This window comes from Artemia franciscana, chromosome 7, assembly GCF_032884065.1.
Source record: "Artemia franciscana chromosome 7, ASM3288406v1, whole genome shotgun sequence".
In the NCBI taxonomy this organism is placed as follows: Eukaryota; Metazoa; Arthropoda; class Branchiopoda; order Anostraca; family Artemiidae; genus Artemia; species Artemia franciscana.
The window spans coordinates 53,923,012-54,211,369 of record NC_088869.1 but is presented as its reverse complement, the minus strand read 5'-3'; the positions used below and the strand labels follow the sequence as shown (position 1 = coordinate 54,211,369).

The window sequence follows — 288,358 nt, the reverse complement described above, 5'->3', positions numbered from 1 at the left end:
GTTTTTAGTTTTTTTTTACCTTTTTTTAGTTTTTTTAGTTTTTTTAGTTTTTTAGCTTTTTTAGTTTTTTTATTAGTTTTTAGTTTTTTTTTAGTTTTTGCCTTTTTTTAGTTTTTTCAGTTTTTTTTAGTTTTTAGTTTTTTACCTTTTTTTAGTTTTTTTTAGCTTTTTAGCTTTTTTAGTTTTTTTTCTTTTTAGTTTTTTTTGTAGTTTTTACCTTTTTTAGTTTTTTTTCTTCTTTTGCATTAGTGTGAAATAATTCAGACGTCATATGCGGACAAACACGACGTCACTCGACAGACAGACAGACAGACATAACCCACAAACAACTTATTTTTATATACATTTATTCATATTTTTTTAGTTTTCTTTTTCTCTTTTATTTTTCAGTTTTTTCCTTTTTTTTAGTTTTTTTCTTTTTTAGTTTTTTTTAGTTTTTTACCTTTTTTTAGTTTTTTTTTTTAGTTTTTTTTAGTTTTTTAGCTTTTTTAGTTTTTTTATTAGTTTTTATTTTTTTTGTAGTTTTTGCCTTTTTTTATTTTTTTTCAGTTTTTTTTAGTTATTAGATTTTTACCTTTTTTTAGTTTTTTTGTAGTTTTTTAGCTTTTTTAGTTTTTTTCTTCTTTTGTATTAGTGTGAAATAATTCAGACGTCATATGCGAACAAACATGACGTCACCTGATCCACAGATCCACACACAGACAACTTATTTTTATATATATAGATTTTACGATTTTATTGAATAGGCATCCTGTGTTTCTGTTGTTTGAAGAAAACAGTTTCTTTTGCATTCTGATATTATTAATACGCATCGAAAATCTGAAAAAAAGAAAATATGTTGAACTTGGAACCAGATTAAAAACAATGTTCAAATCAAAATGTGCTATCCTTTCGAGAAATGGACTTTTTTTTAATAAATAGAGCACTACTTACTTTAAAATCTACTGTTAATGAACTTTTTTGGAAAAAAGTGCTAAAAATGGCGGAAATAAGTGCTAACAAATAGTGGAAAATAGTTTATCGGTGGCAAACCAGATAATTTCCAAGAAGTGCAAGAAGAAGGAATGTTGGGGTAATCCAACAAGCAACAAAATTTGTTGCTTATATTCTATAAATAGATATATATAAATATTCTATAAAGAGAATATTTAATATTCTATTACAAGAACAAAGTGGTGCTGTGAGAATAAAGAGTGTATTTTTTAAAGCAGCAGGGGCATCACCAGTCAAAGCATATTCACTGCTTTAAAGTCTGGTAAACTCAATATGTTTACAAACCAGAAGTAATTTCTTTTTTATAATGATTTAATTTTGTATGCTAGTAGAGCAACTTATCAGTTACTTTATTTCAAAAGCTATAAGATGACTTGCTACAATTCCTATACTCAATTCTTTGTTATTCTAATCAGTTGAATAACAAGCTACTTTTCTTAATACAATACAAAAAGTGTTAGCTGTCATTTCTCACTAATCGGACTTTCTTTTGATTTTTTTTTTTTAAACTAATAATAGAAAGACCTGTTATTTGAATAATATCTTAATACTGGCCATTGGAAAGGATAGGCTGTTATCCTATATATATATATATATATATATATATATATATATATATATATATATATATATATATATATATATATATTCTCTTGATAAACGAGAAATAACTGTATATATATATTTATGTATTTACTTAAGTTTTTTTCTCAAAAACGGCTTCATATTTCTTAGGAAAAATTGAAATCTTAGGATATTCTCGCATAACGAAAAAACGATCTAGATAGGTCAGAAGTCTAAGAAAATTCTTTAAGAGGCATAATTTTAGTTTTTGCAAATGATTTCGTGCACAATGTTAGTACATCATCTAAGCATTTCTAATAACATCATATAAGCATTTTTTGTATGATGTCACGCATAGCATAAATTAGATTGTTGAGTTTCCGACGCGTCAGTTGTTTATCTATCTATCTTCTATCTATATATATAAAAATAAGTTGTCTGTCTGTGTGTCTGTCTGTGGATCAGGTGACGTCATGTTTCTGTGTTGACTGACGTCATGAAATTAGTTGTCGTCATTTTTGCTTTGACGGTGACGTCATTCAAGATATTTAAGACATATGTTCACGTAGAAATCTATTAATGTTTAAGTTTACAATGACTGATGAACTTACCATGGCAAAAGCCGATGAAGATGCTCAAAGAGTCTATGCCAAAAAACTTGCTGCTGATAGAGAAAGTCAGAAAAGAAAGCGTGCCGAGGAATCAAAAGAACAGCAAGGAAACAGGCTTGTGGCTGATAGAGAAAGAAAGAACAGAAAGCGTGCCGAGGAATCAAAAGAACAGCAAGGAAACAGGCTTGAGGCTGATAGAGAAAGAAAGAACAGAAAGCGTGCCGAGGAATCAAAAGAACAGCAAGGAAACAGGCTTGAGGCTGATAGAGAAAAAAAGAACAGAAAGCGTGCCGAGGAACTACCAGAGCAACGCGGAAGCAGACTTGCTGCTAAAAGAGAAAGTGAAAAAAGAAGGCGTGCCGAGGAATTACAAGAACAGCAAGAAATCAGGCTTGCTGCTGATAGAGAAAGTAAGAAAAGAAAGCGTGCCGAGGAATCACAAGAACAGCAAGAAATCAGGCTTGCTGCTGATAGAGAAAGTAAGAAAAGAAAGCGTGCCGAGGAATCAGAGCAACCTGAAAGTTATCGCCTGGCATTCAGGTACAACCCAGTCGATGATTATAGCTTGAGTAGATGTGTTCAAATCGGGACAATGTCTAAAATTTGTCCCTATTGCAAGGCCTTGAAATTCAATGGTGAAACAATGGGAATGTGTTGCGCCTCAGGAAAAGTTAAACTTCCTCTATTGGCTGCACCACCAGAGCCATTGAAGACGAATGAATGTTTGCCTGAAAAATTCTAATTTATGGGCACACGTAAAAATATTAAAATTAACTACAAATATGCGTGTCCGATTGCAAAACGATGACTCTGGTCAAACATTTTCAGATCAATTGCTGACAATTGGAAACGGAAAGCCCCCAGTAGACTCAATTTCAGGACGTATACAACTACCTGCTGATTTCTGTAATTTAGTGACGTCCAAAAATGAATTGATTGAAAAAGTATTTCCGAATATTCTAAAAAATTATAAAAATAATAAATGGCTAAGTGAAAGAGCGATTCTCGCACCCAAAAATATAGACGTCCACGAAATCAACAATATTGTTTTGACCAAGATTCGAGACCAGGCAGTCCTTTACAAGTCAGTCAACACAGTTTTGGAACCAAATGAAGCGGTTAATTATCCATCTGAATTTTTAAATTCCATAGATCTTTCAGGGTTTCCACCACACGTGCTACAACTAAAAATAGGCGTACCAATAATACTTTTAAGAAATATAAACCCACCAAAGCTTTGCAATGGCACTCGACTTGGCGTAAAAAAAAAAAATGGAAAACCTAATAGAGGCCACAATCTTGACAGGGCCTTTTGAGGGTGAGGCTGTTTTTATTCCTCGCATTCCCATGATTCCAACGGATCTGCCTTTTCAATTTAAAAGATTGCAATTCCCAATTCGATTAGCATTTGCAATCACCATTAACAAAGCTCAAGGTCAATCATTAGAAAAATGTGGTATAGATCTTAATACTGATTGTTTTTCCCATGGACAATCGTACGTTGCATGTTCGAGGGTCGGTAAACCTGACAATCTATTTATATGCAGCGACAATTGGACAGCGAAGAATGTTGTATATTCGCAAGTTTTACGCAGTTAATTTGTATTGTATCTATCTATCTATCTATCTATATAAAAACGAGTTGTGTGTATGCATGTTTGTTTGTTTGTAAAAAGAGCGTTTGCATATGATGTCATTATTAGTACATACGGCTTTGTATATGCAGAGACAATGGGAAAGCCAAGAATGTTGTATATTCGCGATTTTTACGTAGTTTAACTCCTGCAGACGAAATGAATGCTTGCCTAAAAAATTCTAATTTATGGGCACACGTAAAAATATTAAAATTAACTACAAATATGCGTGTCCGATTGCAAAACGATGACTCTGTTCAAACAGTAGACTCAATTTCAGGACGTATACAACTACCTGCTGATTTCTGTAAATTAGTGACATCCAAAAATGAATTGATTGAAAAAGTATTTCCGAATATTCTAAAAAATTATAAAAATAATAAATGGCTAAGTGAAAGAGCGATTCTCGCACCCAAAAATATAGACGTCCACGAAATCAACAATATTGTTTTGACCAAGATTCGAGACCAGGCAGTCCTTTACAAGTCAGTCGACACAGTTTTGGAACCAAATGAAGCGGTTAATTATCCATCTGAATTTTTAAATTCCATAGATCCTTCAGGGTTTCCACCACACGTGCTACAACTAAAAATAGGCGTACCAATAATACTTTTAAGAAATATCAACCCACCAAAGCTTTGCAATGGCACGCGACTTGCCGTAAAAAAAACAATGGAAAACCTAATAGAGGCCACAATCTTGACAGGGCCTTATGAGGGTGAGGCTGTTCTTATTCCTCGCATCCCCATGATTCCAACGGATCTGCTTTTTCAATTTAAAAGATTGCAATTCCCAATTCGATTAGTATTTGCAATCACCATTAACAAAGCTCAAGGTCAATCATTAGAAAAATGTGGTATAGATCTTAATACTGATTGTTTTTCCCATGGACAATTGTACGTTGCATGTTCGAATATACACAGCGAAGAATGTTGTATATTCGCAAGTTTTACGCAGTTAATTTGTATTGTATCTATCTATCTATCTATCTATATAAAAACGAGTTGTGTGGATGCATGTTTGTTTGTTTGTAAAAAGAGCGTTTGCATATGACGTCATTATTAGTACATACGGCTTTGTATATGCACAGACAATGGGAAAGCCAAGAATGTTGTTTATTCGCAATTTTTACGTAGTTTGAAACACATATATAAATCTATCTATATTCACAGGTGGGACACAGGGACACAACTACAATGGCGCATAACTAATATGGCACGTAACGACTTACGCGCGCGGGGGGGCTTGGGGGGGCGCGAAGCGCCCACCAACTAGGTGTTGGGGTGGCGCGAAGCGCCACCCCAATAGCTAGTATAATATAATGTCTGTTGGAAACCCCAAAAACAAAAATTTGCATTTGCACTTTCTATAAATGTAGATTCCTTGGAACCAACATCTGAACTATCAAACGTGATAAGATATGAAAATTGACAACCTGGACCGTAAATTGCGATAACACCAATACGGCAGCTAAAGCATAGGCCAGCCATTGCTAAATTGTCTGAAGATATCAAAATCCAAAAACATATTAAAAACGCAAATGAAGAGCAAAGACACTGGCGGTTATCTATATATATATAAAAATAAGTTGTTTGTGTGTTATGTCTGTTACACTATGTCTGTTACGCCAGACATATGACGCCTGAAAAATAAAGAAGAAAAAGAAAACAAATTAAAAGGTAAAAACTAGGCAATTTTAGGCTTAAAAACTAGGCTTATCACGCTTGGTATTATATACATAGCTATGTACCGTTTGTAATGTTGCATGCGTCATAGATATAAAAACGATACGATCACTCCTGGGAGGAAAAAAGTATAATTTATTCTCTTGAAATATGCTGATAAATATGACGACACTCATATTAGCTTTCTTCCAAAATTAACGCTCTATACGAACTACCCCAAACTGGGGATCAATGCAGATCGTTTTTGCAGGTCAAAAATCCTAACCTACCAATTTTTTAAAATATATTTGACGCGTTTTGATTCTCGTTGTCAGTTGTAATTCTCGCAGTCGGTTCTTTTAACAGTACATTTGTTGTTTCTTCAGTTTCATTTTTAATTTCTACTGTTCCTCTTTGTTGTATGTCTTCTAACTGCACAATTCTTGGTTCTTCACTTTTGCTTTTGATTTGTTTTAATGCTAGCTGTCGCTCATGTTCTAACTGGATATTTCTTCAGTCGTTACATCTAATTTTGACTCGTTGTAATTGTTGTTGTCACAAGTGTTCTAACCGTATATTTCTTTATACTTCATTTTCGTTTATCACTTACTTTATTCATTTTTTTCAAGTAATTTAAAAAATAAACTTTCTAAAAAAGAATTTTTTTCAAACAAAAGTGTAAACGATACTAAACTTAAGATCTACAGATGCAAATAACTGTCATGATTCATCTAAAAACGACAAAAAAAGTACTTTCAAAGAATAAAAGAAACCAAAAACGAAGAGAAATTAAATCAACAATCGTAGTAAAAAAAAACATACAACAAGTAGGCTACTACTATAAATAAAAAAATTTAAAAATAATATTAAAGAATAAATGAAACCGAAAACGAACAGAAGTTAAACAACCAATCATACCATACAAACAAACAAAAGGTATTAATATAAATGAATAAATAAATCTTAAAACGAGTGAATCTTAAATTGAACATGTAAGTCAAGCTTGAAACAAACAATAAATCACTACAAACAAGAGTTCAGGTTTTGCCTTCTTCTCTCACTCTAAAAGTCTAAAGCCTACTGCGTCATTGGCGCTTTACTGAAAACGAATTATATTACAAATATTTTCTTTTGTACTTATTACAACATTGAAAATAAACATAAAAATTAGAGTAGAATTAAATTTTGAAGTGATGAGCTTTATGTAATGAATATAATCATATATCAATATTCAGTTCAATTTTATTAGTTTTTTCCAAGACTGTTCAAGACAAATATAGTTTCACTACAAACAACAGTTTCGATACTGCCTCCTTCCTTAGCTGTAAAAGTCTAAGGCCTACTTCGTCATTGGCGCTTCCCTGAAAACGAATTATAATACAAATATTTTCTCTTCCAGTTATTACAGTATCGAAAATGAAAATAAAAATTACAGCAAAATAGAATCTTTAACTAATTATCTTTCAACAATTGATATCATTATAATATCGAATATTCAGTTTGACTTTATTTGTAATTTCCAAGACTGTTTAAGACACATATAGTTTTGAGTAAAGTAACAATGACGCAGTAGGTTTTACACTTTTGCAGTGAACGAAGGAGGCAAAACCGAAACTCTTGTTTGTAGTGATTTATTGTTCGTTTCACGTTTGGTTTCAATATTCAATTTAAATTTCACTCGTTTTAAAATTTATTAATTCGTTTATTTTAGTGCCTATAGTATTTTTGTTTGCTATGATTGTTTATTTAATTTCTTTTCGTTTTGGGTTTCATTTATTCTTTAATAGTAATTTCTTGTAATTTATTTTTTTATAATAGTAATTGTTGTATGTTTTTTTGCTATGAATGTTTATTTAATTTATGTTCGTTTTGGGTTTTATTTAATCTGTAATAGTAATTTCTTGTCGTTTCTAGTTTGAATTTTAACAGGCATTTGTATACCTTTACTCTTCTTTGAAAAACTTTTTTTCCGAGAGTTGTTTTTTAAATTTATTTTTGTTCGTTTTTTAGTGGAAAAAGTTTCAGGTTTTTAGAAAATGCCTTATTTAAGAATCATTTTTTTTCAACATCAAACTTTCATCAAAGTATCGATACTAGTATCAAAGTGTCAATTATTTATGAAGTGAACCCCCCACGATTGAGTCTTATATTACTAGGGTAACGGAACAAGTTCCCGAATACACGAGTAGCTTACTTGCTTCCGGTTGTATGCCCAAATTAAAAGGTGACAGTTGCATTGTTATCTCAAGGACTAATAAAGTTAATACTAATAAAGCAAGGATAAGCAGGAAAATATGATATGTAACCATTTTAATCATTGTTTCTGTAAGTTTCGTAAGCAGTGCAAGATTTGACACATTTGTCGTAATTCTATTTTAGGTATTAGTATGTCCGATAAGTGCAGTTTGATCATGTTGACCTCTATCCCGTTTTAGCATGTCTTGACAAATCGTTTTTGTTTAGCTCAGGTACCAACAGTGGCAGAGGGTAGTATTAAATCCAACCTTTTTAAGGGCAACACCGAGAGCAATCGCGACCCCCTCCTCCCTTGTATCGTGTTCCAGTGGACTCCCAGTCTTATCCCCCTGCATACCTGATGCAGAGCAGCATATCCCAGGAATACGTCCCTCGAGAGTCTCCTCCGTCCCAGGTACTTACGCATGCCCGGTCAACCCCACCCCTCAGATCAAGTTACCCAATTCGGACTATCCCTAAACCTCCCCTAACTCATATCCAAACGAAAATTCCGCATCCTATAGACATAAATCCTCTCCGTGCGTTCAAGAATTTAAAAACTGGTTCTGGCCGCCATCCGTCATTTACCAAATAAACCTGGTCCCTCCCCTCTCAGACACCCTTCACCCTACTCCCCTTTCCCAAAATCATTTCTCCTTACCATCCCCACTGCCAATGAACACTCCCAATGTGCCTTCTCCTCTTATCACCAGAAATCCTTTCCTCCATCCCTTGCACTTTATTCCCCGTGGGTGTACTACCAATGTGTCTCTGGTTGAGAGTTCCTACATGCAAAAATTATCCTGTAATAAATAGACCGCCCCAAAAATTATCCACATCATCCCACAGCCCAAAATTAAAAACCCAACCCCAAGAATTTTGAAACTCAGCGACAATCACGTTTCCCCAGTCGCTTTGAATTTCCAAAATTTTTAATCACTAAAGCCAAAAGCCTTTATATTGCCAAACCTACTGAACTCAAAGTGCTATCAGAATTATAACAAATTGCCGCTATAGGTGTTATAGAAGTACAATATCATGACAAAAGGCCTTTTTGTTTGTCAAATTAATCAGAATTTATAAAGCTCCATCCTTTGTATCGCCCACTTAGAAAAAATTAGGTGGTGTCATATTTTTTACTAAATGCAACCCTTTCCCTGAGATTATTCCTGTTTCTAATTTATCTAAGTATGATAAAATACTTTGGCTAAGTCTTAGACCTAAAGTACTTTCCGGTCCCTATAATATCATTGCAATAGCTGTTTTCTATTACTCGCCAAACCAAAACACTTATGCAAACTGTAAATTTCTCCAGCAGTTGCAGACTAGCGGTGATTTTGTTATCTCTAAGTACCCAAATGCCTGACTTTTTCTGGTTGGTGACGCAAATGAAACTTAAGATGAATTAAATTTGCTCCTCTCTAAAAGAATTAAATAAAAAAACACAATTTTTTTTTAACTGAAAGTAAGGAGCGACATTAAAACTAACAGAAATTACCCTGTATATGAAAGGGGCTGTACCCTCTTCAACGCCCTCGCTCTTTGCACTAAAGTTAGACCCTTTCTCTCAACTCTACTTTTTAAAACAGTAAAAACATTAGCGTAAAGAGCAGGGCGTTGAAGAGGGTACAGCCCCTTTCATATACGGGGTAATTTCTGTTCGTTTTAGGTTTTAATGTCGCTCCTTACTTTCAGTTAAAAAAAACTTGTGTTTTTTTTTATTTAATTTCTGAATGTTTTTCAGTTAATCCATGTTTTGATTTCGGCTCTCCGCAGATGAATAATTAAAGCGAAATTTCCATATTGATTTATTTGGCTAAATGGCTTTCCCATAGTTTAGACCGAATTATTTTAAGAAAAAAGAAGGGGGAGGAGGCCTAATTACCCTCCAGTTTTTTGGGTACTTAAAAAGGCAACAAGAACTTTTAGTTCTTACGAACGTTTTCATTAGTAAAAGATATAAGTAACTTACGAATTAGCTTACGTAACAAAATTCTATATTCGTATATTTTTATTATGTACTAGCTGTTGGGGTGGCGCTTCGCGCCACCCCAACACCTAGTTGGTGGGGGCGCTTCGCGCCCCCCCCCCAAGCCCCCCCACGCGCGTAAGTCGTTACGCGCCATATTAGTTACGCGCCATTTTAGTTGTGTCCCTATGACCCACCTGTGAATATATATATATATATATATATATATATATATATATATATATATATATATATATATATATATATGTTTTTAACTACGTAAAACTTGCTAATATACATCATTCTTTGCTGTCCCATTGTCTGTGCATATAAATAGATCGTCAGGTTTACCGACTCTTGAACATGCAACATATAATGGTCCATGGGAAAACAATCCGTATTCATATCTATACCTCATGATTCTGATGATTGCCCTTGAGCTTTGTTGATGGTGATTGCTAATCGACCATTCCCTGTGTCGCCGTCGTCATTTATATATCCCCCTGTGCCCCCCAGCGTCCCCTTTGTAGTTGTGTTCCTGTGTCCCGGTCGTCATTTATATTCCCTGTGTCCCGGTCGTCATTTGTCTCCCGGTGTCCCAGTCTGTGATTTCTCTTTGAGTGTCCCGGGCGTCATTTATATTCCTTGTGTCCCGGTCGTCATTTATATCCCCCTGTGCCCCCCGGCGTCCCCGTTGTAGTTGTGTCCCGGTCGTCATTTATATTTCCTGTGTCCCGGTCGTCATTTGTATCCCGGTGTCCCAGTCTGTATATACATTCGTTTTTTTAGTTTTGTTTTTCTCCTTTATTTTTCATTTTTCCTTTTTTTCTTTTTTAGTTTTTTTTTAGTTTTTTAGCTTTTTAATTTTTTTATTAGTTTTTAGTTTTCTTTTTCTTTTTAGTTTTTTTGTAGTTTTTACCTTTTTTTAGTTTTTTTGGTTTTTTTTTACTTATGTCCTGGTCGTCATTTATACTCCCTGTGTCCCGGTCGTCATTTGTGTCCCGGTGCTTTGTTGATGGTGATTGCTAATCGAACATTCCTTTTGTCCCGGTCGCTTTCTCTTTGAGTGTCGTCATTTATATTCCCTATGTGCCGGTGTCCCGGTCGTCATTTGTGTCCCGATGTCCCGGTCTGTAATTTCGTCAGTTGAAAACATGACGTCAGTCGACACAAAAACATGACGTCACCCGACAGACAGACCCACACACACACAGACAACTTATTTTTATATATATAGATAGAAGATGTGCCGGTGTCACGGTCATCATTTGTGTCCCGATGTCCCGGTCTGTAATTTCGTCAGTTGAAAACATGACGTCAGTCGACACACAAACATGACGTCACCCGAAAGACAGACCCACACACACACAAACAACTTATTTTTATATATATATAGATAGATATGAGAGGGCTCGCCCACTTGTCAATACCTCGCTCTTTGCACTAAAGCTTAAATTTTGTCTCCTGAATCACAAAGGCCGTAGAATAAATAGTTGAAATTACTAAAAATACATTTGCGAAAAGAGTGAGGTATTAGGAGGAGGTGAACCCCTAATATGCGCAATATTTTCTGTTCGTTTCAAGTTTTAATGCTACTCCTTACTTTCAGTTGAAAAAACTTTTTATATTTATTTTTTCATTGTTTCTTTAAATTTTGCTAGAAAATGCTGCGCCCCCTTTATGGAAATCTTCTTTCCCCATGACAAATTCCTCAATGGAAGCTTTCCCCCACATAACCCCTCTTCTCAACCCCTCCTCCCAACCAAAAAATCCCCCTGAAAACGTCTGTAAAGTTCCCAATAACCATTACTATATGCAAACACCAGTAAAATTTTGTAACTTGCAGCCTCTCCCACGGGGACTGAGGGGGTGTAAGTCATCTCTAAAGACATAGTTATTAGGTTTTTCGACTATGTTGAATGAAATGGCTATCTCAGAATTTTAACCCGACGACTTTGAGAAAATATGAGCGTGGGAGGGGTCTAGGTGCCCTCCAATTTTTTGGTCACTTAAAAAGGGCACTATAACTTTTCATTTCCGTTCGAATGAGCACTCTAGCGAAATTCTAGGGCCACTGGGTCGATACGATCACCCCTGGGAAAAAGAAAAAAAAGCAAATAAACACGCATCCGTGATTTGCCTTCTGGCTTAAAAATACAAAAGGATCTTGGAACTTGTACAGTAGTGTTCTTTGATACGCTGAATCTGATGGTGTGATTTTCGTTAAGATTCTATGTTTTTTATGGGTTGTTTCCCCCTATTTCCTAAAATGGGGCAAATTTTTTCAGGCTGATAACTTTTGATGGGTAAGACTAAACTTGATGAAACTTATATATTTAAAATCAGCCTTAAAATGCGATTCTTTTGATGTAACTACTGGTATCAAAATTCCGTTTTTTAGAGTTTCAGTTACTATTGAGCCGGGTCGCTCCTTACTACAGTTCGTTACCACGAACTGTTTGAAAGCAAATAGTTAAAACTCCAATAACAAGGAGAAATGCCTCTATAAATTTCATTCTAACTAATCTGAACAATTTTTAAAAGTCCCCCAAGTTTTGCATCCATTGGGTTGGAGTTATAATTTCCCCTTCCTCCTAATCCCTCTTTTAATTTTAAGCTTTCATTCTCATTAACTTAAGACTCCTACTGCCCTCTTCAACATGCTGGTCTTCTTTCTTTTTAAACGTGGCTGAGTACAGAGAACTGGCCTGATATTTATAATTCGTATAATATTGGTGTAAAAATCACCACCTTTCACAAAAAGCTAAGTGATAAATATCCAATTTTTCCTCAGAGAAAAGATTTTAAAAAGTACTCCAGTGACGACCATTCATTATTCAACCCATAAAAGCGCTAATTAGAAAAAACAAGAGCTAAGAGCTCATATGGCACTTGTGACGAGGTGAGAAGAGCTAAGAACCAAGAGATCATATGGTATGAGCTCTAACAAAATTCTATGAATCAATAGATTGATTTAAAAAGAAAAATAAGAGGCTTAATGCCGGTCAGGATTTAAAATAAGAGCTCTGAGTCACGATGTCCTTCTAAATATCAAAATTCATCAAGATTCGATCACCCACTCGTAAGTTATAAAAACATAATTTTTTCTAATTTTTCCTCTCCCTTTAGCCCCCTAGATGGTCGAATCTGGGAAAACGACCTTATAAAGTCAAATTATGCAGCTCCCTGACACGCCTACCAATTTTCATCGTCCTAGCATGTCCAGAAGCACCAAACTCACCAAATCAATGAACCCCTCCCCCCAACTCCTCCAAAGAGAGCGAATCCAGTACGATTCTGTCAATAACGTATCAAGGACATTTGTTTATTCTTCATCCGATTCCTCCACTCCAAGTGTTTTTCCAAGTTTCCCCCCTCCAACTCCCCCAATGTCAAAATATCTGGTCGGGAAGAGCTCTGAGACATGAATTCCTTCTAAAAATCAAATTTAATTAAGATCCGATCATCTATTTGTAAGATAAAATACCCAAATTTTCACGTTTTCCAAGAATTCCGGTTTCCCCTCCAACTCCCCCCAACGTCACAGGATCTGGTCGGAATTTAAAATTAGAACTTTAAAGCACAAGATCCTTCTAAATATCAAATTTCATTAAGATCTGGTCAACCTTTCGTAAGTTACAAATACCTCAATTTTCAAAATTACCCCCCTCCCAATTCTACCAAAGAGGGCAGATCCGGTCCGGTTATATCAGTCACGTATCTTACACAGGTTTCTATTGTTACCATCCAGTTTCATCCTGATCTCACCGCTTTAAGTATTTTCTAAGATTTCCGGTCCGCCCAACTGCCCCCCCCCAATTACGCTTGAGATTTAATCCGGTTGAGATTTAAAATAAGAGATCTGAGTTATGAGGTCCATCTAAATATGAAGTTTCATGAAGATCCGATCACTCCTTCGTAAGTTAAAAATACGTAATTTTTTCTTATTTTTCAGAATTGACCCCCCCCCCCCAATAGAGCGGATCCGTTCCAATTATGTAAATCACGTATGTAAGACTTCTGCTTATTTTTCCCACCAAATTTCATCCCGATCCCTCCAATCAAAGCGTTTTCCAGGATTTTAGGTTCCCCCATCCCAAACTCCCCCCAATGTCACCAGATCTGGTCAGGATTTAAAATAAGAGCTCTAAGACACGATATCCTTCTAAACATCAAATTTAATTGAGATCCGATCACCCATTCGTAAGTTAAAAATACCTCATTTTTTCTAATTTTTCAGAATTACCCCCCCCCCCCAAATACCCTAAAGAGAGAGGATCTTTTCCGATTATGTCAATCATGTATCTGGGACTTGTGCTTATTTTTCCCATAAAGTTTCATCCCGATCCCTCCACTCTAAGTTTTTTCCAAGATTTTAGGTTTTCCCCATCCAACTCCCCCCAATGTCATCATATCCGGTCTGGATTTAAAATAAAAGCTCTGAGACACAATATCATTCCAAACATCAAGTTTCATTAAGATCCCATCACCCGCTCATAATTTAAAAATACTTCATTTTTTCTATTTTTTCTGAATTAACCGGCCCCCCACTCCCCCCCACCCATATGGTAAAATCGGGAAAACGACTATTTCTAATTTAATCTGGTCCGGTCCCTGATACGCTTGCCAAATTTCATCGTCCTAGCTTACCTGGAAGTGCCTAAAGTAGCAAAACCGGGACGGACAAACAGACGGACAGACCGACAGACCGACAAAATTTGCGATTGCTATATGTCACTTGGTTAATACCAAGTGCCATAGAAACATCCACTTGAAAGATATCCCACTCTAAATTAGAAGATATTGTAACCCCAACTAATTTAAAGGAAAGCACACAAATATCTGGGGGGATAAGGTTGAGGAACAAGGTTGAGGTTTCAAGGAAACATATTGACATTATGATACATTTTCAGAAATTTGCTCTCATGTCTAAGCCCACAGCGTCATCTGCAATATCATTGAGGATATTCATAGGGTTAGCTACTAAGCTTCTGTAGCAGGTTTTAATAACCCCTAGGTCATCCACAAATTTCCATCTGTCAGGAAATTCTTTAGCGAGGCTATGTATCATAATAGAAAAAAGGATGTGACCTAGGAGAGTACCTTGGGCTACTCCATCGTGGACAGGGATGGGAATGGAATAATTATTCTGATATTTGACTACCATTGATCGATTTGATAAAAAAGGGGCAACCAATTTAACCAAGAAAGAATCAATATCAAAATCAGTTACAAGTTTCCCAACTAAAATATTGTGATTAACATTGTCAAAGGCTTTTTGAAGTTCAATGGAAATTAAAGTTGGCCAGCAATTAGGTTTTTCGAGAATTTTCCCAATTGAGTCAATAAGAAAAACAAGGTAATGAGAAGTAGAAGTGAAATTGGTGTTCCGATTTATCTCAGGTCAGTAAGAGGTAGGATTTTTGTTCATTTAGCCAATCTGCAAGAAATACTTCGTTAAGCAGCCTTGACATTGACCTATTGACTGTTTTAATAAGTGGAACCATGGCCGCGCCTGCACAATCTACCCTGCCCAAGATCTCAAATACCTCTGCCAATTACGTGGAATTACTTGAGTCTCTTTGCGCATGGGCATAAGAGACTATAATGGCTTCATGTTCCTTAACACGATCCGAATTCGATATATCCCACAGATCCATAAGTTTTGCTTCGATGTCTAAAACCACCTTGTCAGTCTACAGGAGCGAATTCTGAAAATTCTCGAAGCACAAAGTGGTCTGGTATCAATGACCATCGTAGCATCGCAGACTGGTATCCATGGCGTTTACAGTGCCTCAATTGGTGTTTTAATTTTAACTCGGTAAGGAATCTAGACAGATATATTGCACCATAGTAGCAACAACCCCATTTGTTCCCTTTACACTCCCTTTACACTTATGAAGGGGAATCGGAAAGAGATATCCAATGGCACCAGGTTCACTGGTAGGCTCGTAAAGAAGCCATGCCAAGTGTTTCATCGATTCAATGGATGGAGCCCTTAATGAAAATAGATTTCCCTTTTTATCTTTAAGTTCCCCCTATTCATACTCTGTATCGTACTGTAAAACTAAATCTCCAATCTTTAAATGTTCATTTCCCCTCCCAGAAATATCTATCCCCTTAAATGTTACAGGATAAACGGTTAAAATCTACTTTAGGAAACTCTGCCCCCTATCCATCCCCATTAAATGCCAAATTGACCAAATGCGTCTTAGTCGTATCCATTGCATTGGGCTTGTATCCTGCGACGAGGACCACGCACTTGAAGCATTATATGCCCGTATCGAAACAGAAACATAAATTTGCATAAAAGAAACTATTTATTTTATTTTTTGGTATTTATTCAAGAGATTTAGGTTATGTTAGTTTATTTGGACAGCGAAAAGAGTAGTGTGTATCAAATTAGAAATCCTTCCAGATCATTTCTTTGTGGACCATCAATGTCAGGCAAAACAACACTTTTAATGAAAACATTTGTTATTACTAATGTGCGTGGCAAGAGTCATATGATATAATAAAGAATAGTGTGCCACACCTAAAATTTGTAAGGGGACCTGTCCTGTTTAATATTATTGAACCAAACCCATGGTTGATTATTGATGATTTAGTAGAATCCACTGAAGAATGGTCTCAGGAAATGTAACAGTTATTCAAGGTTCAGTGTCATCATGAAAAATATTTTCATAACCGTTATTTTCCACAATCTCTTTCATCAGAACAAATGTATGAGCATGCCCGCTTTGAATTGTACTTACTATATCATCTATAGGGCTGTTAGTGATTCAAGTTCTCTTATAACTTTAAACCGACAGATATATTCAGGTGGAATCTAAATTTCTACTCTTGGCATACAATCAAGCTACTAATAAGCCCTATGGTTACATTCTATTCGATCTCAGTCAAAACCGAAGAGTTACGCGTTGTCATGGATATTTTTGGCAATGGAATTACCGTATATCTACCAGTGAATAGTAGAAAAGATCATTAGTTGTCATCATGACACTGATGAAAACAGATATTTATTTTCCTTCCTAGGTAATTCATAACGGCGGCTTAGGAAGGCTATACTCAGACAAGGCTTTGACAATGAACTCACTAATCTCCTACCTCAGCCTTATTTAAATTTTACTTAAGCCAATATTCAACTTCCAGAAGTAGCTAAGCAACGGAAAAAAGCAACATCGGTCACTTTTACGTGCCCTAGCTTGCAAAAAGGAAGGAAAATATTAAAAAAACTGCTTGTTCAAGCGGGTGGTAGTTTCTTTTTGTTTTTACCACCAATAATCACGGGACTTTTCTCTTATGTAAACACTATCTTATGTATTCTCTTATTTCTTACATTTATTCTCTGGATGGCTAAGCTTTACAAATTGACGCCAATAGAACTCGCTCTTTCAGCAAAAGAACACTTTGAAGATAATCTTGATTAATTTATTAACAATGAGACAATTGCCGACGATGAAAAAATTAATTTTGTTTCAAAATGTCCTTTGACTTGTCGATAGGCATAAACTCTACCGTGAAAGACCACTCAAAGTAAATCCCATTGATAAGCCTCAACCTCCAAGTTCTGAAACTTTAAAACCGCTTAAGCAGGAAAAAGAAGATTTGTCTAAAGTTTCATCAAATGTTATAGACCTAATGCCTCCATTGTTTCGTGAGCAAAGTAAAAGATTGTTAAAATATCTCGCTAAGGATAAGCATAAAAAATTGATGACGAAAATAATAAAGTTCTAATCCATGCCAAGAGTTGAAATTTAATTAATTGGGTATCAGATTTAATTGTAAATCGTAAAAGACTTGAATCATTTCATAGTCATTTGTATATATTTTTAAAGTCATCATATTTTCCAAGTCTTACTGGGAATAAATACGTTTTAGTACGATTAAGGGAATATGGTCAAATATCAACAGACGTTTTTAAACGGTTTTCGGAAAATACTAACACACCAAGCGAGGGAGATGATTTAAAAAGCATCAAAAGAACGCGTCTTAATATCAGTGAATCATTTATTAGTATGCAAAACGGTAGCAGAAACCACGTTAAATTTCGAAATGGCTCAAATTTTGAAACATTTTTATTAAAATATTGGTGAAGTGGGAACGTTTTTCCCCCACCACATTTTTCCGAGGCTTTGGGGTTGAAAAGATGTTTGTGACAGATTATTTATAGAAAGAACCCAGCTACACTCTTCACAAAAGTTTGCCGTAGTCATTATCGGAAAACTAAAGCCTTTTCCCATTGCATATATTACAAGCAGATCTTTTGACTCTAGATAAGATTCAGTGACGTCACAATAACCCATAAGATTATATTTTATTTGCAATCAGTGTTTTTAGTCGCTACGCATATGCCATTCCATTGCATTCAAGGAGATGCGATAAAGTTGATAGAGCCCTTGAATCTATCTTTGAACATAATTCTTAGAGAAAAATCCAAATGGACCGTGGAAATGAATTTGTTAATCTACATGTAAAAACGGTTTTAATGAAATATAATACTATACTCGACAATGGTCATAGTCCGATTGACTCTTGATAAGAACAATTCGACTTTGAGTCTCAAGATATTGTACATTAAAAAATACTGTCGCTTTCGATTGCTGTCAAATCATAGTTTTTTTGAAATTCATCACAGTAACGATACACTTGAAATTATTCTTAAACAATATTCCAATAATGGGGGAAAAGGAAAATAGAAGAAATTTAAAGTTGGTGATACAGTTTGAATCAATCGAATAATTAATGTATTTGAAACGAGAAATTACTTTTGATCCACTGAACTTTCTGAATATTCAAATGTCTTAGACATTAAAACTGTGACGCATTGAAGAGATTCAAGTGACGAAGTGATTTACGCAGTTTTTACGAGTATGAATTATAAAAAGTTAAAAACAATGGAATGTACCAGATTGAAATGCAATTAAGACTCAAACTCGCACGGGTAAGAGACAATTGCTTCTTTCCTGGCTATGATACAACTCTGATTTTGATTTTTGGATTTCCACTGAAGACTTTCACAATGCCTAATAATTCTTATGTTGCATCCATGCCCAATGTTTCAAACCCAATCTATGATGATTTGAAAATAACAAGTAACTATCGGACAAAACTCTCCCCACCATCGAATTCAAGGGTGGAAGAGAAGCTCTTGTTGATAGAATTTCTAAAAATACATTTGAATTCCAAAGAAGGGATCGTACTTATGATATAAAAGTTAGACCCTTTGACTTCTCCAACGTGGGTTTGGTAGCAAATTTTGACTCTGATGATTACACTTATACCACCATACCCTACTAGGAATACAACAATATGAATGAGCTGTGTCCAGTTATCAATAGAACCATCCCTGCTAGAAAAAGGGTGGCTTCACATTAAACTCTTCAACAGAACAGAGCAGAATTTACATTACCAATCTATTTGAGAATTAAAAAAATTCTGAATAAGGATTTAAGTAAGGTTTTCGGTTTTAAACATTATTTTATTAGAGGAAAAAATTTCAGTGGCAAGGTTCATGTTGTCTATGCAGACTATGTACCCCGTTTCTCATCTCATAATTGTATGTTTCTTTGTGATTTCTTTGTCGAGACATCAAGAGTCAGTAACAACAATGTCCCCTTATACTATTCTTGAATGAAAAATCCCTCAGAAACACACTCACCATAATAAACATCTTCAATATATTCCAGTAAACACTATGTAATTGGAACTCTATCAATTAACATTAACAATTGAATTGGGCTATCCTCTAGAAATAACAAAAGCTGTGGCTGTGATAACATGTAATATTCGACACATTCAGTAAGAGAGCTAATAGAAAAATGTTTTTGTTTGTCCTGATATAGATTACTATGTTTCTACTCTTAAACCAAGACAATTGAGTCACAGAATTGACTATTACAGGTTTCGTTCATCAATGTCTGGTTACAGTCTCAGCAATTGTTTACTAAGTTGTTTCGCTCTGTACTACCCCTTATTAAGAAATATATTGCACCTGTTACCGCGGATTTTGCATCCTCTAAAGTAAAAGATTGGGGCTCTGTCAAGGATTTTAAAGGAAGCGTCTCACAAAATCTCCGGTCCAGTGTACGATCTCTCAGTGAGTGATTGAAATCTCAATAAATTGGAGAAGTTTGAAAAGGGCTAGAAAAACTTTATCACTTATCAGTCTCAACTCAGCTTGGAAGCGTAAAACATCGCTTTTGTCAAAAAGAAAAAGAAACCAAAAGCAAAAATTATTAGATCGAAAAAGAATTTCTTTTCCTAGAAATGGTATATTTACCAGATAAAGAATCTCATCTTTCAGTCACCTCATCTTTAAGTCTTTTGAAAGCGAAAAATGTTCATGTGAGTTTAAAATATGGTTACAATGAGCAGTTTTATGCGCAACAACCGGTCTCTGAAAACTTACATTTTCAAACTTATTCCAGTGAAGACTATTTCATAAATTTGGCTTCCACGGTTAAAGATTGCCTGTGATTGTCGAAAAATCTAACAATGAAATACTAAGTGCAGTCGAGGGGTTATCCTACGAATATTGTGTACTACAAAATTTGTTTAAGCAAATCAGTGTCTATACAAATGGAACATTAGTGAGCACGAGCAAGAATCTTTCCAACTATGCAAGTTATATACAATTTATGTTTATGACTCCAATGTCCTATAAGCTATTGAAAGGTTTGGTTATTGAATATCAATATAAAACGGACACTGACACTAGTAATATGCTTAGAGACGCGGCAACTAAAGATCTACACTTGGTTGGGAAAGTGAGTCACGAGATATTTAATATACCTCAAGGGCTCCCCCCTAATGTTAAAATTAATTTAAAGCTACGATTTCCTCCGTCCAATTTTATTTTATGAAAAGTACTCGGCATTGCACCTGATACAATAGTCTCTTTCACCTCGGCAAAACATGTACAAAACAACAAGTTATGCGTTCTGTTGCTTTGGCAATTGAGAAATTAAGAGCTAGTGGAAATTATATTAAACTGTTTATTCCTCATACAATTACGAATCAACGACACATTGCTCATTGCTACGGGTACACGTACCTACACTGATTTGTCATTTTCAATGGCGAAATCCCTTCATAACTTGCTTTGGCTTTTTTAAAAAGTGCTAGTGCCATGATATCATGGAAAAATTCACCTTATAAGTTTGAAATGTTTTGATAAATCCTACAGGGCCCTATATGAATTAATAATGCAATCTATAGATCGAGATTCAAAGCCATTTGAAAATGATATAATCGAAGAAATGTTTGCAAAAACTCATGTATTCATTGTATTAGATTGTCTGGTACTCAAGATATGATTATTGTCCGAACCGCCACAGAACGTTTAGATTGTACCTTTACCGAACCATTGGAGGAGAGTATAGCATTAATCTTGCTAAACGCATCTGAAACCTATTGAGGAATACCTCTGATGGCAGTGTTCTATTAAGCTCGGCACCATGAACACAAATCAAATAAATAGTGTAATCAATTTGGATCCTTATATGTCGAAATACAAATTCCCTCGTACAAATTTGAAGCGTTAAAAATACCCTTATAACTGCAAATAGTAGCCCATCAAGTGTAAAGACAGGGCATTGGCTATGCATCTTTCAAACAGCAAAAAAAATGAATTTTTCGATCCTATTGGGCTACCGTATGCATTCCACAATTCTCAAATTAAAAACTTTCTTGAGCAAAGTGTAAAATCTATTATTAAAATTGGATGCGAGTACCAGATTTATCTGCCAAAAGCTGCGATTTTCACCCACCATTATATTTTTTTTCGTTGACGCGAATATATATACAGTGAAATTTTCAAATTTTTTTAGCATTTATGGTGACAATCCTCGATTGAACAACTTTCTAGTTGAAAATACTCTTTCCTACCTGTATAATATAAATTTCAATATTTTAAGAGTAAAATGTTTTTGATTTTGTTTATTAATAAGACTTATATAGACAAAACTCTGTATTCTTTAGATTTCATCTTCCACGTATATGTAATCATCGGAAACGATAAGTGGCAGCAGTTCACCAGCATTCAATTTGTATTCATCTTGGCATGCAAAGTCAGGGTCACATTTTCTACAATATAATGTAACTTCATTTTTATTATATCTCTTCGTAAAGTATATAATACTATTTTGATTCATATTTTAAAATTCAACCGTTTCAATTCTCTTTTTTGAAGCAATGTCACACAAGATATTCTCATACGAAGAATCACTTTCTTTAAAAGACAAATAAAGTCAGTAGGGTTATAATCTTAGTAGCCGGTATCTACAAAGCAATCTCGTAAGAACTTGACTCCCTTATTATTCCAGCAATAAAAACGTAGACCAGGTTCTTTCTCCTAAAACATTTAAAAATCATGACGATACCAGTCTCTTAAAAATAAACTGAAATCACGTTTATAGTTTTTTACAATTATACTAGGGTAAGTGTTTTCTAACTGATCAAATTTATCATATTGACAATCAGAGCATAAGAAGCCTCTAGTGTGAGAGTCACAAACACCTTTAAGAAAGAAATGACAGCCTTTAATTTGCACTGCGTAACCTCCCTGCAATTTCCACGGTTCACATAATCTATCCTTTTCTTTATAGTCATTAATAATAGTACAATTCTTGCAGGATGACCAGCTGCTCATTGCATATAAACATAATGGACATGTGTAAAACATTTTTTCAATGTTGACTGTCTTAATGCTCAAAAGGAATTAGTCGCGATCAATAAAATGAATGATCTTTGCTACCACTAGTCGTTTATGCGGATCGCTTATTTGATCACTAGAGAAATGGAAGGAGTAACTACAAAATCCGGGTGATCTTCAAACGGATGATTTTGATTTTGAAGTGATTAGTTTCCCATTCCCTGAAAGTAATATACACTCAAATATCACATATTCAGCGTTTTTCTCACAGTTACTTCGTTATGCAAGGATTTGTAGTAATTATATTGATTTTAAAAATAGATGTAAAATCTTAAGCTAAAAATTTTTATCAAGAGGTTTTTCTACAAATAAATTAACTTGGCAATTTAAAAAATTTAGTTTTCATTATAACGAACTTTATAAATATCAAAAGAATTATCTAGAAATACTTAAAGAAATTTTCAACTAATTTCGGAGGATCGAGAATTGTTGTTGCAGCGCCATTTATCTTGAATTGTGTTTCTAATTGAGCAGATTTTTTTAAAAAATTAGCCACATGGTAAAGATGAATTCTATAATTGTTTAGTTCATTCAGGTTTTTTGCAATGTGTTAATATTTGTGATTTGGTAAAATTTATTATATTTAGTTTACCTATTGTTGCAAAAAAGAGGGATATATTAACAGGATAAGCTTGTTTTGGTGTTACTTGGTTGTTTTACATTTGCTTTTTTTTCTTTCATAGGCATGTATTTTGGGGGTGATACCTGACACGGGGATGCCATGGATATTCTGTGGTAGCCACAACACTTGGCGGGGTAGAGAATTTAAAGTGGCGAAACCCCATATAGGCCAGTGTATTCTCATGATGAGCCCTTGTGTTGGGTTGTTGCCTCTGAATTATTTGTTTCTATTATTTTTTCTATTGTTTGGTAAATGACGACTTATACTTATTGACGACATGACTGCCTGTCCATGGATTATTCTTTATGGTTGATTGTGTATGGCTATGCTGTTTGACCTATGTGATTGGATGGATGAGTAGGGTTAAGGCCTCATTCAAGTGCTGGTCTATATTAATCACTAATTTAGGAAAACAGTCTTCCTTTTCTCCTTTTGTCTCTCTCTTTTTTTCTTTTTTTTTGTGTTTGTGCTGTTGCATTGGTGATTTCTCTTTTCATGATATTATTCCAGGTTGGATCCAGTGCTGGTGGAGAAAATTTTTTTTTTTAGTTTTCTCCCCTACAGACCTTTACCCTGGTCCAGGTTTTTAACCTGATATTGTTAATTATTGGTGAGATGGCACTTATGCAAATTTCATGTTCTTTCATGTTTTTTTATGTATTTATTGACCTATTGACCTTGGCATGTTTTTTCAGACTTTGATTGTTGGATTTTGATTTGGATGTTGGTTTGTTTTGGATTTATTTTCAATAAATTTTTATGCAACAAAACATAAATATTAGCCTCGGAACTCGGAACGATTTTTTGAAAGTTAGTAAGTGTAAGAGTCGTTGTTTTCTTTGCCAAGATCATTTTGTCCCACGGACTTCTGTTAAGAGTACATTGTATAATAAAAATTTTGCATGCAAGTTACGTGGTAATGTTAATTGTAGAACAACCAATGTAATTTACTACTACTACTACTAATAACTCACTGCAGCACCAAGCCGCCTGAGGCCAACAGAGCTACGCACGCTCCTCCTCCAACCTAATCTATTTAAAGCCTCCCTCTTTACACCCTCCCAGGAAGTTCCCATTTCCTTTAAATCCTTATTTATGACATCCTCCCAACCCAGACAAGGACGACCTGCTTTCCGTGTAGCCCCAGACGGTTGGCCAAAAAGGACAATCTTCGGTAATCTGTCATCCTTCATCCGTAGAACGTGGCCTAGCCATCTCAACCTTTCTTTCATTATAGCCCCAGAAAGCGGGACTGAACCACACTTTTCGTACAACCTACTGTTTGAAATACGGTCAGTCAGCCGGGTACCCAGAACAATCCGTAGGCAATTTCTCTGGAAAACATCTAGTAAATTTTCATCTGCTTTTCGGAGTGTCCATGCTTCAGAGCCATATTTGACCACTGTCATCACTGTAGCTTCCAATATTCTAATCTTGGTTTGTAGGCTTATCTTTCTATTCTTCCAAACTTTTTTTAACTGTGAAAAAACACCCTGAGCTTTAGCTATTCTACTTTTAACATCTTCACTGCTCCCACCATCTTTACTAATAATACTACCAAGGTAACTGAAGCTCCCAACCTGATCAATCTTTTCGTTACCTAAGGTCACCTGTTCATCTTCACTTATTCCTAACCTTAGTGACTTAGTCTTCTTAACATTAATTTTCAAGCCTATTTTAGCACCCTGAACTCGTAAAACCTCTAAAAATCCATTCATTTTGCTCACACTTTCATCTAATATGCTTAAATCATCAGCATAATCTAAGTCCAGGAGCGTTCTTCCTCCCCATTTGATTCCATGGTCTCCAATTGCCTTTCCTGTGCTCCTTAAGACGAAGTCCATCAAAATGATCCATATAAAGGGGGATAGAACACAACCCTGCTTAACTCCTGATTTAATACAAAACCAGTTGCTAACCTCATTTCCTACCTTAACCGCAGCAGTATTATTCTCGTACATAGCGCAAATCACTTTAATGTATTTTTCTGGTATACCATATAACGATAAGACCTTTGTTACCGCTGTTCTATCAACAGAATCGAAAGCTTGCTCATAATCGATAAAACTAAGGACCAAAGGTGTTTGACAACGAAGGGACTTCTAAATTATTAACCTAAGAGTGAAAACATGGTCGACACATCCTCTACCTTTTCTAAAACCGCATTGTTCTTCCCTTAAAACTTTGTCTACAGCATGTCTCAGTCTAAAAAGTATCATATTACTCAGTAATTTGCCACCTACAGAGACCAGACTAATGCCTCGATAATTCCGACATTCACTCTTGTCACCTTTCTTATACAGTGGTTTAATTAAGGTTTTCCTAAAATCATTGGGTACTTCCCCTTTTTCAAAAATCATGTTCATAATCTTCAGTAGCTTATTCCTAACCTCAGAGCCACCATATTTAAGGAACTCATTAATCATACTATTAGCACCTGGGGCCTTATTATTTTTTAATCCTTCTAGTACTGTCGCTAATTCTTCCTCACTAAACAAATCTTCCTTCACATCCAAGGTATCACAAACTTTTTCATTTTCATCTATATCTTCTCCTGCAACTGTATCTCGGTTTAGCACATTCTCAAAATGTTCCACCCATCTTTCTTTAACTTTTTCCTTATCACTAATTGTGGCCCCATTTCTATCTTTAACTGGGACTAGTCCGGATCGGCTACTCCCTTTCAATTTATTAACATGCCAGTATAATATTTTACTATTATGCCGTCTAGCCGCATCTTCCAGATCCTCAGCAATTTTATCCATCGCCTCCATTTCACATCTCCTTAGTTCATATTTTAATGCTTTCTCCACTTTCTTTACATTCCTTTTGTTTTCATACGACCTATCGCTCAGATAATTCTTATACAAACCCCTTCTACTCTCTATTAAACCTAAAGCTTTTTCACTAATATTCCTAGTTGCTGTCTTAGCACTCTTCCCTAGGACACCATCAGCAACTTCACAAATTGTTTTTCTGAAATTATTCCATCCATCTTCCACATTGTCAAATTTTAAACCCTCAAGTTTAGTACTCAACTGTTCCTGGAATTTTTTTCTCAAATTTTCATCCTGAAGTCTACCAACATCATAACTTTCCGGGAGGGAGTTACTCTTCCGAAATTTCAGCTTTAAATTAACCTTAGACACTACTAGATGGTGATCTTTACTTTTAACATCAATAACGGCACTCCTATACACCCTAGTATCTTGTATTGATCCTGCTAGTCTTCTGTTTACAATAACATAATCAATAAGGTTTGCTGTCTTACCATCACGTGAATACCATGTCAACTTATGGGCCATTTTGTGACCAAACACCGTATTGGTTATAACTAGGTTGTTATACCTACAAAATTGCAAAAGCCTATAGCCATTACTGTTTTCTTTTCCTACACCAAAATTACCTAGGCTAGGATACCATCTATCCCTATTTCTACCAACCTGGGCATTAAAATCTCCTAGCAAAAACACCATATTTCTACCTGGTACCCTGTCTATTTGCTCCTGTAACTGTAAGTAAAATTCATCTGAGTCACTAGTATCTCCATCAGTTGGTTCAATGGGGGCATATACTACTATAACTGGTACTCTAAACTTTTTAGTCATAAAATGAGCAATTAGTATTCTATTATTAATACCTTCCCAGCCTAAACAAGACTTAGCAGCTTCCTTATTCATCATGAGCCCTACTCCCTGTCTATGTACCCCATCCTTCCTTCCTGAGTAAACAAATTCTATGTCACCTAATTTCATGCTTCCTACCCCTGGGATATGAGTTTCTGAAACTCCTAATAAATCCAGTTCAAACCGTCTGAATTCGTCAGTCAAAACGTCGATGCGATAGTCATTTTTTAACGTCGTAACATTCCAAGTTCCAATTTTCATGTTCTTTAAATCTTTGAAATTATTTTGGCCTCAAGAAAAGCAGTGATCCCGGATACCAGTGCAGGATGGGGACCAACATATCTTCTCAAGTCTACACCGAAGCGCTTAAGCTGGCTTAGAACCGGACAGCAAGAAGTCCCTGGGACCTCCAGTAAGTTGGAGGCTTTGTGCAATCCTGGGCCCATCTTGGTCACAACATGGTTTTCAGCACTTGGCGATGCTCTTCTATCAACTAGAGTGGAAATCCTGCACAGACAGTCCCAAGCCTATTACTACTACTACTACTACTACTAATAACTCACTGCAGCACCAAGCCACCTGAGGCCAACACAGCTACGCACGCTCCTCCTCCAACCTAATCTATTTAAAGCCTCCCTCTTTACACCCTCCCAGGAAGTTCCCATTTCCTTTAAATCCTTATTTATGACATCCTCCCAACCCAGACAAGGACGACCTGCTTTCCGTGTAGCCCCAGACGGTTGGCCAAAAAGGACAATCTTCGGTAATCTGTCATCCTTCATCCGTAGAACGTGGCCTAGCCATCTCAACCTTTCTTTCATTATAGCCCCAGAAAGCGGGATTGAACCACACTTTTCGTACAACCTACTGTTTGAAATACGGTCAGTCAGCCGGGTACCCAGAACAATCCGTAGGCAATTTCTCTGGAAAACATCTAGTAAATTTTCATCTGCTTTTCGGAGTGTCCATGCTTCAGAGCCATATTTGACCACTGTCATCACTGTAGCTTCCAATATTCTAATCTTGGTTTGTAGGCTTATCTTTCTATTCTTCCAAACTTTTTTTAACTGTGAAAAAACACCCTGAGCTTTAGCTATTCTACTTTTAACATCTTCACTGCTCCCACCATCTTTACTAATAATACTACCAAGGTAACTGAAGCTCCCAACCTGATCAATCTTTTCGTTACCTAAGGTCACCTGTTCATCTTCACTTATTCCTAACCTTAGTGACTTAGTCTTCTTAACATTAATTTTCAAGCCTATTTTAGCACCCTGAACTCGTAAAACCTCTAAAAATTCATTCATTTTGCTCACACTTTCATCTAATATGCTTAAATCATCAGCATAATCTAAGTCCAGGAGCGTTCTTCCTCCCCATTTGATTCCATGGTCTCCAATTGCCTTTCCTGTGCTCCTTAAGACGAAGTCCATCAAAATGATCCATATAAAGGGGGATAGAACACAACCCTGCTTAACTCCTGATTTAATACAAAACCAGTTGCTAACCTCATTTCCTACCTTAACCGCAGCAGTATTATTCTCGTACATAGCGCAAATCACTTTAATGTATTTTTCTGGTATACCATATAACGATAAGACCTTTGTTAACGCTGTTCTATCAACAGAATCGAAAGCTTGCTCATAATCGATAAAACTAAGGACCAAAGGTGTTTGACAACGAAGGGACTTCTCAATTATTAACCTAAGAGTGAAAACATGGTCGACACATCCTCTACCTTTTCTAAAACCGCATTGTTCTTCCCTTAAAACTTTGTCTACCGCATGTCTCAGTCTAAAAAGTATCATATTACTCAGTAATTTGCTACCTACAGAGACCAGACTAATGCCTCGATAATTCCGACATTCACTCTTGTCACCTTTCTTATACAGTGGTTTAATTAAGGTTTTCCTAAAATCATTGGGTACTTCCCCTTTTTCAAAAATCATGTTCATAATCTTCAGTAGCTTATTCCTAACCTCAGAGCCACCATATTTAAGGAACTCATTAATCATACTATCAGCACCTGGGGCCTTATTATTTTTTAATCCTTCTAGTACTGTCGCTAATTCTTCCTCACTAAACAAATCTTCCTTCACATCCAAGGTATCATTAAAACCTCCTGTTCAAGCCATTGCGCTAGAGATTAATTCTGTTCTTGCATTACCACGGCAACAAATCCTAATAGTCAGATTAAGCCAGTATGCGCCATCTAGCATCAATTAATTCGCGAAACCAACGTCAGGTTTACGGGGATTTACATTGTTGGCTTTTTGGTCAATTCTTGTTGTCAAGCCAAGCGGGCAAGATAAGACACCCCTTTTCAGTTCATTAATTTGTCAGTCACTCTTGTCTGAGCAAAGCGATTGCATACAGTGGAATAAAATAGAGAAAAATGCCTGGAAGAAGCTTTTTATTGCCCCCTGAACGGTAAACACATAATTTTATAAGATTGCGAAACATTCTAACCCTTAACGGAAAACCAGTTCAAAGGATTAGGCAATCGTGAAAATTTATGAACAAAGCTAAGAAACGAGAACAATTTTGAACTAGGCTAAATAAAAAAAAGTCGAAATTTTTTTTCAACTGAAAGTAAGGAGCCACACCAAAACCCGAAACGAGCAGAAATTAGTCCGCACATGAAGGAAGCTGCCCTTCCACAATTCTTAAAGAATTATGACAAAAAGTAAAGCTTTAACGTAAAGAAAAAGGGATAAGGAAGGGACACCCACCCTATTACGTACCATAATTTCTGATAGTTTAAGTTTTAATATTGCTTCCCACCTTCAGTTGAAAAAAGTCTTTTTGAATTTAATTTCTGACCATTTTTCAAATCATGCAAGGAAATCCCCTTCCCTCCATTCCCTGTAAAATATCCCAGGAAACTTTCCTCCCCATTGGAAAATCCCTGCATTTGCCCCCCCCCCCCAAAGAAAATTCCGCCCCAAAAATGTTTGTATTTCCCAATAACAAATACTATATGCGAACAATGGACAAATTAGGTTGCCTGAGGAAAAAACGAAAGAAAAAAAAACTAAATAAACACGCATAGGGTAAGACGACTGGTACTGGGACACTTAGATCACTCTGCCTATTCTGGGACAGAAGCTTTGATTGGATTGCAACCGAACGCGTTTGTGCTTCTGAGAAAAAATATAGGTTATATTCAAAAATCTACCTTTTTTGTAGATAGGAGCCCGAAACCGCCACAGTAGGATTCTCTTATATGCCGAACCAGATGGTGTGATTTTCGTTAAGATCGCGTGACTTTTTGAGGTGTTTTCCGCTTTCCCCCCTTTTTTGAAATTCAGCTTTTGACGGGTAACATTAAACTCAATATATTTTATGTGTGTTGAAATCAAACAGTTCGTGGCAACGAAATGTAGGTATGGAGCGACGCGGCACAATAGTAACCAACAATCCAAAAAACAGAATTGTAACATCAAAAGAATTGGCTTCTTCTGCTGATTCCAAATATACAAGATTCATTAAGTTTAATGTTACCCATCTAATGCTAAAAGCATTGGATGGGTACCATAAAATTCTGAGAAAAATTTGCCTGATTTTCTAAAAAGCCTGATTTTCTAAGATTTACCTATTAGAATGTAATAAATGCTGCCTACAATATGTGGGGAAACAACTAATAATATATATAAAAGATTTTCTGGACATAAGACAACAGTTAATAATGAAAAAACTAATAACTATCTAGTTCAACATTGTAATAATGGTAAATGTTCCATATCAGATATAACTGTCACAATTTTAGAAAATTTAGAATTAGAAAATTTAAATAAAGAAGAGAAGAATAATAGACTACGTAAACAGGAGGATTTCTGGATCCATACTCTTGGTACAGCTTATCCTTTTGGGCTAAATGATCGTGTAGCAAAATATGGTGACATGTCTCATGTTGTTGTTAAATGTATTGATGGTTTTATGGACCATCCTTCTTTTACTTGTCCTACTAAACGTAAAAAACGATCGAGAGGACATAGGAAAAATAATAGAAAAAATGAATTAGATGTACATATGCTTTCTATAGATCTATTCCAGCTACTTGAATCTAGGGGTATGATTTCTGTAATAAAATGTCTAAATAATTTATCCAAGAGTAATTTAATCAAACTTTTCTGGATTGTTAAGAATAATACACCTCTTGATTATAATTTTAAAGTAATATGTGATACAATTTGCATTCTAACTAAAACGAAATTTATTTCAAAAAAGAAAAAGTTCGATAAGATTAGTAATAAGGATAACAGATTATATTTACCTATTAATTTTACTTGTAAGCAGATTGAAGATATTAATTTACCAGAAATTTTAAATCAGCGGCATGTGAAACAGGCCCTTCCTAGTAATTTGAATTATAATGATAGTCCAGTTTTAACTTATAAATTTTCAAAAACTATTGGGCAAATTATTTTTAATTATAATTTAATACTAAAAAGATTAGATAGTGATATAAATTGGAAACCGGTTTGTAATTGTAAGCAACTTGGCCCATTTGTAAATCCTACTTACAAACATGTTATAACAGGGGACTTGTCAATAATAAAGCAAGATGATCTTCAAATTATAATTAATAAAGGGGCTAATTTCCGTCTTTCTCATCATCTGAAACCATCGAGTGTTCTTGATGGCTTGGAAAATGATTTTGATTTATTTATTGATAAGTGGTGTAATAAAGAGAATAAAAATAAAGAGAGTTTTCAAAGTTGGAAGAATTTAATTATTAGTAGAATAAGAAATAAAATATATTCTAACTTAAAAAATAGTAGCACTAAATCATTATTTTATAATGCGAAGATTAAACAAGCAATTGCTAATCTAAAGAATGAATTTGTAATTGTGCCAGTGGATAAAGCTAATAATAATTTTGCCATAATTTGTCAGAAGCTGTATTGTGATATCTTAAAAAGGGAGTTATGCACAACTAATGTTTACGAAAAGGTAAATATAGAGGATGAGAATTTAATTGAAAAGACTGAAGAAATACTTTTTAAAAATTTTAATATTAAAATAAATGACAATGATAAAAAGTTCCCTTTCCTATATTGGACTGTAAAATTTCATAAAAATCCCCCTAAACCACGGTTTATTGCTGGCACAGCTAAATGTCCAACCCGCATTGCTGCTACTGACCTCTCTTTAATTTTAAAGGAAATTGTAAATAAACTTAAAACCTATTGTTCTGGTATTAAAAAATTTTCGAATTTTAATCGATATTGGAGTGTTAATAATTCACTGCAGGTGATAGATTCTTTAACAATGGTTTCAGCTAAAAGAATTGAGTCTTTCGATTTTGCGACAATGTATACTAATTTATCACTTAATGTAGTGTTTGATAATTTAAAAACTGTTATCAAGAAATCTTTCCTCTTATCTAGTAAAAGGTTCTTAAAAATAGACACTTATAATAAAAAAGCTAATGGACAAATTGCTTTAATACTACAGTTAACTTGAGATGTTACAGGTTGGATATGATTTTGAGTTATTAGAATTTGTTTTATACAATACTTATATAAGATTTGGTAGTGATTTGTACAAGCAAATTGTGGAAATTCCCATGGGGGGGGGGAATGCCAGCCCATTTATAGCTGACTTGTTTTTTAAGTCAACTAGAAAATAAATATATGATGGATAAGAATAATCCAATTAATTCAAAACATGTTTTGTCAAATAATAACAGATATTTAGATGATATTTTGGTCTTAAATTGTAAGGATTTCATTGATATTTCTAAAAATATATATCCATCAGAGCTTATTCTTGAACCTAGTCATGGCGCTGGTAATGAATATCATTTCTTAGATTTAAATATTAATATTTGTGATAATAATAAATTCAGTTTTAAAATGTATAATAAAACGGATGATTTTGATTTTGAAGTGATTAGTTTCCCATTCCCTGAAAGTAATATACACTCAAATATCACATATTCAGCGTCATTTATATATCCCGCCTGTGCCCCCGGCGTCCCCGTTGTAGTTGTGTCCCTGTGTCCCGGTCGTCATTTATATTCCCTGCGTCCCGGTCGTGATTTGTGTCCGGGTGTCCCAGTCTGAAATTTCCCTTTGAGGTTCCCGGTCGTCATTTATATTCACTGTGTCCCAGTCGTCATTTGTGTCCCGGTGTCCCGGTATGTAATTTCATCAGTTGAAAAACATGACGTCAGTCGACAAACAACTTCATGACGCATACAGCTCAATCCTTAAAATGACGTCAGTCGACAAACATGACGTCACTCGAGACACACACACACAGACAACTTATTTTTATATATATATACTAGCTGTTGGGGTGGCGCTTCGCGCCACCCCAACACCTAGTTGGTGGGGCGCTTCGAGCCCCCCCCAAGCCCCCCAAGCCCCCCTGCGCGCGTAAGTCGTTACGCGCCATATTAGTTATGCGCCATTGTAGTTGTGTCCCTGTGTCCCACCTGTGAATATAGATAGATTTATATATGTGTTTCAAACTACGCAAAAATTGCGAATAAACAGCATTCTTGGCTTTCCCATTGTCTGTGCATATGCAAAGCCGTATGTACTAATAATGACGTCATATACAAACGCTCTTTTTACAAACAAACAAACATGCATCCACATAACTCGTTTTTATATAGATAGATAGATAGATAGATACAATACAAATTAACTGCGTAAAACTTGCGAATAAACAACATTCTTCGCTGTCCAATTGTCGCTGTATATAAATACATTGTCAGGTTTACCGACCCTCGAACATGCAACGTACAATTGTCCATGGGAAAAACAATCAGGATTAAGATCTATACCACATTTTTCTAATGATTGACCTTGAGCTTTGTTAATGGTGATTGCAAATACTAATCGAATTGGGAATTGCAATCTTTTAAATTGAAAAAGCAGATCCGTTGGAATCACGGGAATGCGAGGAATAAGAACAGCCTCACCCTCATAAGGCCCTGTCAAGATTGTGGCCTCTATTAGGTTTTCCATTGTTTTTTTACGGCAAGTCGCGTGCCATTGCAAAGCTTTGGTGGGTTGATATTTCTTAAAAGTATTATTGGTACGCCTATTTTTAGTTGTAGCACGTGTGGTGGAAACCCTGAAGGATCTATGGAATTTAAAAATTCAGATGGATAATTAACCGCTTCATTTGGTTCCAAAACTGTGTCGACTGACTTGTAAAGGACTGCCTGGTCTCGAATCTTGTTCAAAACAATATTGTTGATTTCGTGGACGTCTATATTTTTGGGTGCGAGAATCGCTCTTTCACTTAGCCATTTATTATTTTTATAATTTTTTAGAATATTCGGAAATACTTTTTCAATCAATTCATTTTTGGACGTCACTAAATTACAGAAATCAGCAGGTAGTTGTATACGTCCTGAAATTGAGTCTACTGTTTGACCAGAGTCATCATTTTGCAATCGGACACGCATATTTGTAGTTAATTTTAATATTTTTACGTGTGCCTATAAATTAGAATTTTTTAGGCAAGCATTCATTTTGTCTGCAGGAGTTAAACTACGTAAAAATTGCGAATATACAACATTCTTGGCTTTCCCGTTGTCTCTGCATATACAAAGCCGTATGTACTAATAATGACATCATATGCAAACGCTCTTTTTACAAACAAACAAACATGCATACATACAACTCGTTTTTATATAGATAGATAGATAGATAGATAGATAAAATACAAATTAACTGCGTAAAACTTGCGAATATACAACATTCTTCGCTGTCCAATTGTCGCTGCATATAAATAGATTGTCAGGTTTACCGACCCTCGAACATGCAACGTACAATTGTCAATGGGAAAAACAATCAGTATTAAGATCTATACCACATTTTTCTAATGATTGACCTTGAGCTTTGTTAATGGTGATTGCAAATGCTAATCGAATTGGGAATTGCAATCTTTTAAATTGAAAAGGCAGATCCGTTGGAATCTTGGGAATGCGAGGAATAAGAACAGCCTCACCCTCAAAAGGCCCTGTCAAGATTGTGGCCTCTATTAGGTTTTCCATTGTTTTTTTTACGGCAAGTCGAGTGCCATAGCAAAGCTTTGGTGGGTTTATATTTCTTAAAAGTATTATTGGTAGGCCTATTTTTAGTTGTAGCACGTGTGGTGGAAACCCTGAGAATAATATCTCGAGGTAAAAACTGATCACCGACCATAACGATGGCCACTTCGTCGATAGTTGGAGCATTGTATCTACGCACATGTTGGCCAGGAGGCGTTTTGTCAGCGGAAATAACAATTTTATGCGTATAAGTAGGCATCAAATCGATGGCTGTTTTGAACAGACGCACTAAATTATTATTTTCGTGGAAAAGATGTTGTAATTGGGAAACGATTGTCCTTTCAATGTTGGGAGAAATTTCGCAACGTGCATTCAATTCAGAATTTCTATCACTGATGAAGTACAATTGTAAAAATTTATGATTCTCGCCTGAGAATGGTAGAAGAGACCCTGCTCTATGATAAATTTGCCCTTTTACTTTGAAAGTAGACATAAATTGATCTGGATTTTCAATTTGGGCTCCAAACGACGTCATTTGGAAACATGAGTTGTATTTTCTGATTCATTTATATTCCTTATGTCCCGGTGTCCCGGTCGTCATTTATGTCCCCCTGTTTTATATCCCGCTTATTTTTCAGTTTTTACCTTTTTTAGTTTTTTTTAGTTTTTTAGATGAAATTTTTTTTTTAGTTTTTTAGTTTTTAGTTTTTTAAGTTTTTTCCTTTTTTTAAGTTTCTTTAGTTTTTTTAGTTTTTCGGCTTTTTTATTTTTTTATTAGTTTTTAGTTTTTTTGTAGTTTTTTGCCTTTTTTTAGTTTTTTCAGTTTTTTTTTTTAGTTTTTAGTTTTTTACCTTTTGTAGCCTAACCAGGATTTGAACCTGGGACCTTCATTCTCCGTTCTGACACCCTCTCTCACGAGTGACTACTCCAGCATGTTCATTTTGGTGTTTTAAATGGTATATTATTAACCAAATTAATGTGTTTTACAATATACTAAGCATCGTCATAACAAAAATGACGGCAACTAATTTCATGACGTCAGCCGAAACATGACGTCACCTGATCCACAGATCCACAGACCCACAGACAGACAGACAACTTATTTTTATATATATAGACTAGCTGTTGGAGTGGCGCTTCGCGCCACCCCAACACCTAGTTGGTGGGGCACTTCGCGCCATTAGTTACGCGCCATTGTAGTTGTGTCCCTGTGTCCCACCTGTGAATATAGATAGATTTATATATGTGTTTCAAACTACGTAAAAATTGCGAATAAAAATCATTCTTGGCTTTCCCATTGTCTGTGCATATACAAAGCCGTGTGTACTAATAATGACGTCATATGCAAACGCTTTTTTTTAGAAACAAACAAACATGCATACACACAACTCGTTTTTATATAGATAGATAGATAGATAGATACAATACAAATTAACTGCGTAAAACTTGCGAATATACAACATTCTTCGCTGTCCAATTGTCACTGCGTATAAATAGATTGTCAGGTTTACCGACCCTCGAACATGCAACGTACAATTGTCCATGGGAAAAACAATCAATATTAAGATCTATACCACATTTTTCTAATGATTGACCTTGAGCTTTGTTAAGGGTGATTGCAAATGCTAATCGAATTGGGAATTGCAATCTTTTAAATTGAAAAGGCAGATCCGTTGGTATCATGGGAATGCGAGGAATAAGAACAGCCTCGCCCTCAAAAGGCCCTGTCAAGATTGTGGCCTCTATTAGGTTTTCCGTTGTTTTTTTTTTACGGCAAGTCGCGTGCCATTGCAAGCTTTGGTGGGTTGATATTTCTTAAAAGTATTATTGGTACGCCTATTTTTAGTTGTAGCACGTGTGGTGGAAACCCTGAAAGATCCACGGAATTTAAAAATTCAGATGGATAATTAACCGCTTCATTTGGTTCCAAAACTGTGTCGACTGACTTGTAAAGGACTGCCTGGTCTCGAATCTTGGTCAAAACAATATTGTTGATTTCGTGGACGTCTATATTTTTGGGTGCGAGAATCGCTCTTTCACTTAGCCATTTATTATTTTTATAATTTTTTAGAATATTCGGAAATACTTTTTCAATCAATTCATTTTTGGACGTCACTAAATTACAGAAATCAGCAGGTAGTCGTATACGTCCTGCAATTGAGTCTACTGGGAGCTTTCCGTTTCTAATTGCCAGCAATTGATCTGAAAATGTTTGACCAGAGTCATCGTTTTGCAATCGGACACGCATATTTGTAGTTAATTTTAATGTTTTAATGTGTGCCCATAAATTAGAATTTTTCAGGCAAGCATTCATTTCGTCTGCAGGAGTTGATCTAGGTATTATAGGTAATGTTTGCCTGAAATCTCCCGCAAGCAATATTAATGTGCTGCCAAAGGGTTTCGACTTCCCTCGGAAATCTTTCAAGCATTGATCCAGAGCCTCGAGCGATTTGTTGTGTGCCATTGTGCACTCATCCCAAATAATAAGTTTGCATTGCTGCAATACTTTACCCATCCCAGATGATTTGGAAATATTGCACGTGGGAGTTTCTGTAGAATGCAAATTCAGAGGCAATTTCAAAGAGGAATGAGCAGTTCTTCCACCAGGCAGCAATGTCGCGGCTATTCCGGACGACGCAATTGCCAACGCTATATCATTTTTTGATCGAATTGATGCCAGGATCAGTTTTATCACAAACGTTTTACCAGTACCTCCTGGCGCATCCAAAAAGAAAATATCTCCAACGTTGTTATCGACACAAGGCATTATCGTATCATAAATGTCTTTTTGTTCCGACGTTAACTTGGAAATGTTATTTTGTACATACGACAATAGATCACTCGTACTGTACCTTTGTTCACGATCCAATTCTACACATGTCGAAACAGCAGCAATACGGTTAGGTGAAGGCATTCCCAAATCCTGAAGAGGTTTGTTTGCCATACGTACGCACAAATCTTCTATAATAACTAAAGTGTAGTTATAAATTTCTTTTTCGTTATCTCAGTGTTGGTCATTCTCCAATGAATTCAGAGCTTGGCATGCACTACGGTAAGTGTCATGTATAGTACCGTTTACAGTTCTCAAATACTCAAAGGATGTCGGACCGGGTACATTCACCAAAAGCAGGCGTAGAAAGAAGCATTCATGTTGATTGGGGTGAACGATGTAGAGTCTTCCTATCGTGGTATCTTTGAAGATGGTAGGTTGGCCGTCGACTGACTTACCCTGTTTTCGACGTTCAAATACTTTATTTTTAGTATTCCACGTGTAATACGAAGGCACTTCAGTATACAGCAGTTTTTTTTTGCAAAAGAATCATTTTTGCAAAGCGAACAGAAAGCGGTTAATTTTGCATCCGGTGGATTCAGGGCTCTTTGTTGCACGCTGGTTTCCAAGAAATAAACACGTTGACCATTCTGTAAATATACCGCTAAGTGAACAACAGCTGGACTACGTTCATGTATCGGAAATGAAAGAATTCGCCAAACAGCTTCATTACTGCTTATGTATCTTCCAGCCTGAAATTGTACGATTTCGTCGATATCTTTGATTTCGGGCTGCAAGCCAAAAACTGCCATGTCACTGCCTTTGTTGACGTAGTTACATATGTATTTGATTGCCTTTACGGAGTTACAGTATTCAACGTTTATGTGTGCATTAAATGTTTTGATAATAATGGGGAATATGGAACAATCCACTGGTTATCTACTTCGATGGTGGTACCGTTACGCTTCTTTATTATTGCTGTTTTACCGCCATCTTCAGTAGATCTTCTTCTATATTGTGGGTAACCATCATTGCCAGTAATTGTGTTGGATACTAAAAGTCGAGAATACTGCTTTGTGCACCTTCCTTTGGTCATGCATGGTGAATTTTCGTTCAGTGCACCGCAAGGTCCATGTATCATATTTTTTACAATAATATCATGTAACCCCTTATCGACATTTTCATCAGGTATTTCAGCGGAAATCACATCATCAATTTCGTTCGAAGTAATTTTTTTATGTAGCCAGATTAGTATATGTGCGTGTGGCAAACCTCGTTTTTGCCATTCCACTGAGTACATCCAGCATCGCAATGACCCAAACACTGCAAGTTTTACTATGTAGTTTATCAGTGATTTCAACTTTTGCCGGAAGACACGGGCCGTAATGTCATGTCTATGAACCGCCGATTGTCCTTGAAGTAAAAACTGCAGTATCTCGTCCCAAGATTGATTACATGTAAATGTAATAAATGAATCTGGACGACCATAGAGACGAACATACGCAATAGCATCATGAGCATATTCATGCATATGACGGGGACTGCCAGCATATGACGAAGGTAAAATTGTTAATCTTCCAACGTTTGTGGTATTACCGTCATTTATAACTGCATCATAGTTGGAGCATTGTATCTACACACATGTTGGCCAGGAGGCGTTTTGTCAGCGGAAATAACAATTTTATGCGTATCAGTAGGCATCAAATCGATGGCTGTTTTGAACAGACGCACTAAATTATTATTTTCGTGGAAAAGATGTTGCAATTGGGAAACGATTGTCCTTTCAACGTTGGGAGAAATTTCGCAACGTGCATTCAATTCAGAATTTCTATCACTGATGAAGTACAATTGTAAAAATTTATGATTCTCGCCTGAGAATGGTAGAAGGGACCCTGCTCTATGATAAATTTGCCCTTTTACTTTGAAAGTAGACATAAATTGATCTGGATTTTCGATTTGGGCTCCAAACGACGTCATTTGGAAGTATGAGTTATATTTTCTGATTTGTGACAAAAAACCCTTAGATTCTGACGTAGTTCCAGTAAGGAAAGTCTTCAATGGCTCTGGTGGTGCAGCCAATAGAGGAAGTTTAACTTTTCCTGATGCGCAACACATTCCCATTGTTTCACCATTGAATTTCAAGGCCTTGCAATAGGGACAAATTTTAGACATAGTCCCGATTTGAACAAATCTACTCAAGCTATAATCATCGACTGGGCTGTACCTGAATGCCAGGCGATAACTTTCAGGTTGCTCTGATTCCTCGGCACGCTTTCTTTTCTTACTTTCTCTATCAGCAGCAAGCCTGATTTCTTGCTGTTCTTGTGATTCCTTCTACATGAACGCATGTCTTAAATATCTTTAATGACGTCACCGTCATAACAAAAATGACGACAACTAACTTCATGACCTCAGTCAACACACAAACATGACGTCACCTGACAAACACATCAACAGACAACTTATTTTTATATATATAGATAGACATAGACTTAAGTCTGATTTCAATTGCTTCTCGAACTGCATGCTTTATGCCTAGGTCATTGCTGATAATGACGGATTCTTCAAAAAGTATTTTGTGGCTAAAATTTTCAAATACATGGCTCCCTACAGAAGAATCAGAAGAAATAGCAATATTAGAATTTAAAGGTTCGGTGATATCATCTTTATGCTGTTGTAGGCGTTTCTCTAAATTTTGGTGAGTTCTACCCACATAGTATTTACCACATTGGCATAGTATTTGATAGACCCCTCTTTGGTGAGTAACAAGGGTTTTATCTCTACCAAAATTTATGAAATTTATGGTTTTGAAAGTATTGGTAAATACAGCATACAGATTATTTTGTGTGCAGACTTTTTAAGATTCGTAGTAGTTTTCGGCATATATGGGAGGTAATTTATTTTAAGGGTCGTAAAACTTGCGAATATACAACATTCTTTGCTGTCCCATTGTCTTTGCATATAAATAGATTGTCAGGTTTACCGACTCTTGAACATGCAACATATAATGGTCCATGGGAAAACAATCCGTATTCAGATCTATACCTCATGATTCTAATGATTGCCCTTGAGCTTTGTTGATGGTGATTGCTAATCGACCATTCCCTGAGTCGCCATCGTCATTTATATATCCCCCTGTGCACCCCGGCGTCCCCTTTGTAGTTATGTCCCTGTGTCCCGGTCGTCATTTATATTCCCTGTGTCCCGGTCGTCATTTGTGTCCCGGTGTTCCAGTCTGTGATTTCTCTTTGAGTGTCCCGGGCGTCATTTATATTCCTTGTGTCCCGGTGTCCCGGTCGTCATTTATATCCCCCTGTGCCCCCCGGCGTCCCCATTGTAGTTGTGTCCCTGTGTCCCGGTCGTCATTTATATTCCCTGTGTCCCGGTCGTCATTTGTATCCCGGTGTCCTGGTCTGTATATACATTCGTTTTTTAGTTTTTTTTTTCTCCTTTATTTTTTTCCTTTTTTCTTTTTTTCTTTTTTAGTTTATTTAGATTTTTAGATTTTTTAGTTTTTTTATTAGTTTTTAGTTTTTTTGTAGTTTTTACCATTTTTTAGTTTTTTTAGTTTTTTTTTTTTACTTATGTCCTGGTCGTCATTTATACTCCCTGTGTCCCGGTCGTCATTTGTGTCTCGGTGCTTTGTTGATTGCTAATTTATATTATATTTATATTTATATTTTTTATATTTATTAATGTTTTTTTAGTTTTCTTTTTCTCTTATTTTTCAGTTTTTTCCTTTTTTTTAGTTTTTTCTTTTTTAGTTTTTAGTTTTTTTTTGTTTTTTACCTTTTTTTAGTTTTTTTTAGTTTTTTTAGTTTTTTACCTTTTTTAGTTTTTTTATTAGTTTTTAGTTTTTTTTTAGTTTTTGCCTTTTTTTAGTTTTTTCAGTTTTTTTAGTTTTTAGTTTTTTACCTTTTTTTAGTTTTTTTTAGTTTTTTAGCTTTTTTAGTTTTTTTTCTTTTTAGTTTTTTTTGTAGTTTTTACCTTTTTTAGTTTTTTTTTCTTCTTTTGTATTAGTGTGAAATAATTCAGACGTCATATGCGGACAAACACGACGTCACTCGACAGACAGACAGACAGACATAACCCACAAACAACTTATTTTTATATATATTTATTCATATTTTTTTAGTTTTCTTTTTCTCTTTTATTTTTCAGTTTTTTCCTTTTTTTTAGTTTTTTTCTTTTTTAGTTTTTAGTTTTTTTTAGTTTTTTACCTTTTTTTAGTTTTTTTAGTTTTTTAGTTTTTTAGCTTTTTTAGTTTTTTTATTAGTTTTTATTTTTTTTGTAGTTTTTGCCTTTTTTTATTTTTTTCAGTTTTTTTTTAGTTATTAGATTTTTACCTTTTTTTAGTTTTTTTAGTTTTTTGGCTTTTTTAGTTTTTTTTCTTTTTAGTTTTTTTTTGTAGTTTTTACCTTTTTTAGTTTTTTCTTCTTTTGTATTAGTGTGAAATAATTCAGACGTCATATGCGAACAAACATGACGTCACCTGATCCACAGATCCACACACAGACAACTTATTTTTATATATATAGATATATAGATATATATATATATATATATATATATATATATATATATATATATATATATATATATATATATATATATATATATATATATATATATATATATATATATGTCTGTGTGTGTTTAACTACGTAAAACTTGCGAATATACAATATTTTTCGTTGTCCCATTGTCTGTGCATATAAATAGATTGTCAGGTTTACCGACTCATGAACATGCAACATATAATTGTCCATGGGAAAAACAACCCGTATTCAGATCTATTCCTCATTATTCTAATGATTGCCCTTGAGCTTTGTTGATGGTGATTGCTAATCGAACATTCCCTGTGTCCCCGTCGTCATTTATATATCTCCCATGTGCCCCCAAAGTCCCCTTTGTAGTTGTGTCCCTGTGTCCCGGTCGCCATTTACATTCCCTGTGTCCTGGTCGTCATTTGTGTCCCGCTGTTCCAGTCTGTAATTTCTCTTTGAGTGTCCCGGTCGTCATTTATATTCCCTGTGTCCCGGTCGTCATTTGTATCCTGGTGTTCCGGTCTGTAATTTCTCTTTGAGTGTCCCGGTCGTCATTTATATTCCCTGTGTCCCGGTCGTCATTTGTGTCCCGGTTGTCCATGGGAAAAACAATCCGTATTCAGATCTATACCTCATTATTCTAATGATTGCCCTTGAGCTTTGTTGATGGTGATTGCTAATCGAACATTCCCTGTGTCCTGGTCATCATTTATATATCCCCCCGTGCCCCTCGGCGTCCCCCTTGTAGTTGTTTCCCTGTGTCCCGGTCGTCATTTATATTCTCTGTGTCCCGGTGTCCCATTCTGTAATTTCTCTTTGAGTGTCCCGGTCGTCATTTATATTCCCTGTGTCCCGGTCGTCATTTGTGTCCCGGTCTGTAATTTCGTCAGTCGACAAACATGACGTGAGTCGACTTATATTCCCTGTGTCCCGGTGTCCCGGTCTGTAATTGCGTCAGCCGACAAACATGACGTGAGTCAACAAACAACTTCATGACGGCATAATGCTCAAACATTATAATGACGTCAGTCAACACACAACACACAAACAACTTATTTTTATGTATATAGATTTCAAGTTCTAAGGTAAAATATTAATCTCAATCATATGTGTTAAGGTGATCTAAAAAACTCCCAAGTTCTTGTTTTTGATATACGTTAAGGAAAGACAGTGTGGTCTTTGTCGCTATTTATAGTCCGGGTACCTGATCAAGCTGGTCACTATTGGCACCATAGAGACAGGAGCGGTAACTAAATATAACAACTAACGAGAAAATATTTTTCGAAGTATTTTTTCTTACATACTTTTTCATGGCTCAATGAGTGTATCCGTTGGTAAACAATTATTTGCGCAAGTAACGTTTGCATGGAGTTTGTTTTTAATCAATTTATTTTTAATTTCCTTGTTGATAACTCCGCTAGTGCCCTTTTTATTTTATAAGCGATTTCTCTGTCTATTACCACATAGTTTCTACATAGGTAGCAGTTTCGGCACCTAGAAAAGATATGTTGCATGACATTGTGGGGGTATACCTGTCTCCTTTTTACCTTTAGTTGAATGGTAATAGTAGGAGGATGGTGATAAGATCTATCAACGTTAACATGTTACCGGCAGCAAGAAATTGGCCTTCGTCTTCAACTAAAAGTAATATGTTTGCATTCTCTTTCAATACTAACTTCTTTGATGATGTTACTCTCGCATATCCACCTCTACAACACTTTAATTTTCTCTGTGCTCCAAAGAAATTCAATTCCTTACTGTCATGACAATGCACACATACATATCAAGCACTGTTATCATTAGCACTTGTTTCATAATTCAAATATTTCTCTGTTCCAGCATTCAATGCTACTATAATACTACCATGTACACAGACCTTCTTGGAATATTTCATCTTCACTTTTTTTGAAAATCAGATGTAGATGTTTATCCTTCCGATGCGGGAGTAATTCTGAAAAAAATCGTATGATCCAGCAAGTCACTCAAGATTACGTCACCCTCAACGCCAATTACGTAACAAGCACCTTCTTAAAAAATATTCCCTATTACACAATCAACACATGCATCCTGAAGTGAACATTCCCTATTACGTAACATATACCAACGTCTCCCTGTGAGGTGGATAGCTGTCAAACTTCTTCGTCATCTTAAATCATTAAGATTAGTAATAATACTAATCATTAAGATTAGTAGCAACTACGGACATTCTCGGAATAACTGGGGCCCCACTACTAGTTGCATATTTTGTCAGTTAAACACAAACCCTCTCTTTTACCAATATATCACTATTACCCTCCAGAATCACCATCAATTACTCTCCAGTGTTGACTGTGCTATACCTTGAAATACAGTAAAAAAAGGATTTAGGACGCAATTAAGAAGAGGGCCAGAGAGGTCATGTCGCCCCCTTTGTTCAAAAATATTCAAAGAGCTCAGAAAAGGTTCAAATATCCCTTTAGTTCTTTCGGTATTACTTGAATGAGCTAAACTAGAAGTCGCTTTGTTTTGACTCAATTGATCTAAAACTGAAAAGAAAGAAAATTGAATTTTAACTTGAGTAATAATAATTTGAGATTATTTATTGAAACTTTTTTGTCGTTTTGGGTTCATTTGTTCATTTATAAAAAATTCAGTTCGTTTAAATTATCATTGGACTTTGCTGCTGCTTCTTCTAAGTTCCTGAAGCTAATTTACAAAACGAAATATGACATATTTCGCTTGTTTTCTACTTATTAGTTTGTGTGATCATTTAATTAGTCATTCCTAAAAACAGGGCTATCGTTTTCAATCGTCAAATCACCTAAGAAGGCTACTTGAGCCACTCAGAAACCTAATTGACTTTCAAATTTTCAACTATTAATCTTATATTTTAGCATAAGAAGGTCTGAATTATTTCATTCTTTGTACCTTTGTGTTTCTTCCCTCCAAGCAGTTAAAATAGCCATTCCGCGCTGGATATCTCATTTTAGAGGTAAATTTGGCTATATTTGAGCACTTTTTTAATATTTAAGCACTAACAATCACTAAAATGTATTTTGCATTTTCATATTAAACGTGTTGAAAAAAATAAGCAATGCGGTGACTATGTAATTATCTCTATTATTTGCTCCCCTAGTTAATGGACTTACAAGTCGAACCAATCAAATCAAAAAAACATTCTGAATCTACTATAAAATATGGTAATATGACAGTTTAACTCCAAGTCTGCGAGTTGACTAGTGCCTGACCGATATTATCAGGTGGGAATGGGGGTTAGTGTCATTATCAGATATTGGAAAAAGAAACATTGGATATCGGTCAATTTTTTTTTTTGCGTAATATATCTAGAAGATGGCGCCCGATTTCCACAGGTAGTTTTTGCTTGTCTAGTCCTTCGGGTCGGAGCCACCAGTTAAAACTGACCATGGTGGAGAGAGCAGCAGAGGCGAGTCAAACAGACTCGAAGTACATTTACGTCAATACACACCTAGTGCAGCAATGTTTGAAATGTATGGTGACTTCAAGAACGTTCCACTTCTACCAAAGCAACTAAAAAGAATACAATAAACCATATTTTTTTGTTTAATGAATGTTCACTTTCGTGGGTGAAAGGTCCAAGATTTAATCCATTAAAACCATGATATCCAGTCAGGGCACACTTAAAAGAGGGGGTCGTAAGGTGGAGGGGGAGGCAAGTTCTTGGGTGTCGGCGCCACTAGCCGACACCTTGGAAAATATACCATTGATATTTTGCTTATGTATCCGTTTTGGTCGGCACATTGAGGATTTTGTCAATACAAATACCCGCTATTGGAATTTAGGCTTCAAATAATCAATTTCAACAAGTACTTTACATTTCTTTCTTTTCCACGTATTTGTATTTATGTAACTAAACCAGTGAAATAATATTATTGTCCAGAGTAGAACTTTATTTGGTTTAATTATTTTTTCTAAATATTTTTTAAAGAAATTTTTTTCGCATGATTTCGAATGCAAAGTATATTATTGAGGCTGTCCTTTGGTATATAATAGACTAGAAAGATATATATGAGCAGGAATATTGGAAGAGAATGCACGGTTTAAGATTTTTTTTTTCCGGAGGGGATTTGCATCGGTACCGTATCGGTATACTATATCGGTATCGGTATCAGAACCCACAAATCCACATCGAATTGTGACATTCCCTTTTCTCTCTTAGATGTTCGAATTGTGACATTGACTTTTCTCTGTTAGATGTTCGAATAGATATGTCTATTGTCTGATCAAATAGCTATTAAAATAGGCACATTTGGCTTTAAAATTATATGTATTTAGTTGCTGGATAGTTGAAGAAGATGTAGTATCAGATGAAGATGTATCTAAAATAAACAGTTGTTTACTTTATTAAATCAAGTAAACGAACAGCAAAGAAAAGTCACTGTCATTATAGATTACAAAATTGTCATTATGTAAAATTATAACTTAAACAATAAAGCAGTTAAAGTACCTGAAAGAATCAAGGCACATAATTGAAGTACTGAAAGTAATTGAAGTATTGTCATTATGGAAAAAAAACAGTAGTTAGACTGGAACTAGTCTTGATGTTTTTATTTACAGTGTTTTAATTGGCTTATACGTTGAGTTGGCCAAATTGATCCTTTGCTAAATTAAATATTACTTTTCCTTAAAATTAAGGTACAGAATACAGAAAATTATGCAGAAAATTTGCTTGTCAGATTAGAGCAATTCTAATAGGGCAGGTTTTTCTGGTTTTTTTTTTTTTTTATTATTTGAGTGTTTAAGCTTCAAAATCAATTATCTTGACGAAATTATTTTTAAAAAGATCTTCACTTTAGGTCTATATGGTTACAACTTGTTCTGAAACTGGGTCGTTACCTGTGAATATACATATGCTCTACAAACTACATCAACCGAAGTTTTTTCAGCTCTTTTATATGGACATATTCAACTTTGGAATGAGCCGTGATGTATTACAAGCTACCCAGGAAAGATGTAGATCAGTTGCTGTTTTCATGGCATTTTGTATTAACCAAGTGACAAATAGCGATAGCAAATTCTGTCGGTCTGTCTGCCTGTCTGTCTCTCTGTCGGTCTGTCTGTCTGTGTGTCGATTTGCCCGTATGATTTCCTCAAAGAAATTTAGGTATTGTCTTAAAATTAGTTGTGGCAGTTTCAGCCACTGTAGAAAATTTCTTATACCCCTAAAACTGGCTTTATTCACCTAGTGGTTATTAGCATAACGGCAATTGAAAAATGAGGAAGTGATTTACAAAATAAAAAAAATCCATAAGGAAATAAGTTGCAAAGATTATGGATATATTCAGCTTTTGAATGAGCCGTGGTGCATTACAAGCTACCCAGGAAAGATGTAGATCAGTTGTTTGTTTTATTGCACTTGATATTAACCAAGTGACATATAGCGATCGCAAATTCTGTCGGTCTGTCTGTCTGCCTGTCTGTCTGTCGATATTAACCGATTTCTGTTCAAATAGATGGGTCAAGTCGGTTGCAGATTGGTCATGGAATTTGGTAGAGGGGAATCCACTCCAAGAATCATTTCAAGTTTGTTCAGCTTTTTTATCTAGAAATATTCAGCTTTTGAATGAGCCGTGGTGCATTACAAGCTACCCACTAAAGATGTAGATCAGTTGCTGTTTTTATGGCACTTGATATTAACCAAGTGACATATAGCGATCGCAAATTCTGTCGGTCTTCTGTCTGTCTGTCTGTCCCGATTTTGCTACTTCAGGCACTTCCAGGTAAGTTAAGACGATGAAACTTGGCAGGCGTATCGGGAACCGAACCACATCAAATTAGAAAAAGCCGTTTTCCCAATTTGAACATCTAGGGGGGGAGTGGGGGACCGGTTAATTTGGAAAAATAGAAAAAATGAGGTATTTTTAACTTACGAAGGAGTGATCGGAGGAGAGTCCTAGATACGTGACTGACATAACCGAGACGGATCTGCTCTCTTTGGAGGAGTCGGGGGGGGGGGGTTAATTCTGAAAAAATTAGAAAAGTGAGGTATTTTTAACTTAGGAAGCAGTGATCGTATCTTAATGAAATTTGGAAGGATATCGTGTCTCAGAGCTCTTATTTTAAATTCCAACTGGATCCGGTGAAATTGGGAGGAATTGAGGGGGGAACCTAAAATCTTGGAAAACGCTTAGAGTGGAGGGATCGGGATGAAACTCGGTGGGAAAAATAAGCAAAAGTCCTAGATACGTGATTGACATAACCGGGACGGATCCGCTTTCATTGAGGGAGTGGGGGGGGGGGGGTTAGGGTTAATTCTGAAAAATTAGAAAAATGAGGTATTTTTAACTTACGAAGGAGCGATCGGATCTTAATGAAATTTGATGTTTGGAAGGATATCATTTCTCAAAGCTCTTATATTAAATTTCAACCTTATCTGGTGAAGGGGATGTTGCCTAGAGTGGATGGATCGGGATGAAACTTGGTGGGAAAAATAAGCCAAAGTCCTAGATACGGCATTGACATAACCGGAACGGATCTGCTCTCTTTAGGGGAGTAGGGGGGGGGGGTGTGGTTAATTCTAAAAATTAAAAAACAGAGGTATTTTTAACTTGCGAAAGTGATCATATTTTAAAGAAATTTCACATTTAGAAGGACCTCAAAACTTAGATCTCTTATTTTTTATCCGGGTCCAGTGTCATTAGGGGGGGGGGACCGAAAATCTTGGAAAACGCTTAAAGCGGAGAGATCAGGATGAAACTTGGTGGAAAGACTAAGCACAAGTCCAAGATATGTGACTGACATAACTGTAGCGGATCCGCTCTCTTGGTGGAGTTGGGGGGGGGAGTAATTTGGAAAAATTAGAAAAAATGAGGTATTTGTAACTTACAAACGGGTGTTCAAATCTTAATGAAATTTGATATCTAGAAGGATCTTGTGCTTTAAAACCCTCATTTTAAATCCCGACCAGATCCGGTGTAATTGAAAGGAGCTGGAGGGGGAAGCCAGAATTCTTTGAAAACGTGAAATCGAGGTATCTTACGAATGGGTGATCGTATCTTAATAAAACTTGTTATACAGAAGAATCTTATATCTCAGATCCTCAATTTTCGATTCGAAGCGGATACGGGGACATAGAGGGATGGAGGGGGGAAACAGAAATATTGGAAACCGGAAATCTTGGAAAACACTTAGAGTGGGGATATCTTGATGAAACTTGATGGGAAGAATAAGCACAAGTTATAGATACGAGATTAACATAATTGGTACGGATCCGTTCTCTGTGGGGGAGCTGGCGGTTGTTAATTTTGAAAAGCTAGAGAAATTAGGATATTTTTAACTTAAGAACAGGTGACCGGATTTTAATGAAATTTGATATTTAGAAGGAACTCATGTCTCAGAGCTCTTATTTCAAGTCCCGACCAGATCTGTAGACCTTGGGGGGAGCTGGAGGGGGAAACCAGAAACCTCGGAAAATGCTTATAAATGTCATATATACGTGACTGACGTAACCGGACTGGATCCGCTCTCTTGGGGGAGTTAGATGGTGGTGTTCAGTCCTTTGGCGAGTTTGGTGCTTCTGGACGTGCTAGGACGATGAAAATTGGTAAGCGTGTCAAGGAGCTGTACAAATTTACTTGATAAAGTGGTTTTCCACGATTCGAACATCTGGGGGCTGAAGGGAGGTATTTATAACTTGCGAGTGGGTGATCGGATCTTAATGAATTTTGATATTTAGAAGAACCTCATGACTCAGAGCTCTTACTTTAAATCCCGACCGGCATTAAGCCTCTGATTTTCCTTTTAAAGCAATCTATTCATTCTTAGAATTTTGCTAGAGCTCTTAGCTATTGTTTTTTTTTCGATAGGTTTTGTCAAGTTATTTTGTCACCGGTCATTTTGAAACAATACGGTAGCCTACTATTATAAACGTCTTCAGCAAATGTTTGATGGCTAATAGAAATGGGACATTTTTTTTTTGTTTTCTTTTTTGAAGATTTAGAAGACTCCTCTTTCCTGTTTTAGAAGATTTTTTCCTTTTATCGGCCTACTAAAATAAGGTATCTTTTTTACAAATTGCCGGCAAACTTCTGGTGGTGAAATTTTTATGGCACTTGGTATTAACCAAGTGCCATGTCCAAGTGGACGGTTAAATTAGAAAAATTAGAAAAAATGAGCTATTTTTAACTTACGAACAGGTGATCGGATGTTAATGAAATTTGATGCTTGGGAAGATATCGTGTCTCAGAGCTCTTATTTTAAATCCCGACTGGATCCGGTGACATTGCGGGGATTTTGGGGGGGCGTAAAATCTTGGAAAACGCTTAGAGTGGAGGGATCGGGATGAAACTAGGTGTGAAAAATCATCACAAGTCCTGCATATATGATTGACATAACCGGAACGGATCCGCTTTCTTTGGGTGAGTTAGGGGGGGGGGAGAGTTAATTCTGAAAGATTAGAAAAAATGAAGTATTTTTAACTTACGAAGGAGTGATTGGATCTTAATGAAATTTGATGTGTGGAAGGATATTGTGTCTCAGAGCTCTTATTTTAAATGCCAACCGGATCTGGTGATATTGGGGGGAGTTGGTGGGGAGCCTAAAATCTTGGAAAACGCTTAGAGTGGAGGGATCGGGATGAAACTTGGTGGGAAAAATAAGCACAAGTCCTAGATACGTGATTGACATACCCTGAACGGATCCGCTCTCTTTGGGGAAATTAGGGAGGGGGAAAGGATAATTCTAAAAAATTAGAAAACGATGAGCCATTTTTAACTTACGAAGGAGTAATCAGATCTTAGTGAAATCTCATATTTAGAAGGACCTCGTAACTCAGATCTATTATTTTAAATCCCGACCGGATCCAGTGTCATTGGGGGGGGGGCGGAAATACTGGAAAACGCTTAAAGCGGAGAGATCAGGATGAAACTTAGTGGGAAGAATAAGCAAAAGTCCAAGATTTGTGACGGAAATAACCGGACCGGATCTGCACTCTTTGGTGGATTTGAGGGGGGAGTAATTAGGAAAAATTAGAAAAGATGAGATACTTTAACTTACGAACGGGTGGTCAGATCTTAATGAAATTTGATCTTTCGAAGGATCTTGTGCTTTAGAACTCTCATTTTAAATCCCGACCAGATCTGGTGACATTGGGGGGAGCTGGAGAGGGAAACCTTGATGGGAAGAATAAGCAAAAGTTATAGATATGTGATTGACATAATTTGAACGGATCTGTTCTTTTTAGGGGAGCTTGGGGTTGTTAATTTGGAAAAAACAGAAAAAATGAGTTATTTTAACTTAAGAACGGGTGACTGGATCTTAATAAAATTTGATATTCAGAAGGAACTCATGTGTCAGAGCTCTTATTTCAAATCCCGAACAAATCTGTTGACATTGGAGGGAGTTGGAGGGGGAAACCGAAAATCTTAGAAAACGCTCATAAATGTCGTAGGCACGTGATTGACGTAACCCGACTGGATCCGCTCTCTTTGGGGGAGTTAAGGGGTGTGGTTCAGTGCTTTGGCAAGTTTGGTGCTTCTGGACGTGCTAGGACGATGAAAATTGGTAGGCGTGTCAGGGAGCTGCACAAATCGACTTGATAAAGTTGTTTTCTCCCATTCGACCATCTGGGGGGGGGGGGCTGAAGGGAGAGGAAAAATCAGAAAAATTGAGGTATTTTTAACTTGCGAGTGGGTGATCGGATCTTAATAAATTTGGATATTTAGAAGGACCTCGTGACTCAAAGTTCTTGTTTTAAATCCCGACCAGCATTAAACTTCTGATCTTACTTTTAAAGCAATCTATTGATTCTTAGAATTTTGCCCGAGCTCATACCATATGAGCTCTTGGCTCTTCCGACCTCGTCACAAGTGCCATATGGGCTCTTAGCTCTTGTTTATTATACTTTTTATAGCCATCAAGTAGAAATATTTGGCTATTAAGTCTTATTGTTTTCTTTGCAAACTATTTATGAAAAATATAAATCTGTTTTTTTTTTTTTTGCCCTTGAAGATCTTTTTTGTATGCATTTGGTCGCTGGTTACGCAGATACTTTGGGATAGGCTACTAATATTAGCTTCTTCTCCCAGCTTCACTTCGTCAAGTTTATTTTGGTATCAATTAGCTTTTTTAGGCATATATTATTATAGACGTTTTATAGACATATTTAGAAATATATTTTATTAATTGTTAGGTTATGTTTTCTTGGATATTGCTGGTTAAATTGTAAAGCGTTGAATAGGCTTAAAAATGGATAAAAGTCTTGATGTTATTTTCTGTAAAAGAAAAACATTGTATAATAAAAGTTTATAATAAATATTTTTAATCACATAAAATCTGTAAGACAAATATTTTCTTATGAACGGATATTCAAATTTCAAAAGAAAAATACCCTTTGTCATAAGTTATGCTGATTAAAAACTACCGGACAGTCATTTGAGACTATGTGTAATTGAATAGAACGTTCAACAATAAAATTTTTATTTTATTACTTTTTTTGTAATTAACTTTTGCTCAGGAGTATAGTTTGGCGAATAAAGTAAATAATCTGAGTTTATGACAATTACGTTGAGAGCATATTTTTCAAAATTCTCAGACAATTTGTCACGCAATAGGTTACAAAAAAGGAGGTTTGGGGTAGCATTGGTTTTATTGTAAATGTACAAAAACACTTTACTTTACTCTAAAAAATCAATTTTTTATATGAAATGAATAATATCATAAATAAAATATGGTATATTCCGTTTTTAGTTTTTGCCAAATTTTTGCTCCTTGTTCGTTGATGGTTTACGGGAAAGTTGCAAGCTGATATAGTAACATGATAATATTATTACAGCATAAACTATCTCGATTAAGTCTTAGCAACAAGGTATTGGCAAAAATTCTATTGAACAGTAAAATTAGTATTTTTGTTTTACTTTAACGTAATTAACATTTTCTCAAGAAACATGATTTGGCAAATATAGTAAATACTCTGAGCTTATAGTAATTACTTCGAGAATCTATTTTTATGGATTTTTGCAACTATTTATTATGCAACACCGTTAAGAAAACTTAGGTTTGAAGAGAGCATCAATATCAATTCAGGGATTGTAAGGACAAGGTGATTTTAGAATTTATTCATTCATTTATAATAGTAATTGCTGTTTGCTTATTTGATATGATTGTTTATTTAATTTCTGTTCGTTCTTGGTTTAATTTATTCTTTAATAGTACCTGCTGATCTTCGGCTTAATATGGCCTTTTTCTTTGAAAACCTTCTTTTTTGGAAAGTTTTTTTTTATTATTAAATTCTGGTCGTTTTTGATTGCCAAATTTTTAAGTTTTTTTCAACACTTCAAAATCATCTTTTTTTCAGTATCATAGTTTCATTGAAGTATCAAAACTGCTATCAAAGTAACAATATCAAAGTAACAAACTATCAAAGTAAGAAAAGTATCAAAGTAACAGAGTAAACAAAGTATGAAAGTAATCAAAGTAACAATGAGTAACTTGCATAACTTACATCCTTTGTCGTACGGGGGAGGGCGATTTATTCCCGGAAGTATAGTTATTGGGCCTTGGACAAAATTGCCACCTTAAAATTTGGACCACATGGATTTGGGGAGAAGAGGGGTGAAGATGGGGGCTAGTTACCCATTGATGACTTTTAGTTCTTAAACAGGGAGATAGAACTTTCAATTCTCAATCGAATGAGACCTCTCCAAAGTAAATAAAAAATAAAAGAATATGATTTATTGGCTAAAATAGCACACAAGCTAGCATAAGCACGTCAAAACAGTTACAATGATAAAACAGATTTTAGGGGATAAACATAAAAGAAAAAGATAAATCAGTTATTAAAATATGAAACAAAATAGGGAACAAAAGATTTTCTGTACCTCATGGTCAACATTTCACGTCTACCATAGTCAGAAATAAGGCACTTGTAACCAAAGTTCATGGTAAGGATGAGACGTCGTGATCCCAAAGTAGTAAGTTCAAGTCTAGCCAAATCTTCATCGTATGTAGCATAGGAAGTATAATTTTTATTGCTCTTTTTTGAATGCTTTAAATTTTGGAAAATTGGTCTTTGGTCAACCCAGGGTGCCAGACAGGACAAGCATATTCAAGACAGGGTCTTGTATAAGAACAATAAATTATTTTAAGGTTCTTGATTGATTTGGAGAACCGTTTGAGAAGGGAGGAAGATAGATTTAAGGAGAAAGATACCAGATTTAAATAAAAAGAGAAGTGTCGGACTTCCATTTAAGGTCATTGTCCAACTGCACACCAAGCAGTTTAACAGTATTCAAATTTGGCATGCAAAGGTAATTTTTGATAGGGGGTATATTTTTTTTAAAAGAAGAATAGCATTGAACTTTTGGGTATGCTTAGGTTTAGTTTAACATTGTCAAGATTATTCTTTAAGTTGTTAATAAGTCAGTCAAGTTTTAACGTCCAAAGTATTAGAGGTTTGACAAAGGTAAAGTAATGTCAAATCATCTGCAAAATTTAAAAACGTTGTCAAAACTTGGTAAAACATTATTAAAAACAGTTAAAAATACTTAAGGACCAATATTGGTCCCATGAGGTTCTTCACAGTAAATCAAGGTAGAACCAGATGAATCTCCGTTAGGGAGGACTACAAATTGCTCACGACCAGACGAAAACTAGCTACCATACGTAAATCAAAATCTCTGGCACCTAAAGATCAATAATTATCAATAATTGACTGATGATCCAAGTTGTCAAAGGCTTTGCTAATATCAGCAAAAACTGCTTCAACGTAGGAACTATTTAACTCAAGATGAATTCGAACATTCCTTCCAGAAAAACCTTATATGTTAACACTGGACAACTTGGATAAGTTATAGCCCATTCCCGGGGGGCTGTGGAAGGAATTACCTAAGTGATCAAGGTTGCAAACTACAATATCTCCACTACCATCAACAAATTCTTCCTTACACACCCAACACATACCTTTATTTTTAATCGCAAACTCATCCTCTGGTGATACAGTCATTGGATAATTTGAATTGCGCAGCCGTGAAATTGACCTATTAGCTGTTTTAATAAGTGCAACCATAGCAGCGCCTAAACAATTTTCCCCAACCAGTGTCTCAAGTACCTCTACCGATTGCATGGTATTACTCGAGTCTTTTTGCCTTTGGGCATAAGAGACTGCATTTGGCTGCAAGTTCTTTAACACGATTCGAGTTTGATGAATTGTACACGTCCATGAGTTTTTCTTTTAGGTCTCATAAAGAAAGAAAACGATCAAAAATGGGATTTTTAAAGGCAAAATGAAATTACAGAAGAAAATACAGAAACGTATATTTCGACAGAACAACCTCCTCGCTTCTTCAGGGCGAACAAAATAATATGATCAAGGAAAAACCAAAACCAAAAAAAAAATTATATACAATAAAGTGAGTTATTCGCCAATATCCGACATTTGCGCCAAATCCAAACAAATTTGAACTGCCAACGTCGTAAACTAACGAACAACTGAGAAATAAAAACAACTTTAATATTTGTTAGAAATCTGATTTTAATTCCTTAATTTTTGCTCTTTAATTAATTTTATTAAATTTTTAGCGGTTATGGTAGGTAAAGTTATGGCAGGCCAATGAAGTTTAAGAAATTATCTTTGATGTCTTATGTCACCATATCGCTCTGCATGAGTGAATTCCAAAAATTCTTAACCAACAAGATGGTATTGTCGACCAAAACCGTCTCCAGGGACTGGTATCCGTGACGCTTGCAGTGCATAAAGTGATGTTTTAATTTTAATTCTTTTAGGAAAGCTGATAGACCCACTGGACACTAATGACGTGAACTTTTCTTCTTCCTTTGACTTAAAACCCGACTAATGTGTGAAATTGGAAAAATGTGTCCAATTGAATAGAGTTTCCTCGCAGGCTCGTAAAGAAATCATACCCAGTGTTTTACCTATTCAATGGATTGGAGCCCTTACTGAATATAGAACCCCTTTTCATCTTTAAGTTAACCCTCTTCATATTCTGTATCATACCGTAAAATTGAAACTCTAATCTTTAAATGCTCACTGTCCCTCTCAAGAATAGCTATCCCATTGAATGTTACAGGATATTGTCCCTTTAAAAATTGAAATTGACTTTAGGAAACTCTAACCTTACTCCACCACCATTAACTCCCAAGTAGTCCAAAAGTGTCATAGTGGCATCCATTGCCGTGGGTTTATGGGCTACAATAAGGACCGCGTACTTGAAGCACTCTAAGCCCGTATCGAAAGAGAAACGTTGTACACCTTTACAACCCTTTAAATATGCGTTATATGTTACACCTCCCCCACCGCCTCTTAAAACAAATTCCTTTTCAAATTTTGTTGCATTAACATCTGAATTTTCTATAAATCCCATTTTCATTGCAATTTTCCACCCTATTAAAAATACTACCCAACCAGTACAAAAAAACAGCCTCAAAATTATATAGGTCTGAATGAAGCGTCCGTATCTCTGTATGTAGGTAATGCGTGTACAGATTACCTAACTTTTCATTTAAAAACAGTTTTTGAGTGATGGATGCTTTAATGCTGTCCCTACCCCCTCCCGAAAGTGTCGTTCAAGAAGTGCCCGAATCTTGCTGAAATAGGAGTGTGCTATATCTGCTGGATTTGTAGGGATACTACCACTTGTAAGAGTATTAAATGGGTCTGCAAACTCAGCTCCAAATACATAAATATTGCACAAAGCAGAGTTTGCTAAATACAATTCAGGTAAAATAGGAGGTGAGCCACAACCACTTTCTTCAGGTTCCACATATCACTGCTAAGGGGTCGGCACTTGTTCACCTAGCATCCTCTCGACCTCGTCAGGTGGCACTTAGTTTAAGACATTGTCTAAAAAATCTGCATACAGGCATTAACCCTTCACAAAAGTATACATCAGAATTAGGGGAAAGTATACTAATAGGGCTCACCCCCAAACTTAAAACCCCCTGACGTTCAATATTCTCTGGTGGCGATGTACATAAATTGAGAAGAAATTCCCCCGGTAATGCTTGTATGTTAACCTAGAAAATAATGAGAGCTTAATAGCTACCTGAAACACTTTTGATTTCATCCTGTGAAAGAATTTATATTAGGCTGAAAAAAGAATACATTATACTCAAGAGTTTCCCTTCGGATGCATTGAGACCACGCTACTACTTATAGGTCTTACGATCAAAAATTCCATAATTTAACCATTCGCACCTATAGCTCTCACACTACCAATTACATATTTAATATCGGAAATAACCGCATAAATATGGGTAGAGTGCGCCCTCTTTACGTTTCAAGTATTATAATTTTTAAAACATCTTAAAAAATACAGAGGGGGAGTTTTTGTCAATTGTCGAGGTTTGCTCTACTCTGCTCCCCAGGAGTTCCGCAAACCAGTCCTCACTTAAGGGGTAAAAGTCATCATTGGTGGCCTGGAAAAAGAATAAGAATTTTTATCACCATGAAGCAATTATGATTTTAAGCTGTGAAAAGAGTATTAATCAAAGGACCAGCAACATCGGCCGGGGGCCCATTATTAGCCTGAAAAGAATGTGTTATATTACTTATTTTTTAGGACTGCCGAGAGCCTATATATATTTTCCCTTTATTAATCTAAAGTGAATTGTGTATTGTCATGGTTATGACAAAACTATTGAGTAATGCCCTCAAATCCTCCTTCCTTTCAACAGTGTAAGTTTTCAACATTAGAATACACTATTTCTAGAAGCAGGATAACCCTAATTTTCCCCTCTTTTATTAACCCAAAAGCAATGGCTCATTTTTAGCTGTTTCCCTGGGGTCTTCCCTAAGACTATTAGACTTGGGGTTCACTTTATTAGCCCAAAAGGAATGTGTTACTTTTTAAAGATGTGTAACATCATAAATATTCTAATAGATCCCAGAAAAAATTACTATTTAGCGTTAAAAAGCCCTTCAAAACCTTTATTAGGCTGAAACGAAACCAAATTCTTAGGATGGGCAATACCAGTAAACCCCCTCTCAGAGCCAGCGAACATTGGCTCTCTCGATTTTCTACTATTTTAGAACTCCACCATGCGTAAAAGTTTCTTTTTATATGTTTTGAAAAACATGTCAAATACAAAACATCAAACTAAATTCACCCTAGTAAGCAGGATTGGTAAAAAAAATATCACTAGGTAAATTTTAAAATATCTTATTTTAATCTATTTGAAAGGGTATAGTTAATCTCTAGAAGAATACATTATTTTTCAGAAACAACAAGATCCTAGCTAACCCATCTTTTATTAAGGCGAAAAAAGTGTTACTTTGAGCTGTTTCTTTTAAGACCGAGGGGCTCCTCAAAAGCCTCTCAAAACTATCAAGAGGGTCCTGATATTTCCCCATTATTAAGCTGGAAAGAAATCTAGGTTTTTAGGATGGGCGATACCATCAAACCTCCCACCAGAGGTGGCGAATAAAATTACTAACATCCTAGCTATTTTCCCCATGCGAAAAATACATTAGATTTTTAACGCTAACAAATTAGCTTTACAGTAAATATCAAAGAATTTACACTTACATTACAATTTACAGCTCCATCTTGTATGGTGACCACGTTCTCCCCATGGTGGGCATGGGGGACAGAAGGAGGCGCATTCTTTTCTTGTATGGGGATCAGAAGTCTTGAAGGCCTAGCAACTGTACTTCCATGGGGCTGGGGGATGGTGGAAGGCCTCGAATCTTCATATTGCTTGGGAGGTGAAGGGCCCGTCCCCAGACTTTACAGAGCTGTGGTTGTAGCAACTTTTGCCCTTGCCCTTTTTGGAAGAGGGGACATTGGTCCAAATTTCCCTAAAAAAAAATTAAATTTTACTTTTCTATTAACTGAAAATATAAATTTAATTTTCAATATGTAGCCAGTTGTGTTTAGCTCATTGCACCCCTACCCATCTTGACTGCGGGGGGTCCTCCGAAAAACGATGTAATGATAATGGACTATAGAAGGCAAATAATGTGTAAACCCTTTTTTCTAGGTGGAATTTAAACTTTCTTAGCCTTAGTAATGGGGTATTTAACCGAAAAATTTGATCTGTAAACATATTTTTTTATTGTTGCTATAGTATAGAAAAGGAAATCTGTTTTTCAAACGTATTTCGCACTTGAGCTTCCAGTAGCTTACCTATGGCTACCCATATCCCAAAGCATATCATTAAAATTCTTGCAATAAAAACAAAATTTTTAATTTTCCAAATACCCTGAGCCTTAAAATTCTAATTCCTTTACATTTGCAAATTTCCTATTTATTGCTTTCTCAAAGTCACTTCAGGTCTAACTGCTCCCATTCCTTCATTACACCAGGGTAAGGAAGCGATGTCAGCTTGCAAAAATAAAGAGGAACGAAATCTAATTTTTAACTTCTAGGGGGAAGAGATTTGCCGTTTCACTGCATTCTCAATGAAAATATAAAAAGACTTTCCTCCGTAAATTACTCTCCAAAAACCCTGATTTGCTTTGAATATTCGATGTGAACAACTTCATTGACGTATAGATAAATATCATACTATACCGACATTTTCCGTGCGAAAAGAATATACTTTTCCCTTTAAATATTCGCTCCATTTTCACGACTAACTAACGAATAATAACTTGTTTGTCCTCCTTAGTGAATAGATATTGACCGCTTAAAATGAAACTAGTCAGAATTTGAATATGGAAAAAGGCCACCCGCTTAAAAATCAAAGATTTAGTGTAAATATAGCATTATTTTTTAACATCATTTTACGTTACTATTGAACTAAAGGCATCTGATTTTCCAGATGAATTTAGATGTTAAAAGCTAGCCTTTTCGTGCAATTGTTTAACCATATACAAGATGATACCAGCCGGCGGTAAATAAGGTCTAAGCTAAAATAAATCCCATGCACGAGGGGTAATAATTAACTTAGCTTAAACACATCTGTCAGCTTATACAATTTTAGACCGCTGATGGAGCATGCTTCGAATAGCGGAGAAGTTCTTCGAAAGAGCAGAAGGGGTAAAAGCATATATATCACAATAGAAATAAAATTAATTTGACACCAAGAGAACTGTGCAATAGTGGGACGGAAGGGGTTTTTAATTATTTATCTAACATTAAGAATTACGGTAGGTTAAATTTCTGTATGCAAACCTAATTTGTGGGGGGAAAGGGTATATAGAAAGAGGCTTACCTGTTGATATTTTTCAGGCATATCCGTTTTTATAAAATCTTGTTGTGTTACGTTCAAAATCTAATAGAATATTGATGGGGAGGATTTTTTCAATACCCATTTTTATACCCCAGGAGACAATAAGAAATTATTCAGTTCTCGTTAGAACAAAAGCGGATGACGCTTCTGTTTTCCTGAAAATTGGGGGATACCAACAAGCAATAGTTCATAGGAACATCAATAGTCTCTCTAGCAGTTCTAGCAATAGAAAATAGCGTCGAAAATATCTTGCTTGCTAACACGAAATGGTCGTAAAGCATAAAATTATCGGGATGATGTAACGACCGTGCCCATACTTGAGGGAGGACCCTGAAGGTATTTTAGAGGAAATCCTTATTTGCCAGGCCCCCTGAAGGCTTTTTAAATACTCCCTATTATGTAACAAGCTTATCTTATTATTTTACAGCCAAGGAAATTCTGATTTGGCAGGCTTTGAGAGTTTTTCCCTACACCTTTTGGTTTTCTAAGAAATAGACGCCTCAATCTCGAAAAAAAAATTTCCCTATGATATAGAAGACACTTGAAAACATTTCCTATTACGTAGGTGTACTATACACGTGTGCTTTAGCATCGTATCTGACCCAAGTGTGCGTAATAATATCTTGATGGATTAGTAGCTGTAATAAAAATAAAAATAAGAGATATAGATTGGAGTGATCTATTAAATATTACAGACCGGAATCAGTTAATTGTTTTGTTTTATAGTAAGTTTGACCAAATATTTGACCAACTATATCCTTTGATATTAAGAAAATGTCAGGATTTACCTCGTAAGACACGGGTTACTGAAAGCTTGTTATATAGTATAAAGGAAAAAAATAGATTATATAAGGTGAAGATGGCGTATCTGAATGAAAGTAACATTGAAAACTTTAAAAAATATAAAAATCGGCTAACGTTTTCTCTCAGAGAGGCAGAAGCAAAATATTATCAAAGGAAATTTCGCGAATGCAATTCACCGTGGAAACCATGGAAAATAATATATGAAAGAATAAATAATGTCAAAACAAGAAACATTCAATCCCACATTACAACTAATGAAGGAGTTAAAATAACGGATGAGAGAGTAATGGTAGAAGCATTTGCTAACCATTTTAGGAAAATTGGACGTGATCTGGTGGATCAAATTTCTGCTGGAACACATAATCATAGAAAATATATTCCATATAGAGTAGATAAGACTATATTTATGTACCCTATCCAGTTCTTGGAATTTCAAAGAGCTGTTACTAGTTTGAAAAACGAATTTTCGATAGGATGTGATGGTATGTCGTCTTCTCTGTTTAAAGAATTAGCTGAAGTACTTTGTCAGCCACTTTTATTTATTTTTAATTCTTGCATGAAAAATGTTTTTTTTTCAGTTTGTCTTAAAGTAGCTAAGGTTTTACCTTTGTTTAAAAAATGCGATAAAGATAATCCAAATAATTATAGGCCTATTACTATTTTATCACCTGTTTCTAAAATTTTGGAAAAAATAACAAAGAGTAGATTTACTTAATTTCTGGTAAAGGACCTGTTTTTCTCCCAATCACTTTGCTTTCTTGCATGGTAGGTCAACATAGCAAGCAGTAGCTGCTTTACATAATTTCTTATCAGATGCTATGGATGATAGTTATTTTGCGGCAACTATATTTTTTGACATTAAAAAAGCTTTTGATACAATAGAACAATTCTTTTTGATAAGTTGGAAAATATAGGAATTCGTTGAATAGCTCTTGAGTTAGCGAGATCTTATTTATTAGAAAGAAGTTTTACAGTCCAAGTTGGTGAGGAATCATCTCATATTTTCCCTTTAGAAAATATAGGGGTTCCACAAGGGTCTGTATTGGGGCCGTTACTTTTTTATCTACGCAAATGACCTTCCAAAATGCATGCCTTCGGACGATGAATTACCAATATTGTTTGCAGCAATTAGTTTGAAGGCTGGCAACGAGGAGGACCTAATAGTGGTCCTCGAAACTGTTGCTTTAAATGTAAATTCTTGGTTTCATGCTAATCGACTAATACCTAATCTAGAGAAGTCGGAATTTGTGGTGTTTAGGAGAAGTTTGAGAGCAGTAAAGCGTGTGTCTTTTAAAACTATTAGCATTGGAACTTCTTCCATAAAAAAATGGATGTATTTAGATATTTAGGTATCTACATTGACTCTCCTCTGTCTTTTGAGGCACGTATTAATAAACTCGAGGCAACAGTGTCCAGGAATCTCGGTTGTTTGCATAGAGTAAAGTTCCTGTTTCCTCACCAAATAATGAGAAAATTATATCTTTCATTAGTTGAATGCTATTTTCAATATTGCTCGACCGTTTGGATGTTAAAATTCCATTTACATTTACGAAGACTCCAAATTGTCCAAAACCAGTCAATAAGAATCCTGGATCTTTTTTTTAACACACCCTAGGAAGACAAAAGAATTATCTGAAACCAAAACATCTTTTTTATTTCTTAATATTCTTCATTTAGAACAAATTTTTCACCTTAATATAGGCATATGGCTTTTAGAAATCCAGCGTTGGGATAATTTTTTCAATAGCATGAAACTCATGGTTGAAAATAAACAAAGCCATTTATCAAGAGCAAAGAATAAGTTTCTTTTCCTTTTATTAAACATGAAAGATCAAAACTAAGTTTAAGATACCAACTTCCTAAAATTGCCAATAAATATAAACTAATTGATTTAATAAGTGAGTCACCATCACTCTATACATATAAAAAGAAATTGAAAAAACAGTTCTTTCTGCCTATAGTATCGGGGACTGAATGTAAAGTGATTTATTTAGAAATTAGTTTATAAGTTCCATCCGTGTCACCATGAGTCGATTTTTTCGCTTCTCTCTCTCTCTTTCTATCTCTCTCTTTCTCTATGAACTCCGTTTAAGTTATTGAGGGGTAATTCCTTCTTTTTTTCTCTTTCTATTGTTAAAGGAGACAAAGCGAGTTGCCTCCCTGTCTCTCTTGTATAAGATTTTTGTATATCGTTTCTTGTATTATAAAGTCTAAGTCTAATAGTTTAACCCCTATCTGGCTTCCAGAATCCCAGTCGACCTCACTACTGTTATCAAATTGGAAAGTTCATACTTTAGAGGCTCTAGAGGTAGTAAAATCATCCAGGTAAATTTATTTCATTTAGATTACTTACTTTCTAAAAACCAAAGATAATTTAAGATCTGTAACGGTCAAATTTTTTTGGTCACCTAGGCAATGGCTTATCTACGTGGGTACAGAGTTCTATGCATGCTATGCAGGGCTAACAATGAAAAAAAAAACAAAGGAGAAGAGAAGCGATAAACAGGTTATAATTTAGTGGCCACATCAGAGGATCTAAACTGAGATCAACTCAGATTTTAGCGTATAATTCCAACTTAATCGGGATGTTTAAACATAGATTGATTCCTAAACAACAAGGAGATCAATAGGGAAATTTATAAGACAGTGGAATGCAGCATTGAATGAATATTTCGACCCAATATCCAAGGGCCATCCTCAGCCAAAAAAAAGTTTACAAGTTCCATCCGTGTCTCCATGAGTTGATTTTTTTTTGCTTTTTAGCTCTCTCTCTCTCTCTCTCTCTCTCTCTCTCTCTCTCTCTCTGTCTCTCTCTCTCTCTCTCTCTCTCTCTCTTTCTCTATGTACTCCGTGTGAATTATTGAGGTGTAATTCCTTCTTTTTTTCTCTTTCTATTGTTAAAGGAGACAAAACGAGCTGCCTCACTGTCTCCTTTGTATAAGATTTATGTATATCGTTTCTTGTATTATAAAGTCTAAATCTAATAGTTTACCCCCTATCTGGCTTCCAGAATCCCAATAGACCTCACTACTGCTATTGAATTGGAAAGTTTATACCTCAGGGGCTCTAGAAGTAGTAAAATTATCCAGGTGAATTTATTTGATTTAAATTACTTAGTTTCTAAAAACCAAAGATAATTTAAGATCTGTAACGGTCAAATTTTTTTTGGTCACCTAGGCAATGGCTTATCTACGTTGGTACAGAGTTCTATGCGGGCTACGCAGTGCTAAAAATGAAAAAAAAAAAACAAAGAAGAAGAGAAGCGATAAACAGCTTATAATTTAGTGGCCACATCAGAGGATCTAAATTGAGATCAACTAAAATTTTAGCGTATAATCCCAACTTTATCGGGATTTTTAAACACAGCTTGATTCCTAAACAACAAGGAGATCAATAGGGAAATTTATAAGAGAGTGGAATGCAGCATTGAATGAATATTTCGACCCTATATCCAAGGGTCATCCTCAGCAAAAAAAAGAAAAAAAAACATAAAAGAACTCACATTAAAATATAATCTTTAAAACTAAAATATTTTCAAAACAGTTGTAGCATCATTACTAGACGGAAATTCAACCAAGACTGGTATGTCAAATTATTTTATTTGCACACAAAATAATTTGAATGTAGTATTTACTAATAATTTTAAAATCGTGAACTTCTTAAACTCTGGTAATGATATAACCCCAGTTACTCGCCAAAGAAAATTTTATCAAAGATCATGTGACTGTGGCAAGTACTTTGCTTGTAGAAGCCATCAAAATTTAGAAAAACGCTTGCAACAGCACAGAGATGACATAACTAAAGTTTTAAATCCTAATACTACAAATATTTCTTTTGATTTTGTTTTAAGCAGTCATATTTTTGATACTCCTACCTATAAAATAACTTTCGAAGAAACTTTTCCTATGAGCAATGATTTAGGCATAAAACATGCTGTTCGAAAGGTAATTGAAGTTAGAATCAAAATGCACAGTAATATTTCTTTAACTAGTGATTTGGGGGAATATTCACTTAATGCCTTATACACATATTTAATTAAAAATGAGTTAACAAATTATGTTAAAAAACCAGTAAAGAATTCCGCTCAACCTGTTACACATAGACCTTCTAGGCTGGCTGTCAAAAAGGCAGGATTAGGTTTAAGAGCTTGTTTGTAAATGTTCTTATTCCACTTGAATGAATTGTCTTTTGTCACTCCGCTTGATGTACCAGTCCTGGCTGAACTTCCTTCAAGTAATGATGCTTAGGCTATTTTGAAAATATTTTATTTTTAAAGATTACATTCTTTTAAATTATTTTAAAAGAATTATTTCTAATTATTTTAGAGTTCTTTTATATCTATTTTTTTCGCTTGTTTTGCTGAGGACGGACCTTTGATATAGGGTCATCCTCTGTCTTATAAATTTCTCTATTGATCTACTTGTTGTTTATAATGGAAAAGCAGTGTGGTCTTCGTCGCTATTTACAGCTTGATATATAAAAATAGAAAGTGACAAATCACGGTAATTCAGGTTATTCACGGTAATTCACGGTAATTCAGGTAATTCACGGTAATTCAACCTAAAGAGACCTCTCCCTGCATACAATTTTAGAGACAGGGGTGTAATTTGCTACGGGACAGGGGGAGGGGGAAACTACCTCTCTCAGACATCGTTTTGCCCCTCCTCTAACTTAAATTTAGTTTATTCAAAAATCTTTTCAAAACGAAGATAAGCCTGCATAACTCAAGCATCCACAGAAACGGGTCAGTTTCTTTCGTACTTCTTTACCTTTATGGTACTATATTGCTCATTTTTCAGGTTTCGCTCTCATTTTCGCTTGATTCGGGAAAATTGGCTCAAACTTTGCCCCCCCCAAAGGGTTTTAAAAGAAATTACACCACTTGTCAAACAGTTCGTGGTATCAAACAGTTCGTGGTAACGAACTGTAGTAAGGAGCGACCCGGCTCAATAGTATCCAAAACTCTAAAAAATTGAATTTTGGTACCAATAGCTACATCAAAAGAATTGCATTTTAATGCTGATTTTAAATATATAAGTTTAATCAAGTTTAGTCTTACCAATCAAAAGTTACGAGCCTGAGAAAATTTGCGTTATTTTAGATAATAGGGGGAAACACCCCCTAAAAGTCATAGAATCTTAACGAAAATTACACCATCGGATTCAGCATATCAGAAAACCATACTGTACAAGTTTCAAGCTCCTATCTACAAAAATGTTGAATTTTGTATTTTTTGCCAGAAGGCAGATCACGGATGCGTGTTTATTTGTTTGTTTTTTGTTTTTTTCCCCCCAGGGGTGATCGTATCGACCCAGTTGTCCTAGAATGTTGCGAGAGGGCTCATTCTAACGGAAATGAAAAGTTCTAGTGCCCTTTTTAAGTGACCAAAAAATTGGAGGGCACCTAGGCCCCCTCCCACCCTAATTATTTTCCCAAAGTCAACGGATCAAAGGAGTCAACGGAAATTCTGAGATGGCCATTTTATTCAGCGTAGTTGGAAAACCTTATAACTACGTCTCTGGGGACGACTTACTCCCCCACAGTCCCCGTAGGAGGGGCTACAAGTTACAAACTTTGAACAGTGCTTACATATAGTAATGGTTATTGGGAAGTGTACAGGCGTTTTCAGGAGGATTTTTTGGTTGTGGGAGGGGTTGAGAAGAGGAGGATATGCTGGGGGAACTTTCCATCGAGGAATTTGTCATGGGGGAAGAAAATTTCCATGAGGGGAGCGCAGGATTTACTAGCATTATTAAAAAAAAAGGAAAAAATAAATATGAAAATTTTATTTTCAGCTGGAAGTAAGGAGCAGCATTAAAACTTAAAACGAACAGAAATTATTACCCATACGAGGGGCCCACCTCCTCCTAATACCTCGCTCTTTACGCTAAAGTACTTTTAGTCATGTCAACTATTTATTCTACGGCTTTTGTGATTCAGGGGTCATTCATAATGAATTGGGACAAAATTTAAGATTTAGTGAAGAGAGAGGTACTGATGAGGGGGCGAACCCTCTCATATATGTAATAAAAACATGAGAATAAAAAGTTCTTTACATAAGCTAATTTATAAGTTATGTATATCTTTTACGAATAAACAGATTCGTAAAAAATTAAAAGTTCTAGTTGCCTTTCTAATTAACTAAAAAGGTGGAGGGCAACTCGGCTTCCTCCCCCGCTCTTTTTTTCTCAAAATCATTCGATCAAATTTATGAGAAAGCCATTTAGCCAAAAAAAAAATGCAAATATTGTTTTAATTATTCCTCTGCGGAGAGCCAAAATCAAAACATGCATTGATTCAAAAACGTTCAGAAATTAAATTAAAAAAAAACAAGTTTTTTCAACTGAAAGTAAGGAGCGACATTAAAACTTAAAACGAACACTGCTTGATGAGGAAGCAGCCCCTTTCATATACGAAGCAATTTCTGTTCGTTTTAAGTTTTAATGTCGCTCCTTACTTTCAGTTGAAATAAACTTATTTTTTTTATTTAATTAGAGACAAAAGAAGGAAGATAACTGTAATATTCTGGAATGGCAATAGAAGTAACACAAAAACCCTTTCTCCTCTGCCCTAGGTCTTAACCTTATCCACCCCAATTCGTCCTAATTGGGGCTTCAGACGTATTTTAGGAGACCTTAGCACTTCCTTTGTACATGTAAGATTGGGACTTCTTGTCCTGTAAAACTATGCAAAAGCAATTCATCATTTTAAATATAAGAGTCACCGAAATATATCACATTAAAGAAACATTACCAGCCTTCCTTTTTTTTTAACAGGCTTCCTACATTGAATAATTACATTGCTTAGAGCCAGAAGTCGAATAAACAAAAATAATTTTAAAAGAAAAAAATATGCAGTCGTAGCTAGATTAGCACTAAAACATTTATTAATTGTAAGGAGCAATTCTTTTTACTTTCCACATGTTCTGAGAATATTACATGACAATAGAAAAAAAAGGAGTTGTGAAAATTCCCATTATCAAAGATGAGAAAAAGTTCAAATTAGAAATCACAACAATAAAGTAAAAAAAAAAAGATACAAAAAACAGCCTTATAAAGGGTGGAGTTGCACGGCAATTGGGATTGCGTATAAAATGAAATGTCAGGAATACATTTGTCGGCAAAGAGAATAACTCCCCCTTTTCTATGTATAAGACGGACAAAACGAACCAAACTACAGACTAAACTGAATAATTAATATTTGAATAATCGTAAACTTACCGACAAAGCGTTAGTTTTCTAGGAAATTAGACTTCAAATGTCTTTAAATCATTAACAAAAACATGCAATTTCAACTGCCAAAGGTGATTATTCAGCAGGCTAGAACTAACAGAACAAGTGTAATAAGAAAATGTTTTACTTTTTATTGCGGTCAAGTGACTTTAATCCACAGTAAATGATATATATTATTGTAATAGTTGCTTTTGTTATTGGCCAGTGTTGCAACTTCATTCAATAATTATTATATCAAATGATAATTTACCTCATTTTATGATCTATTATTTGGCCGTGTATGATGATTTTGCTGGGATAATTTGTTTGGAACATTCATGCTGAAAAATATTATGTGGTTGGGTTATTATTTGAGACCATAAAAATAGCACCACTCAGCAAAGACCTTTAACCAAGGGGGCATCCGCTTTTAAAATTTATATGCACCACTTCGCGATTGCCCCACGTGGTGGAATTTTTGCATACGCTGGGCATCATTTGCCCTAAGTAGGATAAAGTTGCACGACGTGCTAGAATCGTGCAACGCAGAGAAGAACCAACACACTCTGACATATACACCAGGTATCGGAAAGTGGGCTATATCTCGCTTTTAACTTTACAATCTAGCGCCGTCTCTTTGAACTTGAACAGTTTTTGCGTTATCAAAAACTTTGTGATGACAAACTGTAAGTCAGGAGCAACTCGTGATGATAGTAACTGTTATTCTAAAAAGGGTGTTCAGATAAAAGTACAAAAGAAATAAAATTTAGAAAGAATTGGCTTTTCGTGGTGATTCTGCATACGAAAAATTCATGAAAACCAACTAACCGTCAAAAGTAATTACCCTGGAAACTTTGCTTTTTTACGAAAAGGAAAGAAGCATCCAAAAAAGTGAAATGGATTGAATGAACATTACACCATCAAATTAAGCATATCAAAAGCCCTGTGGCATGTGATTTGAGCCCATGAGTTCGATTTTTTTTGTCAAAAAAAATAATTGATCCCTTTTATAGTTTTGGGTTGCCCTGGCTATCCTATTATCATTAGAGAATATTCGTTTTTATGATTATGATTTTATGAAGCAATCATTTTATGATTGCTTCGGATAAAAAGAAGAACAGGAGAAGATGGGTCACTGGCAGAATAGATATGTAAATTTTCTGAATATGAGCCGATACTAATTAAGTTAGCATCCGTTTATCTATTACTACAGCTACTACTACTACAAAAACTCACTGCAGCACCATGCCACCTGAAGCCAACACAGCTACACACGGCCCTCCTCCATGCCAATATACTCAAAGCCTCCCTCAATACACCCTCCCATGAAGTTCCCATTTCCTTTATTTTTTCTTTATGACATCATCTCACCAAAGACGAGGACGACCTGCTTCCCGTTCAGCCCTAGACAGTTGGCCAAAAAGGACAACCTTCGGCAATCTGTCATCCTTCATCCACCGAACGTGTCCTCAACATTTTTTTCATTATAGCCCAAGAAAGCGGGATACATCCACATTTTTCATAAAGCCAACTGTTAAAAATACAGTCAGTCAGCCGGGTACAAAGAACAATCCGTAAGCAATTTCTTTGGAAAATATATATCAAATCTTCATCCTTCTTTCGGAGCGCCCATGCTCCAGAGCCATATTTGACCGCTGTCACTACTGTAGCTTCCAATATTCTAATCTTGGTTTTCAAACTTATCTTCCTGTTCTTTCAAACTTTTTTTTACCTGTGAAAAAAACACCCTCAGCCTTTACTATTCAACGTTTAACAACTTCACTGGTCCCACCGTCTTTACTAATAATACCACCAAAGTAAGTGAAGAAGCCCACCTGATCAATCTTTTCGTTACCCCACGTCACCTTTTCATATTCACTTATTTGTAGCCTTAAAGACTTAGTCTTCTTAACATTAATTTTCGAACCTATTCTAGCACACCGAACTCGCAAGACCTCTGAAAGCTCATTCATTTTGCTCACACTTTCATCTAGCATGCTTAAATCATCAGCATAATCTCCAATATATTATCCAAATGATCTCCAATAAGTCCGGGAGAGTTTTTCCTCCCCATTTGGTTCCCATTGCCTTTCGATAAACATTCTTTTATCGTTGTAGGATTTATTAATGTGAAGAATTAAGAATGTTCTTTCAACTTATGCTTCGGTTGTAAGACACTTTACGCATGTTTTCTAACCGGTTATTAAATAATAAAAAAACCAAGTTTTTATAATTGAAAGTAAGGAGCGACATTAAAACTTAAAACGAACAGAAATTACTCCGTATATGAAAGGGGCTGTTCCCTCCTCAACGCCCCGCTCTTTGCGTTAAAGTTTGACTCTTTCGTTCAAATCTACTTTTTAAAATGAGTTCAAAACTTTAGCGTAAAGAGCGGGGCGTTGAGGAAGGAACAACCCCTTTCATATACGGAGTAATTTCTGTTCGTTTTAAGTCTTAATGTCGCTCCATACTTTCAGTGATAGCGACTTGTTTTTATGGCACTTGGTATTAACCAATTGACATATAGCGATCGCAAATTCTGTCGGTCTGTCTATCTGTCCCGGTTTTGCTACTTCAGGCACTTCCAGGCAAGCTAAGACGATGAAACTTGGCAGGCGTATCAGGGACCGAACCAGATTAAATTAGAAATAGTCGTTTTCCCGATTTGACCATCTGGGGGGAGTGGGATCGGTTAATTCGAAAAAATAGAAAAAATGAGGTATTTTTAACTTACGAAGGAGTGATCGGATCTTAATGAAACTTGAAGTATGGAAGGATCTCGTGTCTCAGAGCTCTTATTTTAAATCCCGACTGGATCCGGTGACATTGAGGGGAATCGAGGGGATGGTGGCCTAAATTAATTGGGGGGGGGGGTAATTCTGAACAAATTAGAAAAATGAGGCATTTTTAACTTATGAAGGAATGATCGGATCTTAATGAAATTTGAATTTTGGAAGAATATCGTGTCTCAGAGCTCTTATTTTAAATTCCAACTGGATCCGGTGACATTGGGGGAAATTGAGGGGGACCTAAAATCTTGGAAAACGCTTAGAGTGGGGGGATCGGGATGAAACTTGGGTGGGGATCGAGGATCGGGTGGGGAAAATAAGCACAAGTCCTAGATACGTGATTGACATAACCGGGACGCATCCGCTATCTTTGGGAAGGGGGGAGGGGAGAGTTAATTCTGAAAAATTAGAAAAATGAAATATATTTAACTTACGAAGGGGTGATCGGATCTTAATAAAATTTGATGTTCGGAAGGATATCATGTCTCAGTGCTCTTAGATTAAATTTCAACCTTATCCGGTAAAGGGGATGTTGAGGGGAACCTAAACTCTTGGAAAATGCTTAGAGCGGAGGGATCGGGATGAAACTTGGTGGGAAAAATAAGCACAAGTCCTGGATACGAGATTGACATAACCGGAACGGATCTACTCTCTTAGGGGGAGTTAGGAGGAGGTTAATTCTAAAAAATGAGAAAAACTGAGGTATTTTTAACTTGCGAAAGTTGGCGGGTTGGGGGGGGGGAGGTTAATTCTAAAAAATTAGAAAAAATGAGGTATTTTTAACTTGCGAAAGAGTGATGGTATCTTAATGAAATTTCATATTTAGAAGGACCTCGAAATTTAGATCTCTTATTTTTTATCCCGACCAAGTCCAATGTCATTAGGGAGGGGGGGATCTTGGATAAAGCTTAAAGCGGAGAGATCAAGATGAAAATTGGTGGAAAAAATAAGCACAAGTCCAAGATAAGTGACTGACATAACAGGACACGATCCGCTCTCTTTGGTGGAGTTGGGGGGGGGGGGGTAATTCCGAAAAATTACAAAAAATGATGTATTTGTAACTAACGAACAGTTGGTCAGATCATAATGAAATTTGATATCTAGAAGGATCTTGTGCTTTAAAACTCTCATTTTAAATCCCAACCAGATCCGGTAACATTGAAGGGAGTTGGAAGGGGAAGCCGGAATTCATGGAAAACGTGAAATCGAGGTATTTTACGAAGGGGTGATCGGATCTCAATGAAACTTGATATATAGAAGAATCTTATGTCTCAGATGCTCCATTTTCAATTCAAATCGGATCCGGGGAAATAGAGGGCTGGAGGGGGGAAACAGTAATCTTGAAAACGGAAAAACTTGGAAAATGCTAAGAGTAGAGATATCGGGGTGAAACTTAATGGGGGAAATAAGCACAAGTTATAGATACGAGATTGGCATAATTGGTACGGATCCGTTCTCTTTGGGGGAGCTGGGGGTTGTTAATTTGGAAAAGTTAGAAAAATTTATTAGGTATTTTTAACTTAAGAAAGGGTGACCAGATCTTAATGAAATTTGATATTAAGAAGGAATCTATGTCTCTTAGCTCTTATTTCAAATCCTGACCAGATCCGTTGACATTGGGGGGAGCTGGAGGGGGAAACCAGAAATCTTGGGAAATACTTATAAATGTCGTAAATACGTGACTGACGTAACTGGACTGGATCCGCTCTCTTTGGCGGAGTTAGATGATGGGGTTCAGTGCTTTGGTGAGTTTGGTGCTTCTGGACGTGCTAGGACGATGAAAATTGGTAGGCGTGTCAGAGAGCTGTACAAATTGACTTGATAAAGTCGTTTTCCCCAATTCGAACATCTGGGGGGGGGGCTGAAGGGAGAGAAAAAATTAGAAAAGTTGAGGTATTTTTAACTTGCGAGTGGGTGATCGGATCTTAATGAATGTTGATATTTAGAAGGACCTCGTGACTCAGAGATCTTATTTTAAATCCCGACCGGCATTAAGCCTATGATTTTCCTTTTAAAGCAATCTATTGATACTTAGAATTTTGCTAGAGCTCATACCATATGATCTCTTGGCTCTTCCGACCTCGTCACAAGTGCCATATGAGCTCTTAGCTGTTGTTTTTTTATCTAATTTCTGAACGTTTTTGAATTAATGCATGTTTTGAATTTGGCTCTCTGCACATGAATACTTAGAACGAAATTTGCATTTTTTTTTTTGCTAAATGGCTTTTTCTTAGTTTTGGTCGGACGATTTTGAGAAAAAAGGAGTGGGGGAGGAGGCTTAGTTGCCCTTCAATCTTTTGGTTACTTAAAAAGGCAACTAGAACTTTTAATTTTTTACGAATCTTTTTATTAATAAAAAATATACGTAACTTCCGAATTAACTTTCGTAACGAATTTCTATATATATTTTTATTACGTATATGAGAGGGTTTGCCCCCTCTTTAATACCTTGCTCTTTACACTAAAGCTTAAATTTCTCCCAATTCTTTAAGAATGACCCCTGAATTACAAAGGCCGTTGAAGAAATAGTTGAAATTACTAAAAGTACTTTAGTGTAAAGAGCAGGTGTGTAGGAGGAGATGAGCTCCTCATATGTGTAATAATTTCCGTTCATTTTGTTTTAATGCTGCTATTTACTTTCAGTTGAAAAAACATTTTACATATTTATATTTTCATTGTTTTTTTTTTGTTTTAAATAATATTAGAAAATCCTGTGCCCCCTTCATGGAGATTTTCTCATCCCATGACAAATTCCTCCATGGAAAGATCCTCCCATGTAACCCCCTCCCTATCCAAGAAAAAATTCCCCTGAAAACATCTGTACACTTTCCAATAACCATTACTATATGTAGACACTGGTCAAACTTTGTAACTTGTAGCCCCTCCCCCGGGGACTGTGAGGAAGTAAGCCGTCGCCAAAGACATAGTTATTACGTTTTTTGACTATGCTGAACAAAATGGCTATCTCAAGATCTTAACCCATTGACTTTGGGAAAAAAATGAGCATGAGAGGAGGTTTAGGTGCCCTCCAATTTTTTGGTCACTTAAAAAGGGCACTAGAACTTTTAGTTTCCATTAGAATGAGCCCTCTCTCAACACTCTAGGACCCCTGGGTCGATACAATCACCCCCGGGGAAAAGAAAAACACAAATAAACACGAACCCTCATCATCCTTCCTCCAATTTTGGGGAAATTTGGGGTGACAGGTCTTCTGGCAAAAATTCCACATTTTTGTAGATAGGAGCTTGAAAATTCTACATTAAGGTTCTCTGATACGCTGAATGCGATGATGTAATTTTCGTAAACATTCTATGACTTTTAGGGGGTGTTTCTCCCTATTTTCCAAAATAAGGCAAATTTTATCTGGCTCGTAACTTTTGATAAGTAAGACTAAATTTGATGAAACTTATATATTTAAAATCAGCATAAATATCCAATTCTTTTGATGTAACTATTAGTATCAAAATCCAATTTTTAAAAGTTTCGTTTACTATTGAGCCGGATCGCTCCTTACTACAGTTCGTTACCACGAACTGTTTGATAGAGAAGGGCTAATTTTGGATTTGGTCAATGAGTAGAGTCTAATACTAATTGCTTGATATCTTGCAAATGAAACGAATTTTTTCCACATGAGTAATCAAACAGTTCGTGGTAACGAACTGTAGTAAGGAGCGACCCGGCTCAATAGTAACCAAAACTCTAAAAAATGGAATTTTGATACCAATACCTACATCAAAAGAATCGCATTTTAATGCTGATTTTAAATATATAAGTTTCATCAAGTTTAGTTTTACCCATCAAAAGTTACGAGCCTGAGAAAATTTGCGTTATTTTAGAAAATAGGGGGAAACGCCCCCTAAAAGTCATAGAATCTTAACGAAAATCACACCATCAGATTCAGGGTATCAGAGAACCCTACTGTAGAAGTTTCAAGCTCCTATCTACAAAAATGTGGAATTTTGTATTTTTTGCCAGAAGGCAGATCACGGATGCGTGTTTATTTGTTTTTTTGTTTTTTTGTTTTTTTTTTCTTTTCCCCAGGGGTGATCGTATCGACCCAGTTGTCCTAGAATGTTGCAAGAGGGCTCATTCTAACGGAAATGAAAAGTTCTAGTGCCCTTTTTAAGTGACCAAAAAAATTGGAGGGCACCTAGGCCCCCTCCCACGCTAATTATTTTACCAAAGTCAACGGATCAAAATTCTGAGATCGCCATTTTATTCAGCGTAGTCGAAAAACCTTATAACTATGTCTTTAGGGACGACTTACTCCCCCACAGTCCCCATGGGAGGGGCAACAAGTTACAAACTTTGACCAATGCTTACATATAGTAATGGTTATTGGGAAGTGTACAGGCGTTTTCAGGAGGATTTTTTTGGTTGGGGGAGGGGTTGAGAAGAGGGGGATATGCTGGGGGAACTTTCCATCGATAATTTGTCATGGGGGATGAAAACCTCCATGAAGGGAGCGCAGGATTTACTAGCATTATTTAAAAACACAATGAAAAAATAAATATGAAAAAGTACTTTCAGCTGGAAGTAAGGAACAGCATTAAAACTTAAAACAAACAGAAATTATTACCCATTTGAGGGGCTCACCTCCTCCTAATACCTCGCTCTTTACGTTAAAGTATTTTTAGTAATTTCAACTATTTATTCTACGGCTTTTGTGATTCTGGGGTCATTCTTAATGAATTGGGACAAAATTTAAGCTTTAGTGTAAAGAGCGAGGATCTGACAAGGGGGCGAACCCCCTCATATATGTAATAAAAATATGAGAATACAAAAGTTCTTTACGTAAGCTAATTTATAAGTTACGTAAATCTCTTACTAATAAAAATATTCGTAAAAAATTAAAAGTTCTAGTTGCCTTTTTAATTAACCAAAAAATCGGAGGGCAACTAGGCTTCCTCCCTCGCTCTTTTTTTCTCAAAATCATTCGATCAAAATTATGAGAAAGCCATTTAACCAAAAAAAAAAAAAAATGCAAATTTCGTTTTAATTATTCCTCTGCGGAGAGCCAAAATCAAAACATGCATTGATTCAAAAACGTTCAGAAATTAAATAAAAAAAAAACAAGTTTTTTTAACTGAAAGTAAGGAGCGACATTAAAACTTAAAACGAACAGAAATTACTTCGTATATGAAAGAGGCTGCTTCCTCATCAACGCCCCACTCTTTACGCTAAAGTTTTTTACTGTTTTAAAAAGAAGAATTGATAGACAGAGTCAAACTTTAGCGTAAAGAGCGGGGCGTTGATGAGGAAGCAGCCTCTTTCATATACGAAGTAATTTCTGCTCGTTTTAAGTTTTAATGTCGCTCCTTACTTTCAGTTAAAAAAACTAGTTTTTTTTTTATTTAATATATAGAAGGAACGGAGATGCAGCCAATTGTTGGGAGAGGTTACTGGTTTGAAGTTTATGTAGATGAAATAAACAACTAAAAAATTCCTAGGAAACCGAAGACCTAGGAACACGTCTTTAAAATACCAAGGACAATTTTGACCAGTAATAAAAAAGCACTAATGATAGCGTAATAATGGAAAAGAAATGGAAGGCTACCCGTCTTAAAACGTCTTTAGAGTAGTTATTGTTGGAGGTATGTAAGCTACCATGATAGGTATATTCCTCGACACTCCTATTTTATCTCCTCCAAACTGGAAGCTAGGATACACCTTTATCGATGGCTTAAGTAGCTGCGCAAGGCTATCACTTTTGAGACCTTGATGGTCATCCCAAAGAGGTTGATGGTAGAATGGATATTGTCGGTTAGAAATTGAAAATCTCAAAATGACGAAGCATCGTGATCTATGTCATTGGTATATGCTTGGGTGTCTATGATTACTTCCCATGAGAGCACCAGATGGATTCAAAATAAGTAAAAGACTACAAATGGGAATAGATTAAACAGCTCCCACAATAACAGGCTGTTTTGCTAAAGACTGGTAATTGCAAATCGTTTATTTATCGATTACGTTTTAAGAACATTTGAACTGAAATTTTGATTGTTTTAAACAAATGCGCTTCCATTTTTGAAGCATTGTGAAAAATACTTTTTATCCATTCCAGTTGTCCTAGTGTTCGAACATTTGATCCTGAAGCATTGGAAAATTCAAACTTTCGGGTATTGACTAGGGAGAGGGCTGATAACGGGGCCTTGGTTTCTGTTGGTTTTGATTTTTATCAAATATTTTTTATTTAATTTCTGCTTGTTTTAATTTCATTTCTAGGGTTACAGTAAATAGAGGAGAATTACTGCCACACATTTCGCTATTATCTTGCTAAGTTTTGGAGCGGATAGACGGGGCATATGCAGGGGGACAGGATATAACGCCCACCCTCTGAATTTTGAAATTTTATTAGGTATCTAGGCACTTTTTATTCGAATTATGAAATAAATTACTTTTTTTTAGTGGTGCCTCCTCCTCCCGATGTTAGTTTTATTATTGGCTCTGTCCTTTGAAAAAAATTGCGGTTAACGTGGCTGGGTCACGGGTTAAATCTCCAATCATGTGAATATTCATTTAAAATGCGGGCTATCTATAGTTCTTTTTTTAATTCACTTAGCAATATCTGTTAAGATGGAACTGAAAAACTTTTTTGAGGTCTTTTTTACTCCCTCGTATAAAAGACTCTGTTTCCTAAAACCCTGGTAGATGGCGGGCAACTATGTGGTGCTCTATGACCATTAGTTTTATTGGAGCAGCGGTTCATCTTTTATGGGCTATATTTATAGCGATAAATGTTATCCCGCACGCCATAACCGCCTTTCAGACTGGTAGGCTGTATAAATATCCTCCTAAAAATTCTTAGAATCTGCGGTCCATAAAATTTTGGCTTTTTTTGTGCCATTTTTTTCAGAGAGGAATGTGCCAACCCGTGATATTATGACCTTTGCGGCTGGGAAGATCAACATACAGTTCTCTGATAATTTTAAATTAAAAGGATATCTTAAAAGTGTAACCCGATATAATTTCAGCCGCTTTTAAATTTTAGCGATCACATAAATTTAAATACCTTTCATAGACACTAGTGGTAGATACAGTTAGGTAAATATAAGGGTGGAGTTAGCTCCTGCATATCCGCATCCCGCAGTCTCCTCGGTCTTTTCACAAATCACTCTGGAAAGGAGAGAGATTAGTGTAAAAACAAAAAACCGAGTACATGAATCCTTTTTATTTTTGCTCCGTCCTCCTATACGAAAGTGAAATTTGGGCAATAAAATTTTGCGGAGCTCAGGCATTGAACTTGTTCAACAACAAGTGCATGTTGGTACGCACTCGGACTAAACCTGCACAAACGAGTCCTGGATGAATTAAAAAGACAACGTATCGGGCAGAAAATTGACCTGGCAACCACTACTCACCACTTCCCTCTCTCCTGGTTCGGCAATGCCGGTCACAGACACGACAGCTCTTTTTTTCAAGTGCATTCCTTTACAAATCACTCTCCAGCCTAGAAAAAAAAGCGTGGAGGGCAGTCAAAGTCCTGGGTGAACTACATCAAATCTGGCCTTATTGGTAGGTTGAGATAGCAGGGTCACTGATGAGACCCGTCCAGACCTGAAAAAGCTGCCTTTTTGACGCTTTGGTCGCACCTAATGGAATGCAACTGTCTGCCAATTACTGACTCTAGACAGAGCTGCGAAGCTTACGTCCTAATTCATATAAGCCCTCCTGTGGTCGAAATTATAGTTTTGCGCTACATACAAATAGTAAACATCATTACTCTGTGACGCAATCTCTTTTTCTACTTAAAAAGGGCACTAGAACTTTCTATTCTCTTTTGGGCGAACTCTATTCCAGTATTCCAATCCCTGTGACGGGATAGACTCCATGGTTTCTATCAAATTATCTTTCTCCTTTTGCCCAAGTCATACTCAGAGGTCCAACTGGCCCCTAACACTGCTTTCAAATTTCACTCGAATCCCCAATCTGATTGTGAGATAGCATAGATACCCTACCTTAAGTACCTTATTATACATTGTTTCATTCGCTCTACATTACTACTTCAGCAGGAAGAGACTATTCAAACAGGGGCCTTGACCCTGTTTCCTTCCTTAAAAGCAAAATTAGAGATTTATATCGCTGTTTTACTTTGTTATTTGTATTATGAAAAGACCAAATAGTCTTCGTGGTCATACACTGTTCTGATCCCCAAGTAAAACATAGTGTCTTTCGACTTACATTACTGCTGATACACGAGAGATTATGGGTCCAATAGGGGCTGATTGTGCCAAAACTTTTAGGTGTATTGACAAAAACCCTTTTAACCATCTCCCGATGGATTCTCCTTCTCCAAAAGCCAAGCCCCTTCCTCCAGGCTTCAATTTGATGCTGCAAACCATTCCTGAGTTATCAAGCTATCTGAGAATCTTAACTTGACTAACAATCCAACTGTGAGCACCCATTTCACGGGAGAGAGCCAGCAGGTTCCCATCAGGGTACGGGACTTTTTAGCCAAAGATTAACTTTCTTTGAACTGCATGATTTTTTTTACTGATGTGTAAATTTGGTAACTAAATATCTACGCGTTCTATAAGTAAGTAATAATGTTTTTTTGATCTGTATGTTTTTTGATCTACATTACTCTTTACAGCTGAGGTTTTTATCTCAGCCGTAAAGGCTAAAACAAAGCTTTGTTTAAGCCATTATTTAAAATAAGAAAACCTCAGAGCAAGAAAAAAAGAAGCTGAAAATATGTCTAAGTAGTCTTACTGGACTCCCACAGATTTTTTGTGTTTCTGGCTGAAAATCCTGTGTTTTGTTTCATTTCTTGGAATATTAGTAAGTATTTTCAGTAAGTTCGGAAAAAGCAAGCACATGCAGACGTTAAAATGACACCTAATAAACCGTAAAACCAGAAATAGTTTTATCGAAACGACAGGTTAGCAATAAATATGCAAATAAATGTGGAAAATATTCAAGAAATTTTGTCACACAAAAAGTAGAAAATGCAAAAAAAAAGAGAAGAAAATTTGCAAATAACCAATTAGCCTTAAGGAATACCCAGCTACATTTTTTATATGCAATTTTACATGAATTGATTTGGCAGAAGTTCATTCATAGAGGATTTTAACGGACACAATTCAGCAACTAAAAAAAAAAAAAAAAAAAAAAAAAAAAACACTATTAGAAAAATCTATGCTTTTCATTTGACTTCAACTGCAGCAGACTCTGACAACGCATTCTAGCGTAATTTTTATTAATACTTCTTGTGCGGTATTCCATCAACTTTTCACGCTAAATTAAAGAAAGATCTATTTCGAAATATAGGAGGCTGGTTAAATCCGTTAAACGGAGACAGGACTGTCATATTGCTTGATTCCTTCTTTTCATCAAGAATACTCAATATAACTTTGACTACAAATCTTCCTGAGCAACCCGCGAAAAAAAAGAAACCATGGCCTCTAACCCATTTTGAGCTTGAGATTCCTTTAATTCCAAACTTGCACTCAGTCTGATACATTTTCGGCTCCTATAATCCCCCTTATTTCCTTCGCTCGTACCTGGGTCAATGGTTCAATAAAGATTGTGCTTTAAAAATTGTGAAATTTAGTATAGGGACCATAGTAAAAGCCGAAAGCCAGAAATCCTAAACTAGCCAATTAATCCTATAATTTATTAATATAAAAAGTAAAATTTTTCCAATGAAAGTAAAAAGCAAAGTTGAAACTTAACACGAACAAAAATTATACCTTTGCATTTTATTCAGCATATATACGAAAAACGTTTCTAAAAAACGGACTCACTGTATTTCACCTATAATTGTAGAATTAGAAAAAACTCAATTTACTAAAAATTTGGCTTGCATTATTTTTTTTTACAGAAACAAATTTGTATGGTAGAATTTGTTGATTTCATGGCCGGTGAAAAACTATAGAGCCTTGTAAACTTGTCTTTTATTTTCTGTAGGCTACTAACGGACTTTTCTGCTCCTAATCCTGTTCTGTAAGTCGGTTTCGTTTTTCATTAAAGCGCTAGTTTTTCTGGTGTCAACAAACACGGGGAAACATTTCGAGTCAGTTTATTTTTAACTATTATTCAGGTATATAATACATCACCAGCAATTTTTTTTAAACATGTTGCATAAACTGCGAAGCAATAAATTGGTTAGTATTAAGTTTCAATAAGAAAAACTTCCACCATAAAAACTTACACCTTAAAAACATTTCTTTAAAATTAACTTTTGCTCGTTTTTTAGGTTTTACCAAAAAAAAAAAAAAACATTTTGTTTCTTTAAAATTAACTTTTGCTCGTTTTTTTACCGGAAAAGTATTTCCGGTGGACTGGACTTGAGCCATCTAAAGACACAACTTCTGGTAGACGCACTGATGACAGGAATTTAACCACCTCTTCCCCCACCTTCCCTCAACAGAGGTTCGAATGAACCCTATATCATGACACTAGCTCTTACTCACTTATGAGTTTGGTGAAGATCTAACGACTCTTTCAGAAAGATTTTATAAAAAATTAGAGCAGTTGATTTAGTGCAGTAATTTTACTGCAAAATTGAGCAGTAAAAGATTAGTGTCATTCTACCTCCCTTCTAACAAAGGTGAAATTGGCCACTGACTTCAAAAAGGTAGAATTATGCTCGTCAAAATTTAGCGTTAACTTAGTTTGAAGTATCCCACACACCTTTCTGGTTAGCCTGCTCTTCCAATTAAGGGCACTTAAAGGCACAGTTTTTCCTCCCCAGCAGAGTTCAACATAGGTTTCATAAAATTTTAGTGCTGACTTAGTTCATAATATCCTACTAACACTTCTCATTACTCTTCTAATACAGTCCAATTAGGGACCCCAGGTTTCCCTCCCCACCAGAGCTTGATCGGGTCTTCATTACAAAAAAAGCATAATTATTCCACCAGCTCTAATATCCCATCGAAAGGGAGAACAGTTGTCCCCTCCCCTCTGGTTTCGAAAAATAATTTTTGTTTTAGATTTTTATTAAAAAAAACAATACAAATCCATGCTTCCTCCCCCCACACACATTTTCGTAAAAGCGTTTTTCCAAAACACTGCAAAAATTTCAGTTATGGTTCGGAATTAGGAATTAACAGATGGAAAGTGGTTTCTATTTTCTAGTTACAAACGTTCTTCAACGTCCAATTAATAGCTATTATGCAGGTATCCGTTTCCAAACTACTTAAAGTCCAGAAATTACATTTCAGTTTAGTGTATAAAAAAATTCAAAACTTATAAATCCAGTGATATTAGTATTTAGTCCTCTCGCTTTAAGCTAGATCTATAGGCTTGCAGGCGAAACTGCATATTTAACCGGCATTATAAACCTTAAATAAGAATTAAAAACGTCGAATAAGTAAAAGTGACCAATTTAGGGGGGGGGGGGGCTCCGCAATTGAAAATATGATTTCCTTCGGGATATAAAATGACAAAATGAACAAGCCCTATATTTTGAGAAATATATTTTTGTTTTTTTCTTCATTTTTGTTTTAATCCTCGGCCCCCCATACCTTTTTGGGAATTGATGCTCCTGAAACAGTAGCAATGCAACAGTTCTTAAAAACATATAAAAAGGGCATTTGTTTATATGACACATAAAACTCTTTTAACTGTACATACGACGTTCAGAGCAAATTTTTTAATGGAGTCCCGCATCACGATTAATGTAAATAAATTTGACTACTTGTTCAGTAAATACTTCCAGATCTTGCTGATGTTTACACTTCACAAAAAATCATACTGCTTGTCTTAAGTAATCACTATGTTCTTAGAAAAAACTACTCTTTTTATGAATAGTTGCTTACTTGGCGCAAATAGTACTTATTTTGGCAACTATCTCTTGATTCAAAGAGCCAAAACGAAACACCTTAGCAATTTTCTTTTATTATTTTTATTATAACAAGAAACTAGAAAAAACCATCAGTCACCAAAAAATAACGAGCTTTTAAAGTCAAATTCCAGTTCTATCAAGTGACACTAAATTTGAGCAAAAAACTCACAAATAATTACCAAAAATAGTTTTGATTCAGGCTTTGATATCAGAGGGACAATCAGGCTGGTTAGACGGGTGTGAGGCAATAAACGCTTGGTGGTCTTTTAATGTCGCATCAATTCTCTCGATTGTTGGAAATCGGTCTAAAGTGACACCAAACCTAAAAAATAAACATTTCAATCTGACGTTGTGAATCTAGTTTTGGCGCCGCTCCTTCAAAGTTAACTTGTGCTCTGTCAAGTTAAGGTTATCATTCAGACATGATAACCAATAGAGAATTTTGACAGTTGTCAAAAAATATAGAACATGTTTTTGACGTTTGCTGTGCATATTCAAGATTAAATAGGATTAACTGATTGGAATAAAAGAAAATGACTTAAGACTGGTATTTTATTGATAGGCCAAGACCATAAAAGAAAGCCATTATGAGAGAAAAGGTGTGAGAGAGAGAGAGAGAGAGAGAGAGAGAGAGAGAGAGAGAGAGAGAGAGAGAGAGAGAGAGAGAGAGAGAGAGGGAGAGAGAGAGAGCAGTGGCATCAATTCACAAGAAGGTTGGGGAATGTATTGTTCAAAAGCTAGGGGGGGTGGGTTTAATAGTTTATTTGAATAAAAATGCCGAATAAGGATATTTGTCAATGAAAAATACTGAGAGAGAGAGAGAGAGAGAGAGAGAGAGAGAGAGAGAGAGAGAGAGAGAGAGAGAGAGAAGAGAGAGAGATTTCAATGAAAATGGCAAAAAAAAATATTTGTCAATGAAAAATACAAAAAAAAAGGTATTATTCTAAGGGAAAAGCGAAATCATGCGGGAGCGTTTGCTCCCTTGCCTCCAATTGGTGCCACTGAGAATGAGAGACAGAAAAATTGAAAGATAGAGAAAGAAAGAGGGAGACAGAGATGTACAGAGCTCGGCGGCTTCCCCACCGGATCCCGGTACTGTACTCATCACGCAGCAGGCTTCTATAGATGGATTCTCACTGTCACTTGTCTTCTAAACGCATTCGTTTTATCTCGGCTCTTTCGTCATTATGAAATACATATCAACTAACTTTTTTTTACCAAAGGTATGGCAGGCATTGCTGACCTTATCCATGTTAAATCTCAAACTTAATCATCGTCGCTATCATTTTCAATTTGACACGTTTTTATTCTCGCTGTCCAGGTTAATTTTCATTGACTTGCTCACATGCTCCGTGTCGCATGTCTTCTAACCGCGTGTATCAGCTCTTCATTTTCATTTTTGACACGCCGCAGCTGTTCTTTGAACCGCGTTTGTATTTGCTCTTCATTTTCATTTTTGACTCGGTCACATGCTCGGTGTCACATGTCTTATAACCGTGTGTGTCTTCGCTCTTCATCATAGTTTTAGACACGCCGCCACCTTTCTTCTAACCGTGTGCGTCTTTGCACTTAATTTTCATTTTTGACTAGCTCACTTGTTCGGTGTCGAATGCCTTCTAACCGCGTGTTTCATTGTTCTTCATTTCATTTTTGATACGCTCTGTATGTCGTTTTCCCATATCTTCTAACCGCCCATATCTTTGCTCTTTATTTTCATTAAAAGCTTTTAATTGTTTTAAAAAGCAGAATTGTGGCAAAGAGTCAAACATTAGCGTAAAAAGCGAGGGATTGCGGAGGGGACAACCCATTTCATATACGGAGTTATTTCTGTTCGTTTTAAGTTTTAATGTCGCTCCTTACTTTCAGTTAAAAAAACTAGTTTTTTTATGAAATTTCTGAACGTTTTTGAATTAATGCATGTTTGATTTTGGCTCTCCACACATAAATTATTAAACTAAAATTTGCATATTAATTCCTTTTTTGGCTAAATGGCTTTCTCTTAGTTTTGACCAAACAATTTTGAGAAATAAGGGATGGGGAAGGAGGCCTAGTTGCCAAGCAATTTTTCGGTTAGGTAAAAAGGCAACTTTAAATTTTAATTTTTAACGAATTTTATTATTTGTAAAAAATATACGTAACTTAAGAATTAACTTACGTAAAAAACTTTTATATTCTTTAATTTTTATTATGTATATGAAGGGGTTTGTACCCTCGTTAATACCTCGTTCTTTACACTAAATCGTAAGTTTTGTCCCAATTCTTTAAGAATGACCCCTGAATTAGAAAGGCCGTAGATTAAATAATCGAAATTACAAAAAATACTATAGCATAAAGAGCGAGGTATTTATCTCCTCCTAAATACCTCGCTCTTTATGCTAAAGTGTTTTTAGAACCCCTCATATGCGTAATAATCTCTGTTCGTTTTAAGTTTCAATGCTACTCTTTACTTTCAATTGAAAAAAAATTTTCCATTTTTATTTTTTCATTGTTTTTTTTAGTAATTTTAGAAAATCCTGCGCCCTTTTCATTGAATTTCTGTTCCCCCATGACATATTTATCCAAGGAAAGATCCTCCCAAATAGCCCCCTCCCCTCAACCCTACCCCCAAAACCAAAAAAATTCCCTGATAACCACTGCACATTTCCCAATAACCATTATTATATGTAAACACTGGTCGAAGTTCGTAACTTGCAGCCCCTCCCCCAGTGACTGTAGGGGAGTAATTCATTCCCAAAGACATAGTTATTATGGTTTTGACTATGCGGAACAAAATGGCTATCTCAAAATTTTGATCTGTTGACTTTGGAGAAAAAATGAGCGTGCAAGGGGGCCTAGGTTCCCTCCAATTTTTGGTCACTTAAAAAGGGCACTAGAACTTTTCATTTCCGTTAGAATGAGCCCTCTTGCGACATTCTAGGACCACTTGGTCGACGATGACCCCTGGGGAAAAGAAAAACAAACAAACAAATAAACACGCACCCGTGATTTGTCTTCTGGCAATAAATACGAAATTCCACATTTTTGTAGATAGGAGCTTGAAAATTTTGCTATAGGGTTCTCTGATACGCCGAATGCGATGGTGTGATTTTCGTTAAGATTCTGTGATCCTTAGGGAGTGTTTTCCCCTATTTTCTAAAATAAGGCAAATTTTTTCAGGCTCGTAACTTTTGATGACAAAGACTAAATTTGATGAAACTTATATATTTAAAATCAGCATGAAAATCTGATTCTTTTGATATATATTTTAGCATCAAAATTCCTTTTTTAAGAGTTTCGTTTACTATTGAGCCGGGTCACTCCTTACTACAGTTCGTTACCACGAACTGTTTGAAAAAGAGTAAAAAATTTTCCTATTAAAAAGAAAATCGTCATTGTGCATAGAAGATATTATGAGAAAACAGGTAACAAAAAGTAATATTAAGAATTTCAACAAAATATAATAATAAAAAAACTGGCAGACAAAAAGAAAAAGAGGAAAAACGTGTCTCCGTCCCCATTAGAAAGAAAATCGTTATTTTAATAGAAGATTTTACCGAAAAACTAAGATGTCAGAAAATACCAAAAATGTCAGAGCAAACATGAAAATAAATTCAAAAGTCTTTAAAAATGCTATATAAGAAGAAAAAGAAGTGACGGTTCTATAAAGAAAATCATTATTGTATATAGATAGTTTTATGTAAAAACAGGCAACAAAAATAACATCATTAATTGAGTAAACAGCATTTGCCTGATAAGACAAATATGTCCGTGTTAGAAAGAAAATTGTTATCGCATATTGAGGATATGATGAAAAAATGGGTGAAAAAAAGTTGAGCTATGAAGGTCAATAGAATCTAATAAGCAAATGCCGTTGAGATGAAAACATAAATTACACTTTTTAGTTGTTTATGCAGCAACTTTCAGCACAACATTTCACCAAGTTAGCAAATCTCATTTGAGTGTCAGTTCAAATATGTTTTTCATCATTTCAGCAAAGAATTGCTCGACGAACCAAAACAGACTTTTTCTCCCTTGTCGACAATTCGTATGAAAAGGGTTTACACCCCGCTAAATCCATGTTGCAAATTTTCTGAATAGATAAGACAGCAGATATATAGGCTATTTTGAGTTAAGCTCAGAATGATGTTCTGACCCAAGTCGTTTTTGTGCATGAATCTACAAACTACGATAAGATCTTTCGCGTAATCTCGTGTATTTTAACCAGAATCCAAAATTTATGCTCCGACATCAAATGGGGTACTATACCTTACTGATACGAAAGTAACGACTGAGACCACACTGTCTGTCCATCCTACTAACACAAGCAGTTATGCGGAATGAAGATTTTTTGCGAAGGGAATGCTTAGAATAAAATCCAAACAAATATACAAGGCTAATACACGTTTTCACCGAAATAGAACATAAATTAAAGACGAAGCAGAAGAATCAATCCAACGAGCAATTATTCCTCAAAAAAGTAAAAGCCTAGATTAAAAATGCATAATAAAATGTTCAACTTTTTTAAAATTTACCAGGATCAATAAATAAAATACAAAATCCTATAAACCAATAAAGAAATACTTCAAGATCAGATTCCTAAGAAAAACCTAAAAAACCAAACAAAAAACACATTTTAAGATTTTCAACCTCTTTAAAAATTATTTTCAATTCTACCAAGACCTGTTTCACGGGTGTTGTTGAGGTTTAAATAATTATCCTAAATTTTCCAGTTTTACATTGTTTAATTTTTACTAACCGAAACTAATCAAAAAATTTCCACAAAAAGTTAAAGATCCTTCTTGGCACTTTACTATCTTCGAGCAAGAATATTCGACTACGTATACTGATACGTGGCCGATGAAATATTTCAAGGACATTTTTGGGATATTTTGGAAGATGAGGATAATAAATTAATCAAGACAAAGGAGATAATAATGCAGAAATGGCAGGTAATTACATGCAGTCCACCTCAGCCTAATAAAAAAGAAGAAAAAAAGGTTTTTATTTTTCTAACCAAATAATTACCTTTAACACATTATAAATAGAATAAGTTCAAACTTTTTGTGTTTCATCTTTAGCCAATATTCATATTGTAAGCAAACTTGACCACTCTCCTCGTAACTAGTTAAATCCACAACTTAAAAATCTTGAATTCAGTTTTAACTTTCAGGAAACCTGCTTTTCGTGGACTTAGTTATCCTGTATAATTAGAAAACAAATATTTTGAATTTATTAATTAAATTTTCTAATTTACAATATCGGACAAGACAAGAATACAATAGACAATAGAGACACGACAGAATTACAATCAAACAGCTCGTGGTAACGAACTGTAGTAAGGAGCGACCCGGCTCAATAGACACCAAAACTGTAAAAAATGGAATTTTGATACGCATCAGAAGTTACGAGCCTGATAAAATTTGCGTTATTTTAGCAAATAGGGGGAAACACCCCCTAAAAGTCATAGACTCCTAACGAAAATTACACCATCAGATTCAGCGTATCAGAGAACCCTACTGTAGAAGTTTCAAGCCACTATCTACAAAAATGTGGAATTTTGTATTTTTTGCCAGAAGGCAGATTAAAAGTGACCAAAAAAATTGGAGGACACCTAGGCCCCCTCCCACGCTAATTATTTTACCAAAGTCAACGGATCAAAATTCTGAGATAGCCATTTTATTCAGCGTAGTCGAAAAACCTTATAACTATGTCTTCGGAGACGACTTACTCCTCCACAGTCCCCGTGGGAGGGGCTACAAGTTACAAACTTTGACCAGTGATTACATATAGTAATGGTTATTGGGAAGTGTACAGGCGTTTTCAGGAGGATTTTTCGGTTGGGGGAGGGGTTGAGAAGAGGGAAATATACTGGGGGAACTCTCCATCGAGGATTTTGTCATGGGGGAAGAAAATTTTCATTAAGGGAGCGCAGGATTTACTAGCATTATTTAAAAAAAAAAACAATGAAAAAATAAATATGAAAATGTTTTTTTCAGCTGGAAATAAGGAGCAGCATTAAAACTTAAAACGAACAGAAATTATTACCCATATGAGGGGCTCACCTCCTCCTAATGCCTCGCTCTTGACGCTAAAGTATTTTTAGTAATGCCAACTATTTATTCTACGGCTTTTGTGATTCAGGGGTCATTCTTAATGAATTGGGACACAATTTAAGATTTAGTGTAAAGAGAGAGGTACTGACGAGGGGGCGAACCCTCTCATTTGTGTAATAAAAACATGAGAATAAAAAATTCTTTACGTAAGCTAATTTATAAGTTACGTATATCTTTTACTAATAAAAAGATTCGTAACAAATTAAAAGTTCTAGTTGCCTTTTTAATTAACCAAAAAATTGGAGGGCAACTAGGCTTCCTCTCCCGCTCTTTTTTCTCAAAATCATTCGATCAAAATTATGAGAAAGCCATTTAGCCAAAAAAAATAAATAAATATGCAAATTTCGTTATAATTATTCCTCTGTGGAGAGCCAAAATCAAAACATGCATTGATTCAAAAACGTTCAGAAATTAAATTAAAAAAAAACAAGTTTTTTCAACTGAAAGTAAGGAGCGACATTAAAACTTAAAACGAACAGAAATTACTTCGTATATGAAAGGGGCTGCTTCCTCATTAACGCCCCGCTCTTTACGCTAAGGTTTTTTACTGTTTTAAAAAGAAGAGTTGAGAGAAAGAGTCAAACTTTAGCGTAAAGAGCAGGGCGTTAATGAGGAAGCAGCCCCTTTCATATACGAAGTAATTTCTGTTCGTTTTAAGTTTTAATGTCGCTCCTTACTTTCAGTTGAAAAAACTTGTTTTTTTATTTAATATCGGACAAGACAGAATAATAATACAGAAATGACACGCGTTTACAAAGGTACTTTAACATAAAAACCGGAAGTAGATCAAACAGTTCGTGGTAACGAACTGTAGTAAGGAGCGACCCGGCTCAATAGTAAATGAAACTCTAAAAAACGGAATTTTGATGCTAAAAGATACATCAGAAGAATCGGATTTTCATGCTGATTTTAAATATATAAGTTTCATCAAATTTAGTCTTTTTCATCAAAAATTACGAGCCTGAGAAAATTTGCCTTATTTTGGAAAATAGGGAGTAACACTTCCTAAAAGTCAAAGAATCGTAACGAAAATCACACCATCGCATTCAGCGTATGAGAGAACCCTAAGCAAAAATTTCAAGCTCCTATCTACAAAAATGTGGAATTTCGTATTTTTTGCCAGAAGACAGATCATGGGTACGTGTTTATTTGCTTTTTTCATTTTTTTTCCCAGGGGTCATCGTATCGACCAAGTGGTCCTAGAATGTCGCAAGAGGGCTCATTCTAACGGAAGTGAAAAGTTCTAGCGCCCTTTTTAAGTGACCAAAAAAATTGAAGGGCACCTAGGCCCTCTCCCACGCTCATATGCTCCCCAAAGTCAACGGATCAAACTTTTGAAATAGCCATTTTGTTCCGCATAGTCGAAAACCATAACAACTATGTCTTTGGGGATGACTTACTCCCCCACAGTCCCTGGGGGAGGGGCTGCAAGTTACAAACTTTGACCAGTGTTTACATACAGTAATGGTTATTGGGAAGTGTACAGAAGTTTTCAGGGTGATTTTTTTTTTGGTTTGGGGGTGGGGTTGAGGGAAGGGGGGCTATGTGGGACGATCTTTCCTTGGAGGAATATGTCATGGGGGAAGAGAAATTCAATGGAAAGGGTGCATTATTTTCTAGCATTACTTAAGAAAAACAATAAAATATAAATATGAAAAAGTTTTTTTTTCAGCTGAAAGTAAGCAGCAGCATTAAAACTTAAAACGAACAGAAATTATTACCCATATGAGGGGCTCACCTCCTCCTAATACCTCTCTCTTTACTCTAAAGTATTTTTAGTAATTTCGACTATTTATTCTGCGGCTTTTGTGATTCAGGGGTCATTCTTAATGAATTGGGACAAAATGTAAGCTTTAGTGTAAAGAGCGAGGTACTGACGAGGGGGCGAACCCTCTCATATATGTAATAAAAACATGAGAATACAAAAGTTCTTTACGTAAGCTAATTTATAAGTTACGTATATCTTTTACTTATAAAAAGATTCGTAAAAAATTAAAAGTTCTAGTTGCCTTTTTAATTAACCGAAAATCGGAGGGCAACTAGGCTTCCTCCCCCGCTCTTTTTTTCTCAAAATCATTCGATCAAAATTATGAGAAAGCCATTTAGCCAAAAAAATAAATATACAAATTTCGTTTTAATTATTCCTCTGCGGAGAGCCAAAATCAAAACATGCATTGATTCAAAAACATTCAGAAATTAAATAAAAAAAAACAAGTTTTTTAAATGAAAGTAAGGAGCAACATTAAAACTTAAAACGAACAGAAATTACTCCGTATATGAAAGGGGCTATTCCTTCTCAACACCCCGCTCTTTACGCTAAAGTTTTTTACTGTTTTAAAATGTAGAGTTCAGAGAAAGAGTCAAACTTTAGCGTAAAAAGCGGGGCGTTGAGAAGGAATAGTCCCTTTCATATACGGAGTAATTTCTGTTCGTTTTAAGTTTTAATGTCGCTCCTTACTTTCATTTAAAAAACTTTGCTTTTTTTTATTTAATTTACTATAAAAGCAGCATAAGACGAAAGACACGTGTATTTTCTCCGCATATCAAGCTAACTCCAATCATAATCAAACCGAATTTCTTTCATATTTTTAACAACATTTGAAAAATCTTGGGTGGTGTCTTCAATTGAATTTTTTTTTTTTTTTTGTTGCTGTTTGAAAATTGAAAATTGTTTATTGTTGTTGTTTTTAAGAACACAAAAACAGTAGAGAACCTTGAAGACGTATTGAGCTAACTGTAATCACAGTAAAAATCAAACCAAAATAAAAGAATAAAAAAAAACTAATTTATTTCTTTTTTTAAAATCAGCGCGCATAGTGGGAAATAAAACTCAGCTGTCAAATCTTTGATGGCGTTTTCAAACGAACGCTTCTTAGTTTTAATTCTTGATTTTATTTATTTATTATTATTATTATTATTATTATTATTATTATTATTATTATTATTATTATTATTATTATTATTATTATTATTATTATTATTATTATTACTGTTTTTAGTTATTGTTATTTTAAAAACAAGACGAAAACAGCATAAGACGAAAGGAGAATCAAATTTTCCTTTTAATTAAGCAAATTATAATCACAATCAGAACTAGTTACAGTTCCTCATTTTTTGTCTTTACAAATATATCCGCAATTAACATGAAAACCATAATTTCTAATTAAGATGGTATATTTCAATGAATTAGTCACGTACAACTTGCAGTGGAAAAAACGGTTGAAAAATCTTGGGTGGCGACTTTAAATGAATATTTTTTTTGTTACCATAAAGTAAATAGTCACCGTAGTTAATTTGTTCATTAACATGCAAATATACACACAAAAAAGAAAAAAACTGTCATAAAGACACAAAAGATAATTACATTAAAAAATTTTACGGGATTCCACCTAAATTTTCAAGCACCGTACATTGAACCAGAGTTGCCACCGAGAATTCAGCAATATCCAACCATTTGTGAAAAATTCCAAGAAACTACATAATAAAAGCACACAAAATTTAGTTAATGTTTTAGCGCAATGTTTTACATGCATAATTTTCCCAGGATTCTAATCTCAGGACCGACTCTTCAAGGTCTATAAAAATTTTCAAGGCAGCGACCCTACAATATAGAATAATAGCAACTATTTTTCTTTAATGACTAGTTTCTTTTTGCAAAAAAAATTACTGATGTTTTTCTTTTTCCAGCAGCCCCCTCCCCCTCCCCATGTTGACACTCCTAAATGTAATCTGACAATAATGTTAAAGATACTATTGGCCGTTGATCCGAACATTTTTATTATTTTTGGTCTTACAATGTACTAATGAGGTGTTATTTATAACGCCAAAATATGCCATTGAGGAATTGTTTGAAGGTCAGAATGTTCCCCAATTTAGCATGCTCCTTTTGAAAGCCAAAATATGTGTCTTTGCCTTCGAAACATGGAAAATAATATTACTATATTTTATTATTATTATATATTACTATATTATATATTACTGTTGCATCAAACAGATATCTCCAGCACCAAGCCGGTCTGAGGCAAACACAACTGCAATGCATGCTCCTTTTCTATTCTTTTCTTTTCTTCTCCTTTACCGTTCCATGCTTAATTTTTTATCCCCTTCCATTAAATTTCAATATTCTTTAATTCCTTTCTTATGATCCCTTCCAACTCCAATCGGGGACGACCTACTTCTCGTTTGGCGTTAGATAAATAATTAAAAAGCACTATTTGCCAATCGGACATCCTTCACCCTTAAAAAAGGATTTTTTTTTCTTTTTCAGCTTTCTTTTTTTTTGACGTAAAAATTTAGATCAAGTAATTTTTCATGTGCAGCTTATTTTTTTACATACGGTCAGTCAAACGAGAATCCTCAACAAAATATTAAACAAATCTACCTCAGTCTTTCAGAGCGTCAACATTTCTAAGCTTTATTTTACCATGATCTTTACCGTAGCTTTCAATATTATGATTTTAGTACGCAGAGTTGTTTTCCTATCCTTCCAAACTTTTTTGAATTAAAAAAAAATATCTTCCGCTTTGGCTATGCTTTTGACATTTTCACTACATCCACCATCTTTAATTACAAAACTAAAAAAAAAGAACTTCCACAAAATAAATTCTCACAGAAAAGTAAACTGCTCCATTAAACCTAAAAAAGAGCAGAAATGAAATCAAATAATCTTCCAACCGTAAACCTACCACACATCCTAATCCATAAAAGAATGAAATCCAAAACAACCAGAAATTAATACAAATAATCGAGTCAAATTCAAAACGAGCAGAAATTAACACGAGTAGGGCTGACACCTTCATGCCTCCCTCAGAACGAAATTTGCACATTATTGAAAACAAAATATATTTTAAAGGTTTTTCGCTTTTTTAACTTTCATAAATCAAAAACTATTTGCCTTAAGGAATTAATGTCAGAAGACCTATATGTATAATCGTCAATCCAAATTCTTTTTTTTTTTTCAGTAAAGCCATGGGGGATGTTAAAGGTAAAAAAAAGGTAAAGGATACGGCATTAGACTTTACAGTAAGTACCGGCGGTGCTGATCTCCGTTTCCCGGCCCTTCAGTCAGGAAGTGCAATGGGTGCAGGATGGTTGGGGGCCAGCCATCCTGTGCTTTCGCACACCCTTCCTGTTTACCTTCCCCAGATTTCTCCAGGTACCCATTTAGAGCTGGGTCGACTCTGGCTAAGCTTACAGAGTCACGCCACTGACCCTTGTCCCAAACTGAAGAATTGGGTACACTGAGATTCGAACCCGCGTCCTCTCAGACAAGGGATCCCGAATCCAGCGCACCAACCCACACGGCCGGGACGGCTATTGCTAACATCCATGGGGGATGTTAGCCCTACTCATGTTAAATTCTGCTAGTTTTGGGTTTAGCGCGGTTATTTATTGTGAATTTTTTGATTTTTTTGATCATTGTTATATGATCTTTGAACTGTTTTGAACAAAGGAGCTTCCTCTAAATTTCGATAGAATTCGTTTGTAGAAAAGAAGGCATGAAAGAGGGGTTCCTTGCCCTCCAGTGACTTTTGACTCTTAAAAAGGGAATTAAAACTTTCAATTCCCGAAAGAACTAGTTTCCTCAGAAGTATATACGACCGCTATTTCCATAAAAACCTTACATGTCCGTGGGGTATAACAACTCTGGGGGGGGGGGGGTACTGTCAACCTAAAGGCATTGTTTATGTGATCTTTGGACTATTTGAACACAATGAATTTCTTTAAATTTTGATCGGAGGCATTTGTGGACAAGAGAACGTGTGGGATGGGGGGGATCTAGTTGTCCTCCGATTATTTTGACTCTTCAAAAGGGAATTAGAACTCCCCCAAAGAGAGCGGATCCAGCACGGTTACGTCAATCACGTATCTACGACATTTGCTTATTCTACCCACCAAGTTTCATCCCGATTTCTCCACTCTAAGCGTTTAACAAGATTTCCAGTTTCCCCCTCCAACCCCCCCCCCCCCGATGTCAAGAGATATGGTCAGGATTTGAAATAAGAGCTCTGAGACATGAGTTCCTTCTAAATATCAAATTTCATTAAGATCCGGTCACCCGTTATCAAGTTAAAAATGCCTCGATTTTTTTAATTTTTCCGAATCAACACCCCCAAGCTCCTTCAAAGAGAACAGATCCGTTCCAATTATGTCAATCATGTATAACTAACATAATAAAATACATATAACATAACATATAATAAATAATATATAACATAACTGGTGCTTATTCTTCCCATTAAGTTTCATCCTAATCTCTCAACTCTAAGCGTTTTCCAAGATTTCTGTTTCCCCCCTCCAACCCCCATGTCCCCAGATCCGATTCGAATTAAAAAGGGAGCATCTGAGACATAAGATCCTTCTATATATCAAGTTTTATTGAGATCCGATCATCCATTCGTAAGATTAAGACTTCAATTTTCACGTTTTCCGAGAATTCCGGTTTTCCCCTCCAACTCCCCCCAATGTCCCCGGATCAGGTCGGGATTGTAATTAAGAGCTCTAAAGCAGAAGATCCTTCTAAATATCAAATTTCATTAAGATCTGATCACCCATTCCTAAGTTACAAAAACCTCATTTTTTCTAATATTTCCGAATTACTCCCCCCCTCCAACTCCACCAAAGAGAGCGGATCCGGTCTGGTTCTGTCAGTCACGTATGTTAGACATGTTTTTAGTCTTCCCACCAAGTTTCATCCTAATCTTTCTGCTTTAAAAGTTTTCCAAGATTTCCGGTCCCCACCCCCAATGACGCTCGATCCGGTCGGAATTTAAAATAAGAGATCTGAGTTACAAGGTCCTTCTAAATATGAAATTTCATCAAGATCCAATCACTTCTTCGTAAGTTAAAAATACCTCATTTTTTCCAATTTTTCAAAATTACCCCTCCCCCCAATAGAGTGGATCCGTTCCAGTTATGTCAACCACGTATCTTGGACTTGTTTTTATTCTTCTCACCAAGTTTCATCCTGATCTCTCCGCTTTGAGTGTTTTCCAAGAAGTCCGATTCCCCCCTCCCCCAATGACACTGGATCCGGTTGGAATTTAAAATAAGAGATTTGAGTTACGAGGTCCTTCTAAATATGAAATTTCACTAAGATACGACCACTCCTTCATAAGTTAAAAATACCTATTTTTTCTAATTTTTCAGAATTAAAAACTCCCCCAAATAGAGCGGATTTCTTCCGGTTATGTCAATCACGTATTTAGAACTTCTGCTTATTTTTCCACCAGGTTTCATCCCTATCCCTCCACTCTAAGCGTTTCCCAAAATTTTAGGTCCCCCCAACTCCTCCAAATGTCACCAGATCCGGTCAGGATTGAAAATAAGAGCTCTGAGACACTATATCCTTTTAAACATCAAATTTCATTAAGATCCGATCACCCGTTCATAAGTTAAAAATGCCATTTTTATCGATTTTTCGATTTTTCATTTTTCTATTTTTTTCGATTTAACAGTCCCCCACTGCCCCCCAGATTGTCAAATCGGGGAACCAACATTTTCTAATTTAATCTGGTCTGGTTCCTGATACGCCTGTCAATTTTCATCGTCCTAGCTTACCTGGAAGTGCCTAAAGTAGCAAAACCGGAACAGACCGACAGACCGACAGAATTTGCGATCGCTACATGCCACTTGGTAGATACCAAGTGCCATAAAAACCTTAAATGTCCCAAGGGAATAACTTACAATCCTTTCCCCAGGCTCTAAAGGGTTATGTCAACCTTGGAGGCATTTTTATATGATTTTTGGGCTATTTTGAACTAAATCACTTTTTAAAATTTCAAAAAGAAGGCGTAGAGGGGGGGCTAGTCTCCCTCCGGTGACTATTGACTCTTAAAAGGTAATTAATTTTTTTAATTCCAATCAAATGAGCCTCCTCAAAGCTTATACGATCACCCTTACCATTAAAACCTTGTATGCCCCAGGGGCATAATTAAAACCCAAGCCCCAGGTACTGAGGGGTTGTGTCAGTTCCAGAGGCATCATCATATGATCTTTGGACTATTTTGAACAAAATATTTATCTCAAAATTTTGATCAGATGCATTTGGGGAAAAGAAGGCATGGGGGATAGCTGCCCTTCGATCACTTTTGACTCCTAAAAAGGGCACTAGAACTTCTGATTTCCAATAAAATGAGCCCCTCCGAAGTTTATACGACCACACCTTCCACAAAACCCTTATATGTTAACATTGGGCAACTAGCATAACTTATAGAGCTTACCCAAAGGGCCATGGGGAGGAGGGAGGTTAAAATCCTCAAAAATATAATTACTGGAACTTTCAACTATGCCGAAGAAAATGACTACCTAAAAATTTTGATTGCATGTGTTTGGATAAATGATGGGCGTGGGAGGGGGATGGTAGCCCTACAATCACTGTTGACACTTAAAAAGGAAAGTAGAATTTGTAATTTTGTATTGAATGAGCTCGATTCAAATCTGCTACGACTACTCCTTCAAGACGAAGTGCCTTGGTCAGAAAAAAAATATGATATATAATGCATTGTACCCACTTTGCCCTTTACATAGGCAGCACTAATGCCTTGCCTATGATACAGGTCAGGTAGGTGAATCTGTTTAATTGAGCGATTTTATTGTTGCCTAACATGACATTATTAATACGACTCGATACCTTCAAGGATCGCCCACTCTCGCCCATTATAAACAATTTTAGTTGGTGGGGCCAAACTATTTAAAATTGAGTCGACGGTGTTGCCATAAGCTGTATAGCTTAGATAAATTATCCGGAGAAACGACAAAAAACTAAAAGCTGACACCTACTTTCCTGGAAATCTTAGAAAAACCATTAAACTTCTCTCGTTCTGTGCTATTCAGATGTAACGAAATCTCCACCATTAGAAAGCATGAATTTTATTTTTGGGTTGAACGGAGCATAGTTTTTTTTATAGTCCAGGAAAGGACAGTCCCTGAGAATAATCTATAATAACTGCTTGGCAAACATTGAAAATGAGGTCAAAAGTAGGTATCATTGATTAATTTGTCAACTTTGGGAGTTCCCTGTCGTACTAACCGCCTTGATTGAGATCTTTGCCGACATAGGATGCACATTATTTATGCTGCATGTACATTGAATAGACAGCGTTTTGCAAAACAATTACTAAGAGACCACACATTGCTTTAAACTGGCTTCTCGTTCGCTTTTCGCGGTTGACACATGAAGATATCCAATAAAATTTTATTACAGCTGATTTGGAAGCTCCCTGTGGTACTGAGAAAATCGGTAATGGGTCCTTTTTCGTTGAGACTGTCAGCCGACACAAAGACTTTCAACGTGACGTTAAAGGTATCACATCCCCTTAACCCTGAACAACGAAATTCACGAGATATCTGGATATAAGGCCACTGTATCCTTACCCAAGGAGAAACTCGCTGATTGACATGGAATGACGGCTGAAGGGGCTTATTGAGTGACTTCATGCTTTCACATAGTATTTTGCTGAGGCTGCTTAGGAGCCCTGACATTGATTAATGATCGCATCCTGTCCGCGTTGAAAGAGAAGCATCAATTTTCATTTATTTCAAGTGAAAAATGAATTGTAAAAGAAAAAAACACTAAATATACTCAGCAAAACTAAAGTTGCTTTCAGGTGAAGCACCAACCATTCAATGACACGAATTAATAACATGGTAATTGATGTAATTTCAAACAGCTTGACTACATGTGTCCGGTTACTCTGTTTACTAATATTAACCTTCATCAAACTTCTGAGCACTTAGTGCTCAAACCGAGGTATCTAGGAATCAAACCAACTGATGCTATAAAGGGCAGGAGTTAGAAAAAGATGTGTTAAGCAACAGACTCAATTCGCGCGATGAAAACATTATATTTAAAACATGTAACAAAGAATAACTTAAAGAGTTATCTCAACGATGAAGATTACAAATAGGACTACGGCTAGTAAAAAGAAAAGACAAAAACTAAAACGACGTGAATATTTCACTTGTATGAAAACAAGGCGTCTTCGACGCTGATAAAACAAATATAAAAACTAATGGACCTCAAAAGCAAATAAAATCCAAAACCAAGAAATAAAAACATCCAATTTCTACAATTGTCGCAACTGATCTTATAGATCACAGGAGCTATTAGAGTTGCTTCTCTTTGTTGTCATGGCTGGTCAATTTGGCTTAAGATCTTTCATTCGTTAAAGCAAGTATTATCCGATCATTGATTATGGTAAAGTCATAACAAAATATTTAAAGGAAGAAGAAATTTTGTTGAAGGTAAAAAACAAAGCTCTTGACAAAATGGGATGAGGGAGGAAAGTGAGTAGCTCTGCTGACCTTAATTGATTTTACGTTCCAACGAAATTGTCAACAAAATAGTGGCAGTACACGAATCTTTGTTTCCCTGAACTGGAGAAATGCAACATGTGAGGCCAAAGTCGCTCAACTAATTGTTGACAAGGTTTTTCTGCAAAAGGTAAATTCCACAAAAAAGAAACCAGAGGATCTCAGGTAATTTTTAATTCCTGAAAGCTTGGCTTGGAATTGCATAGAAGGTTTACAAGCCTAAGATACTTAAGTTGCTTGGTCTTAAGTCACAGATAGGATTTGCAAGTGTATGGGGCACCATTTAGCAACGTCTCCCTGAGCGTTTGTTTAATCTCTTCAAACCCAAATCATCAAATCAAATACTGAAATCGTGGTAGTTTCCCGAAGGTCACTTATTTCCACTCATTATTAGTTACTGAATGGTTAAAAGTGACGTAGAGACCGTTATCTGATAAAACATCATCGCGATAAAGGCAGTTTATGGTAACAAACTCTAAGTAAAGAGCGACTCGGGTCAATAGGAACCGAATTCTAAAAAAATAATGCTGATAATAATTAATATGTGAAAAGAATTGGTTTTTGCATAAGGATTCTAAACATATTTCATTAAGTTTAATGTTACCCATCGAATGTAATAGGCCTGATGAAATTTGACCAATTTTCGAAAAAAAGGGAGAGCAGTGATCTGAACGGAAATCCAACCATTCGATTCAGCATGTCAGAGAATCGTACTAAAAAGATTTCAAGCTGCTATCTACGAAATTGTGGAATTTTATTCCTTTTTTTTTATGCAGTGGCTAGTGGCAAATGATTCGAAGGACATTGGCTTCATTACGGAAAGTGATTGCGGTGAGGCAAAACAAATCAAATACGTTAAAAGAATAATATTTGTAATAAATACTGCGGGTTAAAACTATTTTATTTGAATATAAAAACAATCCTATTTTGTTTTCACCCATGACGTGCTTACCCCCTATCCCAGAAGTCATGACGAAAAAGAAATAATTGAGACGAGACACACTCATCATTCTTGCTTTTTTTTTTCCACGAGACAACACTGCCTTCACTTTTTTTCAAATCAAAACAAATTACGGTTGCATAAACAGTCTTTATCAGTTACATGATGATTTCAGGGGAATCTATGAGTTCTAGATTAAAGTTAATTTGTTATTTGGGTAATCCAAAACTTAGAAGAGGAAGGATTATCTGTTTTAACCATATTATGCAGCTCATGTATTATTATAGGAAAAAAGGGAGTTTTCAGGAGAAAGCAACGCCATCTACGTCGCACGACAGCAACACTACATCTTATCTCACTCTATTCAGAGTTCAAATCTTTACCCTATTCCGCCATTCCCATGACATTTCCTCTTTCAGATATAAATCCTACAGCAGAAAGTCCCACCTGGATGGCACTTTTAGGTGATTTAATTATTCTAGGCGATTATAAGGCGAAAAGTGATAAAGTATGTATAAAGCTAGTGTGCTGTTTCACAAACTGATAGGTTTCATTTACATTCATACGTTCAAAGGCGTCAACATATGAAAAAACAATCAAGCAATTGGCCAAACAGCAAGGCAACTTTTCGGTTCCGAAAACAAAAAAGTATCCATGTGATCTCTTATTCAATGGTCAAAATTTTCTCTGAACTAGAAATTGTAATATTTTTTAAATGGTTGTAATAATGAAGTGTAGGGAACCGATTTCTCCGAAGCAAAATTCATCCACATACTAGAGAGGCCTTAAGTCCCACTAAAGTATGAATTAGCCTTTATTTCAAAAACAAAGATATCCAAAAAAGTATAAGTTTTTTACTTGGATCGTTCAATACGTCTTGTTTTAAATTCAGCAATTAGATTAGAACACAAACTTTTATGTTTCAACTAAGTGTTTTAGAAGGGATTTGAGAGGATAATAGCTCCATTCTAAGTCAAAATTCCATAATACCTTTAATTTAAAGTCATTCTTTACTTTCAAAAAAAAAAATTATTCCAATATTCCAGAAACACGTTTTTCAATTTAATTTTTCTGCTTCTTTGTCTGGATGCAAAAATCCCGCATTTAAATATTAAACACAGGATTAAGATAACCAGACCTTGCTGAGGAAAACTCACACTTTGGCCAAACCAAAACGCTGAAAATCACCTTCAAACACGCAGTTCACGAGCTTTGCAATTTCTTGAACAATCAAACTGGAAAAACGAATTTTTCCAAACGGTCAAGTACATGCAAGCCCTAGGAATGTCCTTCCGGTGCCAAAGCTATGACTGCTGTATCAAAAGTTGCACAACGATGCCAGATTTGCTACATGTTCTGGACCTCTACCCTTAACAAAGACTCGTCGTATAAAGCGTACCCAAAAAGAGTTTCTTGCAAAGAACCTCAGGTTTACTTCAGTCTAAAATTCCCGAAGCTGAGAGATTTTGACAAATAAGAATAACTCATGAAGCATATCTCAGATCGCTTTAAGCCAGAATATGAATGGGTGTCGGAAAAAACGCTCATATTCAAGAACATATGCCCTCCGGATTGAATAAAACTTCCTGAATAGATCCATACAGCCTGTAAGATCAACGGCAGGACATCCGTAAGGTGGTCAGGCCATTTACGCAATGAAAGAACTATCGGCTAAGCCTTCAATTAAAAGCCATTGAATTCCGTTAGTTTTAGCGGAAGGAACGGTGTTAATAAATAAATAATATATATATATATATATATATATATATATATATATCCAAAATTATATATATATATATATTATATATATATATATCTATAGTTATATAGTATATATATATATATATATATATATATATATATATATATATATATATATATATATATATATATATATATATATATATATATATATATATATATATATATATATATATATATATATATATATATATATATATATATATATGCCTACTAGCTAAAACAACGTTATCTCTCTGACAAAGTTTTAGAAAGCAGTTGATACGCTTAGGCGATATCTGGAGTTCCTTAAGCGTGGTGAGGGTAAATGGCTAATTGCTACTTGTTTGAACAGTGACCTAACGAAGACCAAGTTCGATCCGAAGTTTTTCAGAATTACTTCTCTACTTAAAATAAGATTTGGCCGAAGTTCCTGGAATTTGGATATGCCCATACTAGTGGACATGCGTCCAATATTAACCACGTCCTTTCATGACCATTCATTACCTGTGTTCCCACCACAACATGCACAGGTGATCCGATTAGTAACCTTCTTGGATTATCTTTTCATATAAAGCTATTACAGAACACAAATATCAAAAGTTCTATTACGTGGACCTAGAAGCGAACTTCGAACAAATGCAACGCTGATTTGTCTGTGTTACAACGGTCCATATTTGCATCAAAGTTCTGGTTTACTTGCCATTATCCGACCCTCTCACCTTATCTTCCTCTATTGATCTCAGCGTTACTACGATGAGATCTTTCATACCACGAGGGTCATCAAATCGACAATATTTCCATCTAAGCGTGTCAAACTTGGGACAGAAAAACTGAAGTGGTCTGAGTCAGTTATGATTCAGATATCAGCAGCACGTAAAATGAGACTGAACCTTTAGATTGTGTCTGGAAAACCTTACAAGGGACTGTATTTGAATTAGAACGGAGCACAAAACGTGAACACAAAGCAAAAAGTGTCCTAAAAGTAGGTATAACATCTACTGCAAAGAAAAGAAAAAAACACTAATGATTGTAAATCTCGCAGGCCTATTTGTGTATCTTGCATCCTTAGCAATTTTAGATACACTATTTCTTACATAGCTAGATACTGGACATCGATGAAATGATCAGCATAGATTCCAAAAAGGCGCTAATGTCCAGAGGCTCATAGGCTTCTGAGAAATATGGTTATAGAATCAGAGAAAGACAAGTCACCTTTTAAAGCACTTCGGAAGCAATTCATAACGTCATTGACATAAAAGCTACGAACTCTCAAGTGCACAGGGACGTAAGTGCGAGTATAGTAAGAACTATCAAATTTTGTTACCAAAATTCAACAGTGTATAGCAGATAGAGAAGTGCCTTTCCAGAAGTAATCAAAATCATAAGAAACGTACGGTAAGACAGTGCTCTTCTATCTACCTATCTATCTATCTATCTCATTTTTAAACAAGCAATCTCTAAGATTCTGAACCGCGCCTTCTACTTCCCCGTGCCGACTTGTCTTAAATATCCTAGTCTTAAATTGATGATGTTATTCTTCTCAGCAGATCAAAAGCAGACTTAAAAGAAAATTCAAACCAACTACAAAGTGATTTTCAACTTACAAGACTTTCCATCAATATTGATAAGTGGGAGTTTCAAACATTCAACGCGAAGAAGTGACAACATTACCCATGGAAACCGTACACTTTCTGTTGTGTCAGACTGGAAATATTTTGATATAATGATTGCAGAAACAGATAGGCAAAGTTTTTGGAAGTACGAGCTGCATTAAACAGTGGTGGAGCATCGGTGAAAAATCAGTCGTAAAAGCGACACTAGACAAAAGACATTTTTCGCTAATGATAACTTAATTTTCCTTTCTTTTTCTTAGTGTGATTGTTTTTTTGTTTTTTTCGCTCCACTACAGTCTTTTATAGACAGTGGGTTATTAATTCATTATTTATTATTATTATGATTTAGTTTAATTATATTTACATATTCTAAGCAAAGTAAAGGAACGAAAGGGGAGGGTGTCTCTAAGTCTAGTTACAAAAAATATTAATATTTCAAAACATTTCTCATAAATAGCTACATTTTGTAAACCATCCTCCGTCCCAAAACACTCTTAGAGGCCTCTTAAAATTTAGTTCATACTTGCCTACAGTAAGCTTATAATTTTGACACCCACCTCTAATTGTTTGTCATTTATTAAGTGGTACAACGGACTGCATATTAGTCTGACCTTTTTTGGAAGGGATATTAAAAGAGATTTCCAAACGGTGGTGGTTACTAAGCTTGATTTGCATATTCAGTTTATACTTTACTCGTTTTAAGATTTATTTATTCATTTATATTAGTACCTATTGCAAGTTGTTTTTTTTTTTTTCTCTATGATTGTTTCGTTAATTTTTGTTCGTTTTGGGTTTCAGTTATTACGGTATTATTTTCTTGTCGTTTTTAGTTTGAATTATAGTAGGTTTTTATTTCTTCTAATCTTATATTAATATGACTTTTACTTTTCTTTAAAAAATTCTTTTTGTGAAAGTTTTTTTTTAATTAATTGAACGAAATGTTCATGTCGAAATTCCGACGGAATGTCATGCGAGAGTACGCGAGGCCGGTTACAAATAAGAGGAAACTAGAGATTTCAATTTCAAATTTGATTAGCCCCCTCCAAAGAGCATCCAAAGAATTCATAACTATACACATCCCAACTCTGAAGTTAAGAGTGACTTCCTAAGGAAAAGAGGTAGGCCTACTGGATGTACTTAAGGAATTTTAAAATGGTGAAAACTTTAGGAGAAACTCTCAATTCAGATCAACTTGCGATATTTCATCTTAATGGTTTTGTATAAGCTGTGGAGTTTCAAACTCTGAGAATCTTACTTTATTTCAGCATCGTGTTAGGTTTCTTAGTAATAGCCTTCCACCAAAAATAACATCTAACCTAACCTTTTGGCGTTGTAAATTTGGGGCACCAGGAAGCAGTCAGCGAACGTAATACTATCACCAAAGCAGTACTTTCCACTGCAACTCACAAGCAGCTTTTCAAGGGCTGAAATATATACACAGATAAATAGTAAAATATTCGCTCTAGGTATATACTAGCAATGCCATTTTTAAAAAGTTTATGAGCAATTGAAGACAATAGAGCAGTCTTTGTGCTTATGTTAGAGATTTTCTAAAAGACCATATCCAAAAACTGCTTTCGGTATAAAAATTGGAGCGGCTGCATACAAAGAAGAAACGAATAAAAAATTTGGTTCGATCCATGTTAGGTCTATAATGAATTATCGTTATAAAGTCTATTAAAGAATAATAATGGTCTGTAATATCTGAAAATTTGGTCTATAATGAAAGATACATTAAGATATTTAGGTCAAGATTTACCGATACCCCCCCCCCCAATATTTTGATCCAAAAAATTCCACCGTAACAATTAAAATTGTAACTGGAATGCGGTTTCGTGTTTTGATCTCTCTCCCTTTTTTTAGATAAAAAAACCCTCTGATTGGTAATTGTGTTGCGAGAGGAACAGTTTGGTTTTGTCGCGTTTTTTTTTTTTTTTTTTTTTTAGCACCTCGATTTTAGCTTATTCCTAGAAAGTGGTAAGGGTCTAACCTCTGCGGTTTTACGGAAAGTGTGGACCTTTGTCTGGATCGATGGATATGAGTTTCCATTTTGGAAAGCTTCATAGAGCTCTTGCCTGGGGCCAAAAAGGACGGTTTTTGCTTGTCCTTGAGCCAGAGCCTATAATGTGTGAAGTGACTTGGAGTTTCATAGCCTATGTGAGAGAGAACTATCTGAAGTTATGCAGTCAAGCTTCCGTTTCATCAAACCATGTTTCTGCTTTCGAGTGGAAAGATCCATTCTAGCAGGCAGACACCAGTTTCAAATTGAAGATGGGTAAAATCTATAAGTGTTAAATATATCCAGCAGTTATCCGACCGCACAGCCAATATATCTTCTTTGAGTGATAAATAGAAAAAAATACAGAAATAAAAAGTGGGGACCAAAAGTTCTGCCATCTATTGTTTCTACCCATTTCTGTTCGTGATTTCAGCTGAGTTTATCATTCGGTTTTTGGCACTTGGGATTGCGGTAGAGAAATGGTATCAGATGTACCTCTTAACCTTTAAGAGTTCTCTCATTGCTAAAGAAATTTGACTTTATCCTTTGCTCCTTTATAAGTGATAACGTTAGAAAGAGATAACGTTTTGCCTACGGCAAAAAAGTCAACTTTTGAACTAAGACAGAAAGATATTTTTTTCGATGGCAGTCAATAGCTTTTGATGAGGGGATCAAAGTATATGTCATCCTTTTTTCGATAGAAAAATTCCTTCAGGAGATACACCAGTTTGAAAATTTAAAGGGGTTGACAACGTCAATAGTAAGGTACACACTGAAACCAAAAATATGCCGATACAGAAATGTTATCAAATACGTCTCTTAAACTTAGAAGTTCTCCCATTGCTAAAGAATTAGAGTTTATCCTTTGCTCCTTTCTAAGTGATGACGTTAGAAACTTGACCTACGGCAAAACTTTTGAACTAAGACAGATAGATTTTTTTTTCGACGGCAGTCGATCTTGATTAGCTGTTCAAAGTATATCGCATCCATTTTTTGGTAGAAAAATTCCTTCATGAGATATACCAATTTAAAAGTTTAAAAGGTTGATAAATTCAGTAGTAAGGCACACACTGAAACCAAAAATAGGCCGATACCAATTGTGAGACATATAGGGGAGTTTTAAGGTACAGTCGGCTGTTAGTCATAATCATCTTCCACAAGGAGGGGTTCGCAACTTTTGCTACTTGCAATGAGGGGTTTGTAACTTTTGCGAGTTGGTGCACCTAGTATTTATTTTAAGATCCTTACTGATTAACAACTTCAGCGTTAGTCGAAGCGAGGAAACAAAACCAAAGTGCTGCTCTCGCAACACTTTACTCGGCGAAGAAGAACAAAGGTTGACGCAACACCTCAGGTTGCCCATGCCATGTAGATCTAGTACTTGTTTTGATTGATGCAAGTAGCCGTGACAGCGCAAAACTCTAGGCTCTTATGGTGTTTAATTCCCTCTGAGCCACAGACATTCTGAATTTGTTACTCTTTTCACGTTTCTTCCACTGTCTCAAGTATCTACCAACCAAAGTATCCAAAAAACTTTTTTTTACATAGGCACCACTTTCCAATGATCTTTTAGGATATTCTCCCTACAGATAAACCAGAGTGAAGTACGGTATTTAAAACAATAACTTCTTTTAAAAGTGATTATTTCTAAACATTTTAATGTGGAATGTTAATATAAGATCTAGACACTAAGTAGCTTCTAAACAGTTTTTAAGATTAATCCCTTAGGATAAAATTTTAATTGAAAAAAAAACAGGATTTTTCAGCTGAAAGTAAGGAACAACATAAACACTTAAAAACGGACAAAAATTAGTCCGTATATAAGGGGACTTGCCTTGTCCTCAATGCCTCGCTCTTCAAGCTAAAGTTTATCAGTATTTTAAAGAAGCCTTTTTATTATATCCGAACGGCCATTGTGTTCCAGGAGTCGTTCTTAAAGAATTGTGACAAAAAGCTAAGCCTTAGCGTTAAGAGCGAGGTATTGAGGAGGGAGTAGTCCTTTATTGTCCATTCGAATGAGCCTTTTCTCAATCTTCTTTTGCCATTGGTTCAATACCACCACCCGTGGAAAAAAACGACAAACAAGCATGGATCCGTGATCTTTCTTCTGTCAAAAAAAAAAAAAACAAAATTCCACATTCTTGCAAATGGGAGCATGAAACTCCCATGCTCCCATGAAACTCTTCAGTAGGATCCTCAGATATACTGAATTTGATGGTATACATTCAATAAGATTCCTTGACTTTTTGGGGATATTTCCCTTCTTTTCCAAAAATCAAGCAAGTTTTCTCAGGCTTTTGTTAGGTAATATTAAACTTAAGGAATTTTACGTTTTAGCGATCAAAATAAAAAGCCAATTTTTTATACACCTCTTGTTAACTTTTTTTTTAGAGTTTCGGTTATTATTAGGCCGAGTAACTCATTACATAACTCTACAGTTCGTTACGATGAACTGTTTGCAAACATTACATTAATTTTAAAGGTGGGCAATTGTGAAAACACTCAAACATGGTTATGAAGTGTCAAATTGTGAAGTAAGTGAAAACAGTAGTAAGGAATCTACAGGAATCTCTGCTAAGGAATCAACAGTTAGGAGGGGGCACTGTTGAGGTTCCTTTTGTCCTTCCTTATAAGGATAAATAACAAAAAAAAATGGTATGTAGCCTACCTAAAAAAAACTTGCTACACCGCATAAAAGAGAAAAAAAAAATTAAGTCAGATGGAATCAGCGTAAAAAAACCGAGTTGTAATATTAAAAAGACCCAACGAAAGTTTTCACTATTCTTCAGGGAATAAATCATATAAAAGCCTTTACCGTCATAAGTGACAAAAATAACTGTTTTCGTACTGGGAATCAGCACGCAAAATATAGCTACGAACCAACCACGTTTTTCTTTTAAATACAAAATACAATTTCACAAAAATATAAAAATAAATTTATCTGAACCTATAGGTTCAATAAGAAAAAAGAGGGGGATTCATAGTGGTTTATTCTTGGAAAAAGTCACCGTCCTTTATTCCCACAATTTGATTTTTGGGTCTTCATTCTAACGCTTAAGGAGAATTCCTTGGGCAAATGCATTTTTTTCTTTTTTGTCTAGGGATTATCTTCTTTGCACTCATTTATTCAGATCCGAATTCAAAGAAAGTACGACTACATAATAAAATCTTACTCATCCATTGCTGGTCAACAGTAATGGCTATAGTAAAGAGGCATTATAGCATACGCAATATACAGTGCAGAGGCACTGTAGTGTTATTGTGGCACTCATTTAAAAATGCACATCATTCCTCCCTTTAGGTCCAAGTCCCACAACAATGAAATCAGGCAAAGCGGTCTAATACACGTCCTTCGTGCAAGCTCGTACACATAAAAGCGATTATGTTTCTGGCAATACTACAAGACAAAACTATACTGGTGGTGGTGGGGGGGGCTAGGGAGGGACTTGGCCAATCCTGTTTATTGTGAAGTTTATTATCCGGGTTCAATATTTGATCAAAGGACATGAAAATGCAGATATTTAAGGCATTGTAAACAAACATCTGCAACCAATCTTGTTTTTAGGCAGTATTACTATTCTAAATGAAGCAGTTGAGACTTTCAGAGGAAAGTAGAATTCTTTTGGAGAAGGGAACCAATAATCCTACGTCTAAAAAGAATAATTTTAGTCTGAAATATTTCCACTAAATATGGCAACTATGAAATGGGATTGACAGGACCACTGAAAGCCAATATTTTTTGCATTATCCAGGTACCTTATTTACATCTTCTTGAAAGAATCATAGATAGAAAAAACCTATTTATAAAATACAGATGTCCTCCACCTCACTAAGTAGTTCCCAAACGCTCATAATCGTGTTTTTTTCCCTCTTCCTTTTTATAGTTATTGAATCTAGCTAATAGTAAACATTTCCAACTTGAATTTGTCAAGAGGAGTGATTTCTCCCTTGTTTTACACCAAAACGCCTACACAAACACCCCTTTTACTAACGAATGTCATGAATTTTTCTCACCACAGTCCCATTGTGGGCGCTTTGCTGGGACGTACATGGAGATGTCATTGCACCCCGCAGAAACCATGGAATTCTCAAATTTTTTCTGTAACTTACAAAAATTTTAGACTTAGTTTGTCTTTTTAGTTGGGATCCCTTACCTTTAACCCTAATCTGTGATCACAAAATTAATTTTCAAGCACATGTCTGGTACTCAAGCATGTCTTCAAAGGGGTACCCTCTATCCCTTCATCCGCCTGTATTTTTTGGTGAAATAAATCCAAGTATTTATTTTCAAAAAGGCTCATGTTAAAGTAAGCTAAAAAAAGAAATTAAGAAATAATTCTGACGTTGAACAAGTTGGTCGTGAAACCAATTAGATCATTTATGACATAAATGAAGAAAACATACACAACAATCGATAAAAATACTGCCCAACGTATTTCACTTTAACCAAAGTGAAAACTACTTTCGTGTGACAGTATTAGCCTATAATGTGGAACGGGGGAGGATGAAAGCTGAGAATCTGGTCCTAGATCAAAGAACTCCAATAAGACATTCAAAAGATATTCTTTAAAAATATATATAATTTTGATGAGAACTTGTAGCTTGGATCAGTGAAACCAGAAAAAAAAACTAGATAACAGCTTCTGCAACGTTTTATTTATATCTGTGACTTTACTATACAAAAACTAGCACCACCCTTTCCGCGTCAAGGAATCATATTCAAGAACTGTTCAAAATTCTAAAGTCTCAGATAAATATGTTTTACTACCTCACCTTTAAGTGACCCTGAATTGTGAGATTATGTTTATTGCTATATTGATCGAGATGATTTTGCTGTAAAGAATTGGGCCTAGAGATCGAAAAGAACATCTACAGTAGCGCCATCTAACTATGCAGAATGAGAGTAAATCCTAATATTTCAAAATGAAAGCGACATTTGCCTTCAAAAAGAAGAAGAAAATGATGCTTTGAAAGAAATTAAATTAAGAAAAACATATTAAAAATTCGGCTATGAAGAAGATTTTCATTAATTATTCCTTTTATTAAGGTTTATACTCCCTTTGCTACTTTTTGGTATGTTCTTTCTCTATAGTCTATAAAATCGCGCAACCCCATTTAATGTCCTATATAATTTTATGTAACCTAATATAATGTCTTAATGTTTCGACGCAAGACGGTAATTTTACTACTATTCTATAGCAGGAATCCAGCTCTATCCATCTACCGAATTAGTCTGAAACTGGCCTTGAATTTTTTGTAGATTAAAAAATGCATTGAAAATGGGTTGAAAATCATTCAAAAAGGAAAAATGTCCCATTTCTTAAGCACATTTTGATGATCCACTAAGGAAAATTTGAAGTAGTATTATAATTATAGAGCAATGAATGAATTGACTTGAAACTAACGATTGAAACTTTGAACTAATGAAATGACATGATGATATTGTCCTTAAAACTCAAGTTACAGCTATAGGCTTCACTCAAAGCGTTGTGTTTCACAGTAAACATAAACTTTAAGGCCCTTACAAAAGAGATATAATCCGCTTAGTTTTTATTAAGCTTTACTGGTTAACTATACCAAGTTAACTCAGTTTACAGTAGCCTATACTGTATATTAGTATTACTATAAACGTACTCAGAAAACTGAATGGGGGCTCAAGAAACAAAGGCCCATTGTCGTCGCACCAAAAAGAAGAAACAAAAACAACTATTTAATGGTGGAGGGTCTAATATTCAGTTTAACCGCCAAGCCTAGTCTGCTTTGCTATTGGTGCCCCTCAGCCACAGTGTTTTCAGATACAGCTTGGCTATCTATTTTTTCCCGTTTCAGAGCTATCCTTAAAGCCCTTTCCCTTGTATTGAAGCGTCCAGCATTGTTTTTCTGCTTCACCTGCACCTGACCCTCAAGCTCCAGACCAGCTAGGGCAGGCAACACTTGTCCCTCAAAAATGAGGAGGGTTTCTCGCGGCACTCGGTCCTCAGAACCAGTACTAAAAAAAATTGTTTTTTTCTCCCATCTCAGATTGCTCTTCGAAGGATCTGTTCTTGCGCTACTTTCGGCACTTCATATGTCCAGGGAAATTTCCCCTTACGATCCAGCATAATTTTGGCCACAATTACTGGCTTCAGCCCATCCAGTCTCGGCAGAGGATTCCACAGAATACCATGCATCTTGCCTGAAACTTAGTGGAATGGCCAGTCGTTAGGCAGTGACTGAAATTAGTAGTAAGCCACCATTTGTGGATAGGTATAAATCGGCCGAGTACTCTCAGGGGCACCGCAAGGAGGTTGTCATCGGTACCCCTACGGTGGCCTTCACTTTCAGTTCAGTTGTCTAACGTTATTGTCTTTCTCTTAGTATGGTTGGTAGAATTAAACTTTGTGTATAGGCTATTCAAATAATTTTTAGTACCGAATCGATGTGTCACGACATATAAGAAACATTCAAGATTCTTTCATAAAGAACAGCAGGATAAGGCAAATAATAGCAAAAAAATGGCAAACATTTTGGTAGACGGTGGTTCATTTGTATACAAACTTTATTTAAAGTTCAAGTAATTGTACATTTTTTGAGGTTTTTGTTTCTCGTTTTCCAAGTCGTTTGGTTCTTTTATCTCTGTTATTTATTTTTCTTAGCATTTTGTTTTTCATTTTGTTATACGGTGGCTCATTTGTATACAAACTTTATTGACGTTCAAATAATTGTACATTTTTTCAGGATTTTGCTCTACGTTTTCCAGGTCGTTTGGTTCTTTAATCTCTGTTTTTTAGTATTTCTTAGCATTTTGTTTTTCAATGGCGAGCTTTTAGCACAATACTCAATATACGAAAAATTAAGCAAGAAAAAATGGGTTTTAATTTCAACAAATCAGTGACAAAAAAATAAAAATAAAACAACACTTTAATTTAAAAATATTCAGAATATTTCGGCCCCGCGTCCGGGAGCCTTTCTTAACGAAAACAGAAGTACAAAAGAACGAAAAAAAAAAACAGAGACTTTTTTTTTTTTAAGAAAGATTCCCGGACGTGGGGCCAAAATATTCGGATTTTTTTTTTTTAATTTAAGTGTTGTTTTGTTTCTATTTTTTGTTCACTGCTTTGTTGAAATTAAACCCGTTTTTTTGCTTAATTTTTCGTAAATGGAAAATCAGAGTGGTCTAAGAAATTATTTAATACTCAATAGGCTATATTTGGGAGACATAAAATTAATATCATAGAAGGAAATTTGTATTTGACAGCTAGAAGACCGAATCAACAAATAATAAAAAATAAGTTACATAGAAATTTTAAATAAAGATTAATAGGATAGTCAATACAAGCGAAGAAAGGCCAAAGGTTGTTTATTTGTATATAGAATCAATTTTGAGACTGAGTTACTATATGCTTATGAGGCTTTTAGTATCCATTTCTTAGATCGTTGAGTCCTTTAGTCTCCTCTTTTTTCTTTCTTTTTTGCTAAGCTTTTTTTGAGAAACATCTGGTAAATGTTTTTGATAAACAGATATAAGAGTAATATCATTTTGGGAAGAAGTGTGCATTTTGAGGCGTAAAAACTAAATTGACAAGCAATTAAAAATAAGAAACGCCTAAGATGTTTAAATAAAAAACAGCAAGATATGGCAAATACTAGCGAAAGAAATAACAGCACACGTCTAATTTGTGTCTCGACTCCATTGCAAACTTGGTGATTGTACATTTTTTAGGTTTTTAGACTTAATGTTTCTTACTTCTTTGGGTTTTCCGTCTCGGTTTTATAGGTCGGTAAGTTTGAACTTTCACTTTCTGCATTATTGGACTTTTTCATTTATTTTGTTTTTTCTGAGCTTAGATGATATTAGATGATAGATATATTAAACGATGTTGGATAATTAAATAAATAGAGGATTTAAAATGTTATATGATTTAAATAATGAGGTAGCTAAATGCATTAGACATATTAGACTTGGATTAGGTAGTAGAGCAAGCAGATTTCTTCCACGCGCAAACGCATGAGCCGTTAATTTCTCTTGCTGGGTCAAAGAAAATTTATCACAATTCGTTCTTAATTCGTAAAAATGAAAATTCGCAGAATTTAGTGGCAACAATTCTTAAAAGAAATTCAAAATTTTGATAAATCAAAATTTACACTAAAACCTATCCTGCAAAGCCGAAAGAGCCTGATCTGACATATTTTAAGACACTCAATTTTTTATTTTTAGTGAAAGATTACGCCAAGTCATCGTTTCACAACTGTTCAGGTGTCGAGAACCCTAAAATAAATGATAAATCAGGCCAGTCTTTTCACGGCTTCCACATAATAAATTTTAGTTTAAGCTGAACGATATGTAGGTCAAGACTTATGAAACAGCTAACAGTCAAACCATACATAGTAACGAACTGTAAGTAAGGAGGGACTCGGTCCAATAGTAAACAAAACTTAAAACAACGGAATCTTTCTAATCAATTAATTAAGTTCAATGTTACCACCAAAAGCCATGAGCAGGAGAAAATTTGTCTGATTTTCAAAACAGGCAGGAAACACCCCTAGAAAGCCAAGCGATCTTAATGAGAACCAGACCACTAGATTCAGCATACCTGAGATCACTAATACAGAGGTTTCAAGCTCCTATCTACACAAATATAGAAATTTACCAGAAGAAAGATGGCGGATGCGTGATAATTTTTTCCCAGGGTAATCGTATTAAACCATTAGTCCTAGGAGATCGGGAGAAGGTTTATTCCAATGAGAATTAAAGTTCTAGTGCTCTTTTTAAGTGACCAAAAAGATAAGAGGACAACTGGGCTCCTTCTCAATTCAGTTTTACCCCAAAAGACATATAATCAAAATTTGAGATAGCCATTCGATTTAGTATAGCGTTGATATGTCCAATAACTATGTCTTTGGGGATGACAAGACCCCACATAGCCCGTGGGAAAAGGGCTATAAGTTACGCAATTTGACCATTGTTCACATATATTATCTCTTAGTGGGAAACATGTGGAAATTCTTTTTAGAGGAATTTTCTGCAGGGAAAAAAGAATTTTCTGCGGGGGGGGGGGATTTTCATAAGAAGAACGGTTTTTGGAAGAAATTTTATGAGAGAAGGATATTTTCTGACATGATTTGTAAAACGGTCAGAAATTAAATAAAAAGTATCTTCGGCAATAAGCGAGGGGCAAAATTAAAACTTCAAACAAAAGAAATCATTATGTAAAAGAGAGCGACTATCCCTTCCTCAAACCTAGTTCTTTTCGCTAAAGTGTGACCTTTCGCAACAGTTCTTTGAAAAAGACTTTAGGGTAGAGATCGAGGGTTAAGGAAGGTGTAACCCCACTCACATACGGAATAATTTATGTTCGTTTTCAATTTTAATTTTGCTCCTTACTGTCATTCGAAAAAACTTGTTTATTTTTCAATTTTTAGATGAAAAGCCTGTCCTTTTATGTTCAAATCGTATTTTGTATGTAGACTTTACTATACTACTATTTTGATTAACATAGGCTATGCTTGCTAATTTATAAAACTTCTTATTCTTGCATTTTTATATAATCATGCGCATCTTCAGAAATATCCCTTAATTACTTTTCGAAACATTCGTTTGCAAATAAGCGTATTATTATTCTGACCCTCCCTCCAGCCCATATCAAGAAACACTGTAATAGGGCAAAAAATAGTACTAACTGATTGAGAAGTAAGTAAATTGACTCTTGTCAATGACAACCAAAACTTAAAATGGAATTTTTCAAAAAATGAGGCCTTTATGCCTCAAATGTATCTAATTCTAATATTAACTTCAGACATATATAATTTATGAGAAGGAGCAAAAAACACAAAGAAAAGGTATAATCTTGACAAAAAAAAATAATGTCACGCGTCACTCTTTGTCAAAGAATAAAAAACAATACAAAGGTCAAATTCTACAAGTCTGATAAGCCTAGGCAGGAGTTTTCAATCATCTATCTACAAAAATATGTATATTTCTTGAAAAGTTCATTCATTGCTGAATCAAACCAACTGTTACCGAAAACTTGAACAAAGTTTAGTGTACCCAAAATTATGAGTTATATTGCCTTTTAAAAACAGAAAAAGAGAAAGCAAATGACGTCGAGGCGCCATTTTAGGTCATTTTGGGCTAACAGTAGACAATTTCTATCTCAACACTCAAAATGACACAAGGCAAAGATTTTGGAATTTTGGTCTCAAATTTCCCAAGAAACTCAAGAAATTGAAAATCAAAGACTTCAAATTTCCCAAGGACAAACTGCCATATGGTAGCACATTTGATCCTCAGAATTTTATACAGCCTACAGAAAAAGAAATTTCTTTTGCAAAAATCCTTTAAGAGCTGCATTTTCACATGCTTTTTCACAAAAAAAAAACTAGCTTTTTTTCAAATGAAATCGAACTATGGTGTAAAAAATGATATCCTGTATAAAAATGAGGGGGTACGACCCCTCTTTTTGCACAGTTCTAACATATTATAGATACTGTATAGACAACATTTTAAAGATATAGACATTATACTTAAAACAAAACATAAGTAAATCTTTGGCGTAAAGAATGTGGAGCTTAAGGGATTGGTAGCTGACCCCAAACGCCCCGGCAGTCAAACTGGCTAGAGGTGCATGAAGCGTCGAAGGGGTATCAGGTTGCACAACTTACAGATAGTACTAGAAGCCATAGACGGGATTAAATGAGCCAGAAACTAGAGTGGGACGAACAAGTTACAGAAAAGGTTTTGAAGGGACTGTAGGGTATGTTTCGTACTAAAGTTAATGCTGATATGGAATATATCCTAAAATCAATTTATATCTTTGCTAAATAATGCGCTTGTATATGGATAGGTCAACAAACTGTATGGTCAGGCATATTTAACGTCTTCACAAAAAGTAGAATTGTATGAAAAAAAACCGAAAAGTATTTTTTGTTTGTTTTCCTATTTTTCATCTCGAAAAGAAAAAAAATGGTAGAATCTGCGATGCTGGAGAACATTTTTAAAGATGGATTTATTGAAGATGGCATTACATGGAAATACTTTTTATGACAAAGGTAAAGATTTAGTTGCAATAACTTGCAAGACCCCTGGAGAAAAAACTAAAATAGACAAAAATATATTAGAGACACATCACCCTTTACTAACCCAATGCTATTACATTGGCTGTTATTTCTAATTTGTGTACTGATTTTATCGGATACTTTGAAATGTATCAAAGCACCCGAAAAGAAGTTTTCTTTCGAATTCTCTTGAAATGTTTGTTTACAATCCACAAAGTTGGGATACCAAACCCGGGATATCAGATGAAAATGTATATGCAAATAAGATTATGAAAATACGGTAAAGATTAGTTATTGCCGATTGAACTCAATGTCAGGATTGACCTTAAAAAAATATTGAGTATATTATTATTATTTTGCCAGATTATTTCCCCTAGGTTCTTCGAATGAATTTGACTGGGGGGTTGAAATATGTAAGGTCACCTATGAATTATTTATATGTATTTATTTTTTAACTAAAACATTGTTCTTCGAAACTTTCCAACTATTCCAATTAAAATTTATTGTAACTAAATATTTACCTTTGTCATAAAAAGCATTTCCACGTAATAACATCTTCAATAACTCCATCTCTAAAAATGTTCTCGAGCATCACAGATTGTACCATTTTTTTTCTTTTCGAGATAAAAAAAGGAAAACAAATAAGAAATACTTTTTGGTTTTTTTCATACAATTCTACTTTTCGTGAAGACATCAAATATGCTTGACCATACTGTTCGTTGGCCTACCTATAAGTAAGCGCATTATTTAGCAAAAATATAAATTGATTTTAGGAGAAATTTCATATCAGTATTAACTTTAGAACGAAACATACACAACAATTCCTTCAAGACCTTTTCTGTAACTTCTTCGTCCACTCTAGTTTCTTTTCGTTGCCCTCGAGTTTTGATGTGCACTGTAAGACGGAGAAGCTTACGTTTCGCAGATGAAGCAGATTAAGTTTTTGGGTAACAACCGAATTAGAGAGAGAGAAAGAGAGAGAGAGAGAGAGAGAGAGAGAGAGAGAGAGAGAGAGAGGGAGAGAGAGAGAGAGAGAGAGAGAGAGAGAGAGAGAGAGAGGGATATAGAGAGAGAGAGAGAGAGAGAGAGAGAGAGAGAGAGAGAGAGAGAGAGAGAGAGAGAGAGAGAGAGAGAGAGAGAGAGAGAGAGAGAGAGAGAGAGATCGGTATATTAAAAACTTTGTAGCATAGCTAAATTCAGTTTTTTCACAAAAATCATACATTTAAACAAAAATCACACACTACGACTCAGCATTAAAAATTGATGAGAAGAAAGGCACAAATGAGTTGGCGTAACGATTAGTTCGTACTTTAGGGGGTACAAGTTTATTTTGCAACCGAGTTCGGCTATTGGGAGGGGCTGGTTCGGGTAGTATTGATCGGTGGCTCTTATTGGCTAGGATGAATTTTCCAAATTGCTGAATAAGGTGTTCAAGTCGGACTTTAAGTGGAGATAAATTTAATTTAGCTAGGGCTTGATCATAGGGTATGTCACGGTTTCGGAGTATAATCCTTGTTGCTCTTTTCTGGACACACTCTATGTCGAGTAATCGGTACGCTGTGCGGTTAGCAGATGGACCCCACACCGGGCACGCGTACTCGGGCAACGGGCGAACATAACACATGTAGGCAAGGAGAAGACTTTCAGTATCACACCCAAAACGCCTCATGTTGGTAAGTGTTGCATTAGCCTTGTGGACGGTTAAATTAATATGGGCACTGAAACTACAGTCACAAGTGAAAGTTACTCCTAAGATTTTTATTTCGTTCACAATCGGGAAAGGGACTAGAGGCATATCTATATTCCGCTTCAGAGGAAATTTTTACTTGGACAGCAGGAACAGCGTTCAAGGCAGCGCCGGCCCCAAGTGGGTTTGACCTTGGAAGAGTTACTAGCAGTAATACACCAAATCAAAACACTTTGCATTGGGGATTTGATTACCGAACCCAGTTAGGATTTTACGAAGGCTCGGGCATGAAAAATATACGCGAAACTCTTTGGCTATTTTAGACCACGTTCGGCTGTATAATACTTTTTTCAAAAGAAGCTATCCTTCCTCTGCTGAGTAGCAGAATAAATCCTTTTCACGGTCAATAGAACGGTGAAGCAATGCGTTCATGCTGGTGCGTCCAGCTGACCAACACCATCGCCGTCCGAAAGGGTAAGAAACAAGGCTCTGCGCTCAGCCTAACCCATTTCAATAATGCTATCTGAACCATCACTAAAGATAGACAAAACTTTAAAGACTTTATTCTGGTTGTGCTTTCATTTGACCTTGGAAATTCAAAAGAGATGAAGAACATCAATAATTTTATCAAAATGTACCATAGGGCTATCTGGAAAAATGAGACGGCAAAGTGTCTTTAAGTACAAAATATGCACTACCTTACCTTCAAAACCCTTTTCTATAACGTGCTTGGCCCACTCCAGTTTCTTTTCGTTGCCCTCATTTTTTGCTATATACTGTAACACCGACAAATTCTGAAGAGGCTGTATTCCAGAACCAATTATTAGACAGATTTCACGGACCTGATTGAAAAGACATATTTTTATATTTTGATTATGAATAAATTAAGTAAAATTTCACGTCTAAGCTCACGACATATCCTTTCGAGAACTCTATGCAGAATTTTGAATACACAGTCAACTTAAGTCCCTTTTCGGATGCTTAATAGTAGTTAATAAAAGGAGTTAATAACTGCAAAGCTTTAGCGAGACTGCACTCAAACTACTTTGAAAATTCATGTTATTTTCATACGGTTTGTTTCTATTTTTTCTCAAAAAGATATCCGACCGCTCCGAGCAGTGTATTTTTGGTATCTAAAATATTTAGACGATGAGAACGTGCAAATTTTGTAGAAAATTAATCTTCTAGGCACAACAGCAAAGCTAGGCTTGCTACACGATGGGCTGTCTGAGGGTCCTATTTTGAAGTGAGAGCGATTTCATGATCTTTTCACAATACTGATTTTTTTCAAGTTAAGTTTTTTTTATTTTTCTTTACTCCAATTTTTCCCTTTTTTTTCATAGTGGGTTATAAATAAATAATGATCGTAATACGTTCCAATTGTAACACCAATTTAGGAGTCACTTCAGTAATACACAGTACGTCTTAAGATACTGCCATTGGCTTGAAGATTAATTCAATGAGCAATAAATAAAAGTAAGAAGTGATATCAAAACCGGAAACAAAAAGAAATGAATTCCTATAATAAACTTAAAATGAAGACAAGCTACTATGAATAATAATAGCTTATTGTGACCATTTGTGTATAAAAAAGACGAACGTGTAGAGGAGTGGTGTGGAAAAGAAAAGAAAAATAGAGAAAGACAAAAAAGCCAATAGCAAAGAAACAAACAAAAAACAAACATAAACATCTAAAATTTTAAATAGACATTCATTTAATCATTTCATACAAGGGCGGTGCACCATACAAGAAGAGACAAAAAAGAAAGAAGACAGAAGATGAAAGAAAGAAAAAGACAAAAAGAAGAAAAACTAAGTCATTGCAGTACATCTATTAACAAATCTAAGTTCATAATAGAGTTGGAGAGAGAAGTAAAGGCACAAATTAACGCTAACAAAAAAGGAAACAGAAATTAAACATCACACAAAACGTAGTTAACATAAACATCACAAAAAAAATAAAAATCACACTAAATATAGTTAACATAAACATAAAAAAAATCAACAGGTTAAAGCAATTGAACGTCTCAACACGGCTGGTTAGACATTAGGAAGAAAATGTGTCAGCAGATATGAATAAATGAAACCTAAAACGGACAAATTTTTAAATAAATAATCAAGTCAACCTTAGAACCAACAGACATTATAAGCAGATAAGATCGGATTGCAGCCCTCTCAGCAGGGCCTTATCCGAGATTTTTTTTTGGGGGGAGGGGGTATGAAGGGATTTTTTCAGGGGTGTTAAAAAAAATTAAGAATCATACCAAAAACTTATTTTATATTCACTTTTGTTACGCTTTTACAAGTCAAACAAACATTTTGGGGGATACAGGGGGAGGGGGTGTTTCAAACCCCTTACCTCCCCCTACTTCTGGATTCGGCCTTGCCTCTGAGACCCCCTTAAAATTTAAAGTGTTGTTTGCGCTTTCTTGAAATAAAAATGTTTTAAATAGTTTTCCTTTTTTCCTTATAACATTCAGCAATTGAATATTGTTCAAGATTACAGGAATTATTTGTGAATGTCAATACAGGAACAACCAATTTCGTTTTTAGCTCAATATTCAAACAATTTTGATCAATATTTTCTAGTTTTAAATCTATTTCCTTCAAGTGTTTAGAAAATCAGTTGCCGAGCCACTTATTGATTCCCTGAATCAAAATGTTGCTTCAGCAAACAAAAGAGGTTGCTTCAAAAATTACCATCTGACGTCTTAAAAGTATGTCTTAGATGTAGATTTTCTATATTTTTAATTATCTTAAAATCCAAAATAAAAGTTACATCAACAGAAATGTAACTAAATTATGAAAAAGTAAAAAATAAAATAGATATTGAAAAATATCAAATAAAGAAAATATTTATGTAAATTAATACCTTTGCTCTTTCCAATGCTGTCTTAGGAAGAAGAGATGGCTCAGGACATATTTCTTCAAGATATTCCATTATGCTTAGCTGAAAAAAGGAACAATATATATATATATATATATATATATATATATATATATATATATATATATATATATATATATATATATATATATATATATATATATATATATATATATTATATATATATATATATATATATATATATATATATATATATATATATATATATATATATATATATATATATATATATATATATATATATATAACAATGGCAACACGCGTAAAAATAGAGACAGATGAAGCATAAAATAAAAAAAGCTAAAAAAAAAGAAATAATTAAATGATACCAGGAAAAATATAACAAATTATACAACTAAAGAAAATGTTCCACAAGAAAAATTCACAATAGCAAACTGTAGATTCGTTGAATATAAAGTAAAATTCACAAAAGAAAACATGTCACGTTAAATTTCAGATGTCATTGGCTCCATCCTTGATTAAGAAGGAATGTTTTAAAAAAATCTTTTAAACTATAAGAATATGTTCTGGCAGTTGTCCAGTTGTTATCATCGAGTTAACAAAACGACAAAGATGCAGATAAAATTTATTGGGTCCATTTTCAAAACTTATTCTAATTTTTTTGTGAACTTAGACATTGTTCATGTTAAATTCTACCAATTTTTTGTGATTCAAGTGTAGTAATGGAGAAAAATGGACAGAGATTCCAGATCTCCATAATCGGATCATGAAAGCCCTGCTCAAAACATCCATAAAGACGCGTTGGATGGAACATGGATGGAAAACAATACAGACATAGATTCAAGCACAATATTTGAAAAAACGAAAAAACAAGCAAATAATACAAAAATACACGAAACCCCAAGTTTTTTGTGACCCACAAGATTGACTTCCTCATTCGATTTTTGTATGTTTGTATGCAGCCTCACCTAGGTCAATGGATTATCAGGGATCAATAGTTGAATTGCAGCAGGACGAGACATTTAGCGCCTCATCTGGCATCCGGAATATTTCCAGGGAGCTTATGATTATTCCCACGAAACAAACGAATACAGTTCCACTGTTCCTTTTCCGAGGTATGTTTAGCTTTGGCCGTCTGATCATTAAAAAAGCCTGATGACACGGCAAGTCCAAATATCCCTCAATTTAACAATTGATGTCTGATAGTCCATGGCTGCAAGAAAGCTTAAGCACCCTTTCCCAAATACCATTTATGTGTGTATAAACATCTGTTTTTGTATCTTCTTTTTAGTCGGACTTGGCTTAAAATATTTTCGCCAACCAGCCGTGATTTTTTTTTTGTCATAATGGATCCTATTCAAGACAAAAAATTTTAAAATGCTCGCTTTTGAATAACACAACTAAGGTCAATTGAAGCTTTTATGTCGATTTTTCAAAATAACAAAACAAAGAATTTGGCCCAAATCTGCTTAATGATTTCACCCATCACCTATATTTAGCAAAAGATATCAAAAGCAACGTCTCCATTCACAAGTACACTTCATTTAAAGTTCCAATAGAAACAATGGCTAAAAGCTCATATGGCACATGGGACGAAGTCAGAAGAGCCAAGAGCCAAGAGCTCATATGGCATGAGCTCTAGCAAAATTCTAAGAATCAATAAATTGATTTAAAAGGAAAACTAGAGGCTTCATGCCGGTCGGGATTTGAAATAAGAGCTCTGAGACACGAGGTTATTCAAAATATAAAAATTCATTAAGATACGATCACCCACTCGTAAGTTAAAAATACCTCTTTTTTCTAATTTTTCCTCTCCCTTCAGCCCTCCAGATGGTCGAATCGGAGAAAACGACTTTACCAAGTCAATTTGTGCCGGTCTCTGACACGTCTACCAATTTTCATCGTGCTAACAAGTCCAGAAGCACCGAACTCGCCAAAGCACTGGACCACTCCTAACTCTTCCAAAGACAGCGGTTTCATTCCCATCTCTCATCTCTAAGCGTTTTCCAAGATTACTGGTGTCCCCCTCAAACTCCCGCCAATGTCACCAGATCTGGTCGGGATTAAAAATAAGAGCTCTGAGACATGAGTTCTTTCTAAATATCAAATTTCATGGGGATCCGGTCACCCGTTCGTAAGTTAAAAATACCTCAATTTTTCTGAATTAATACCCCCCTCAACTCCCTAAAAATGAACGGATTCAGTCCGGTTATGTCAATCACGTATCTAGGACTTGCGCTTATTCTTCTCACCAAGTTTTATCCCGACCTCTCCATTCTAAGCGTGTTCCAAGATTTCCCGTTTCCCCCTCCAGCTTCCCCCAATATCAGCGGATAAGGTCGGAATTTAAAATAAAAGCTCTAAGACATTAAGTCCTCCTAAATATCAAATTTCATTAAGATCACTCATTTGTGAGTTAAATATACATCATTTTTTCAATTTTTCCTCTCCCTCCAGCCCTCAGATGATAGAATCGGGGAAACGACTACCATCACGTCAATTTATGCAGGTCCCTGACATGCCGACCAATTCTCATCGTTCTAGCATGTCCAGAAGCTCCTAACTCGCCAAAGCAATGGAAATGACCTCCAAATCCCCCAAAGAGAGCGGATCCATTCCAATTATATCAATCACATATCTAGAGCTTCTGCTTATTCTTCCCATCAAGTTTCATCCCGATCTCTTCACTCTAAGCGTTTTCCAAGATTTCTAGATTCGAAGATTTGTTTCCCAGCTTCAACCCCCTCTGTCCCCAGATCCGATTCAAATTGAAAATCGAGCATCTGAGACATAAGATCTGTCTATATATCAAGTTTCATTAAGATCCGATCACCCATTCGTAAGATAAAGATACCTCAATTTTCACGTTTTCCAAGATTTCTGGTTTCCCACTCTAACTCCCCCCGTCAAATGTCACCGGATCTGGTCGAGATTTAAAATAAGAGCTCGGAAGCACAAGATCCTTCTAAATATCACATTATATTAAGATCTGATCACCCGTTCGTAAGTTACAAATACCTCATTTTTTCAAATGTTTCTGAATTAACCCCCCCCCCCCCCCCCAACTACCCCAAAGAATGCAGATCCGGTCTATTTATATTAGTCACGTATCTTGGACTTGTGCTTATCCTTCCCATCAAGTTTCATTCTGATATTTCCACTCTAAGTGTTTTCCGAAATTTCCAGTCCCTACCCAAGCTCCCCCAATGACAATGGGTCCGGTCGGGATTTAATAAAAGAGATTTGAGTTACGATATCATTCTAAATGTGAAATTTCATTAAGATCCGATCACTCCTTCGTAAGTTAAAAATACTTCATTTTTTCTAATTCTTCAGAATTACCCCCCCCCCCTCCCCAGCTCCCCCAAAGAGAGCGGATCCATTCCGGTTATGTCAATCACGTATCTAGGACTTGTGCTTAATTTTCCCGCCAAGTTTCATTCCAGTCCCTCCACTCTAAGCGTTTTCCAATATTTTAGGTTTCCCCCTCCCCCTCCCCCAATGTCACTGGATCCGGCAAGGATTTAAAGCAAGAACTCTGAGACACGATATCCTTCTAAAAATCAAATTTCATTAAGATCCAATCACCCATTCCTAAGTTAAAAATACCTCTTTTTTCAAATTTTTCCGAATTAACCGTCCCCTCACCCCCCCCCCCCACCCCAAATTGTCGAATCAGGAAAATGACTATTTTTAATTTAGTCTGGTCTGGTTCCTGATACACCTGCCAAATTTCGTCGTCCTTACTTATCTGGAAGTGCCTAAACTAGCAAAACCGGGACAGACAGACAAACCGACAGAAGTTGCAATCGCTATATGTCACTCGGTAAATACCAAGTGCCATAAAAATATACTGATATATTTTTCAAGCTAGTTGGAACGTCCCAAAAAGCGTAGACCTGAGCTGGTCAAACGGGCCAGAAGTTCAACTTAGCATCGTGCAAATATTCAAGTGGAGTCTCTCTTCCTCGTTATACCCTGCGAAGCCTACAAGGGAGTGTTATCAGCGGCAACATCTAGTGATACTCTACACCCTGAAGGTTGGAGTAGGCTCGTGTAGATCAAACAAGTTTTGATATTGGTTGAATGATTTCTAGAAGTCATACCATATGAGTAATTCTAAGAGAGCATCCGTATCCCAGACTTTAGCCTCCCCCAGATTTTGAGTTTAACCATAACAATAGAATACTTTTATTGCCATATATGCACACAGCAACCGGCGGACGTCATACGACAAGAAAATTCAACACACAATAAAATGGACAACTATAAAAATGAATTACCAAAACTTCATACAGCATTTCCAAGAAGTTCAAAATTGTAGTGCTTAATAAAGTACGAAACAAATGACGATAGATACCATTTCGATACCTTTGGGGTTGAGAACATAGGGATTGGTATTATGAAGTGTGGATTCCTCTACGTATTACTGGTTGACTGGTCCGTAGTTCTTGATAATACGGTAAAATTCGGCTATGAACATCAGAGTTTAGGTATATTTTTCCAAAACTCAGATTTAGATGATGACATCTTTTGACAGCTTCTGAACGCTAGGTATCTGCAGGCTGTCCTCATAGGATTTGTAATTTGCCTCAAGCATCAAATTATATGCTTAGTTCTGAATATTTTCAAACTCAACGTCCTTAGGGATTCTGCAGACTAAATTAGTTATAACAAAGGAAGCCATTATGGAGGATATCAGATCTATTCCTCAATCTTTTGGATGGATTTTGAAATCCATCCAAAACAATAACAATAAAACACTTACAATAAAAGTTTTTGGTTAAAAATCCATTCTTTTTTTAAAACAGCCTTAGCATCATTACTTCTTAAAGAAAAGTTCAGCCAAGACTGTGTGATAAAAGCTAACATGTTAAAGCTAATTTCTTATCGCAATAAGAAATTGTTCCAATTTTTAATAAATACAGTTAGTTTAATGAATGAACCTTTTTAGCTTGTAAAATATTAGCTTTTATCACACAGTCTTGGCTGAACTTTTCGTTAAGAAGTAATGATGCTAAGGCTATTTTAAAAACAGAATGGATTTTTAACCGAAAACTTTTATTGTAAGTGTTTTATTGTTTATTATTTTCTTTGCTGAAGACGGCCCTTAGATATAGGGCCGAAATATTCAAATAGGTTTTGTTGGTTCACTGTCTTGGGGGAAAAAAGTCCTCATTATTCTATCTTCTGCAGTTGTATTATGGAGAGGCAGTGTGGTCTTCGTCATTATTTTCTCCAAAGTAAAATAGCAGAGCTAAAGTAGAACTTTTTTCCTTCGTAGGGGAAAAAAAAAATCTTCCAAAACAGGTTATATATAAAAGAAAATATAAAAGAAAATTGCCTCATCTCTAAAATTATTCCATCTATAAGTAATACCCAGAGCAAAGGCTTATAGCCTCTACATACGGTAATAAAAAATTTCGTATTTCTTCATATTTCGCCATTTTTTCAATGTCGGAGTTTTATCTACCCCATTTCTTTTTTATGTATCCTAAAATGTACATTTAAAACATTAAAGTCAGATAATTTATGCTATAATATTTAACCGACCATATATCAGACACATATAAAATTTGCAGTAAAAACTTACAGATTGGGTAATAACGGTGTCATCTACTTTTAATGCTGGTACTTGTGCCATTAGATTAATCTTCTTGTAGTCCTCTGACAACTAAAAGAAACACAATATACTTTGGTTATCCCTGTCATCATGGGCATAACGAATAAACATTCAGGAAGAGGTTGTTATGGAAAGACAATTACAGGGCAGGAGTAAAAATTTAAATGTTTGTGGGTGTGTTCTAGGATTCAATTGTCATTAATGATAATTAATTAGCCTAAAATAGAAAATAACAACAAAATTTAGCACCTTAAAATCCAATTAATGCATTAACAGAGGTGTCAACTTGGAGCGAAGGCCCTTTCCCTCTAGATTGTTTCCCCCCCCTAGATTTAAAAAAATAACTTTTAGGGGATGTTTCATGCGAGGATACCTTTTTTGGGTATTTTCACTGAAAAACTTTAAAAACGACTAATTTGCCCCCCTTCCAAAAAAAAACTATGAATTATTACAACTGTACATTAAAGGGACATTTTAGTCCGTTTTGAATTTTCTGTAATAGCGGTTGCTTACAATTTTCCGTTAGCATATCTGTTGTCTTGGAACAAAAATGATTACTAATTAATTATTTTTGGTGATAATTAATTTCTGGAACACATTCAAGATACTGCGATTACAATTAGTGTCATAATAGGTATAAACAGTCAAACATTCAGAACTGGCGTAACAATGTTTTCTTATGAAGATGAGAACATTATGGTGCTAAAACGGATTGATTTTAGGCCTAAATACCTAGACTTTTAGTCGAACTTACAGAATGAGAGTTTACGTTCTGAAATCTTCACCCGAAGTTAAGAAATTTTATATTCAGCCAGAGGAAAAGTCAAAGCAGACATAATATAGTAATAAGTATTTTTTCTTCCGATAAAAAGGAACAATTATAAACGAATTTTTAAAGCTCGTAATTGGTACTTGTTTTTTACGCTTCAGACATTCAAAACAAAAGGTTTCTAGACACAAAATATAGCATCTATCAATCAACGTGAATGCTGAATTTTAAAGAAGATAGCACAATGCTTCTTGTCTTAGAATAAGTTTTTAAGTCTATAATAAAAAATGAATATTTAAGTGTTCATGCAGGTAACCTAATATTACTTTTATAATAATGATTTATCGCTTTTGTGAGAAATTTATTTTTAATTAAATACACGAATCTTTAAATAAGGTTTCTGATTTCAGAAAAATAGAGAAGTCTATAGCTTTTAATTAAAAGCATAAAGACTCTTGCTTTTTGCATCGTGTAAATCAAAATGTAGTTTTTCCTCAAAAATCATATTTTTTGCGTCGACAGTTGTTGCAGCCGGCCGACGTTTGTCGGGTAAAAAGGCATACTATTGAGACAAAACAGGTTTCAATTTTGTATCTACTGTTACAGACATCGTGAATAAACAAAGGGCCTATACGTGCTTTTTACTTTTTAACGAGATGGGACCCAATTTTGTCTTTTCTAAAACAAAAATGTTTTCAGAAATCGACAAATTACTTCATAAGAAAAACTATTATTAGAAGATGGCAGATCTTGTCAAAAAACGACCAAGCGACATCGAAAGGTGAATTCTGGTTGATGCGTCTGATTAAAAGCGGATCTCTTAGGATCATCTTAGGAAATTTCCCGACAAAAAGACTCCATTACAGTCGTACCAATAAAAGAATACCAACAGTACAGTCTAATCCGGGCTATATTCACAATGAGGCCAATGTAGGCGACTGCCACAGGAAACTACAAAAGTAATTTTTAAATTAATTTCAAACAAAAGAAGACACATTTTGTCAAGGAGAAACGACTGAACGACGTAAAAATGCGAAGAATACATATAGTATCACCTATCCAGGGTCATATTTTACAATGAGACCAATCTAGGCCATTGCCGCTGGGAACTACAATTTAGGGCACTCTACGAAAAATTTTGTTTGGTATTTGAATTTTTAGGGACAGATGAAAATTTAGATTGGGCAGTTGACAGAAGGATATACTTTTTTTTACTTTAAAGTGTATTTTTTTTTGCTTTTATTCAAGCATTATAAAAACAATACTAGGGCGATTAATGCATAACGATTCTTTCTGAAGTGCTTGCAAAAAATTTCAGCGGCTTTCTAAAATCAGTAAAAATTCTTCAAATAAGCTTAACGTCGACGATGTTTGAATTATACTATTATACTATTATTACTATTATTGCTATTATTACTATTGTACTATGCTATTATACTATTATTAGTTATACTATTATACTATTCAACAAAATTGATGGTTTTCATCGTTTCAAAAGCGTTGTATAGCCTATGCGTTCTTGGCAAAAGATCTCGCTTTCAAATATAGGCACTTCCGCCTCTGGGCAGTTTGCCCCGCTTACCCTTCTCATATGATATTCCGGATCGAATTATTCATTTTAGAGTCTACAGGGGGGCTCAAGAGCACTCTCACGGCTCACTTGCTGTGGTAAGTGGCTGGGATTGCTCACAAGACTTGCTCAAGGAGCCCCCATGGAATATGTGGACCTTACAATAACAAAAGGTTTGGGCGTATAGGCAAAAGCGTTGTATAGCCTACGCGTTCTTGGCAAAAGATCTCGCTTTCAAATAGGCACTTCCACCTCTGGGCAGTTTGCCCCACTTACCCTTCTCATATGATATTCCGGACCGAATTATTCATTTTAGAGTCTACAGGGGGGCTCAAAGGCACTCTCATGACTCACTTGCTGTGGTAAGTGGCTGGGATTGCTCACAAGACTTGCTCGAGGAGTCCCCATGGAATATGTGGACCTTACAATAACAAAAGGTTTGGGCGTATAGGCAAAAGCGTTGTATAGCCTACGCGTTCTTGGCAAAACATATCGCTTTGAAACCATCGTCAACGATGTTGAACTATCAGGTGGGGGGAGGGGAAAATAATAAAAATAGAGGCGTCAAATAAATTTAGCCCAAGGGTGATAAGACTCTGGATCTAATAGCGCGGTAAATTTAGTAGAATATACTCTGAATAGGAAGCTTTTTTTTATTAAAAAAAAATTCCGAGCTTAGAACAAGAATTTATCAACCTTGATCCGAACAATATTGGAATATTCGTCAACATGAAGACATCTCTTTCCTCGGGCACAGTGCATCAACTTTCAGAAATTTTTCGAGCTTCCCTGAACTTCTTTGAAATCCACAGGATAATTAACATTAGGGAAAGTTAACAATCTGCATTTCATGTTAGCGTTCGTGTATTTACGAACCTAGCTTATTAAGAATCTAGCTTAAAAACTAAATACTATCGGAAAATCCTTTCGTCATAACTCCGCCTTCGCACGTGCACAATGAAGCGTGCAACATAGTGTAAAGAGGAAAAAAACAGAACCTCAGTATTACCTGTTGACCTCCATCTTTTATGAGATTTACTGCTTCGATTTCATAATCCAATCCTTTGAGCGAAAGAGCTAGAAAAAAAAACAAAGTAAACGTCACACCAGTAACAAGGGAATGATGTCTAAAAGACGTAGTCAAATTAACACAACAAACAACTGTTTTTTATTTCTTCTTTTTCACCGCCTCCCTCATATAAACAGATAGCACATTTTACAAGTTCTCAATTTACCCGATATCATGCCCGATAAAGTCATTGATAAAATCAACAAGAAAAGAAAGACAAGAATCGAATAGTTTCAGAAGACAAAAGCTTTAGTAGAAGAAAAATCAAAACAAGGAAAGAACTTCTTCCTTTATCGATGCCAGTACCCCTTTTGTTATTGTCTAGCACTAAGGAAAAATAGCCAATCTCAATAACATATTCGTAGAATAGCCAAAAGTAGGCAAATATGTGCAAAATTTCCACCGACACAAAAGAATATTCCAGAAAAAGTCAACAATCAAGGCTCAGTAGAGACACAATCGGCCTATATAGTTTTCAAATCAAATATTTGATCTTACCTAATCTCTTACTTAGGATTGGTGGCGTGCCTACCACAGCAACACAGCCGCTAAAATTGTTAGAACACAGAATAAAATTCCCAGTAGAAAAAAAAAACTTTTTCGCATGCTGGCCAACGGTCTGCGTAGTGCAAGATACCAATGTCCTGACTCTCACCTGTGGCTAAGAGACTGGACTTTGAAAAGGTCGATTATGGGGAATATGTGATCGGTCGTCAAATACAATACACAGCAATTATCAACAGAGTCAGCTATCATCAAATATAAGATTCGATGCAATGGTCATTAAAATCAAAATAAACAGATAAATAAAGATACGAAATTTACTCCTATGCACAAACGATCCTGATGGTTTTGTTAAATTTCATTTAATGCTGGGATATCTCAATGCTTTGTATTCCTCTCGAAAACACTGGCTAAAATGATAATTTTTGGAGTGGGCTATCATTTTGAAATTACTGTCCTCCCAACTTTCGAGGGCATTTTTAAAAATTCTATACTATCTATCCAATCTGCGTTCTTCACAATCCCTCCCATAGAATGTCAATCCTAATAATAACTATAGGTGAATTATTATAAAGAAAAACAAAAGAAACAAATGAAGAATACAACTGTAAAATCAATTCAACATCACTTTGTATATGATACAAGCTAGCCTATAATATCAAATGTAATCAGGGAGCCACTCGCCAAATATGTGACTAGTAGGTGATCAGTAAGTAGCAGATAGTTTGGCTCCGGAATATGGGGTAATCAATAGAGTTGATTACGAATATGAGTGTTGTAAATTCGGCCAGGGTGCTATTCGTCAAAATTTGAAAAAATCACGTTTTCTTACTCTAAAGAAATACCTTTTGCAAAAACTCTCAACAATGATCACGCAGCCTATGGTAATCGATACTACTGATGAGTACTCAGCAATGCTGATGACCTTAAAACTCTCAATTTCATTGTTTCCGTTAGTCAAAAAAAAGTCAGATATTTAAGCATTTGACGAATAATGGAAAATTATACTATGGCTACTTCTTATAGCAGCTACTACCTATTTCGTGTAATGTACTTACTAACAAACAAACTTTAAAAGATACCAGCTCAGCAAGTCCATTTTTTCCACCTGAGTCCAAATGACAAGTCAATTTCATAAGTTTATGAATCCACATTCACAAATAAATAAATTAAACAACACTTTCGCGCTGGAGAAAACCGATGCGGGTTTGTGGTCGCGCGAAAGTCCACGTAACTACTTACCCTATTAACTCTACTATTTGCTTAAAGCTCAACTATTGAATTAAAACTACTATAAAGAAATAAAAAATAAATAAACTATAGCCTATATATACAAAAAATAGATAAATAAATAAATGACTAAATTTAAAAAAATAATAGATAAATAAAAGTATAAAAGAAAAATAATAACAATTCCAACCGCCATCAATCTTCAATACTAAACTCCCCCTCCCCCACCGTTCGCTCCCGACCCCACCATAATCCCTGTCCACCCTTACCTATCCACTTCCTCTTCCTCCCCTCATAGAATTCAATAAATTCCCCTAAAAAATAATCGTTTTAATTCTTTTTAAACTAAGGTACGTGCTCCACCACCCTAATGCTCAATGATAGCTCATTCCATACAGATAGACCTAGGTGTTTCATTAAAAACGAAGACCTGGTACCACGACGCAAATCAACAACTATATTATCACTTTACCTAGTTCCATAATTATGCAGTTCACAATTAATTTGGTAAAAACTCTTAAAAACACCAGGGGTTAAACCATTTTTACGCTGAAACACAAATGCTACAGCTTGGTAATCTCTTATCTGACCTACATTAAGGAGTTTCAGGGACCTAAAACAAGCACAGGTGTCATCTACATCCTGGACATACTACCGATTGTTCTAACAGCTTTGTTTTGTAGAACTTGCACTCTTCCATGGTTTCATAAGAAGTTACTGCTCCATAGCAGGCAACCATAGGAGATATACGGATAAACAAACCAATAAACAAAAATAAACCAACGATACACAGAAGTAATTTTGAAAACTACAGAACTAGAAAAATTAATTACACAGCATAAAAGAAGCATTCAAGCATTTCCCTCCACAGCCACAAAGTAAATCGTACGGTTTATCTCCCGCGCGTGAGCAATTTTCTGTACACTACTTGCACCATCAGTAACGTCAACAAACACTAATACCCTTTTCATAGCTTGAAGTTTTGTGATGAAACGTTTTGTGATATTCACAGCACTAAAATTCCGGGTTTTCTTTTTTGTTTTACCAGCTTGGTACTCATGACATTCATGTCGCTAAAGACAACTTAATCTCCGCGGCTCAATTACTCCGTTTCCAATAGCTCGAACATCGAGAATACCGTCACGAATCTCATTGCCGACTGTCTAAGGGTATGAATATTGAGTGAATCTTCATCATTGTACCAAAAAGTTTAGCCTGGCTTCCAGAACACACTTCACATTAACAACACATTTTTGTTGTTACAGGAAAGACGATCTTCATGATGAGTGGTGTCAAACTCACTTTGAGGTACAATATTTGACATATCAATGAATTTAGCTGAGACTGAGGCATAAAAAGGAAGAGTTAAAGTCCATTTCAAAGTCCCAACTTATTCATGGTAATCCCTATCATTCTACCCTTTGTCTTTACATTCAAAGTAATAGTGGATTTTTCGCATGATCAGAAGATATGGAATTGAATTTGACATTTCTCTTTTTCACCTTTAGCAGTCCATCGCAGAATGTCGGATGTAACCTGGGGGTATCTCATGTTTATAGTTTCCAGAGATTGAGGGTTTCTGAGCATGCATAGATTTTCCCAACCAGGGGGATGACGTGGCAAGTTTTTACATAAGACACTGAGTTTTTACATCAATGGGATGATCTTTTTTTGAGATTTTCAACTTCTGTAACAAGCCTTCAATTTCTTCAGAAATAGAAATCACGATAAATCATTGACGCAAAAATCTTCAAAAGCTTCCCAAGAACTAAGGTATGAGCAGCAAGAGCTTTACAATACAGTTTTCTACTCATCACTTTCTTTGTGGTTCCTTCTAGTAGAAATCCAGCCACATGAATAAGCACTTCTAAACCAGAGCCTGTCATCATATAACCAATCGCACCCATAAAGTTCATGAAAACATTAAGATCAACCATTCTGAGAACAACGTCAGAATATGTTGTCAGATTTTTTGCTCTCACAACCTGTACGATTACATATACAGCCTGGTCGCATATGACATCGGTGGAAACCCAGTCCCAGTTCTCTAACACTATTCTTGGAAGTCTTAATGGGTTCTTCCACTAATCCTGGGTTAGAGGGGGAGCGGGGAAACACTCGCTGGCACCCAATCTTGGTAATAGGAATATCCTCTTTATTGTCATATGTAGCTGACAAAATATTTTTTTTTATCCTAAATACGGTTAAAATTCTACTGTGTCACTTCATATATTCATAAGCTGCGTTAGCGACGCTCTACAAAGAGTCCAGATTGCAAAAAAAGCTTGAAATGGAAATCTTCTGATCAACTGGCAAAACAATGAAATCTTTCCATTTTGCTGTGACCTGCATGTTTCGCTTTGTGTAAATCTTACTACATTTTCTTGTCTAAATAAGACTGGAAGATGACAAAGAAGGGTCTCTATTACATTTCTCGATTTTTTTAGAAATTCTATTTCTGGAACTTCTGTGTTTTTTCATGAGTTTCACGCATAAAACTGATCTTCAGTATTTATAATTCTTGGATCAGACTCCATTCAAGTAGCAGCAGCATGCTCATGCATAGATTCTATTGCTTTGACAGAGTTTTTCTATTCAGTTAAGTCACAGAGATCAACCAAGACAGGCGAATTCGTGCTGGATAATTGCCTATAGTTATTTGAGCTAAAAATTGGCTCACTCCGCGTCTTCACTAATAGTTCAGAAACGAAAAGAGTTATACAGTTTCTAAATCACTCGTTTTCTAGAAGGATAAATTTCCTACCTAGAGAATTAATAAAAAAAAATACATGTTATGAAGACAAATTTTTAAGATAGATCAAAATTTTTCCCAGAACACTATAAATTACGGTATATTTTTAGTCGATTTTTAAAGTTTACAATTGAATAGCAAGAGATAAAGCAATTTTGGAAAAAAATATTGACTATTAATAACTTTAATTTAACAAATAATTGACCAGTTTTGGAGCACTTTGAAAATTATTATTGATTTTAAGGAAATTTAATCAGTTGAGATTGATTTTTAGGGAATTTGATGAAATAACACCCATTTTTCGACAATGTAATGTTGATTCCCATATTCAGAATGATCAATCACATCAGATTGCAATCTCAAACCTTCTACTGTCCGCTCATCACCCAAAAACTTAAATATCAACATTTCTATCGCGTAGCTCCCTGACTAATAGCTGCGTTTTACAATACATAACATATTTATTTATTTATTGAGGAGGCGTGTGGTTATGTCAAAGAGTGAAGTGGGAAATGCACTGCATGTTAATGAAGAATTTTTCATGTTTATGAGTTTTAACACGTTTTTTGGTAAGGAGCACTGCAGCCCATTTATCTCCTTTTTTTGTCAAATTAACCCGACTAAAAAACAAGAGCTAAGAGCTCATATGGCACCTGTGACGAGGTCAGAAGAACCAAGAGCTCATATGGTATGAGCTCTGGCAAAATTCTAAGAATCAATACATTGCTTTAAAAGGAAAATCAGAAACTTAATGCCGGTCGGATTTAAAATAAGAGCTCTAAGTCAAGAGGTACTTTTAAATATCAAAATTCATTAAGATCCAATCACCAACTCGTAAGTTAAAAATACCTCAAGCTTTCTAATTTTTCCTCTCCCTTCAGCCCCCACATGGTCGAATCGGCGAAAACAACTACATCAAGTCAATTTGTACAGCTCCCTGACACACCTACCAATTTTCATCGTCCTAGCACGTCCAGAAGCACCAAACTCGCCAAAGCATTGAACTGCACCCCCAAACAGAGTAAATCCAGTCCGGTTAGATCAACCACGTATCTACGACATTTATAAGCGTTTTCCAGGATTTCCGGTTTCTCCTCCAACTCCCTTCAATGTCTACAGATCTGGTCGGGATTTAAAATAAGAGCTCTGAGACATGAGTTCCTTCTAAATATCAAATTTCATTAAGATATGGTCACTCATTCTTAAGTTAAAATACCTCAATTTTTCTAATTTTTCCAAGTTAACAACCCCGAGCTCCCCTATTGAGAATGGATCCGTTCCAATTATGTCAATCACATATCTATAGCTTGTGCTTATTCTTCCCATCAAGTTTCGTCATGACCTCTCCACTCTAAGCGTTTTCCAAGATTTCCGGTTTCTAAGATTTCCGGTTTCTAAGATTTCCGGTTACCACCTCCAGCTCCCCTAAATGTCACCAGATCTGGTCGGGATCTAATGAGATTTCTAAAGTATAAGATCCTTCTTAAGATCTGATCACCCGTTCGTATGTTACAAATTCATCATTTTTTCTTATTTTTCCGAATTACTCCCCCCCCCCAACTCCATAAAAGAGAGCGGATCCGGTCCTGTTAATTCCGTCACATATCTTGGACTTGTGCTTATTCTTCCCACCAAGTTTCATCCTAATCTCTCCGGTATAAGCGTTTTCCAAGATTTTCGGTCCCCCCCCCCCCCCAATGACACTGGATCCAGTCGAGATTTAAAATAAGAGATCTCAGTTACGAGGTCCTTCTAAATATGAAATTTATTAAGATTCGATCACTCCTTCGTAAGTTAAAAATACCTCATCTTTTCTATTTTTTTAGAATTAACCTTCTCCCCTCACTCCCCCAAGAGATCAGATCCCTTTCGGTTATGTCAATCACGTACCTAGGACTTTTGATTATTTTTCCCACCAAGTTTCTTCCCAATACCTCCACTCTAAGCGTTTTCCAAGATTTTAGCCCCCCCCCCCAACTCCCCGCAATGTCACCGGATCGAGTCGGGATTTAAAATAAGAGCTCTGAAACAAAATATCCTTCCAAACCTCAAATTTCATTCAGATCCGATCACTCCTTCGTAAGTTAAAAATATCTCATTTTTCTAATTTTTCAGATTTAACCCTTCCCCCCCCCCCCAATTCCCCCAAAGAGAGCGGATCCGTTCCGGTTATGTGAATCCTGTATCTAGAACTTGTGATTATTTTTCCCACCAAGTTTCATTCCGATCCCTCCACTCTAAGCGTTTTCCAAGATTTTATGTCCCCCCCCAACTCCCCGCAATATCACCGGATCATGTCAGGATTTAAAATACGAGCTCGAGACAAAATATCCTTCCAAACATCAAATTTCATTAAGATCTGATCACCCATTCGTAAGTTAAAAATACCTCATTTTTTCTAATTTTTCCGATTTAACCGTCCCCCCACTCACCCCCCCCCCCCCCGGATTATCGAATCGGGGGAACGACAATTTCTAATTTAATCTGGTCTGGTTCCTGATACGCCTGCCAAATTTCATCGCCTTACCTGATACGCCTTACCTGGAAGTGCCTAAAGTAGCAAAGCCGGGACCGACAGACCAACAGAACGACAGAATTTGCGATCGCTATATGTCACTTGGTAGATACCAGGTGCCATTAACATCTGTATACTCCAGACATTGCATGTGTAGAGTATACACGTCCAGCTTGGTATCCAGTACTCACGAACAACGAGACTCGCACACTCAAAACGATACTTGTAGGATATTGCAGGCTAGTTCGTTTTATATACAGTGATATTGGAAAGATCAAAACATAATTGAAGAACAAAGAGGGGCGATATCACAGAAACACAATTTTCCAACTTGAGGTGATTAAAAGAGAGCCATTAAAATTATACTTGGAAAGGATTATTCAGCACATAATGACGCATTTAAATAGCCCCTTCGTATAATCTAGGAAATGTGGGCCTGAAAACACTTTTTTCTATTACTTTTTAAAAATCCCCTTTGCATTTTTCTATGGTTCCTTTTTGAACTTTAACCTTCCCATTAAAAAACATAATTACCTGACCCCCTCCCTTCTCCTAGGGGTTGGATCTATTTGAACCAATATATGAATCAATATGAATAGGACAAATTCATACAAATAGGAATAGGAAATTCATACTTATACAAATAGGACAAATCCAATGATGCATACAACTACTTTAATCGGGAAACGCTTCGCCAGATATTTAATCTGATGTGCAGAAATCTCTTTCAAATATTTCATTCTTTTGTTACAAAATAGGTAAAAAGGCGACAAAATCGTGTTTTACATGTATGACATCTTAAGTAGAATGAACACATTTTAGGAATAATAAGGAGGTGTTAAGGAGAAATACTACTTTAGGCTTATTACAAAGGAGAAACACAGACCTGCACGAACTCTCCATGAACATGAACTCCTAAAATATGAGTAGAGTGTCATCTGAAATAGAAAACAAAAATTCAAATTGAGCATGTACTAGGTAATCATGCCAGGCATGTGCATAAGAATTTGCTTTTGAAAGTCCAAATATTTAATTTTAGGAAAATCCCAAGTTTAAAGAGTGTTATGTACAAATTGTTAGAGAAACATAAGAAAGCCTCCCCCCAAGGAATAAGTAGCCTTTAATTTTCCACCCCTTCCCCCTGGGATGAGCATAATCAGTTCTCCTAGGATTAGCCTATATGACCCCCCACCCTTGGGATAAGAGAAAATGAACCCCTCTCAAAAACAGTGGACTAAAAGTCTACTCTTTTGGGTTCTGCCCTCCCCTTTTTCCCATGGAAAAATCCTCCAATAGGCCTACCCTATATCTAAAATTTTAGTCTGAGCAATACCTATGGTATCGATATTGAAAAAGGGTAAATGTTTACTTCTCAGGGATTTCTCTTTTTCAGAACCGACTATTCTAAGCCAGTCGCTATCACTATTTGGTGTTTGCCAATTTTGATTTTTTTTTTCCTCAAATGCTCCCTAGAAAAATACAAAACACCCCCCAACTTCGAACTGGTAGACCTAGTACACCTAATCAATTCCATTTAATTGACAAAACACTGTTAATTTCAAAGTTAATGTATTAGCAGTAGTCTTTCTGATTTACAGCATAGCGTAGCTTTTTCGACTTAGTGTCAATGACTTATAAAAAATTGATAACAATTTCTTAAACTAAGGCAATTTTTTAAATGTTCAGCAGGACGGTAGCTTGAACATGCCACATAATGCAATTTCTTCTGGCTGTTGTTTAATTATTTGGAGATGTCAAGGCGTCATCAGTATACATTTAAATACCCTGACAAACTCAAGGAAAATAAAATCTACTTCAGTGACTGCTCGGTCATCCACCAGATTACAAAACTGACGGACTGATTCACAAGATAACTCATTTGTTTTACCAGGAGCAATATCAAAAGCTAGCAATAGGGTAAAAATACTGATGAATCGACAGTTTCTGTATAAAAAAAAAAAAAAAAACACTTTTTCTACTCCAGAAGGCTTAATTTAAAGACTTTTGGTTCGAAAAGGGTTTCAGTATGTAGAAAAAAAATATAGGAATCTAACTGTTTGATTGGTAGTTTGAAGTTTTATCAGAATAGGGTACAAAACGCCGAATTTCTTAAAATGGAGCAATTTCACCTACAAATTCGACAGAACAAAAAAGTTACCTGTTTTCAACGTAAGTCAGAACCCAATTCGATACGTGTCGAAATACTTGGGGAATACTTTTGGGCGGATCCTGGTGGATTCGACATGCCTATTCTTTTTACTTTATTTCTTCGTTTCTCTTTAACTTTCTTAAATGCGTAAATTTATAAAATACCTAGTGGAAGTAAAAAACTGAAAAAAATGCATCAAGTATAAGGGTGAAATTGGATAATCACATGGAGTGTAATAGTGCGACTTAGTTCTCTAGACTATAATACAATAGTGTGACATAGGTCTTTTCATAAACGCTATCTGGAATGGCTCACTTTCTCTCAGCTTTAATGGTCCAGCAAAGATTTCTTTGTTGCTCACAGTTAAAGTGTTGTCAACATTTGGCCATTTCAAAGTTAATCTTCCAGTTTAATTCACTTTAAAAAAAATGGTTTCGACTATCCTTTGTCTGGAGAGTCCAAAATTCTTGGAATATGCATGTCCTACTTAGGATTATTAGAAGTTTGTGACGCCGAGGAGTTCAAAACGTTTCATTAGCATTTTGGGTGGGATAGGAATTCCATGCTAATTGGGTAAGGGTTCAGAGAAAATATTTTTTATTTTACAGATTGGGATCTATTTGAAAGAAAACATGTATAAAATTTACTAAGAGAGGGCGCACTTCAAATTTATTCAGTGATAAATGAATTAGGGTGTTGTGATCAACCAAGTCAAATGGCTAAAAATATAAACATAGCAGGAAGCTGAGCAGCGGTTCCTGAGATGATGGAAAAATCTAGCATCTAGCACCAAATCAGTAAAACTACGATTAAAAAAAAATATATTGTTTTTTTCATGTGAAATAATATTACAAATAATAATCATCATAATCTCCAGTTGTTGAGAGTATCCGTAAATTCAACAGCTATGTTTTCGTCAGAGGACCCTTTAATTTCGACACCAATTGTTACTCATCTGTTTTACATGATCAGTGAATTTTCAACAGTCACCTTTATTTCAACGGGGCATGTTGCTGTCTGTCGAAAATTGTGACAAGGTTACTACAAGACATTCTCAAAAGAAATTAATCTCATAATAGAAGCCAATATCTACATTTGAATTTGGCTGAAGGAAAATTTTTAGTCGGTCTGGTATTCCGATACATCAGACATGAATTTTTGACACTTGGAACATAGTTTCGTCAATATAATATTAGCTGCCAATTTAAATTAATTTTATCAAGAAAAAGCCAATATGGCTACATTTTAGAGAAGATCAGATGTATCTTGATGCATTGGTGCAGATCCCAACTTTTTTTTTGCTAAAAAATAACCAAGTAATGACAGTTTGAACGTTACATAGCTAAAAAATTGTCAGGAGCTCATATTGTGTCGAAAACAGAAAACTAATAGAATTGAATATTCTTTTCTTATCTTGGTGTATTGGATATAGTGTCCACGTTTCGCATTGTCAAAATATAACGATGGCTTCAAGAGATGGTGTTCCAAGTCACGACTAAGCAGAGTTATCTGTTTTGAAGGAAAACTTCGACAGTGGTTCCAAAATTGCACTGTTGAATCATTGGTGCCTTTACCTTATAAAATTTAAACTCTGGAAACACGTTTTAGCATTCTAAATCAAAAACTAATAGACTCATGAAGTTTTATTTTTATCTATAGCAAGGATGATGTAAATTCATGACAGTTCTGGTTTGAATGGTAGATCAACTTGTTTATGATTATGCAGTTTTTTTGCAAAATTACATTTTATTTTGATCAATTTTGTAAAAAAAAATCCTCAAAATAAGCTTTTCAAAGGAAAGTAAAGTAAGTAAACTAAAAATGAATGAGCAAAACTAAAATCCAACAATCTACCATGGCATAAATCAGTATCAATAAATACATGAGACCCGAAACAAACAGAAATGACAATAACCAAATCAAAATCAAAACGAGCAGAAATTAACATGAGTAAGGCTCACAACCCTATACCTTCTCAAGGCCAGAACATAATTTGTACATTACTGGAAAAAATACATTTTAAATAATTCACTTTCTTAGCCTTAATAAATCAAAAATTATTAAAACTTTAAGGAATAAACGTCAGAAAATGTATATTAAACTGACAATGCACATTCATTTGTATTTTTGAACTAGACTGCAAAAAAAAAATTATACCTACATACATACATGAATAAATATATAATTATTGCTCATTTAAAGAGATAAGATACAATTAAAGTTTGTTTCAATAGATAAGATATATACAGGGCCGTAAGCCCTAAAACTAGTACTACTAGTACTCCAACTACTACTATTGTTGATATTATTATAACTATGGCTAAGTGCATGAAACCAAAGAGTGTATGAAGATTCGACTGAGTCATAACACGCCATTGGCATGCAGGTCGTCAAAATGGAGTATTGGCAATGTCTTGGGGAACAACCTGGTGTTTGAAGTGAAAACTTGCAGGGTTTGTTGGGTAGGATGTTGGACAAACCGAAAGGCAATATTTGAATCCTACTACTTCTGCTACTACTGTTCTTACAATAACTACTGCTACTAAAGATCAGGCTACTATAAATTCTATGGAAACTACTACTAGTGGTACCTCTATTACTAGCAGTACCACTGCTACTAAAGCTAAAGGTATTAAGGCAAGAATTTGGGGGTGCATTGAAACAATTTTGAACTAAATCAAAACACACTATGCATATATGGGTGGTCAAGAGAATGTATCAGCAATGACTCAGGAACTATTTATGGCGTTAAATTGAAACTTTGAGTGTGCATTGAGGGGTATGTTTAAAAATAAACAAATAGTGCTACAAATGCTACAGCTACAACTATTGCTACTACTGAAGCTAAGGGTATTAAGGTGGCAGCTTTCAAGGGATACTTTGGAGGATGTTGAAGTTGAACTAAATCAAAACATACAATTAACATTTAGACTGTCAAAAGGGTGTAACAGCAATATCTAAGGAACAGCTTACACTATTAAACTGAAACTTTTCAAGGTATGTTGTGGCAGATTCTAAACTAACCAGAAGCAACTACATATATACTGCTAATGCTACTACTCTAATTGCTGTAACTAAAGATGCTAAGAGTATTAAGGTCGAACTTATAGATAATGTTTCTGGGGGGGAAGAAATAAAACAAAAAACTATATGCATGCAGGTTTTCAAAAGAGCATATAAGCAATATCATAGGCAACACAGCACTATCATAGAAACTTCTAAAGAGTTCAGAAAATGAAAAGTTCAAGTGCCCTTTTTTGGAGTAAAAGACATTGGGAGGGTAAGCAGCCCCTCCCAAACTCATTAAGTCTTAAAACACATACAAATATAAAAAATTTGAGATAGCCATTTTGTTCAGCATAGTTAACAAGTCCAATAACTATGTCTCTGGGGATGTAGGGGATATCAACCCCCCATAGTACTCAGAGCAAGGACTGCAAATTATGCACTTTGCCTATTGTTTATACATAATATTTATTACCAGGAAAGAGGGCATGTTTGACCTTAGGTGTTCAAAAATACAAAGTGCATTCAAGTAAAGCTTTCAGAGAATGTTGAGGGGAAAGTTCAACTAAATCAAAACATGTTGTGGGCATACTGCTAATCCAAAAAGGGAAATTCAAAAATTACTGAGGGCACTAAGTTGGAACCTTAAGGGAATGATGAGGGTGATGATCAATTGAACAAGGGCATGTTCAGGGGGATGTTGAACTGACGAAAAAGTCCTATTTGTATGTTGCCACTATTGCTATTATTACAACTACTACTTCTACTGAGGTTAAGGATATTAAGGGGATAATTTCAGGAATCACTCTGTGTATAATGATACTACTACTACTACTACTACTTCCGTTAATATTACTATTATTGCTACAACTACTACTACTTAAGCTATGGGTATGAACATAAAACTGTCAGAGAATATTTAGAGGGATGATGAAATAAATAAAAGAAACAATCTGTATAAGCAAGTTATCAAAAGAACATAATAGCAGTGCCCCAGAAATGGTTTAATGTATTAAGTTAAATTCTCAGGAAACATTAAGTGGGATGTTGAAATAGGTAAAATGCAAATTGTTTACACTACTACTACTGCTACAACTACTAGTACTACTGAAGTTAAGGATATTACAGTGAATCTTTCAGGTCATGATTGAGGAAAATAATAAACTAAATTGAAACTCAATATATGGATACATGTTATTAAAAGGCCATAACAGTTATATGTCAGGAACACTTGAAGTACTAAGTTGAAACTTTCAGTGCATGTTAAGAGGGATTTTGTAATAGCCAAAAGATACTATAGGCTTACAAATACTACCCCTACTACTTTTGCTAATTCTACTATTAAGATTAAGGGTATTAAGCAAAAATTTAAGATAATACTGGGGGGTATATAAAACTGAATTGAAACATTCTGTATCCCAGTGCAGGATGTCAAATGGCTGTATCAGCAGTATATCAAGAACAACTTAAAATATTAGGTTAAAACTCTCAGGGCACGCTGAGGGGTATGTTGAGCTAATAAAACTGAAAGCAGTTTTTTTGTACTTAATATAAGCAGATCTATTTTGCAAGGTTTCACTTTTATAACACAAAAAATTTAAAAGGTCATCAAAGGTGAGGGCCCTCTAGAATGAGAAGAAGTGGAGGTAGGTAGGGGAGAGTGGGGGCATATTGAACACTTGGGCATTGGCTGGCCATCTGTTGCCAAAAAGTTCTGGAACTGCTACTGAATATGAAAAATTGCATCATAAACATGCCATGAAAAAATGGTGGCTACAGCCTCTTTATGAAAAAAGTGGTGGACATATTTTGATTTTTCAGTAAGTTTTTGGAAAAAATTTAGGTCAATGCATTTTCGTTTTGAGAGAAAACGAGAATAGAAATCACAACAAGAATTTCATGGTAGGAAAACCAACTAATTGGCTCCATTTTAACTTTAATAGTTTTTGAAGTATTCGTGTTTTTGTTTAACTTTTTACTGTGGGGCAGGTTGGTCATTTTTTATGGGGCAGGTTGGCAACTTTGAAGACATACTGTGCAACCTGCCCCACAGTGTGAAAGAAAATGTTATTTATATTTTCTTTCGAGTTTTCTTCGTTTTTGCATTAATTTATTGTCTTTGTAGGTGAGATTAAACAGAAATGAGGACCTACAACACAAAAACCAAAAATGGGACCATTCCTCTTGAGGTTATCATTCTAGGATGGTAGTGGGATTTTTGGCAACAGTAATATATTGGATCTTGCTTTTGCAGACGGGGCTCTTGTGAGGAAACGAGAGCCTGCAAAGCTTGTGACAAATCTTGAGTTGTGTATGAGGGCCAAAGTTCTGCCATCTGAAAAATAATGAGACAAGGTGTCCCAAAAATAATGGAAGGAGGAAAGTTTGCTACCATAGTATGCAAGATGCATATCCCCTGATCAACTCTTAAGCACTACACTCAGAAGTTCTCAGAAGAAGGTAGAACAAGTGCAAATGATCTAATGAAGTACCACTGGAGAAATTTATCCCATGGTATGCAATGCACAAGATTTTTACAGCTGGAGAGGAGAAAAACCTTGAAAATTATTTTATTAGAGCATTCCAACTTCATCTTGTACTTTTGACAAAGGAGGTCAGGACATTGGCATTTGATTTTACTAAGAAACTGGGTAAGGATATTAATGATTGGGAAGAAGAAAAAGCAGGTGGTAAAAACTGGCTCTTGGCCTTCTTGAGCTGCAACCCAACACTTTCTCTCCAGTCTCCAGGAGCAACTATTATTGCAAGAGCTACTGCTTTTAATAGACCTGTAGTCAATGCATTTTTTTAGACATATGAGTCACTGCTGTGCAAATCCAGTTTTTTGGCTTGTGATGTATGAAATTTAGATGAAACTGGTCCTACTACTGTTCAGAATCCGAGAAAAATAGTGGCGAGAAAGGAAAGAAGCAAGTTGGAAGAATTACTTCAGGAGAAAGAGGGGTGCTAGTCACAATGTGCATACCTGTATCTGCTCAAGGAATTGCCATCCCACCATTCATGATTTTTCCTAGGGTTCCTCACATGATGAGGGAATCTCCACATTGGAGTGTGGGCATTGCTCATCCCTCAGAGTGGATGACTGAAGAGAACTTTGTGGTTTTTTTGAACATTTCATCCATTACAGTAAGCCTAGCATTGAAAGACCAGCACCTCTTCTAATGGACAATCACACTAGCCATGTTACCATTGAGTCACATGAACTGATGAAGAAGTCCCACATCATAGCATTAACCTTCCTGTCACACAGAAGTCATAAACTGCAGCCTCGAAATGAGAGTTGTTACAGCCCATTCAAGGCATACTATAATGCTGCCTGCAACACATAGATGACAAAGAATCCAGGAAAATTCATTTCTATTTACAACATAGCAGAATTAGTTGGAACTGCCTTTCCTCATGCATTGACTCCAACAAATATCATATCTGGATTCAGGGGAGCTGGAACTTGGCCCTGTGATCAACATGTGTTCCAGGATGATGAATTCCTAGCTGTAGAGGTTATCAACAGACTTGATCCATCTGGTATTCTACAACAAACAGGTTCAGACATGTTTCCTACAGAAGATACTGGAATTCAATCACACTCAGAACCAAGTTCAGGTGATTTTCAAGACCTTGGGGCATCAGCATCTGCTGCACTTAGCCCAGAAGTAGCAAGACCTTACCCAAAAGCATCACCAAAAAGGGTGACACAATGAAGCAGAAGAAGGGGAGGTCTCAGGTTCTTACTAACACACCAGTCAAAAATGCTTTAATCAAAGAGCTGTCATCTAAGAAGAAACACAAAGATGGAAAGCCAGTCCTAACTGAAAAGAAAAAAGCCAGTAAATCCAGAAAGAACACCACAAAGGAAATGCTGAATAGGGTACTTTTTGTCAAAGCAGAGAATTCCAGCTCTGATAGTGAAAATGAAATGGTCTTTGATGATAATTTCAACCTTGACATTGATATGGATGACTGTACAGCCAATAAAGATGAAATCAGTGTTGGCGACTTTATTCTTGTGGAGTTTTTAGGCAAGAGAGTAAAAAAGTACTTTGCTGGGGAAGTCAAGGAAGACGCCAGTGAAGGATATGTTGTCACATTCCTTTGTAGGAAATCTCCCTCATGGAAATTTGTTTTTCTGGAAGCAGTTGATGAGCCACTAGTTCCCAAAAGTGACATTTTATGAAGCTTCCAGTTCCCAGGATCTTAGGGGGACTGAACATGCTGCAAAAGCACTGGTCTTTGATATATGTTTGAGTGAATATTTGGTTAAATAAACAAAACATAAGTTAAATTTTTTATCTGAAGTAAAATATAATTGGAACAATAATAGTAAAGCAAGTGTACCTGGTGTTAGAAGTAAAATAGAGATTACTAACAGTGTTACCAACCTGCCCTATGTACCTGACCAACCTACCCCACCCATGGGGCACATTGGTAAGTTCTGACCTCATCTGTTAAAGATGTTGCAGATTATAAAATAATGGTAAATAAAATCTAAAAAAAAACTGTGGATGTTGAACAATGAATGTTCTATCTTTTCACATCAGAATCATTTTTCTAGCTCACAAACTTTGCCCAGAGAGTCTGCCAAAGCAAAAAAGTGACCAACCTGCCTCACTTTCCTCTGCTTTAAAATACCTTCCCAGGACATACTTTAGTCTGTTGACATATCCCTGTAAGTTTCCTATTCCTACCCTAACCCCTTTCCAAGACAGCAAAAAGTAGCCAAACAAGAATTTTACCAGTTTCTTTAAAATGTATAGAACTTTGTCTTAAAACTTAGAAGAAAATCCTAATTGGCTTTAAATCCAAGTCAAATCATTGGAATTGTGTTTTCATTCCCTATAGCCTAGTCAAAGAAAAGTAGGCTAGATTTGCCCAAAATTAAGGAAAAACATAGGGTAAAATTCTAGTTAATTGACTTCTTGCTATCTCAGAAAGGGTCTAGGTTAGGAAAATGAAACTTTCAGGGATGAATCTACAGACTAAAGTATGTCCTGGGAGGGTATTTTGAAGCAACTACCTCCACTTCTTCTCCCTCTAGAGGGCCCTGACCTTTGATGACCTTTAAAAATATGTGTGTTATAAAAGTAAAATCTTGAAAAATAGATCTTCTGCTTAATTGAAGTACAACAAAATTGTTTTCAGCTTCATAACTTTGCTTAATTCCATTTTATAAGGTTTTAAAGATATGCAAATACATTTCCTAAATTTTGAAAAAAAAACATTGATATGGCTCAAAATTCTACTCAAATAACAGGAATTTCATTTTCAGAACTAAAGGCAGAGAAAAAGCAACTAGTAACTTAAAATTAAGGTAAAATGTTGTTTTGTCCAAATTTCAAAAGGTATAAACCTGTAATGTAGGTAAATTTCAGGGCCATCTAGAGGGAGAAGGAGTGGAGTTGAGTACTTTAGAATACCTTCCCAGGACATACTTCAGCCTGTAGACCCATCCCTGAAAGTTTCATTTTCCTAACCTAAACCCTTTCCAAGATAGCAAGAAGTCAATTAACTAGAATTTTACCAAACATAGCTTTCCTCAAACTGTCTCCTCATGAAGGTTTTCAGAAGTATAAACAGGAAAGTATTTGAGACAATTGCTTCAAAATACCTTGTCAGAGCATAGGCTAGCCTAATTTAGGCTCAGAATTCATTCTTATAAGTTTAGCTTTCTTAACAGACTGTTTTGCAAGATACAGAAAAATTCTCATTTATAAAAGTATTGAGTACTTTTTAAGCTAATAAATGTCGTCAAACTATACCTGCATTTTAATTAACTTAAAATCCACGTTTCAGAGTTTCGAGTATCGTATCATATATTTCATGTTGCCAAGTGTTTACCATTGGATGCAAACGGATTACATGGCTTTAGCTGATAAAAATGTTTCAAAATGCGATTATCTAGATTACAAATTTGTTTAATGCGAGTATGTAACTGAAATATGAAAGAAAGAATATGGAACTTTATTACATCCATTATACGATATGAAAATTTCAAAGGGAGATTCAAGAAAGATTCTTTTCTTCCAAAACCATGCATGGCGTTGATTCCAATAATTTTTAGTTTTAGACACAAAGGGGCACAAACCATTGCAAAATAGCAGAATATTGCCCATAATGTCGTTTGAGTTAGCGTCACAAAGTATACAGACAGTCAAAAGTTTGTAGACATTCTTTTCTTTAGTATTTGACTAGTGAATTTTTGTGTCACTTAACATATTGTGACACTCAATTTTTCTGTATAAGTTTTAAACAGTATTAGAAAAGTAAGGCGAATGGGCGAGAGAGTTAAATATTATGTTGGGTAGTGGAGCAGCTAAAAAAATTTTAACTCAAATCTGTCCAAAAAGTTACGCTGTAACTCTTTGTAACAACCAAAATTTTTCGACATTTAAGTAGTAATGGAATTTAAAAACACTATTTGATGCAAAGTTGTCAAAATAGTGCATATTGGTAGATACACATTTGGTTCATATTGGTAGGTATATTGATAATAATGGCTAGGTACATAAGCTAAAGTATTTTTGACAATGTTTGAGGATCGCATTGCTACTAAACAAACATTGAGTCTGTTTACATGTGTTTTGCAACAAAATTATATAAAATACGACGAAAATAGGATTATAGGATTAAATTTTGTGCCTTTCAGTCAGAAAATCCTAATCTTGACAAAAAGAATGAGCCATCTCCATGAAAAGCTCGTAAAAATTCCTCTTAAAACGACTTTTTACCGTGTTTTGTTAAGGAATTATATACAAAGAAAATACGATTTGATGATTCAAATGTGTATGTTTTCCAACTAAATAAAACGAAATACCAAGAAAATACAATTCAGTGATTCAAAGGTGTGACTTTGAATAAGGAAGGCAAAGGCTTGGCTAAAAAAAATGGGTTGTCTCCATGAAATTCTCAAAATTGGCTCTTAATATAACTTTCTGCTGTGTTTCACAACGAATTTGTACAACATACGAGTAAAACGTAATTTTGTGACTTAAATTTTTGCCTTTCAATTCTTTCAAACATGAGTCTTGATTAAACACCTAGTCTTGATTAAGGAAAATGAGCCCCATCCATTAAACGTTCTTAAAAATTACTTCTTAACATTGCTTTTCAATATAATTTCAAAGGATATTATACAAACTACGAAGAAAATACAATTCTATGATTCCAAAGTGTGCTTTTCAGTGAAAGATGCCTAATATAGGTTTAAACAAATAGGCCTTCTCCATAAAAAGCTCATCAAATATCTCTTAATCTGACTTTTCACTGTGTTTATAACATAATTATACAAAGTACAAGGAAAATACCGTTTTATGATTTAGACTTTCGTTCATCATTACCTCAAACACTTTTTCTATTTCTTTTGCTTTAGCTGTTCAGACTAGTTTTGTTACGTTTGATTGTCAAGGAGGTTGGACATAAATTTCTTCTTGTTCGGGTGATTTATCATTTTCAACAACTGCAAATGTCCATTTCTCGGGTCTTCCTCTTGGTCTTGGTCTTGGTCTCGTTATGCTTTTATTAGCTTGGAAGGTAAAAGCTATAAAAGCACCACCAATTAAAAATATGCCATTTCTTCATATAATACTCATTCTAGTTTTAATTTCAAGGGAAATTTCCGAGAAAGTAAGTATAGTTTAAACGTAAAGGATATTTAAAAGCTTTCTGTTATCGTTATTTATGGCTTTGCTTCGTTATGATTTTTGGATTCGATTGTCATCTAGCCAAAGATTTTTCGGTGATTTGTTTTCATTCATGATACCCCATGATGCTTGTTGGTGCATGTTTTCTAACCTTATATCTCTTTAAGCGACATTTTTGTATATCATTACCATTAAAGAATTTCCACGTCCTTTGCTTTAGGTGTTTGGGATTGTCGGATCACGTTTGATGCTCTTTGAAGACTAAAGGTGGCCCTTCAAGGAGTGCCCCACTAGCTAAGGAGAAGAAAAAAAACGGAAAAAAGATAATTCCCATTAATAATATGACGTTATGTAAATTATTAATTACTTTTTCTAGTTATTTTTGTTTTTTTATTTAACGCTTGTTCGTCTATCTATGACATGTTTTCCCACTAGCTTCCCCACAAGAATGAAAATCCAATTGCCAGGAAACCATGGTTAATTGGAGAAAAAACCATAACAGATAGTCTGAGTGAGAGACAAAGCAGGCATAAGCGTTTTTCAGAGTTGTATGAAAATGATGTCTTGTGGCTAAATTTTGGAGCTAAACTTGGCCTTTTAATTACCCCACTAGCTGCGGAGACGAAAAAACGAAAAAAGATAATTTCCATTAATGCTTGATACGTAATTCTATCATCGTATACACGATAATGTAACACGCTCGTCTCCTGAAAAGATAATATAACACAAATACCTTTTCAAAAGTTTTCCGGGTTGCAGCGGTGGCTAGCAGCCTAGTAAGAGACGATCACGTCCCATAGTAAAAACCCCTGACTCCTAAAACTAGAGTTAGATCAAAAAAGAAGTACGCCATTAGAACTGCCTTGTCGAAAACCCCTATATAGAAAACTAACCCTTGTCTAGACTGTCTAATGGCTGTCCCTTGGTTCGAATAACAAGGAAAATACATTGAGTTGAAAATCAAGGAAATGGGCTGCAACCACGATATTCTGTATCAGGGGCATCTTTTGTTCCGTTTTTTTTTCAACTCAGATAGCTGGGCACTGGAAAATCATAGAGAGGTGTTTAATGGACCATCCTAAGAAAATTGTTTCATATAGTGCCTTTTGCAATTAAAAAACAATTTTTTTAAAAATAGAATCACTTTTTACAAGAAAATCGATTTTTATTTACAAGGTTGACGAACAACGATCGTGATCGTAGGTTTAACCATATATAACGTAATAAGTGAATGCAATATTTATGCACGTTTATCTTCCGACAAGATAACTCTCTGTTTGGTAAAATTTTAGTTTAACCACTTTTGTTATCTTGAAAAAGGTAAGGGTTAGTAAAATGAAACTTTCAGGGATGGATCTACAGACTAAAGTACGTCATGGGAAGTTGTTTTGAAGCATCTGTTTCTGCTCCTTCTCCCTCTAGAGGGCCCAGACCTTTGAAAATATTTGTGTTATAATAGTGAAACCATTACAAAATAGATCTTCTGCTTAAATGAAGCACAACAAAAGTGTTTTCAGCTTCATAACTTTGCTAAATCGAAATTTATGAGGTTTCAAAGATCTACAAACACATTACCGAAATTTAAAGGAAAAATATAAATATGGTTCAAAATTTTACAAAACTAACAAGCATTTTCAGAGCTAAACCAGAGAAAAAGAAACCGATAGGCTAGCTGAAAATTACGGTAAAATCTTGTTTTGTCAAAGTTTCAACTTTAATTTGGAATAGCCACGTAAAGTAATGCCAAGCAAAAAGTAGTTAGACTAGAATTTTATTTTCTGTTTAAGGTAGCTCAACACAGCCAAAGTCTTATCATTTAGAATTTTTTATAGATGGATTTACTTTTACAGCACGACTACAGCATTTTCCAATGTCTTACCTGAACAATTTAACCAAAGATTCCACTAATTTAGTCACCTCCTATTTGCTGAAAAGTACTTGAGTAACTCGGTTCATATGTAATTTATTCTGACCTCGGATTAATATGAAATAGCCTATGTCAAATCTGGACGAAATTAAGTCACTGCTAAATCATTTAATTATAGTAAAATGACACTTTTACAAATGTTTTATGTTTGAAATCTGTTGTCCAATATGACGAGTAAAAAAAGGTTTTTGCAAAGCACTTCTGTTTGAGTTCAACCACGTGTAATTTTCTCCATCTTTGTGTTAAACATTCAAGCTGGTTCAACCCATACCGTCAATTGTTAAACCAATTGGTTGACGCAAAACAAGGCCTCAAACAATTCAACGTCCTACGTTGTCAGTTCAATTGTTTCACTGAATGGTGATCAAAACAGCAGCTAGCGTAATCAAACAGTTCGTGGTAACGAATTGTAGTAAGGAGCGACCCGGCTCAATAGTAACCAAAACTCTAAAAAATAGAAGTTTGATACCAATAGCTAAATCAAAAGAATTGCATTTTAATACTGATTTTAAATATATATAAGTTTCATCAAGTTTAATGTTACCCATCAAAAGTTACGAGCCTGAGAAAATTTGCCTTATTTTACAAAATAGGGGGAAACAACCCCTAAAAGTCATATAATGACTAAAGGGAGATTATATAAAATAAAGAGGGGGATGTGTCCAAGGGAACTTTCCTTGGAGGAATTTGTCATGGGGGAAGGAAAGTTTCATGAAGGGAGCGCAGGATTCTCTAGCATTATTTAAAAAAAAAAAAACAATGAAAAAATAAATATGAAAAAGTTTATTTTCAACTGAAAGTAAGGAGAAGCACTAAAACTTAAAACGAACAGAAATTATTACGCATATGATGGGCTCACTTCCTCCTAATACCTCGCTCTTTGCGCTAAAGCATTTCTAGTAATTTCAACTACTTATTCTACGGCTTTTGTGATTCAGGGGTCATTCAGGCCGTGAATAAGTGAACTTGAAAACATCGAGCTTCAAAATTGAAGTTAGGTTAGCCTTCTGTCTTTTAATTCTCTAGAGACCGTCCATTGTCAAAACTTCAAATAGCACCAATTATCAAGTCTTGTGAAAGGTTTTGATAGACAGCTTCCTTTGGTGAGATGCTTCAGCTGAGAAATAGTAATATATTTGGCTGCGTCTTGCAAAGCTTGGTTACCGACCAAGGGAGAAGAGAAAATGAGCAAAAGAGCACTATCATTCTCAAGTACAAAATGCCCATGTATATGAAGCTGTGACGGCATGCATAGAGTGCATTTTAAAATTTAATGTTTTTTCCACTTTTTTCCTAGGGATAGGCTATTTAAAATACCTCAGTTGATTAATTCGAAACTAAAAACCAAAATTAGTTGAAAGCTTTCTTCGAGGATTCTTAGAAAACCAAGGTTTTCTTACGAATTAAATTGAAAAAAAATAACTGAAAGTAAGGAGTGACATTAAAACTTAAAACGAACAGAAATTACTTCGTATATGAAAGGGACTACTTCCTCGTGAACGCCCCGCTCTTTACGCTAAAGTTTTTTAATGTTTTAAAAATAGAGTTAAGAGAAAGAGTCGGACTTTAGCGTGAAGAGTGGGGCGTTGATGAGGAAGCAGCCCATTTCATATATGAAGCAATTTCTGTTCGTTTTATGTTTTAATGTCACTCCTTACTTTAAGTTAAAAAACACTTGTTTTTATTTAATTTAATTTCTAACCGTTTTTGAATCAATGCACGTTTTGATTTATGCTCTCCGCAGATGAATAATTAAAACGAAATTTGCCTATTTATTTTTTTTTTTGGCTAAATGGCTTTCTCATAGTTTTGATCGAATGATTTTTAGAAAAAAAAGGAGCGGGGATGGAGGCCTTGTTGCCCTCCGATTTTTCGGTTACTTAAAAAGGCAACTAGAACTTTCAATTTTTTGAAATTTGAATGTTTTTATTAGTAAACATTTGAATGTTTTTATTAGTAAACTTACTAGTAAAAATAATTTTCTTTAGTTAAAGATATATGTAACTTACAAATTAGCTTACGTAACGAACTTCTGTATTCTCATATTTTTATTACATATATGAGGGGGTTCACCCCCTCGTCAGTACCTCGCTCTTCACGCTAAAGCTTAAATTTTGTCCCAATTTCTTAAGAATGACCCCTAAATCACAAAAGCCGTAGAAATAAATAGTTGAAATTTCTAAAAATACTTTGGCGTGAAGAGCGAGTTATTAGGAGGAGGTGAGCCCCTCATAAGCGTAATAATTTCTGCTCCTTTTAACAGAAATTATTATGGAATATTTACAGGAATTAATATTTATAGGAAAATAATAACAGGAATATTCTGTTCCTTTCAGTTGAAAAAACGTCGTCATATTTATTTTTTCATTGTTTTTTTTTAAATAATGCTAGAAAATCCTGCGTTCCCTTCTTGGAAATTTTCTTTCCCCATGACAAATTCCTTCATGCAAAGTTCCCCCAACATATCCCCCTCTTTTCAACCCCTGCCCCCAAACCAAATGAAAACGCCCCTGAAAACATCTGTACGCTTCCCAATACCATTACTATACGTAAGCACTGGTCAGTGTTTGTAACTTGTAGCCCCTCCCATGGGGACTGTGGGGGAGTAAGTCGTCCCAGAAGGCATAGTTATAAGGATTTTCGACTACGTTGAATAAAATGGCTATCTCAGAATTTTGATCCGATGACTTTGGGAAAATAATTAGCTTGGGACAGGGGCCTAGGTGCCCTCCGATTTTTTTGGTCACTTAAAAAGGGCACTAGAACTTTTCATTTCCGTTAGAATGAGCCCTCTCGCAACATTCTAGGACCACTGGGTCGATACGATCACCCCTGGAAAAAAACAACAAATAAACACGCATCCGTTATCTGCCTTCTGACAAAAATACATAATTCCACATTTTCAAACAGTTCGTGGTAACGAACTGCAGTAAGGAGAGACCAGGCTCAATAGTAACCGAAACTCTAAAAAATGGAATTTTGATACCAATAGTTAGATCAAAAGAATGGAATTTTTTAGTTGATTTTAAATATATAAGTTTCATCAAGATTAGTCTTACCCATCAAAAGTTACAAGCCTGAAAAATTTGCCTCGTTTTAGAAAATAGGGGGAAACACCCCCTAAAAGTCATACGATCTTAACGAAAATTACAGCATCAGATTCAGCGTATCAGAGAACCTTATTGTAGAAGTTTTCAGCCCCAATCTACAAAAATGTGGAATTTCGCATTTTTTGCCAGAAGACAAATCACGGATGCGTGTTTATTTGTTTTTTTCCCAGGGGTGATCGTATCGACTCAGCGGTCCTATAATGTCGCGAAAGGGCTCATTCTAACCTAAATTAAAAGTCCTAGCGCCCTTTTTAAGTGACCAAAAAATTGGAGGGCACCTAGGCCCCCTCCCATACAAATTTTTCCCCAAAGTCACCGGATCAATATTCTGAGATAGCCATTTTATTCACCATAGTCGAAAAACCCAATAACTATGTCTTTGGGGACGACTTACTCCCCTGCCGTCCCCGTCGGAGGGGTTGCAAGTTACAAACTTTGACCTGTGTTTACATATAGTAATGGTTACTGGGAAGTGTACAGACGCTTTCAGGGGGATTTTTTGGTGTGGGGGGATATTTGAGGGGGAGGGTTACCGGGGAGGATCTTTCCATGGAGGAACTTCTCATAGGGGAAGAGACTTTCAATTGAGGGGACGCAGGATTTTCTAGCATTATTTAAAAAAACAATGAAAAAATAAAAATGAAAAGTTTTTTCTACTGAAAGTGAGAAGCACCATTAAAACTTAAAACAAACAGAAATTATTACGCATATGAGGGGCTTACCTCCTCTTAACACCTCGCTCTTTACGCTAAAGTATTTTTAGTAATTTCAATTATTTGTTCTACGGCCTTTGTGATTCAGGGTCATTCTAAAGGAATTGGGCCAAAATTTAAGCTTTAATGTAAAGAGCGAGGTATAAACGAGGGATGAGCCCCCTCATTTACGCAATAAAAACATACGAATATTGAAGTTCGCTACGTAATCTAATTCGTAAGTTACGTATATTTTTTACTTACAAAAACGTTCATAAAAATTATAAGTTATAGTTGCCTTTTTAAGTAATCAAAAATTGGAGGGCAACTAGGCCTCCTCCCTCGCTCTATTTTTCTCAAAATCTTCCGATTAAAACAATGAAAAATCCATTTAGCCAAAAAATTAATATGCAAATTTCGTTTTAATTATTTATATGCGGAGAGCCAAGATCAAACCATGGATTGATTCAAAAACATCCAGAAATAAAAAAAAACAAGTTTTTTTAAATGAAAGTAAGGAGCGCCATTAAAACTTAAAACGAACAGAAATTAGTCCATATATGAAAGGGGCTTTTCTTCCTCAACGCCCCGCTCTTTACGCTAAAGTTTGACTCTTTCTCTTAACTCTACATTTTAGAAGAGTAAAAAACTTTAGCATTAAAGAGCGGGGCGTTGAGGAGGAAAAGCCCCTTTCATATACGGAATAATTTCTGATCGTTTTAAGTTTTAATGTCGCTCCTTACTTTCACTTAAAAAAAAACTTTTTTTGTTTAATTGTAGATAGGAGCTTGAAACTTCTACAATAGGATTCTCTGATACGCTGAATCTAATGGTGTAAATTTAGTTAAGGTTCTATGACTTTTAGGGGTTGTTCCCCTCACCTTTGCTTCTGAACTTTAGTCTCTAGAGTCTCTAGATCGTGCATGAAAAATGCAGGATCAAAAATCCATCGACAATCCTTCAATTCGTCGCAATCCAAGTTTCTGCCACTAGTCACGATCCGGTAGGGCAACGGGGAAGAAGCTACAGGGTTCTGCTTCTCTACAAGGTTTGTCGTTTGACCAAATCTCTTGACTTGTCTAGTTCTTCGGCGTACCGCATTATTAGGTATTTTGGATATTTGCATCTACTAAGCTCCAAATACTTTTTAAAAAGGCGCTGTCTATGTGTGGTAACACTTTTAAGATGTATACTTCGCTTTGATTTAATTTTCCCCATCATTTCGGCTTTGTGTGCACAACTTTACTGAAGGCTCCTGACTATTTCTCATTTCTAGGTTTCTTCATTGCATTGAAATAATTTATGAAATTTTCACACTCTATTAACAAGCAGCTGATTATACCAGCTTGTCATTTTGGTCTCTAGGGGGTATTATCGGCGATCTGAAACGATTCTTTCTGGCAACCGACTTGTAAAAATTTCAGGTAGCTGAAAATATTATAGGGGACTGTTAGAAAACAGGAAAATACATCGAAAAATGGTTCCAATCATCTTACAGGTTATTGTCTTCTGTTCATGATAGTACCGATTTTGTTTTAAAAGTGATATCCTTTATAGAGTACACTTGTGAAAAAGACCTAGACATTTTCTAAGATTTCTAAGCAATTAGAGGAAATAGAGCAAAATCCTTGGAAACATTTTGTAGCATCTTCAAGAAGCTATGGCCTGATATTAAAAGCGGCATCTTCCGCCAATGAATACTTGAGTACTTTTTAAATATAAACCTTCAATTTAACATGGGATTTTCGAGTTCCATCAGTTCACTTAATCACGGCCTTAAGAAATTGTGACAAAATTTAAGTTTTAGTGTAAAGAGCGACGTACTGACGAGGGGGTGAACCCCTTCATATACGTAATAAAAACATGAGAATACAGAATTTCGTTACGTAAGCTAATTTGCAAGTTACGTATATCTTTTACTAATAAAAATATTCGTTAAAATCAAAAGTTCTAGTTGCCTTTTTAAGTAACCAAAAAATCGGAGGGCAACTAAGCCTTTTCTCCCTCTCTTTTTTTCTCAAAATCATTCGATCGAAATTACTAGAAAGCCATCTAGCCAAAAAACAAATATGCAAATTTCGTTTTAATTATTCATCTGCGGAGAGCCAAAATAAAAACATGCATTGATTCAAAAACGTTCAGAAATTAATTAAAAAAATAAGTTTTTGTAATAGAAAGTAAGAAGCGACATCAAAATTTAAAACGAAGAAAAATTACTTCGTATATGAAAGGGACTGCTTTCTCATCAACGCCCCACTCTTTACACTAAAGTTTTTTACTGTTTTAGAAAGTAGAGTTAAGAGAAAGAGTCAAACTTTAGCGTAAACAGCCGGGTGTGAATGAGGAAGCAGCAGCTTTCATATACGAAGTAATTTTTGTTCGTTTTAAGTTTTAATGTCGCTCCTTACTTTCCATTAAAAAAAACTTGTTATTTTTAAGTTAATTTCTTCTAAAAGTCAATTAATCGGTTAGCTATAATTGACATACCCCTTGATTCGCCAGTCAATACTTTCCCAAGAATAAAAGTCAATATAATATACTACAGTCCCATCTAATGCCAAAATATAACCTCAGACTAAACATCAAGTTTGCCAATTTTGAGTGTTTACATTTTTTATGCACTTATATTTATGACAAAAGCTGAATCATGATATAAATCCAAAAGACGCATAAAAATATATTTCTATGCCAAGAGTTACATTCAGGTGCTCCAAGAAAGGGGCTTAGATACAATTCCAACAAAAAACCTTCACCATGATTGGTCAGAGACTTGTATGATTTATTTATCTTTTTACTTACGAATTAATTGACTCTGTATTAAGCCTCTCAATTTGTAATTTTTCTTGTTTGGTAATACCATTGGTTGAATGTGATGGGGGTTATAGCTCTAATTAACTTCGGTCAATGGTTTCGGTATTGCATATTTCCAATCTCCTGAATATCGCTTTGTGTGTAGTTTATAGTTCTTGTTTTCTCGCTTCAGTTTGCATTTGTCAACATCGCACTATCAACCAAGTATTTGAAATCCAAACACGCGACAAGAAGAATGGCTGTGACAAACTTTGGAAAGTATCCTATAATAGGTGAAGACAGGGTAAGAATAATTTAATGTCAAAAGAGTATCCGTTTACTTTTTTTAAAATCTAAAGTAATATTACCTCTGAGGCTGCTTTGCTCGCCCAGGTCTATGCAAACAAAACTTCCTAGAATGGATCCAGACCCAGTCTGTAACCTAGGAACGTAGCCTATCTTGCAGGTAAAGTTCAAGATGAGGTAAATTTCTTATATCTGGGCAAATGTTTAACTGTGTTTGGGTGTCTCCTCTGAAGGAAACATAGTGACAAAATAAAAATGGTTGCCTACTCTTGAATCTCTTATTTCATTCTCTCCAAATATTATGGTCAATTTTCTGACATTGCACCACACTCCATTATGGTCCCATGGCTCAAGCACTAAATAAGGAAACCTGTTAAGAAAACAATTCTTACTAGCCTACATGGTATGCAGAACAATCCTGGTTAGCATATTTTGTAGGGGGAAAACCTTTATGTTCACTATTCTCCTTGTGTTTCCAGTTTTCTATTACATTTTAAACCTTTTTGTCTATTCTCCAAGTCTTGAAAATTATTTTTAAATAAAGAGCCAACTGCCATCTAGCTATTCTAACCTAATTTATCAGTATTTCTCTAATAGCCTAATGTGTTTTTGTTAGACATCCTTGATTCCTTTAAGTACACACATAGATTATTTAAAAGTGGGAAAATGCAGCTGAATCCATGTTTATGTTTCAGAATTTTGTTAAAAAACTGTACAACAGTGAAAGAAGCAATGATAAAGGGTCTACCCCTGCAAAAGGTGTTAATTAGGATTATTCTGCATATTATGAAGTAAGAATTATTTTCTTAACATGTTTTCTTATGTAGTGCTTGAACCCTAAGCTTATGTACTGATATTTTTATTAATGTTAATTGAATCTCATGATGCATCTTAGGTTATTTTTAAACTTGGTTTCTGTACTCTAAACTTGATGAAACCTAGTTTTGCCCATGTGATATCAAAAGGATTGTGGATATAAATATTTTTTGATTTGATGTAGAGAAGTGGTTAGGGTAAAACCTCCAGCACTTGGCTATTATCAAATCTCCAACAATTATGTAATGGTGAGATTGTTTGATATTTAAGATTAGGCTGATTAGGATTGGCTGACTAGCCTACAATCTTGGGAAACCTTGTTTTCATCATTTAAATCATTGACTGAAGTTACAGCCTATTTCAGTGCAAGTATTCTGCTTCAAAACACTCTTCAAAGATTAAATATGTCCAAAATTAAGCCTGTCTATGGTTTAGATTTATTGTCCTAACTTTAAGGTTACTGAAATTCTAGGAAGGTGCTTTTTTCTCTCTTGGAAAGTAATTGAGCTAGGCAAATGAAACTTTCAGGAATGAATCCAGGGCCAAAATTTATTACACAAAATTATTACCTAGCTACTATGTCTATTCTTTTCTTATTTCTAGCACTTATAAGATTGTATATATGGCAGGTATTTACCTATCATAGTGGTAAATTTGATATCAAATTTACAATTTGATCTTTTCTATGCTATTATTTCTGATAATGTAATTCCTGTTATTTTGGGTAGAATTTAAGCCATATCAATGTTTTTTTTTTAATTTAGGAAATGTAGCCTACTTGCATATGAGCTCTTATTTTAAACCCCATCCAGACCTGGTGACATTGGGGGGAATTAGAAAGGGAAACCTGAAATCTTGGAAAATGCTTAGAGTGGAAAGATTGGGATGAAACTTGGTGGGACAAATAAGCGCAAATCCTAGATACATGATTGATATAACTGGAATGGATCTGCTCTCTTTGGGGGGGGGAGTAATTCATATAAATTAGGAAAAATGAGATATATTTAACTTACAAACAAGTATTCAGATCTTAATGAAAATGGAGGCATGTTTATCTTATGAATGGGGATTTGATCTTAATGAAGTTTGATATATAGAAAGATCTCATGTTTCAGATGCTCCATTTTCAATTCAGGACATAGGGAGTAGAGGGGAGAAATGGAAATCTTGGAAATTTTAAATCTTAGAAAACTCTTGGAGCAGAGAGATTGGGATGAAACTTGATGGGAAGAATAAGTACAACTTCTAGATACATGATTGACATAACTGGACTGGATCTGATCTCTTTGGGGGAGTTGAGGGGATTTCTAGTACTCTGGCAAGTTCATGATAAGGGCATCTTACAGATATGTGATTGACATAAGGGACTGGATCTGGTCTTTTTGGGGAATTGGAAAGATTACTAGTGCTTTGGCCAGTTTGGTGCTTCTTGATGTGCTAGGAATATGATATCAGTAACTCTAGTACCTAGTCTAATTTTAGGCTCTGACCTTGTCTCAAGTGCTATATGAGCTCTTGGCTCTTGTTTTCTCCCAAATTTAAGAAATAAATTTACAGATTTTTCAAAACCATAAAAATTGGGATTTAATACAGATATGAGGCTCAAAACACTTCTTTTGTGCTTTGTTTGAACAGAAGATCTATTTTGCTAGGTTCCACTATAATAACACAAAGGTTGTCAAAAGTTAGTGCCCACTGGCAGGTAATGAAGTAGAGCTAGAGACTACAAAATATCTTTCCAGTAGATCATTAAAGCTCTGGAAGCATTCCTAAAAGTTTCATTCACCTAACTTAACTACATTCCAATATAACAAGAAGTCTGGAAAATATATGGTAGAAATATTCAAGCTAGTCATCTTATTAAGAAACTTTAGATACATAACCCTAAATGGTTATGCATACAGTGCCAATCAATAATGGTTGTAAATGACAAGATTAATACCAACAATAACCAACCTGAAGTGATCCAACCACCCAAGGTTAAAAAAGTCCTACCTTATTTCTATTGAAGAAAATTCAACTAATTCCAATGATTATCAACTGGAAGTGATTGTTCTAATTGGTATTGTTAATTCCCCATCTATACCTCGTGTTTTGAATAATGATAAAAATAGTTCCCCTGGATCAATTGTTTCTGCAAAAATTACCACCTACCATCAACCCCAAATTACCCCGCAAATTTCTTGCTCCAGTAAAGATGAATTGACATGCATTGCAAAAAAGACTAGTGTGTTTGAGCCCCATACCTGTGAAGATTGCCTAAAACAAGATGCAGAAATCATCAATTTCAAGAAACAGATTATTAATCTCGAATTTCTTTATGATAGCTTGTCTGATCTTTACGAGCGCCAGAATAGTCATCTCTTCAAGGACTAAGAAATCAAATTGTTAAAAGTTGCTTTTCAGCTTGCAATTGTTGAAGCTATACATACTTTAAATTCCCCTACATAGCCCAGAATTCCTCATTTAGCTGATACTTCTGCAAATATTCAATACCAAAATTCTTTGGTTCATCAAGCAAGTGCTAGTGTACTTCCTTTGTCAGAATTTTCTCAAGGGATTAAAAAGGTTACACAACCTAATCATACTGACCTCACTTCAACCAAAGATAATTTATTGTTGAAATCCAGTGTTAACAACACATCTTTGAAAAGTGACAATGCAGTTGAACAGACAAGCGGAAATTCTTACACAATGCAATCAAATATTCAAAAAAATGAGCTTAATGATTTTATGCATAATAAACCTAATGTGTTTTTTAACTTCTTAGATAGTAGATGTATTTCTAGTAATTGTAAATATTTACACATTTGTAAATTGGGATTTGTTAAATCCCAATAAAAATTGGGATTTAATACAGATATGAGGCTCAAAACACTTCTTTTGTGCTTTGTTTGAACAGAAGATCTAATTTGCTAGGTTCCACTATAATAACACAAAGGTTGTCAAAAGTTAGTGCCCTCTGGCAGATAATGAAGTAGAGCTAGAGACTACAAAATATCTTTCCAGTAGATCATTAAAGCTCTGGAAGCATTCCTAAAAGTTTCATTCACCTAACTTAACTACATTCCAATATAACAAGAAGTCTGGAAAATATATGGTAGAAATATTCAAGCTAGTCATCTTATTAAGAAACTTTAGATACATAACCCTAAATGGTTATGCATACAGTGCCAATCAATAATGGTTGTAAATGACAAGATTAATACCAACAATAACCAACCTGAAGTGATCCAACCACCCAAGGTTAAAAAAGTCCTACCTTATTTCTATTGAAGAAAATTCAACTAATTCCAATGATTATCAACTGGAAGTGATTGTTCTAATTGGTATTGTTAATTCCCCATCTATACCTCGTGTTTTGAATAATGATAAAAATAGTTCCCCTGGATCAATTGTTTCTGCAAAAATTACCACCTACCATCAACCCCAAATTACCCTGCAAATTTCTTGCTCCAGTAAAGATGAATTGACATGCATTGCAAAAAAGACTAGTGTGTTTGAGCCCCATACCTGTGAAGATTGCCTAAAACAAGATGCAGAAATCATCAATTTCAAGAAACAGATTATTAATCTCGAATTTCTTTATGATAGCTTGTCTGATCTTTACGAGCGCCAGAATAGTCATCTCTTCAAGGACTAAGAAATCAAATTGTTAAAAGTTGCTTTTCAGCTTGCAATTGTTGAAGCTATACATACTTTAAATTCCCCTACATAGCCCAGAATTCCTCATTTAGCTGATACTTCTGCAAATATTCAATACCAAAATTCTTTGGTTCATCAAGCAAGTGCTAGTGTACTTCCTTTGTCAGAATTTTCTCAAGGGATTAAAAAGGTTACGCAACCTAATCATACTGACCTCACTTCAACCAAAGATAATTTATTGTTGAAATCCAGTGTTAACAACACATCTTTGAAAAGTGACAATGCAGTTGAACAGACAAGCGGAAATTCTTACACAATGCAATCAAATATTCAAAAAAATGAGCTTAATGATTTTACGCATAATAAACCTAATGTGTTTTTTAACTTCTTAGATAGTAGATGTATTTCTAGTAATTGTAAATATTTACACATTTGTAAATTTTATGTTTTTAGCCGTTGTACAAATAATCTGTATAAATACCCCCATGTTGATATTTGTAAAAAATTTTCAAGTGGAAGGTGCTTTGGCTGTACAAAAGCTCATATTGAAATGCCCATTAAAGGTCGTAGTAGGCTCCACGAAACTGGGCTGCCCAGAAGCCACCTTAATCCTGCTAAATTTACTAAGCATTTTAAGTCGTGTAGTTTTGCTCGTGTATCATCAGAGGCGGGGAGTAGGTTTAAAACCCAACCTTTTTTAGGGCAGTGTCGAAGGCACTCACGACCCCCTCCTCCTCTTGGTCAGGTTCCTGTCGACTTCCATTCTTATCCCCCTGCATTCTCAGATAAACAATTAATAAACCCTTCCCGATTACATACTCCCCCCCATACCCCTTGTTATCTCCTCCCCCTCTCTGTATACAGACCCTCCCTACACTGCCGCAAACCAGCAATTTCTTGACAGACATGAATCACTATTCCCACCCATCCCCCCTTTCCCAGCACCTTACAAAACCCCACCCCCAGCCCATTTGTTTTATCCCTTGTGCCTACCCTGTAAACGTGACTCAGGTCTTGAGACTTTTTGCATTCAATAATTGTCATATAATAAGTCCTTGTGCTTTGTCCATATCCTTGCCCGTCCCCCCACATCCAAATCCCCAAAGCAAATCCTTCTCTTACCCTTCTTCTCCAAAGCATAATAAAATTAAATTAAAACTCTACCCAGGAAATTCTCAAACCCATCAAGTCTCCCTGTTGCGATTCCCTGACTGGTTTGTTTTTCCTAAACTTTTAGTTACTAATGCTGAAAGTCTTAATTTTGAAAAACTTACTGAACTCGAGGTGGTTTCAGAATCAAATTTGATAGATATTATAGCTGTTACTGAAGTTCAATCCCATGACCCAGGGTCCCTACGCCTGACAAATTATTCAGAGTTTATTAAACTCCATCCTTCAGACCACCCACTTGGGAAAAAAGGTGGCGGAGTTTTTTTTTTACTAAGAGTCACCTTTACCCAAAGGTTATTTAAGTCCCTAACTTATCCAAGTATGATGAAATCCTCTGGCTAATTTTTAGACCAAAAGTACTCCCTTGTCCATTAGTATTATTGCATTAGCTGTTTTCTATTACTCCCCAAATCAAAATATCGAGTCAAAACGTCATCTAGCAATTACAGACAAGTGCTGATTTTGTTATTTCTAAGTACCCCAATGCTGGCCTTTTTTTAGTTGGCAATGCCAACGACCTTAAAATGGATTCTTTTTGTGGTTCACTTAAAGTAAAGCAAATTGTTAAAACACCAACGACTCGGGGTAATACCTCTCTTGATGTTATTTTAACTAATATGTACAATTTTTACAGCCTTCCCTCAACTTTGCCCCCATTAGGTGGGGGTTATCATCTTTCCATTCTTTTGTCCCCCTCCTCAAATTTTAAGCATACTTTCTCAATAGCTTATAGCACTTACCGCCCTCTTCAAAATTCTTGTCTCCTTTCTTTTGGTATATGGCTGAGTACTGAAGATTGGTCCGACATTTTTAGTTTACAAAACCTTGATGAGAAAACAGCCACGTTTCATAAAAAGCTAATTGATAAATATCAAATTTGTTTCCCAGAAAAAAGGTTTAAACGGTTCTCAAGTGATAAACCCTTTATTAATCAAGCAATAAAAACACTAATTAGAACCAAATTGAAGCTGTTTAAAAATGGTAAACTCGATAAAGCCAATATACTAAGAAAATCAATTAAAAGAGAAATTCGTAAATTGGCACAATCCTACTACAAAAATAAGATCGAAGAATTGTTCACTAATAAGCCAAAAAACTGGTATTCCGAGGTTAAAAGGCTATGTGGCAGGAGTCTTGACCAGCTTAATTTCAACTTACCAGAGCCCCCTGATGTTACTGCAAATACTCTAAATAAATTTCTCGCTTCTATTGTCCAGAGCCTTCCAGCATTGCCAATCCAATTATCAACAGGAGCCCCACCCCCCTTTTTCCCGACTGTTTCCCCGTATGAGATTGAAAAAAGAATTGATAAACTAAGAAAGACAAGCGTTTGTCCTTTGGATATCCCGCTTCCTCTTATTAGAGCCTTTGGTGACTTCCTGTCTAAGCCCTTGTCTGTCCTGTTTAACGAAATTACTAAGTCTGGGCAAATTCCAACAATTTGGAAACAGGGTTTCATTACCCCTTTGAAAAAGAAAAACGGAAAGCCTGGCTTTGAAGGCGTTTGACCTATTACGATTACTCCTATTTTTTCAAAATTGTATGAAGGATTCCTTGCAGATTTGCTAAAGGAAAAAATCCTACCTCTTACTGACCTGAAATGATTCGGAAACCTAAAATCAACTTCTACTTCCCGCTACCTCGTTTCTCTTATTGACCACATCGGGAAAATCCTCGAAAAGCATAATTCCTAGCTAAAATTAATTTCCATTGACCTTCAGAAAGCCTTTGACCTTGTTAACCACAATATTTTAATTGAGAAACTAGAAAGCGAGTTCAATATCGATCCCTTACTGGTAAAATTGGTTGCCTCCTTTTTAACAAATAGATCACAGGTGGTTAAATACCAGAACCATTCCTCAAATCCTCTCCCTATTTACAATGGCATACCCCAAGGAACTCTGCTAGGCCCCCTCCTTTTTTCAGTCATGATTAACAGCCTCGCGAAGGAAATTCCTGACCGTTGGAAATTTGTTGATGACCTAACGATTGTTGAAAGTTGCTTCAGAAATATAATAAGCGACCCTATGAGTATCCTCAATGAAATTGGAAGTGAGGTTTTGGACCTAGATATGACAGTAAACCCCTCTAAGTCCATGATAATGCTGATTTGTTTCCTCAAATCCTCGCCCTATTTTCTTAATCCTATCCCTCCAGAAATTTATGCGTCCTCGGTTAAATTACTTGGAGTCACAATTTCTTCAAATTTAAAGTGTGATATCCACGTTAAAGATATCATCCATAAAGCTAATGCGTCTATCGCCCTCCTTAAGCTCCTAAATAAATATAGCGTCCCCCCTTCTCACTCCTTAAGGTTGTACACGTTTTTTGTCCGCCCGCATCTTGAATATGCTTGTCCAGTTTGGCACCCTGGCATCTCCCGTGAAGAATCAGACAAAAAGCCTTGCGAATAATTTTCAAAGAAGGCAAGGTGCCTTACTCTCTGCTCCTAAAAAAAGCAAGTTTGGAAACCCTTGAGCGAAGGAGGTCGTCGTTGTGCCTCCGTTTTTCAAAAAATGCAATAAGGAACCCTCGGACGGCAAGTATTTTCCCCAAACGTCACTCACCATCCAGATTACGAGAGCCTCGAGCTGTTTCTGGGCCTATCCCAGTTTTGTCCCCCATTCGCTGCGTTACTTCCAGATATGAAAAAACCTTTGTCCCCTTCATCACAGAAAAGATAAGTAAAATAGCCAACTAGTTTCTCCCCCCTCCTTTTTTTCATATGAGGTGCTTTAGGTTGCACTAATTTGCTTGCCCCCCGCTGTTTTGGTTTAGTTTTCCTTTTAATCATATGTGTTTTTCGTGTGTTTTATGCTTCGTTCCTTTTTTTGTGAGTTTTTGGACTTTTTTTTAGTGTCCCTTTTAATTTGTAGATATATATGTTTATTTCTTGTTCTTTTCTGTATTATTAGATTTTTTGTCCCCTTCCCTCTTTTCTGACTTGTATTTGTTCAAGTTTAGTTTGACAGATTTTTTTTTCTTTCTTTTTTTTTTTACTCATAATTTGATTATTCATTATTATTAGTGTTTTTTGCTTTGTTAGTCGACTCCGAAGTCCTAATTCGGCCCTTTGAGGGCTTGTGATAGCGATCTTTTTGAAATAAAAAATATCTCATATCTTGTCCTACATTTAATAGTAAATTAATCCAATTTCCAGGTGATATATTATTAATGCTACAGAGATTTAACTGTTGAAGTGGTGATTAGCTGTCTGACTCCTGGGTATCATACCCTAACATTTGAAGGCACATTATAATCTGATCAATAGAAACATCTTTCAAATTATAAATTGAGAATAAATTATTTTAGTGTATACCCTGTATTAGTGTATTTTAGTTTATTCATTTTCTTTTGTATACCCTGGTGCTAAGCTTTGTATCATCAAAGGGAGTTTGATGAGGGACATAAAAAGTCATGTATAAGAAACAAGGGTAAATTTATACTATAGGAGATCCATTTGTTTCTTTATTATTATTCAACAATTTGAGAAAAAATCAACACAGTTAAACCATAAGGCTCAAAAGCAAATTTTTGATTGCTCATTTCAGTGCTTTTCCTGAGCATAATGACCAATTTCATTGCAATTACATTCTTGCCTCCCTCTCTCCTAATGAAGCCAAATGTATCTCTATGCTCATACATAAGTTGTTTGATTTTCAATGGCTTATTTGATATTATGAGCCAATTGTTGGTAAAGAATGCACAAAATAATGGAAACAAAATAAGCTGCCCAATGTGTGGAGAGCAAAGGAAAATTTATTGTATTTTCTGGGGAAGTGCGAAGGATTAAGGGTTTTGAGAAGGGATATTTTTAGAGTGGATGAGTGGAATGAGCCTTGGGCAGAAAAGTTGTGGGAAATGGGTATTTATCAGTATTAAGAATCTGGTATCGTTTATGTGTGTGTGTGTGTGTGTGTGTGTGTGTGTGTGTGTGTGACCTGTTGTGAGGGTACTATGTGATAGATGACTTAGTTGTTTGTATTAGTGTTTTTAATGGGTTTTCTGTGATTTAATTGTTTTAATCAAAAGTTTAAATTGAATCCTTTCATTGTATTTGTATGCTGTTTTTTTGAGGCCATGGGCTGCATTTTTTTTGTCAAATATACTATGTTATACTGCTGTGCTCTATGGCTTATGTGAAAACACTAAAAAAAAAAAAAAATAAAAAAAAGAATGATTGTTCAATAGAAACATAGAAATATTTTCAAGAAAGTTTTTCCTACTCCCACAAAAATAGGAAGAAATCATCAGTTGGTTTATTTGCACTAGTTTTATAGCTATATTGCATAGGCTGTAAAGCAATGATTTTTGTTCATCCCAAGTTTCAACTGTGTTTTTTCTTCCATTAGAAAAAAAAAAAAAAAATCAATTTAAGAAGATAAGAAAAGAGATGAGTTCTAAGCAATCTCTAAAATTTTCTGATAGCCTGCTAGTGCTACAGGAAAAGGGGCCATATCAGTGCTATCCTTGCAGAAAAAAACAATGATGTTGTCTATGTTTTTAAGGTGGGGGACTGTAAACCTCAAGTCAATCAGATTATGATGATGGTAATTTAAGAGGTGAAAATTTTGTATCAATTTGACATGACATCATGTTTGAGGGGTTTCATGTTTTTTTCAAAATTCTCTAAAATTTGTATTCATGTTATTTTTTTTTAATTTGCATTGAATTGTCCATGGGAAAGCAATCTGTATTCAGATCTATACTGCATTTTTCTAATGATTGCCCCCGAATTTAGAAATTAGAATGATTTCTAATGACGTCCCCGTTGTAGTTGTGTCCCTGTGTCCCGGTCGTCATTTATATTCCTTGTGTCCCGGTCGTCATTTGTGTCCCGGTGTCTCGGTCTGTAATTTCTCTTTGAGTGTCCCGGTTGTCATTTATATTCCCTGTGTCCTGCTTGTCATTTGTGTCCCGGTCTGTAATTTCTCTTTGAGTGTCCCGGTCGTCATTGATATTCCTTGTGTCCTGGTGTCCCGGTCTGTAACATACGACAATAGATCAATTGTGTTGTAACTTTGTTCACGATCCCATTCTACACATGTAGAAAAAGAACAGTACGATTAGGTGAAGACATTCCCAAATGCTTGAGAAGTTTGTTTGCAATAGATAAGCACAAATCTTCAATCATAACTAAAGTGCAGTTATAAATTTCTGTTGTAAAGTCCTAGGTCATATTTGACCTTTCTAGCCGTATTCGGTCGAGTATATTCTCGGTCATTTGCAATTTGTATTTCTCCCATAACTCTGTAGGAGATGAAGGAGAGCAACTTTTGCCGGAAGACACGGGCTGTAATGTCATGTCTATGAACCGGCGATTGTCCAGGATGTAAAAGCTGTTGTATCTAATCCCAAGATGGATTATATGTAAATGTAATAAATGACGAATCATTAATCTATAGGCATAATATTTCATTGTGCTGCATTTCTTATCCATTTCTTTGTTAGTGGCTGGATTTATCAATTTAATATTAAAGTGATAGCCATCAGCTCCATCCCAAAAATGATAGGATATTGTAGGGCATCGTAGCATCGATGAATTTAATAAAAACTTCTCTTTGAAACGCCTTCTTATATACTTATAATGACGTCATATACAAAGCCTTGACGTCATATACAAATCACCGACCATAACGATTGCCACTTCGTTGATAGTTGCGTATCAGTAGGCATCAATTCGATTGCTGTTTTGAACAGAAGCACTAAATTATTATTTATGTGGAAAAGATGTTGCAACTGCGAAACGATAGTCCTTTCAACGTCGTTTTTTTATCATTGATATCAGTTTCAAGTTGTTTGGTTTGTTTTACCTTGACTTGTCTTTAATCACTATGAAATACATATCGCCGAACCTTCGTTTTTTTAACTAAAATCTGGTAGACATTGATGACCTTATCCAAGTCAAAATCCCAAACCCAATCATCATCGCTATCTTTTTAGTTTTGATACGTTTTGACTCTCGCTGTCCAGGCTGTTTTAGGTTGCTCTTGTGATTTCTCGACATGCTTTCTTTTGGTGATTTCTCTTTGAGACGCAAGCCTGTTTTCACGCTGTTGTTGTGATTCCTTGGCACGCTTTCTTTTCATACTTTCTCTATTAGCTGCAAGCATGTTTTCACGCTGTTTTGTGATTCTTCGGCATGCTTTCTTTTCTTACTTTCTCTATTAGCCGCAAGCCTTTTGGCATTAGCTCTTTGAGCAGCTTCCTCAGCTGTTTCTTCTGCCATTGTAGGTTCTTCTGTCATTTTAAGATCTATATTAAAAGTTTCTCTTTGATGTTGTGATTCTTTGGCACGCTTTCTTTTCATACTTTCTTTATTAGCTGCAAGCCTGTTTTCACGCTGTTGTTGTGATTCCTCAGCACGCTTTCTTTTCTTACTTTCTTTATTAGCCGCAACCCTTTTGGCATTAGCTCTTTGAGCAGCTTCCTCGGCTGTTTCTTCTGTCATTGTAGGTTCTTTTGTCATTTTAAGATCTATATTAAAAATTTCTCTTTGAAAGGCCTTCTTATATACTTCTAATGATGTCATATACAAAGCCTTTGACGTCATAACAAACATGAAAACAGTCGACAAAAAACTTTATGACGGCATAATGCTCAATCCTTATAATGACGCCAGTCGACAAATATGACGTCAGTCGACACACAAACATGACGTCAGTCGCCACACAAACAACTTATTTATATACTAGCTGTTAGGGTGGCGCTTCGCGCCACCCCAACACCTAGTTTGTGGGGGCGCTTTGCCCCCCCCCCCCAAGCCCCCCCGCGTGCGCAAGTCGTTACGCGCCATATTAGTTACGTGCCATTGTAGTTGTGTCCCTGTGTCCCACCTGTGAATATAGATATATATATATATATATATATATATATATATATATATATATATATATATATATATATATATATATATATATATATATATATATATATATATATATATATATATATATATATATATATATATATATAGATAGATAGATAGATGATGCATAAAAAAGGATACCACTGCATTCACAACCCAGTTGCATGCCTATCAGGTTCATTGGTAAAAACATGGGTGAATGGCTCATCAAGAAGATCATTTCTACACTGGGTGCCTAAGAGTTCTTTTCTATTGGCTGTAGTTACGAGTTTTATTGATCTGGTTGTGATCTCTGCTGGACACAGTCCCAAAATTTCTCCTGGAATATCAACACTGACATGTTTTTTATAGTAACTTGTTTCTCTTTCTTTTTCCAGTGGCGTTTCTTTAAGTTTCTTTGATTTCTTATGCTAGTAGATAATGATTTCAGTCCTGGTAGATAGCCTAATTCTGACATCCCGAATTCTCTTTATGTAAGAAGTCATGATTACTATTTATTGAGCTTTGAAGCACAATTAGAAGGGAATGAATTCAACAAGTGGTTTGGGGTGCAATTCAATAAGCACAATTCCATAATGGTCACCAAAAATAAGAATCATTTTTGCAATAAGCCCTATTTGACATGGGTTTGATTGTTGCTGTAAATTAATGATTTGGAAATGCACTTTTTAATTGTAGCTTTTACATTTATGATTTCTTTAAAAGTTAACTTAGTTAACTGTTGCAAATAAAATCTTCATTTTTTCACTGCTAATAGCACAAAGAATCCTGACCTCACAAAACTAGGAGTGGAAATAGAAGTATTATAATTGTTACTTGGGCTAGCAATGTCCACATAAGATTCAGAACATTTTCAACTCACTGTACTAAACCTGCTTAACCCAAAGCGTAGGCTTGTCCAAGCCCACCTCCCCCCAGAAGTTTCAAGTACTCAATTAAAATTCGAACTGTAAAAACCCATCACGAAAATGAAACAGACTTGGAAGCCATTGACATCACAACTCTACATAGTCTTGGATCTATTCCATTGTCCCTCAGTGAGTTTTTTAAATTATGCATGAAAGGGAAATGGAATATTGGTGGCAAACCTGTTCTTGTTCCACTTCCCCTGATCTGAATTACTGCATTGTCCAAAGCTCCATAATAAACACCCTCCCCACCAAAGATTGGTCAGGAAGATGCCCTTTGCCTTTCAAATTCTTGAGAAGTAATGGCTAAAAAATGCAGTTTATTTAGACACTGCTTCCTATCTCTGAGAATTTTTTTTTGGATAACCCAAAATTAAAATGGCAATATTCACCTATGTCAGTACTGCAACAACATCATTTTAACTGTCCCACGCTAGAAGACATCTTAACGAAACAAGAAAACTTTGTGTAATTATAATGACAGAAAAAGTAAATGCACAAAGGGGGGAGGGGAATCATTTTGTCCTAAGATAGGATCAAAGGAACCTTCCTCCCTTTCCTATAGAAAAATAGAGAATCAACAAACAAAAGTTCTTTTTCCTACTGTGGAGATTTTTCACATGAACATATCCCAAACCACAATTATATCTGACCATCCAAACCAAAATAGTGTCTGACCATTTAAATGCCCACCAATTACTTTAAAACAAAGATCCCTCTATTTTGTATATATTACATCACCTATGTGACTAGTACAAACAAGGTATATAGTATTAACCAAAGGAGTAAGAGATCAATTATTACTAAAGGGTATAAGGACAGAGTTTCCTCACTGTTCACAGAAAGGGATTAGAGATTCAGTGTACACTGTTGACAAAAGTAGTTCTGAGAGGGAGCTCAAACACTGTTGGCCAAAGTGGATTGGAGACAGAGTTTGTGTACCAATGACCATGGAGTCTCTCAATGACCTTCAGTCAAAAGAACCATTCAGCCCTACAGATTTAAAATCCTTTTTTGATTCTAATATCTTTAATAATACCATCTTTATTAATATGTATCAATTCCTATTTAATATCCCTAGAAAATTGCGCCCAAGGATCATTCTTCTTCTTGAAAATTCACTCCTTTCCTCCAAAGCAAATTCTCTCCCTTAAAATTTCTGTCCCTTATGGAAAATTTCCGCCGACGGTTCTTCTTCATTGGATGATTGGGTCCATGAACCAGAAAACAGAATATTTCATTGGATCAATAAACACAAACATTGAATTCTTACAAACTTCATGCTTTCTGGAGTAGAGTTAATCCAAAACTAAATAAGTTTATTTTTACCCCTACATTTGTATAAATTGCCTAATTAATTTAGGCCTATTTTGATTAAGAACATCTCTTCATATGACTTTTCACTGCGTTTTGCAACAAAATTATACAAAATACAAATAAAATACGATTCTATGTGTGCCTTTAAATCAGAAAGGCCAAGGCTTGGCTCAAAGAAATGGGACGTCTCCATGAAACTCTCAAAAATACCTCTTAATATTACTTTTATGTGTGTTTTGCAAGAAAATTATACAAAATACGAAGAAAATCCCATCCTGTGATTCAAATGTGTGCCTTTCAATAAGAAAGGCCTAGTCTTGGCTAAACAAAATGTGCCATTTCCATTAAGATCTCTCAAAAGTACCTCTTGATAGGGCTTTTCAATATCTTTTGCAACTAAATTATGCAAAATACAAAGACACATGGATTCTATGATTCAAATATTCGCTCGTCAATACCTCAGACATTTTTTCTATGCTTTTTGCCTAAGCCGTTTCGATTAGTGTTGCTACGTTTGAGGGTCCAGGTGGTTCGGCAAAAATTTATTCTTGCTCAGGTGATACTTACCATTTTCAACCATTGTAAATTCCCCTTTTTTGGGTCCTACTCTTGGTCTCATTGTAATTTTAATAATAGCTCTGAGGTTGAATGTGGTAAAAGCACAAAGATTTGAAAACATGCAATTGCTTCATATAATACTCATTCTAGTTCTAATTTAAAGGGAAATTGCCAAGACAACAAATGTAATTTTTTACTTAATGAGGATTTAAAAAAATTGTCTATTGTTATTAATTATTTTGATTCGTTGTGATCCTCAAATTCGGTTGTCTTTTTTTTTTCGTGATTCGTTTTCATTTTTGATTGGTTGTGGTGCTCGTTGGTGCATGTGTTCTAACCTCATATTTCTTTGTGCTTCATTTTAGTTGGTAATTATCTTAAATATTTTCTCCATGCCCCTTTTTTAGCTGTTGGGATGGGTCTTCTTACATTTGATGGTCCAGGCTGTTCGTTTTCGGCAATTAGCAATTTTCGTTTTTGGATCTTCCTTGTGACGTCATTTAAAATGAAAAACGTTTTTCGAAAAATAAGGTACTAACCGTATTTTCTCAAACTCGTGATTGTTTTTAAGTTCAAAAAGTATATATTAAAAATAGCATTCTGTGGACTGCCTAATGGCCCATGAAGCATTGAAGGGTCAATAGGCTGGCGTCTGATTTGGTTTGCCCTTAAAAAGGGTTCTATATCCCACAATTACAGAGATCAGTTGGACTCTTCCCTAGATCTCTACAACCGTGTGTCCTGTATGGTGAGCAATAGGGGAAAAGACTAAATTACTTTTGTATTGAATATTTTATAATAGGGAGAAAGTATAGTTAAAAAACATAGGAATTTGCTGCACAAACCTTATGTATTGTAAGTCTAGTTTGCTGCAAAATGATGAAATGGCCAAGAGTTGAAAGAAAGATGCAGTACAACAAATCTTGTATATACCGAACCTCTTTATTTTGTGAACTTCTTAATGGATAACGTACTAAAATATTTTTTTGGTTTATGGTGTATTGTACTTACAGGTTGCTCCACCTGAGGATTTGCAATATGGCGAAGAAGAAGTTACAGGTTGGATTCAGTCTTTTAAAGATGTAAGTTGAGCATTTTTGGCGACTGTTTGTATTTTTTAATCTTTTAAGGAGGGATGCACATCAGTGATGGCTCAAGCTAATAAACACTTGCTGCTCAACTCTGAAAGTAAAGGTGTATGCATTCCAGCCTTGAGGAAAGGGAACCCGATTTTTTAGGGGGGGGGGTCTTTCAAACTGGTCTTAAAACACTCTTCCTATGTTCAGGTTTGTCTCTGGATGCTTATCCTAATATATGGACATAATTCATGAGATATAGTTTAGATAACAAGTTAAGGGTAATGATATTCCAACCTTGAGGGAAGGGAACCTAAATTATATTTTATGAGGGGGAAGGTCGTCCAATTGGCTTTAGTGAAAATATTCTTCCTATGCACAGGTCTATCTTTAGATGGATAGCCTAATATCTTGAAATTAATCATGAGATTTATAAATCTTTTAATGAGCGCAAGTATTCAGGGCAATGGCTAAAATTTGAGTATTGTTTTCTAAACAGTTAAAGTGTTCAGACTGAAAAAGGAAGAGGAATGTAAAATATAATTAGGTGTAAGATATACTTCAAATTAAAAAAATGTCTATGTAAGAAAATAAAACAGCCCAGTTTACAAGTTTTACAGTGAATGTTTAGTTGCTTTTTAAATATTTAATGTAAAAAAAAAGAAAAAAAATTATAGAAAAACTCGTTTTCAAAATCGACCAACAGGATAAAACGAAGAGTGCAAAACAAAGTTTGCATGTTGTGGAAAACGAGTTAAAAAATCAAGTTATATAAAAGCCAGTTCGTTTTGTGCCTGTCGTTTTCACTTATGTTCATACATTCTAGTGAGAAAAAAAAAATCTATTTTTAGTCCATTTTGAAAATGAGCTAAATTTTATTTTGTATGTATTCATCTTAATTTCAAAAATTCATCTTATTTAAGATTCGAACCTAAGTTACCATGGCCATAGGCAACTGTTCCTACTGCTGATCTACCAAGTCTTGTATAATGGTATTTGTTTATTACTTTTTCCTGTGCCCAATCCCTAGATTTCTACTGCTTCGTTTATTCATTTATACAAAGAGGAGTATAGAAGAGAGGTGAATTTTGATAAAAATTTTGAAGCAGTTGCGCACTCGGAAGTAATTGAAAAATGGCTTTCAGATTTGACAAATTTGTGTGACAAAAATAAAATGAAAAAAGTCTAAAAGTACAAGCTGGTGAACTGTAGAAAACAAGTTAAAAATAGGTAAAGTACTAGGATGCAAACATAGTAACAAAGATAGTATAAAGTGATTTTAGAAATGATTGTTCAAAATTTGACCAAACAGGAAAGCAATGTTTACCATAAAGAGGCAACAGTAACAAATCCTGAAACATGTCGTACACAGGTCATGTGCTGTTTATGAAAGTATCTTTATTTTATACCTGGGTGTCACGAATGGGGCAGGATACGTCCCACATTTTTAACCATGCGTAAGGTGGTATAGAAAACTCTTTAGATTTTAACAAAGGGTCCCATGGTAATTTTGGGCTCCTTAAAAATTTTATGCTCATGTAAGTTCTATATCTGCTTTCAAATTTGGGTGAGAAATTTTATTTTTTGTAGAGAATTTCTATTTCATGCAAGCCTGCATTCAAATTAGTGAGTGACTTAATTTTTATTTTAAAGATAATCCAAAACTTTCTGCTATTTAAGGAAACGTTTAGTAACAGTAATACCAAACAACTGGATGAACAATCCCTTCTTTTTTGATAAAACGAAGGTGGTTAGGAAGGGAGGGGATTCTGTAGGAGCTACGAATTCGCTTAAACTGTTGCATAGTTCTGGTCGAAACAAGGTGAAGAGGGCCTGTTTTTCTCCTAAAAAGTTTACGGGGAGGGGGGGGGGGGGCACGAGCCATTTTGCACCTCCAATAATACAGATTGTACATTTTTGGGGGGTTCTGTTCAAAACGATGTCCAGTTTGCCTACCTTTCAGATGAATACTCGTGGTGGGACAAGGGATATAGGAAGACCACTGGGGAATTTTCTGCCTTAAATAGACTTTTATTGAATACCCATAGGTTATTTTGCTTTATATAAGGTGCAAGGTTTCTTTCTTTCTGCTCAAAAACTGACTGTGAGAGAAAATGGGAGAGGTGTTGGGAGATCTACAGACCCACTTTTAGCCTTAAATTGTAAAGACGGAATATCACTGCATGCTTCAGATTATGACAATGTGCTTCCTCCATACCTTTATGCTAAAAAGTTTGCTTCAAGAAAGGACTGAGTAAAATGTTTAAAAAGAGGAGGGGGGTAATTTGCTTTTATCACGCATGTGCTTGTTCTGTCAATCAGTTATCCAGATGGTTTTAATCATTATAAATGATGGGGATCATAAGTTGATGATGCTAAATAGCTAGAGGATGTATGTGTTAACATTCAGAGCTTGAACAGTGATATCTCAGAGCTTGTGGTACTCTTCTGATGAGCCCTGCTTGATGACATATTGTTTAGTTTATTGCTTTTAACGATATGTTCTTTTGTACAGGAGATACATTTTTCTTTTGTTCGACATTTGCACTTGTTAAGCACAACTTTGACCGCTATTTTGGGATTGTTTTATTTTTTTTTTGGATTTTTTCCTTGTTGTTCCACAATTAATTAAGAGTATGAAAGAGTACAATAAGACCCTAAATGTAGATACTTCACCATCATCTGACGATGCGTGATATTCCAGGATGACGTGTACGAAGCGGGCCATTTTGATCTCCTAAGATCCCAAGATGTTTTATGATTTCTGATATAATTTTTTATATTCCGCATGCTTTGCCAATTGTGCGTGTATTTTTTTTTACCTTCCCTGATAATTTTGACCAAGTTACCATTTTGCAGAATTTTACGATTCAGAAAATTAAAGAAGATCAGGATGGAATGCATTTAGAATTTGACCTAATGGGTTCTGAACCGTTTCTTGCAAATGCTCTTAGAAGAATATTGATCGCAGAGGTAAGTCCAGGCTGTATTTGGACGTCGATACATCTCTCTTGAAATTTTACTTCAGTTATTTTTACCTGGATCTTTTTTAATCCATAGTTTCTTCATTAGTTCTGAATTTCGCGTAGCACTAAAGTGTATTCCTCTGGCTGCAAATCTTATGTTATTAACTATTGGTATCATGGGTTGGCGAGACTTATGAATCAGTCTGTTACTTTAGCAGTCTGGTCCAACAAGTTTTAGCTACAAATGTAATTTTGGTTTGCTTCATTTTTATGATAAAAATGGCGGATCTTTGTTTCTGCCCTTTTGTCAGTTTAGCATTTACATAATCATTTAGAAGTAATTCACATTTTAAACAACCTTTTGAAACTTCATTATTTCCTTTCTTGAAGTTTCGAAAAGAATGACCAGTACTTTTTAGAGGGCCTTGTCTATGTTATTTTGATTTGTTGTAAATTTTATCTAACGGGTCGTGAGTAAAATTACGCCCGGGTTTGCTTGAAAAATTATCGTCGCTTACTAACTTTTTTTTCAATACTCTATTTGTGCATCTGGCAATATTTGTTTCTTTTTTAGGGGGAGGGTACACACTGGAAGTCCCTCCCTCTGATATAACCCTGCTTAAAGCATACTGAAGGCTACTGGATCTGGCTTATTTTAGAACCAGGCACACTGTATATTAAGCTATTATAGGGGTGTTTGACATAGGGCCTGTGGTTCACATTGTTCGTGGTCGTTCTTTCGGACCTTCTTTTTTGTCAGAATAAATAATTAAATAGATAAATTAACATGCTGAATTTGAAGAGTCCGAAACAATGCATTATGTAGAATTATATAACCAAATTTTGTCAAGGGGGATTGATACTTTACTCCTACTACTAACGTTTTACTTCAGCAACTAGCCGTCCGCAGCCAATACATCTGCATATGCTCCTTCTCATCCCAATCTATTCAAATGTTCAGTCTACAATCTCGTGTACCGTTTGAATTTCCTTTCAATTTTTTCTTATGACCTCTTCCCTCCCAATTCAGAGACGACCTTTGCAGATGGATGGTCAAAGAGCACAATCTTTGGCAATCCTAAACCTCCATTTGCTAAACGTGGCCTAGACATCATGGCCTTTTAGTTGAAACAAAACAAAAATAAATGTTATAGGAATCTGATTTACCTTTGCGAAAGTCAGTGTTTTTAACAGCTATAAAACTTTCTGGATTTGGAAAATCAACTATGCTCGCGTTATTTTTTATTTTATTTATTTCTTTGTTTAATTTTATTTATTTTTTTTGTGCGGTGAAAATAGAGGCTACTATCTCGAGAATGCGACGGCACGTTGATAAAATTCAAATTTGAATTCAACTGTTCATGAAGGGTATGAGAAAGTGTGTAGACTACTAGTATTTTTTGCACTAGTATTTTTAGTTCATGAAGGGTATCAACTGTTCAAAATTAAACTATTCACGAAGGGTATGAGGAAGTATGCACACTACTAGTATTTTTAGTACTAATAAAAGTAAACTTCGGTTTTGTCACTAGTAATTATGCCTCAGCAGTCAAATAGGCCATATTTTAACAAACATTTGCCATATAAGTTAAAAGAAACCGTTTAAAGATAAAATAAAACAAGTATTGCTCCACCACGTCATTCATTGTTGTCATTTTTTAGATCATTTTTTAAAATCATTTTTAAATAAAACTTTCCGAAGACCCCATATTGAAGACATACTGTCGCTTTAGTGTTTGACACATAGTTGATTGTGTTTTCAAACCGTTTGTTCTTTAAATCCTATATAAATTAGAAATGTATATTTTAGGTACCAACGATGGCAATATCATGTGTTAACATGTATAGAAATACGTCAGTAATGCAAGACGAAGTCCTTGCTCATCGTCTGGGGCTTGTTCCATTCAAAGCACCAGCGCATTTGTTCTCTGTTCATAAGGAAGGTAGACCACTTTAGTATTGTCTTTGCCACACTTAAAAGTCTCATCTTACATTTAAAAAAAAAAGAAACTCTAATGGGTCTTTATTAGTTGGTTATCTATATATATAAAAATAAGTTGTCTGTGGGTCTGTCGAGTGACGTCATGTCGTCATGAAGTTAGTTGTCGTCATGCTTGTTATGACGATGACGTCATTAAAAGTATTTAAGAAAATCGTTCAAAGACAAATTTTTAATTGTAAGAAGATCGTGGACGGAAAAATGTTTAATCGTAAAATGACTGAAGAACCTACAATGGCAACAACCGAGGAAGCTGCTCAAAAGACAAATTTTTAATTGTAAGAAGATTGTGGACGGAAAAATGTAATTGTAAAATGACTGAAGAACCTACAATGGCAACAGCCGAGGAAGCTGCTCAAAGAGTCTATGCCAAAAAACTTGCGGCTGATAGAGAAAGTAAGAAAAGAAAGCGTGCCGAGGAATCACATGAACAGCAAGAAAACAGGCTTGCGGCTGATAGAGAAAGTAAGAACAGAAAGCGTGCCGAGGAATCACAAAATATATGTATATATATAAATATAAATATATATATATATATATATATATATATATATATATATATATATATACAAAATATATACTATATATATATATCTATCTATCTATATAAAAATAAGTTGTTTGTGTGTCTGTCGAGTGACGTCATGTCATCATGTCGTCATGAAGTTAGTTGTCGTCATGTTTGTTATGACGATGACGTCATTAAAGGTATTTAGAAAAATCCTTCAACGACAAATTTTTAATTGTAAGAAGATCGTGGATGGAAAAATGTTTAATTGTAAAATGACTGAAGAACCTACAATGGCAACAGCACATAACGACCGGGACACAGGGAATATAAATGACGACCGGGACACAGGGACACAACTACAACGGGAACGCCGGTGGTCACAGGGGGATATATAAATGACGATGGGGACACAGGGAATGTTCGATTAGCAATCACCATCAACAAAGCTCAAGGGCTCATTAGAATAATGAGGTATAGATCTGAATACAGATTGTTTTTTCCATGGACAATTATATGTTGCATGTTCAAGAGTCGGTAAACCTGACAATCTATTTATATGCACAGACAATGGGACAGCCAAGAATGTTGTATATTCGCAAGTTTTACGTAGTTCAAACCATATATATATATGTATATATATATATATATATATATATATATATATATATATATATATATATATATATATATATATATATATATATATATATATATATATATATATATACTAGCTGTTGGTGTGGCGCTACGCGCCACCCCAACACCTAGTTGGTGGGGCGCTTCGCGCCCCCCAAGCCCCCCCCGCGCGCGTAAGTCGTTACACGCCATATTAGTTACGCGCCATTGTAGTTGTGTCCCTGTGTCCCACCTGTGAATATAGATAGATTTATATATGTGTTTCAAACTACGTAAAAATTGCGAATATACAACATTATTGGCTTTCCCATTGTCTGTGCATATACAAAGCCGTATGTACTAATAATGACGTCATATGCAAACGCTCTTTTTACAAACAAACAAACATGCATACACACAACTCGTTTTTATATAGATAGATAGATAGATAGATACAATACCAATTAACTGCGTAAAACTTGCGAATATACAACATTCTTCGCTGTCCATTTGTCGCTGCATATAAATAGATTGTCAGGTTTACCGACCCTCGAACATGCAACGTACAATTGTCCATGGGAAAAACAATCAGTATTAAGATCTATACCACATTTTTCTAATGATTGACCTTGAGCTTTGTTAATGGTGATTGCAAATGCTAATCGAATTGGGAATTGCAATCTTTTAAATTGAAAAGGCAGATCCGTTGGAATCATGGGAATGCGAGGAATAAGAACAGCCTCACCCTCAAAAGGCCCTGTCAAGATTGTGGCCTCTATTAGGTTTTCCATTGTTTTTTTTTTACGGCAAGTCGCGTGCCATTGCAAAGCTTTGGTGGGTTGATATTTCTTAAAAGTATTATTGGTACGCCTATTTTTAGTTGTAGCACGTGTGGTGGAAACCCTGAAAGATCTATGGAATTTAAAAATTCAGACGGATAATTAACCGCTTCATTTGGTTCCAAAACTGTGACGACTGACTTGTAAAGGACTGCCTGGTCTCGAATCTTGGTCAAAACAATATTGTTGATTTCGTGGACGTCTATATTTTTGGGTGCGGGAATCGCTCTTTCACTTAGCCATTTATTATTTTTATAATTTTTTAGAATATTCGGAAATACTTTTTCAATCAAGTCATTTTTGGACGTCACTAAATTACAGAAATCAGCAGGTAGTTGTATACGTCCTGAAATTGAGTCTACTGGGAGCTTTCCGTTTCCAATTGCCAGCAATTGATCTGAAAATGTTTGACCAGAGTCATCGTTTTGCAATCGGACACGCATATTTGTAGTTAATTTTAATATTTTTACGTGTGCCCATAAATTAGAATTTTTCAGGCAAGCATTCATTCGTCTGCAGGAGTTGATCTAGGTATTATAGGTAATGTTTGCCTGAAATCTCCCGCAAGCAATATTAATGTGCTGCCAAAGGGTTTCGACTTCCCTCTCAAATCTTTCAAGCATTGATCCAGAGCCTCGAGCGATTTTTTGTGTGCCATTGTGCACTCATCCCAAATAATAAGTTTGCATTGCTGCAATACTTTACCCATCCCAGATGATTTGGAAATATTGCACGTGGGAGTTTCTGTAGAATGCAAATTCAGAGGCAATTTCAAAGCGGAATGAGTAGTTCTTCCACCAGGCAGCAATGTTGCGGCTATTCCGGACGACGCAATTGCCAACGCTATATCATTGTTTGATCGAATTGATGCCAGAATCAGTTTTATCACAAACATTTTACCAGTACCTCCTGGCGCATCCAAAAAGAAAATTTCTCCAACGTTGTTATCGACACAATGCATTATCGTATCATAAATGTCTTTTTGTTCCGACGTTAACTTGGAAATGTTATTTTGTACATACGACAATAGATCACTCGTACTGTAACTTTGTTCACGATCCAATTCTACACATGTTGAAACAGCAGCGATACGGTTAGGTGAAGGCATTCCCAAATCTTGAAGAGCCATACGTACGCACAAATCTTCTATAACAACTAAAGTGTAGTTATAAATTTCTGATGTAAGATCAAAAGTCATACCTGACGTCTCTAACTGTTTTCGATGGAGTATATCTTCGGACATTTTTGACTTATATTTTCCCCATAACTCTGTATGGGAAAAATATAAGGGTGTGCGAAAGCACAGGATGGCTGGCCCCCAATCCCCCATTGCACTTCCTGGCTGAAGGGCCAAGAAACGGAGATCAGCACCGCCGGTACGGACTGTAAAGTCTAATGCCGTATCCTTTACCTTTTACCTTTTTTTTAAGTTGTTAAAATGATGCCAAACAATGCACGAATTTGACTTGGGGTTGACGTTTACACGCGTCATTGATGCAGTTATCCCAGTGTTGGTCATTCTCCAATAAATTCAGAGCTTGGCATGCACTACGGTAAGTGTCATGTATAGTACCGTTTACAGTTCTCAAATACTCAAAGGATGTCGGACCGGGTACATTCACCAAAAGCAGGCGTAGAAAGAAGCATTCATGTTGATTGGGGTGAACGGTGTAGAGTCTTCCTATCGTGGTATCTTTGAAGATGGTAGGTTGGCCGTCGACTGACTTACCCTGTTTTCGACGTTCAAATACTTTATTTTTAGTATTCCACGTGTAATACGAAGGCACTTCAGTATACAGCAGTTTTTTTGCAAAAGAATCATTTTTGCAAAGCGAAAAAAAAGCTGTTAATGTTGTATCCGGTGGATTCAGGGCTCTTTGTTGCACGTTGGTTTCCGTGAAATAAACACGTTGACCATTCTGTAAATGTACCGCTAAGTGAACAACAGCTGGACTACGTTCATGTATCGGAAATGAAAGAATTCGCCAAACAGCTTCATTACTGCTTATGTATCTTCCAGCCTGATATTGTACGATTTCGTCGAAATCTTTGATTTTGGGCTGCAAGCCAAAAACTGCCATGTCACTGCCTTTGATGACGTATTTACATATATATTTGATTGCCTTTTCGGAGTTACAGTATTCAACGTTTATGTGTGCATTAAATGTTTTTGATAATAATGGGGAATATGGAACAACCCACTGGTTATCTACTTCGATGGTGGTACCGTTACGCTTCTTTATTATTGCTGTTTTACCGCCATCTTCAGTAGATCTTCTTCTATATTGTGGGTAACCATCATTGCCAGTAATTGTGTTTGATACTGAAAGTCGAGGATATTGCTTTGTGCACCTTCCTTTGGCCATGCATGGTGAATTTTCGTTCAGTGCACCGCAAGGTCCATGTATCATATTTTTTACAATAATATCATGTAACCCCTTATCGACATTTTCATCAGGTATTTCAGCGGAAATCACATCATCAATTTCGTTCGAAGCAATTTTTTTATGTAGCCAGATTAGTATATGTGCGTGTGGCAAACCTCGTTTTTGCCATTCCACTGAGTACATCCAGCATCGCACTGACTCAAACACTTCAAGTTTTACTATGTAGTTTATCAGTGATTTCAACTTTTGCCGGAAGACACGGACCGTAATGTCATGCCTATGAACCGCCGATTGTCCTTGAAGTAAAAGCTGCAGTATCTCGTCACAAGATTGATTACATGTAAATGTAATAAATAAATCTGGACGACCATAGAGACGAACATACGCTATAGCATCTTGAGCATATTCATGCATATGACGGGGACTGCCAGCATATGACGAAGGTAAAATTGTTAATCTTCCAACGTTTGTGGTATTACCGTCATTTATAACTGCATCTCGCAAATGAATGTATTGTTCAGAGTGGAGCTTGGTCTGATTCAGGCGGATATATAGCAAACGTTCTGATTCAATTTTAGCATACATATCAACGACAAATTGGTGAAACAATTCACGGCATTTTAAAATATAATCTTCTTCATCCTGCCGAATCATTAGTCTATAGGAATAATAATGCATTGCACTGCATTTCTTATTCATTTCTTTGTTAGTGGCTGGATTCATCAATTTAATATTAAAGTGATAGCCGTCCGCTCCATCCCAAAAAATGATAGGATATTGTAGGGCATCGTAGCATCGATGAGTTTCAGCAATTCTTAACAACTGAGCGTTTCGCTTATGAAGAATAATATCTCGAGGTAAAAACTGATCACCGACCATAACGATTGCCACTTCGTCGATAGTTGGAGCATTGTATCTACGCACATGTTGGCCAGGAGGCGTTTTGTCAGCGGAAATAACAATTTTATGCGTATCAGTAGGCATCAAATCGATGGCTGTTTTGAATAGACGCACTAAATTATTATTTTCGTGGAAAAGATGTTGCAATTGGGAAACGATTGTCCTTTCAACGTTGGGAGAAATTTCGCAACGTGCATTCAATTCAGAATTTCTATCACTGATGAAGTACAATTGTAAAAATTTATGATTCTCGCCTGAGAATGGTAGAAGGGACCCTGCTCTATGATAAATTTGCCCTTTTACTTTGAAAGTAGACATAAATTGATCTGGATTTTCGATTTGGGCTCCAAACGACGTCATTTGGAAACATGAGTTGTATTTTCTGATTTTTGACAAAAAACGCTTAGATTCTGACTTAGTTCCAGTAAGGAAAGTCTTCAATGGCTCTGGTGGTGCAGCCAATAGAGGAAGTTTAACTTTTCCTGAGGCGCAACACATTCCCATTGTTTCACCATTGAATTTCAAGGCCTTGCAATAGGGACAAATTTTAGACATTGTCCCGATTTGAACACTTCTACTCAAGCTATAATCATCGACTGGGCTGTACCTGAATGCCAGGCGATAACTTTCAGGTTGCTCTGATTCCTCGGCACGCTTTCTTTTCTTACTTTCTCTATCAGCAGCAAGCCTGATTTCTTGCTGTTCTTGTGATTCTTCGGCACGCTTTCTTTTCTTACTTTCTCTATCAGCAGCAAGCCTGATTTCTTGCTCTTCTTGTGATTCCTCGGCACGCCTTCTTTTTTCACTTTCTCTTTTAGCAGCAAGTCTGCTTTCGCGTTGCTCTGGTAGTTCCTCGGCACGCTTTCTGTTCTTTCTTTCTCTATCAGCCTCAAGCCTGTTTCCTTGCTGTTCTTTTGATTCCTCGGCCCGCTTTCTGTTCTTTCTTTCTCTATCAGCCTCAAGCTTGTTTCCTTGCTGTTCTTTTGATTCCTCGGCACGCTTTCTTTTCTGACTTTCTCTATCAGCAGCAAGTTTTTTGGCATAGACTCTTTGAGCATCTTCATCGGCTTTTGCCATTGTAAGTTCATCAGTCATTTAAACCTAAACATTAATAGATTTCTACGTGAACATATATGTCTTAAATGTCTTTAATGACGTCACCGTCATAGCAAAAATGACGACAACTAACTTCATGATTAAATATCTTTAATGACGTCACCATCATAGCAAAAATGACGACAACTAACTTCATGACGTCAGTCGACACAGAAACATGACGTCACCTGACAGACAGACACACAGACAGACAACTTATTTTTATATATATAGATATATATATATATATATATATATATATATATATATATATATATATATATATATCTATCTATATTCACAGGTGGGACACAGGGACACAACTACAATGGCGCGTAACTAATATGGCGCGTAACGACTTACACGCGCGGGGGGCTTGTCGGGGGGCGCGAAGTGCCACTCCAACAGCTAGTATATATTTATATATCTATCTATCTATATATATATATATATATATATATATATATATATATATATATATATATATACATATTATATGTATATTTATACATATATATATATATGTATATATATATATATATATATATATATATATATATATATATATATATATATATATATATATATATATATATATATATATTAAAATATATATTATATATATATATATATATATATATATATATATATATATATATATATATATATATATATATATTAATATATATATTAATATATATATATATATATATATTAATATATATATTAATATCTATATTAATATATATATATATATATATATATATATATATATATATATATATATATATATATATATATATATAAATATTAATATATATTTATCCACATATATATATATCTATCTATATATATATAAATAAGTTGTTTGTCTGTCTGTCGACTGACGTCAGACTAGGAAACAAGAGCTAAGAGCTCATATGGCACTTGTGACGAGGCATGAAGAGCTAAGAGCCAAGAGATCATATGGTATGAGCTTTAACAAAATTCTATGAATCAATAGATTTATTTAAAAGGAAAATAAGAAGCTTAATGCCGGTTAGGATTTAAAATAAGAGCTTTGAGTCACGATGTCCTTCTAAATATCAAAATTCATTAAGATCCGATCACCCACTCGTATGTTATAAATACCTAATTTTTTTCTAATTTTTCCTCTCCCTTTAGCCCCCCAGATGGTCGAATCTGGGAAAACGACTTTATCAAGTCAATTTGTGCAGCTCTCTGACACGCCTACAAATTTTCATCGTCCTTGCACGTCCAGAAGCACCAAACTCGCCAAATCACTGAACCCCTCCCCCCAACTCCCCCAAAGAGAGCGAATCCAGACGGTTCCGTCAATCACGTATCAAGGACATTTGCTTATTCTATCCACCAAGCTTCATCCTGATTCCTCCACTCAAAGTGTTTTCCAAGATTTCCCCCTCCAACTCCCCCCAGTGTAAAAAGATCTGGTCGAGATTTGAAATAAGAGCTCTGAGACATAAATTCCTTCCAAATATCAAATTTCACTAATATCCGATCACCTATTCGTAAGATAAAAATTCCCCAATTTTCACGTTTTCCAGGAATTCCGGTTTCCCCCTCCAATCCCCCCAATGTCACAGGATCTGGTCGGAATTTAAAATTAGAGCTTTAAAGCACAAGATCCTTCTAAATATCAAATTTCATTAAGATCTGATCAACCGTTCGTAAGTTAAAAATACTTCAATTTTTTATTTTTCCGAATTAACGGGCCCCCCACTCCTCCCCAGATGGTCAAATCGGAAAAACGACTATTTCTAATTTAATCTGATCCGGTCCCTGATATGCCTGCCACATTTCATCGTCCTAGCTTACCTGGAAGTGCCTAAAGTAGCAAAATCGGGACCGACTGACAGACCGATAGAAATTGCGATTGCTATATGTCACTTGGTTAATACCAAGTGCCATAAAAACTGCATCAATTTCATCATATACCAATTCAAAAACGAATGTATTCAAGCCAAAGTAGCTGAGTTGGTAAAGCGTTATGTTCCAGGCTCTAGGTCCGAGAGGTTCCAGGTTCGAACCTTTGCTTTACAAAAGAAGAAAAAAAAGGTAAAAACTACAAAAAAAAAAAAAAAACAAGGTAAAAAACTAAAAAAACTAAAAAAAGGTAAAAACAAAAAAAGAAACTAAATAGAAAAAAAACTAAAAACTAATAAAAAAACTGTAAAACTAAAAACTGAAAAAGAAAAAAAAGCTAAAAAACGAAAAAAACTGAAAAATAAAGGAGACAAAGAAAACTAAAAAAAAAAACTAAAAAAGGTGTAAAAAATGTATTCAAGCCGAAGTAGCTGAGTTGGTAAAGCGTTATGTTCCAGGTTCTAGGTCCGAGAGGTTCCAGGCTCGAACCTTGGCTTTAGCATTAATACAAAAGACTGAAAAAGAAAAAAAACCTAAAAAAAGGAAAAAATCTAAAAATAAAGGAGAAAAAGAAAACTAAAAAAAATGAAAAAAAAATAAAAAGGTAAAAACTACAAAAAAAAACTAAAAAGAAAAAAGAAAAAAACTAAAAAAGCTAAAAAAAGGTAAAAACCAAAAAAAAGGGAAAAAAACAAAAAAATTATTTCATCATATACCAATTCAAAAACGAATGTATATACACAACCGGGACACAGGGAATATAAATGACGACCGGGACACTCAAAGAGAAATTACAGACTGGGACACCGGGACACAAATGACCACTGGGACATGTGTGTCGACTGACGTCATGTTTGTGTGTTGACTGACGTCATGTTTGTGGACTATAAATGACGACTGGGACACAGGGAAACAACTACAACGGGGACGCGGGGGGCACAGGGGGTATATATAAATGATGACGAATGAACAGCTATATCTATATATATAAAAATAAGTTGTCTGTGTGTTATGTCTGTCGAGTGACGTCATGTTTGTGTGTCGACTGACGTCATGTTTGTCAACTGATGAAATGACAGACCGGGACACCGGGACACAAATGACGACCGGGACACAGGGAATATAAATGACGAGCGGGAACCTCAAAGAGCAATTACAGACTGGGACACCGGGACACAAATCACGACCGGGACACAGGGAATATAAATGACGACCGGGACACAGGGACACAACTACAACGGGGACGCCGGGGGCACAAAGAAGATATATAAAATACGACCGGGACACAGGGATTGTTCGAAGAGAAATTACAGACCGGGACACCGGGACACAAATGACGACCGGGACACAGGGAATATAATGACGACCGGGACACTCAAAGAGAAATTAAAAACTGACACCGGGACACAAATGACGACCGGGACAGGGAATATAAATGACGACCGGGACACAGGGACACATCATTAGAATAATGAGGTATAAATCTGAATACGGATTGTTTTTCCCATGGACAATTATATGTTGCATGTTCAAGAGTCAGTAAACCTGACAATCTATTTATATGCACAGACAATGGGACAGCGAAGAATGTTGTATATTTGCAAGTTTTACGTAGTTAAAAACATATATATATATATATATATATATATATATATATATATATATATATATATATATATTATATATATCTATTCAGAGGTGGGACACAACTACAATGGCGTAACTAATATGGCGCGTAACAACTTACGCGCGCTGGGGGGCTTGGGGGGGGGGGGCTCGAAGTGTCCCCACCAACTAGGTGTTGGGGTGGCGCTTCGCGCCACCCCAACAGCTAGTTATATATATAAAAATAAGTTGTTTGTCTGTCAATTGACGTCATTATAAAGATTGAGCTGTATATCGTCATGAAGTTAGTCATCATATACCAATTCAAAAACGAATGTATTCAAGCCGAAGTAGCTGAGTTGGTAAAGCGTTATGTTCCAGGTTCTTGGTCCGACAGGTTCCAGGTTCGAATCTTGGCTTTAGCATTAATACAAAAGAAGAAAAAAAAACTAAAAAAGGTAAAAACTGCAAAAAAAACTAAAAAAGGTAAAAACTACAAAAAAACTAAAAAGAAAATACTAAAAGACTAAAAAAGCTAAAAAACTAAAAAAAATAAAAAAAGGATAAAAACTACAAAAAAAACTAAAAAGAAAAAAAAACTAAAAACTAATAAAAAACTGAACAAGAAAAAAAAAACTAAAAAAAGGAAAAAACTGAAAAATAAAGGAGAAAAAGCAAACTAAAAACCGGGACACAGGGAATATAAATGACGACCGGGACGCTCAAAGAGAAATTACAGACTGGGACACTGGGACACAAATAACGACCGGGACATATAAATGACGACCGGGACACTCAAAGATAAATTACAGACCGGACACAAATGACGATCGGGGCACCGGGACACAGGGAATATAAATGACGACCGGGACGCTCAAAGAGAAATTACAGACTGGGACACAAATGAAAACCGGGATACTGGGAATATAAATGACGACCGGGACACAGGGACGCAACTACAACGGGGACGCCGGGGGCACAGGGGGATATATAAATGACGACGGGGACACAGGGAATGTTCGATTAGCAATCACCATCAACAAAGCTCAAGGGCAATCATTAGAATAATGAGGTATAGATCTGAATACGGATTGTTTTTCCCATGGACAATTTTATGTTGCATGTTCAAGAGTCGGTAAACCTGACAATCTATTTATATGCACAGACAATGGGACATTGAAGAATGTTGTATATTCGCAAGTTTTACGTAGTTAAAAACATATATATATATATATATATATATATATATATATATCTATATATATAAAAATAAGTTGTCTGTCTGTGGATGTGTGGATGGATGTGTGGATGGATGTGTCAGGTGACGTCACCTGAAAAAACTGGATTAGGTGACGTCAAAACTGAAAAAACTAAAAAAAGGCAAAAACTACAAAAAAAAAAAAAAACTAAAAACTAATAAAAAAACTAAAAAATCTAAAAATCTAAATAAACTAAAAAAGAAAAAAAAAGGAAAAAAATAAAGGAGAAAAACAAAACTAAAAAACGAATGTATATACAGACCGGTACACCGGGATACAAATGACGACCGGGACACAGGGAATATAAATAACGACCGGGACACAGGGACACAACTACAACGGGGACACCGGGGGAAACAGGGGGATATAAATGACGACCGGGACAAAAAAACTAAAAAGAAATAAAAACTAAAAACTAATAAAAAAAACTAAAAAATCTAAAAATCTAAATAAGCTAAAAAAGAAAAAAAAAGGAAAAAAATAAAGGAGAAAAACAAAACTAAAAAACGAATGTATATACAGACCGGGACACCGGGATACAAATGATGACCGGGACCCGGGACACAGGGAATATAAATGACGACCGGGACACAGGGACACAACTACAACGGGGACACCGGGGGAAACAGGGGGATAACCTGACAATCTATTTATATGCAAAGACAATGGGACAGCAAAGAATGTTGTATATTCGCAAGTTTTACGTAGTTAAAACCATATATATATATATATATCTATATTCACAGGTGGGACATAGGGACACAACTACAATGGCGCGTAACTATTATGGCGCGTAACGACTTACGCGCGCGGGGGGGCTTGGGGGGGGCGCGAAGCGCCCCCACCAACTAGGTGTTGGGGTGGCGCGAAGCGCCACCCCAACAGCTAGTATATATATATATATATATATATATATATATATATATATATATATATATATATATATATATATATATATATATATATATATATATATATCTATATTCACAGGTGGGACACAGGGACACAACTACAAATGCGCGTAACTAATATGGCGCGTAACGACTTACGCGCGAGGGGGGGCTTTCGTCCCCCCCCAACAGCTAACCCATATATATGTATATATATATATATATATATATATATATATATATATATATATATATATATATATATATATATATATATATATATATATATATATATATATATATATATATATATATATATATATATATATATATATATATATATATATATATACTACATAAATATAATATATACTACATAAATGCATATATACTACAAGTACCATAAAAGGGCCTTTTCAATCGAACGAGTCTTTTTTGAAGTTTTTACGACAACGATGCATTTCGTTTTTTTCGTTTTAAAATCGACATTTCGTTTAAAAATCGACAACGATTTTTAAATCCCCGATGCATTTCGGGAACATATGATGTGTGGGGAGGATGTCCACCCTCTGATCATTTTGAATTTAAAAGGGTACTAGAACTTTTCATTATTAGTCCAATGAGCCCCCTCCGAAGTTTATACAACCAATCTTTCTATAAAGACCTTATATGCCCCCAGGGCATAACTTACGACCCTTGTCCTCAGGTCTGTGAGGGGGGATGTGTGTGTTTTCATCCTCAAACACATAATTTTCGGACGTTTTAATTACGCTGAACTGGAGCTGCCCTCCAATCACTTTCGACTTTTGAAAGGGCACCAGCCCTTTCAATTTCCAAGCGAATGAGTTCTTTTCGGAGTTTTTATACTCCTTCGGTACGAAGTGCCCTGATCTAAAACAAACCAAAAAAAAAAAATAAATAATACATGTGCCCACATCGCTCTATAATCATAGGCAGCGCAATAGCGCTGCCTATGATTATAAACCAAAATAAAATGTCAAAATGTGTACAACATGAAATTATTATATAGCTGTTTCTTGTTTAGACGTGAAAGAAAGAATAAACTAAGAAAAAGCTTAGTAGTTCTCTTATAACATTCATAAATTGTTAGTAGCGACCTTTATATGCAACAAGCGACGGTATAAACATATTCTTAACAATATAAATAAAAGTTAATTTATGTAAAACATTTCTGTTGTTATGTCTTTAGATTCTTCTGCTGCTACTATCAAAACAGTGTGCTACTCTTAAAAGTATTCTGTTTCTTTTGGTAGGCCATTCATCATAGCTACCTGGTAGCGTAAGGTTGGCTTGAATATCTTCGTAAGTTGTAGGTTCGAACTCTGACATGCAAAAACCTTCCTAATTTGAAGCTGCGAAGCTACAGTAACGTAGAACACTTGAAATGCAGAGTGATAAGTTTATTCCACGCCAGGCAATAAAAAGTAGGCATACACAGACTGTAGGTAGTATATACAAAAAGTAGGTATATTCACACAGACTGGTTAGATGCAAAAACGCAATGCAATGCGCACCGCTTGAACGCAGCTGGGAAATTGTAGGGTCAGCTCTCGATGCTAAAGTTTAAGAAAACCGACAATAAAAATTTGAAAAATGCTGGGGATTCATGTTCCATCTAAGTTCTCTTCCCTCGTTATAAATGATAATGAATGAATTCTTGCTATTTTGTATAAGGTGGCATTAGCGAACTTCTGTGCGGGGAATCCCAAATGGTTACATATATTCAAGGAAGTACATTGTATATGCCTTGGCTCTCAGTCCATGACTGGCAAGATTGCCACCCTTAGTGTTTTATCAGTGTTTCTAGTGATTTTTCATATTGCCTAGTGATTTTCTTCCAGCTAGTGATTTATAGCGATTTTTTAATATAGTAAAATAAAATAGTGATTAATAATTATTTAATATAAAAAATAATAGCGATTAATATAAAAAATAGTGATTTTTTCCTAAATCTAGTGATTTTTCACGATTTAGCTCTTAGATTCATAATTCAACCGAATAAATCATACAAGAAGCTAATTAATAAAAGAAACGCAAAATAGTGATACACTACGATTCCTAATATGTTCCAGATTAGTATTTATGCAAGTATACCGTATTTGAAGCTTCTGATTTCTCACCATATTTCCACATCAGACATAGACCCCAGAGCGTTATCATCAAGATAATAGGCAGACCTAGTTAATTGCAAAATTGCAAAAAATGTTGTATACTTCCTATTTCATAAAATTCGCTTAGGTGGAATTTTTCTCTTCATGTTTATGGATTTTTTTTTCTCTGTAATCCATCAGTTTTAGATTAGATTTTCTTCTGTTAAAATCTTTGAAAGTGAAATGAATGGTGGATATGCGTACATCCTCTACGTCTGCAAGTAGAACAGAAATGAAGTAATTGAGAAATAAGTAGGTAGGCATGCATTTAAAATAATTTTATAAATTAAAAAAAGAAATCATTGAAAAAGAAATAGGACTTATTTGCTTTTATAATAGGATTTGTAATATAACTAGATAGATTAAATCGATTGCAGTTTGATGATTGAAGTCAGTTGGGGGTAAGGGAGGGGGTATCTACTCTGGGAATTATCTTTGATTTTTATCTTTCTAATATATAATCGAAACTCAAATAATTCTCCAAATTCTCTTATTTGTCATTGAAACATCTAATAAGCGCAGATGATGTCCTATTCTTTAAGTTTTTGAGTTTATATGATAACCTATCAAACAGTTTGTGGTACCGAACTGTAAGAATGGAGCAACAAGGCTGAATAGTAACCAAACCTCTAGAAACAGAATTTTGATATCAATCGATATATCGTTGGCTTATTATTATGTTGATTCTAAATATATAATATTCATCGAGCTTAGTTTTACCCATAAAAGACTAAGAAACTTTGAAAATTTGCCTGATTTTTCAAAGAAGAAGGAAATACCCACTCAAAGTCAAAGAATTTTAGTTGAAATCAAACCATTAGATTTGGCGTATCAAAGACCCTACTGTAGAGGTTTCAAGTCCCTCTCTGCAAAAGTGTTGAATTTTGTATTATTTGCCAGAAGAAAAATCATTGATGCGTCAATTTTTTTTTTCCAAGGGATGATCTTATCAAACCAACGGTCCTTGAACATCAGAAGAGGGCTTATTTGAACGGAAATAAAAATTTCTGATATTCCTTTTATTTAATCGAAAAGATCGGACGGTTACTAGCTCCCCTCCCACATCCCTTTTTCCTCAAAAATTATTCGATGAAAAGTTTAAGATTTTGTTTAGCATAGTTGAAAGGTTCCAAAACTATACCTTTAGATCACGCGGCCCCTGGGGGTAGGTCTGGTAATGAAAGTATGTTAAGGATAATTTGCTAGGGATAACAAGGATAATATACGATCTATGAAAACCAGTTTCATAGCCACAAAGACAAATAACGGGTGACAGAATGCATTGGACTTGTGTAACTTGGGCTAAATATTTGCACATTAGGAGAGTTGGGGTAAGGTTAGGTTACTTTACCCCCACACCCCCCTAATATGCAAGTATAGAGCCCAAGTTATATTATTATATAAACTAAAGGATTAAATTTACATCATATTTTGGCATATTTTATTAGGATTAAATAAAAAAAACTAGTTTTTTTAACTGAAAGTAAGGAGCGACATTAAAACTTAAAACGAACAGAAATTACTCCGTATATGAAATGGGTTGTCCCCTCCGCAGTCCCACGCTCTTTACGCTAAAGTTTGACTCTTTGCCACAATTCTACTTTTTAAAACAATGAAAAACTTTAGCGTAAAGAGCGTGGGACTGCGGAGGGGACAACCCATTTCATATACGGAGTAATTTCTGTTCGTTTTAAGTTTTAATGTCGCTCCTTACTTTCAGTTAAAAAAACTATTTTTTTTTATTTAATTTCTGAACGTTTTTGAATTAATGCATGTTTGATTTTGGCTCTCCGCACATAAATTATTGAAATGAAATTAGTATATTAATTTTTTTTGGCTGAATGGCTTTCTCTTAGTTTTGATCAGACGATTTTGAGAAATAAGGGGTGGGGAAGGAGGCCTTGCTGCCCTCCAATTTTTCGGTTACTTAAAAAGGCTACTAGAACTTTTAATATTCAACGAACGTTTTTATTAGTAAAAAATATACGTAACTTAAGAATTAACTTACGTAACAAACTTTTATATTCTTATATTTTTATTATGTGTACGAGGGGGTTTGTACCCTCGTTAATACCTCGCTCTTTACACTAAATCGTAAGTTTTGTCCCAATTCTTTAAGAATGACCCCTGAATCAAAAAGGCCGTAGAATAAATAGTTGAAATCACTAAAAATATTTTAGCATCAAGAGCGAGGTATCTATCTCCTCCTAAATATCTCGCTCTTTATTCTAAAGTATTTTTAGAACCCCTCATATGCGTAATAATCTCTGTTCGTTTTAAATTTCAATGCTATTCCTTACTTTCATTTGAAAAAACTTTTCATGTTTATTTTTTCACTGTTTTTTTTTTTATAGTAATGCTAGAAAATCCTGCGCCCTTTTCATTGAATTTTTCTTCCCCCGTGACATATTCCTCAAAGGAAAGATCCTCCCAAAAAGCCCTCTCCCATCAACCCCACCCCCCAAACCAAAAAATCCCCATGAAAACGTCTGTACACTTCCCAATAACCATTACTATATGTAAACACTGGTCAAAGTTTGTAACTTGCAGCCCCTCCCTCAGGGATTGTGGGGGAGTAAGTCATTCCCAAAGACATAGTTATTATGGTTTTCAACTATGCTGAACAAAATGGCTATCTTAAAATTTTAATCTGTTGACTTTTGAAAAAAAAATGAGCATGGGAGGGGGCCTATTTGCCCTCCAATTTTTTGGTCACTTAAAAAGGGCACTAGAACTTTTCCTTTCCGTTAGAATGAGCCCTCTCGCGACATCCTAGGACCACTTGGTCGATAAGATGACCCCTGGGAAAAAAAAAACAAAAAAAACAAACAAATAAATAAACACGCACCCGTGATTTGTCTTCTGGCAAAAAATACAAAATTCCACATTTTTTAGATAGGAGCTTGAAATTTTTGCTATAGAGTTCTCTGATATACCGAATGCGATAGTGTGATTTTCGTTAAGATTCTATGACTTTTAATGGATGTTTCCCCCTTTTTTCCAAAATAGGGCAAATTTTCTCAGGCTCGTAACTTTTGATGACAAAGACTAAATTAATTGAAACTTAATATTTAGAATCAGCGTAAAAATTCGAATCTTTTGATGTATCTTTTAGTGTCAAAATTCCGTTTTTTAGAGTTTCGTTTACTATTGAGCCGGGTCGCCCCTTACTACAGTTCCTTACCACGAACTGTTTGAAAAGAAAATAATTCGGTATTTCGGGGCTTCTGACATTATTACTCCTTTGCGGAAGTTAGGCTCAAAATTGAAAAAGGATTATAGTTTTTCTCTGGGCCCCTTCCACCTCTTAGTTCGTTTATTTTCCCGTTAGTTTTCGCCTGTTTTCGCTTTATAGTTGTGTTATCTCTTAGCAGTAGTTATGGTTGTGGTATATATGTTTTATCGCTCGTATAGTTGTGTTATTTTCAAATTATACTCCATAATAGAGAGGCTCCGAACACCCAGCATTGTATATTAAGCTCTTAATTTGACGTTTTTTTCTAACGTGACCAGATTCGTCCTGCGCCCTTTTCATTGAATTTTTTCCCCCATGGCATATTTCTCCAAGGAAAGATCCTCCCACATAGCCCCCTCCCTCAATTCTACCCCCAAAACCAAAAAAAATCCCCCTGAAAACGTCTGTACACTTTCCAATAACCATTATTATATGTAAAGACTGGTTGAAGTTTGTAACTTGCAACCCCTCCCCCAGGGACTGTGGGGGAGTAAGTCATCCCCAAAAACATAGTTATTATGATTTTCGACTATGCTAAACAAAATGGCTATCTCAAAATTTTGATCCGTTGACTTTGGGAAAAAAATGAGCGTGGGAGGGGGCCTAGATGCCCTCCAATTTTTTTGGTCACTTAAAAAGGGCACTAGAACTTTTCATTTCCGTTAGAATGAGCCCTCTTGCGACATTCTAGGACCACTTGGTCGATACGATGACCCCTGGGGAAAAAAAACAAAAAAAAAACAAACAAATAAACACGCACCCGTGATTTGTCTTCGGGCAAAAAATGCAAAATTCCACATTTTTGTAGATAGGAGCTTGAAACTTCTACAGTAGGGTTCTCTGATACGCTGAATCTGATGGTTTCATTTTCGTCAAGATCCTACGACTTTTAGGGGGTGTTTCCCCCTATTTTCCTAAATAAAGCAAATTTTCTCAGGCTCGTAACTTTTGATGGCTAAGACTAAACTTGATGAAACTTATATATTTATAATCAGCATTAAAATGCGATTCTTTTGATGTAGCTATTGATATCAAAATTCAATGTTTTAGAGTTTTGGTTACTATTGAGCCGGATCGCTCCTTACTACAGTTCGTTACCACGAACTGTTTGATTAACACAATTTTACTTCTTGGGTGTGTTCCGTATAATTAGCAAGTACCTCTTCTTTTACTAAGAAGCAATAAGACCAATGCTTATCGAAATTTGTGAAGGGTGGGACATATTTTTTCCATGAAAATATAAAAAGGTCATGTCCAAAATTGTCGCTGGTGTCCAAGTAATTACACTAGCTCAATTCAATATTATACCCAGCTCAAAATAGTTTCTATATTTTTGGGGGAAAAAACTGGGATTTTGGATCGACAAAAAAAAAAACTAAAAAGAAAAAGCAAATATTTCGATTAGATCACCGATGACCAATTTTCAGTGATCGGGGTATTAAACAAGGGTACCAATTCAGGAAAATATAGGGAGAAAGCAAGGATTTTCTTCTATTCTCTGCATAAAGATGCAATAAGGCATTTTTCAAAATTTCAAGTGCAATTTTCACTTGAGAAAAAACAAAACATCAATCTAAATGTATTTTTCACATCTAGGGGGCTGATTTTACCCCCTTCTTGTAGGTGCGCCTATGCAGAACATGGTAAAGAAACAAAGCAATTATTAATGACGGTGATAAAGAGAATTATGTCTCTAGTGATTTCTAGTCAATAATCTAGTGATATATGTGCTGACTTAGTGATCTTTTTTTCTATAATCTAGTGATTTTTTTTCACCAGGTGGCAACCCTGCTCACCATAGTGAAAATAAGTTTCTCTTTATTGTTTCTGAAATTGTCTAGTTTTTTTTTGTAAAATAGAGTGTATTTGTGGGGAATTTCACGGCAAGATTTTGTTCAAATGACTTCTGCAGCAGAAACAAAGAGACATTTTCTCTAGATTACGGGATGACAGAGATGGTACGGGATGCAGAGATGAGTTTTGATGTTTAAAAAAAAATGATTTTGACTATGATATTTCTTAGACTTTTCCTTGGAGAGGAACCTAAATTTGCTTAAAAATAGAGAAATTGTCCTTTCTTCAACAGTTTCCAATTAATATTCAGCGTATAGAAAAAACTTGTGCAACCGACTTTTAAAAATGTAGTTCTGCGTATGGATAGAACTGAATCAGCTATAAAGACCTGTCGTCTTATGTTGCTGCAGTAAAAGCATTGGAGAGTAGGAAAATAAGACACCAAACCTGCGAAGGAAACATAAACCAGGATTTTTTCTTCTTTCGTAACTTTTGATAATGCTTAAAGTTAGGATTTAACAAAACCCAGAGATGGGTTTTGTGGCACACAAAAATTAAAAACAAAGAATTGGAAGAATAGCTTGATCAAGATTCATGTCGTACTCTAGTAATACTCGGAAAAATATTCTAAGTAGATGCATCAATAGTTTTAAGATTTTACAGGTTAGAATAACCTAGAAGCAAGGATATTGGGTCCTTGTATTTATTTTGCATTTTGTCTTGTAAAAACAAAAGAAACGAGAGCTTATTCAACATTTTTATCATAATGAGTTGTTTGTTTTGGTGGATTATCTGCCGTTACAAGTCGGATAGCCTCCATGGACCGCTAGATCCTTACCCGGCAACCTCTCTCTTGAGGTCTTTTTGTTAAGTCTTTTGGACCAAATCTAATCTCTTATAGCCAAGACTTCCTTTGTCAGAAACTATTGTATGAAACTTGAGATGTAGAATTAGTCTTTTTCTCTGCCTAACTCTGTTTTTTTTTTGTAGTCGGCAAGCGTTTTCACCCTATGCATTCAATTAATTTCAACACAGATAAACGACCAAATACGGTTAAATACACATAAGCTTCACCACAACACGACATGTGCAATGGTAATCCGGATGTCCTTGTCTGTGTGAGCATTAGGTAAAAGCTCTAGATACAGCAATAAATTGAACAGCCATCAATAATATACAAACAATACCAGAAGAGACGACCCCTTCCTCATCGTTAGCACAAAATTTCAGATTTAAGTACTAGATGATAAAAAAACAAGCCATACAAAGATAGAGAACTTTGACTCTCCTCCATAAATCTCAGGACTAAAATGTTTTTCCTCATCATTTTCCTTATTTTTAATAGTATTGGCCTACTTATGTTGCTTTCTTTTGTGTGTGTGTGTGCGTGGGGAGGGGGTAAGTTGATGCCATCCATTTGAGACAGTGAGTGGATGCGCAACTTTCATGTTCGTTTAGTAAGTCACTCAGATCAGGAGGATATGGTCCTTTAATCATTACGAGATCCCTTATTTTGAATTTTAAATTTAGCCACTAGATGATAATTTGCCGAAACTTGTAGAAACAGGGAGCCTCCGGCCTCTCCCCTCTCAATCTCAAGATTATTACAATATCCTAATGATTTCATATATTTTTCATATAATCGGCCTGTTTTGTTGTTTTTATTCCGTTTTTACGGAGGGGGGTGGTTGAATGTGTCTATTTGAGACAGTGAGTTTATGTTCAAATTTCTCATTCGTTTAATTAGCAAATCAGGCGGTGATGATCCTTCAATCAGTAAAGAAACACCTTAAATAAAAAGTTACAAGAAAAATTCCGGATTCGAATCTACTATAAATCGGATCTGTCACAAATTTACATCACATTTACGAAGTAACACCACACATATTAAGCTGGAAAACAAAAGCACAGCATCAAAAATAAGCCTTGATGCTCAAGAAAGACAAAACATGCAAAAACAGTGTTGCCAACCACAACACATAAAAATGATGGGCTTTTCAAACCCGGTGTCATTTTTCAGACACCCTTTATAATTTTAAATCTAACTGCTAGATTACAACTCTTTCTTAGAACTTGCTTTTTGCCATAGTATTTTTTATTGTGATATCACTTTGCGTTACAACGTAAGTAAAATTTAATTACTTTATGTTTTAATTATTATATTCGTTTGAAGAAATTTATTAGAATGTGATCTATAACATATACTGTTGCTTTAGTCGTTTTTTAGTATTGAAAGATTCTTTCTTTCTATTTTCTTTTAACTTTCACCTCCCTTTTTTCACTTCAGTCTGCTTCAGCTTTTGAAAGTATTTAAGAAAATTTTTTTTATTTGACTTTGCATTTGCTGGAAAACACAAAGTCTTATAAATTTTCGTTCAAAATGTTGTTTGTCTCATTTGTGCTGGCTGAATATTCAAATGAATATATATATTGTATTACATATACTACATTCATTTGTCAGTTTCTGCACCTTATTACCTTATTTTCGGTACCATATTGTATTAAAGCAAATAGAAATGAAACTTCCCGGAAACTAAAACATGTCGCAATTATTTTTCTTTCTCTTAATATGTAAAACTGTACCTCATATTATGATAGAGATAGACCATTGGCCATTTTATTATGTTTATGTTTTAGACCAAGTATAACGGTTATTCTAACTCATTCGATGTCTTTTGATAAATGATGTTAGAAGATTAAAACAAAAACAAAACTAAAATAACACAAATAACTAAATAAAATTAACTAACTAATAAAACAGCTAAATAAAAAAGTAACTAAATAACTAAAAACTAATGAAATAACTACACTAATTAAAATTCATTGGTAGAATTTGGATTCTTGCAAAATCATATCATGACTTGAGATACTTAATCTCCATAGTGGTTGAAATTATTCAAGAAATATTATTCAGGTAGGGGAGACCGGGGCGCCTTCGGTCACGGGGTGCCTCCGGTCACCCCCAATAACTCATTTTGAGTTTACGTATTTTTATGCTAGATGGCACTGGGGAGGTTGTTTATCCAAGGCGGATTTCCGAAGAAAATTTCCCTCAGTTAGCTTCAGCCAGTTTAGCTGGAGAGAGTTTCGTACCATTTTTTTTGCGAAAAGTAAGTTTCTCTACTTCTGTTTGAACCTAGCCTTCCCCTTCTGTTTGGCATGGATTTCGATGATTAAATTTGTATACACATAGAAATGATAGGACTAGAAGATAGTGGTATTTCTAAGGAGAAATCTTTCTCTGTTTTCGGGTCAGAAAATAAGTTTGACAAAATGGCGGCTGGGGCACCTTCGGTCAGTCCACGACGGGGCACCTTCGGTCGCTGACCGGAGGCACCCCAACCTGATGAATAACGTAACCTTACCAGTTTTAAGTTAAAGATAGGTCTCTCTACAATTCAATTGTGGTTAACATTGATGCTCCCAGCATAGAACTAAAGTAAGGTGTACCAAAAGAGTTTGTTACTTTCAGAACGAGAGAAGGGCAGTGATGCCCTTTTGAACATAGAAGTTTCAATCAAATTTTTTCAAAGTTTCAAAATTTCAATAGGTTTCCTAAAAGCCCCTTTTCCACCCAAAGCCACCTGATCAAAATTTTGAGATAGTCATTTAAGCATAGTTGAAAGGTCATATAACTATGCTTCTGAAAATGTCAAACCAAAAAACAAACCCAACCTCCACCGCGCAGTCGTTGGAGAAAGGACAGTAAGTTAAGCAATTAGCCCATTATTTATGTATAGTACTTTTATCAGGAAAGGGGAGCAGGTTTCGCCCATGGTGTCCAAAAATGCCAAGGGTATTCAAGTGAAGCTTTTAGGGAATGTTGAGGGAAGTGTTGAATTAAATCAAAACAAAATACATTTTGTATATTTTCTCATTTTTAACTTTAATAAATCCAAAATTATTAAGACCTTCAAAGACGAATATCAGTAATTTTTATTAAACTGTCAATACCCATTCATTAGTCTGTTTTCAGTAATTTTGGCTATGATTGTGTTTTTTTCAATGACTGGAGAAGTAACGATTGTTTTCAGTAGATCGCAAATTATGTTCTGGTCTTTAGAAGGCACGGCGGGGGGAGGGGTGTGTGCCTTACTCCTCTTAGTTTTTGCGGGTTTTGAGTTTGACTTGAACAGTTTTACACCGGAAAAATTATTTGACTTTATTAATGTTCATCTTCGGTTTAATGTAGTTCTTTACTTTTCCTGGGAAAACTTCTTTTTGTGAAATTTTTTTTTAATCAATTAAACTAATGAATAATATTTTCTATATTAACTTAATACCAGTGTTTAATAGGTTCACTATTAAACATACGCAAACTTTTACTGTAGGTCATTTTTACACTGCCAAATTCGGTAAGTCTTAATTTCAAAGTTTCTTCCAGATCATTGGTTATGGTTCGGAACAGAGTTCCAAAACGCCCGAAGGGTGTGTCAGATGAGGCTATGAACATTGCTGTTTCCAAAGTTTTGATGGACAAAGCTTCAATTCGTAGTACTGCAACAGATTTCAGAATACCGAAATCAACCCTTATCGACAACGTTCGCCGAGCAAAAGAACTACGCGAGCAAGAGCAAGGGGGCATACCAGTGCCTATTCAAGCTGGGGTCTCTAATTCTGGAACCTCTAGTGGTGGCACATTCAATAGTGCTTTTCTTCCGACAAGAAAAGAGAGACTGTCAACTGCAAAAGTTTTCACGGCCAATGAAGAGGGCCAGCTTGCTGTTTATTTGAAACATTGTTCGAAAGTCCATTATGGTATGACCCTGATGCAAACACGAAAGTTTGCATATGATTATGCAAAAAGACTAGATAAGAAAGTTCCTCACAACTGGGAAGAAGCACAGATGGCTGGGCCAGACTGGATGAAGGGCTTTATGATAAGGCAAGGTGATTTGTCTCTCAGAAAGCCAGAGAACACTAGCTTAGCTCGCAGCTCGAGCTTCAATCGTGCTAATGTTGACAGATTCCTTGACAACTTGGAGGCTGTCCTGCACAAATACAAATTCACAGGAGAAAGCATTTGGAACTGTGACGAAACGAAGGTCACAACTGTACTTGACAGCCCCAAGGTGATAGCACAAACCGGTACCAAGCAGGTTGGTCAGGTTACCACAGCTGAAAGGGGTGAACTTGTTACTGTTTGTTGCTTTGTCAATGCTATTGGTGGAACCGTGCCACCAGTCTTCGTATTCCCCAGAGCAAAGTTCAAGGATCATATGATGTTTGGGGCCCCTGCAGGAAGTCTCGGCCTAGCCCAAACAACTGGTTGGATGACTGCAACATTGTTTTACGAGGCGATACAGCATTTCAAGAGACAAGTTCGATGTTCCAAGGACAGCCCGGTCCTCTTATTGCTCGATAACCATGAGAGCCACATCGGTCTTGACGTTATCATGTACGCCCGTGCAAATGGCATTGTTTTACTATCCTTCCCACCCCACTGCAGTCATCGTCTTCAGCCTCTAGATATTACTATCTATGGACCACTGAAGTCTGCTTTGAAAAGAGCATTTCATGATTGTATGACTTCAAATCCGTTTCAGAGGATCCAGATCACCCATATTGCCCAGCTTGTAGGAAATGCTTATCCAAATGCACTGACCATGAACAACATCATTTCTGGGTTTTCGAAGCCTGGCATTTGGCCCTTCAACCGCAATGCTTTTTCTGATGAGGATTTTTATGCTGCGTCTGTCAGCGACCGTCCTAAGGCAGAGCCGTGCCCATCAGCAACAGAGAGAAACCCACCAGTATCGGATCTACTAGATCCTTGCCCGTCACCGTCAACTGCACCGGCAACACCATCTGCAGAGATTCGTTACTCTAATGCTTTGACCCCCGAAGATGTCCGACCGTATCCAAAGGCATTGCTAAGGAAACAGAGCAATAGGGGCGGAAGGAAAAAGGGTGCATCGAGAGTTTTGACAGACACACCAGAGAAAGATAAAATTGAAGCTGCTATGATGGCTAAGAAAGCAAAGCAAGATGAGAAAGATACAAAAGCAAAAGCAAGATTGCTGAAAAAAAATATGAAGAAGCCAACAAGTCAAACGAAAAGCAAGGGTCAGAAGAGGAAGCAGCAAACGTCTTTGTGCGATCAGTCGACTGATGAAGAATCTGTTGTTTCAGTTCATCTGGATGATGACACGGATGATAGTCTACATATCGGTGATGACGAGCTAACTGAGCCACTTGCACTGGGGACCCTTAGTATTGGCGACTATGTGTTGGTGGAGTTCGAAGGCAAGAACAGTTCACTGCACTACGTTGGATTCGTCAAAGAAAAAGATAACAGTGAAGTTTTTGTAAGTTTCCTTCGCAGAAAGGACAGTGATTCTAGCAAGTTTTTTTTCCCACAAGTAGTGGATGAAAGCTATGTCAATTTGGTGGATGTTAAGATGAAATTGCCCATTCCTAGCAGAAGTGGGGGTACGGCACGTGTCGCAGAGATGATTGAGTTCAGCGACGTCGATTTTTCACTTTTTCCAAGTCTCCGCTGAAAAGTGAAGTCGCTGAACTCAACCATCTCTGCCTCTGTATCAAAAGTGATGTCGAAAATTTCCTTCCGACAGTAATAAATGATGTGTTTTTGTTACTTTGGCTTATTTTTACAAACAATAAACGAAGACATAAGTAAGCTTTGTATATTTAGCCATCTAAAGACAGGATAACGGAGGTAATTCGTATAATTGCAAGGCTGACCGAAGGTGCCCCAAGCCCGACCGAAGGTGCCCCGGGTTTGGGGCACCTCCGGTCAAAATGGGGCTTCAGCGGGATCACTTTTTTCTTACAATCCGGTTGAGTTCTAAGAAAACTACAAAATAGATTTGGTAGATCAAACGTTGCTCTTCCCTGCGTTCAGCAAGATTTTTCAAAATAACGAACGTAAAATTCTTGGTGGCTGGTAATCGAAAAAGTGACCGAAGGCGCCCCGGTCTCCCCTAATATGTTTCTTTAAGTTAATATTTGGGTTCTTTCCTCATCTCTTTAGAGTCTTATACCCTTAGAAAAGCTAGTTACCGGCCTCAATAAAATTTTCAACTCATTTACTTAGATTTATTCAATCCGGTTCAACTGCCTTACGATAGTTATTCACATCCATGCATTCGGGCTTAAAAAATGCAAAATGGCTGTCTTAGCTTGGTTTTCATTATGCATAGAATATTATATTTAGAGTTACTTTTTCAGTTAAATGTTTATTTTGTGTAAAATTATTTAGGTAAAGAATAAAAAAAAAATTAAATGCAAGTTAGTAGGTTCTTTGATCTGGAAACTTAGATAAAAAAAAAGTCAAGACGCCATTGATGTTGACAAAAAAACTTCTTCTCTAATAGATCTCTATAGTTACCAGTTTTCTCTAAGATAGTTTCTTGAGTTATAAACGATTTTATTTCATAATGTTTTTCAGGAGACGAATATACTGACGAGAATTCAGTTACCTATGAGTTGAAAGTTCGATGCAAAAAAAGAAGTGAAGATTCCTCAGGTAAAATATTGGTAATATAAATAATATAGATGGCAGATAATATAAATATAAAATTCAGTAATATAAGCGACTTTAAAACAGATTTTGAGTAAATCTTCTATATAAAGCAATCCTTAAAAACAGCTTGACTATTTTATAAAATCTTTTAATTGTGGGATTAATGTGTGCAATTAGGATTGGAGAATTGGAGAATTGAGGTTTTTTTTTACAAGACATAAAACTTACGGGTGTTCAATTAATCTCCTCTGATAACAAGAAAATGAATGCTAATAACCGTGTGGCCACTTACATCCTAAACTTTATCTGTCTCTAATTATTTAAGGTTTTATTCCACAATGTTGTAATTCTTCCCACTTCAGTGTGGTTTTTTATCTATTGAAGACGCTCGTTGATGGTACAAATAGAAATTCAGGAAAGTCTTTGGGTTGAACTGTTGAACTCAATTCAATTGAACTGAGAAAAAATTATGATAGAGATAGGCCATTGCCCATTTTATTATGCTCATGTTTTAGACCAAGTATAATGGTTACTCATTCAATATCTTTTGGTAACTGAAGTTTGATGACTAAAACAAAACAAAATAATAAAAATAATTGAATAAATAGCTAAAATAACTAACTAGTAAATTAAACTAATAAAATGATTAAAAAAAACTAAATAACTAAAAACTAGTAAAATAACTAAACTAACTAAAATAACACAATGACAAATCTTAATTTTGCAATTTGTCCGTTACCGTGAACGTTATTAAACGCACATGCGTGGGCGCGATGAATCACGGAATGGCTAAGAGGCTTAATGGCTCTCAATATTCCTTTTGGCAAAGTTTGACTGTCAATTAAAATCGGAAAGGTGAAATGTAAGGACAATTGCCGGTTTTACTAGATGTGTTTTTTGGACGAGGTATGAAAGGGGACAACTGTGAAACTTAGTTTTTAATTGAAATTGGCTTAATAGTTGGATATTCTTCCGATATTTAATTTATTTCATAGTTACTGTGACTTCATGTATACATGGGTTCCAAAATGCTGGGCCTTAAGCTATAAGCGATTGTCTAGAATAAATGATATCGAGAATTGTCTCTTTGTATATGCCTCCAAAAATCCATTTTAAGAGTGAAGACTGAGAACCCAACAAGTTTTATTGGTAAATTGTTACAAATGCAACGTTGACCATAAATAAGAGCATAAAATAAGCAGTCTAAAATACATCTGTTTTCTGGAGAGCCGCTATTCTAAACCTTTACCATACATTTTATTATAATAAAAAGCGTCATCTGTGTCAGACTCTGCCGTGCCCGTAACACATTGATCCCTTCCTCCCTTCCGGGAACATGTATGAAAAACATGTAAAAACGCTCGAAAATTATGAAGTTTTGGCTTAAAAAATTTAGTCCTCAGGCATCGACTTTCCTGTAATATAAATAAGCTTGCTCCTCACCGAAGTGTTGAGGATGAATAACCTAAATTTTTTGTATAAAGAAAGAAAACGATCAAAAATGGAGGCTTTTTTAAGGCCAAACGAGAGTAATGAAAAAAGAAATCAAGCGAATATTTCGAGAGGACAACCGCCTCTAAAAAAAAATAATGTATTCAATCAAAATGCCGAAGGACCCCCCCCCCCCCCTCCCCAAAAAACCCCTGCAAAGTCGATGTGGAAAGAAAACCGATGAAAAAGCAAAAAAAAGATAAATAAAATTCAATAAAAGGTACAAGTTATAAGGATTAAAACTAAGTACCTAACAACCATAAAGCGAGTTATTCGCTAATATCCACGATTTGCAAAAAAGAAAAAAAAAAAAAAGAAAAAAGAATTAGGCATCAACAGATACTAGCAAACAATATTCTTGTTCGCTAGTTGTTCTTTCTTTATATTATGGCAGCCCAATGAGGTTTCAAAAATTATCTTTTAAATTTGTTGCTCGTAAGAAAAAGGGCCTAACTTTTTTTCTTGTCCGTCGATACTCGGAGTTCTTATGCATTATCTTGTCTTTGAATAAGTCATCTGACATCTGTCAAGAGCTGGAGATATACTTATAGTAATATGCAATAATAAGAGTGAAAATTGTCAGTTCTGGATGTCTCCAGTTCTCAAGGGACAAAGTCCCTTGAGATTTTTAGCTATGTCCTAGGAGTTAGGAACTTTGAAAAAGTCTCTAGGAGTTCAGACTTGGCCCATTCATAATGAGATTTTAGTGTAACAGAGTTTGAGCTAGCGCTGTATTTGGAAATTAGCTGAGACAAAACCCATTTACCGTAGAGATTTAGCTAGTGTACCGAACTGAATGAGTCAAAACTGAAGTACAATCTGTTTGATCTTAGCTAAGGTAGAGCCAATCTTCTTCTTCTTCTTGTTTGGATTAATATGGAGACGCTTTCACATTATTTCATCATCGGCATCAAATTCCTAGCTCTACACTATTGACTAATACTCGAGGCTTATCCATACAGAGAAAAAATATCTGCGTCAGCGATTTTTACTTCAGGGTTTAAGTTGTCCATGGCAATTATTAAAATTGATCACTAGCATTAGCTAATACCAGGTTTCGGGACCGATTGAATTTTAATATTGGCAAATTTCATTGTGAATAGGCCTTTAGCCACCTAAAGCTAAAATTTTTAGCTTGTATCAAGGAGTTTTAGTTACAGTCTACAAACTAAGCGTTTTGAACTGGTCCTATGAGTTTTGAGTTTGGCCTTAGAAGATTGAAGTTCTGAACAGTTCACTAGTCTTAGACTAGTCCCTGGGACTCAGGGACTTTTAGCAAATTCCTTGGAAACATTTGGGATTGCATGTTCCATAAGTTTGAGTTGTCATCAATATTCTGTTTTAGCTTGAGTAGGTACACAGTTGTTTTGTAATTACTGAAGGCAAAATTAAATTCAATACGGAAGTTTTTGCTGGTATCAAGTTAAAGAAAAAAACAATCTTTTATTTTTTTCGCAAAAAATAAATCTTGTACCAGACCCCGGGGATTTTGCTGTTAAAACAAGGAATATATTCCCTAATTTACCTATTTATAGAGTTCTGACGAATTTAACTCCAGTTCCGCCAAAACCTCTAAAACACTTTCAGGCTGATGTACTAGTTGTGAAATGACCAATTCTGATCTTTGGTCCGATGGAAGTTCCTAGGATATATTAGAGGTTACATGTTCAAATACCCTTAGCAATTATAGCCATACTTTTGAGTTGGAGTAGATGCAGGTTTACCTGTTAATCACTGTAAGTCCAATTAAGTTATGTTTTAAATTGATAGAACCATATTTTAAAGGATAATCATAACTGTAACGTAAGTTTCTCTGTTAGCAAAAATATTTCACTGGGCCTGGGAGGGGAATCTGCTGATAAGATTGGCATTTTGTCCTGTAATTTATTTGTTTTTAGGGTTTTGACGAATTTAACACTCTTTCCGTCAAAACCCCAAAAAGTTTCCGGACTAACCAATTCCGATGTCTGTTTCGATGCAAGTTCTTAGGATAGGTTAGAGGTAATACGTTTAATAAATCTTGGTTTTTGTCGCTACCCTCTTGAATATGACTAGATGCAGGGTGTATTTCTGAATTATCAAAAGCAAAATTGAATCTTTTTTTTAAATTAACACAACTTATTTTAAAAGATAATAATAGTAATTTATTTATAACATCACATACATTAAACTGTGGAGTAGACACACAAAAAAAAGAAAAAACAAGACAAAAAACATAAAAACATAAATAACATAGCAGCATAACAACATACAACATAAATAAATTACCTCAATTCAAAAAATGGCCAAAGAGGGCCAAAAACACCAATCATTTGCCGAGTTTTAAGAGATATATCTTTAGATAAATGTTTCAGTCGCGAAGGCGCATCAACGATGTCAAATTTAGAAACGACTGTATGATTCCGATACCACCGAGGCAGACGCAGCAAATACTTGCAATACTTAAAATATCCTGAGCGTATTTTCTTTGTATCCTTCTTGCGAAGGAGGAAAGCGAAACCAGAAAGATAAAAAACAGCAGGGGCATAAAAACTAGAATAAAGACTGCATAGTCCTTTTCGGTTATACCAACCACGATTTGGTGAGATTTTCGCGTATCTAACCCGCATAATTTTCAGCACGCTGGACGTAATAGTGGAGCAAGTAGACAAAAGTGACGTGGAAAAAGAGAGAGGCAACCATTTAATACTTGCTGAACATGGTATAGTTGAAGAACCCAAACAAAGAGGTGATGCTGGTGGAGGACTCCCAAAACACAAAAACTCACATTTGGAGGCATTAACTGAAAGGCCTACTGTGGATAATGCGACTGAAAGCCGGTAAAAGTTGGTAATTAGACTATGTTTTGTCCGGCTAAGAAGCAGAACATCATCAGCATATGCAACGTGACTAATGCCAAGATTATCATTGTAAAAAAATTTACGGTTGAAGCTAAACACATTTAAATATGCTCGGTGATAACACGGCACCTTACCTAACGCCTTTTTTAACAGGAATATACTCCCCTACAGTACCATTCCACTTCACCCTAACTGAAAAATTAGCATACCAATACTCAAGCTCGGAAACAATAGAAAGGTTAAACACCTGAAGCTGCTAGAGAAAACAAAGCATTTGAATGAATTACATTGTCAAAATCACTAGATATGTCAACAGTCAAACAATACAGGGGACTTTTTTGAGCAACAGCTTGTTTCATTGGCCGACCCACAATATGGTGAGCTTGAACGCAGCCCCTACCTTTTCTAAAACCAAGCTGGAAGGGTGTAAAATTGCACTTGGAGTTAATGGCCGGTAGCAGTACATATTCAAATAGCTTAATAACAAAACAAGACACAGTGATAGGACGGTAATTAGAGCAAGCACTGGGGTCCTTACCCCTCTTGAGTATGGGAGATATACAACCGGACAAAAAACTATCTGGCACAACGGACTGTGCCAAACACATCTGGAACAATAACTGCAAATGCTTCAGCAGTTCAGGACAATCATAAGCAAAAAACTTGAAGCAAAGACCATAACTATCGAGAGACTCAGACTTATTCACTTTCTTAAGAGCTCGGAGTATAACACCAGATTCCACCGATAACACTTGAGATTGGTTGATACGAATTGGGAGGATTGAGTTGACAAGCTTTGTAAAATGATTTTGGAGATTAATATTAAATGAAAGCAAAATATTTTTATAATGAGAAACGAAGTCACAATTTAACTTTGAGAACCACTTGGGGCAGTTACGTTGCACAGAGCTCGCCATGGAGTAAGATAGTTGGCAAGTGATTGGTAAATGATCGTCGTCGATTTTAGAGTCGTCCACATGAACTATTGATCGAAGTAGAGTTGAATCTAACACAATTACATGATCAAGGTTGGAAATAAGACCACCACGATTATGAATATAAGTAAATAGAAGATCTTTATCAGCAAGATGGAATCCTCCGGGTAGTGGATCGAGAAAGATTTCAGATCGGTCAGAATTAGATAATAAGTCAGTGTTCATGTCGCCGGCGAGAACCCATTTGGTATTTTGTTTTGAAAGGTCGCTAAGTAGTGTTCGTAGGCGATTATATGCTTGTGAAAAACTAGACAATCACTGCACAGTCTTTTTATTACATGGGAAATAGATGTTTATAAATGCGGTATCACCACATTTTATCGCTAAGATATTAGCGTCGCTTTGCAATAATATCGGCTGAGTCTTGTGTCTGAATTGAATTGTGACAATTGTGCCTATATTTGAAATGTAAGTTTTTCTGTTTAGGAAGTCTTACAATGTGGCAGGGGATTGTGCTGATAAGATAAAAGATTATCCTTTAATTTACCTGTTTCCAGAGTGTTGACGAATTTAGCTCTCATTCTGTCAAAGTACCCCCTTCCCCCCTTAAAAGGCCCACCTACCTGTTGCGGAATGCCCAATTCCAATCTTTGATCCGATGGAAGTTCCTAAGATATGTTAAAATATTACTTGTTCAATAATCGTTACGTATTCTCACGTTGAATTGAATTAGTTGAAGGCAATTCAATATCTCTTTATTTTTGAAATTAAAATTTAATTTTCTATCAAGTTACTACTACTCTACTTGTAAAGAGAATTATATTTGTACTGTTAAATTCACAATTAAGCAAACTCTCCTACTCGGTCCCGGGGAGCTTGTTAATAAAACGGGGATTTTATTCTATTATTTTCCTTTTTTTTAGAGTTTTCACAAGTTTAGATCCCGTGTCGTTGACCCTCCCCCCTCCCCCCAAAGATTCGCGATCATGAACCTGCTTGCTAACGGATCAGCTCTTGTCTTTGGTCTAATAAATATCTCTAGGATTAAGCAAGAGGTTACATGATCAATATCCTTTTGGTATTATCACTGTATCTTGTTTAATACGAGTAGATACAGGAGACCATTAAAAATTAATATTTCCATTGCTGTGAAAATGTGCTTAGTCTTCTCATATTCTAATGAATCAGCTCCAAGCGAAATAAATTAATCTCTTTGTTTATCTTTCCCTAATATTACAACTGGAAGCACCAATAAAGCATTATTGAATACCCGAAAATTTGTCATTTGGGGAATAGGTAAACACCATTTGATTTCAAATAAAAGAAGTGCTTTTAAAACACTTTAATTTTGGGCATAAAAATCCTCCCCCCTCCTTCAATTATGTAGGTTGAAGCATCAAGTATAGTTGGTGTTTGGTGGAATTTGTGTTCTAGGAACAGTTTTAATTTTACTGTTAAGAAATCTTTAAATTTTTCAAATGAAAAAGTGACCATGTCATTGATTCCTTTTTCAAAAATAACAAAACAGTTTGTGGTAAGGAACGACTTGGCCCTGAAAAGTGGAATTTCAATAACAATAGATGTGTCAAAAGAATTGGCTTTTTATTCTGATTCCAAGTACATAAAGTGCATCAAGTCTAATGTTACCCGTAAAGAGCCACGAGCCTGAGAAAAGTTGCCTGATTTTTGGAACTGGGAGGGGGGGGGGTAGCACCATAAATATGTTGTCATCTTAACAAAAGTCACACCGTCAGATTCACAATATCAGAGAATTCTACTGTAGACGTTTCAAGGTCCTATATGCAAAAAATTGGAATTTTCTATATTTTTTTGGCAGAGGAAAAATGACTGATACAAGTGTTTTTTTTTTCTTCCCAAGGGTGACCGTATTGACGAAATCGTACTAGAAGATCGGGAGATAGATCATTTGAACGAAAATAAAAAGTTTTAGACACCTTTTTAAGTGACCAAAAACATCGGAAGGCACCTAGCCTCCCTCCCACCCCCATTTTCTCCAAAGACTTCCAATGAAAATTTTAATATTTCTATTTAATGTAGCACAGTCGAAAGATGTGATAACTGCTTTTTGTGACGATATGAACCTCCATAGTCCCTGGAGAAAGGGCTGTAAGTTACGGAAATTGTGCATATTGTTCACATATAGGATTTGTTGTTGGGAAATATCGCGAAATTTTGTGGGATTATTTTCTGTGGATAGGGGGGGGATTTTCCGTGGGTAAGGTATGTTCCGGGTGAATTTTACAGTTTAAATGTTTCACGGAGAGGGGGGGGGGTGAGGGGATTTCCTGGAATGATTATCTAAACAGCCAGAAATCAAATTGAAAAAACAAGTTTTGTCAACTGAATTTAATGAGCAAAATTAGATTAATACTTGAAACGAACAGAAATTACTCTGTATATGAGGGGAGCTGCCACGTCCTCAGCCCTCGCTCTTTATGCCAATGTTTGATTATTTGTCCTGATTGTTCAGGAAAGACCAGTTAAACAAAAGAGCCGTTGATTTTGAATGAGATGTATTTTCAAAGAGCCTTAAGACTTAGCGTAAAATAAAAAGGGTTGAGGAAGGTGCAGTCCCCCTCATATACAGTATAATTTCTGCTCATTTTAAGTTTTAATGTTGCTGTTTAAATTCAGTTGAATAAACTTGCATTTTTTATTTATATTTTAGCTAAGGCTACGGAGCTTCTGCAGTATTTTTTTTTTTACCATCAATGACCCTAACTATCCTTTCCAAATTTCAATAAATGCTTTTCTGCTGAAAAGATAAGAAGAGCTCCCCCCCGCCCTTGGCGTTTATCTGAAGGGTTGTACCAGGTACATTTTAGCCTAAAACGCACCCTCTTTGGGTTTTTGACACTAGCCTAAAATTAATTTCTTTGCGTCTATAATTAAGTGCAAATATAGTGTTTGATTAACTCGAGTTTTGTGTTAATAGGTTAAAATTAACCGTTTCAATCCGATCAAACAGGAATTTGATCAGACGGAATTTAATCCATTTCAAAGACAGATTTTGGTTTCACAACATAGGATCCACAAAGCTTCAAGCCACTTCTTTTATAACTTGAAATGTATATCTGAGTATTTTCACAGCTTCATTTCTTCCACTAGGAAATACTGGCGGTAAGAATCAGAAAGTCTTTAATAGAAAAAAAAACCCTTGTTTCAACATTAACCTGTTGAAACCGTCTGGTCGGCATATTATAGGACCACTGGGTCGAAACGATAACCCCTGAAAAAAATGGTCTTTCTTCAAGCAAAAAATACAAAATTCCACATTTTTGCAAATAGGAGCATTTTGATCAAATATGACATGACAAAATGTCATTTGACAGAATGACATTTTGATCAAATTCCGTCTTGATGAAGAAGATATATAAATGTTAGATGATCTTCAGGTTAAAATCTATATGACATGGCAACTAACTTTCTAGGTGTGTCAACTTGACACACAATTTGGCTAAGCAGAAATTATCCAAGCTGCCTCGTCGTAATTTCGTTAGGTCCTCTTTCTATTAAAGTATCAAGGACATAAAAACAATTATATTTCTTGCCCTCTGGATGCATGTATATTCATACCCAAAACCTGTGGTTTTCGGAAGTTTTCTCTTTTGTAGTTTTCAAATTATTAAGTTTTTAAGGTAGTGCCAAATTTTCCTTTAGTGATGTTGTGTTGAACAGAGGAAAAAACAACAACTAGTTAGTCAAATTTGACAACTCATTTCGTCCATAAAGTTAAACATAAGATTTCATAATTTTTTTCCTCTGCATGTTCTGAAAGCAGTTTAGTATTCAATTGTTCATCCTTATTTAGTGTATGGTTGTTCATTGTGTGCAAGCAATTTTTTAGTCATGTGAAAAGGGTCCAGGTTATGCAGAATAAAGCAATTAGAAATTTGGGTGAGTATCTTGCGTGTGGCAGTACTAAAGATTGCTTTAGAGATTTAGATATTTTAAATATTGACTGTATTAAGCCTCAACAGATTTTAGTTTTTGCATACCAGGTTTTAAATGGATTCTCTCCTCAGTGTTTTAGAAGTTTTTATCGATGTAATTCAAATTATCACGATTATTCTACTAGGAACTTTGAACAGTTGACCAGTGAAATCAGGCATACAACGCGATCTGGATTTATGGTTAAACATGTAGGTGCTGATATTTGGAACTCAATCCCAGAGAGTGTTAGGTGGACTGAAAACCTTATGTTATTCAAAGAAAGAATAAAAATGTATTTTTTGAATAATCTGTAAATTATGATGGTTAAAATTTATCCCTCTTTTTCTTTTTTTTTAAGATGAGCGATGACTGTTTAGAGACTGCATAGTTTTTCGTCTGTTCTTGTATGTTTTTTCCTTTTTTGCGTATTTCTTTGATCTTGAATGAATAAGTTATCATTAACGTGTTGTTGTTTCGCTGCTTAACAGAGGCATTTTAGGTCCCTAAACTGAGCAGCATAATGTTGATTGTAGTACAATTTTAGTAATTCTTTGGTTGAAATGAACGTATACCTACCTGCTTATTGCTGCTTTTAGCCCATAACAGCGTAGTAGTAAATGAAGACGGACTGCTTATGATAAATTGCTGCTAAAGCTATTTGCTGTTTTTTTTTATGATGATGAAGCGAATTTTGTTTCAATCAGAATTGTTATTATTTATTTCAGGTAGCATTCTTGAGAGATTTCAAATATCTTTATACAGATGAGCTCCTTCAGAATTTGGATTTAGATTCTTCTAACGAAAATAAAAAAAAGGGTAGCTTTTGAGATATCCATGTGGACCTTTATATGAAGATACTCGTACAATCGTACATAACGCGAGGAGTAGAAACTCTGCTTCTAAGTTTTTGTATTATTTCTAATTCCCTGAATGTAAAAAAGTTATTGTTTAAAAATGAAACGTAAAAAAAGTTAGACGGGTACATGATAATCAGGTTTTGTCAGTTTAGCACGTTCAGTCCACGTTCAGTCGAACGTAAGATGAGGAGTAGAAACCGAGCTTTTAGTTTTGTAAAATCTCTAATTTCCTAAATAAAAACCCTGAAGGTAAAAGAATAAAATGTTAAACAAAGACTATTTTTAAATGGTCAAATGTTATTCAGGTTTTATTAATGTTATTTGATTTTATTAAGAAACAGCTGTGTTGTTTAGGATTGGGATTCGAGTCCTATTGTCGCTAATCATTTGGCTTAGAACTAGGGTGTGTGGTGTGACTCTGTAAGCTTACCTCTAAGCTTGGATGACCCAGCTCCAAATGGGTACCTGGAGAAATTAGGGAAGGTAAACAGGAAGGGTGGGTGAAAGTATAGGCCCCCACCCTCTTATTGGACCTACTGGCTAAAGAAGGCCAAGAAACGGAGATCTGCACTACAGGGACTGTAAAGACCAGTGCCATACTTTTTGCCTTTTTTTTATTAGTTAACACGTTCGACACTCGCTACAATTAAATGGAACACGATGAGCAGAGACCGTGCTTTCAAGTTCTGTGATATCCCTAAATATGAAATGCCAATGTAAAACTAGATGTAAAAAGATGAAAATTTTGGTGATTAGTAAAGTCTTGTTAATTAAGAAGTTTGGCTCATGCTGGAATCGATCTTAATTCGAGGCACAGAAACTGGAGTTCCAGGTTTATTATATCCCTGATTCTCTAAATATAAAGTTTACGTGTAAAAAATTAAATAAAAAAAATATCAACGATATTAGATGATAGTCAAGTCTTGTTAATTAACACGTCTGGTTCATGCCGAAATCGAGCAAAGTCTCCAATTTCCTGAATATAAAAGCTGGATGTAAACAAAAGAAACGTCTAAAAAGCAGTTTTGATACGATGAAATGGTAGTTGTGTCTTAACAATTAACACGCTCAGTGCTTGTAGTAATGAAACGTAACACGAGGAGCAGAAGCTGGACTTCTAATTATGAAATTTCCAATTCCCTGGATGTTTGTATATAATTTTTAAATAATTAAAATTAGATTGACATTTATTTAAGTCATAAAATTATTGTTTTGTTTCGTATAGTGTTCTCAAGAGATTTCAAATGCCGTTATACCGATGAACTCCTGCGAAAATTGGGTGTGGATCCTTCTAATGAGAATGAAAAGAAGGTAGCCATTGAGAGAGACCCGTGTGGACCTTTGTATGAAGATATTCTAATTGTCAAACTGAATGATGGAAATGAAGTATCAGCCGTTGTAGCAGCCACAAAAAGTACTGGAAGTGACCATGCGCGACATTCCCCCGTCTGTAAGCAGTTTTGTTTAATTTCTTCCTTTTGATATGTCCACAGTGGCTATACAAACTCTTTCTGCTAACAGTTGGATTGATAAGCACTTGTTAATGCCTATCTATTAGGGGTTATTTTTGGTGGCCGGTTTTCACCCCCCGGAAAATCCCCCCTTTGGGAGAATAACCCAGAGGAAAGATCTCCCTCGTAAAATACTCTCCTGGGAAATATCCCCCCACGTGGTTGGTTGGTCTCTTATCACTTTCGACTTATAAAAAAGGGTTTGAACTGTCAATTATTGGTCTAATGAGCACCCTCCAAAGTTTCTGCGACCATGAGGTGGAGATATGGATGAGGAAGAGGCAGTCCTTCTCCAACATGGAATAAATTTTGCTCATTTATAGGTTTAACGTTGCTATTTACTTTCATAATAACAGCGTATACCAGAAATATTGCCAGAAATCGTAAGCGAGTAGATATCAACTTCACATTTTGATATTAAGTTTTTTTTTGTACCTCTTAGGGTATTTTCTGCGGGGGAATATTTACCATGGGGGTATTTTCGGGAGGGTAAACGCATAGAATTGTTATTTTCAGGTGAGGTGGGATAGGTCGGATAAGTTATTGCTCTGATTTTGAAACGCACTACAAGACATAGACTTTTGGAAGAGATAATTTCGAAAAATCATCTTTAGGAAAATTTGGTGTAAATTCTTTTAATGAGAAAGTCAAGAGTGTAGCGATTTTTGCCCTTCTCGCTCGATGGATGTTCCTTTTATTTATAAGAGATATCAGCTTTACATCTCGCTTTAGAGCTAATGAGTGGAAAGTGTGGTAAAGTCCTAAGATCCACTTGTAAAACTGAAGTTGTAAGGACTTCAGGGATTTGGGTACCTTGTAAAACATTTGCTTAAACCTATAATTTAGTATAGTATAGAAATAATGTGATATTATGACATGCTTGGACCGACTAACACCAAAGCTACCGTTGTTTTACCTCCTTGGAATCCATGTTTGATAGTATTTTTTTGTTGTCACTCTTCTATTCAAGATGAACATCCTTGTTTTTGGTAAAAAAAAAAGAAAAAAAAAAACAAGAAAAGCGTTGAAATTGAATTGGTAGCATTGAATCCAAAACGAATGGATGTGATCGACACTTCTATTGAAAATTATTCGGAAATTGTGAATTTACAATACTCCTATAATAGATTTTTATTTATTGTTCTAGAAGCAAGTTACTTCATAGAAAATTGGTAGCCGATACGCAACATAACGCAACATTTTTCTGTGCATCCTGCTCAAATGTTGTCTTAAATCTTTTGTTTTTATTGTTTGAACCCTTGGACAAAAAAATGTTCCCAAGGAAAGGCTCTTCCCTCTTCTGTAAAATTATGACAATGTCAGATGCGCCCTTTGGTTTTGGGTCTGGCAATATGTGTTTGAAACAGCATGGTAGTATGGCCCTATTCTGTTTATACTTATTTTCATTGTTTTGAAAAATACTATGTAACAATTCATAACTTTGGCGAAAATCTGAAAAATATGACGCGATGCCATACAGCGGGTAATTTCCTCTGACAGTGTAGATCACACCCCCTACGTCTGACAATGTAGGTCAGATCTGTCAGTTGATTTTTGGATACTCGTGTCAACTCGTTTGTGAGTATACATTTTTTCTTTTGCTTAAGGGCAAGCGATGATATCCCTTTATAGTGCGTGTTTTCAGTCATCCGGCCAGTGGAGGTTTTCATTTTTTGGAGGTTTCATTCACTCCCCTAATGGGGGGTGACGATTTTTATGCGTAATTTCGAATTGGAATTTCAAAAATTCTTTTTTTTTGGAGTGGGAGGTGGGAGTAAAGGGATTTGGACATTTGGGGGAAGGTTGCAACTTTTTTTCTCTGTTATTCACAGAACAGATATATATTACAGTTTTATTAAGCCTATCATTCGATAGGCTCTTTGGCAAGTTGAATTTTCAATTTCTTATTGCAGACTGACCTATTTAAATTAAAGACTTACTTAAGATTTTTAACCCTTTGCACGAAAAGTGTGGTTTTCTCTAAAAAGATAAATTGTCCCTATCTTTCTTTGCAAGCCATAACCTTTGTTTATGAGGTAGTAATATTTGTCGTGAAGATTGTAGGTTTTAATGGAGCTACTCCATGTGAAAGTGGATATGAGGAATGATTTCAGGTTTCATTAAATGCTATTTGTCTTGACATGAAGCGGTAAATAGGTATCTATTCTGTTTTGAGTATAATAATGGAAACCAATCAATTTAGTAAAGGAATTTGCAAAGTTTCATTTTTTCTTGTTGTTGCTCCATGACCTCTGAGAAAATTATTCGGTATCTTTCTTCATTTCCTCGAATCTTAGAAATTTTAGTCTTGGCTGGGATAATACAACAGGCACAGTGTTATAAGACATATATGCTATGCTCTCAAAATCCCTGATTTTTGGGGTGTGTGTCCAAAGTTCCCTGAAAGGAAATTGAGTTTTCTGAAATCTTCCCAAAAATTTACGCTCGTAAATACATGAACTTTAACACGGAATACAAACTGTTAAATTTTGTTAACGTCATTTTTCATGATAATTTTGAAGGATCTGATTTTCTTTTGGGCAAACTATGGAAAATTCGGGGATTGTATAAGCACTGTTTATATTTTTACTGGAAATACGAAAAACCAAAATTTGTGTTTCGTTTTTTTTTCTTTATTGTTTGTAATTAAATAAAAAAACAAGTTACTTCAACTGAAAGTAAAGAGGAACTTCAAAATTCCCGCTAAAGTTTTTAGTACATAAAAAAGATTCCTATTCTAGTTAAACGTCCCTTGTGTTTCAATGTCGTTTTTATAAAATTGGGACCAAAAGTCAAATTTTAGCGTAAAGGGCAAGGTATTGTGGAGGGGGCAACCAATTCATATAACAAATAATTTCTGTTTGTTTTGAGTTTTAATGTTGCTCCTTACTTTATGGTGAAAAACTTGTTTTTATTTAATTTCTGATCGTTTTTCAAATAATGCTGGTAAATCTGCCTCAACCTCTATAAGAATTCCCTCCCCTCAAGGGAAACTCCTCCGTGGTTAGTTCCTCCCACGTAAAATACATTCCGCGTTAAATTTCCTCCGGGTAATTCAATCCTCGCTGAACCCCCCCCCCCCTCGCGTAAAATTTCTGTTGGACGATCCAGCCTAAAAAAAAACAACAAAAACTAAAGGAACTTCTAAAATAGAGTTCTCTGGTACGCCGAAACTGATGGTGCAATTTTCATTAAGATTCTTTGAATTTTCAGGGATGTGTCTTTCTTTTTCGAAAATCAGGTAAATTTTCTCGGGCTCGTAGCTTTTGATGGGCAACGCGAAATTTAAAAATTGTAATCAGTAGAGTAAGCCAATTCTTTTGATGCATCTATTGATGTCAAAATTCCGTTTTTTAGAGTTTCGGTCACTATAGGACCGAGTCGCTCCTTACTTACAGTTCGTTATCACGAACTGTTGGATAACCAGTCCCTTTTTGCGCGGCTTTCCCTATTGAGAATCGGCGTGCTTGAGAGTAGATCTGTGAAATTGTAAATTGATAGATTTGTTTATTTAGTCAAATAGGAGGGACAATACAAAAAAAAAAAAAAAATGAAAATCTATTAATATTGGCAAAGAAAAATAATCTGTATTAATTGAAAAAGAAATAGAGGTAACAATTAAAGGAAACCAATTTCTGCCTCCCGTTTATTGCAACCTTGTTAAGACGGACTAAAGTCGAAATTGGCGAAAAAAAGTGATGGAACTGTAGCCTAAAAAAAGAAAAATTTCCAGACTCATTTTTTTGGAAAATTGACTTAAGGTGATGATATTAACTTCTGAAGCATTGACTGTACATAATATCAGAGGCTTTCATTTTGTTTCAGTAAGTGAACAAAATATTGCGCGCATATATGTTAAAGCTTAGCATCTTAAATTGTGCAACAAAGCTTTAAATAGATTTATTTAAACGATTCCGTGATAAGTTTTTTTTGTGGAAGTAAGGCTCAGCAGAAAAATATCACTCAAAATTAATTAATTCTTAAGGTAAATTAGTAATTAAAAGATATTGGTTGATGTAAAAAAAAGCTCATGTAGCCTATTGGGGCAGTTGAGTATGTGCGTGTAAATCTGTTTGACATTTCAAATAGACCTGGCGCTCGCACATTTTCAAACAGTTCATGGTAACGAACTGTAAGTAAGAAGCGTCCCCGCTTAATAGCGATCGAAACGCTAAAAAGAAATTTTGATACCAATAGATATGTAAAAAGAATTCGATTTTTATGCTGATTTCAAATACCATCAAAGGTTACGAGTCTGAGAAAGTTTGCCTCATTTTCGAAAAAAAGGAAAACACCCCTTAAAAGTCATAAAATCTTAATTAAAATCTCACGATCAGATTCTGCGTATAAGAGAACCCTGTTAAACAGGTTTCAAGCTCCTATCTGCAAGAATGTAGAATTTTTTTTCCCCAGGTGTGATCATATCGACCGAGTGGTACTAGAATGTCGAGAGTGACCTTATTCAAATGGAAAATAAAGTTTCTAGTACCCTTTTAAGTGACCAAAACATTGAAGGGCAACTGGGCCCCTTCTCACCCCCGTTTTTACCCCAAAATTATCTGATAAAATTTTGAGATTGCCATTTTGTTCAGAATAGTTGAAAGATTAATTTATTATATCTTAAAGTGTAAAGTACCCCCCACAGTCCGTAGCCCAACAGGCCTGTAAGTTAAGAAGTTCGCCCATTGTTTACCGAAATTAATATGCAAATTTTTGTTTAATTTTCCATGTACAGTGAGCCGAATTCAAACCTGCATTAGTTGAAAAAGCGTTCAGAATTTAAATAATAAAACATTTTTTTTTTACTGAAAGTAAAGACTGACATTAAAACTTAAAACGAACAGAAATGTTCTGTATATGAAGGGGCTGCTCCCTCCTCAAAGCCTAGCTCTAAACGCTAAAGTTTTATTATTTTAAAAAGTTGAGTTAAGACAAAGAGTCAAACTTTGGCGTAAAGAGTGAGGTGTTGCGGGGAGGAAAATCCCTTTCATATACAGAATAATTTCCGATCGTTTTGAGTTTCAACGTCGCTCCTTACTTTCGGCTAGAAAATTTTTTTTTTATTTAATTTGTCCAAAAGATTGAAGTGCCATCTAAGATGGTACTACTGCTAAACCCTGAGCCACCTGTAAATAAAGTTGGTACATTCACGTTTAGTCAAGGCAGCTATGGCAATAAAATACTATTTTGACGTACATTAGGCAAAGAAATACTACAGTTCCACCAACACGCTGAGTGTACAGGCCATGAAAAAATAAAAATTTGTGAATATTGTTCCGCTACGTGTTTTTACTGTATCCAAAGGTGTTTCCTCTACACCTTCATCTTAATGTCTGCTTTTCAGAAAATTGTGCAATGTAGGCATTTTAATGAGTTTAGTAAAACATCTCTTCAATGAGTATATATATTTGTTCAGTTTATTTCCTGGTTGAACGTAATTGCTGAACATGTTTTGAACATAAACGTGCAGAAAGTGTCCAAAACTAAAGATTATAAAATATTTGGTTATACTCAATGTCTTAAGCTTTTCTCGCGATTAATATTTAACTATTCAGAAATCATAAAATCTGATCAAACTCTCTGTATAGGCTTTCCAAAAGTTCATTTTTGTAATTATTTTAACCTCAACACGAGAATCGGAAAATGTTCGTGGCTGATTGAAAGGCTTCTGTTTTTTTTTTCATCGTTGTCACGTGACAACCAATTTTTTTTATTATTTCTGAATTCTAATTCGATATGTCAAAGATTTAATGAAAAGAAACCTCATTTGTCTGGCGAAGCCAGAAGAATTGTCTATCTATCCAAAATAGCTAATTGGACAATTGCATTGACGCACTTGACTACGTCTTTGATATTGGTCTCTCGTATACCACATCAATCTTGTAAGACTATGGACTTAAACAGGATTTTGCTTGGAGACGGGGCACAAAGACCGGAAGGACGTTCCTTTCATGTTCAGTTTTAAAGAAACTTATCATCTTTTTATCTATGCATAGCCCTTTCATATTATATTTGTTGTTACTTATGCCTGAACCACTCTACTGCACCACACTACTGAGTTACCAATGACTACTGCACCAATAACCAGTAAACTTGTATAATTCTATTCCGTAGCAATTCTATTTTTGTCATTTATTATGGATGAACTCTCAAAACCAAGTCGAAGCTCAGGTCACAGTGACCAATTTCATCTATGCCCAAGAAAAAAAATATATAGCACCATAGCTACTGGGCTGTCCCCACTGACGTTGTATTTTGACATAGACCTAGCTTTTTGGGTCTTTTCCCTTTTGTAGAAACGCCTACGTGGATAGTGTCATGATGTAAAATAAGGAAACGATAAAAAATGGGGTTTTTAAGGCCAAACGAGAACACTGAATAAACAAACAAAGCGAATATTTCGAGAGGGCAACCGCCTCTCTTTTTCAGCGCGAAAAGAAATAATATATTCAAGGAAAGCGCCGAAGAAAAAACCATCTAAACAAACACGGAAAGTTAATGTGTAAAACAAAAAACCAATGAAAAAAAACACAAAAAAAAAATTAAAAGATGAATAAAATTCTATAAAAGCCAAAAATGATAAAAATTGAAACCAAATACCTAACAACCATGAATCAAGTCATTCGCCAATATCCGCGATTCGCACAAAATCCAATAAATTATTAACTGCCATCGAAGGATACTAGTGAACAACTGAGAAATAAAAGAAAACATTCATTCACTCAAAACAAAACGGAACTAGCAATTAAATTAGTTGGAGAACTATGTCATCTGATTTCTGATTTTAATACTTGCATTCCTTGCAGACACCCTTTGATTTTTGAATTTTGTGCAAACCGAGGATATTGGCGAATGACTTGCTTTATGGTAGTAAGGTATTTGGTTTCAATTCTTATAGTTTTAGGCTTTTATAGAATTTTATTTATCTTTTAAATTTTTTAGTTTTTTTTTCGCATTGACATTCCGCGTTTGTTTTGTTGGTTTTTTCTTCGGCGCTTTCCTTGAATATATTATTTCGTTTCGCGCTGAAAATGAGAGGCAGTTGCCCTCTCGAAATATTCGCTTTGTTTGTTCATTCAGTGTTCTCGTTTGGCCTTAAAAACTCCTTTTTTGATCGTTTCCTTTTTTTACATTATGGCAGGTCCATGTGGTTTAAGAAATTATCTTAGTATCATGATGTCCACTATTGTTTTCCATCATCTCAAGGACCCTTCGAGCCAGTTTCAGATGGGATTGGACAGATAACGCTCACCCTTCAAAAGAGAGGAGAGAGTCATCAGCTGCAAGTTGTTTTTGATCTTCTTAGCCAGGACTAGCAAGAGAACTGCTTTCTATCGCGTCTATTGTTCCTCAATTGATTTTGTTGCGCTACGACTGACCCTTTATTTTTCCATGGGGACCCTGCCCTCTTTTTGCGTATGATTCTGGCATCCGTTCCTAGCTTCAGTCCATTCACTCTTGGCAGCGTATTCCACAAAAAAACTCCGCTTTCTGTCACGGATTTTTACGGGGCTCACTGAGCCAGTTCTTAGGGTTCTAGAACCTATTTGTGGGCTCCGAGAGCTATATTTGTTGTTCCTACAACTAATTTCAGGGCTCCGAGACCCAAATCGAGCACGAGTTTGATACTCTGGGCTCCGAGAGCCATTATTTGTTCTTTGATCACTATCACTTGAGAGCATTTTAAGACGCGAATGAGGTTTATATTGCCTTCCATATTCATAATCTTCATCAACTAAACTGTCCAACAATCCAATCCCTATTTCACTATCACTGATTATTTAATTTGGTCTGAATCTAAGCTAATACGAACGTCAACTAGTTTTGGTTTTGGTCTATTGAGGTGATTGCACGTGTCTATCTCAGTTTAACTCGAGGCGAAGCTAAGGCGCTCCTTTTGGAGTAGAATTCCGCCTTATGGAGACTATGGATCGGTAGATTCCTTTCCTTTCGGTTTACCATAAATGCTATCCAATGTTGTGCCGGTAAAAACTTGAATGGCTTACATCCATTGGTGACAGAGAGGTGAATTCCTGAAGAAAAGGTAGATCCTAAAACGGTGAACAAGGCAGTTTACCATATTCACTTGCCATCCAAAATATGAAGAACTGTTCAAAAACATTGGCAAAAGAAAGGCTAAGCTTATCACTAAGATCATGTGGATATTTGGCTAAAAGTTCAGTAAAATCAGTAATTTCACCTGTCAACAGAAGAGCAACAGCTAAGTAGCCGACGGTCCTAAGATTAATGTTGCTCATCATATGGCCCGGTCTCGTAAGCCGTTCTGATTTTAGCCTTTCTTGAACGGTTCCGCTAAGGACATCCATCATCAGTGAAATGACCAGCATTAGCTCTCCCATTCCTAAGCCATTAGCCTTTGTATGTTTGGATGCATTGCTATCCTTGAATATAAACATTGCTACCCCAATAGATATGATGATGACAAACATTAGTATCGTAATTTTGCATGATTTCTAACCAAGTAGAATGACGGATATTGGCATACAGGACTTGAAAACCCACCTGCGTTGGGTAATTCGTGTATTTTAGGCTCCGATGCTTGTAGTCATAGCAAGGAGATAAAACATTCCAGATGGTGCATAGTAAACATTCCTGGTCGTATCTTCACAGACTCTCTTTTTGCTATTCTTTCTTGGAATACTCCAAAAAAGAAACAAATTGCAAAAAATCCAAAAGTGTATCCGAAGGCTGCTTGGCCTATGGAATGAGGAAAACTTTTTTTTTTACCATCGGCTTCGTGGTCATTGTTGTAAGTTTTTGCAAAACATATTTTTTTAGAGCAAAAAACGTGACTTTTTTTCAAATTTGGAAGATTAGCACCCCCCTCCCGTTCGAATATATAATTTTCATATTCGTAATCAGCACTATTGATTACCCCAGATTCCATAGTCAAGCCTTCTGCTCTTTACTGATCACCTATTAGTCACACTTTTGGCGAGTCTCTGACTATCCATTCTCGTATCACTCTGAAAAAACAAACTGTTTATCTTGTTCCATTGGTAAAACTTAATGAGAAGGAATCAGACCTTAATTTAAAGAGTGGGGGTTGCCTCATGATCAGGATCCGTAATTTCAAAAAAAAAAAATTATCATTAATTTATTATCGTTTTTAAATAATGTCGGTATATCTGCCCCCCCCCCCCTCCTCGAAAAGCTCCTTCATGGAAAATCATTAAATTTAATACTCCTGTACAATTCCATCCTCGCTGAAAATCCCCCCCCCCAAAAAAAAATTTCCTGCGGATAATTCCACCTGGAAAATTCTTCTTATTTTCATTTGAAAAAAAAAACCTTTTTTAATTCATTTCTAGTCGTTCTTTAAATCATGCTGGAAATTTTTCCCTCGTGGAAAATTTTTTCCGGAAATTCCCCCTCCCAATAGAAAGTTTATCCTACGGAAAACTCTTCCATGGAAAAGTTCTTCCGTGGAAATCCCCCCCCCCCCTGCATGCGGAAAAATCCCTCAGACATTTCCAACCCCGCTGAAAATTTCCCCCGGACAATTCCTCTGGAACATCTTCACATGGAAAATTGAGTTGCCAAAGAGTCTATTGTTATCAAAATTCAATTTTTTAGAATTTTGATTACTATTGGGTCGAGCCACTCATTACTTATTGTTCGCTATTATGGACTGTTGGATTCTTTGTAACATGAACATGAGAGAACTCTCGCCCAAACTGCCTCTGGCCTTTGCGATAAATTTTAACTTTAGAATTTGTTGTTCAACAATAAAAGTCATCCCTGAAAGAGATGGCAGAATCAATAATTTTTGAAGAGGGGCCTGAAATGAAAAAAATAGTTTCTCAGGAAGTGATTTTTATATTTTTAGGGGCAAACTAAAAAAAAAAAATGAAATATATTGCTTGTATCGAGGAATGTTTACTTCACTGTAAAATTATTTTATCATTATTAGAGCAGTCATTCTCCCCTTAGCCTCCATATTAAAAACTTGGCCAATATAAATTATCCCGACTAAAGGCGTGCTAGGGGTTAAATCTAGTCTCCATATTGATCAAATGACAGCTCACAAAAATTTGGAAGAATTTTTCCTTTAAATACTTTTTTGAGACTTGCCCCCCCCCCCACAAAAGACCCATAGACTTTTCACTTGAAACAAAACTCGGTGTGGAGCAATGCCAAACTGAACAACAATCAGTAATACTGTGCATGCGTTCTATATAATAGTCGTTCATTTGACTGTGTGTGTGTATTGAGGTGTAAATGTGACACCATGTGGCAGTATGACCCCTAGTCCTGGGCAGATATTTATATAGCTTTTTGGCAGTTCTAAGCCGATTTATTCCTGGATTTTGGATTAGCTAATTCTGTTGTAAGGCACAAAATGGCAGAATTCGTCATTTTTCTGTGGTACGATATGACACTTGCAGGGTCATATCCAGGATTTTTTTTGTGGGGGGTGGGGTACAAAAAGGATTTTTTAAAGGGGTTTGCAAAGGAACTTTTTGGGGGAGGGTACAAAAAAGCTTTAAAAACGAATCAAACATTTTTTATATTCATTTTTGTTACTGTTTTAGTTGGACAAACACTTCTGGGAAGAGGAGTGAAATCTCTAGCCCCCTTGTATACGGCCTTGGATACTTGTTGGCTATAAATATACTTTGTCAATGATCTTAAACCGACTTAAATTATCACTCATTAAAATTTCGTTCAATATTTCTGACTTGCAGTCCTAAATTGGCAGAAATTGTCACTTTCCTGCTGGACGATCTCTTTTGTTACTCAGTCGCTCTTTACTAGATTACAGCTGTTGGTGCAATTAGAGAAAAGGGAATTAGAACCTATAATGTTCAATTTTATGAGCCCTCTCCCGAGTTCCTTCGGTCATGGCCTTGATATGATCACTTTGGAACAATAAAACAACAATTAAATGAACAAGCACCTATTATCAAATTTCTTGGGAAAATGCCATTTTTCTTGCATGTAGCAACTTCAAGCCTGCGCTATAGAGTTCTTGGGTTTGATGGTGCTGCAATTTCCATAAAGATCCCACCCCTTTAAGAGGCGTTTCTCCCCTTTTTCTTAAGTTATGCAACTTTCTCCAGATTTGTAACTTTGTATCGTTAATATTCAAATTAATGAATTCTACATATTTGAAATCAATGCAAAATTTAGATTGTTTTGATTTATGTATTGTTATCAAAATTCTTTGATTTGTATTGTTATCAAGATTCTCTAGTTCGATACTCTAATTTAGAGTGTCAATTATTATTGACACAGTTTATTCTTGACTTGAAGTTCGTTGCCATTAACTGTTTGCCAAAAAAAGAAAAAAAAAGATTAATAAAAGTGACTTGAAGTTGGCTAAATTTCATGAATCAAAATTTTCTTCCCACGATAAATCGGTAGGTATGAAATCTCTTCTTTAGAAGTCTCGAATTTTGGATTTTATAAAGGATACTAACTTGAATTAGAAGGTTTTATTAGATCACCCGAATTTCTCCTGGAAACTAAAAGTCAGTAGAAACACTCACGAAAGCATTTTCACAATTTTCTAGCTTATGATTGATCAATTTAAAATAATATATGACAGAAGGAAAGTGTTGACGCTTTTCTTGGTTAGAATCAAGTAAAGAGCGAGTGATAGCTGTGAACGAGAGCAAAACCATAGTTAATAATGGTAGTAAGGTCTTGTAAAAGCAGCAGTGGACTAAAATAAATAGAAGACAAAGAAGAATTGCTGTTTTAGATGCCAATCAAAAGATTATTCTACTACCGAACAATTAATTTCATATTCATTTTCTTATTTTTCATCCAGTTCCTTCTGTGTGTTCACTTAAGATATTCGTAATTGTTTACTCTGTAATAGAAATACTCTGTGATGTTCAACCGCAGTAGTATTAATTGTATATATAGATAATGGTTTGTTTATTAATGGTTTTAGTTTCAGATTTTATTTATTTTGATTTTAGATTATTTCAGATTTTATCTGTAGTTTCTTTTATATTTAGTGCCAGAGACGCCTTGTTTTATACAGGCAAAATATCCGTCGATTTTTTTTGTCTTTTCCTTCCGCGTTTGTTTTGTTGGTTTTTTCTTCGGCGCTTTCCTTGAATATATTATTTCGTTTCGCGCTGAAAAAGAGAGGCAGTTGCCCTCTCGAAATATTCGCTTTGTTTGTTTATTCAGTGTTCTCGTTTGGCCTTAAAAACTCCTTTTTTGATCGTTTCCTTTTTTTACATTATGGCAGGTCCATGTGGTTTAAGAAATTATCTTAGTATCATGATGTCCACTATTGTTTTCCATCATCTCAAGGACCCTTCGAGCCAGTTTCAGATGGGATTGGACAGATAACGCTCACCCTTCAAAAGAGAGGAGAGAGTCATCAGCTGCAAGTTGTTTTTGATCTTCTTAGCCAGGACTAGCAAGAGAACTGCTTTCTATCGCGTCTATTGTTCCTCAATTGATTTTGTTGCGCTACGACTGGCCCTTTATTTTTCCATGGGGACCCTGCCCCCTTTTTGCGTATGATTCTGGCATCCGTTCCTAGCTTCAGTCCATTCACTCTTGGCAGCGTATTCCACAAAAAAACTCCGCTTTCTGTCACGGATTTTTACGGGGTTCACTGAGCCAGTTCTTAGGGTTCTAGAACCTATTTGTGGGCTCCGAGAGCTATATTTGTTGTTCCTAGAACTAATTTCAGGGCTCCGAGACCCAAATCGAGCACGAGTTTGAAACTCTGGGCTCCGAGAGCCATTATTTGTTCTTTGATCACTATCACTTGAGAGCATTTTAAGACGCGAATGAGGTTTATATTGCCTTCCATATTCACAATCTTCATCAACTAAACTGTCCAACAATCCAATCCCTATTTCACTATCACTGATTATTTAATTTGGTCTGAATCTAAGCTAATACGAACGTCAACTAGTTTTGGTTTTGGTCTATTGAGGTGATTGCACGTGTCTATCTCAGTTTAACTCGAGGCGAAGCTAAGGCGCTCCTTTTGGAGTAGAATTCCGCCTTATGGAGACTATGGATCGGTAGATTCCTTTCCTTTCGGTTTACCATAAATGCTATCCAATGTTGTGCCGGTAAAAACTTGAATGGCTTACATCCATTGGTGACAGAGAGGTGAATTCCTGAAGAAAAGGTAGATCCTAAAACGGTGAACAAGGCAGTTTACCATATTCACTTGCCATCCAAAATATGAAGAACTGTTCAAAAACATTGGCAAAAGAAAAGCTAAGCTTATCACTAAGATCATGTGGATATTTGGCTAAAAATTCAGTAAAATCAGTAATTTCACCTGTCAACAGAAGAACAACAGCTAAGTAGCCGACGGTCCTAAGACTAATGTTGCTCATCATATGGCCCGGTCTCGTAAGCCGTTCTGATTTTAGCCTTTCTTGAACGGTTCCGCTAAGGACATCCATCATCAGTGAAATGACCAGCATTAGCTCTCCCATTCCTAAGCCATTAGCCTTTGTATGTTTGGATGCATTGCTATCCTTGAATATAAACATTGCTACCCCAATAGATATGATGATGACAAACATTAGTATCGTAATTTTGCATGATTTCTAACCAAGTAGAATGACGGATATTGGCATACAGGACTTGAAAACCCACCTGCGTTGGGTAATTCGTGTATTTTAGGCTCCGATGCTTGTAGTCATAGCAAGGAGATAAAACATTCCAGATGGTGCATAGTAAACATTCCTGGTCGTATCTTCACAGACTCTCTTTTTGCTATTCTTTCTTGGAATACTCCAAAAAGAAACAAATTGCAAAAAATCCAAAAGTGTATCCGAAGGCTGCTTGGCCTATGGAATGAGGAAAACTTTTTTTTTTACCATCGGCTTCGTGGTCATTGTTGTAAGTTTTTGCAAAACATATTTTTTTAGAGCAAAAAACGTGACTTTTTTTCAAATTTGGAAGATTAGCACCCCCCTCCCGTTCGAATATATAATTTTCATATTCGTAATCAGCACTATTGATTACCCCAGGTTCCATAGTCAAGCCTTCTGCTATTTACTGATCACCTATTAGTCACACTTTTGGCGAGTCTCTGACTATCCATTCTCGTAGCACTCTGAAAAAACAAACTGTTTATCTTGTTCCATAGGTAAAACTTAATGAGAAGGAATCAGACCTTAATGTAAAGAGTGGGGGTTGCCTCATGATCTGGATCCGTAGTTTCAATTAATTTTTTTTATCATTAATTTATTATCCTTTTTAAATAATGTCGGTATATCTGCCCCCCTCCTCCTCGAAAAGCTCCTTCATGGAAAATCATTAAATTTAATACTCCTGTACAATTCCATCCTCGCTGAAAATCCCCCCCCCCCGAAAAATTTCCTGCGGATAATTCCACCTGGAAAATTCTTCTTATTTTCATTTGAAAAAAGGACCTTTTTTAATTCATTTCTAGTCGTTCTTTAAGTCTTGCTGGAAATTTTTCCCTCGTGGAAAATTTTTCCCGGAAATTCCCCATCCCAATAGAAAGTTTATCCTACGGAAAACTCTTCCATGGAAAAGCTCTTCCGTGGAAAATCCCCCCCCCCTGCATACGGAAAAATCCCTCAGACATTTCCAACCCCGCTGAAAATTTCCCCTGGACAATTCCTCTGGAACATCTTCACATGGAAAATTGAGTTGCCAAAGAGTCTATTGTTATCAAAATTCAATTTTTTTGAATTTTGATTACTATTGGGCCGAGTCACTCATTACTTATTGTTCGCTATTATGGACTGTTGGAGTCTTTGTAACATGAACATGAGGGAACTCTCGCCCAAACTGCCTCTGGCCTTTGCGATAAATTTTAACTTTAGAATTTGTGGTTCAACAATAAAAGTCATCCCTGAAAGAGATGGCAGAATCAATAATTTTTCAAGAGGGGCCTGAAATGAAAAAAATAGTTTCTCAAGAAGTGATTTTTATATTTTTAGGGGCAAAATAAAAAAAAAGGAAATATATTGCTTGTATCGAAGAATGTTTACTTCACTGTAAAATTATTTTATCATTATTAGAGCAGTCATTCTCCCTTTAGCCTCCATATTAAAAGCTTGGCCAATATAAATTATCCCAACTAAAGGCGCGCTAGGGGTTAAATCTAGTCTCCATATTGATCAAAATGACAGCTCAAAAAAATTTGGAAGAATTTTTCCTTTAAATACTTTTTTAAGACTTGCCCCCCCCCCCACAAAAGACCCATAGACTTTTCACTTGAAACAAAACTCGGTGTGGAGCAATGCCAAACTGAACAACAATCAGTAATACTGTGCATGCGTTCTATATAATAGTCGTTCATTTGACTGTGTGTGTCTATTGAGGTGTAAATGTGACACCATGTGGCAGTATGACCCCTAGTCCTGGGCGGATATTATGTAGCTTTTTGGCAGTTCTAAGCCGATTTATTCCTGGATTTTGTATTAGCTAATTCTGTTGTAAGGCACAAAATGGCAGAATTCGTCATTTTTCTGTGGTACGATATGACACTTGCAGGGTCATATCCAGGATTTTTTTGTGGGGGGTGGGGTACAAAAATGATTTTTTAAAGGGGTTTGCAAAGGAACTTTTGGGGGGAGGGTACAAAAAAGCTTTAAAAACTAATCAAACATTTTTTTATATTCATTTTTGTTACTGTTTTAGTCGGACAAACACTTCTGGGAAGAGGAGTGAAACCTCTAGCCCTCCCCCCCTGTATACGGCCTTGGATACTTGTTGGCTATAAATATACTTTGTCAATGATCTTAAACCGACTTAAATTATCACTCATTAAAATTTCGTCCAATATTTCTAACTTGCAGTCCTAAATTGGCAGAAATTGTCATTTTCCTGCTGGACAATCTCTTTTGTTACTCAGTCGCTCTTTACTAGATTACAGCTGTTAGTGCAATTAGGAAAAGCGCACTAGAACCTATAATGTTCAATTTTATGAGCCCTGTCCCGAGTTCCTTCGGTCATGGCCTTGATATGATCACTTTGGAACAATAAAACAACAATTCAATGAACAAGCACCTATTATCAAATTTCTTGGGAAAATGCCATTTTTCTTGCATGTAGCAACTTCAAGCCTGCGCTATAGAGCTCTTGGGTTTGATGGTGCTGCAATTTCCATAAAGATCCCACCCCTTTAAGAGGCGTTTCTCCCCTTTTTCTTAAGTTATGCAACTTTCTCCAGATTTTTAACTTTGTATCGTTAACATTCAAATTAATGAATTCTACATATTTGAAATCAATACAAAATTTAGATTGTTTTGATTTATGTATTGTTATCAAAATTCTTTGATTTGTATTGTTATCAAGATTCTCTAGTTCGATACTCTAATTTAGAGTGTCAATTATTATTGACACAGTTTATTCTTGACTTGAAGTTCGTTGCCATGAACTGTTTGCCAAAAAAAGAAAAAAAAAAGATTAATAAAAGTGACTTGAAGTTGGCTAAATTTCATGAATCAAAATTTTCTTCCCACGATAAATCGGTAGGTATGAAATCTCTTCTTTAGAAGTCTCGAATTTTGGATTTTATAAAGGATACTAACTTGAATTAGAAGGTTTTATTAGATCACCCGAATTTCTCCTGGAAACTAAAAGTCAGTAGAAACACTCACGAAAGCATTTTCAGAATTTTCTAGCTTATGATTGATCAATTTAAAATAATATATGACAGAAGGAAAGTGTTGACGCTTTTCTTGGTTAGAATCAAGTAAAGAGCGAGTGATAACTGTGAACGAGAGCAAAACCATAGTTAATAATGGTAGTAAGGTCTTGTAAAAGCAGCAGTGGACTAAAATAAATAGAAGACAAAGAAGAATTGCTGTTTTAGATGCCAATCAAAAGATTATTCTACTACCGAACAATTAATTTCATATTCATTTTCTTATTTTTCATCCAGTTCCTTCTGTGTGTTCACTTAAGATATTCGTAATTGTTTACTCTGTAATAGAAATACCCTGTGATGTTCAACCGCAGTAGTATTAATTGTATATATAGATAATGGTTTGTTTATTAATGGTTTTAGTTTTAGATTTTATTTATTTGATTTTAGATTATTTCAGATTTTATCTGTAGTTTCTTTTATATTTAGTGCCAAAGATGCCTTGTTTTATACAGGCAAAATATCCGTCGTTTTTTTGTCTTTTCCTTCTACTAGCTGCAGTCCCGTTTGTTTTGTTCTTCCACTTTGAGAATTTTTTTTCTCTCTTCGTTTTAGCGATAACTGTAATTTCTTTGAAGGTATCATTGTTACAAATGTAAATGAAATTATTCACAGAAACATTTTAGCATGATGTTGTGACGTGAAAACACGTAACTTACGCCCTTTCCCCCCAAATGCATCAAATGCGATCAAAATTTAGAGATAGCCATTTGGTTCAAATAGTCTAAAAGTCAAATAGATATGTTTCTGGGGTTGAGAAACTCCCACCCCTGCCCCTGGGGCAAGGGTTCTAAGTTGTGCAAGTTGCCCATTGTTAACATATAAGGTCTCTTATGGAAGGGGTGCATTATTCGAAGTAATTTGCCTCTTATGGAAATCAAGCTAATGCCTCTGTAATTACCGCATTCACTTTAATTATATTTTTTTAAGGGATTTGGTCAAACTTTTCCTAATTTCAACCAGGCTCACCATTAAATGGAGGCTTTGTGAAAGTTAGGACCCATCTTGGTTACTACTTCATTGCCTACACTCGGTGAGGCTCTCCTATCAGAAAAAAGTAGATGATCTGCACTAGCAATCTCCAGTCTATTACCTCCTAGTCGTTAAATATTCACAGTAAACATCATTTTACTATGAGAAGGCAACATAATATAAATAATATAGCTAGGGAGCAATTATTCAGCAAAAATAAAACAACTAAAACAAACAAAATTGAGATTTGTTTTTACTATGTTATAATCTCCCTGAGCGGTCGTACTCCTTAAGGGCACCTTGTAACGCTGTTTGCAGTCACTGTTCTGGTTAGGTAAATCTGTGAAAGGTTTACCGTGGCGTCACTATGAGTCAATACAAGCAAGGACTCCCCTCTAAGGACAGGGATAGGACAAGGAGTTTAAGGGATGAGCAACATGATTTCTGCCTAAACCGTTCTTGCTGCGACCTGATATTTAGCTTACGTGTTCTATTGGAGGAATCAAGCGAATGGCAAGTGCAGATTATATCAGTGTTTATAGACTTCTTGAAAGCATTTGACTCTGTGCACTAAGAGGCAATGTGGAAAATTCTTCTAGCGTATGGAATGCCTCTGAAAATTGTGAATATGATTAAATCCCTGTATGCTGCACAGGCTCGTCCAATCCAGATGAGAAATGGGCTGTCAGAGTGGTTCCCTGTCGAGTCCCGGTGTACGTCAAGGATGTTTACTATCTCCAATATTATTCGCAATACTTATTGATTTTGTTCTTCGAGTTTGCCACTTTAGAGAAGGCATACAACTAAGCCCCGAGCGTCAAATGCACGAATGCGATTTTTTGACGACATTGTTCTCATGACTCCCTGCCAAGAGGACATTCAGCATAAGCTGAATGAATTAGCAGCAAAAGCAGCCCATATGGGCCTGAAGATTAACATTAATAAAACGAAATGTATGTCACGCACAGTTGTGATGACAGTTGCAGCTGGGATTCGATACGAAGTCACTGATATTGAAGAGGTCAGAGAATTTAAGTACCTTGGTAGTACAATTACCCAAGATGGGAATTGTGACAGAAAAGTCTTGCTACGCATAGCGTATGCAGGTGGAGCATTTTCTCAGCTGATGAATATTTGGAGATGCAGATACTACTCTCAGAAGTTGAAATTGCGATTGTTTAGGAGTAATGTACTCTCTGTACTTCTGTATGGATGTGAGTCCTGGAGCCTTTTAAAGAATGCTGAGAAAAGACTACTTGGCTTCGAGAATAATTGCCTGTGTAGAATCCTTGCGGTAAATTGGATCGATAGAGTAAAGAATGCCCAGATTAGGGCTGATACCGAACAACCATTGGTGACCGACGAGATCACAATGAGAAGATGGAAGTATTTGGGGTATATGACCCGTATGAGCGAAGGACGCCTCCCACACGATTTATGGTGTTGGACCTCACCCGGCATTCGAAGGTGTGGAAGACAACGCAGTACACTTGGAGGATCCCTGGAGAAAGAGACAACGAGTCTCCGAAACACTTTGAATGAACTTTGTTCTTTGGCACAAGATCAGTGAAGCTGGTGGTCAACCGTCGATGCGCCCCCAGGTGTAGGAGGATTTAAGAGGAAAGAGCTTGTAACAGAGTGAGAACCACCTAACTATATCACAGCGCTGATCCTCGTCAAAGGTTTTTTTCTAACAGATTGCATTTTACCTCAGTGCTATCAAGATGTCTTTGTAAATAATGTGCAGATGAAAGCATTAGCTTCCAATTGGGTCCTTAACCATCACTGCAATTTTCTAGTCGCCTGCTAACCCTGGGAAAGAGAGAGGGGAAAATACACATATCGTTGTTTTTCAATGCTATTTAAGCTAAAATGTGGTTCCTTTAATTTTTAAAATGGAGGACTGAAAATTCCTAGCAATGAGTTTTTGGACATTGAAATTTCAACGGTACGCTTTTTATTTCTACCTGTCTTCATTTATGAGAGTTTTCAAGCTCCTTTTCGGAATTTCCACAAAATAACTGTTCGTAACAGCTATTCCTTTATATTTTTTTCTACATATTTCCTGTATATTCCATTAATTTTCCCTTTACTTTAACTTGGATGAAGTATTACAATAAACTATATATCAACTTTGGACAACATGGCTGACTATTATAATATTTACTATTCCTGAGTCGGTTTTAAATGGCGACTCTTTCACATTTGAAAGTTTATTTGAAGACGCGTTTTTGATTTCCAGTTATAATGGGCAGAGGTTTGTACTTTACTAGGTGTGTCCTACCGCACAGGTCCTGATTTGATTAATCACCTAGGATGATTATTAGTGAGTTGGATGAACATCCAAATCCTAAAGGTACTGAAGGTATTGATCAACTCGCTAATTTCATTATAAGTCCCTAGGTAGTTCTGGGCTTTTTTTCTTCTTTTTTATAGTATTTTTTTTATACCAATAATTAGATTTTGTTTTGGTTTTTGTATGATATATCTCCTTCAGCCTGAGAAGTGAAGTTAGGTTAGTCGTAATAAAGTATACCTAAGTCTGATAAAAATGTAATGCTTTGGAAAAAATTTGAGTTATATATTTGCACATTAGGGGGGGGGGGGGGCATAAAGTCCAGCGGGTCTGCATGCAAAATTTGATAACTACAATTATTCTGATATTATGAAGTAAGAGTTATTTTCTGACTTCCCACTGTCCAAATAATTTACCCCCACCCCCTTAATAAGTAAATATATAGCCCAAATTTTATATTTCCTATCTATTCTGTCACTTCTCTTTGTCTTTTCTCGCACTAAGTTGAAAGAAACTATTGAAAGAAACTGGTTTAAAGTGCGTTGATGCATGAACAACTTGAACTGTGGGGGATTTATCATAAAAGTACCTTCATTTTTAATAATCTATGCCCCAGAAACTTATTTTCAGAAGGGGAGAGGATGAAAAAAAGCTGCTAAAAGAGCCAATTTCAAGAAAAATTAAATATTAAGATATCTTATAAAATTTTAATATTTTAGCGCTTTGGATCTGAAGAACCCCGCTTGTTCACCTACCTTATGAGGAATAACAACTATCACGGGCTTAAATGAACTATTAACATGTCGATTGATACTTTTCATACCATCTATAAACAAGGGGATTCAAAACATAAAGAATTCGCCTAAGAGTTTAAGACTGGGGGATTTTTGTTCCAGTGATTAATATTATTAGTTAAGAAAAAAATTTAAGAAAAGAATCCTTTGTAAAACTTTTAGAAGTGGTGGCTATAAAATATGATTTGTCAGATAAAACAGAAAGATATGTTTTTTAATGCCCCCAAGATCAATAGTTTCCCGGAGTTTCTCTAAAAATATAGTCATAGGTTTATCAGAAAGCTCTTAGTCTGAAAGTACTTTTATCTCTGCGGTGAAAGAAAATTGCCTCTCCTTTTTAAGCTGGAGAGAATTATGTTCTTTTTCTATATCCTATTCTGTGTGTGACTGATTTATTGACAGATAAAATAATATGGATTCTTTAGGGTTTCTTTTTGTTTGCAAATGCTTACTGTTAGGTGAAAAGATATGTCTTGAGGCAATTTCAATGCACTGGAACTTTTAGCGACAAAAGAATATCTATGTACACATATAAATCAAAACCTTAGCGCCGATCAACTCACCCTCTTAACTGATTTGCCAAAAAATTGCCATCTGCTGGACCTTGGAATACAACCCAATGCCCATTTAACGATCTTTGGAAAAGGAGGGGGAAATCATTAATTTTCATCAAGACAAAGAAACATTTCGTATTATTAATAAAATGTTGTTTTTACACTCATTTTTGGTGGATTGAGAACCCACAAAGATCGTCTAGCTCTCCTCTTGACGGTGTTCCCGCGCTTTGTCGAACACTGGTAGAAATTGCAACAACCATTAGGAATCGAGGTGGAGAATCGGTTGTCATATCGATAAGATTTAGATTCTTTCAGTATGTAGTCGAATGTCGATCAATGATCCCTTTGGGATCTCACTCATTGAAAGTGTGTACTGGGCACGCAGATTGGTAGCTTATCTTCAAGTTAATTTAAAGGGTTATGGAATAGTAAAGTGTAACCCTAATGAAACAGGCTCAAAAGTCCTAGGATTTCGATGACTTCATTTTTTAGTTTTGATTCAGAATTGACTAAATGTTACTTATAAGTTGTTCACTGTGTAATCACGATATTATAACCCCCCTATTCGATCTAGAAGCGAATGCTCAGTCTGAAGAAGATTTTTGAGGTAACCTTAATTTGATTCCAAATTTTTCATTTCGTTTTAATTATAAATGGAAAAGCAGTGGACTCTAAAAATTCTACACTAGGAGGATATAGTCTAATTTGCATGATACTCACTCCAAATAGTTTTGAGGCTGATAATTTGGTCTCCAAAGATCCCTTTAAGACAATATCAAGACAGGTATGAAGTTACAATGATTGACGCCCCCAATTTTTTCTTTCTTTAGTATTGCTTTGACTTTGTTTTCATCAAAGGTCAGATGTTACTTAAAGCCCTAGTAACTTTATTCGATCAACAACTTGAAAAGCCAGAAAAGGTGGACTGAAATTAATGCTGCCGTTCAGGAGCGATGAGCTTAGTGCAGTATACCTGTCCATATGAATAGACATCTTTTGTATTAGGTTCCTCACGAATGCTAGTAAGCAAGTGACTTGCTTTGCTAGAGATGACTAAAGTATTTCACTAGCAAGGGCAGTCCGTCTACCGATCTGGAAACCCTGCTTGTAATTTTTTTTTTATCATAAAAAGAATCAGAATTGTCCCCAAAAGAATAACTTGCGACACACCACAGTTAATCTTCAGGCTATCACAAAATTCACCGTGGTCCTTAGTTTTTCTAATGCTTATTAGCAAAAGCCTAAGTAGTTGATGATATATTGATTGACGATAAAGACTATTGGTATCAAAATTATCAGTGCGTTTTTCTTGTCAGATATGTGGATGTTTACCCTTATGAATATTTTCAATTCTAGCAACCGCGTTCTATCAGTTTATGCCCTGCATCAATTTAGAATTTGTCCCCAAAAGAATAACTTGCGACACACCACAGTTAATCTTCAGGCTATCACAAAATTCACCGTGGCCCTTAGTTTTTCTAATGCTTATTAGCAAAAGCCTAAGTAGTTGATGATATATTGATTGACGATAAAGACTATTGGTATCAAAGTTATCAGTGTGTTTTTCTTGTCAGATGTGTGGATGTTTACCCTTATTAATATTTTCAATTCTAGCAACCGCGTTCTATCAGTTTATGCCCTGCATCAATTTAGTGGAAACTGCTGGAGGTACCAAAGAAAAGAAGAAATACGTTAAAAAATTAATTTTGACTGATGAAAAGGCCGAAATATTCAAAAATTCTTTCAATGATGGAGTGATACAGGTTGAGGCATCAAAAAAAGGTGAGGTTTCCGCCAATTGGAATTTTAATGCGTAAAAAAAAACGTAACGAAGAAAGTAATTAGTCCCTTTTCCGCCACCGACTGAAAAGTAGGCATATAGCATTTTGTTTAAAATGGTGGTGTGCAAGGATTCTCAGTATGTTTGATTGGAGGCAGAAAGGAGATGTTTTACAACAAAGACTAAAATTACTTTCCTCGTTAAATCTATTCATTCTAAAGTCTCAGAGTTGCTACATACCCTTGCCGTATGCTGTTTTGTAGCCAAGAAAATTTAACCCTTTTCTCATTATTGAAGCCGCTACATACCCGTGCCATGTGCTGATTTTGTAACCATGAAAATTTCACCCTTTCCTGATTTTTGATGCTGCTGAATACCTGTGCCATATGCTGGTGTTGTAACCATGAAAATTTCACCCTTTGCTCATTTTTAAGCTTCTACGTACCTATGCCTTATGCTGGTTTTGTAACCATGAAAATTTCACCGTTTCCTCATTTTTAAGCTACTACATACCTGTGCCTTATGCTGGTTTTGTAAACATGAAAATTTCACCCTTTCCTCATTTTTAAGCTACTACATACCTGTGCCATATGCTGGTTTTGTAACCATGAAAATTTCAACCTTCCCACATTTTTAAGCTGCTACATACCTATGCCATATGATATTTTGTAACCATAAAATTTCCACGTTTGCCTCATTTTTGAAGCTGCTACATACTTGTGCCATATGCTGTTTTGTAACCATAAAAATTTCACCTTTTCCTCATTTTTAAGCTGCTACGTACCTATGCCATATGATATTTTGTAACTGTAAAAATTCCATGTTAACCTCATTTTTGAAACTGCTACATACCTGTGTCATATGCTGTTTTGTAATCCTAAAAATTACACCCTTTCCTCATTTTTAAGCTGCTACATACCCGTGCCATATGCTGTTTTGTAACCATGAAAATTTCACCCTTTCCTCATTGATGAAGTTGCTACATACCTGTGCCATATGCTGTTTTGTAACCATAAAAATTTCACGCATTGCCATTTTTGATGGTTAAAATACCCAAAATTGAATTTTATACCAGTGCCATACACTGTTTTGTAACCATAGAAATTCATCTTTCCTCGTTGTAACCATAGAAATTTACCCTTTTCTCATTTTTGACTGTTAAAATATCTAAAATTGAATTAAATACCTGTGCCATATGCTGTTTTGTAACCATGAAAATTTCACCCTTTCCTCATTGATGAAGTTGCTACATACCTGTGCCATATGCTGTTTTGTAACCATAAAAATTTCACGCTTCGCCATTTTTGATAGTTAAAATACCCAAAATTGAATTTTATACCAGTGCCATACACTGTTTTGTAACCATAGAAATTTCATCTTTCCTCGTTGTAACCATAGAAATTTACCCTTTTCTCATTTTTGACTGTTAAAATATCTAAAATTGAATTAAATACCTGTGCCATATGCTGTTTTGTAACCATGAAAATTTCACCCTTTCCTCATTGATGAAGTTGCTGCATACCTGTGCTATATGCTGTTTTGTAACCATGAAAATTTCCCTTTCCTCATTTTTGATGAAGTACCCAAAATTGCTACATACCTGTTTTGCCATATGCTGTTTTGTAACCATAAAATTTCACCTTTTCCATTTTTGACTAGTTAAAATACCCAAAATTGAATTTTATACCTGTGCCATATGCTGTTTTGTAACCATAGAAATTTCATCTTTCCTCGTTGTAACCATAGAAATTTACCCTTTTCTGATTTTTGACTGTCAAAATATCTAAAATTGAATTAATACCTGTGCCATATGCTGTTTTGTAACCACAGAAATTTCACCTTTCCTCATTTATACCATAAAATTGAATTTACCTTTGCCATATTTTTTGCTTAAAATACCAAAATTGAAATTATACCTTTGCCATATGCTGTTTTGTAACCATATAAATTTCACCTTTTCTGTTTTTGACGTTTAAAATACAAAATTGAATTGCATACCTGTGCCATATGCTATTTTGTAACCACAGAAATTTCATCTTTCCTCGTTGTAACCATAGAAATTTACCCTTTTCTCATTTTTGACTTTCAAAATATCTAAAATTGAATTAAATACCTGTGCCATATGCTGTTTTGTAACCACAGAAATTTCACCTTTCCTCATTGTAACCATAGAAATTTTACCCTTTCCTTATTTTTGCGGCTTAAAATACCCAAAATTGAAATATATACCTTTGCCATATGCTGTTTTGTAACCATATAAATTTCACACTTTTCTTGTTTTTGACGTTTAAAATACACAAAATTGAATTGCATACCTGTGCCATATGCTATTTTGTAACCACAGAAATTTCACCTTTCCTCATTGTAACCATAGGAATTTCACCCTTTCCTCATTTTTGACGCTTAAAATACTCACATTGAATTACATAGCTGTGCAATATGCTGTTTGGTAACCATATAAATTTCACCCTTTCTTTGTTTTTGACGTTTATAATACCAAAAATTGAATTACATACCTGTGCCATATGTTGTTTTGTAACCATAAATTTCGCCTTTTCCTCATTTTTGACGGTTAAATGTACCCAAAATTGAATTACATACCTGTGTCATATACTGTTTTCCAATCATATAAATTTCGCCCCTTGTTTTTGACGTTTAAAATACCCAAAATTGAATTACATTCCTTTGCCTTATGCTGTTTTGTAACCTTAGAAATTGCACTCTTTTCTCATTTTTGACGGTTAAAATACCCAAAATTGAATTACATACCTGTGCAATATGCTGTTTGGTAACCATATAAATTTCACCCTTTCTATGTTTTTGACGTTTATAATACCAAAAATTGAATTACATACCTGTGCCATATGCTGTTTTGTAACCATAGAAATCTCACCCTTTTCTTGTTTTTGACGTTTAAAATACACAAAATTGAATTACACATTTGTGCCATATACTGTTTTGTAACCATAGAAATTTCAACTTTCCTCATTGTAACCATAGAGATTTTACCCTTTCCTTATTTTTGACGCTTAAAATACCCAAAATTTAATTACATACTTGTGCCATAATCTGTTTTGTAACCATATAAATTTCACCCTTTCCTTCTTTTTGACGTTTAAAATACCCTAAATTGAATTCCATACTTGTGCCATATGCTATTTTGTAACCATAAATTCCGCCCTTTCCTCATTTTTGACGGTTAAAAGTACCAAAAATTGAATTACATACCTGTGCCATATGCTGTTTTGTAACCATACAAATATCACCCTCTCCTCTTTTTGACGGTTAAAATACCCGAACTTGAATTACATACCTGTGTCATATGCTGTTTTGTAACCATACAAATATCATCCTCTCATCTTTTTGACGGTTAAAATACCCGAACTTGAATTACATACCTGTGCCATATGCTGTTTTGTAACGATACAAATATCACCCTCTCCTCTTTTTGACGGTTAAAATACCCGAACTTGAATTACATACCTGTGTCATATGCTGTTTTGTAACCATATAAATTTCGCTCTTTCCTTGTTTTTGACGTTTAAAATACCCAAAATTGAATTACATACATGTGCCTTATGCTGTTTTTTAACCTTAGAAATTTCACCCTTTCCTCATTTTTACGGTTAAAATACCAAAAATTGAATTACATACCTGTGCCATGTGCTATTTTTCAACCACATAAATTTCACCCTTTCGTCTTTTTTGACGGTTAAAAGTACCAAAAATTGAATTACATACCTGTGCCATATGCTATTTTGTAACCTTAGAAATTTCGCCCTCTCCTCATTGTACCCATAGAAGTTTCACCCTTTCCTCATATTTGACGCTTAAAATACCCCAAATTGTATTACATACCTGTGCCATATACTATTGTGTAATCATATAAATTTCACCCTTTCCTCGTTTTTGACGTTTAAAATATACAAAATTGAATTACATACCTGTGCCATATGTTGTTTTGTAACCATAAATTCCGCCCTTTCCTCATTTTTGACGGTTAAATGTACCCAAAATTGAATTACATACCTGTGCCATATACTGTTTTCCAATCATATAAATCTCACCCCTTGTTTTTAACGTTGGAAATACCCAAAATTGAATTAAATTCTTTTGCCTTATGCTGTTCTGTAACCTTAGAAATTTCGCCCTTTCCTCATTTTTAACGTTTAAAAGTACCAAAAATTGAATTTCTCTCCAAAGTTTGGCTCTGTCTCTTTTGAAGTTTCTAGATATTTATGATTTAATTGAAATATAAAGATATAGAAGTATTTTAAGCAACAGTTGAAAATACATAATTGAATATTACTTAAAACAAAATGTAAGAGTGGAGATAGGGCGGAGAACGGGAATATTGATGAACAAGATGCTTCAATTCCACTCGGTATGTGTATCATGAAAAACAAAAGCAACTGTAGAAATAAGTAAAGAACATAGAAAAATTTATTTTGAGCGATGAAGAGGCTGAACTATTCCTGAATCAATTTTAAATTATCAAGTCATAACATCAAATAAAGGCTGATTGGTCAAAGAAAAGTGATCTGTTTTCAAATGAAATTATTTTCAGACGGCTCAGCTATCCTAATTAAACCATTCTTTCTATTTAATCCCCCCCCTCTCTCTCCCTAAAAAAATGTGTTCTTTCTCATTTCTGTGGCTGATGTCAGCAGCATAAATTGGAAAAAAAATTATATGCTGCCGAAAATATAGTCAATAATTAGTTAATTATAGAGTCAAAATGTAGTCGGTATATATAATATAGTTTGCTCTAAAATTTTCTGTTAGTTTTATTTAATACTAGATGTAAACCGAAGAAATCCAGTGAGTTTTGTCCTTTTAATATGGTTATTTTTTACTTCTACTGCTATTATTAACAACTCAATACAGCACCAAGCTACCTGAAGCCAACACGACTATGCACGCTCTTATTTCTCTTTATTGTTCTAAAAATATATTTTTTAAATTAAATTTTTTTCGAACCGGTAATTAAGTAAGCTGGACATCTACTCCTAAATCATAGTTTATGAAAAATATAGGTTTACAATAATCCTTATAAGGCTAAATAGCCTACGACGATAAGATACATCTCTATAACTTGCAACATTACGCTAACGCTTAAAGCGAAAGAACAGAAAAATAAAAAATAAACACTTTATAAGAATATCTCCGGATCTCGCTATATTTCAGTATCATATACAGTTGATTTTATCCTTGCTTACCTTCTTTCAACCAAATGCCTCAAGTGTATTTTGGGCCATCTTAATAAGTGGGATCACACAGAGCTGTGTAAGAAGACAAAAAGTAGCTAATTTATTGTCCAGTGCTTGATGATAATTGTGTTGCGAGAGCAACACTTTGGTTTTGTCGTGTTTTTTCTTTGTTCCTAACACCCCGATTTCAGCTTATTCCTAGCAAGTGGTAAGTGGTAAGGGTCTAACCTCTGCGGTTTTTACGGAAAGTGTGGACCTTAGGCTGGATTGATGAATATGACTTTACATTTTGGAAAGCTTCGTAGAACTCTTGCCTGGGGCCAAAAAGGATGGTTTTTGCTTGTGTTTCTACCCATTTCTGTTCGTGATTCGCTGAGTTTATCATTCGGTTTTTCGCACTTGGGATTGCGGCAGGGAAATGGTATCATATGTACATCTTAAACTTTAAAAGTTCTCTGATTGCTAAAGAAATTAGAGTTTATCATTAGCTCCTTTCTAAGTTATGACGTTAGAAACTTGGCCTACGGCAAAAAAGTCAACTTCTGAACTGAAACAGATACATTTTTTTCGACGGCAGTCGATAGCTCTTGATGAGCTGACCAGAGCATATCTATTATGATATTATGATATGATATGATATCTATTATGATCTGATCATAGCTATCCATTTTTGGGTAGAAAAATTCCTTCATGAGATATACCAGTTTGAAAGTTTAAAGGCGTTGACAACTTCAGTAGTAAGGTACACACTGAAACCAAAAATAGGCCGATAAAGAAATGATATAAGATGTGCCTCTTAAACTTTAAAAGTTCTCTCATAGTTAAAGAAATTAGAGTTTATCCTTTGCTTCTTTCTAAATGATGACGTTAGAAACTTGGCCTACGGAAAAAAGTCAACTTTTTAACTAAGACAGATAGATATTTTTTTTAGATGGCAGTCGGTAGCTCTTGATAAGCTGATCAACGCATAGGACATCAAGTTTTTGATAATAAAAATTTCTTCATGAGATATATCAGTTTGAAAGTTTAAAGGGGTTGACAACTACAGTAGTAAGGTACACACGGAAACCAAAAATAGGCCGATACCAATTGCGAGACATATAGGGGAGTTTTAAGCAACAATCGGCTGTTAAGCTCATAATAATCTTTGGTAATGAGGGGTTCGCAGCTTCTGCTAGTTGGTGTACCTATTATTTTTTCTGGTGTATTTAATGGTAAGACCGATTTGGCTCCAGTGGTAAGACATGTAGGGGACTTTTAAGTAATAATCCGCTGCTAGGCTACAATCATCTTCAGCGATGAGGGGTTTGCAACTTTTTCTAGTTGAAACGAGGGGTTTGCAACTTTTTTTAGTTGGAACGAGGGGTTTGCAACTTTTGCGAGTTGGTGTACCTCGTATTTATTTTAAGATTCTTACAGATTAATAAATTCAGCATTTGATCGAAGCGAGGAAACAAAACCAAGGTGTTTTGTTGAGGTGTTTGTGAACCAAACACCTCACGTTGCCCATGCAATGTAGATCTAGTTTTGTCTCTCAATATGTTTTTCTGTCTTAACTTATATATATTCATAAGCCGAAACCCTACCAAGAAATTTAATATTCTTTTGTAATTCGCTGCTCTGCCTAGTAAGTAGCTGTTCAGGTATTGACCGCTATTTTCTCGTAAACCTCTTTTCTTACAAAAGTTTTAATTTTTATTTTTAGGCTCCGTGTCCAAAGGTGGTAGTATCTTAAAAAAAAGTAAGTAAAAAAAACAAACAATATTTAATGTCTCCTGATATCACTATGATGACGAAGACCACACTGCCTTTCCATAATACAAATACAGAAGAGAGAATATTGAGGACTTTTTTCCCAAGACATTGAACTTTATAGTTCACTGTCTTGGACAACGACCTCCTGTAAACATGTACTCTGAAATAGGTTGTAATATAATCCTTGACTTATCTTTGAAGGACTCTTTTTTTGGAAACGTTTTTGAAAATTAATCTTGCTTAAAAGAAGGTTCATGACAGTGATTTCCAGCTGCCTTTATCACATTAAAAAAGAAGAAAAATTACTTTTTTAGATGATTGAATGTTCTTAGTTTAATTAAAAACTTTATAAAAAGTTACATGAATTATTATTCAAAGAAAATTGTTTGTGGCTTAGCTGAAAGCTTCAATTTCAATCTTTAACAGCTAAATAACTCTGCAAAAAAAAAAAATTCAGATCGAAGTAAAGTGTGAATTTAAAACGTCAAACGAAGAAGAATCATTGCTCCTCAGCCTATGCAACATGTGACGACAAAATAGTGCGAATAAACTCACTGATGATATTTTCCTATGTTTGTAGGATTATACAAAACCAGCACTTTTACTGAAAATAAAAAAACTCGCACATACAATGCAAGAATGCTTTATTTTTATACAATGAAAAATATCTTCAAGAGATTTAAGCTTCAATTGTACGAAAAATCCTGTATTGTTTTGTGTTTTCAGTAAATCTTTAGTTTTACATAATCCCAAAAGCACAGCGAAGTATCATCTGTGGGTTTACTTGCATTAGTGTCATAGTTATATGTTGTATAGGCTATGATGCAAACACCTGTGTTCATTTTAAGTTTCAACGCTGCTCTTTACTTCCATCAGAAAAACTTTGGTTTTTCAAAATTAATTTTTACTCATTTATAGTATAAAAAAGTTTAACAGAACAATAAAAAACTTAAATATTATTATTTGTAGCAGCTCGAAAGAAGTAAGATTGCACAAAATTAAATTTGTTTCTATACTGAAGGTCGATATTCTTAAATATGTTTTATTGCCATATTATCTCTGTGGCGCGCGTGTGAGGGAAAATTTAAGCCTCTTTTTGCCGTTCAATCGTTCAGTAACCAAGTTTTAGCCACAAACAATAGTTAGCTAACTGTATTCGCTAAGTTCTTCTGACAATACAAAAAAAGCTCTAAAAAGATAAATCGTAGTCAGCTATGTTTACCTCTTCTGGAAGATATTTGTAAAGACCAACAAAAGAATTGGCTAACTGAGAAACGTTTACTGTAATGGATTCTCTACCAACGTCTGTAGCATATAAACGGGTCATCCTGCTTAGGTGTATTACCAGTATTTAGTTGTTTTGCCTCAAATTATGTGTCAGTGATTCGTTATATTATATTTAATTCTGTATTTAAAAAAAAAGACTAATAATAGGGCAAATACACAAGAACCCATGATTGCACAACTTCTACAATTGAATTTATAATTTGATATTTAAAATTTTTGTAATTCAATTTATGTAAAAAATAGATCTAATGGAGAAAAAACCATTTCATATTCAGGTTCAGTATAGTTAAAATAAAGGTTCAGGTTCAGTATAGTTAAAAATAAGTTCTAAAGTCCAAGGGAGCCTTTTTTTTTCTGCTATAGTTTCGGTAATAGTAACAATAAACTTTTACAATCTTTTGGTTTTACACTGAAGCAAAAAGTGGCCCATTAGCCGTCTCAATGATTTTCCTGTTGCCTCCTATTACCGGAAAGAAACAGGACGCATCATTGTATTTCACGCAAAACACTATTATCTTTGTTTTGCAAGGTGGGGGATACTACACCTCAAAATTTCCTCCAAGGAGTTTCAAAGATAAGTTTTGCAATGGTTTTGTGTATGTTTCCGATCCTGTCCCAATTAGGAGCTGACATCCAGAAATAATTGTTGGTGTCTGTGGCACCTCCAACTTGAAACGTCAAAATTGTCTGCTTTATTTTAAAACATGTTTTTTATAACCTGGATGTCGTTTTTGATTATTATTAATTATATTAGTCACCGTTAAATTGACCCTTAAAATCGGGTGGCCCTGTAAAGTTTTACATTAAATCTTATATCTCATGAAGTCTAACTAATATTTTTGTCAACTTTTTACTCAAGGGCTGAAATATTTTGGTTCTATTTTTGATGACTAATCGATGCATCTATAGGGTATCATTTGTAAATCTAATAACTTCCTTGTGTCTTTTTCTCAACAAATGTTCCTCGGATACTTAGATATTATTTATTTTCCCATCCGACTTTTTTTTTCTGTATGTAATTCTCTCACCGCACTGTTTACGTAGAGGGCGTTCTAACTCTTCAACTATGATAGTTAATTATAGTTGACTTGACTTCAGTCAATCCAACTATAATTATGATAATGTCTTAATGTTGAAAGTTTGAATTTTTTTCAAATGGAGTTTTCTTATTAAACTTTGTATTTTGCTAAATTTGTTTTTATTGTAGGCTATTCTACAATTTTATGTTTTTAATATTGAATTTGACAATGGTCTTTTCTTCGCTATTAAATAAAAAAAAACAAGTTTTTTCAACTGAAAGTAAGGAGCGACATTAAAACTTAAAACGAACAGAAATTACTTCGTATATGAAATGGGCTGCTTCCTCATCAACGCCCCGCTCTTTACGCTAAAGTTTGACTCTTTCTCTCAACTCTTCTTTTTAAAGCAGTAAAAAACGGGGGTGTTTCCCCCTATTTTCTAAAATAAAACAAATTTTCTCAGGCTCTTAACTTTTGGTGCGTAAGACTAAACTTGATGAAACTTATATATTTAAAATAAGCATTAAAATGTGATTCTTTTGATGTAGCTATTGGTATCAAAATTCCATTTTATAGAGCTTTGGTTTCTATTGAGCCGAGTCGCTCCTTACTACAGTTCGTTACCACGAACTGTTTGATAAATAACATAGATGTGTAATTACTGCCATGCCACCTATAATTGTATGTTTGTTCTCTTATTAACCTCGTTTTATATAAGAGAAAAATTATTTCTAGACATACTTTTAGAATAGGCCGAAAGTTTGCTTTATTCCGATAATGGAGTTTTCAGTCTGTCAGACACAGTTCTCAGAGGAGCTGAAATCGAGTCTTTTTCTTCTTTAAGTATGTAACCCTTGGCTGATACAGAAAAATAATTGCCGCGATATACAGTATTTGTCAGTCACACCAGTGAGCAATTCTACTTGTTGTTTTATTCGCATAGGATTTTCAAGTCGCTCGAAGTTGAAAGGGAAAATATTCGAAGTTGAAAGCGCGTGGCTGAATTGGATCCGATCAATATTTTCCTCCCTTTCTTTCAGGACTAAAACTGCATTCTTGTGTCCCCTTTCCCTCTTTTAGTAAATCATATTGTTGAACTGAACAGTCGTTATCAGCTTCACAGTCAAATCATTTCTAGTACTATTTTTGTCCTCCATTTGCTCAGGTGTCCGATATTATTTGAATTTTTTTTATCAGGATAAATTTCTTGTCAAAGCAATTAAAATCTTAAAAATTGGAAGTTAAATTGCTGTGATGAGTGAATCCTGTGTGAAATTTGTGTAAGAACATCTTTCTCGAAAATTCTGAAATCCAGAATAAAAACTCCCAACTTCCTTAAGTGACTAACTGACTCTACTCAGTGTCAAGGGTTACGGAGAGGCAACCAGAGTTCAAGACTTTAAGAGTAAAACTGTTTGAGTTGCTGTTAGCGCGGAAAGTAAAATGCTTGGAGTTGAGTGTAGTTCAACTGCCAAACAGTTCGTTGTAACGAACTGTAGTGGGGAGCGACCCGGCTCAATAGTATACATAACTCAAAAAAATGGAATTTCGATACTAATAGATACGTCAAAAGAATGGGATTTACATGCTGATTTTAGATATATAAGTTTAATCAAATTTGGTGTTACCCATCAAAAGTTACGAACCTGAGAAAATCTGCCTTATTTTGGAAAATAGGGGGAAACACCCCCAAAAGTCAAAGAATCTTAACAAAATCACACCATCAGATTCAGTGTATCAGAGAATTCTAGTGTAGAATTTTGAAGCTCCTATCTGCAAGAAGTGAAATTTCGTATTTTTTGCCAGAAGACCAATCACGGGTGCTTGTTTATTTGTTTTTTTTTTGTTTTTTTTTTCAGGGGTGATTGTATCGACCCAGCGGTGTTAGAATGTCGTGAGAGGGCTCATTCTAACGGAAATTAAACGTTCTAGTGCCCTTTTAAGTGACCAAAAAAATTGGAGGGCACCTAGGGCCCCTCCCACGCTCAGTTTTCCCGAAGTCAATGGATCAAAAATTTGAGATAATTATTTTGTTTAACAATGTCCAAAAACCTAATAAGAATGTCTTTAGGGACGACTTACTCCACCACAGTCCAAGGGGGAGGGGCTGTAAGTTACAAAATTTGACCAGTGTTTAAGTATAGTAATGGTTATTAGAAAGTGTACAGACGTTCTCAGGGGGAAAGTTTTTGGTTGGAAGGGGGGTTGAGGGGAGGGGGTCACGTTGGAGGACCTTTCCATGGAGGAATTTGTCATGGAGGAAGATAATCTCCATGAAGGGGGCTCAGAATATTCTAGCACTATTAAAAAAACAATGAAAAAATAAATATGGAAAAATTTTGTCAACTGAAAGTAAGAAGCAGCATTATAACTTATAATGTACAGAAATTATTATGCATATGTGAGATTCATCTCCTCCTAAATACCTCGCTCTTTATGCTAAAGTGTTTTTAGTAATTTCAACTATTTATTCTACGGCCTTTGTGATTCAGGGGTCATTCTTAAAGAATTGGGACGAAATTTAAGCTTTAGTTTGAAGAGCGAGGTTTTAACGAGGGAGCAAACCCCCTCATATGCGTAATAAAAATATACAAACATAGAAGTTCGTTACGTAAGTAAATTCGTAAGCTACGTATATTTTCTACTAATAAAAACGTTCGTAAAAACTTAAAAGTTTTAGTTGGCTTGTTAAGTAACCAAAAGATTGGAGGGCAACTAGGCCTCCTCCTCCACCTTTTCTCAAAATCTCCTGATCAAAACTAAGAGAAAGCTATTTAGCGAAAAAAAAATATATGCAAATTGCGTTTTAATTATTCATTTGCGGACAGCCAAAATCAAAACTGTATTAATTCAAAAACGTTCAGAAATTAAATGAAAAAACAAGTTTTTTAACTGAAAGTAATGAGTGACATTAAAACTTAAAACGAACAGAAATTATTCCGTATATTAAAGGGGCTTTTCCCTCCTAACGTCCCCTCTTTACACTGAAGTTTTTTTTTAACTGTTTTAAAAAGTAAAGTTGAGAGAAAGTCAAACTTTAGCGGAAAGAGCTGGGTGTTGAGGAGGGAAAAACCCCTTTAATATACGGAGTAATTTCTGTTTGTTTCAAGTTCTAATGTCGCTCCTTACTTTCAGGTAAAAAACTTGTTTTTTTCATTTAATACTAAATTAAGTCCAATGCCCAAATCTACTCTTGGGATTGTTTTCTATTATTTTGGAATAAATTGATTTAAAAAGACCTTTCCGAAAAAGAAGTTTTTCAAAGAAAGTAAAGAGCCATATTAGACCAGCAGAAATAAAGTCCTATGATAATTCAAACTCAAAACGACCAGAAATTAAAATAAACGATCATATCAATCGTAAAGTTAACAGATACTGCTGTAGATGAATAAATAAGGAAAAATTAAATTGAATATTCAAACAAAACAGAAAACGGTCAAAAATCACATCTAACAGGAGTTTGGCTACTGCCACCTTCCCTTTAATCGTAAGAGTTCTAAGGCCTATTACGTCCTTTGCGTTCCACTGAAATCTATACGTATTTTGAACAGCGTGGCTCTGTTTTTCCAACCATGTCGAATAAAAAATAAATGCCTAACAATTCAAGGTAGTTCTAGTGTTCTATCTTCAAGATAGAACACTATTCGTTGTATTCAAGATATGCAGCTGTACAAAAATTCAACGCTATTTTTTTTATACTTCAAAGCTATGAATATAAAAAAATGTTTTAAATATAGTTTGTTTTCAGTAAAGCACAAATGAGGGATTAGGGGCATCTAAAAGGGCAAGATGGGGGCTGGTTGCCCTCCAATCACTCTTCAAAATCCCCCTCAACGTGCCATGGAAGTTTAAGCTTAATACCCTCAGCTGTTCCTTAAATATTGCTGATAAGCGCTTTTTCTTCTAATATTAAGAACATATGAAAAATTTAATATGAAGAAAGAACCGCGCTGATAAGCGCGGTTCTTCTAAATATGAAATTTCATTAAGATCCGATCACTCGTTCGTAAGTTTAAAATACCTCATTTTTTCAAATTTTTCCGAATTTACCTCCTCTCCCCAACTCCCTCAAAGAGAGTGTATCCGTTCCGATTTTGTCAATCACATATCTATGACTTGAGCTTATTTTTCCCACCAAGTTTCATCCCGATCTCTCCGCTCTAAGCGTTTTCCAAGATTTCAGGTTTCCCTCTCCCAACTCCCCCAATGTCACCGTTTCTGATCTGGATTTAAAATAAGAGCTTTGAGACACAATATTCTTCTAAATATCAAATTTCTTTAAGATCTGATCACCCGTTCGTAACTTAAAAATACTTCATTTTTTTCTAATTTTTCCGAATTAAACGTCCCCCACTCCCCCAAGATTGTCAAATCGGGAAAAGGAATATTTCAAATATAATTTGGTCTGGTCTGGTCTCTGATACGCCCGTCAAATTTCATCGTCCTAGCTTATCTGGAAGTGCCCAAACAAGCAAAACCGGGACTGATAGACCGACAGAAATTGCGATCGCTATATGTCACTTGGCAAATATTAAGTGCCATAAAAAAATTATATGTTGGGCAAAATGGATGACTTATGGCCCTTGCCCAGGGGCTGTGGTGGGTTTAGTGAACCCTGGGTCATAGTTATTTGACCAAACTATTTTGAACAAAATAGCTATCTCAAAACTGTGATAGAATGTATTTCGGGGGAAAAGGGCGTGGGGGATGGTTACGTTCCCATTACTTTTGAATCTTCAAAGGGCACTGTAACTTTCGATTTCAAATCGAATGAGCCTCCCCCGAAGATTATGCGATCACTACTTCCATATGTACTGCCTCTGAAAAAAAAATTAATGTAATTGAAGCCTTATGACTCTTTACTATATGCAACGCTCTACCGTTGGCTCTGACTGTAGAGCCATCTATTTATAACTATGTTTTTTTTGTTTATTTTATTTTTATTTTCAGAGGGTTTCAGTCTTGTCAAAGTTGCAAATCCAAGACTTGATAAATATTCCAGGAACATTTTCAAGCATGAAGAATTAAAGGACAAAGTTGAAATGCGGATTAAGAAGGACCATCAGATGTGTAAGTAAATTTTATAAGCTGAAGATTGGGAAGTGTCTGATAGGACAATTTTATTTTATTTTATTTTTTTATCCGTGCTCTGTAGTAAGGTATGCAAAAAAAAATTATGTCTTTTCTAATTTCGGACAAAATCAGAATTTCGGACAAAATCCCTTCATATTCTGGTCAAGACATATATTTTATTTCATGGGTAAAGGGTCTCAATTTAAAAAAAAAAAATTGGATATGGTTTCTGGAATCTCAAATGGTAACCCCGACAGGTTCGGAATATCAAGGATTTTTTTCCCGCATTTGGGACACCTAGAAATGACGTGAAATATAGAAGAAAACTAGCGCATCTTCTTAATTGTTAGTTAGGGACATCTTTTTACTTTTGTTCAAATACAAATTCCGATTATTAGACACTTTTAGATACTTTTAATTTCTAACATATGGTATTTCTTTTTTCTATTTTCTCTCTTTTACGAAGGACAATGTGATCATAAGGAATCATAAAAAAAAATCTTACTGAACTAGGCTGACATTTTTTTTAAGGAAAAAAAAATGTCTTTTCAAGTTCTGTGACCCTTATGGTTTGTGTACAGACTTCATTAATTTATCAATTCGGTAAATTCTTCAGTCACGAATACTATGAATTTTTTCTTGTTTAGCTCATCTGTGAATATAACCTTCAAATGTTATCCAATGTTCTGTATGATTCCTTACTGACGGTCACCTTAAGGGTTATTCTTACCGTGTAAATTGCCAAATAGGGTAACAGGTGGTATACAACTTGTTTATATGCACATTTGTGAGTATAACCTTCAGTTAATTATTTGTTTAAGTAATTTAAACTTTTTGATTTTATATGTTATTAAAATAATAGTAACATATTTAATAATTATAAATATCAAAATCCATGGTAACAAACTATAAGCAAGGAATGACACTGCCCAGTAGCAACCAAAACTCTAAAAAATAGAAATTTTGGTAGCAATAGATAAAACAAAAGAGTCTACCTTAGTTCTGTCCAAAGATGGATGGATGGATGGATGGTAAACTATCTATCAACAAGTAAAAATGACATTATTTTTATACAACCCTGAAAAAGGTTTATTACAGCTTTGCCTATGACTCAGATTATCCGTCTTGGCTTTTTCTCCAACTAGCCTTGGCTTGATGGTAACGTTGATTTTTATATTTATTTTGAAATTAGGTTACCCAGTCCGTTGATTTTTAGATTTATTTTGAATTTAAGCTAGGTTAGATCACACTTGCCTTGAGTCTCAGCCGAGCTCTCATCCGCCTAGAGTCTCAGATTATGTTAGGGTTCACCTGGCTAGAGTCTAGGGCTAGTGACTCACTTTATAATCTCAGACAGTAAGGTGTCCTTTTTATGCTGATTCCAAATATAAAATATTCACTAAGTCCAGTGTTATTCATCAAAAATTACGAGCCTGGGAAAACTTGCCTCATTTTCTAAAAGGGGTGAGGGGAAAATCTCCCAAAAGTCAAGGAATCTTATTAAAAAATTTCACTATCATGCTGTGTGTCAGAAAACTTTACTGTAAAGTTTTCAAGCTCTCATTTCCAAAAAAGTGTAATTTTTTTCCAGGAAAAGAACACGATTGCGTGTTTATTTATTTATTTTTTCATACCGAAGGGGTGATCGTATCGAAGCAATAGTTCTACAAGATTGGAAAAGGGCTCTTTTGAACGAAAATTAGAAGTTATAGTGCCCTTTCTGCGTAACCAAAAATATTGGAGGGCAATTAGCCCCCCTCTCGTACTTTTTTCTCCCAATAGCGTCCAATCAAGTTTAGTGTTATCCATGAAGAGATACGAGCCTGGGGAAACTTGCCTGATTTTCGAAATCCGGCAAGATTCTCGACACAGACTGAACTAGGCAGACAGTTTTTTTAAGAAAAAAAATATTGTCTTTTCAACTTTTGTGACCTTTATGGTTTTTGTACAAACTTCATTAATTTATCGATTTGGTAAATTCTTCAGTCACGAATACTATCAATATTTTTTGTTTATCATATTTGTGAGTATAACATTCAAATGTTATCCACTGTTCTGTATGATTCCTTACGAAATATCAATTTTGAAATATATCTTTACTGAGGGTCACCTTAATGGTTATTCTTAACTTACATACTGCCAAATAAGGTAACAGACGGCTTATAACTTGTTTATATGCACATTTGTGAGCATAACCTTCAAATTATTATTAATTTAAATAACTTAAAATTATTGGTTTAACAAGCATATCACGTGTTTAGTTGTGATTCATAACGCATTATTTTATATTTTTGTACAACTCGAGATTTACTACCCAAGTTTTTCCGTGCAAGTTGAAGAAACTGTTTATGTTAGGTTACTTCGTTTGTCATTGTTTCTCAGTCTTGCTTGCAAGGTCGTGTTCAGGGGGAGGGGGTTAGGGGTTTCGATCCCCCCCCCCAAATGTTTGTAGGACTCGTAAAAACCTAAAAAAATGAATACAATTTTTTTGACACGTATTTAAAAGTTTTTTTGTCCCCCCCCCCGAAAAAAAGGGAATCTGGATACATTCTCGCTTGGCTGCAGAATAATTTGAAAACAGCTTGTGATCTCATGATTGTTTTGGCCGAAAATGTGTTCTTATATAATATTTTGTATATATATATATATATATATATATATATATATATATATATATATATATATATATATATATATATATATATATATATATATATATATATATATATATATATATATATATATATATATATATATATATATAAATATATAATGTATTACATGCTCTAATATATTATATTTTTCGTATATTTTACTTTGAAATGAAAGGGTTCCTACGGTGAAAGGGAAGGGGGACTTCAGAAATTGTTTACGAAAAGACTCAGGTAAACCAAGAAAAAAAATTATAATCTATACATGGTATTACTTATTGTAAATATTAACAAGAGAGTATAAAATCTATACATGAAAATGAAAATCTTTATAAAAATAGTTTTTGTCTCTGCAAATTTATTTAAGAAATTTGTCTGATTCATGAAACTAAATACCATTGTTGAGAAATGTTCGTTAAGGCTAATGGTAAATATTCGCTATGCAAATTTTGGTATGCCATTTCTTGCAGTCCTGCAGCTTTAATTTTTAACTTTAATTTTACTATCATTCTTTAGGAGAGACTTTATCTATCTATAAAATTACGTTTCGAACTTGCTTAGTATTTTCTAAGGTAAAAAAATACGTTGGAAAGGGTTCAGAAACACAGAAAAATAGAAAAATGTTACTATTTCTTAAGCCCGTTTACATAATTTTCTAAATAAATAATTTTTTAGACTAAAATAATTTTTGAGACTAACACACTGGCTAATCATGACAAGATGAAAGAACCGTAAAGAAGAGAGAAAGAAAAATAATAACAGCCAGTGAACAAAGCGATGAGAAATATGAAAATATTTTGGTCAAGACCTCCGCTTCGTCTTCTTCAGTGCAAATAACAAAAAAAAAAAAAAAAATACCGATAAAAATCCAAAGGGTAAAATAAAAACCAAACCTTAAAACAAACACTAACCCTAAAATAAGAAAGACCCTTTCAAAGCAACATTTAAAGGGTGAGTGAATAAAAATACAAATATGATTGGCGTTTCAAAATTTCATTTTATACATGCGTATAAAGTATTCTTAAAGAGAGATTGCTTACTAGGGATGATATTATCAGAGATTCTATTAAGTTACAAAATATGGGTTTGTGTATGGATATAAGAACGATCGAAAGTTTCTTATCACCGACCAACTGTTTCCCTTATCGAAAAACTAAAAATCCTAGATATTAAAAAGTTACAATTTTGACCTGTTTCGATGCTATTTCTATGTATACATCTTGTGGTATTAGAAAATGTGAACTAGATCTTAAGAAAATTAGAAGAAAATATTGACCGAATGGACTACAAAGACTTGAGAATCGAAATTATTTGCGTCTAGTTTGGCTTTGCTAAAGTCGTTCCTTATATTTCCAATCCAGTAACCAATTATGGGTATACCGATGGCCACAAGCCTTTCACCTTTTTTGGTCACTTTTTACATGGAATTAATTGAAACCTACGCTTTGAAGACATTTCCTCTGAAACGCCGTTTCTGGGGCCGGTTTATGAATGACGTTTTTTCTGTGTTTGATCATGGAGATGCTTCTCTTAACCCCTTTTTGACTCATCTTAACATTTTGGATTCCATCGTTCTGTTCACCCTACTGCTAGAATATAATCATACACTGGCTTTTCAAGACCTTATAATTTTCAATAAGTCTCTCAGCCTTGAGTTTTCGATTTATAGAAAGCCTACACATAACGACAGTTATTTCAATCAATCTCCTTGCGTAAAAAGAGGAGTAGTTATATCTTTGGTTGATCTAATAATAATATAATGCTCAGACGCACACATAGTTCCAGAACTTAACTATCTTCAGGACATTTTATTTTGCAATGGTTATCCCATGAAATTACTCGAATTCATCATAGAAAAAGTAAAAAAAAGTCAGAAAATGATGTATCAACTCTAAAGCCACCAATAGATATCGTCACTTTTTCGTAATAAGAAAATTTGTCTGTTCTACCCTATGTTCCCAAATTGAGTGACAAACTGTGAAGAATTTTGAATAATCATAACTTTAATGCCACTGAAAAATTCAAATAAAATACAGAGTTTTTTCAACAGCAGCAAGGATAAAACCAGCTACATTTTGGGTAGCGGTGTTTATAGGGCTCCTGGCGTTTATAAGGACACAACAACAATTGGGGAAAAGATTGTAGGAACATAGGTGCTTAATCGACAAAGCCATGGAGCTACGCCAAAGGCCTGAGACCTTTTATTCTGCCTTGGCTCATCACACCTATGACAACCAACATCATTTCGTTATGTTGCGAGAGCAACACTTTGGTTTTGTCGTGTGTTTTTTTTCCTAGCACCCCGATTTCAGCTTGTTTCTAGAAAGTGGTAAGGGTTTAACCTCTGTTGTTTTTACAGAAAGTATGGACCTTAGGCTGGATTGATGAATATGACTTTGCATTTTGGAAAGCTTCGTTTAACCCTTTCCCGAGGTCCAAAAATCTATTGATTCTACCCATTTCTGTTCGTGATTTCAGCTTCGGTTTTTTACACTTGGGATTTCGGTAGAGAAATGGTATCAGATGTGCCTCTTAAACTTTAAAAGTCCTCTCATTGCTAAAGAAATTAGAGTTTATCCTTTGCTCCTTTCTAAGTGATGACGTTAGTAACTTGGCCTACGGCAAAAAAGTCAACTTTTGAACTAAGACAGATAGATTTTTTTTCGACGGCTGTCGATAGCTCTTGATGAGCTGATTAAAGTACATGTTATCCATGCTTTGGTAGAAAAACTCCGTCATGAGATATACCAGTTTGAAAGTTTCAAGGGGTTGACAACTTCAGTAGTAAGGTGCACACTTAAACCAAAAATAGACCGACACCAATTGTGAGACATATAGGGAAGTTTTAAGCAACAGTCGGCTGTTAGCTCACAATGATGTTTGGCAATGAGGGGTTGGCAACTTTTGCCAGTTGATGTACCTATTATTTGTTTCCGGTGTATCTGATCGCAAGACCAATATGGTTCCCAGTGGTAAGACATGTAGGGGACTTGTAAGTAATAATCGACTGTTAGGCTACAATCATCTTCAGCGATGAGGGGCTCGCAACTTTTGCTAGTTGTAATGAGAGATTTGCAACTTTTGCGAGTTTGGAGTGTTTCGAGAGTGCAACTCTCGCAACACTTTACTTGGCGAAGCCGAACAAAGGCTGCGGCAACACCTCACGTTACCCATGCAACGTAGATCTAGTTTTGTTTGACAACAGGGAGGTAGTTGAAATAATAAGCACATTCACCAAAAGGGTGCCCTCAGTGGAGATACTGGATAAACCTGTCTAAGCCCCATTTATAATGAACCTATTAATTCTGTTCGTTTTTATATCCATCCGCAAAATCATATTTGCAGCCTGATAGATTCTCTGATAACACCCTACTTAGTAAGCGATTGCCCTTTAAGAATATTTTACATAAAATAAAATTTTGAAATGCCATTTAGGTTTGTATTTTTATTCAGTTACCCTTTCACCGTTGCTCTGAAAAGGTTTTTCTTAGTTTAGGTTCAGTGTTTGTTTTAAGGTTTGTTTTTTTATTTTATCCTTCGGATTTCTATCGGAATTTTTTATTATTTGCATTGAAGACGGTCAAGCGGAGGTCTTGGCCGAAATATTTACATAGTCTTCTTCGATTTTTTCACTGACTGTTTTTATCCTGACTCAATTTTTTCACAAGGTATAACATGCTTCAGGTTTGGCCAGTTCGTCAAGCACGTCCTGTGGTTGCAAAACTTCGAGCAAACCATTCACTTCTAACCGGACCAGTAGTTGTAGATTCCCTGGACAAAGATTGCGACAATTGTCATTCCAGTATTTTGCTTTATGTGTGAATCTGACGCGATTTATGAGGGATCCCCTGGCTTTTTTTCAAAATTCATGTAAATTTGTTTTCGAAACAATATTTTACTGTGGATATTAATCGAAATATTAGTTATCATTCCTAAATCAGCAATTTAAATGCATTTTCAAACGTTTGGTAACTATGAGCCATGGATTGTTTTTTATTAGTTGCAGCTATCGTTGCAAACATGATTATAGCTGTTCTACATTAGCTAAAGTAGGACCGAAATACTAGTTCACTTTGTCTTTAAGAATGTAAATTCCATTCTGATTGGTGGATTATTTCTAGCTGACCAGTTATAGATGATTTTTTAGGTTATGAAATTGCAATAAGAAAGCTTCATCAGAATTTTTTGTTTCTTTCTTCCTTACGATTCTTTTGTCTTGTCATAATTTTCTAAGAAAAAGTCTAACTATTATCATAACTCTGACTTGCTTGTGATGATACAGAAGTCTTGTTTTTTCGGTGCCACCAACAATTTTACGACTTTTTGTGAAAAAGGGGAACATAAACCTTGAGCTTTATATAACCGAAGTTTAAAAATCCAAAAGCGAATTTACAGGTTGATCGCAAAAAAGAAGAACAGAAACCTTAAGGTTTATGTAACTGAAGTTTCAAAATCTAAAGGAAATTTAAACGTTGTTCGCAAAAAAGAGAAACAGAAACCTTAAGGTTTATGTAACTTAAGCTTAGAAAATCTAAAGTGAATTTGAAGGTTGTTCGCAAAAAAGAAGAACAGAAACCTTAAGGTTTATTTAACTGAAGTTTAAAAATCTGAAAGCGAATTTACAAGTTTTTCGCAAGAAAAGAGGAACAGAAACCTTAATTTTTATGTAACTGAAGAATAAAAATCAAAAGCGAATTTAAAGGTTGTTTGCAAAAAAGAGGAACAGAAACCTTAAGGTTTATGTAACTGAAGTTCAAAAATCTAAAGCGAATTCAAAGTTTGTTCGCCAAAAAAGGGAACAGAAACCTTAAGGCTTATGTAAATAAAGTTCAAAAATCTAAAAAAATCTCGAGGTGTGTCTTAAGTTCCAGGATGGTTTTATCTATTAGAACTTGTGACTTTGTTAGCCATTTGACTGAAATAAATATTGCCAAAAAAGCAGTCGCGGCTCTGGTGTCTCTTGTACCTGGGACACAATCTTTATTATCGCACCCCCCCCCCCTTCTCTCCCACAAAATTATCAGGACAGGTTTTAACACAATTTTCATTTATTAACATAATTATTTTCAATTTATTAATTAAATAATAATTCATTTTTTAATTATTTCTTGAATTTATTCTTGATATTATTTAATTATCTAATCTTTATAAAATTTTCTAATTTAATTATTGAATTATCATTGAGAATTTTTTTATTTTTTAGTTTATTTTTATTTTATTAGTTGATTAATAATTGATTAATTATTTTCGCTTAGTAACTTCGCCCTCTTCTTCATTTTAACTAAAAATGTCAAATCTCAAAGTGATTATACCTGTTAGATTATTTATTTGAAATTTTGCGCCCCTAAATTTCTGCTCTGGGACAAGTGCCCCCTCTGTCCCCCCTCCCCCCTAAAATCGCCTCTGCAAGAAAGAGATGAGTGAGAAAATACAATCAAAGAAAGAAGATACGAGCCCGTTATGCGTGCTTACAACTAAATTCTTGTCATATTCACTAACTGATTACCCATGCTTCTTGTCATGCTAAAATCTCATGATTAAAGCCTGGCGAGACAATTTATGGCTTTGGTAGTTTTCCAGATTCTAGAATTCTGGGTAAAATATTTTACTTCAGGCGGATCAAATCTTGGAAGAAGAATATTACGTAGTTTCTACGAATTTACTTGGTAAATCAACAGGTATTTTCTGTTTTAATCATTACGCAGGTCTTTTATAACTAAAGAGGAGGAAAAGGGCGAGGGAAGTAGTGAGAGTAAAAATTAAAATTTTAAGTGCCCATAAATTTGTATTTTACGGAGATCATCACATAAAATTCATATTTTTAGAGGTATTTTATAGCTTTCCATTCGGTCAAATCCCTAGCTGCATGAAATATGAATTTATTATTCAAAGTTATTTTGTACTTTTTGTTCATAAGGAAAGTTAAGCAATCTAATTTCTATGAATATTTTCATCTTTTTTTATGCGCATTTTGAGTCTGGATATAAGTTTAAAATTTGAAACCATCAGCATAAAAAGTGTAAAACTGTCATAATTTTAAGTTTTTTTTTCTCTTTTCGTTAGCTACAACTATGTGATATCCACGAACTCTATGCTGAATTTGCAGATACGGAAGTTCTTCCACTTCTTACAGTTTTAGCGCAACATTTCTATTTTTCATTTCTAGTCAAATATTGGTATTTTAACTATAGTAAAGTATAATTTTTAAAGAAAATTTTAAGGGCTAATAGAACTTAATAAGTTGAAATGAAAACTTTTATCGAAATCCTATTTTCCGTGTTTATTTTCAAAACACGGTTTTCCCCACAAATTTCTAAATTTTAATGAACTGAGAGAAAGATATCGCCCTATTCTAGTTGCTCACGCGATTTGGATTTAACATGACAATATTTAAGCAAAATTCTGAAAGCAATTCGTACTTCTTCCCGGGATAGAGCACGTAATCAAACAGTTCGTGGTTGTTTACGCTAAAGTTTGACTCTTTCTCTCAATTCTTCTTTTTAAAACAGTAAAGAACTTTAGCGTAAAGAGCGGGGCGTTGATGAGGAAGCAGCCTCTTTCATATACGAAGTAATTTCTGTGCGTTTTAAGTTTTAATGTCGCTCCTTACTTTCAGTTAAAAAAACTTGTTTTTTTTTATTTAATCACTCTAAAGTTTGGTATATGCTGCATATAGACTAGTTGCTTAAGAAGTTGTTTTATTCACATAATTGCATCGCGGACGACGAAGGATAGTGCAAAATATCGAACGCTGACTAAAGCCCAAAACTTACAACCCCAAAACTACATTGCCTATTTACGTAACCTGTGTTAATTGATTTTTTCACCTGGAAGATAAGAAGTCTTGGGCAAGGTTGGGTGACAAACTTGGTACTTGTCCCTGTAAAAAACACCCAGCAACTGAAGCGTCGACTTGACGCCCTATGCGCCAGTAATGGCTAAGAAGGATAAGTCTAGGATGGAAGCCCTCCCCCCTATGTATGTGCCTTTAAATCAAGCTTCCCTTGGTCTTCCCTGGTACTTATGTATTATCATATTTATTTTTTAATTATTACTTTCTTAGATTGTCATTTTGCTTTTGTCATTATTACCTTCATTTTCGTATTTTCAGCATTGCATCATGAAAGGATAATTTTAAATGTTGCACTTTTTTATAGCGGAAAACTAAATAAAAGTCTAATTGTGTCGAGGGAGATTTTGTCTTGGAATAGGTTTTATGTAATATTATGATATATTTTGATGGGTTAGGCTTTTAGGCTATTGTCTAAACTTTGATAACTGAAACTTTTGGTATTTTGAATAGATTTTTAAAATTGTTAAATAAAAGACAAGTCTTTTTCGACTGAAAGTAAGCAGCAGCATTAAAACTCTAAAACGAACAGAAATTATTCTGTATTTGAGGGGGCAGTCCCCTCCTCTATACCCCTATCTTCACGCTAAAGTTTTTAAATACTTTTAAAAAAGGTTTTGATTCTAATTAGAGTCCTGTGGTGGCGCAGTGGATTTGACCTTAACTTGGCAATACGGGACCCAGAGATCGAATCACGCTGCAGGAATGCACTGCAGGGCCGACGCAGGGACCGTAGTAGTCAAGAAGCGTCGTTAATTCTTAAATAAATAATTCTAATTAGACAACTCTTGTGTTTTAGGAATTAGTCTTAGAGACTTGGGACAAAAGGTCTGACTTTAGCATAAAGAACGGGGTGTAGAAAAGGGGATATCCCCCTTATATACGAAATGATTTCTGTTCGTCTTAAGTTTTGACGTTGCTGCTTACTTTCAGTAAGAAAAAACTTGTCGTTTTATATCTAATTTCTCATAGAAATATCTTTCCACGTAAAATTGCTCCCCTCCCCCGGCAAATTAAACCAGGACAATTCCGTCCTCGCATCGAATTCTCCTCTGAAAATTTCTTGCGGACGATTCTTCCTGAAAAATTCTCCTTATCGTTCTTACATTTGAAAAAAAGAATTTTTTAATTTAATTCCTGTTTTTTTTTCAGGCCACGGCGGAATTTCCCTTGTTTGGAAATTTTTTCGGAAACCCCCCTACCCAGTTGAAAATTTTCTCTCGTGGAAAAATTCGCCATAACGAATTTTTCCTGGTGAAATTTCCCTCGGACAATACCCCAAAGTTTCCTCGCATGTAAAATGAGGTCGCCAACGAAAAAGTAAGAAATAAAACGAATTTTGTTAATGAATTCTGTCAAATCCCCCCCCCCCCGTGTAAAATTTCCCCTGTAAAGTTTACTCTAGGAAACTTCCATAAATCTAAATTAAATTTAAAAATCAACGTTGCCATCAAGCCATTGCTAATTGGAGAAAAAACCAAGACAGATAGTCTGAGTGATAGGCAAAGCTTGCAGAAACCTTTTTCAGGACTATATAAATATGATGTCATTTTCACTTGTTGATAGATAGTTTAACATCCATCCTGGGACAGAATTAAGGTAGACTCTTGTGTTTTATCTATTGCTACCAAAATTCTGTTTTTTAGAGTTTCGGTTGCTATTGGGCCGTGTCATCCCTTACTTATAGTTCGTTACCACGAAATATTTGATATTTATGATTATTAAATTATGTTATTCTAATATTAATGCTGTATTAAATTAATAATTTTAAATTATTGATAAGTGTAATTATACATTTAATTATAAGGTATTCCACTAGTCTAGCACAAGGTTGCTTAATCGTAATTTCAGTCTAGAGCTGACACACTGATCATTACTCCTCTGTGTTATTTAGTGTAAAACTTCTGAAATAAGAGGATTTTTTTAACCTGAGGTAGATTTTGTGTCAGAACAGGCTTCTAAAATTTATTTTTGTAATTATTGTATGATTTAACCTGCAAATAAAGAAATAAAGCTAAGAAATACTTCGACTGCCACTCATTATTGTCTCACTGTGAGCTGTGTGGGGCTCACATACTGGTCATTACTCCCCTCTATACTATACTCTATACTACTGGTATACTCTATACTAATGTCTCACTGTGAGCTGTGTGGGGCTGACATACTGGTCATTACTTCCCTCTATACTATACTCTATACTATACTACTCTATAGTTTACTCTATACTACTGGTCATTACTCCCCTCTATACTATTTTTCTTAAAGCTTCTGCTTAAATTTTTGAAATAAGAGGATACTTAAGCTTGACAAAGACTTCATATTTGAATAGGGTTTTGAAAGTTATATTTGTAATTGTTAAACGGTTTAATTCGAAAATAAAGATATAAGCCTAAGAAATGCTTATACACTGCCACCAAGCTGTATTGCCGTTAAGCCGTGTGGCATATTTGTCATTACACTATCTCCATACTATTTTGGCTTCAAGTTTCTATTTTAGTAGCCTTTCAATTAATTATGGGTTTTCTTATCTCTAAATATATTGGTAATAGAGAGAAAATGTAATCTTAAATTTTACTGCTAAAACCATTTATATTGAACTACTACTGCTACTAACAACTTCTTTTCGGCATAAATACACCCGAGGTAAATTCAGCTGTGTAAGCTCTATGTCCACCCTTCTCTGTTCAGTTTGTCAATCTTTGCTCATTCCAATAGAACTCCACTTGTTTTTAATTTCTCTCTCTTCCCACCTCATTCAAGAAGAAACTGCTTTCGATTTGGTACCTGCTGGGATACCAAAAATTTAGATTAATAAATTAGACTGTTTAACTGTAAGCTAAACAGTAATTAAAAATTAAAGATTTTTTTCTTCTTTTCGTTTTAGTATGATAGTGTTTTGTTTGAAAATTGTTTGTCAACAAACCTTATTTTCGAGGTAATCGACATTTGTTTGAGGTTGTCTTGTTAACCATCACTTTTTTTGTAATTTTGGACTACTCTCAAGTGCGGTGTTTTCAGTTTGATAACCGGATGAATCCATTCCGCCACTGCCATACTAACGAAGCCCGCATACAGGGGGGAGGGGCTCTTTGCCGGTGTTTCACACTGAATACTCACGATTTAGCATAATGTTTTGTTTTTATTTTCTCATATAAAAAACAAAGTTTATTTTCTATGTCCCCCTGCCTTTAAAAGAGAAAAAAAATCCTGTGTGGCGGCCCTCTAACTAGTGCAATTGTTTCCACAGGGCATAGAGCTTTTATTTCCAGCTCCTACCTTCTATCCTGTGCTCTTACTAACATAAGGTTTCATATAGACTAGGCTTTATTATAGCCTAGGCTGTTTTAAAAAATTCTTCAAAGACTTTTTGGTTTTTAAAGTTAAAAGGGCAAATAATCTAATTTCGGACAAGATGGTATCTTGGACACAAGTGCGACCACTTTGAACTGTGCTTAAAATTGTTTTTACGACAGTTTTTGTAGCAATGACATGACCACGTGTCACACATTGGTATGATTTACGACGATTTAGTTTAAAGTGGCACTAAATTATTTGTCAAGCATCGTTAAATTAGCTTTAGTTGCATTTTTGAAAGCTCTGGGGGTTAACAAAGCGTGATTTTAATGAAAATTGCAGGCTTTAGCAATAAAATTTTTTCCTATTCCTTTGTACATTAATAAGATTATTTTCCGAGAAGTGGTTATTTACCCTAATTATATAAATATTAATGAACAAGTTAAAAATACCCGAAACATTGCTTGATGCAAAATCTCATGCACAAACAATCCAAAATTACTGATTAAATAATACACAATAGTGGACCGAAGGTCTCATGAAATAGACTTTTTAAATATATTAAACTATTAGCTTATATTGTTCAAATCAAGGGCTTATCCTGGTATTGGGGGCTACCGGGTTGGGAAACCAATCCCTAAGGGAGTACCCAGGGTTTTCGTTCGGGAGAGGGATTGCAAAAACAGTAAAAAACGCAGCATTAAATTTCTTAATGTGCATTTTGTTACGTTTATACGAGTTCGGTTTTTTTTTGGGGGGGGGAGTGGTAGACCCAGTATTCCCCTCATCTGAATACAGCCTTGTCTTTCCCCCGAAATTTTGTCCGACAAGTAAACAATTAACAAAAATAAATATAAGCAATTTTTCTTGGGTTTTGTAAAAGTTTTCTGTAACGCCCTCTCCCCCTCCCAAACAAAATCCTGGATACGCCCTTGATCTAACTCAGAACTTATATAAGGCTAAATAAAGACATCTTAACATTTGCCTCCTTGACGTAAGTTTTTCTTGTTCAGAGAAAAATAACAAAATTGCAATAAGTCTTCTATCCTAGGATCGGCAATAAAGCCTTACTTCAAGAAATGTCATTGGTAACAGCTAAACTTATTGAACATTATTTTTGAAAATGAATCCTTAGAAAGCAAGATGCCAACTGGAATTTCAACAAGCCTAATTAGGTATTTCCATTTCTAGTATTGCAAAAATATTCGTTTTTCATCTAAACTTTCAACGCGTTTGGAGCGTTGTAAAAGCAATAGACATGAGATGTAAATGGTCGCTGATTGATAATTTCTTCCTTCCTTTAAGAGAACTGAAAGACATTATTTAATGTTTCTATTTCAAGAATAGGATCTGCTCTAGAAACGTAGGAAAAGAATTAATGCTAGAAACAAAGTAATTGTCAGTTCGCCAAGATTTATTAGCTCGTCTATGATGATAATTAGTAATAAATAAGAAACGATAAATCAGTAAGAATAGAAAAATGTAATTAATCAATAGTTTTTTTTCAATGGATAATGTCTTTTACTACTAATTTTTTTCTGGAAGTGGGAAAAGCTATTTTAAACTGCATGAATGTGATTGTATTCTGTATTATAATTCGTAGGTAAAATAAACTGTGCATGCTAAAATTGTACTAATTAAAGATAACTTCTAAGAAACCAATTATACATCAATACCTGGGCCACGTTTTAGGGCCTCGTCGAGAAATCCAAATTACCCTCGCCTACAGCATAAATTTGTGATTTAACAATTTGAGTCAAAGTTCGTGGCATAAATTTCTGAAATTAAAAAAGCCAGATGATTAAGAAAAGCAGTTTTCCTGTCTGTAAGAAGAATCTGGCAAAATAATAGAACAGTAAAATATTAGCAGGTTGGGAACTAATTGGTGTCGGTACAAGCTTTTCAAACCAGCTTCATGGCATTGCAGTATTCTGATTCTTTAGTACAAATTTGGCGTTAAAATGAAGGAAAACACTCTTTTCATATCGATGAATTTTTGCTAAAAATGGCTTTCTTTAAATATTATGTTTTGGTAATTACAAAGAGAACATAGATAGGCTGCTTTCCTTTCAAATGAGCCCTTAAACAGCTCTCTATGACGTTCGATTGCTCCGGTAGCGGTGAAGGAAAAAAAGGACCAAAAAAAGAGGATCAGTGCCACCTATGCAAAAAAGTGATTTTCCTTGTTGTTCAAGGGGAGGTTGTAAGTTTCCTTTACAGTGCTTTTAGCAATATCACTTCCAATTTATACTTTTTGTATCGATCCAACGCCATTTTGAGGAATTTTAAGGCTAATAGAAATTTTTTGAAATTACCATAAATTTGTTTAAAAAATAACGTTTTACTATGACTAGAAATTTTTCTTGAATGAATAAGACATCATTTATATTTTGTTGTTTTGCTGCTTAACTGGGGCATTTTAGGTCCCTAAACTGAGCAGCATAATATTGATTGTAGTACAATTTTAGTAATTTTTTGGTTGAAATAAACGCATACTTACCTACCTACCTGCTAGTCAAAATAATAGTTACCATTCCCGAGTCAGCTACAAATGACAACTGGTTCTAACTAGACAAATCCTTTAACGAATTTTAAAATATTTGGTTACTTCAGACCATGGTTCGTTCTTTACTAGGCTGTATCTATCGATACAACCATGATGACGGCTACAGCTATGATCATTGCAAATAATGTCAGACTTAGATATCAGCTGTCAACATATGCATGAGTTATATCATCCTGCATAAGAGGATGTATTTTTTCTTTTAAATGGCATTATATTGTAATATTATGATTAGTTATTTGAAAAAAGCACGTAGGTGATGCAACGGTGTGGATCGGGCATAACATCAAGAAGAAACATGACTAGTAACAATGGCTAGTAAGTAAAAGGAAAGGAATGAAACGTAATTTTTGTGAGATTAGTACAACAACGGTTGATAAACAAATATAAATTTCGAGTACCAGAAATTTAGGGGCCTTTCCAGTGAGGAAGAAATAAACAAATACATCTTTGTCTGTCAAGATGAAATTGCACAAAACATTTGTTTAAACCAGACATTGTTAAATTCAATTGCCAAAACATTTTCGCTTTTGACTAGATTTTGAATATTTTAAGTAAGATATATAATCCCTTTTCGGATTGATTGATTGCTGAACTGATATATGCTTCAAAGCTTTAAATAATCAAGATTGGCTTTTTCTTCTTTTTTTTTAGTGTCGAATTTAGGATCATCTCGAAGGTATATCTTTTGTTCAAGTCAAAGAGGGAGTACGGAAACTTAAAGCTCCCCCAATTTGTTTAAGTTGTAGGCTGTTGCCAAAAGCAGAGAACTCCAAACGCAGTTTTTCAAAAACAAACTTGACACCTGATTAGTAGTATTCAATTTCGTAAGGGTGAGTTGGGAACTTGGTCATGAAACAGTTCCTGATAACGAACTGTAAGTAAGTAGCGACGAGGCTCAATAATAACCGAAACTCTAAAAAATAAATTTTTATATCAGTTGATATATCAAAAAATTAAATTAAAAAGAAAGTTTTTTTAACTTAAAGTAAGGAGCGAGATTAAAACTTAAAACGAACAGAAATTATTCCATATATTAAAGGGGCTGTTCCCTCCTCAACGCCCTACTCTTTACGCTAAAGTTTGACTTTTTCTCTCAGCTCTACTTTTTAAAACTGTAAAAAAACTTTAGCGTAAAGAGCTGGGCGTTGAGGAGGGAACAGCCCCTTTAATATCGGAGTAATTTCTATTCGTTTTAAGTTTTAATCTCGTTCCCTACCTTTAGTTAAAAAAACTTGTTTTTTTTAATATAATTTTTGAACGTTCTTGGAATAATGCATGTCTTGATTTTGGCTCTCCGCACATGAATAATTAAAACGAAATTTGCATATTATTTTTTTTATGGCTAAATGGCTTACTCATAGTTTTGATCGGACGATTTTGAGAAAGAAGCGGGGGAGTCGGTCTTGTTACCCCCCAATTTTTTGGTTATTTAAAAAGACAACTATTTATGAACGTTTTTATAAATAAAAATTTGCGTAACTTACGAATTAACTTTTGATACGAACTTCTATATTCGCATGTTTTTATTACGTAAATGAGGGGGTTCACCCCCTCGTCAATACCTCGCTCTTTACACTAAAGTTCAAATTTTGTCCCAAGCGCTTAAGAATGACCCTGAATCACTAAGGCCCTAGAATAAATAGTTGAAATTAATAAAGTTACTTTAGCGTAAAGAGTGAGGTATTAGGAGGAGGTTAACCCCTCATATGCTTAATAATTTCTGTTCGCTTTAAGTTTTAATGCTGCTCCTTACTTTCAGTTGAAAAAACTTTTTCATATTGATTTTTTCATTGTTCTTTAACAAATGCTAAATAATCCTGCGCCCCCTTCATGGAAAGTTTTTCCCCCATGACAAATTCCTCCATGTAAAGTTCCCCCCACATAACCCCCTCCCCCCAACCCAAAAAATCCCCCTGAAAGCGTTTGTACACTTCCCAATAACCATTTCTATGTGCAAACACTGGTCAAAGTTTGTAACTTGCAGCCCCTCCCACGGGACTGTGGGGGAGTAAGGCGTCCCCAAAAACATATTTATTAGGTTTTTCGACTATGCTGAATAAAGTGGCTATCTCAGTGAATTTTGATCCAGTAACTTTGGGAAAAAAGTGAGCGTGTAAGGGGGCCTAGATGCCCTCCAATTTTTTGGTCACTTAAAAAGGGCAGTAGAACTTATAATTTCCGTTAGAATAAGCCCTCACGCGACATTCTATGACCACTGGATCGATACCATCACCTCTAAAAAAAAACAAAAAAAAACATGCATCTGTGATCTGTCTTGTGGCAAAATAAAATGCAAAATTCCACATTTTTGTAGATAGGAGCTTGAAACTTTTACGGCTCGTAACTTTTGATTGGTAAGTCTAAACTTAATGAAACTTAAAATCACCATTAAAATGCAATTCTTTTGATGTAATTATTTTTATAAAAATTCCTTTTTTTAGAGTTTCGGTTACTATTGAGCCGGGTCGCTCCTTACTACAGTTCGTTAGCAAGAACTGTTTGATTGGCTTATTATGCTGGTTCCAAATATATTTTAAAAATAATCTAATTATAATATAAATAATCTAATATAATATAAATAATCTAATTATATATAATATAAAAATATATAGTTTTAAAAATAATCAGAAAATAAAGTCTTTTTCAAATGAAAGTTTGCTAAGAAAAAGTTTTCAGCCGGAACCGTCAATAAGAAATTTTTGTGGGAGGATTTTTCAGCTAGAATGGAATTGTCTGGGGAGGAATATTCCCGTTGGAGGGGGGGTAGTTTTTTTGTTGGAGGATCTTTCCATGGGGGATTTTCTCGGGGGAAGGAATCTTCCATAGAGGGAAGCTAGATTTCCCAGCATTATTTAAAAATGATCAGAAACCAAATAAAACATTTTTTCAACTGAAGGCAAGAAGCAAGATCAAAACTTAAAACGAACAAGAAATTGTTATGTATATGATGGGGACTCCCCCTTCCCAATGCCTCGCTCTTTATGCTAAGGTTTTTATTTAGAACCTTTTAAAAAAAAACCTTATCATTCTAATTAAACGGCTCTTGTGTTTCTGAAGTCGCTCTTAAAGAATTTGGACAAAAGATAAAACTTTAGCGTAAAGAGCTAGGTATTGAGGAGGGGTAAGCCCCCTCATATAAGTAATAATTTTTGTTCGTTCTAAGTTTTGATGTTGCTCTTTACGTTCAATTGAAAAAAGCTGTTTTTTTCATTTAATGACTATCATAAGGCTGTGCCCTTGGTTAACTCGTCTATTTCTTAATTAATAATCCTAAGAACAACACAATTTATTTCAAAAGAGAAAAATGAAAGCAATTATTAGTGAATGTCATTCTGCTCTCAACTGGGTTAGTGGCTTGAACAGAAAGTTATTCTAAAATAAAATGGCCAAAACAAATCATACTAAACACAAGAAAATAACCCAATGTTCTTCCTTTCTCTAAACCTATTAATCCCAAAAGTATATAAGCGCATAAGTTAACACAACATAGCTTAAATTACAACCATGAAAGGGAAAGATTTGGAGAGCAGCCACAGAAAAACACTGCATAGTTCCTTTCTTTTAAATTATTTTTAAAATCACTCAAACACCAAAATCACTCAAATAGCGTTTATGTCATCAGAAGCATTTGCCCAACAACTGCGGTCCTGGATACGAAAACAAAATTCCGAACATGCTGACGAAGTCGTTGGCGGTCAGATATATTCAGTCTATATCCTTTCGTAATCATAAATAACGTGATAGAATATTTGAAATTGAGCTTTTATATATTTTGCGGTTTCTTTTTTCACTATATTTTTATTATTCTAGTTTCTTTTATTTAAAAAAATCAATTGAAAGTAAGGAGCAACATTTAAACTCAAAACGAACAGAAATTATTCCGCGTATGAACGTGTTTCCCCTTCCTCAATACCTTGCTCTTCACGCTAAAGCTTTTAGCACCTTTAAAAAAGCTTCCTATTCTAATTAAATGGTCCTTGTGTTTCAGGAGTTGTTCTTAAAAAATTGGGACAAACAGTCAAACTTTAGCTTAAATAGCAAGGTATTGAGGGTGTCAAACCCTTCATATACGAAATAATTTCTGTTTGCTTTGAGTTTTATTGTTGCTCCTTATTTTCAGTTGAATAAACTTGTTCTTTTTTTAAAAATTTACTTTCTGATCGATTTTCAAATAATGCTGGTAAGCCTAGCTCACCCTTCATGAAGATTCCTTCCCGTTGTGGGAAAATCGTCCGAGGAAAGTCCGTCCCACGTAAAATACATCCCATCCCCCATAAAATCCTTCCGGACAATTCCATCCTCGCTGAAATTTCCCCCCTTCGTAAAATATCTTGCGGACGTTTCAGCCTGAAAAATCATGTGTCAAGGGGTTTAATTTCTAATCGTTTTCCTGATCACTTCGGAACTCCCCCCCCACATAAACATGTTTCCTGGAAATCCAAACCCCCTGAAAATTTCCCTCAGACAATTCCTCCGGAACATCTCCACATGCAAAAATGAGTTGACAAAGAGAAAGTAAGAGAAGTAAAAATAATTTCTAATAGGAATTTTGTCAAAACTCCCCAGTGTAAAATTTCCTCTGGAAAGTTCGCCCCCAGGAATTCTCTCCCCGTAGATTTCACACGAAGTACAAAATCCTTCCCCTGAAAAATGTTTGTAGACATCCTAATAGCAAATACTGTACTCTGACGATGGTCAAATTTCATAAATTACAGGTCTTTCCCCACGGGCTGTGGGGGGGGGGGGGGGCATGTTACCCTTAAAGGCATAGTTATTGGATCTTTCAACTACGCCGAACAGAATAGTATTTCAAAATTTTGATAGGATAACTTTGGGAAAAAGGAGCTTGGGAGGGGGGCTGGCCTTCCATCTTTTTGGTCACTCAAAAAGCGCGCGAGAATATTTAATTTTCGTTCGCATGCACCCTCTCTCCATCTTGTAGTCCTGTGGTGGTGCAGTGGGTTTGACCTTAGCTTGGTAATACGGGACCCAGAGATCGAATCATGCTGCAGCAATGCATTGCAGGGCCGACGCAGGGACCTTAGTAGTCAAGAAGCGTCGTTAATCTGATACAATACAATACTCTCCATTTTCTATGACTGTTAGTTCGATAAGAACAACCCTGAGAAAAAAAAAAAAAAAAAAAACGATTAAACACGTATCCGTAATCTTTCTTGTGGCAAAAAATGCAAAACTTAAGGTTCTCTGCCAAGCTGAATCTGATGGCGAAATTTTCACGTGGATTCCTTGACTTTCAGGGTTTGTTTTCTCTTTTTCGAAAATCAGGCAAACTTTTTCGGGTTCGTAACTTTTGATCAGTAACACTAAACTTGGCGAATTTTATATATTTAGAATCAGCATAATAAGATGATTCTTTTTGTGTATCTATTGATTTCAAAATTCTGTGTTTCAGAGTTTCGGTTAGTATTGACCCGAGTCACTCCTTACTTACAGTTCGTTGCCACGAACCGTTTGAAGGGGATTGTTTTCTTCTTCTTTTTTTATTGAAAAACAGACTGTAATATTGAAATATACTTTTCTAATGCATATTTTAAATTTTTCTTCTTTTCTTTCTTTTATCCAGCGGTATTTAGTCCTCCTTTCCTCGTTTTCTCTTCTTTTTGGTTTTCTTGATGATGGGCTGGTGATACTTCATGTTATAGATAGAATCAAATCGGTTATTGTTTTCTCTTCGTACTCCTGAAAATAAAATAAAAATCAATCCTGCTTCTTCCTCTTGTTTTGTAATCTAAGACTCCCTGCTTATTTGTAATCTAATTCCTCCCTATTTCACTATTATTTCCTTCATTTTACTATCTATCTATCTTACCTCTCTCGACATTTTATAGCTTTCCACTTTTATAAATTATTTTTTCTCTCCTTGTACATTTTATCTTTTTTTCCTAAAAACATTTTTTTAAACAATTTCCCCAATCATCTCCATCCACTAATCTACCACACAACAGTTTCAAAATTCTCATTCTAGTTACCCACGGCGGGAAGGGACTGCTCCCATTCATTAGGCCTATTACATATTCAATTAAAGTACAAATTTGCAATGCATATACATTTTTATTTTCACAGTGTACAATATTATATTATATAACAATACTTATAAGACATATTATATAATTATATATAAGATTCACCAAGTTTAGTGTTATCCATCAAAAGCTGCGAACCTAAAACAAATTGCATGATTTTCGGAGTTTTGGTTAATTTTGAGGCGAGTCACTCCTTACTTACAGTTCGTTAGCACGAACTGTGTGATTGGAATTGTAAGTTCATCACTATTTGCATGTTAGTGTCATTTTAAGAAGAAAGTTGTAGTTTATGCTACCAAGAGCAAACGCATTAACTTGATTCTCATTAACGCAGAATCTAGCACTGTTTTCTTTTTTATCTTTTTATTTTCTTTTTATAAACTTATGTTTGAGTTATATTCTTTAAAATGCTTACGATTTTTAAAATGTTTAGATTGTTTGTGTGTCTTTGTATTTCTTCAGTCTTATTCCTTTTGTTTTCTGTTTTTGTCATGAAAGTATGTTTAAGTTACTTTGTGTGTCTTTGTATTCTCTTTTTCCTTATTAGTGTTATTTATTTTACTTGCTTTGTTGTAAAAGTGGGTTAAAAATAAATAATTAATTATTAGTAGTCGCTCCTGATTTATAATTTAAAGTATGGTGCATAAATATAGCGTTTATAAGGGAAACACACCATAACATGGATCAATTCTCTTCTAATCATGGTTGCAGCAGTAACTGCAATCTAGTAAAGAGTGAACCACAGCCCGTAGTAACCCAAAGTTGAAAACGCGTTTAAAAAAAAAACTGCCTAGTCAAAAAAATTGCCATCTGATACTGAATCAGGAATGGTAATTATTGTTTCGGTTAATCTTAAAAGTAAAAGTTTATTGTGAAAAGGAATTTATGGTGATTTTAAAAAAGAGCCTGAAACCCCTTGAAAATGGTGCCTGATCAAAATAAAAAGTTCATCATTAGAATCAGCATGGTAGAAAATCTTTAATAGGACAATCACAGTCCTCCACCTTGAACACCAAGGAAAATAACTTTTGCATGGGCAGTACTGGTGTGTCTCCTTTTTGCTTTTTTTTTCTTTTTTTTTCCACCAGGGCTAGCGAATGACCAGAACATCATAGAAAGATCTTTAATGGGTCTTTTGAACAGAAATTCAATTTGCTAGTGCTCTTCTTAAGCGACGAAAAAATTGGAGGGCGACTAGCCCCCCTCCTCCCGAAGTAATCCAATCACAATTTTGAGATAGCCATTTTGTCCAACATAGTTCAAAGATCTAAAATCTGTAGTTTTGGTGATAATATGGCCCTCCATAGCCCCGGGGAAAGGGCTTTACGCTGCATCGGTATCGGATGTATCGATATCATGCGTATTGTTCTGGGCGTATTGGTAACGTAGGTATCTTAGACGGATTTTTAATAGCTCATGAAAAAGATAGTGCTCTATATACGCTAAACGCCATTCCTATGCATTCCACCATCAGCAAGTTGCAAATGACACTAAAAACGGCACTTTTGGTTCCATTCCTCAAGTGGAAAAGCTGTGTGTCGCTGAATGTGTGGTGATATAGAATAAAAAGATTAATACAGGTCTATGAGGTTAAGACGGGCCTGTCTCCACAGACTCTTCAAAGCCTTATAAATAGGAAGGGGGGGGGGCAATAGGTGCTTGGAAAAAAACTCCCCGAACATTAGTTTGGACTTTAGACCCTGTTCTGAAAATTTATTTCAAGTAGCTCAACAACTTCCTTTGTTGTTGAAAAAAAACTTTCTTAGTTGGCAAAGACTTGCAATTTGATATATTGGTCGGACAATCATTTTTTGCTGACTCCCAAGTTTTAGAGCATAAGAGGAATGTTTTACGTAATGGAGTGCCACCACCTTTATTTTCCTGCTCTAAAAGGAGCCGAATTCCGCTTTTGCAGCCAGAATTTATTCCATCCAATGGAAAAACTGCTTTCATGTTGTCGAATATTTGGTTAGCTTTGTTTACGAGCAAGTTAAAAACATTTTGACCCCATCCTACATAATTATGTTTAAAATAATGCTTTCAGTTTGCGCCCTAAAAAATGTGCTATTTATATTCTTTTTCTGTTAGGGAATCAAGTGGATCTTTTTTAAGGGATTTCCTTGGAAGCTTTTAAAGAATTTTGCTTTGAATCTGACATACAGGCTGTACCAGCCGTAGTTCACTTAGTGAGGAATTATACCGATTTCTCTCAGAATTTAGGTTAAGCAGAGGTAAAAACAATGTCTTTTGTCTTCTTTTTTCCTAAAGTGTGTTAGACAGGGCCAAAAGAGGCCTAACCGAAGTTTTGTTTTAATTATACATGAAATGCAATATAAAATGTTGAACTATATTTTCTCTTTCAGTTACCGTTCAATCAGAAAGTGCATATACTGCTAAAGAGCTCGTTATACAAGCCATTGACATCCTCAAAGAAAAATGTGAATCTACACTTCGTGCTGTCGAAAATTTGAACATCGAATAAATAACATTCTTGAATACCTATTTGTTTTAATTATTTATCCAAATGAGTTTACAAAGACCAGGAATTGCTGATGTCGTTGCTGACAAGGCTTAATCCTTAGCAGGTAGAAACTTTTAGTGTCGGAATAACTTTTTACAAATTCGAATAAGTTATGACTGGGGGCATAATTGCGGTAAAAGTACGTTTGGTATTCCAACCGAGGTGGAGACAGCCCTTTGGATTTTGAGAGGGTTTGAGGTTGATATCAGGCTGGATGCTCATATAATTATCTACTACGGTGCATTTAAAAGTAGATTTTATGCAAAAATCGTATAATCCATTCTAAGAAAGAGGTTTGGAATGTCTTTTCGGATTCAAAGGGTTACTATCCGAATGCTACGCCGACTCGTCTCGTTCTTCTTCATTGAGTACAAAGCATTTGAACGGTATTTAAGGGTTATGTCATAAAGTATGATTATAGTCCATTCAGTGAGCTTCTACCAAGTTTAGCTTTTGAATTAAATATAGAATGGAACAGACTAAAATTTTGAGGATAGAGTCAAGAGTGTGGTTGTTGCTTACTTTAGCTCTAAAAGGATCTAATCTAGATAATATGGTGAACTTGTGGATATACGGTGTGCTGCATGGAGCTTTAACTATTTTATGACCAACAAGAAATAATTTATAAAGATACTTTTTTGCTGAATATTGGAGAAATGTCAGGTTTAATCCGAATAAGCTTAGATGTTTACAGTTAAAATATAAGTTTTAATAAATTAAACGATTTTTTTTATTATTCTATATCTATTGGTAACGCTGCTCTGTTACTGATTCTTGTAGTTTTATGTCATATCAAACTCATTTTACTCTCTAAATACAACCCTGCAAATTTGCAATTTACCATCTTGAAAACCAATGAAATCGTCCTAACTTCCTTCTTTCAGAACTATACTGTGTCCTGCATAGAGCTCTTAACTGTTTTATAATCAACAAGAAATAATTTATAAAGACATTTTTTGCGTATTATAAGAGCATTGTCTGGTTTGATCAAAATAAACTTAGATCTCTATACGGAAATATAAGCTTTAGCAAATTAAAACCGATTTTGAATCTTTCTATATCTAATGGTAACGCTGCGTTGTCACTGCTTTTTGTAGTTTTAAGTCATATGGAACTCGTTTTGAAGCACCAATTATCCCTCTCGTGAGTGTCCCTTACTCTCTGAGCCGAACCCTGTAGCTATTTTTTTCAAGGTTGTCTTTTCTTTGTCAACCCTTACCCTTTTTATTTTTACTATTCATAAGATTTAAATAAGATTCTACTCCGATGGCCGATATCAAGGGGTACAAAAGCCAAATTTACACTTCTGAGTTGACAAAAATCCATCAAATGGGAAAAAGCTCTCTTTTCAGAACATAAATTTTTTTTCAAAGTTGATGCATCTAACTGTCATCTATCTTAGTTTTCAGGGAGCCAAAAACCATAAAGTCCAATTTCAAAGGAAGTAAAGTGACAATTTGAAAACTGATCTACATGCTGTACTTTTGAAAAGAATTTTGAATGGTTTAAACGTCATACACTGTAAAAAATTCTCGGAGTGTGCGAGCTTGGTACAAACCCAAAGACTCTTGATGTTTTCTTTTCAGTTTGCCGGTTATGTCCTGGTAACCAGCAAGTAAAAACATGAGTAGTGATGCCTTTTTGAATTTAACGACACCCATAGCTGCTACTCTTTTCTTGCTAAATAATCTAAGATCGCGAAGAAGTTTAACGGTGATTCCCTAAGACGCCGGGTTTATTAATTTCCTTTCAGACGCAGGTGCTTGTTACGTAATAGAAGTTGTTAGTGTTTAGGGACGTACCGAATCAAGATTCTTGGAATTCCTACCTGTGACACTGAATGGCTATCACACCGTACTCTTTGGCAAGTATTATCACACATATGGAATCTTCTCGGGCATTTTCCTTCAAAAATATCCGTTTATACTAGAATTAATCGTTGTGACTTAATGAAAAATCCCCGATAGAGTTTCTTCTGATGACTCCCGGCAATGGAAGCCAGCGTGGTACAATGTACCAGCTCTATGACACCATCCGGCGTACATTATCAAACCTAAGTTTTCAACCTTTTCCCAACAAAAATGACTTTATAAAAATAATAATGACCCTCGTTTTTATTTGAAAAGCGGAAACTTGCTATTTCATTGTTAGATTGCGATGTTCCATCGCGATTACCAGCCTATGACACTCAGTAGCTGAAACATGGCACTTCCTGGCCAGTATTATCATACATATAGATATATCTGGCATTGTCCTGCAAAAACATGCGTTTACACTAGAATCGATCGTTTAAACGTAATGAAAAATTCCCAATGGCGTTTCTTCTGATGATTCCTGGCAGTTGAGGCCAACGTGGCGCAGTGTACCTGCCTGATGAAACGCTCTGGCGCAGATAGGTTTTTCAACCTTTTCCCCTCTAAAATATCTATTATTTCAAAATGAACATTTTTTCTTTATTTGAACAGCGGAAACTTCTCATTTCATTGTTAGATGGCAGTGTTCCATGCAATTACCAGCCGTTGACACTCAACAGCTGACACATGGAACCTTCTGACAATCATTAAAAGTGTAAAAATACAGTTTACACTAGAATCGGTCGTTTAAACTTAGCAAAGAATCCCCAATAGCGTTTCTTCTGATGACTCCTGGCAATTGAGGCCAGCGTTGCACAATGTACCAGCCAGATGACACTCTCTGGCGCACGCTATCACACTTAAGGGTTTTTCAACTTTTTTCCCATAAAAATAACTTAACAAACTAAAAACTGTTTTAATTTTAACAGCAGAAACTTGCCATTTCATTGTTAGATTCTGATGTTCTATGGCAATTCCCAGCCTATCAAACTCAATAGCTGACACATGGCGATCTCTGGCAAGTATTATCACACATATGGTATTTTTTCGGGCATTTTCATGCTAAATATCCGTTTACATTAAAATTGATCATTTTTACTTAATGAAAAATCCCCTATAGCGTTTCTTCTGATGACTCTTGGCAATTGAGGCCAGCGTGGCACAATGTACCAGCCCGATGACACTCCGGCGTACGTTATCACACCTAAATGTTTTTCAACCTTTTCCCACAAAAACAACTTTATAAATTAAAAATGACCCATCATTTTCAATTCAACGGCAGAAACTTGCCATTTCATTGTTAGATTGCGATGTTCCATGGCAATTCCCAGCCTATGACATCCCCTGGCAAGCACTATCACACATATGTTTTTTTCTGACCTTGTCCTGTAAAAACATCCGTTTACACTAGAATCGATCGTTTAAATTCAATGAAAAACCCGCAATAGTGTTTCTTCTGATGGCTCCTGGCACCAGCCCAATGACACCTTCTTGTGCACATTATCCACCTAAGGGTTTTCAACTTTTTCCCTACAAAAATAGCTCCTTTTCACTAAGAAGACCATTGTTTTTATTTGAACAGCAGAAACTTCTCGTTTCATTGTTAGATGGCGGTGTTTCATGGCGATTCCCCGCCTATGACACTCAATGGCTGACACACGGCACCGTCTAACAAGCGTTATCACATATATGGCATTTTTCGAAAATTTTCCTGAAAAAATATCTGTTTACACTAGAATCGATTGTTTAAACTTAATGAACACACCCCAACAGTGTTTCTTCTGATGACTTCTGTTAATTGAGCCCAGCTTGGCACAATGTAACAGTCCGATGACACTCTCTGGTGCAAAATATCACACCTAAGGGTTTTTTAACCTTTTCTCCACAAAAATAACTATAAAAAAATAACCATTATTTTATTCGAACAGCGCCATGTTTCATAGCAATTCACGCCACCATGGCAAACTCTGGCTGGCCCAAGGCACCCATGTGATACATATTATCATTCCTAAGGCATTCTCAGACACATTCTCGATAAAAACTATGCTTTAAATCCAATGGTTCGTGCTTTCTCAAGCCACCCCCATGTGATGCCCTCATGACATATCACACCACCTTGACATTTTCAACCTTTTGCTGATTCCAGGATTTTGTGTGCGGCTGCCCCATGGTAATCTATGGCTAGTCATCGACAATAGCTAGTCTATTGTACGTTTCCTACCAATATCATTTGTACAGACTTTAATTTGGTTTGTCATAGCAATTGTTCTGGGTTAATATTTCCAGTAGGCTAGGGTTCCTGATGAAAAATCCCCAGAAATTATCATGATTTTAAGGAAGTCCTGAACATACAGAGGCCCTGAGCATAGCTTTGAATACGTATTCGGTTTAATAAATTTGATTATGATCTTTGCATAATTTGTGTATATTATAAAATATTTACAATATAAAATTTAAAGCTTATTTGATGCTTGTTATTGTCCCCTTTTCGAAAAAACCACCAATTAGTTTTAAACATTGCTTAAGAAGCTTTTAAGCATTAAAATATTAATTTTACATTAGTATTAGTTGAGGATTTTTATTGCGAGCAAACATTCCAAGGAACTAATCGAAGTATTTGATCAGATTTACAAAAAAAGAAAAGCTATTTAATTAATTTGAAAAATGTAATTTGACTACTGCTTTGGTGGCTTTAAGTTAAAAGGAAAGTATTTCTTAAAATGCTTGTATTAAAGCCCCATCACCCCCCTTTCTACTGTAGAAGTGGCTTGGGTCAAAAGTTTTGCTTTTGGTTCCTGTCGTATAATTTTGAAATAACTTGCATTTAATAGCTTTATTTCAACGGAATGCTAATCGCTTAGTATTTATCAAACTTTCGAATAATGGTCAATTTATTAGTTAACTGTTTTTTTAGAAGTAATTTTTAGAACGAAATATATTGAATACCGTACTGTTTATAATCATTTTTTTCCAGGACTTCTACGAAGCCTGGGAACTTTTTCATTTCATGTGGAATGAAAATAGTATTAAGAGAGAAGTCAGAAACCCTACTAGGGCTGTTGGAAGCAGATGGTATGTTATTGATCTCCAAATCATCCTTACCAATTGTAATTTCAGGTGGTATGTTATCGTTCAATGCATATTCTTTATCATGAGCCCTACACAAAACCCCACCTTCAGTTCATATATATTTAGCTTTCCCCATCTAAAAAAGTAAATTAATTGCACAATTAAACTTTATTCTATAACTCATGAGTATCCGATATCAAACAGTTCGTGGTAACGAACTGTAGTAAGGAGCGACCCGGCTCAATATTAACCAAAACTCTAAAAAATTGAATTTTGATATCAATAGCTACATCAAAAGAATCGAATTTTAATGCTGATTTTAAATATACAAGTTTCATCAAGTTTAGTCTTACCCATCAAAAGTTACGAGCCTGAGAAAATTTGCCTTATTTAAGAAAATAGGAAAACACCCCCTAAACGTCGTAGGATCTTAACGAAAATGATGCCATCAGATTCAGCGTATCCGAGAACCCTACTGTAGAAGTTTCAAGCTCCTATCTACAAATATGTGGAATTTTGCATTTTTTGCCAGAAGACAAATCACGGGTGCGTGTTTATTTGTTTGTTTTTTTTTCTTTTTCCCAGGGAACATCGTATCGACCAAGTGGTCCTAGAATGTCGAAAGAGGGCTCATTCTAACAGAAATGAAAAGTTCTAGTGCCCTTTTTAAGTGACCAAAAAAATTGGAGGGCATCTAGGCCCCCTCCCACGCTCATTTTTTTCCCGAAGTCAACGGATCAAAATTTTGAGAAAGCCATTTTGTTCAGAATAGTCGAAAACCATAATAACTATGTCTTTGGGGATGACTTACTCCCCCACAATCCCTGGGGGAGGGGCTGCAAGTTACAAACTTTGACCGGTGTTTACATATAGTAATGGTTATTGGGAAGTGTACAGACGTTTTCAGGGGGATTTTATTTTGTTTGGGGCGTGGGGCTGAGGAGAGGGGGCTATGTCGGAGGATCTTTCCTTGGAGGAATCTGTCATGGGGGAAGAAAAATTCAATGAAAAGGGCGCAGGATTTTCTAGCATTACTATAAGAAAACAATGAAAAATAAACATGAAAACTTTTTTCAAATGAAAGGAAGGAGTAGCATTGAAACTTAAAACGAACAGAGATTATTACGCATATGAGGGATTCTAATACTACTTTAGCATAAAGAGCGAGGTATTTAGGAGGAGATAAATACCTCGCTCTTTATGCTAAAGTATATTTAGTAATTTCAACTTTTTATTCTACAGCCTTTCTGATTCAGGGGTCATTCTCAAAGAATTGGGACAAAACTTCCGATTTAGTGTAAAGAGCGAGGTATTAACGAGGGTACAAACCCCCTCGTATACATAATAAAAATATAAGGTTATGAAAGTTTGTTACGTAAGTTAATTCTTAAGTTACGTATATTTTTTACTAATAAAAACGTTCGTTAAAAATTAAAAGTTCTAGTTGCCTTTTTAAGTAACCGAAAAATTGGAGGGCAACTTGGCCTCCTTCTCCACCCCTTATTTCTCAAAATCGTCTGATCAAAACTAAGAGAAAGCCATTTAGCCAAAAAAGAATTAATATACAAATTTCATTTTAATAATTTATGTGCGGAGAGCCAAAACCAAACATGCATTAATTCAAAAACGTTCAGAAATTAAATAAAAAAAAACTAATTTTTTTAGCTGAAAGTAAGGAGCGACATTAAAACTTAAAACGAACAGAAATTACTCCGTATATGAAATGGGTTTTCCCCTCCGCAATCCCTCGCTCTTTACGCTAAAGTTTGACTCTTTGCCACAATTCTACTTTTTAAAACAATTAAAACCTTTAGCGTAAAGAGCGAGGGATTGCGGAGGGGACAACCCATTTCATATACGGAGTAATTTCTGTTGTTTTTAAGTTTTAATGTCGCTCCTTACTTTCAGCTAAAAAAATTAGTTTTTTTTTATTTAATTTTTAGATAAGGGCATTATATTCTTGCATGAATGAACATTCGTTCGGAAAGAAAATACAAGGTATGCTCAGTTGTGAACAGTGAAGATGCACAGTTATGAATAATCTGCACAAAAATGATTATTTTTAAGTTTCTACGAATGTGAAAAACGTTGTTCATCCCGGATTTCATACAAATTACAAATTCACGTAAAATCATCCGTAAAAATTTAAGTTCAGGTGAAAAGAAGAGGCATTAAAAACGAGACATAAAAATGTCCTGATCATCAATTTAGCCCTTTTAATGTCTAGATTCCAATTCTACTCCTAAATACAAACAATAAGTAGATGCAATAGAGACTTTTTTCTTACCCTAATAGGGACTTTTTTCTAACCCTAAAAAAGTTGAAAAAAGTTTTTTTTCAACCGAAAGTAAGGAGCAGCATTAAAACTTAAAACGAACAGAAATTATTGCATATATGAGAGGGTTTGCCCCCTCATCAATACCTCACTTTTTACGCTAAAGATCAAATTTTATACCAATCCTCTAAGAATGACCCCTGAATCACTAAGGCCGTTTAATTAGAATAAATACATGTTTTGAAAGTACTAAAAAAACTTTCGCATATAGAGCGAGGCATTGGCGAGGGGGTGAACATCCTAATATATGTAATAATTTTTGCTCGTTTCAAGTTTTAATGTTGCTTCTTACTTTCAGTTAAAAAATCTTGTTTTTTTCTATTTAATTGCTGATCATTTTTTAAATAATGCTGGGGAATCCTGAGCCCCTTCATGAAAAATTTTCTTTCCCAATGAAAAATTTCCCCATGGAAAGATCCTCCCATGTAGCGCTCTCCCCTGACCCCCCCCCTCCAGAAAAAAACCCTGAAAACGTATACTTCCCAATATCCAATACTACATGTAGACAGTGGGCAAAGTTCATAACTTGCATCCCTTTCCCCCGGGGAATATGGGGGATTAAGTCGACCTCAAAGACATAGTTATTAGATTTTTAGACTATGCTGAACAAAATGACTATCTCAAAATTTTTATCCGGTGACTTTGGAAAAAAAGGGGTGTTAGAAGGGGACTAGTTGCCCTCCAATTTTTTGTTGGTCGCTTAAAAAGGGCACTATAACTTTTAATTTCCGTTCGAATGAGTCCTCTCACGACATTCTAGGACCACTAGGTCGATCTTCTGGCAAAAAATACAAAATTCCACATTTTTGTAGACAGGAGCTTGAAACCTCTACAATAGGGTTCTCTGATACGCTAAATCGGATGATGTGACTTTCATTAAGATTCTATGGCTTTTAGAGGGTGTTCCCTTTTTTTTCACAAATAAGGCAAATTTTCTCAGGCTCGCATCTTTGATGAGTAGAACTAAACTTGATGAAATTTGTATATTTAAAATCCGCATTGAAATTCAATTCTTTTGATGTATCTGTTGATATCAAAATTCCGTTTTCTAGAGTTTCGGTTACTTTTGAGCCGAGTCACTCCTTACTTACAACTTGTTACCACGAACTGTTCGATGAATATTTCTACCCTATGTCCAAGGGCCGTTCTAAGCAAAACAAATGAAAATTTAAAAGAAAGGTGCATTAAAATACGACCATTAAAGCTAAAAACTTTTAAAAACAGTCCTAGCATCCTTACTTCAAGGAAGTTCAGCCAGGCGGTTAAAGCCCTGGTGGGACTTCCCTCATCACTATTTAATTCTACCGCTACGTAATCCCTACAACACTTTGTATTGATGTAATACGTAGGCTGAACCCAAAACCTTAGATCCCAAAATTTCAATTTTAATCCTTCTAGATAATGAACCCCAAAAAGTAAATTAAGTTGCAAAAACTAGTCTTAATATTACAAATCATGTCTTGCTTTAATTCCAGAGCGGTCATGAGTTAAAAGTGGATTCTCTGCTTTTTGTCCAAACAAGATTATTCACTTTGAAA

The 288,358-nt window shown here is 35.3% G+C and overlaps 2 protein-coding genes and 1 long non-coding RNA gene across 5 annotated transcripts; 1 reads left to right on the top strand and 2 right to left on the bottom strand.

Moving 5' to 3' along the window:
• Positions 1 to 51,945: 51,945 nt before the first annotated feature.
• Positions 51,946 to 78,051, bottom strand: LOC136029466 (uncharacterized). Its single transcript, XR_010618054.1, has 3 exons — positions 77,931 to 78,051; positions 58,467 to 58,738; positions 51,946 to 57,357 (listed from the first exon to the last, which is right to left on the bottom strand). It is a non-coding gene; the product is annotated as an uncharacterized LOC136029466 (long non-coding RNA).
• A 4,691-nt stretch (positions 78,052 to 82,742) lies between these two features.
• Positions 82,743 to 210,476, bottom strand: LOC136029465 (maleylacetoacetate isomerase-like). Of its 3 annotated transcripts, none has more exons than XM_065707885.1 (9): positions 210,472 to 210,476; positions 147,965 to 147,996; positions 137,919 to 137,970; positions 129,972 to 130,039; positions 126,594 to 126,674; positions 121,004 to 121,081; positions 118,835 to 118,973; positions 104,733 to 104,835; positions 82,743 to 83,031 (listed from the first exon to the last, which is right to left on the bottom strand). In XM_065707885.1, exons 2-9 carry the CDS (start codon positions 147,968 to 147,970, stop codon positions 82,905 to 82,907), a joined length of 654 nt encoding a protein of 217 aa, XP_065563957.1. In that variant the 5' UTR covers positions 147,971 to 147,996; positions 210,472 to 210,476; the 3' UTR covers positions 82,743 to 82,904. The 3 variants fall into 3 exon arrangements, 2 of the variants coding, with proteins under 2 accessions (XP_065563957.1, XP_065563958.1); XR_010618053.1 differs by having other exon boundaries at positions 82,897 to 83,031; positions 104,667 to 104,835; XM_065707886.1 differs by lacking the exons at positions 147,965 to 147,996; positions 210,472 to 210,476 and adding an exon at positions 148,174 to 148,194.
• Positions 158,546 to 279,540, top strand: LOC136029464 (DNA-directed RNA polymerases I and III subunit RPAC1-like). The gene is made up of 9 exons (XM_065707884.1): positions 158,546 to 158,668; positions 174,966 to 175,034; positions 177,888 to 178,001; positions 179,805 to 179,937; positions 206,590 to 206,667; positions 217,967 to 218,191; positions 241,128 to 241,295; positions 255,515 to 255,634; positions 279,406 to 279,540. Exons 1-9 carry the CDS (start codon positions 158,621 to 158,623, stop codon positions 279,522 to 279,524), a joined length of 1,074 nt encoding a protein of 357 aa, XP_065563956.1. The 5' UTR covers positions 158,546 to 158,620; the 3' UTR covers positions 279,525 to 279,540.
• Positions 279,541 to 288,358: the final 8,818 nt, after the last annotated feature.

What these genes read in the sequence shown, in the direction of transcription:
- LOC136029465 (XM_065707885.1), bottom strand. An exon ending in TTCATGGAGAGTTCGTGCAG is followed by an intron (nt 130,040 to 137,918) that starts GTCTGTGTTTCT and finishes TTTTTTTTCTAG; the next exon opens with CTCTTTCGCTCAAAGGATTG. An exon ending in TATAGAAAAGGGTTTTGAAG is followed by an intron (nt 104,836 to 118,834) that starts GTAAGGTAGTGC and finishes TATATATTTCAG; the next exon opens with CCCTTGAAAAGCTGCTTGTG.
- LOC136029464 (XM_065707884.1), top strand. Translation starts at nt 158,621, where the DNA reads ATGGCTGTGACAAACTTTGGAAAGTATCCTATAATAGGTGAAGACAGG. An exon ending in CTATAATAGGTGAAGACAGG is followed by an intron (nt 158,669 to 174,965) that starts GTAAGAATAATT and finishes TTGTACTTACAG; the next exon opens with GTTGCTCCACCTGAGGATTT. An exon ending in GAAGAATATTGATCGCAGAG is followed by an intron (nt 178,002 to 179,804) that starts GTAAGTCCAGGC and finishes TGTATATTTTAG; the next exon opens with GTACCAACGATGGCAATATC.